Source organism: Musca autumnalis, unplaced genomic scaffold, assembly GCF_047663935.1.
Source record: "Musca autumnalis isolate F117 unplaced genomic scaffold, ASM4766393v1 scaffold_2, whole genome shotgun sequence".
Lineage (NCBI taxonomy): Eukaryota > Metazoa > Arthropoda > Insecta > Diptera > Muscidae > Musca > Musca autumnalis.
Window position 1 is genome coordinate 182,255,729 of NW_027411755.1, and position 250,298 is coordinate 182,506,026.

General features: G+C 37.5%; 9 protein-coding genes across 22 annotated transcripts; 6 read left to right on the forward strand and 3 right to left on the reverse strand.

Annotated features, from left to right (window-relative positions):
• Nucleotides 1-4,786: 4,786 nt before the first annotated feature.
• Nucleotides 4,787-80,008, reverse strand: LOC141394971 (juvenile hormone acid O-methyltransferase-like). 2 transcript variants are annotated; one of them, XM_073970219.1, is made up of 5 exons: nucleotides 79,590-80,008; nucleotides 12,734-12,918; nucleotides 12,515-12,679; nucleotides 12,161-12,447; nucleotides 4,787-5,236 (listed from the first exon to the last, which is right to left on the reverse strand). In XM_073970219.1, exons 2-5 carry the CDS (start codon nucleotides 12,886-12,888, stop codon nucleotides 5,034-5,036), a joined length of 810 nt encoding a protein of 269 aa, XP_073826320.1. In that variant the 5' UTR covers nucleotides 12,889-12,918; nucleotides 79,590-80,008; the 3' UTR covers nucleotides 4,787-5,033. The 2 variants fall into 2 exon arrangements, with proteins under 2 accessions (XP_073826320.1, XP_073826321.1); XM_073970220.1 differs by lacking the exon at nucleotides 79,590-80,008 and adding an exon at nucleotides 79,479-79,585.
• On the forward strand, nucleotides 56,298-57,761 carry LOC141392466 (juvenile hormone acid O-methyltransferase-like). Its single transcript, XM_073965406.1, has 4 exons — nucleotides 56,298-56,927; nucleotides 57,000-57,283; nucleotides 57,346-57,494; nucleotides 57,672-57,761. Exons 1-4 carry the CDS (start codon nucleotides 56,560-56,562, stop codon nucleotides 57,759-57,761), a joined length of 891 nt encoding a protein of 296 aa, XP_073821507.1. The 5' UTR covers nucleotides 56,298-56,559.
• Nucleotides 67,305-207,087, reverse strand: LOC141394970 (meiotic nuclear division protein 1 homolog). 13 transcript variants are annotated; one of them, XM_073970213.1, is made up of 7 exons: nucleotides 79,738-79,758; nucleotides 70,380-70,448; nucleotides 68,738-68,831; nucleotides 68,403-68,507; nucleotides 68,132-68,325; nucleotides 67,782-68,065; nucleotides 67,305-67,716 (listed from the first exon to the last, which is right to left on the reverse strand). In XM_073970213.1, the coding sequence occupies exons 4-7, from the start codon at nucleotides 68,472-68,474 to the stop codon at nucleotides 67,535-67,537; spliced, it is 732 nt and encodes a 243-aa protein (XP_073826314.1). In that variant the 5' UTR covers nucleotides 68,475-68,507; nucleotides 68,738-68,831; nucleotides 70,380-70,448; nucleotides 79,738-79,758; the 3' UTR covers nucleotides 67,305-67,534. The 13 variants fall into 13 exon arrangements, with proteins under 13 accessions (XP_073826314.1, XP_073826309.1, XP_073826307.1 ...); XM_073970208.1 differs by having other exon boundaries at nucleotides 68,132-68,507; XM_073970206.1 differs by having other exon boundaries at nucleotides 68,132-68,575.
• On the forward strand, nucleotides 73,342-74,401 carry LOC141395064 (juvenile hormone acid O-methyltransferase-like). The gene is made up of 3 exons (XM_073970465.1): nucleotides 73,342-73,715; nucleotides 73,783-74,066; nucleotides 74,136-74,401. Exons 1-3 carry the CDS (start codon nucleotides 73,342-73,344, stop codon nucleotides 74,399-74,401), a joined length of 924 nt encoding a protein of 307 aa, XP_073826566.1.
• LOC141393242 (juvenile hormone acid O-methyltransferase-like) lies at nucleotides 101,894-117,686 on the forward strand. The gene is made up of 3 exons (XM_073966219.1): nucleotides 101,894-102,670; nucleotides 116,611-116,888; nucleotides 116,952-117,686. Exons 1-3 carry the CDS (start codon nucleotides 102,297-102,299, stop codon nucleotides 117,143-117,145), a joined length of 846 nt encoding a protein of 281 aa, XP_073822320.1. The 5' UTR covers nucleotides 101,894-102,296; the 3' UTR covers nucleotides 117,146-117,686.
• On the forward strand, nucleotides 201,611-204,914 carry Tfb5 (transcription factor B5). Its single transcript, XM_073970222.1, has 2 exons — nucleotides 201,611-201,796; nucleotides 204,692-204,914. The coding sequence occupies exons 1-2, from the start codon at nucleotides 201,762-201,764 to the stop codon at nucleotides 204,876-204,878; spliced, it is 222 nt and encodes a 73-aa protein (XP_073826323.1). The 5' UTR covers nucleotides 201,611-201,761; the 3' UTR covers nucleotides 204,879-204,914.
• LOC141394972 (zinc finger HIT domain-containing protein 1) lies at nucleotides 204,947-205,498 on the forward strand. The gene has a single exon (XM_073970221.1). The coding sequence runs from the start codon at nucleotides 204,947-204,949 to the stop codon at nucleotides 205,412-205,414; it is 468 nt and encodes a 155-aa protein (XP_073826322.1). The 3' UTR covers nucleotides 205,415-205,498.
• Nucleotides 207,088-211,507: 4,420 nt separating the features above from the next.
• mAcon1 (Mitochondrial aconitase 1) lies at nucleotides 211,508-225,455 on the forward strand. Its single transcript, XM_073970236.1, has 5 exons — nucleotides 211,508-211,826; nucleotides 222,096-223,555; nucleotides 223,617-223,788; nucleotides 224,022-224,525; nucleotides 224,594-225,455. Exons 1-5 carry the CDS (start codon nucleotides 211,794-211,796, stop codon nucleotides 224,786-224,788), a joined length of 2,364 nt encoding a protein of 787 aa, XP_073826337.1. The 5' UTR covers nucleotides 211,508-211,793; the 3' UTR covers nucleotides 224,789-225,455.
• Nucleotides 225,456-234,986: 9,531 nt separating this feature from the next.
• Nucleotides 234,987-236,161, reverse strand: png (pan gu). The gene is made up of 2 exons (XM_073966221.1): nucleotides 235,912-236,161; nucleotides 234,987-235,841 (listed from the first exon to the last, which is right to left on the reverse strand). The coding sequence occupies exons 1-2, from the start codon at nucleotides 236,068-236,070 to the stop codon at nucleotides 235,161-235,163; spliced, it is 840 nt and encodes a 279-aa protein (XP_073822322.1). The 5' UTR covers nucleotides 236,071-236,161; the 3' UTR covers nucleotides 234,987-235,160.
• Nucleotides 236,162-250,298: the final 14,137 nt, after the last annotated feature.

A 250,298-nucleotide genomic window follows, 5' to 3' on the forward strand; every position in this document is an offset into this window, starting at 1 on the left:
GGGGCACTTCCTCCAGCTTCAGTCCATTGTTTGGATTGTTCTTTTGTCTCTGGAGTATAGTGGTGGATGCATGTCTCATCAACAGTTATGAAAAGACGCTTAAAATCTATTTTATTTCGCTTAAAACGATCCAAACAAGCTTGAGAAATGTTCATTCTTATGCGTTTTTGATCAACTGTTAACAAATGCGGCACCCATCTTGCAGAAAGCTTTTTCATCTGTAGTTCTTCATGCAAAATTAAATGGAATGGAGATGCCCATGATATTAGCAATATCACGCACTTTTATTCGTCGATCATTTAATACCATATCATGCACTTTGGCTACAATTTCTGTTGTTGCTGTTTTTGGACGTCCACTACGTGGTTCATCTTCAATGCTTGTACGACCAAGTTTAAATTCAGCAACCCAATTTTTTACTGTTGCATATGAAGGAGCACTTTCACCTAACACATTCACCATTTCATTATGAATTTCTTGTCCCGATAAACCTTTTTTATGTAAATATTAAATGACAGCACGCATTTCTAATTTTTCCATTGTAAAAAAATTGCGGATGCGTCTTCTTTGAACACCTGTTTCTATATGAAGGAGTTGCCAGATCGAAACAAAATTTAACATTTCATAACAGAGATGGAAGTTTCCAAAACACTTAACTTTTTCCGTTTATACTGCGCTTTTTGTGCTAGGTTAAGAAGTTTCCGAACTGCCCTCGTAAATTGATATATGTACATGGTAACATACCAGAGATATAGAACATACATACATACATATATACGCCATCATTACTGGAAACGTAAGGTATTTTTTCCTTTTTTTCAATACTTATAACGTCTCTATTGTTTTTTTTTTTTTTTTTTAATGTTGGGCCAAATTCCCAAGAGGAATGGACCTTGACAAAAACAAATTAATATAAATTTGGATGTAAACAAAAGTCTGGACACGGCTGAATTGTGATTCAATATTAGCAGGCTTGGGTAAGTGCTTGAAATATTGTCGAAACTTGTCCAAAATTTAACTTTTGTGGGGAAAGTAACCGAAGCAAAGGCCCATCTTCGAACTTAACAAGTTATGACAAAGTGCAAAGTATGGATTAAATACTGTATCTTTTCGAAAGTTATCGTGAGAACCAGCCAGATGGAATTGTTAAAAAGGGATTTCGTCCAACGTACTTGGTGACCAAAAACTTTATTTCGATGAGGTACATCTATGATCGTATCAAAGAGCGTCCGCAGTAATAGAGCTAGAATGCTTAATTTTTTCCATGAGCAGGTCAAGTTCGTACATAAACTATATCGGTCCTCAATATATAGCCCCTATATAGCGGTATCTCCCGATTTTCGTTACTTTGAGAATTTGAACTAATTTTTTTTTTAACTGTAATTTTGGTTTAATATTCTAAGTGGTCACAACACTTCTCCGCCAAAAATTGTCGACATAGGTCCATTTTTATACCCTCTACATTTATGCTAACGAGGGTATATACACTTTCATACGGGCAAAATGTGCCTCATCGAAATAATGGTTTTAGACCCCAAGTATGTTTGAACCAAATGTGTTTCAGACAATTTGGAGTCGATTGAGCAATGTCCGTCCGTCTGTCTGTCTGGCTAGCTGGAGCGCACGATAACTCTCGAACGCATCAACCGATTCGATCCAAAATTTGGCTTTCGTAATATTTTGTCCAAACTTAGTTTAAGTTCGAAGATGGGCTATATCGGTCCACTCCTTCCGGTACCTCCCCCACAAAAGTTCGAAAATGTTCGAAATAATTGAGATAGAGTGCTGAAATTTTGCACCCGAGAGTCTTTTTTCCATAGGCAGGTCAAGTTCGAAGATGGGCTATATCGGTCCACTCTTTGGTATAGCCCCCATATAACGGTACCTCCGGATTTGAGGTATTTTGAAGTTTCTTCGCCACATTTGGAGACCGAATTAGCTATAATTTGGCACTTAGGATTCCTAGTGATCAACAAACTTATATCCCAGAGGATATGGGCATAGATCCATGTTTTGGTATAGTCCCCATATAACGGTACCTCCCGATTTTCGGTATTTTGAGAATTATAGCCACAATTTTTAACCGAACTATTTGCCATTTGACATTTGAGGTTCTCAGTGGTCATGAAATATCTCCACGAAACATCGTCAACATAGGTCCATGTTTTGGTATAGCCCCCATATATCGGTAGCTCCCGATTTTCGGTATTTTGAGAATTTTAGCTACAATTTTTAACCGAACTAGCTGTAATTTTCTATTTGAAGTTCCCAGTGGTCATGAAATATCTCCACTAAATATCGTCAACATAAGTCCATGTTTTGGTATAACCCCCACATAACGGTACCTCCCGATTTTCGGTATTTTGAGAATTTTAGCCACAATTTGTAACCGAACTATCTGCAATTTGACATTTGAGGTTCTCAGTGGTCATGAAACATCTCCACCAAACATCGTCAACATAGGTTCATGTTTTGGTATGGCCCCCTTATAACCGTACCTCCCGATTTTCGGTATTTTGAGCATTTTAATTACAATTTCTAACCGAACTAGCTGTCATTTGACATTTGAGGTTCTCAGTGATCATGAAACATCTACACGAAACATCGTCAACATGTTCCATGTTTTGGTATAGCCCCCATATATCGGTACCTCCCGATTTTCGGTATTTTGAGAATTTTAGCTACAATTTTTAACCGAACTTGCTGTAATTTGACATTTGAGGTTCTCAGTAGTCATGAAACATCTCCACCAAACATCGTCAACATAGGTCCATGTTTTGTTATAGACCCCATATAACGGTACCTCCCGATTTTCGGTATTTTGAGAATTTAAGTTACAGTTTTTAACCGAAATAGCTGTAATTTGACATTTGAAGTTCTCAGTGGTCATAAAACATCTCCAACGAAACATCGTCAACATAGGTCCATGTTTTGGTATAGCCCCCATATAACGGTATCTCCCGATTTTCGGTATTTTGAGAATTTTAGCTGCAATTTTTACCGAACTAGCTGTAATGATCGCTATTTTGAGAATTTTATCTACAATTTTGTCTATTCAAAAATAATCGTCAATATAGGTCCATGTTTTGGTATATCCCCCCATATAACTGTACCTCCCGATTTTCGGGAATTTTCAGTGGTCACGAAATTTCTTCACTAAAATTCGTCAACATGGGTCCATTTTTAAGGGTCTACTTTGTTTTTCTGAAACTACCCTCAATTTGACTCTTGAAGTTCCCTGCAGCTATAAAACTTTTCCGCCAAAAAAATTAAAGATAGGTTGACTTTGTAATATAGCCCCGTAGGTGGTACCTTTCACCTACCTGAACACATTTTTTCACATTAGATAAGATAACACTGTGCAACAAAATGGAGGTGAAAGTCTGGGGCACGGAAAATTCCTCTTGGGGAAGAAAGGCCTTGGTGAGTATATTATGAACCCCGAAGGACACATCCGCCGTGACGACTTTTTACTTGTTCATATTAGTTTATAATATTTAATGGCGGGTGGCATTAAATGTTCGGTCCTGCTGAACTTAACATTTTATTAGTTATTTTGAATTGGTCTAATGTTGTCGGACACTTGGAGGTCATGCTCTTGTAAAATTCATAGGTGATGCGCCTAAAAAGTTGTCATGTCAAATCACTTTCACCCATTATTGAATAGGATTTTTGGCATCGAACATTATTGTGGGAATGTACTGCTCCGCTACCGACACATTGATTACACCGTCTGACAATTTTCAAAAAATGTCGTTGCACATGAACCGGACTACATACATACGTCTGAAACTATAGGCAAAGTGGAATAAAATGGGACTTACGAATTTTCGTTTTCTCATCGTGATGACCTTTTAAAGGAATAAAAATTTCAAAGTACAAAATTTTCAACACAAAAAATATTTAAAAATTATGCCTTTTGACATCAAGATCTCAGGTCTTTGGGTGCCCATAACCGCGAAAGTGGAAGTGATAGGGAAAAACGCCGCGATACGTGTCTTCTTATTATTGGTTATAAACCATGACAACAAAAATGACACACAGTGATATTAAAGAGGAGAATATTGGCTTTATATAATAATTGTCATTTATTAAATTTAAGGATAACAAGGACATCAAAAATGTCCTTGAAATATTAAATACTAAAAAATCCTTAGCAATTGCAATTTTTTTTTTTCAAAAATTATATGTTAGTATCCCTTATGTGGTGCAACACTTCCCGAAATTTCAATATCCTAGATTTAAAAGTTATTTTTTAATAAATATTAACATGGTATTCTTCAAAGAAACCAAAACATTTTATTCTAAATCACAGTGCGACACGAAAAAAATTAAAAAAAAAATCACGAGCAAATCATATTCTGACACCGCCCTATATTTGGAGTGTTTGTGACCAGCTAGATTTTTAAATCAACATATCGGTCATAGTGTTGTTCTTTTTATGTATACATTTAGAAGTCCAGCACGGTGTGACATAACTAAATTTTAATTAAAGGTGCTTACAGCAGGGAAGTTTTTGCGGTTTCGAGGTCAAAGTTCATATTTTTAAGGATTTTTTTAGGTTTTCACGATTTTGCTTGGAAACCGCCAGCCCTATCGAAATGGGCTTAAAAAAGTGTTGTAGCCGTGGAAATTCTCTACAATCCGCGATTATTTAAAAATACATCCGGCTACATTTTTTTTGTATTTTTTATTTCCAAAAACCGCAAAAACTTCCCAGGTGTAAGTCCATTTCATTTCAATTTAGTTAAGGCGCACCCTGCCTGTGTACAACAAAAATACAAAATAACAACAATAATAAAATAACAGATTTATTTTGTGATATATCCAATTTGGCTTGGAATAAATTTATAAAAACAAAAACTTAAATTTAAATAATAATATTAGTGTATGTATTCTAAGTTCGGCTCGTGGAACAAACGTACAGTTTTGGGCCCCCAAGTAAACCAAGTAATTCGAAATAATGGCGGATTTTCTGCAATCTGCATCGATACAAAGTTCGCAATGTCAACTAATTGACAAGGAAAGCGGTTTCATTTAAACGGAATTTCTTCAGGTAACTTTTGTCCATATGCTACAATAAAATCGGCAACAACAACACATTTGGCATCGTCTGGCGATAAGCCACAGCGTTCCATAGCAACAGCTTCAGATGCTGCCGCATAATCATTTAAAAATTCCTCTTGATGACATTTCGGAATAGAATCATAGACTCCGCAAACGGGTATAAGGCTTTCTGTAAAGAAAATAAAATACCTCAATTAATATGAAAGAAATTCGGCGAATGGATGATAGGTCAGTTTGATTGAGAGAGAGCTGACAATTACCAAGAAACTGACAATTGCCGCAAGGAAAATTGCCTAATGTAAATATGGACTTATTTCGATTTAATGATATAAAACCGGCCATGATATAAATCACGAGTTAGGTGCTGGTCTCCAGTTTCACCCCGGTGAAATCCCCGCTAGAAATCGGATAAAAGCTAGATTTTTCAACATCAGTCTAATTTGCACTCATTATTCTAGGCTATTTTAATGCCAAAATTGGAAAGGAGAATATCTTGGGCCCAACAGTCAAGAAATTCAATCTCCACAAAGAAAAATGTGACAAGGTAATGAGGTTGATAGACTTTGCAGGGTCAAAGAAAATGGTAGTTAGTAGTACCAGCTTATCGGGTGACGTAGGGGATGGAAGATACCAAGCAACGGTCCTGACCGGTTTTAACATGGCAAAGCCCAGGATTTATCTTGGTCCCTCTTTCATCTCAAGTGGACACTGACCTCCCCGTGGTGTCACCTGGGGAACTGCCTTTAACACCCGTTAAAGGTAGTGAGCTAACATGTGCCGCGTGTTCACCCATAAGAACATTAAAAACTTGGGTTTGGGCGTCGGGTTAGTAACCCTCCCCTAGAAAAACAGCCTAATATGAAAAAACGAAAGAAAAGAAAAACAAACCCCTCTAAAGTTGACGAACCCCGCAAACGTTTTAAGGACCATGATCTGCGAATCTGCACCTGGAATGTTCGCACTCTTTATAGAGAAGGTGCAGTCTTCGCATTGGCAGACGTACTTAAAAAGTACAAGACCGATATTACTGCCATACAGGAAATACGATGGATTGGGAAAGGCGTCACAACAACACCTAAAGGTGACGCACTGTATTATAGCTGCCATGACGTAAAGCATGAGTTTGGTTGCGGATTTGTAGTTAGTCGGAGACTAAAACATCTGGTATCCTCCAGTGAATGAAAGACTTGCTGCAATTCGAATAAAAGCTAAATTCTTCAACATCAGTTTTATTTGCGCTCATGTTCCCACTGAAGAAAAGGACGAACAGACCAAAGATATATTTTACGAGCGCTTAGAAGAAACATATGACCGTTGCCCTGCCCATGACATTAAAATCATTCTAGGCGATTTTAATGCCAAAATTGGAAAGGAGAATATCTTTGGCCCAACAGTCGGGAAATTCAGTCTCCACAGTGAAACATCTGACAATGGTATGAGACTGATAGACTTTGCAGCTGCAAAAAACATGGTAGTTAGCAGTACCAGATTTAATCATCTCGATATTCATAAGGGCACCTGGCTGTCTCCAGATCAGAAAACAAGAAACCAAATTGATCATGTTTTGATAGATGGAAGGCATTCATCGAGCGTGTTGGATGTACGATCGTTCCGAGGCGCAAAAATTGATTCGGACCACTACCTTGTTGCAGCAAAGGTACGCACCCGCTTAAACGTAGCAAACAAAGTACGAACAGACACAACACGAAAGTTAGACATCGGTAAGCTGCAATCACAACAGATAGCCACAGCATATTCCACTCAACTAGCCCAATTGCTTAATCAAAGCACTCCTCATCCCGATAACATATCAGCGCAATGGCAAAGCATTGCCCACTCCATGCAAGCAGCCGCAAAATCCATACTTGGATACCAGAGACCTCCACCAAGGAATCCATGGTATGATGAGGAGTGTCGTGCTGCCACCGAAGAGAAAAATGCGGCATAGAGGCTACTTTACAATCCGTAGCAACGCGTAGCGCACGAGAGAGATACAGGGAGAAAAGGAGAGAGGAGAAACGTCTTTTCCGCAGGAAAAAGAGAGAGATGGAAAAGCGGGAGTGTGAAAAAATCGAGATGTACAGGAGCCAGAATGAAGTCCGAAAATTCTACCAAAGAGTCAAGCATCAAACTGATGGCTTTGGTACAGGCACATCCTCCTGTAGAGACCAGCAAGGTAATTTGGTAACTGATACAGATAGTGTACTCAGGATATGGAAAGAACATTTTTCAAATCTGTTGGTATCCAATAGCAGAGAAGACGACGAAGATACCACAGTCCCAATCCCAGAAGATGGTATTGAATGTATACCGCCCAGCCAAGATGAGGTAAAGACAGCAATAAATCGGCTGAAGAATAATAAGGCAGCAGGGGCCGATGGCTTACCAGACGAGCTGTTCAAAACCGGAGGCGACACGCTGTATTCATCAGCTAGTTAGCACCATCTGGCAGGAAGAACGAGTACCCGACGATTGGAACCTGATTATCCTGTGCCCCGTCCACAAGAAGGGAGATAAGACTGTATGCTCTAACTATAGGGGCATAAGTCTACTCCCTATTGCCTACAAGATCGTATCAGGGATATTGTGCGAACGACTAAAGCCTATGGTCAACGAGATAATTGGACCATACCAATGCGGCTTTAGACCTGGCAAGTCCACCATTGACCAGATATTTACCTTGCGGCAAATCCTGGAGAAGACCCAAGAGATGCAGATCGACACCTACCACCTTTTTGTCGATTATAAAGCAGCCTTCGACAGCCCGATGCGTTCAAAGGTATTCCACGCCATGTCAGCCTTCGACAGCCCGATGCGTTCAAAGGTATTCCACGCCATGTCTGAATTTGGTATTCCCGCAAAACTCATCCGGCTTTGTAAAATGACTTTAACTGACACGTGGTCCTCAGTTAAAATAGGAAAGAACCTCTCCGAAGAGTTTGGTACCAAAAGAGGTTTCAGACAAGGAGACAGCCTTTCGTGTGACCTCTTCAACATCCTGCTAGAAAAGGTTATACGAGAGGCAAACGTCAAAAGAAGTGGCACAATCTACACCAATAGTCACATGTTACTTGCTTATGCTGATGATATAGACATCATGGGCCGATCAGTAAAAGAAGTAACTGATACCTTTATAAAGGTCGAAGGAGAATCTGCTAAAGTGGGTCTGGCGGTAAACGGTGAGAAGACCAAGTTGATGATGTCGACGCGTCCATTGAGCTCGGACCGACTGTGGAAGTTGGTTCCTATAATATTGAGGTAGTAAAAGACTTTGTCTACCTAGGCACCTCCGTAAACACAACAAACGACATCAGTTGTGAAATAAAAAGAAGAATTGTATTGGCCAACAGATGCTACTTTGGTTTAAGTAAGCAGTTTAAAAACAAAGCCACATCTCGTCAAACAAAAATAACGCTCTACAAAACACTGATACTACCCGTGCTGATGTATGGCTCCGAAGCCTGGGTACTTGCGCAAGCAGACATGGCAGTGCTTGGTGTGTTTGAGAGAAAAATTCTTCGAAAGATCTACGGACCAATCTGCGTTGACGGTGAATATCGACGTCGCATTAACCACGAGCTGTATCTGCTATACAACGACATCAATATAGTTAAACGTATCGAGATGCAGCGATTGCGTTGGCTAGGCCATATCATAAGAATGAGCGATGATGAACCCGCTAAAAAGGCGTATGAATACATGCCACATGGCGGTGCACGCAGAATTGGCAGGCCAAGGAATAGATGGCGCAAACAAGTGGATGATGAGATGAAAAGGCGCGGTATTCCAGAGTGCAAAGCAACAAATAGAGAGGAATGGAGATCTCTTCTTAGTTCGGCCTATAGAACAAATGTTCTGTAATGGGCCAGCTAAGTAAGTAAGTAAGTAAGTACCAGCTTATCGACATTCATAAGGACACCAGGGTGTCTCCAGATCAGAAAACTAGAAATTAAATTGATTAGCTGCAACAGATTTTAGAATATCAACGGCACGTGGCTGTCACCAGATCAAAAAACAAGACACATTGTGATAGACGGAGGACACTCATCGAGCGTGTTGAATGTACCATCGTTCTGAGAAGTATACATCGACTCGGATCACAAAGTAGTGATGCAGTTGCAGCAAAGGTTCGTACCCGATTAAACGTAGCAAATAAAACTCGAACAAAACGAAAGTTGCGTATCGGTAAACAGCAATCACAACACTCCTTGTTCCGAAAACTTATCACTCCATGCAAACAGCCATAAAATCCATACTTAGTCTGGATACTATGCGACCGACAAGCCATACGAAATAACACGTAAACGTACACTTTTCCATGTAAATTTGGGTTTATGTATTACGAAAGGACTGTCTTTAATAGAAAGATAATGTCAAAATCACTAACTTGCTTTGTAGCTGTCGAGTTGAATGTAATCTCGCGAATAACACGAATATGGAACATCCCTGCCAGCGTTTGAGTTTATCGTTAGTGAATTACACAAACAATTTCGATAGCCTTATTGTGATTACCTTTTATCGCGTATGCCGATACTTCGGAGTGACGTACAAAACGATTGTTTACATTTATTTAATGATTCAACACATTTGAACAATTATAGAACATTTTTCTATCTGATGATTATATGAGACGGTGGTGCAGTAGTAAGCATACTCGCTTTGCAGTCTGAAGGCCCGGGTTCGCTTCCCAAGTCAGGCAAACAAAACATCACATTTTTAAAATGACAAAATTAATGTAGGCGGAAATTCCAAAGAATAAATAAATAAATAAAAATAAAAAACAAATATATATTTTTTTATACCCTCCACCATAGTATGGAGGGTATATTAAGTTTGTCATTCTGTTTGTAACACATCGAACTAATCATTTGCGACCCTATAAAGTATATATATTCTTGATCAGGATAAAATTCTAAGACGATCTAGCCATGTCCGTCTGTCCGTCTGTCGCCACATTTGCAGACCGAATTAGCTATAATTTGGCACTTAGGGTTCCTAGTGATCAACAAACTTATATCCCAAAGGATATGGGCATAGGTCCATGTTTTGGTATAGTCCCCATATAACGGTACCTCCCGATTTTCGGTATTTTGAGAATTTTAGCCACAATTTTTAACCGAACTATCTGCAATTTGACATTTGAGGTTCTCAGTGGTCATGAAACATCTCCACGAAACATCGTCAACATAGGTCCATTTTTTGGTATAGCCCCCATATATCGGTACCTCCCGATTTTCGGTATTTTGATAATTTTAGCCACAATTTTTAGCCGAACTAGCTGTAATTTGCCATTTGAGGTTCTCAGTGGTCATGAAACATCCCCACCGAACATCGTCAACATAGGTCCATGTTTTGGTATAGCCCCCATATAACGGTACCTCCCAATTTTCGGAATTTTGAGCATTTTAGTTACAATTTTTAACCGAACTAGCTGTAACTTGCCATTTGAGGTTCTCAGTGGTCATGAAACATCCCCACCGAACATCGTCAACATAGGTCCATGTTTTGGTATAGCCCCCATATAACGGTACCTCCCAATTTTCGGTATTTTGAGAATTTTAGCTACAGTTTTTAACCGAAATATCTGTAATTTGACACTTGAAGTTCTCAGTGGTCATAAAACATCTCCAACGAAGCATCGTCAAGATAGGTCCATGTTTTGCTATAGCCCCCATATAACGGTATCCCCCGATTTTCGGTATTTTGAGAATTTTAGCTGCAATTTTTAACCGAACTAGCTGTAATGATAGGTATTTTGCGAATTTTAGCTACAATTTTGTCAATTAAAAAATAATCGTCAATAAAGGTCCATGTTTTGGCATATCCCCCCATATAACTGTACCTCCCGATTTTCGGGAATTTTCAGTGGTCACGAAATTTCTTCACTAAAATTCGTCAACATGGGTCCATTTTTGAGGGTCTACATTGTTTTGATGAAACTACCCTCAATTTGAGTCTTGAAGTTCCCTGCAGCTATAAAACTTTTCCGCCAAAAAATTTAAAGATAGGCTGACTCTTTGATTTAGCCCCGTAGGTGGTACCTTTCACCTACCTTTCTTGGGGAAGAAAGACCTTGGTGAGTATATTATGAACCCCGAAGGACAGATCCGCCGTGAGTCGAACTTGCGCGTTATGGCGTGATGAAATTTTTGTTAGAGACCCTATGGGCCATCAGGAATTAGCTTTATATCTTTGTTCACTGTTGCTTAAGTGCTCAACAAAAACAACAAAAAAAGATATAATGCTAATTCATGATGGCGAAAATGTTGACAAGTAAATTCGATTTTTTGGCAAATTGATGCAGGCGAGACGTGGACCTATACTGATAATCCTCTTCTGGAATATTTTATAACCCCATGGATGACTAAAAAATAAATGTCAATCATTTCTGTGGGATATTGATGTCAGAATTACGAAAAGCGGGAGGTACCGTTCTATAGGGGGCTTTATCGAAACGTGGACCTATACCAACGAATTTCAGTTGGAAAGGTTTTTACCTCCAACGTAGACCAAATACCAAATTTCAGCCATTTCGGTGGCTTGTTGTGGCCACCACCTTCAAATACCAAAAATCAGGAGGTGCCGTTCTATGGGGGCTATATTTAGTCGTGAACCTGTACTGACAAATTTTTAGGGGAAAGTTTTATACCACCAACGAAGACAAAATTCCAAATTTCAGCCATCTCTATGGAATATTTAGGCCAAAACCTTCAAAATACAGAAAATTGGGAGGTACCGTTCAATGGGGGCTATATGAAGGCGTGAATCTATACCAACACATTTTTGGGGGAAAGTTTTATACCCGCAACGAAGACTAAGTACCAAAATTCAGCCATTTCGGTGTGATAATGAGGCTAAAACCTTCAAAATACCGAAAATCTGGCGGTACCGTTCTATGGTGGCCATATCAAAACGTGCACCGATATAGCCCATTTGCAATTCCAAACATCCTAGGAGTAATAGAAACTTCTGTACCAAATTACAAATTTCAACAGACGGACATGGTTATATCGACTTAGGGTCTCCGATGAATATCTCGATGTGTTACAAACGGAATGACAAATTTAATTATACCCTCCATATTATCACCTACCTTTAAACTCGTCCATATCCATTCTATAGCGGTATGTAGCCTTCTTAGCATCGATACAAATGTTGGAGAATCCAGCTTCTTTCATCATATCACGAAATTCTGTTGTTGGATTATCGCTAAATTGTAATGGGGCTAACCAGCGATTAACATCACCGATGTATTGTGACCATTTTGGATTACAACTCAAGATATAGTTGGCTTGAAAGACGGTATTAAAGGAAAAGAATACCAAAATGCAATCACCGCCTTCGGGTCGCAAAAGGCTAAACATGTTTTTCAAAGCAGTTCTGAAATGCAGAAATTCGTTAAAAAAAGGGTTTTAATTTTCTTTTCAATATTCATCTTAAAACTCACCTATTATCTGGTACCCAATGCAACACCAAACTTGATATTAAATGATCAAATCTCCCCACCAAATCATTGGGCAATAACGTGTTTGTTTCAATATCCAAACATCTTACACCACATCTCTCGGGAAGTTGATATTTGCTTTTAAAGAAGTCCAACATTAATTCGGATCTGTCAGAAAATACAATTTGACCATAATTCGATGGTATTAAGGGACAAGTATACTTTATGGTAGCATCTCCAGGTCCAGTACCAATATCTATAATAGTATCACCACCATCGGAACGCCATTGAAGTTTTGATGAAAAGTGTTTAAGCAATGCTCCAGCATCACGTTTAATATCAAGATGAGATTTGTGATAGAGAGCTGGTTTATTCATGACGGTTAAATATTTTGTACCTGTTTCGAACTGCCAACAAACAATAATAAAACGAAATACAGTTTGCAGTGTGTTGATACCTTTCAATGGAATGGATGCTGCTTGCTTTTATATCGACAGCATAACAGTGTCAACAAGAAATCTACTGACGGTATTAGTGTTGCCATGTTGTGATTTTAATTTTGGATGTTTGGATAAAAACGTGGAATACAAATTTCCATTCGCCATTAAATATGTAAGTTCGATTGATACTGGTTTTAATACAAAATCAGTAATTGAAACCCCATAGTCTTCAATGTAGAAGCCTTCTTTAGGAGACTTTCTCTATGAAGAGGCCAGTAGGAGGTATTTTCTATAAAGGACCATTAGGGAAAATTTATTGTGGAAGGTTTTGCCACTATTGGTTTTCTACGATATTTTCCATGCAAAGTTACTGCGATGAGATTGAACACACCAAAGCATTATTTACTAGGCGCTAACAATCCCTGTAGGAAGCATGGGGTCATGTGTCGACATGTCACCACTTTGTCTACTATTATGGAGACAAAGTCAACACTTTGTCAAGATATTGTCAACAATTGACACTTTTACCTTAAAAAGAAGAAACATTGTTTATATTGACAGCTGATAGCCCAACTGAGCATTTTCTTATTTTTTCATTATATCCTCAGCATTTATGCTAACGAGGGTATATACACTTTCATACGGGCAAAATGTGCCTGGTTGAAATAATGTTTTTAGACCCCAAGTATGTTTGGGCGAAATCCGTTTCAGAAAATTTTGAGTCGATTTAGCAATGTCCGTCCGTCTGTCTGGCTGATGCGCACGATAACTCTCGAACGGATAAACCGATTCGGTCCAAAATCTGGCCTTCGTAATATTTTTCCAAACTTAGTTTAAGTTCGAAGATGAGCCATATCTGTCCACTCCTTCAGGTACCTCCCCCACAAAAATTCGAAAGTGTTCGGAAAAATTGTGCGAACGATAACTCTTAAAGGTAGTAATCGATTTGGTCCATACTTTACACAACGTGAAATTTCTATCAGACATAGATGAGGTTTCAATATGTACTCTATAGGTCCACTCCTTCGGGTACCTCCAACACAAAATTTCGGAAAGGTTCAGTTTAGGACCTGCTCTCGAATCGTTTTGATTGTTGCTGTAACAACTTGTATTTGCTGTCCCCATTACGGCAGTACAAGTTTTATCAGGGGCAAGTCCATACTTCCTGAGAAAATATCCCGAAGTTGTAAAAAACCCTTATGGCACCAAATGTAGTGGTTGGAGCGCACGATAACTCTCGAACAGATCAACCGATTTGGTTCAATATTTGGCTTTAGTAATGTTTTGTCTAAACTTAGTTCGCAGATAGGCCATATAGGACCACTCCCTCAGGTACGTACCCCACAAAAGCTCAAAAAATTTTGCAGAAATTGTGCGCACGAAAACTCCCGAAGGTACTAACCCATTTGGTCCATACTTTGCACATAGTATTTTTACTACCAGGCAAAGATCAAGCTCGCATATGGATTCCATAGATCTACTCCTTCGGGTACCTCCCACACAAAATTTCGCAAAAGTGCAGTTTTCCACCTCCTCATTAGTGGGATTCTCTAACTCATTTTTTGAGTTACCGACAAAAATCGGTAACTATAAAACGCAAAATTATGAATAAAACTTTCAAATAAAAGTTGACAACACTGTTGCTATCGGTAGAACTCTACGACTACTTGTTGTCGGTAACTCCAAAAATGTGTTAGAGAATCGCACTATAGGAATCGTTTTGATTTTTGTTGTAACATCTTGTGTTCCCCATTACGGCGGTATAAGTTTTTTTAAAAGCAAGTCAGTACTTCCTGAAAAAATGGTCCGAAAGCTCAAAAAATCCGTTATGGCACCATATGTAATGCTGAAGCGCACGATGACTCTCGACCGATTCGGTCTAGAATTTGGCAGTCGTAATATTTTGTCCAAACTTAAATCAATTTCTAAGATTGGCCATATCGGTCCTTTTCACTAAAATGGTGCACACGGTAACTCTTGAAGGTAGTAAGCGATTTGGGCCATAAATTGCACATCGTTATAAAGGGTGTTTTTTTAAGTGCGATAGAACTTGAAATTGTAAAAAATAACACAAAAAATTAAATTGTAATCAAAAATTTTTTTTTTATTCGAAAGATCAATACGTTGCATTAACACTTGAAAATGATTTCGGGCATATGGGCACCGCGGCTGTTCTTGACGAAGTGCATTCTGGACGTCCAATTTTTGGCCACTTTTTCGAGCACTGCTGGCCGTATGTCACGAATAACACGAACAATGCTGGCCTCCAAAGCATCAATTGTTGCTGGTTTATGAGCATAAACTAGTGACTTCGCGTAGCCCCACAGGAAATAATCGAGAGGTGTCAAATCGCACGACCTTGGAGGCCAGTTGACAGGTCCACTTCTCGAAATCAACAGCCAAATTTTGATTTCAATTTTGATTTCAATAAGTCGATGGTTGCGTTCGCCGTATGGCACGTAGCGCCATCCTGTTGAAACCACATCTCCTCCGGATCAATCTCATCCATATTTCATCAATCATGGTGCGGTAACGATCTCCATTGACCGTAACGCGAGCTCCGGCCTCATTTTTGAAGAAATAAGGTCCGATGATGCCACCAGCGTGAAAACCGCACCATACGGTTCATTTTTCTGGATGTAATGGAGTCTGTAGGGTCTCTTGTGGATTGGTCTCACTCCATATGCGGCAATTTTGCTTATTAAATCTATCCACAGTTCGACGAATGGCTTGTTCAGATGGACGATTATGTACTCCATACAAATGACGAAGTCGTCTATAAGTTGCGCGAATCGACGACTGATTTTCAAAGTAAATTTGGATAATTTCGTAGCGTTGTTCAAGCGTGAGTCTATTCATGATGATTTGTCAGAGTATACTGAAACAAATAAAAAAAAGTTTCATCAAAATTTAATTTTTTGTGTTACTTTTTACAATTTAAAGTTCTATCTAGATTTAAAAAAACACCCTCTATTTCTACGTGACATATGGAGACATCAGGTTCGAAAATCGGTTATATGTTTCAACGCCTTAGGGTAACTCTCACACAAAATTTCGAAAAAATTCAGTTTAAGACGGTACAAGTTTTTTGAGGGGCTAGTCCATACTTCCTGAGAAAATAGCCCGAAAGCTGTAAAAACGATCGATAATATGTTTTTTTTTCGTGTGAAAGTCCATGCTTTCAGACCAACTGAAATGACTGGTGGGCATAATATCTATCAAAAGGAATCACTCCAAATATAAGATCCACTTCCAAAATGGATTACATCGATCCATACATTAATTCAGTCAATTTTATCAGAGCAGGAGTAGCTGCCATCATTATAGTATTTAGGACCATGCCAAAACCATGGATGTTAGGACTCGTATATCAGATATATATTCACTAGACAAAAGCCGTATTCTATCCCCGCATTTTCACATAAAATATCAGGAACCTATGTATGTCTTATCCTGATGACGTTATTTTAGTTTATAGTACTAAAATACGTAATTTTTCAAAGTCCGATCTGGGTTATCAATTTTTCCCTATATAAATTCACCACAGATATTTCAAAAACAGTTTGGATCGAGCACACATAATCTTCTCAAAGAATTTCTTATGAAAAAATATCAATAAAATATATTTTGTGACCGCAGATAACGAAAATGTGAATAAAAACGGTAGAATATGGTCCTAAATCATATATAAAAAGCGAAAGCTTCTGGAGATGTTAAATGTTATAGCTACAAATTTCTTTTCTTCAGAGACTCATAATGAAATTTGATTTGGAACATTTTTTCTTTTGACACAACCCCCAAAAAGTGCGGTATTTTAGGAGATTTTGACTCAGTATGGAATAAATTTTAATTAAGAGTCTAAAAGTGTAACAAATTATTTCTACCTATAATATATAATTTTGTAACGTCATTTTCTTACCAAACTATTTTACTTAGATATCTAGTTTGTTCTGGGACTTACAATGCAATTTTGTGTAGAATATTTCGTCTTTTAACACATTTCGTCTAGATCTAAATTTCATGTTACTTTCATGCATCAACTCGAAAAAAGAACAAAACTATTTATTATTTATTCAAAAAATATTTGGGTGTTTTGTTGGCAATCTTGATGTATGTATGTATATATTATCTTGACATATATTGCAAATACATATTTCATTTATTCAGAGACTTATATTGAAATTTGATGGAGATTATTTTTGTCTTTGACATCTTCTATCTAGAATGAAGTTTTGTGGGACAAAACTTAATAAACTCAGATAAAGTACAACATTAACCCTAAAACGTGATTTTACTTTTGGCAGATTCCGATTTAGAGTTCTTGTGTATTCGGGGACCTATAGTAAAATTTTATGACAAATAATTTTGTAGAATATTTTGATATGATGCGATCACATTTTAAAGGAGTTTTTAAACGTTTTTGAAAAAGGGACCAAAAAGACCCCTTTAGTGACTCGCATGGAGGTCATTTTTTTCATAAAAGGATACCCCGTTGTTGTTGTTAGTAAAATTGCCAAAGACACTTTATACCTAAAATGCAAGGATTGCAAGGAATCTGATGTCGAATATTTCAAAACCTGTAGAAATGGCTGGAACTTGTCACGCCTATTTAGGTTACTTCCCGACGTAAACTTCAAAAACGCCGATACACGTGTCTTCTTTTTTTCGGTCCTCTTTCATAATCTGGCCGAATTATCATGAAATTATTTTTTGTGTTGTATAGTGTTATAAGCGTTATACAGTTTTTTGCACACAAAACTGTAGACGATGCTACATCGCAGCCGCCAAAGTAAATCTTGGTAAATGTATACAAATGAAAAGAAAACAATTCGTTGCATCGGGAAACCGTATGCGCATCAAGTGATATTGAGGATTTCGTGATTTTTACGCATTTCAAAATGTATATTGCTCAAAATATTTTTTGTTTTTGCTATAATATGCGAACCGCTAAACAGATTTGTATAGTGCATTTGCAACTCAGATGCCTATATCACATTTAGACTATTTTTAAGGACATTTTATGTTTTGAAATATGTTTATTTTTGCAATTTGATTCTTTATTGACCCTACTTTCAAGATTTTAAAATGATTATTCAGTTCTTAGCACTTATGTTACAGAAATGTGTGAAATGTCGGAGGATCAAGTGCTTTAGCCTGCTCAAAACATATGCAACTCCGTGGTTAGAATATTTATTAACTAATTTTTGTTGAGTTTTTTGTATTGATTGGCATAAGATAGTTTTTAGTCAGAAGAAGGGGGCAAAAAGCTTTAATGAGAAATACATTTTGTGCCGCCTATGTTTAATTTTGACAGACAAGTATGCCAAAAACAAGACATTCTAATTTTTTAATAAAAACAAAAGTTATGGTCCGAAATTTGTATCAAAGATATGAAAAATATTTATTTCTGAAACTTGTGGATCCAACGCAGTCCAGAAATAAATATAAGAACATGACAATATTTAAAATTGAGCTGTATACCGCGTAAAAAGTACTAAAAGTGCGATAAGATGGGAAGGAGGTGAATGTACAACTAGATCTACTGCGGGGGATAATCAAATAATGATGCGAATTTTTAATCAGACCCCTCAGAGGTCATCAACAGACGTTAAATAAAGGCTTTACATCGTATTTTTCAAATATTTTTCGGATGCATAAACAGCTTGAATTTTAATAAAACATGTTGAAAACTACCAATTTTTTGTAATTCTTTCTTATTTTCCGCGAAAATTTACGAATTTTTATACCCTTCATATGTCATTCCGATTGTAACACATCGAAATATTCGTCGGAGGCCCTATAATGTATATATATTCTTGATCAGCATAAAATTCTATGTCTGTCAGTTGAAATCAAGATACAGCTCGCAATTTTAAAGATAGAGAGTCAAAATTTGGTACAGAAGTTTTTATTACTTGCAGGATGGTTGGTATTGAAAATGGGATATATCGGTCCACGTTTTGATATAGCCCCCATAGAACGGTACCTCCCGATTTTCGGTATTTTTAAGGTTTTAGCTTTGTTATCGTACCAAAATGGCTGAAATTTGGTACGTAGTCCTCTCTAGGGGTATAAAACTTTCCCCCAGAATTTTGTCGGTATCGGTCCACACCTTCATAAAGCCCCCATAGAACGGTACCTCCCGATTTTCGGTATTTTGAAGATTTTAGCTTCATTATCCTACCAAATTGGCTGAAATTTGGTACGTAGTCTTCTTTAGGAAAATAAAACTTTCCCCCAGAATTGTGTCGGTATCGGTCCACACCTTCATATAGCCCCCATAGAACTGTACCTCCCGATTTTCGGTATTTTGAAGGTTTTAGCTTCATTATCGCACCGAAATGGCTGAAATTTGTTACTTAGTCTACGTTGGTGGTATAAAACTTTCCCCCAGAAATTTGTCGGTATCGGTCTATGCCTTCATATAGCCCCCATAGAACGGTACCTCCCGATTTTCGGTATTTTGAACATTATGGCCTCAATATTCCACCGAAATGGCTAAAATTTGGTATTTAGACTTCGTTGGGGGTACTCAAACTTCCCCTTTAAATTTGTCGGTATAGGTGCACGCCTTCATATAGCCCCCATGGAAAGGAACCTCCCGATTTTTCGTATTTTGAAGGTTGTGTCTTCAATATTCCACCAAAATGGCTGAAATTTGGTATTTAGTCTTCAATGTGATATAAAACTGTTCGCCAGAAATATGTCTGTACAGGTCCACGCTTTCATATTGCCCCATTTCTGACTAAAATTCGTCAGTATAGGTCCACGCTTCGATATAGCCCCCATAGAACTGTACCACCCGATTTTCGTAATACTGAAGATTGTGACGTTAATATCCAACCGAAATGGCTGAAACTCATTATTTCGTCTTTCAAGAGTTATAAAATATTCCAGAAGAGTATTATCAGTATAGGTCCACGTCTTCCTATATCCCCTTAGAAGCGTACTTCTTGATTTTCGGTATTTTTTTAAGTTTTAGCCACATTCTCTTACCGAAATATAGGAAATTTGATATTTAGTCTTCTTTGAGCCTAAAAACTTTCCGTCAGAAATTTGTCGGTATAGATCGACGTTTTCAAATAGCCCCCATAGAATGGTGCCTCACACTGTTTTAACGAAATTGCTGAAATTTAGTATTAAGTCTTCTTCATACACGAAAGGAAACTAATTATTTCATTTTATTTCAATACAACTTGTGGTGGAGGGTATAACAAGTTCGGCCCGGCCGAACTTAACGCCGTTCTTACTTGTTTACTAAAGTTATGGGACCTCAGTAATCATGTAGTATGTTGGAAGTCATTAACAGTACTTCTCAATATAATGAGTAGGGTTTTTTTTTAAGATTTTTTCTTATTATCAGAATAGAAACCGTCATAACTTTTGCGCGCAATAACCGAAATTAGTATCTCGAACAGATTTGAGAATGGGAACTTTTTCTCAATCCACGTACCAAAAATCGTTCATGTAGATTAAAATATATGTTTTTGAATTTTTTTTTTTCGATGGAAAACTAAAAAAAATGTCTTTTCCTCATGTACTATTAAAACAAAAGTGCAAGTTCATCGTTATATTAAACGGACTATATAGCTTTCTAATCTATAAAAAGTTCCAAATAGGCCAAAAAACTTGGTAGTAAAAATCTGGTAACAATGTCTCCATATGACCCTTTATGAACTATTGACTCACTAGTTCCAACGTCTCTACTGACTCACTACCTCCAATGTCAACACATGGTCCCTCAGCTACTACTGACATACTAGTTCCAATGTCACTACTGACTTTCGAATGACACGTTCAAGCAAAATGTCTATAGGAAATTACATGAGTTGAATACAGTTTGTCAGTAGTACTGTTGACAATGTCAGTAGTAAGTCAGTATAGATTCACTATTGACATTTCCTACAGGAATGTTACATATCCTCTAACATTAGGTACGTTCGATAAAACAAAAGTTTGTACAATATTGTACAAAATGCTGTTCGATAATAAACTTGTTCTAAAAATAGAAATGAGAAGTAGTTGCAAGTACTTCAAGAACTTGCAAATACTTTTTACTTGCGAAGTTAAATTTTGGATGATTGTTTGATTAGATGATTATTCTTTATTTTCTTTTGGTGTTATTGTTAGAACTTCACCGTTTACATTGAAACGAAAGAAATAATAATGTGTTATTTTTTTACGATCTTTTCGTGAATTCATCAGTCATCATCATCTATACGAATGATTTGTTATTTACAGACGATTGTTATAGCTATGTACATGTTCATACCCAAAAAGCAATAAAACTTCTTTTTAAACCAAGAAAAAGCAATAATTGTCATTTTAGCGTATGCACTGAAAGTGAATGGACGTGATCTTAATAAAATGAACAAGTAAGAACGGGACACATTGGGGTAAAATACATAAAAACGGAGATTAATTCAGGGAATCATTTGGTTTAAGGTGTTACCTCTACTTGTCACTTCCAAAAATCGAAAAAATATTGGCTTATTTTGAAATATATGTAGGTAGTATAGAGTATGTCGCAAAAAATTTCAAGTTCATTGGCGAAAAATTGGCTGAAATATGAGCATTGGAAGGGAAAAATTTATTGTGATTTGTATGTAGCATAGAAACTTTAAACGCGTGTTTCTCCAAATGGAATTTTTTAAGTCGGTGCCAACGATAGCTCGAAAACCAATTGACCTATATTCATATCGTTTGGTGTGCATATTAAATACATAAAAAGCTTGTCTTTAAGCGAGACAGTTTTTTTACATTTTTTTTGTCCGATTTTTTGACAAAAAAATGTAAATTTTTTTTTTTTCATTAAAATCGAAATGTTTGGTCTGTTCCTTTACTTTTGAAAATGGTAAAACCGGCAAAAGTAGTATAAGTTATAAACTGCTCACATATGAATTGTATGGTGTCTGAAGTAAAGAAACGCTTTTCGAGTAAAAAGTGGTAAAACTTGAAGATTCTTGCACGTAAAGGAACAGAGCTGTTGATATTGAAAGCTCACCACTTTTTTAATAATTTTTTTTAAATTCTTTTTCACTTAAAGACAAAATCATTAGGTTCTTTAAACGCCCACAAAAAACATACGAAGATCAGGCCATCCGTTTTTGAGCTATCGTTGGCACCGCAAAACGCTTTTACGAAGGTAGCCATTTACCACAAAACTATGCAATATTTATCAACAACAAAAATTCCAGAAGCAGTATAAGATGTGCTCCTTCAGGTAGAAAAAAGGTCTACTAAAAATTATTGGTAGTTTCCTTGAAAAAAAAATCACGAAAAATTAGTTTTTTTAGACTGCACAACTAGAGATAACCCCTTAAAGCTTTGTATTTTCCGAATCTCGGTGTCACGTTAATACCATAAAAACAATTTCTAAGCGCAACTTAAAGTTAACAAATATGTTTTCTATTAATATTTTAGTTTTTAAGGGTTATTCCCTGTTGCACATATGTATGTGCTGCCATTTTTCATGATTTTTTTAAAACTTTTTCAGTGTTTTGTTTTTTAATCTGAAAGAGCATATGTTAAGCTATATTCGAAATTTTTGTTTTTAAAAATATTACATACACGCAGAAAAAAAGCCTCTCTAATATATGTCCCAAACCTATTTTGAAGCAAACATATATTTGTTTGCAATCAGTCCCAAACATAACATATGTTTGGGTCCTGCAAACAAATATATGTTTGAATGCAAACACATTATATGTTTGGATGCTAACACATTATATGTTTAGGTGCAAACAAATTATATGTTTGGGTGCAAACAAATACAAACCCAAAAGCCACAAAAAAAACAAACACATTCACCAGTGGTCAGAGTACGTAAAAATACTTTAAATAAAATTTCCAATCGTTTCGTTTCGTATTTTCCATAGGAACAATACAAAACGTAACATAACCCTCGTTGGCCGAGCTCGCTGTTTAGTTTCGTTTTGTTTACATTCGTGAGTACGAACAAAACGAAAAGCGAAAAGTACTCAACTCCACAACAACAGATAGAAAACTAAATAGTACTTAACACATGTGAATAAATCAAAAACGTTTGGTGGTTGATAAAATTCACTGTGGTATGCTGATGCTAACTTATAGGGTTGTTAAGCAATCACATGTGTGTGTGTGTGTGAGTGTGTCATTGACCATAACGCACGGCAAACGTTTCCCAAAAATACTTGTCGTTTCGGTGGTGAATGAAACAACTCGGCAAAGCATAGCCGAAGTTACATTTCACCAATCGTACGGTTTCCATCTTTTTACGTTGAAAAGTTTGTGTTTTTGTTTTGGTTGTGAGAATGAAACGATTCAGAGAAGCTGAAAAGTTCGTGGCTTTGTGTGATTGGTACGGGAAACGTTTTGTTTCTTTCCGTTCATTGCCAGTGGTCGCTTTCTGAGAGCAAGGGAGCGTAAATTTCAATATGAAACACATTGAAATGTATGCTCACTTGCTCTCAGTAAGCATTCACTGGCTATCTCTAACATATACACACATTTATAAATGGTGGTTGTTTATTGAAAGGCATAGAAAAAAAGCAAAAGCAACAGACACTTAGGTACATAAAAAATTCCAAAGAAATACATAACAGACTTCAATAAAAGAAAAACTGAATGAAATAATTTTTAAAAAGTCGCACTTTTAAAAAGAAAAAATTATATAGAAACATCGTTGAACGCTTCTCCTTAGTTGTGAAATAAAACACATTTTCCTCAAAGTTGAAATCATCAGCGGGAAATCGGCATCTGGAAACAAATGATTATAAAATGTAATAAATAGATACCTACATCCTTATTTCAAATATACATATGTATGAATGTATATGAAAAATGTATTGATGTAATTACCAATATTAAATGTGATTTCTTCTTTGTCCAATAAAATTTTTTCATTCACATTTTTGATTCAATTATAAAATGTATTGGACATTTAATTTACTAAAAAGCACAATTTCTTTAAGAAAAGACAAAACACTGATTTATTCACTCACTTTACAGTCTTTACTCAACGATTGTATTTAAAAGACTGAAGAAAAAAGGACAACATAAATAATACCATTTTTTTCTTTTCCTCTTCTCTTGCTACGTTGGTTAACAACAACAAAGCACGAAACTTCTGTGTCTCCTATTACACCATACACACAGCTCTTTATTATAAAAGAAAATTACTCTCTTTGACAAAAATCCTCTCTCCACCCATAAAAAATATGTTCTAACCATGACACAATAATACAGGTACTTACTTACTTACTTAGCTGGCCCATTACAGAACATTTGTTCTATAGGCCGAACTAAGAAAAGATCTCCAATTCTCTCTATTTGTTGCTTCGCTTTCTGGAATACCGCGCCTTTTCATCTCATCATCCACTTGTTTGCGCCATCTATTCCTTGGCCTGCCAATTCTGCGTGCACCGCCAAGCGGTCCATGTTTATACACCTTTTTAGCGGGGTCATCATCGCTCATTCTTATGATATGGCCTAGCCAACGCAATCGCTGCATCTCGATACGTTTAACAATATTGATGTCGTTGTATAGCAGGTACAGCTCGTGGTTCATGCGACGTCGATATTCACCGTCAACGCAGATTGGTCCGTAGATCTTTCGAAGAATTTTTCTCTCAAACACACCAAGCACTGCACTGTCTGCTTGCGCAAGTACCCAGGCTTCGGAGCCATACATCAGCACGGGTAGTATCAGTGTTTTGTAGAGCGTTATTTTTGTTTGACGAGATTTGGCTTTGTTTTTAAACTGCTTACTTAAACCAAAGTAGCATCTGTTGGCCAATACAATTCTTCTTTTTATTTCACAACTGATGTCGTTTGTTGTGTTTACGGAGGTGCCGAGGTAGACGAAGTCTTTTACTACCTCAATATTATAGGAACCAACTTCCACAGTCGGTCCGAGCTCAATGGACGCATTGCGCGTCGACACCATCAACTTGGTCTTTTCACCGTTTACCGCCAGACCCACTTTAGCAGATTCTCCTTCGACCTTCATAAAGGTATCAGTTACTTCTTTTACTGATCGGCCTATGATGTCTATATCATCAGCATAAGCAAGTAACACGTGACTATTGGTGTATATTGTGCCACTTCTTTTGACGTTTGCCTCTCGTATAACCTTTTCCAGCAGGATGTTAAATAGATCACACGAAAGGCTGTCTCCTTGTCTGAAACCTCTTTTGGTACCAAACTCTTCGGAGAGGTTCTTTCCTATTTTAACTGAGGACCTCGTGTCAGTTAAAGTCATTTTACAAAGCCGGATGAGCTTATATACCTTTGAACGCAGCGGGCTGTTGAAGGCTGCTTTATAATCGACAAAAAGGTGGTAGGTGTCGATCTGCATCTCTTGGGTCTTCTCCAGAATTTGCCGCAGGGTAAATATCTGGTCAATGGTGGACTTGCCAGGTCTAAAGCCGCATTGGTATGGTCCAATTATCTCGTTGACCATTGGCTTTAGTCGTTCGCACAATATCCCTGACACGATCTTGTAGGCAATAGGGAGTATACTTATGCCCCTATAGTTAGAGCATACAGTCTTATCTCCCTTCAGGATACTCAGGTTCCAATCGTCGGGTACTCGTTCTTCCTGCCAGATGATGCTAACTAGCTGATGAATACACCTTATCAGCGTGTCGCCTCCGGTTTTGAACAGCTCGGATGGTAAGCCATCCGCTCCTGCTGCCTTATTATTCTTCAGCCGATTTATTGCTGTCTTTACCTCATCTTGGCTGGGCGGTATACATTCAATACCATCTTCTGGGATTGGGACTGTGGTATCTTCGTCGTCTTCGCTGCTATTGGATACCAACAGTTTTGAAAAATGTTCTTTCCATATCCTGAGTACACTATCTGTATCAGTTACCAAATTACCTTGTTGGTCTTTACAGGAGGATGTGCCTGTACCAAAGCCATCAGTTTGATGCTTGACCCTTTGGTAGAATTTTCGGACTTCATTCTGGCTCCTGTACGTCTCTAGTTTTTCACACTCCCGCTTTTCCATCTCTCTCTTTTTCCTGCGGAAAAGACGTTTCTCCTCTCTCCTTTTCTCCCTGTATATCTCCCGTGCGCTACGCGTTGCTACGGATTGTAAAGTAGCCCTATATGCCGCATTTTTCTCTTCGGTGGCAGCACGACACTCCTGATCATACCATGGATTCCTTGGTGGAGGCCTCTGTTATCCAAGTATGGATTTTGCGGCTGTTTGCATGGAGTGGGCAATGCTTTGCCATTGCGCTGATATGTTATCGGGATGAGGAGTGCTTTGATTAAGCAATTGGGCTAGTTGAGTGGAATATGCTGTGGTTATCTGTTGTGATTGCAGCTTACCGATGTCTAACTTTCGTGTTGTGTCTGTTCGTACTTTGTTTGCTATGTTTAAGCGGGTGCGTACCTTTGCTGCAACAAGGTAGTGGTCCGAATCAATGTTTGCGCATCGGAACGATCGTACATCCAACACGCTCGATGAATGTCTTGCATCTATCACAACATGATCAATTTGATTTCTTGTTTTCTGATCTGGAGACAGCCAGGTGCCCTTATGAATATCGAGATGATTAAATCTGGTACTGCTATCTACCATATTTTTTGCAGCTGCAAAGTCTATCAGCCTCATACCATTGTCAGATGTTTCACTGTGGAGGCTGAATTTCCCGACTGTTGGGCCAAAGATATTCTCCTTTCCAATTTTGGCATTAAAATCGCCTAGAATGATTTTAATGTCATGGGCAGGGCAACGGTCATATGTTTCTTCTAAGCGCTCGTAAAATATATCTTTGGTCTGTTCGTCCTTTTCTTCAGTGGGAGCATGAGCGCAAATAAAGCTGATGTTGAAGAATTTAGCTTTTATTCGAATTGCAGCAAGTCTTTCATTCACTGGAGTGAAGCTGGATACCAGATGTTTTAGTCTCCGACTAACTACAAATCCGCAACCAAACTCATGCTTTACGTCATGGCAGCTATAATACAGTGCGTCACCTTTAGGTGTTGTTGTGACGCCTTTCCCAATCCATCGTATTTCCTGTATGGCAGTAATATCGGCCTTGTACTTTTCAAGTACGTCTGCCAATGCGAAGACTGCACCTTCTCTATAGAGAGTGCGAACATTCCAGATGCAGATTCGCAGATCATGGTCCTTAAAACGTTTGCGGGGTTCGTCAACTTTAGATTGGTTTGTTTTTCTTTTCTTTCGTTTTTTCATAGTATGCTGTTTTTTCTAGGGGAGGGTTACTAGCCCGACGCCCAAACCCAAGTTTTTAACGTGCTTATGGGAGAACGCGCGGCACATGTTAGCTCACTACCTTTAACGGGTGTTAAAGGCAGTTCCCCAGGTGACACCACGGGGAGGTCAGTGTCCACTTGAGATGAAAGAGGGACCAAGATAAATCCTGGGCTTTACCATGTTAAAACCGGTCAAGACCGTTGCTGGTATCATCCATCCCCTACGTCACCCCAATAATACAGGTACAACGTCAAAAACAGCTGACTATCACATTAGTTGTCAAAATGCATTATTATACCCTCAGCATTTATGCTAACGAGGGTATGTATATACACTTTCATACGGGCAAAATGTGCCTCATCGAAATAATGGTTTTAGACCCAAAGTATGTTTGGACGAAATGTGTTTCAGACAATTTAGAGTCGATTGAGCAATGTCCGTCCATCTGTCTGTCTGTCTGGCTGGCTGGAGCGCACGATAACTCTCGAACGGATACACCGATTCGGTTCAAATTTTGGCTTTCGTAATATTTTACCCAAACTTAGTTTAAGTTCGAAGATGGGATATATCGGTCCACTCCTTCCGGTACCTCCCCCACAAAATTTCGAAAATGTTCGGAAAATTTGTGCGCACGATAACTCTTGCAGGGAGTGGCCGAATTGGTCTATACTTTACACATCCTAATATATCTACCAGATATACATCAGGTTCAAATATGGACTATATTTGTCCACTCCATCCGGTACCTCCCACACAAAATTTTGGATAAGTTCACTTTAAGACCTGATATCGAATCACTTTGATTTTTGTTAAAGCAAGTCCATACTTCTTGAACAAACCGCCCGACGAGTGTAAAAACCTCCTATGGCACCATATGTTGTGGCTGGAGATCCACTTCCATAACGGTCAATGTCGATCCATTCCTTTTAGTATCTCCCCCGCAAAACTTTTGATCTTTAATCTCAATCAACATTTTTGTCGGTTCAAACGCCCAAAATACAAACGTATATTGGGAAAAATTGTTTCAATATACACAGGCTGAGGGTATATCTCTGTCGGCAAAGCCGACTGATACTTTTTTACTTGTTATGAATAAAATTACATACAAAAGGTAAACAAGCAATTCACAGTAATGCGTTATTTTGACGTTTGGTGTGGAAAAGGCCCCGATTATTGTTATCGATGTAACACCTTCTTATTCCGCCATGGTTCTAACATAAAAAATATGTTGGTATCCAAACAAATAAAATTGAGATATGTTACAAAATGTTGCAAACATACATATATTTGCTTGGACACAAACAAATTATGTTTGGATCCAAACATATATTTGTTTGCAATCTGTCCCAAACAAATATTTGTTTAGATCCAAACATATTTCTAACATATATTTTTCTGCGTGTAGTGTTGTAGCAAATGACCGTCTTCGAAACACTCTTTTTATTAAAGGGGTTTGCGGTGAAGACTCTATGTAGAAAGCGAATTAACCTATCTTCCTATGTTTTTGTGGGCTTATTTGGGAATATAAAAATTTTGTCCCACATAGGTGGATTTTACAAAATATTAGTTTATATAAAAATGATGGACAGTCAAATCAACATATCAATTTTTAGCTTAGTTTTGATCATAAAAATGCAAATTAATATGTTTAAATGCATCGGTCGATAAAGGACTAAATTTCAATGTCCTAAATAGGCCCAGCAATTAATTAATTAATTGAAGATGAAAAAAATGCACACAATTTTTTTCATCTTCAATTAAGTTTTTGTAATATTTACTGATATTTCGAGGTTTTAAAAACTTTTCTGGGTTTTCTGTGTTGATTTCGTTTGAATTGCTGAATCTAATTTTGGTCAATAACACTGTAATACAAAAGTTTGTTTGTTTTGTTCAAGCATTGCACTTGCAAATCCAAAAAATACCATATTTTGCTCCAAACATACAAAGCATCATTGACAATACCTAAGGTAGGAACTATCATAATCTAGAATTTTTACAAAAACTATTGTCAGCCCTGAAAACCGGTTTTTTGATTTGGTCGTATACAATTCTCATATACACTTTCCACATAACTTTGGTATCAATGTCACGTATAATATTATGAGTATTGACAAACACAACACATGGCCAAGTTTTTCCATGTTTAAAAATACAACAAATCCAAGCACCTACCCCAAAAAAGAAATATCATAAAACCATAACAAATATGAAGAGAAAAACACAAATTATGACCAAAAACACTTCTCAGATTTTGGTGTAACTCACCTAGCAAAACACAAAGAAGAATGAGAAGAAGAAACAAATAAAACAAAAATCTCATGATGTACACAAAAAAAACAAAACAAAAAACAAAGTTAAGAGGAATACCGAGAGAAGAGAATAAAATTGTCGAAGAAAAGAGAATAATATTACCCAGCAGACAAAAGCTATTGTTGGATATGAAAAAAACAATTGTTGTAATTAACAAAATCGATTGTTGGAGTCACAATACTACATACAGAATCTAACAATAAGTTTCGTATATTCTTTGTAGCAGGTATCATACCCAATTGTACAATCTAATAATATCTTTAAAATACGTATTTGGATCTTCGAATATTGTTTCATCAATCATATTTTTATACCCTCAGCATTTATGCTAACGATGGTATATACACTTTCATACGGGCAAAATGTGCCTCATCGCAATAATGGTTTTAGACCCCAAGTATGTTTGGACGAAATCCGTCTCAGACAATTTGGTGCGCACGATAACTCTCGAACAGATGAACCGATTTGGTCCTACATTAGGCTTTCGCAATATTTTGTCCAAACTTAGTTTAAATTCGAAGATGGGTCTTATCGGTCTACTCCTTCAGGTACCTACCCCACAAAAGTTCGGAAATTTTCGGAAAATTTGTGCGCACTATAACTCTTTAAGGGAGGAACCGATTTAATCCATACTTTGCACATCGTGAAATTTCTACCAGACTTAGATGTGGTTCTAGTATAGACTCAATCGGTCCACTCCTTCGAATTAGGACCTGTTCCCAAATCTCTTTGATTTTTGTTGTATCAACTTGTATTCACTGCCCCGCTTTCGACGGTACATGTCTCATTAGGGGCAAGTCCATACTTCCAGGGAAAATAGCCTGAAAGATGCAAGAAACCCCTATGACACCGCGTGTAGTGGTTGGAGCGCAAGATAAATCTCGAAAGATCAACCGCTTTGGTTCAAAATGTAGCCTTCGTAATATTTTGTCCAAACTAAGTTTAAGTTTGAAGATAAGCGATATCGGTCCACTCCTTCAGGTACCTCCCCCACAAAAGTTCAAAAATGTTCGGAAAAATTGTTCGCACGATAACTCTTGAAGGGATTGACCGATGTGGGCCATACTTTACACATCCTAATATATCTATCAGATATATGTAGATCAGGTTCCTTCGAGTACCTATCACACAAAATTACGGATAACTTCTCTTTAAGATCTGCTCTCGAATCACTTTGATTTTTTTGAAGCAACTTGCAGTCGCTGCCTCAATTACAACGGTAAAAAGTTCTTCAGGGCAAGTCCATACTTCCTGAGAAAGTAGTCTGAGAGATGCAAAAACCCCCAATGACACCGCATGTAGTGGTTGGAGCGCACGATAACTCTCTCTACAATTGGCTTTCCTAATATTTTGTCCAAACTTAGTTTACCCTAGTACCCTAAGGTACCTCTTCCACAAAAGTTCAAAATTTGTGTCCAAGTGCAGTTTAAGGTCTGTTCGAAGATCCTCTGGAAATGTATACCGATGCTGCTCGTTGTTGCCCTGCTTACAGCGGTATTATGTTTTCCGTTGACAAGTCCATGCTTCCTGACATACTGGTCCATAAGTTATACGATGGCCCACTGAAATGACTAGTGGGCGCGATATCTATCGAAAAGATATTACTCCCACCTATTAAGTATATATATTACACTGTGCAGCAGCATTTTTGGGGGGTGGAAAATTTCTTTTGGAGATGAAAGCCCTTGATGAGTATACTAAGAAGCCAAAAGGAAATTTTCGCCATAGGTCAAGTTTCTGAGATATCGCGCGATGAAAATATTGATTTTTTCCCTATAATACTTGGGAAAATAGCTCCATATCTCTGTTTGGCGTTGTTGTAGCTTCGTTTTGAGGTGACATGTCTTCAGTGAAATCGATTGGCGAATCTTTTTGTAGAACATTACATTCTTCTAACTCAATGTCTTTCATGTCCTTTTCGTCCTTTATTTCTTGAACCGTTGTGAAAGTACCACAAGATGAGATTTTTCAGCATCCAAATATTCTACAAAAATGTTGCTCAGAAGATTTTAGGTACGGTTCCCTTTGACAACTAATCAATTTTGTCACGTTTTCATTGTCCTTTTTGACATTTAATCGGTTTTGGTTCAGAAATAAACTATGTTTTGTTTTTCTGTATATTCGTCATTGGGTATTTATTGGTATGTACACATAACTATTGGTTATTGCTTATGTAGACATCTGGGGGGCTTCTGAAATTTTTACCACAAATAGCTCTTGAAATGACGAACACGTTAATAACAAATTTTCTTGGAGGATAGATCCGGTTATCTCAATTTTGGAACCGGATATTCCGACATTAAAACCGATTTTTGAACCGGTTTTAAGTAACCGATTAAACTTATATGTATACCATTAAAAAGGTTATAGAGTTGTCAATCAAATTAAATTAATTCGCTTCTGAAAACTTTGTTAGTTGCAATTCTAGAACAAAAAATCCGTTTTCTTAAACCGCTTTTAAGGAAAAATATCAATACGCGCAAATATGGAGATCAAAGGCTGGGGGGCGAACAATTCTTTTTGGCGATGAAAGTCGATGAAGGAAATATTACGAACCCGGAAGGGCAGTTATGCCGTAGGTCAAACTTCTGAGTTATAGCGAAATGAATTCTTTCTTGATAAACTATACATACCTACATGACAAAAACCCTAACAAAATTTGATCGCGCCATAACTCAGAAGTTTGACCTACGGCATAACTGCCCTTCCGGGTTCGTAATATTTCCTTCATCGACTTTCATCGCCAAAAAGAATTGTTCGCCCCCCAGCCTTTGATCTCCATACAGAAAAACAAAACATAGTTTATTTCTGAACCAAAACCGATTAAATGTCAAAAAGGACAATGAAAACGTGACAAAATTGATTAGTTGTCAAAGGGAACCGTACCTAAAATCTTCTGAGCAACATTTTTGTAGAATATTTGGATGCTGAAAAATCTCATCTTGTGGTACTTTCACAACGGTTCAAGAAATAAAGGACGAAAAGGACATGAAAGACATTGAGTTAGAAGAATGTAATGTTCTACAAAAAGATTCGCCAATCGATTTCACTGAAGACATGTCACCTCAAAACGAAGCTACAACAACGCCAAACAGAGATATGGAGCTATTTTCCCAAGTATTATAGGGAAAAAATCAAAAACTTCATCGCGCGATATCTCAGAAACTTGACCTATGGCGAAAATTTCCTTTTAGGTTCCTAGTATACTCATCAAGGGCTTTCATATTCAAAAGAAATTTTCCACCCCCCAGACTTTGAGTTCCATTTTGTGTCACAGTGTTATTGATCAGCATAAAATTCTATGTCGATTTAACCATGTCCGTCTGTCTGTTGAAATCAAGATACAGCTCGCAATTTTAAAGATAGAGAGTCAATATTTGGTACAGAAGTTTTTATTACTTGCAGGATGGTTGGTATTGAAAATGGGATATACCGGTCCACGTTTTGATATAGCCCCCATAGAACGGCACCTGCCGATTTTCGGTATTTTTAAGGTTTTAGTTTCATTATCGTTCCAAAATGGCTGAAATTTGGTACGTAGTCTTCTTTAGGGTATACAACTTTCCCCCAGAATTTTGTCGGTATCAGCCCACGCCTTCATATTGCCCCCATAGAACGGTACCTCCCGATTTTCGGTATTTTTCAGGTTTTAGCTTCATTATCACACTGAAATGGCTGAAATTTGGTACTTAGTCTACGTTGGTGGTATAAAACTTTCCCCCAGAACTTTGTCAGTATCGGTCTATGCCTTCATATAGCCCCCATAGAACGGTACCTCCCGATTTTCGGTATTTTGAACGTTGTGGCCTCAGTATTCCACCGAAATGGCTGAAATTTGGCATTTAGACTTCGTTGGGGGTACTCAAACTTCCCCTTTAAATTTGTCGGTATAGGTCCACGCTTTCATATAGCCTCCATGGAAAGGTACCTATCGGTTTTCCGTATTTTGAACGTTGTGGCCTCAATATTCCACCGAAATGGCTGAAATTTGGCATTTAGACTTCGTTGGGGGTACTCAAACTTCCCCTTTTAATTTGTCGGTATAGGTCCACGCCTTCATATAGCCCCCATGGAAAAGTACCTCCCGATTTTTCGTATTTTGAAGGTTGTGGCTTCAATATTCCACCAAAATGGTTGAAATTTGGTATTTAGTCTTCAATGTGATATAAAACTGTTCGCCAGAAATATGTCTGGACAGGTCCACGCTTTCATATTGCCCCATTTCTGACTAAAATTCGCCGGTATATGTCCACGTTTCGATATAGCCCCCATAGAACGGTACCTCCCGATGTTCGTAATACTGAAGATTGTGACGTCAATATCCCACCGAAATGGCTGATATTCGTTATTTAGTCTTCCAAGAGTTATAAAATATTCCAGAAGAATATTATCAGTATATGTCCACATCTTCCCATATCCCCATAGAAGCGTACTTCTTGATTTTCGGTATTTTTTAAGTTTTAGTCACATGCTCTTACCGAAATATAGGAAATTTGGTATTTAGTCTTCTTTGAGTCTAAAAACTTTCCGTCAGAAATTTGTCGGTATAGATCGACGTTTTGAAATAGCCCCCATAGAACGGTGCCTCACATTGTTTTACCGAAATTGCTGAAATTTAGTATTAAGTCTTCTTCATACACGAAAGGAAACTAATTATTCCATTTTACTTCAATAAAACTTGTAGTGGAGGGCATAACAAGTTCGACCCGGTCGACCTTAACGCCGTTCTTACTTGTTTTGTGGATAAAGTCCCCATATAAATGTACCTCTCAAGTCAATGTTCTGAATGGATTTGGTATGGGGTGTGTTCAATTCCAAATGCAGGTGATCGTATTAGGCCAGAAAATCAAAACTCCAAAAGGGTTTTGAATTCTTAAGCCAATTTTTCATTTTATGATAAAGTCCCCATATAAAGGTACCTCCCAAGTCCAGGTTCCGAACCGAACTGGTATGGGGTGTGGTTAATTCCAAATGGAAGTGATTGGGAGTTACCTTTATATGGGGATTTTATCATAAAATGAAAAACTGACCTGAGAATTCAAACCCCTTTTTGGGGGTTGGCTCTTCTGCCCTAATACGATCACCTCCATTCGGAATTTACCACGCCCCATAACAGGACTCGGGAGGTACCTTGATATTGGGCGGTATCGAAAAACGTGGCTATATGAAAAAGTGTAGCTGTACCGACAATTCTCAACAGTATGTCAATTCATGGTACGAATCCAATGGTAATTTTGGTGAAAGAATAACATGTCAAAATGGTAACATTGTTCAACATAAACTGCTGCAATATATATTTATGTACATAACTAGTAATTTTTACCAAAGAATGTGGTTATAATTTGTGATATCATGGACGTGACTTCTACACATTTACATATATGCTCGTACATTCATATTTTATGTACAAAAACTTCCAACGGTTTATTTTAGATTTTGCTACTATCAATTATCGCGAACAATTCAAAGACTTCACACTAATCGCCTGGCTAAGGCAAATAAACTTTTGATGTTCGCTTAGATGTTTGAACTACTCATGACAATCACATATACATACTACATATATATGTATGTATCTTGATTTAGGCCAGAGAGGTGAGGAAAACAGCCACTCTAACGGACAAACACGAAAATAGGGCGTAGTTTAAATCAAAACTAAACGACAATCGTTCCGTTTGGTTGTAATTTTAATTTTAATATTATTAAAATATTTGTCCGAAGTGCTAAGTTATAATAGAAATCTTAAGCCGAAAACAGAATAAATGTCGGCTGACGTTTCTAGTTTTGCATCGACCCCAACAATTTAAATTATTTCGAGTTCCTGGTGAAACTCACAGTTACGATCAGGATTGTTGTAATTATACATACCCTTCACCATAAGCTGGAAGGTGTAATTAACTTTGTCATTCCGTTTTTAACACATCGAAAATTCTGTGTGTCGAAGAAGATACAGATAGATTTTAGGATAGTGCTTAATATATATATATATATATATATATATATATATATATATATATATATATATATATATATATATATATATGGGGAATTCCAAGTGAAATCGGACAGTTCGGAGAAAATTAATTTTTGATTTCAATTGTTTTTGGTTCAATTTATGCTCCTAGCCAACAGAACATTTTAGTATATTTTAAAATTATTTTTTGACCAACGGTACAGAGATATCGCCTATTGAAATTATCGAATTTTTAAAGAACTATGTTCAAATAAATACTCATAACTTCTTTAATATTGGTCCAAATGGGACCATCTTTTTTTTGATCTGTTTGTTTTTTTATCAGCTATCGAAAGAAATATTTAAAATAAGTGTGCACAGTGGGCTTCAATGCAATTTTCGGGATTTAATATTTAAAATCAATTTTTAAAGATGATTGCACCCTTCGATTTTTTCAAAAAAAAATTTATGTTAAACTACGTTCAATTACAAAAATTTTAAGCCCTATTTGGTAATGGGATTCGGACAATTACTATTTTTTCTGAATTTTTTAAAATTTGTCAATACAATTTTTCCTTAATACCTTTGTCCAAAATTTGTATTTCCTGTATTTTTGAAGCTAAGAGTACATATTTATCATTATATATTATATATTTATTAAAAAAATAGAAAAAAAAATCCACAGTGGACTTTAATGGAATTTTCGCTGATGCATTTTCAAAATCGAAAAATGACGCAGTTTTTAAGATGTTTGAGATAAATTCATAAATATAAAATCAAAACAAATATTTATAAATGAAATTTTTAATTTTTTTTAATAAAATAATAAATTTTGGACAAAGGTATAAAGGAAAAATTGTATTGACAAATTTTAAAAAATTCAGAAAAAATAGTAATCGTCCGAATCCCATTACCACATAGGGCTTAAAATTTTTGTAATTGATTGTAGTTTAACATAATTTTTTTTTGAAAAAATCGAAGGGTGCAATCATCTTTAAAAATTGATTTTAAATATTAAATCCCGAAAATTGCATTGAAGCCCACTGTGCATTTTTCTTTTAAATATTTCTTTCGATAGCTGAGAAAAAAACAAACAAATCAAAAAAAAGATGGTCCAATTTGGACCAATATTAAAGAAGTTATGAGTATTTCTTTGCATGTAGTTTTTACAGAATTTGACTTTTTCAAGGCGCGATATCTCTGGAACCGTTAGTCAAAAAAATTTGAAAATATACTAAAATGTTTTGTTAATCAGCAGCATCGAGACAGCAAAATATAAAGGAAATCAAAAACCTCATCTTGAAAAAGTGTCCGATTTCACTCAGAAATCCCCATATATACTAGGAATAAAATACAAATAAACAATATGGAAATGGGGAAAATTGAAAATTTTGTTGTACTAATACCTATTTTAATTGATATTTAATTTCATTTAATACTGTTCATTTTAGTTCGAATTTCCACACCAAAACCCCTTTTCCATGTTTTATTAGAACCTTACCCCGGCTTAGGGTATTTTAAAGTTTATTTCCACATTTGAATCAATCAGTCAGTCAGTGAGTCACTCACCTCACTGCTCTTTTATATTTATAGATTACCTCCCGATTTTCGGTATTTTGAAGTTTTCAGCCTTATCTTAGCAAAACGGCTAAAATTTGGGAATTAGTCTTACTTCGGCCTACAAAATTTTCCCCAATAAATTTGTCAGTATAGGTCCACATGTTGACGTAGCCCTCATAGAAAAATAACTCCCGATTTTTGGGAATTTTAAAGGTTTCAGCCACATTATCTTCCCAAAAATAGCTGAAAATTAGTATTTAATCTTCTTTGGAACTACAAAATGTTCCCCCCACTGTGGTCGAACTTGGATGGGAAGAGCGGCCAAAAATACTTCCTGTACAGATATCAATACGAAATTTTCAGTATAGGCTAGTTTAGCAACACAAATAAAACGGAGCAAAAAAATTCAACTTAGGTCCTACTTTAGGTATAGCCCCCATAGAACGGTACCCCCTGATTTCTGACATTTTGGGGGTCTTGACAACATCTTTCAATGAAATTGGCTGAAATTTGGCTACCGGTATTCCCTAGTATTAGAAAACCTTCTTGCAAACATTTTTTGAATTGGGACCACGTTTTGATATAGTCCCCATATAATGGTACCGCCCGATTTTCGGAATTTTGAAGTTTTTATATAAATAATTAATTCGAAATGTTACTAAATCTTTCCTGGAGGTAGGCTACCACCAGACAATTGTCGATTAATGTAGGTCGACCCTTTGATCTTGTCCCCATAAATCGGTACCGCCCAATATTCGTTATTTTTAGGGTTCTAGCCGTAATAATCAACCAAAATGGCTGAATTTTCCAAATTTTACATTGAGGACCACATTTTGATGTATCCTTCATATAACTAAACCACACAGTATATTTTCAATATAATTAAAAAGCTGAAATGTATCACCTGCACATTTGAAAAAAAAAAAACAAGTAAAAAGTCGTTAAGTTCGGCCGGGCCGAACTTTTTATACCCTCCACCATAAAATAGTCGTAATTAAAATGGAATAATTAGGGTCCTTTCACAATTTTAGGTGGAACAACTTTTCGACAATGGATAGACTCCTAATGCCTACCGCTATTGCTTAAATTACACTACGAACACAAATGTTGGGGCAGAGATAATTCCTTTTGGAGATGAAAGCCCTTGGTATGTGTATTTTAAAAACCCCTAAGTACAGATGCGCCGTGAGTCGAACTTCCGCGTTATGGCGAGATGAAGTTTTTGCAAGAGACCCTGTAGCCATCATGAATTAGCATTATATCTTTGTTTGTTGTTTTTGTAGAGCACTTAAGCAACAGTGAACATAGATATAACGCTAATTCCTGATGGCCCACAGGGCCTCTAAAAAAAATTTCATCACGCAATAACGCGGAAGTTCGACTCACGGCGGATCTGTCCTTTGGGGTTTATAATATAATCACCAAGACCTTTCTTCCCCAAGATGAATTTTCCGTGCCCCAGACTTTCACCTCCATTTTGTTGCACAGTGTTATCTAATCTAATCTAATCTAATCTAAAAAAATGTGTTCAGCTAGGTGAAAGGTACCACCTACGGGGCTATATCAAAGAGTCAACCTATCTTTAAATTTTTTGGCGGAAAAGTTTTATAGCTGCTGGGAACCTCAAGAGTCAAATTGAGGGTAGTTTCATCAAAACAATGTAGACCCTCAAAAATGGACCCATGTTGACGAATTTAGTGAAGAAATTTCGTGACCACTGAAAATTTCCGAAAATCTGGAGGTACAGTTATATGGGGGATATACCAAAACATGGACCTATATTGACGATTATTTTTGAATAGACAAAATTGTAGCTAAAATTCTCAAAATACCGATCATTACAGCTAGTTCGGTTAAAAATTGCAGAAAAATTGCAGCAAAAAAAAAATAAATAAATAAAAATTCTCAAAATACGGAAAATCGGGAGGTACCGATATATGGAAGCTATATCAAAACATGGACCTATGTTGACGATGTTTCGTGGAGATGTTTCATGATTATTGAGAACCTCAAATGTCAAATTACAGCTAGTTGGTTAAAAATTGTAGCTAAAATTCTCAAAATACCAAAAATCGGGAGGTACCGATATATGGGGGCTATACCAAAACATGGACCTATGTCGACGATGTTTCGTGGAGATGTTTCATGACCACTGAGAACCTCAAATGTCACATTACTGGTAGTTCGGTTAAAAATTGTAACTAAAACGCTCAAAATAACGAAAATCGGGAGGTACCCTTATATGGGGGCTATACCAAAACATGGACCTATGTTGACGATGTTTCGTGGAGATGTTTCATGACCACTGAGAACCTCAAATGTCAAATTGCAGATAGTTCGGTTAAAAATTGGGGCTAAAATTCTCAAAATACCGAAAATCGGGAGGTACCGTTATATGGGGACTATACCAAAACATTAACCTATGCCCATATCCTTTGGGATATAAGTTTGTTGATCACTAGGAACCCAAAGTGACAAATTATAGCTAATTTGGTCTGCAAATGTGGCGAAGAACGTCAAAATACCTCAAATCCGGAGGTTCCGTTATATGGGGGCTATACCAAAGAGTGGACCGATATATATAAAAGACCTTAGAGTGCAAAACTTCAGCACTCTATCTCAATTATTGCGGACGCTAGAGTGATTACAACAGACGGACAGACAGACATGGCTAGATCGTCTTAGAATTTTATCCTGATCGAGAGTATATATCCTTCATATGGTCGCAAATGATTAGTTCGATGTGTTACAAACGGAATGATAAACGTAATATACCCTCCATACTATGGTGGAAGGTGTAAAAGTGAAAAAAACACCCTGAAAGGTACCCTTAGTATTTTGGGAACAAGTACCACAGTTGCGGAAAGTTGCAGCTGATATTTTGAAAATAGAATCTATAGACTACAACTTATCTTCTAAAAAAAATTCGTTTGGGGGGGGGGGGGGAAGAGGGGGAACATAACTAAAACTTTACATGAAATTTAATTATACTGAAGAAATTACATTACAAAAGCCCTTCAGTCAAAGCACGTATTCAATAATTAATGCCAAAAATTAACAAACGCAAAACTGCATAAAAATTAAGTTAATACATTGTTTTTCAATGTTCGAATTAAGTTTGGTCTATATAGAGTTCATTTAGTTTGATATTAATATTTTACTTTCACCTAACTTTTGCACTGAATTCACCTCGAAATCCAACCTGTTAAAATTTCACTTTTTTGATGCGATTCTCAAAGAATACAGTAAGAAGTAATCCATAACAAATGTATTTTACAGAAATTTAACATGTTAGGAGTAGATATGAACACAATTGGTACCAAAATTATACGTTCATTTTTTTAATTTTGGCCAATGGCAGCGACCACTGTGCATAGGCCCTTTTTTATATAGCCCCCATAGAACGGTTCTTCCCATTTTTTTTTTTTTTTTGATATACAGGCTCCGAAATTTGATATTACAGGCTCTCAGATTGGAAGCTACAACGATGTCTCATTGGTATTAAACCTTGTACAAAAGAAGACAATATTCTTCAGTTAACATGGCGAAAAGGAAACTAATTGTTCCATTTTACTTCAATACAACTCGTGAAGGAGGGTATAAAAAGTTCGGTCCTGCCGAACATAACTCCATTCTTACATGTTTTTAGACTGCTTACTTAAGCCAAAGTAGCATCTGTTGGCCAATACTATTTATACTTCTTATTTCATAATTGATGTTGTTTGTTATGTTTATGGCGGTGCCGAGGTAGGCGAAGACTTTGACTACCTCAAAATTATAGAAACCAGCTTCAACAGTTGGTTCGAGTTCTATGAACACATTTCGTGTCGATACCATCAACTGGGTCTTATCGCCGTTTACTACCTCCGGTAGGAGAGATTCTTTCCTATTTTTACTGAGGACCGGGCATCAGTTAAATTCATACTACATATGTACTACGAAGAATTGTCATTGTTTTTGCTACAGCAAGATTTTCAGTATTTTGAAGATCTTGGCATATTTTTAAGAATATCGGCTGTAAAACGTTTTAATCCAATCCCTATATAACTCTATTCGCGAGTAGATCGAATGGAGTTATACAGTGGTTTAATGTGATGGAGGTACAGTTCGACCCGAATATAACGTGACTTCTACGAATTAAATAACTCCAGAAAGAGGATACTCGAATCCGCGAATGCAGATAGGAATTTTATATCAGGCTAGAGTAAGAATATACACGGTACGCCTTAACTAATGGGAAAAATCAAAGAAACCAAAAAATCGCCGGAGGGATTTTAAAATAAATCGCGATTCAGGGCTTTTTTAGGTTTTCACGATTTAGCTTGGAAACCGCAAGACCTATCGAAATAGGATTAAAGAAAATGTTGGAGCAGTGAAAATTGTCTAGATGAGAAAAATCAAAAAAAGAAACAAACAAGTAAAAAGTCGTTAAGTTCGGCCAGGCCGAACATTTTATACCCTCCACCTCCAATAAAATAGTCTTAATTAAAATGGAATAATTAGGGTCCTTTCAAAATTTTAGGTGGAACAACTTTTCGATAATATATAGAATCCTACTTGCTTAAAATACACTGTGAACACAAATGTTGGGGCAGAGATAATTCCTTTTGGAGATGGAAGCCCTTGGTGTGTGTATATTAAAAACCCCGAAGGACAGATGCGCCGTGAGTCGAACTTCCGCGTTATGGAGTGATGAAGTTTTTGCAAGAGACCCTGTAAGCCATCATGAATTAGCATTATATTTTTTTTTTTTTTTTTGTAGAGCACTTAAGCAACAGTGAACAAAGATATAACGCTAATTCCTGATGGCCCACAGGGTCTCTAACAAAAATTTCATCACGCCATAACGCGGAAGTTCGACTCACGGCGGATCTGTTCTTCGGGGTTCATAATATACTCACCAAGGCCTTTCTTCCCCAAGAGGAATTTTCCGTGCCCCAGACTTTCACCTCCATTTTGTTGCACAGTGTTATCTAATCTAATCTAAAAAAATGTGTTCAGCTAGGTGAAAGGTACCACCTAAGGGCCTATATCAAAGAGTCAACCTACCTTTAAGTTCTTTGGCGGAAAAGTTTTATAGCTGCAGGGAACTTCAAGATTCAAATTGAGGGTAGTTTCATCAAAACAATGTAGACACTCAAAAATGGACCCATGCTGGCGAATTATAGTGAAGAAATTTCGTGACCACTGAAAATTCCCGAAAATCAGGAGGTACAGTTATATGGAGGGATATACCAAAACATTGACCTATACTGACGATTATTTTTGAATAGACAAAATTGTAGCTAAAATTCTCAAAATACCGATCATTACATCTAGTTCGGTTAAAAATTGCAGCTAAAATTCTCAAAATACCGAAAATCGGGAGATACCGTCATATGGGGGCTATACCAAAACATGAACCTATGTTGACGATGTTTCGTTGGAGATGTTTTATGACCACTGAGAACTTCAAATTTCAAATTACAGCTCATATTTCGGTTAAAAACTGTAGCTAAAATGCTCAAAATACCGAAAATCGGGAGGTACCGTTATATGGGGGCTATACCAACACATGGACCTATGTTGACGATGTTTTTTGGATATGTTTCATCACCACTGAGAACCTCAAATGGCAAATTACAGCTAGTTCGGTTAAATATTGTAGCTAAAATTCTCAAAATACCGAAAATCGGGAGGTACCGATATATGGGGGCTATACCAACACATGGACCTATGTTCGTGGAGATATTTCATGACCACTGAGAACCTCAAATGTCAAATTACAGCTAGTTCGGTTAAAAATTGTGACTAAAATGCTCAAAATACCGAAAATCGGGAGGTACGGTTACAAGGGGGCCATACCAAAACATGGACCTATGTTGACGATGTTTGGTAGAGATATTTCATGACCACTGACCCTCAAATGTCAAATTACAGCTAGTTCGGTTAAAAATTGTAACTAAAATGCTCAAAATACCGAAAATCGGGAGGTACCCATATATATGGGGGCTATACCAAAACATGGACCTATGTTGACGATGTTTCGTGGAGATGTTTTATGACCACTGAAAACCTTAAATGTCAAATTGCAGATAGTTCGGTTAAAAATTGTGGCTAAAATTCTCAAAATACCGAAAATCGGGAAGTACCGTAATATGGGGGCTATACCAAAACATGGACCTATGTTGACGATGTTTGGTAGAGATATTTCATGACCACTGAGACCCTCAAATGTCAAATTACAGCTAGTTCGGTTAAAAATTGTAACTAAAATGCTCAAAATACCGAAAATCGGGAGGTACCGATATATGGGGGCTATACCAACACATTAACCTATGTTGACAATGTGTCGTGGAGATGTTTTATGACCACTGAGAACCTTAAATGTCAAATTGCAGATAGTTCGGTTAAAAATTGTGGCTAAAATTCTCAAAATACCGAAAATCGGGAGGTACCGTTATATGGGGACTATACCAAAACATGGACCTATGCCCATATCCTTTGGGATATAAGTTTGTTGATCACTAGGAACCCTAAGTGCAAAATTATAGCTAATTCGGTCTGCAAATGTGGCGAAGAACGTCAAAATACCTCAAATCCGGAGGTACCGTTATATGGGGGCTATACCAAAGAGTGGACCGACATAGCCCATCTTCGAACTTGACCTGCCTATGGAAAAAAGACCCTCGGGTGCAAAATTTCAGCACTCTATCTCAATTATTGCGGACGCTAGAGTGATTACAACAGACGGACAGACGGACGGACATGGCTAGATCGTCTTAGAATTTTATCCTGATCAAGAATATATATACTTTATAGGGTCGCAAATGATTAGTTCGATGTGTTACAAACGGAATGACAAACTTAATATACACTCCATACTATGGTGGAGGGTATAAAAATCGCCAGAAGGATTTTCAAATAAATCGCATTCACATTTTTCACATTTTTAGGGCTTTTTAGGGTTTTCACGATTTTGCTTGGAAACCGCAAGACCTATCGAAATGGAAATTCTCTATAATATTGTTCTTTATGATATTTTCGTAGGTATTACCATTTTTGAGATATAGAAGTTAAAATTTTGACAATTTACTGACTGTATCGTCTCCATATGACTGCAATTTCCAATTTAAACTTATATATCTCAAAAATGGTACAACCCAGGAAAAAATTACGAAATCCAATCTTATAGAGAATTTTCACTGCTATAAGATTTTCTCTAGACCCATTTCGATAAGACTTACTGCTTTCAAGAAAATCGTGAAAACCTAACAAAAAAAAAAACCTAAAAATGTGACCTGAACTTCTATATCTCAAAAATGGTAAACCCTAGGAACAAATCATAACGGTCAATTCTCTGGAGAATTTTCACAGCTACAAAATTTTCTTTAGCCCCATTTCGATAGGACTTGCGGTTTTCAAGCAAAATCGCGAAAACCTAAAATAAACCTAAAAATGTGAAGTTTGACCGCGATTTATTTAAAAATCGCTCCAGCGAGTTTTTCTTGTTTTTGGAATTTTCTCAGAATCCGCGAAAACTTCCCAGGAGTAAGCGGGTTTCATTCAAAGTTAGTTAAGGTGCACCCTGCATGACATTGTTTTATAGGGGGCCATACTAGAGTTGTGTAGTTCCGGAACGAACTAGTTTCAAGGAACTATTCCGGACAAGGAACTGTTAGAAGTAGATCCAGCTCTTTCGTTTATATAGTTCCTTTAGTTCATATAGTTCCTTGAGCTCATCTCGTTCCTATAATTTAACGCATACATCGATCTTCCTTCTTTGTGTGGATTGAAATATTTTTTTTTTCAAAAAAAAAAAAACATGTATTTAAGGGTTTTTCAAAATTTTGGGTGTACGAACCGACAAAAAAATGGATAGGATTAAAGCTCAAAATTTTGCCGGGATATCGATAGATAAGGCTTTTTAACCATACTAGCCTACGAAAAACATAATATAGCTGTAAATAGGACTACTAGGAAAATCTTCGGTAAAAATGTCCAAAGGATCCTCGAACAGACCCTTAACCACACAAAATTGTTGAACATTTGTGTGGGTTGTACCCCAAGGATTGGACTGATAGGGTCAACTATATATGTGCCATAGGGGGTTTTTAAAACTTTCGGGCTTGAGCTCCAACCACCACCCACGGTGTCATAGGAGCTTTTTGCATCTTTCAGACTATTTTCTCAGGAAGTATGGGCTTGCCCCTGATGAAACTTGTACCTTCGTGTGGGGGGCAGTGAATACAAGTTGTTGCAATAAAAATCAAAGCGATTCGAGAGCAGGTCCTAAACTGAACTTTTCCGAAAATTTGTGTGGGAGGTACCCGAATGAGTGGACCGATTCAGTCCATATAGGAACCTCATCTAAGTATGGTAGAAATTTCACGATGTGCAAAGTGAGGACCACATCGGTTACTTACTTCAAGAGTTATCGTGCGCACAAATTTTCCGAACTATTGTGGGGGAGGTACCGGAAGGAGTGGACCGATATAAACCATCTTCGAACTTAAACTAAGTTTGGCCAAAATATCACGAAAGCCAAATTTTGGACCGAATCGGTTGACCCGTTCGAGAACTATCGTGCGCTCCAGCCAGCCAAACAGACAGACGGACTGACGGACATGGCTAAATCGACTCCAAATTGTCTGAAACGGATTTCGTCCAAACATACTTGGGGTCTAAAACCATTATTTCGATGAGGCACATTTTGCCCGTCTGAAAGTGTATATACCCTCGTTAGCGTAAATTCTGAGGGTATAATTAAGTATGTCGTCTTTTCCGACAGATATGTGCCCTCCAAACACAACCAAAATATTTTCCCCGAAGTAGTCCATTTTAGAAATGAATCTTATTTTGAGAGTCAACTCTTTCGATAGTTGCCGCGCCCATCAGCTATTTTAGTTGGTCAACGTAGTTGACTAAATGGTACTAAATTTGGTTATGATTTGGGCGAACGGATAGAGCTGGAATCCTGAAGTTTTAAATTAAGGTTACTGTTGGAGAGTAGAATGGGCGTAGTTTTGAAAATTCGCACTTATGGGTACGAAAAGTACTAAATGGTACTAAATTTGGTACAATTATGGTTTGGGTGATCGGATAGAGCTGGAATCCTGAAATTTTGAATTAAGGCTACAGTTGGAAGGTAGAAAGGAAGTAGTTTTGAAAATTCGTACTTATGGGTACAAAAAGTACTAAATGGTACTAAATTTGATACAATTAAGATTTGGGCGAACGGATGGAGCAGGAATCCTGAAATTTTGAACTCAGGCTTCTGCTGCAGAGTAGAACGGAAGTAGTTTTGACTATTTGTACATATGGGTACGAAAAGTACTAAATGATACTAAATTTGATACAATTATGATTTAGGCGAAGGGATACTGGAATCCTGAATTTTTGAATTAAGGCTGAAGTTAGAGAGTAGAATGGAAGTGGTTTTGAAAATTCGTACTTATGGGTACGAAAAGTACTAAATGGTACTAAACGGCGAACGGATAGAGCTGGAATCCTGAAATTTTGAATTAAGGCTACTGTTAGAGTGTATGGTACTAAATTTTGTTCAATTTGGATTTATGTTGAACGGATAGAGCTGGAATCCTGAAATTTTGAATTAAGATTGATGTTGTAGTATGGGATGGAGATAATTTGGAAATTCGTACTTATGGGTTACGAAAACTAATAAATTTGGTGCAATTAAGATTTGGGTCATCGGATAGAGCTGAATATCTGAAATTTGGAATAAAAATTGCTGCTGGAGTATAAGATTGGCTGCTGTTGGATTGTACAATGGAAGTTGTTTTGAAAATTCGTACTTAAGGTTACGAAAAGAACTAAGGGTACTAAATTTGGTACAATTTGGATTTAGGGTGAAATTTCGAATTAATATTGATGTTAGAGTATGGGATTGAGATAATTTGGAAATTCGTACTTCGTAGGCTACTTTTGGAGTGTAAAATGGAAGTAGTTTTGACAATTCGTACTTATGGGTACAAAAAGTACCAAATTTGGAAGAGGGCTGGAAACCTTAAATTCCTAATTGAGATTAATGTTGAAGTGTAGGATTCAGGTAGTTTTGGAAATTCGTACTTATGAATACGAAAAACACTTCGGATTTGGGTCAACGGACTGAGCTAGAATCCTGAAATGTGGAATTGAGATTTCTTTTGGAGTGTAGGATTGAGGTAGTTTTGAAAATTCGTACTTATGGGTACGAAAAGTGCTAAATTTGGTACAATTGGGATCTGGAATCCTGAAATTTGGAATTTAGATTATTGTTGAAGTGTAGGATTGAGGTAATTTTGCAAATTCGTACTTATGGGTACGAAAAGTACTAAATGGTACTAATTTGGTACAGTGGGTATTTGGCGGAACGGATAGAGCTGGAATCGTGGAATTTGGTAAGACTACGGTTGGAGTGTAGGATTGAGAGATGGAGGTAGTTTTTGAAATTCGTTCTTATGGGCACGAAATATACCAAATGGTACAATTTGAATTTGACTGCACCGATATCGCTGGAATCCTGTTTTTTGGAATAAAAGTTACTGGTGAAGTGAAGGATTGAGGTAGTTTTGGAAAATCGTACATATGGGTACGAAGAGTACTTAATGGCACTCAATTTATTGTTGTGCACAGGGACAGTGCTGGAATCTGTATTTTTTGGATTTAGTGTGAGTATTAGTGTGCAATGTTGTCTCGCTGTTAACATGTAACGGTGAGATACGGATGAAATTATCAGTGTTCGCCATTTCCATATTATATATCGTTTATTTGTTTTTTATATCCTTTGCGCTTTCGAAGTAGCGGGCACTTTGCTAGTTGTATATAATCTCGTAACCCTAAAGGCAGAGAGTACAATTATACATCGTAGATGAACGAAGAACCCTTTATGCATTTTATCCAATAGACATTTTTCATTCATAGGATGCAAGATGAGTGTAAAGTTCGAGGCTCGAATATGACATAACAAACATTGAGTATATTCATTACAGAATTCGTATTTGATAGTGACATGACTTTTGGTTTTACAGCAATTTTTAGGAAATATGCCAATTCGGAAACTACGATTTTTTCTTCTTCTTTATTTGCCTATTCGTTTTACGAATTTATGGCGATCAGTGCAATTACATACAATATATTACATTATATTAAGTGCTTATATGTATTTATAAGTTGTTTATTATTTCAGCAAAAGATTGTCGATTTCTGCACCTGCTGAGTAGAGTTGAGGCATCATTTATGCCGGTCCATTCCTGAATATTGTTAAGATTTTTTAAGTTTGCTTCAAATAAAACTGAGATTATGGGAAACATTTTGACAAATAAGGTCAAATATCACTTAGAATTGATCAAAGCATAGCAGATAAGAAAATACAAAATGAAAAAGTGTGTCCTACGGTTCCAACGATACGGGTGGATGTAGGAAAATTAATGCAGTGATGCGTCTCCAAACAAACTGTTAAATACAAGTTTGTATTACCAAAAAGTGCAGAATGGGGTGATTTTGAAATCTTATTACACCCTTCGCCACAAATTGTGTATATTCAAATCAGATTTCAGCCATTTCGTTTGGATGATGTGGGTGAAATTTTTAAAATACCGAAAATCGGGCAGTACCTTTCTGTGGGGGCTACATCAAAAAGCGGACCTGTACCGACAACTCTCTGTCGGAATATGTTATACCCCAAAAGAAGACTAAATGCCAAATTTCAGCCATTTCAGTTGGATAATACCAAAATCAGGTGGTACCTTCCTATGGGGGCTATATCAAAAAGTGGACCTGTACCGAAAATTCTCTGTCGGAATATTTTATACTCCCAACGAAGACTAAATACCAAATTTCAGCCACTTTAGTTGGATAATTCGGTTAAAATCATCAAAATTACATAAATCGGGAGGTACCGCCCTATGAGAGTTATATCAAAAAATATATAAATAATACAAATCGGCCAAATATATCATAATTATGGATAAACATACAATAAAACATCGACTTTTATTTTCTGCACGCTAGAGCTGCATTTTTTCCCACTGTGCAGAGGTATCTATGTTTCCATAATAATTTGAATGGAACCAAAGGTCAATTTTCACCAAAATGCTCTAAAGGCCGTATTTATGGTCTAATCGATGAAAAACTTTACCAGTTCATTGTTGTGGCTAAAAAACGATTTCTACCAAAATTTATGATGATTGGTTAACGATAACCCGTGCCTCCTGACCGATCTTTATTTCAATAGAACTTTGTATCGGCGCCAAAGGCGAAATCAATACATGAAAAACTTTATCAGTTCATTGTTTCTGGATCAAATGGGAAAAAATTAATGGGTAGGCCTTCCGAAAAACAATTTTGCCATTTTTGGGACGCCCTAATGAACATACATATAACGAGCTCGTTAAAATCTCCATATCTCACAAATTTAAAGAAAATACGTCAAAAGAAGTCCTATTAATTGTGTGGAAAATTTTATCATTTTCAACTTTTGTTTGATTCTTTTTTCTAAGATCGACGGGGACTTTTAATACTGTTTTTGTTCACCAACTCTCTGAATTTTTTTTTATTTATTTATATTTGTATTGCAAAAGAAATCGCGTAGAATATAAGTAAACATGTTTCACCTTTAAATGAAAACAACCAATCCATTCAATAATCAACATACCTACATGTTTAGTTAACATTTTAAATATTTATTTAATTGCTAAATTTATTTTGCATACAGTGCAAATGCATATGTATGTATATGCAATTGTAAATGCCGTGATGAATTCTGCAATAGGAATAGAGTGTGCTAAATAATTATACAAAAACATTTATTTGATTAGATTCAAATAAAATATAACATATAAAGAACTAGCAGACCCCGGTCCGCGTTGCTGGCTCGTCGTAATGAGTTTTAATGACAACTTTTTATCGACTTTATGCTTGAAAATTAAAAAATAGGTATTTTCTACCTCACTTCTTCGGTCTATTGTCAAACTGAGAAGGATTTTTTGTCTGTAACCTTTCTTTTCTCTTACGGACTTTCTCGGATTTTTCGCCAATTTATGCTTTTTAGGATTTATTATCGTCCATGTCCCTGTCTTTATCCTAAAGCGATCTAATTTTAAAGGTTAAGAAGTGGTTAAATCGAATTCTCCCGCTTATTGAGACTTATATGTTTTAGCTTTTCATGGCTTTTTATACCTTCCACCATAGTATGGAGGGTATATTAAGTTTGTTTTTCCGTTTGTAACGCATTGAAATACTCATTTGCGACCCTATAAAGTATATATATTCTTGATCAGGGTAAAATTCTAAGTCGATCTGAGCACGTCCGTCCGTCTGTGGTAATCACTCTAGCATCCACAAAAATGGAGATAGGACGCTGAAATTTTGGGAAAAAGCGTCTTTTGTTTGCAGGCAGGTCAAGTTCGATGATGCGCTATATCGGTCCACGTTTTGGTATAGCCCCCATATAACGGTACCCACCGATTTGCGGTATTTTGACATTTTTAGATACATTTTCAGACCGGTTTAGCTATAATTTGACATTTAGGTTTTTAAGTGTCAATAAACTTATATAGCAAAATTTGTGGACATAGGTCCACGTTTTGGTATAGCCCCTATATAACGGTAGCCCCTGATTTACGGTATTTTGACGTTTTTAGCTACATTTTCAGACCGATGTAGCTATAATTTGGCATTTAGGGTTCTTAAATGTCAATAAACTTATATAACAAAACTTGTGGACATAGGTCCACGTTTTGGTATAGGCCCCATATAACGGTACCCCCTGATTTACGGTATTTTGACGGTTTTAGCTACATTTTCAGACCAATTTAGCTATAACGGTACCTCCCAATTTTCAGTAATTTGACAATTTTAGCTACAATTTTTAACAGAACTAACTGTAATTTGACATTTGAAGGTTGTAGTGGTCACCACGCATCTGCATCAACAATTTTCAACATAGCCCCAATATAACGATACTTCCCGATTTTCGGTACTTTGAGGATTTTACTTAAAATGTTTAACCGAACGTGGGTCCATATTTTTGTATAGCCCCAAAACAAACCTCCCGATTTTCCGTACCTTAGCTTTATTTTTTGGACGAACTTTCTGTAATTTGAAACTTAAAAGTCAACAAAAATTCTGCAACAAAAATTGTTCATTTAAGTTCATATTTTCGTATAGCCCAGATACCTCCGAAGTAGCTGTTAATGACATTTGAAGTTCCCATGTTATGTACCGATTTTCGATATTTTGAGGATTCTAGCTAAATTTTTTAACCGAATTAGGAGTTATTTGACATTAAAGGCTCCCATCAAAAACTGTCAACATAGGCCCATGTTTTATTATAACCCCTATATAACAGTACCTCCCAATTTCTAGCCCACCAAAAATTGTCAACAGTTAGATATAGGCACCATAAAAAAGGGCCTCCCGAATGAAGTATTTTATCTACATTATCTGACATTTTAACGTACTGACTTAAAGTTGGGACAGGAATGAATATTTTATGGTGGAGGGTATGAAAAGTTCGGCCCGGCCGAACTTAATGCTTTTTTACTTGTTATAATTTATAATTTAATTTTTGCAAATATAACGTTTTTTAAAAATATCACATAGGGGAGGTACCCCACTCCCTCTGGAATTCAATAAAATATGTAACCTGTTTTCGGTGGGCGTGATTAACTTTTCTTTCCAAAAAACCTAAGTTGGGTTATGACAGCATTTCATTTTTATTCATAAATGTAAGGCGTTTTTTTCAAATATGCCCCCTTCAAAATTCAAGAAAATATGCCCGTACATTCCCTGACATTTTCAGGAAAATCGGTTCAGTAGTTTTGTAGATGTAACATATTTTAAAAAGTGGGTGTGGTCAAGTCATTGGATCCTAACAAAATGGGTAAGGTCTTCCGAAATAGATACATTCGTAATTATTGTAAATATAACATTTTTAAAAAACTAGGGTATAGGGGAAGTACCCCGCCCCTTCCGAAATTCAACTGAATTTGTAGCCTAATTTAAGCGGGGGTCATCCTTGTACATTCCCTGGCAATTTCAGGAAAATGGGTTCAGTAGTTTTTGTAGAAATGATAAAAATTAAAAATTGAAAAAAGTGGGCATACATTTTCTTTGCATAAAAAAATATCGAAATCGGTCCAGCCGTTCTCAACTGATGCCATGACCAACGAACGACATTTGATTTTTATTTTTAAAGATTTAAAAGTTTAGACAAATCGCGATTTCCTTGAAAATCCCTTCAGTAGTTTTGTAGATATAACCTAATTAGAAAGTGAGCGTGGTCGGATCTTAAGTCCCAAAATAAGTACGTAAGGCTGGAGACACAATCGCCATTGACTCGTAAATAAATTCCGAAACCGATATATTCGTATTTGTTGCAAATATTGCATTTTTACAAAAATAGGGCATAGGGGAAGTACCCGCCCGATCCGAAAGTCAAAAAATACGTAGCCTATTTTTATCGGTAATCAACCCTGTACATTCGCTGAAAGTTTCAGGAAAATCGATTCAGTAGTGATATAACATATTTAAAAAAGAGGGCGTTGTCCAGTCTTAATGTCCCAAATAAGCACGTAAGGTCGGCGTGGATTTTAAAGAATATATTTTTTTACTCTCTGAGGTAGGCGTGGATTTTAAAGAATATATTTTTTTACTCTCTGAGGTAGGCGTGGATTTTAAAGAATATATTTTTTTACTCTCTGAGGTAGGCGTGGATTTTAAAGAATATATTTTTTACTCTCTGAGGTAGGCGTGGATTTTAAAGAATATATTTTTTACTCTCTGAGGTAGGCGTGGATTTTAAAGAATATATTTTTTTACTCTCTGAGGTAGGCGTGGATTTTAAAGAATATATTTTTTTACTCTCTGAGGGTGACGTAGGGGATGAAAGATACCAAGGAACGGTCCTGACCGGTTTTAACATGGCAAAGCCCAGGATTTATCTTGGTCCCTCTTTCATCCCAAGTGGACACTCACCTCCCCGTGGTGTCACCTGGGGAACTGCCTTTAACACCCGTTAAAGGTAGTGAGCTAACATGTGCCGCGCGTTCACCCATAAGAACGTTAAAAACTTGGGTTTGGGCGTCGGGTTAGTAACCCTCCCCTAGAAAAAACATCCTACTATGAAAAAACGAAAGAAAAGAAAAACAAACCCCTCTAAAGTTGACGAACCCCGCAAACGTTTTAAGGACCATGATCTGCGAATCTGCACCTGGAATGTTCGCACTCTTTATAGAGAAGGTGCAGTCTTCGCATTGGCAGACGTACTTGAAAAGTACAAGACCGATATTACTGCCATACAGGAAATACGATGGATTGGAAAAGGCGTCACAACAACACCTAAAGGTGACGCACTGTATTATAGCTGCCATGACGTAAAGCATGAGTTTGGTTGTGGATTCGTAGTTAGTCGGAGACTAAAACATCTTGTATCCAGCTTCACTCCAGTGAATGAAAGACTTGCTGCAATTCGAATAAAAGCTAAATTCTTCAACATCAGTTTTATTTGCGCTCATGTTCCCACTGAAGAAAAGGACGAACAGACCAAAGATATATTTTACGAGCGCTTAGAAGAAACATATGACCGTTGCCCTGCCCATGACATTAAAATCATTCTAGGCGATTTTAATGCCAAAATTGGAAAGGAGAATATCTTTGGCCCAACAGTCGGGAAATTCAGTCTCCACAGTGAAACATCTGACAATGGTATGAGACTGATAGACTTTGCAGCTGCAAAAAACATGGTAGTTACCAGTACCAGATTTAATCATATCGATATTCATAAGGGCACCTGGCTGTCTCCAGATCAGAAAACAAGAAACCAAATTGATCATGTTGTGATAGATGGAAGACATTCATCGAGCGTGTTGGATGTACGATCGTTCCGAGGCGCAAACATTGATTCGGACCACTACCTTGTTGCAGCAAAGGTACGCACCCGCTTAAACGTAGCAAACAAAGTACGAACAGACACAACACGAAAGTTAGACATCGGTAAGCTGCAATCACAACAGATAGCCACAGCATATTCCACTCAACTAGCCCAATTGCTTAATCAAAGCCCTCCTCATCCCGATAACATATCAGCGCAATGGCAAAGCATTGCCCACTCCATGCAAACAGCCGCAAAATCCGTACTTGGATACCAGAGGCCTCCACCAAGGAATCCATGGTATGATCAGGAGTGTCGTGCTGCCACCGAAGAGAAAAATGCGGCATATAAGGCTACTTTACAATCCGTAGCAACGCGTAGCGCACGAGAGAGATACAGGGAGAAAAGGAGAGAGGAGAAACGTCTTTTCCGCAGGAAAAAGAGAGAGATGGAAAAGCGGGAGTGTGAAAAAATCGAGATGTACAGGAGCCAGAATGAAGTCCGAAAATTCTACCAAAGAGTCAAGCATCAAACTGATGGCTTTGGTACAGGCACATCCTCCTGTAGAGACCAGCAAGGTAATTTGGTAACTGATACAGATAGTGTACTCAGGATATGGAAAGAACATTTTTCAAATCTGTTGGTATCCAATAGCAGCGAAGACGACGAAGATACCACAGTCCCAATCCCAGAAGATGGTATTGAATATATACCGCCCAGCCAAGATGAGGTAAAGACAGCAATAAATCGGCTGAAGAATAATAAGGCAGCAGGAGCCGATGGCTTACCAGCCGAGCTGTTCAAAACCGGAGGCGACACGCTGATAAGGTGTATTCATCAGCTAGTTAGCACCATCTGGCAGGAAGAACGAGTACCCGAAGATTGGAACCTGAGTATCCTATGCCCCGTCCACAAGAAGGGAGATAAGACTGTATGCTCTAACTATAGGGGCATAAGTCTACTCCCTATTGCCTACAAGATCGTGTCAGGGATATTGTGCGAACAACTAAAGCCTATGGTCAACGAGATAATTGGACCATACCAATACGGCTTTAGACCTGGCAAGTCCACCATTGACCAGATATTTACCCTGCGGCAAATCCTGGAGAAGACCCAAGAGATGCAGATCGACACCTACCACCTTTTTGTCGATTTTAAAGCAGCCTTCGACAGCCGTTCAAAGGTATTCCAAGAATTTGGTATTCCCGCAAAGCTCATCCGGATTTGTAAAATGACTCTAACTGACACAAGATCTTCAGTTAAAATATGAAAGAACCTCTCCGAAGAGTTTTGTACCAAAAGAGGTTTCAGGCAAGGAGACAGCCTTTCGTGTGATCTTTTCAACATCCTGCTAGAAAAGGTTATACGAGAGGCAAATGTCAAAACAAGTGGCACAATCTACACCAATAGCCACATGTTACTTGCTAATGCTGGTTATATAGACATCATGGGACGATCAGTAAAAGAAGTAACCGATACCTTTATGAAGGTCGAAGGAGAATCTGCTAAAGTGGGTCTGGCGGTAAACGGCGAGAAGACCAAGTTGATGGTGTCGACGCGCAATGCGTCCGTTGAGATCGGACCAACTGTTGAAGTTGGATCCCATAATTTTGAGGTAGTAAAAGACTTCGTCTACCTCGGTACCGCCGTAAACACAACAAACGACATCAGTTGTGAAATAAAAAGAAGAATTGTATTGGCCAACAGATACTACTTTGGCTTAAGTAAGCACTTCAAAAACAAAGCGACAACTCGTCAAACAAAAATAACGCTTTACAAAACACTGATACTACCCGTGCTGATGTATGGTTCCGAAGCCTGGGTACTTGCGCAAGCAGATAAGGCAGTGCTTGGCGTGTTTGAGAGAAAAATTCTTCGAAAGATCTACGGACCAATCTGCGTTGACGGTGAATATCTACGTCGTATGAACCACGAGCTGTATCTGCTATACAATGACATTAATATAGTTAAACGTATCGAGATGCAGCGATTGCGTTGGCTAGGCCATATAATAAGAATGAGCGATGATGAACCCGCTAAAAAGGCGTATGAATACATGCCACATGGCGGTGCACGCAGAATTGGCAGGCCAAGGAATAGATGGCGCAAACAAGTGGATGATGAGATGAAAAGGCGCGGTATTCCAGAGTGCGAAGCAACAAATAGAGAGGAATGGAGATCTCTTCTTAGTTCGGCCTATAGAACAAATGTTCTGTAATGGGCCAGCTAAGTAAGTAAGTACTCTCTGAGGTAGGCGTGGATTTTAAAGAATATATTTTTTTACTCTCTGAGCTTTTAGCAAAATATGTTTGATCAAAGCTCTGAGAGAGCCTCGGATTATTTTTACAAGGATTCGAAAGATTTCGTGGAGTTTTTAAGATTGAAGATCTAAAAAAGTATGGGTGTTAAAAAATATTTGATCTGAAAAAGTTTAGATTTTTTCGAAATTTGCTCTCTGCGTATGGTTTTGAAGACGGTCACTGCACTTCTATTGCCAATGTTAATAATCAAATACATATGTACAAAAGTCTTATTTATATTTTAACAATAGAAAAAAATATTTAAATTATTGTTTACACTTCAAAATATGGTAAAAAATATATATATTTGCTTCACGGTGTTTTCGAGCGTTCTTTTTGCCCGCAGAAGCTTTGCAGCAAAAACGTTTACATCTTGTTATTAGTCGAATACCGAAAGAATTGAAAAGAAAATAGTTAACAAATGAATCATCCAGATTTGTATCATAAAGCCCATGATGCTCAACGTCACGATTCGGAAGAATTTTTTCTTGAATATTTTCCAAAAATGCAATGGCGTTTCGATGGTAACGATACGTTGATTGATATCGGTTCGGGTTGTGGAAATGTTCTAATCGATATTGTATATCCTCGGATGCCAAAGAATATCCAACGATTTGTGGCTTCCGATATAAATCCCAAAATGATAAGTTATGCCCAGCATTGTTATGGTCACTTACCAAAGGTGGAATTTAAAGTTTTGGACATTGCTTCGAAGAAGCTACCACGAGAATTGAAACATAAATTTGACCATGTTACCTCATTTTATACCTTAATGTGGGTGAATCAAAGGTGGGTATAAGATGGAATTACAGTAAAAAAAACTATAAGTAATATACATAGAATTTGATTTTAATTCTCCAGACAAGCCGTTAAGAACATCTACAACCTCTTGCGTCCCGAAGGTGGTGATTGCCTTTTAGTATTCTTATCATCACATCCAATGTACGAGGTCTATAAATTAATGAGTGATAGGGATAAATGGTCGCAATATATGTATGATAAAGAACGTTTTATCTCCCCGCTACAGAATGTAAAGGAGCCGGATCAAAAATTTGCCACTTTCATGCGCGAGGCTGGTTTTAGTCAATTTGAAGTTAAGTTGCTGCACAAACATTTCGTTTATGAGAGTTTTGAAGTTTTTAGAAGTATGTAGAGATCGTTGATAAAATTCCTATTAAATGCATTTCAGTTCATTCGTTCGTTTTAGCCGACATGAAAGCTGTAAATCCATTTTTGGATCGTGTCCCAGTGGCATTGCATGAAGAATTTATGGACGATATAATGCTTGAGATCATAAAACAAGTTGGTTTAACAGCACATCAAGTGGACTTAAAGGCACAATTCACAGTACCCTATGTACTTATAGTGGCGTATGGAGTTAAATCTGCAGTACCGTTATATCAACGTTTACAATGGAAGATGATGGGAATTTGTCCCAGAACAAAGAAATATAAGATAAATTATTCAAACAAAAAATAATTAAATAAAACACTGTAAAAAGGAATATCTATTTGAAAATTTTACCTTTTTTAGGCGAACAAGATTTTTGTCACACCGTCCATCTGTCTGTCGAGCAGGTTGCTGCGCAAGATAACACTTACACGTGTCAACCGTTTGTTTTAATCCGAACTTTACACCTAATAATGTTAGATCAACTTCTAAGATAAACCATGCCGTTCCACTCCTCGTAGTATATAAAGTTTGTTTTTCCGTTTCTAATGCAATGAAATATACATTTGCGACCCTATAAAGTATATATTCTTGATCGGGATAAAATTCTGAGTCCATATAGCCGTGTCCGTCTGCCCATCCGTGTGTCGTTATCACTCTAGCGTCCACAATAATTGAGCTATAGTGCTGTATTTTTGCACCCAGAGTACTGTATTTTTTTCATAGGAAGGTCCAGTTCGAAGATGGGCTTTATCGGACCACGTTTTGGTATAGCCCCCATATAACAGTACCTCCCGATCGTTATTTTAAGGATTTTAGCTACATTTTTTAACCGAATTTCCTGTAATTTAATGCCAGTGGTCACAAAACATCTCCACCAAAAACTGTCAACATAGGTCCATCTTTTGGTATATCTCCCATATAACGGTACCTTCCGATTTTCGGTATTTTGAGGATTATAGCTAAAATTTTTTAACAAATTACTTTTAATTTGACAGTTGAGGTTCCCAGTGGTCACAAAACATCTCCACCAAAAATTTTGAACATAGGTCCACGTTTAGGTATCGTCCCCATATAACGGTACCTCCCAATTTTCGGTGTTTTGAGTATTTTAGCTACATTTTTGACCGAGCTATCTGTAATTAAACGATTGAGGTTCTAAGTTGTCACAAAACATCTCCAATAAAAAAAACAGTGGACATAGATCCATGTTTTGGTACAGCCCCCCATATAACGGTACCTCCTGGTAACGCCCGATTTTCGGTATTTTGAGGATTATAGCTACAATTTTTATCCGAACTACCAGTAATTTGACAGTTGACGTTCCCAGTGGTAACAAAACATATCTACCAAACACTATCAACATAGGCCCATGTTTTGGTATAGCCCTCACATAACGGTATTATAGCTAAAATTTTTAACCGAACTACCTGTAATTTAACAGTTGAAGTTCCTAGTGATCACAAAACATCTCCACCAAAAACTGTGAACATAGCTCCATGTTTTGGTATAGCCCCTATATCGGTGCCTGCCGATTTTTGGTATTTTGACGAATTTAGCTAAATTTTTTTAACCGAGCTATCTTCAATTTTACGTTTGTGGTTCTAAGTTGCCTGTAATTTGACAGTTGAAGTTCCCAGTTGTCACAAAATATCTCTAACAAAAACTGCGAACATAGGTCCATGTATTGGTAACGTCCGATTTTCGATATTTTGAGGAATTTAGCTAAAATTTTTAATCGAGTAACCTGTAATTTGACAGTTGAGGTTCCCAGTGGTCACAAAACATCTCCGCCAAAAATTGTCAACATAGGTCCACGTATAGGTATAGTCTCCACATAACGGTACCTCCCGATTTTCGGTATTTTTAAGATTATAGCTACAATTTTTAACCGAACTACCTGTAATTTGACAGTTGAGGTTCCCGGTAATCACAAAACAGCTCTACCAAAAAAGGATTTTAGCATAATTTTTTACCGAGCTAATATGGCAGTTAAAGTTCTTAGTGGTCACATCACATCCCCGCCACAAATTGTCCACATAGGTCCACGTTTTGGTATAGCCCCCATATAACGACACCTCCCGATTTTCGGTATTTTGAGGATTTTTGTTAAAATTTTTAACCAACTACCTGTAATTTTACAGCGGTCACAAAATATCTCGACCAAAAACTGTCAACATTGATCCATGTTTTAGTTTAGTCCCACATAAAGGTTTCGACCGATTCAAAATATTTTTATATGCATTTTTATACCCTCAGCATTTATGCTAACGACGCTATATACACTTTCATATGGGCAAAATGTGTCTCATCGAAATAATGGTTTTATAGCCCAAGTATGTTTCAGACAATTTGGAGTCGATTTAGCAATGTCCGTCCGTCTGTCTGTCTGGCTTGTGCGCACGATAACTCTTGAACGGATGAACCGATTTGGTCCAAAATTTGGTTTTCGCAATATATTGTCCAAACTTAGTTTAAGTTCGAAGATGGGTTATATCGATCCACTCCTTCCGTTACCTACCCCACAAAAGTTCGAAAATGTTCGGAAAATTTGTGCGCACGATAACTCTTGAAAGGAGTAACCGATTTTGTCCATACTATGCACATCGTTAAATTTATACAAAGCTTAGATGAGGTTCCAATATGGATTCAATCGGTCCACCCCTTCGGGTACCTCCCACACAAAATTTCGGAAAAGTTTAGTTTAGGACCTGCTCTCGAATCGTTTTGATTTTTCTTGTAACAACTTGTATCAACGGCCCCCCATACGACGCACAATGGTGCCTCAATGGACAAAAATCGAAAAATGTGTTGTCGACATTTTATAATTTTATGGTTTTATTTTATTGAGAACACTTCAAATAGCACAATCGTGAAAGAATTTTGTCGGTATATAGTGTTACTATAAAGTTATAGCTCCTCAAACATAGAAAATTGTTCGTCGATAATTTATATTGCAATTTATATAAAAAAGGATCACATGTTCACGGAACTGTATTTAAACAATTTATTAAAAATATTAAAACTTTTGAAGAGTGGCCAATAGGCTTCATTTTTATGTACACAAAAGTTTACATAAAATGTTTATAAATAAAGTACCGTTATGTTGATTGAAGCAATAGCATGTTATACATTACTCACGAATTTCGCTTCTTTCATGGAGTGTATCTAAAAATTGCAGCAAATTGTAGCTTCGGCCATTTGGTACGTGAAACAGACATCCCTTTTGAATAAAATTACGCAAAAACTACATCCGACGAAATCCGATTCTTTGAGACACAACTACATCTTCATAAACAGTGTATAGAAAAAATTCAAATTTCCTGATTTTGCCTCAGTTTACAAATTCACTTTATTTGACTGACTCCTGTTATTTTTGTTAGCACGTATTTTTGTAAACACTTAAAAAACTTGAATCTGAAATAATTTTGCCAATAGTTAATGTCGCTATTTTGATAGGAGTGGTATAGAAAACCGTTACTTTAAACATGACTATTGTTACAATTAAATTTATTTCAAATTCAAAACAACTATGTGGCAACTCCAGGCAGGTTGTTAAAGAGGAAATATTAAAAACAAAAGTACCGTTATATGCAGGGACCAGGGTTTCGGAGTCGAGGTATTTTTGGCTCGACTCCGACTCCAGACGATTTTTTTTCACGACTCCGACTCCGGCTCCGACTCCGGGTCGACTCCGAGAGTGAATTCCTATACCAGATCGGCAGATTTTTTTCTTCATCTGAAAGAGAATAATATTACGAAGTTTTGAGCTCGTCTACGAAACCCTGTTTTTATTAAAGCCTTTTGCTGTGCCAATTCTAGGTCGAAAACTAACTATAAGTAGTGATCACCCCTTAAACTAAAATTCAGCGTTAGGTGAAAGTGCTCCTTCATATGCAACAGTAAAAAATTGGATTGCTGAATTTAAACGTGGTCGTACAAGCATTGAAGATGAATCACGTAGTGGACGTCCAAAAACAACAACAACAACAGAAATTGTAGCCAAAGTGCATATGTGTTCTGTTCCTTTACTTTTGAAAATGGTAAAACCGGCAAAAGTCGCAAAAGTTGTGAACTGCTCTCATATGAATTGTATGGTGTCAGAAGTAAAGGAACGCTTTTCGAGTAAAAAGTGGCAAAACTTGAAGATTCTTGCACGTAAAGAAACAGAGCTATGGTATTAAATGATCGACGAATAAAAGTGCGTGAAATTGCTAATATCATGGGCATCTCAAATGATCGAGTCCATTTAATTTTGCATGAAGAACTACAGATGAAAAGGCTTTCTGCAAGATGGGTGCCGCATTTGTTAACAGTCGATCAAAAACGCATACGAATGAACATTTCTCAAGCTTGCTTGGATCGTTTTAAGCGAAATAAAATGGATTTTAAGCGCCGTTTCACAACTGTTGATGAGACATGGATCCACCACTATACTCCAGACACAAAAGAACAATCCAAACAATGGACTGAAGCTGGAGGAAGTGCCCCAAAGAAGGCAAAAACAATTCAATCGGCTGGTAAGGTTATGGCAACGGTTTTTTGGGACTTCAAAGGTATTTTATTGATTGACTATCTGAAAAAGGGTAAAACAATATATTCAGAGTACTATTGCAACCTTTTGGATCAATTAAATATACAAATTCGAGAAAAACGTCCTGGCTTACAACACAAAAAAATAATTTTTCATCAAGACAACGCACCAGCGCACAAGAGTGTTTTAATAACGGCTAAAATCAACGAATTAAAGTACGAGTTGCTTGACCACCCACCTCATTCTCCTGATTTAGCTCCCAGTGACTTTTAGTTGTTCCCAAATCTAAAAAAATTCCTTGCTGGCAAGCGTTTTACCTCAAATGAAGATGCAATTACAGTTGTAAACCACTATTTTGAAGACCTTGAGGAAAACTATTTTAATCAAGGGATAGAATTGCTAGAAAAGCGTTGGACTAAGTGTATTGAAGTTTCAGGAGATTATATTGAAAAATAAAAATATTTTTGAAAAACTAACTATTCTCTTTCATTGATAGGCTAAGAAGTTTCCGAGCCGCCCTCGTACATAAACATACGGTTTTTTTGAGAAAGTAACGATTAAAACTGTAAAGGACAATGAAAACGTGACAATATCGATTTCATGGATATGGGAAACCTACATATACTTTTTGGTGGAACATTTTTGTAGAAAATTTCATTTTGTTTTACTTTTTGAGTTCAAGAACAAAAAGGACGTGGAAGGAACTGTACTAGAAGGGCAGCATATTCGACAGAAAGGTTCCTGATTCTATTTAACTGAAAAAATGTCATCTAAAATTGATGAAACTATATCTTCAAAACTATTTTCTCAATGATTTATGGGGGTCAATCAAAAATTCATTATGTCATAACTCAAAAATTGCAGCTATGGGATCCTTTGGGGTTCTCAATTGAGGCTTTCATTCTGAAAAGGAATTTTTCCACCCCCATAGAGACCACAATGTCCTTCATAGAAGACAAGGAGGACTTCTCATAAAAAAGATAAGAATACCAATAGACCTTTGTGAGAAGACTAGTGGTCTTTCTGACAAAAGAGGTTAAACGTCCAATCTTAATTTGATTGTCATAGAACTTTACTTTTGTTTGCAAAAGGTTAAAGAATCAATGGGATCAACTAAATAGGGATGAATAGACCACACTTCAGAGGATAGTAAATATCATGTGACTTGTCCTTTAACTTAGTGTAATATACAGTTTGCATATATGTTTTCTTATACCTTTCTTTTAAAATAAATATTGATTTTTGAAAAAATGTTCTTGTTCCAAATTTAATGTTATATTTCTATAACGTGGAAAAAATTTTGCCCGGAGTCGGAGTCGAGTTATTTTATCGACTCAGACTCCGACGCCAGCAAAATTGCTCGACTCCGACTCCGAAACCCTGGCAGGGACTACATCCAAACCTGAACAAATTTTTGTTTAACCCCCAGTTTTTGTAAAAATTTTTATTCTTCTCACACGAATTGTAAAATTTTGTAGATCGATTTGCTCGCTTTAGCGCAAATGTAGAGCGCTGGGAGTAAATCGATAAAATTTAACAGGGACCTTAGAAAATATCGCATATTAAATTTGAAGGCTATTAAATTAAAATTGACTGAGCAAAATCGGAGAATGATATATATGGGGGCTATATCAAGATCTGAACCGATTTTTGTCAAAATCGATAAAACCGATTTACGACCTAAGAAAACATCACATATTAATTTTGAAGGATATTCAATTAAAATTGACCGATTTATTGCAAAATCTTTAAAAGATATATATGGGGGCTATATCCAAATCTGAACAGCTTTTTTTCAAAATCGGTAAAGCTGATTAGGGGCCTACGAAAATATCAGATATTTAATTTGAAGGATATTCTCTTAAAATTGACCCATTTATTACAAAATGTGGTAAAAATATATATGGGGGCTATATCCAAATCTGAACCGATATTGACCAAATTTGGTATTTTTCTTTCCAATGCACTCATAAGTACATGTATAAAAATTCATCATCCTAGGTCAACTCCTTCTATTTTTGTCCGCATTTACAAGGAAGTGGCACCACTGTGCGACGGTATAAGTTTTACCATGGGCAAGTCCATACTTCCTGAGAAAACAGCCGGAAAGGTACAAAAATCCGTATGACACCGTGTGTAGTGGTTGGAGCGCAAGATAACTCTCGAACGGATCTGCCGATTCGATCCAAAATTTGTCCTTGATAATATTTTGTCCAAACTTACCGTACCGGTAGTTCAAAAATGTTCGGAAAAATTGTGCGCACGACAACTCTTGAAGGGAAGGACCGATTTGGTCCATACTTTACGCATCCTAATATATCTTCTACCAGATATAGAACAGGTTTGCATATGGACTATATTTACCCATTCCTTCGGGTACCTCCCACACAAAATTTCGAATAAGTTCACTTTAAGACCTGCTCTTGACTAACTTTGATTCCTGTTGAAGCAACTTGCAATCGTTGTCTCAATTACAACGGTAAAATTTTTTTCAGTGGCAAGTCCATACTTCTTGGGAAAACAGCCCGAAAGCTGTAAAAAATCCCTATGGCACCATATGTTGTAGCTGGGGAGAGAGCACAATAACTCTCGAACTGATAAACCGATTTGGTCCAAAATATGGACTTCGTCATATTTTGTCCAATCTTAGTTTGGCTTCTAAAATGACCCATATCAGTCCTCTCTTTAGGATAACTCCCCCACAAAAGTTCAACATTTGAGTCCAAGTGCAGTTTAGGGTCTGTTCGGAGATTTAATTTATACCGATTCTGTTTTTGTGGTCCTGTTTACAGCCATATATGTATGTTTTCCGTGAACAAGTCCATGCTTCCTGGCATACTGGTCCAACAGGTGTAAGATAACCCACTGAAATGACTAGTGGGCGCGATATCTATCGAAAAGATATGACTATCAAAATAAAATCCACTTCCGTTATGCACTCTGTCGGTTCATTCCCTCCTCCGCAAAACGTTTGAACTTTAATCCTAATCCACATTTTTGTCGGCAAGTTCAAATGTCAAAAAGTGCCACAAATTTCTGAAAAGACCCTAAATACATTCGATCTGTCCGTAGATAAAAGTTCCAATTCATATATTCTGAGGGTATATCTCTGTTGGCAAAGCCAACTGATACTTTTTTACTTGTTTTACTTTATTTAGGTATCAGTGGTCAGCATATTTCTCGGCCTAAATTTGTGGACAGGAAAGAAAATAATTATTAAAATTATTCCGTTTTAGTTCAGAATATTTTATCGTGGAGGGTATAAAAAGAACCTAACGCTTTTTTATTTGTTTTATTTTTTTCTTTTGCTGGCACACTTGCCAAGCTTCAGTAGCGGGTGAAATTTTATATATAGCCTTTCGTAGGGCTACGAAACTTTACCCCAGATGTTTGTCAATTTAGGTCCTTGTTTTGATATAGCCTCAATAGAACGATACCTCCTGATTTTCGGTATTATCGCACCGAAATTGCTGAAAATTTGTATTTAGTCTAATTTAGGACCATAAAACATTTCCTCAGAAATTTGTCAGTACAAATTCACGTAAGGACAACCTGATGAACATTTTCAAAACGATCCGAGAGGCGCTCCTAAACTTCACTTTTTCCGAATTCTGTGTAGGAGGTACCCGAAGAACGGGGCCTGTATAGTCCATATTCCAACCTGATACATGACGGGATCAAAAGTAGAAGAAAGTGTGAACCAGTCAGAAGCTCCCTGCGAGAGTTATTTTGGGGATTTACCATTTTATTTGATGACGTCATGGGTTTTAGGATTTTTTTATGGTTATTATTTCAAGAAATATGTATTTGCCCCCGAAAAAAAAATTGTAACGCCGTATAGAGGGCCGCCGGAACAACCTGCTGAAAATTTTTCAATACGAACCGAGAGTATCTCCTTAACTACACTTTTCCCAAATTTTGTGAGAGAAGTGGACCAACATAGTCCATATTCGAAGCCGATCAATATCTGGATGGTATATAACGACTGCTTGCTTCGAGAGTTATCGTTTACGAAATTTTATAGAAAAATTTTTAACATTTGTGGGGGAGGTACCCTAAGGAGTGGGCCGATATGGCCCAACTTAAACTAAGTTTGGGCAAAATATTACGAAGTGCAAAATTTGGTTCGAATCAGCTGATCCGTTCGAGAGTTATCGTGCGCACCAGCCAGACAGACGAACGGAAGGACGGACAAAGCTAAATCGACCCCAAATTGTATGAAATTAATTTCGTCCGTCCGCCTGTCTGTCTGTTGAAATCAAGATACAGCTCTCAATTTAAAAGGTAGAGAGTCAAAATTTGGTACAGAAGTTTTTATTACTTGCAGGATGGTTGGTATTGAAAATGGGATATATCGGTCCACGTTTTGATATAGCGCCCATAGAACGATACCTCCCGATTTTAGGTATTTTTAAGGTTTTAACTTCATTATCCTACCAAAATGGCTGAAATTTGGTACGTAGTCTTCTTTAGTGGTATAAAACTTTCCCCCAGAATTTTGACGGTATCGGTCCACACCTTCATATAGCCTCCATAGAACGGTACCTCCCGATTTTCGGTATTTTTAAAGTTTTAGCTTCATTATCCTACCAAAATGGCTGAAATTTGGTACGTAGTCTTCTTTAGGGGTATAAAACTTTCCCCCAGGATTTTTTCGGTATCGGTCCACGCCTTCATATATCCCCCATAGAACGGTATCTCCCGATATTCGTTATTTTGAAGATTTTAACTTCATTATCACACCGAAATGGCTGAAATTTGGTACTTAGTCTTCGTTGGTGGTATAAAACGTTCCCCCAGAACTTTGTCGGTATCGGTCCATGCCTTCATATAGCCCCCATAGAACGGTACCTCCCGATTTTCGGTATTTTGAACGCTATGACCTCAATATTCCACCGAAATGGTTGAAATTTGGTATTTAGACTTCGTTAGGGGTACTCAAACTTCCCCTTTAAATTTGTCGGTATAGGTGCACGCCTTCATATAGCCCCCATGGAAAGGTACCTCCCGATTTTTCGTATTTTGAAGGTTGTGTCTTCAATATTCCACCAAAATGGATGAAATTTGGTATTTAGTCTTCAATGTGATATAAAACTGTTCGCCAGAAATATGTCTGTACAGGTCCACGCTTTCATATTGCCCCATTTCTGACTAAAATTCGTCGGTATAGGTCCACGTTTCGATATAGCACCCATAGAACGGTACCTCCCGATTTTCGTAATACTGAAGATTGTGATGTCAATATACAACCGAAGTGGCTGAAATTCGTTATTTCGTCTTTCAAGAGTTATAAAATATTCCAGAAGAGTATTATCAGTATAGGTCCACGTCTTCCTATATCCCCATAGAAGCGTACTTCTTGATTTTCGCTATTTTTTTAAGTTTTAGCCACATTCTCTTACCGAAATATAGGAAATTTGGTATTTAGTCTTCTTTGAGCCTAAAAACTTTCCGTCAGAAATTTGTCGGTATAGATCGACGTTTTGAAATAGCCCCCATAGAATGGTGCCTCACATTGTTTTACCGAAATTGCTGAAATTTAGTATTAAGTCTTCTTCATACACGAAAGGAAACTAATTATTTCATTTTATTTCAATTCAACTTGTGGTGGAGGGAACAAGTTCGGCCCGGCCGAACTTAACGCCGTTCTTACTTGTTTTTTTATTTACATTTCCAAGAGTTATCTTCTTAGTTATGATTTTCTACCAAAAGCAACAATAAGACGATAGGGTACAGAAAATTTCGCCTTGAAATCCATATCCTCTGCTCTTAAATTCATGTGTTTTAACAGCATTAGCATTAGGTCATCTATGTACTCTTCATGCAAAGCCATTGGAATGCGATTTATAAAGGGATTGACAGCTTTCATGTTGGCTAAGAAGGATTGAAAAAATATACATTTTAAGATAAATAAAAATCACTGTTCAACTTCTACTCACCTCTAAAAATTTCAAAATTCTCATACGTATAAAGCTTTTGCTGTAACTCAACTTCAAATTTACTAAATCCCACTTGCGACATTAAATCGGCATATTGCTCCGCTGGTTGTTCAACATCTTGGTAGGGCATAAGTATTGTGTCAACGTCATACATATATTTAGACCATTTACTAATCGCACGTGTCATTCTATAGGCCTCATATATGGGATGTGAAGCTAAGAAAACGAGAAGACAATCACCACTAGTCGGTCGCAAGAGATTGAAAATATTCTCAAGGACTTGCCTGAAACGAGAATAAAATACAAAAAAAAAATACTTTCTCGGAAATCTTTTAGAGTACCTTACAAACCTCTGATCCTGCACCCACATAAGGGCATAAAATGAAACCACATGATCAAATTGATGCTGCAAATTATCGGGTAGCATTTCTCTGGTGCCTATATCCAATACCTCAAACTGCAACTTCTCCACATGCTGGTACTGCTGCTTGGCAAAATTTACCATTTTGAGATTTATGTCAGAACAAACAAGTTTTTGAAAATTCTTGGGTAGACAAGGATATACAATATCCATTAGAACATCACCAGTACCACAACCAATGTCTATCGTAGAATCTTTACCATCATAACGCCATTGAGCTTCTTTGAAATACTTGTGAAGACTTTCAAAGGCATCACGTCGTTGGGCATCATTTGTCTTTTGATACCAATCAGGATTATTCATTTCTTGCAAAAAAAAAATAAATTGTTCGTATCAAACAGCAGATCTATATTCCACAAGTGTTTCCGAAAGACTGCGTGGAGAAAATTTTAATGTGACAGAAAACACGTTGTTTAATTTAGAATTTTTATTAACTTTATTTATTGTAGCCGTTTCCAAATTCATTGTGTTTGAAAACGCGTATTTAGTTCTATCCTCGTTACTATCTGCATACTCCTTTTTTATTACAACTGACCTGTCAAAATGCAGATTCTAAGTAGTTCCGAATTACCGCCAACGCCACCTTTCAATATTATTATTGTCACTTATCTATCGCCTACCAACCAAACCTGAAAACATAAATACGTTTTGTCATTTCGTTTCTCTTTTATTACCGGTGTGACCATTTAGCATATTTGCAGCTAAATATAGCATTATTTTTTTTTTTGTATTTAGACGCAAAATTTGCGTACGTTTTGCCATTTCGTTTCTTTTTTATTAACAGTGTGACTATTTAGCATTTTTGAAGCTAAATTTAGCATTATTTTTTTTGTATTTAGACACAAAATTTGCATTCAGCATTAGCATTTTTTAATTATTAATTTAGCATTCTTCTATCGAAATCTGAGATATTTTAGTACAGTCGAAATCGCTTATAACGTCGGTCAAGGGACGGACCAAAATCGGACGCTATAAGCGATAGTCGTTATAAACGATATTAATAAAAGAGGTCAAATTTTATTATCTATATTGACTTTGTGGTATAAATATGTTGTTTTATAAAGTAAATACTGTATAAATTCAATGCAATTTTTGTACTTTTTCATTCTATATACATAAATGCTTTGTTGCAGAACCTGCAAGAATCTACTATTTTTTACTACGATAAAATGTTTTCCTTTATGTTATCTGTATAAGTTTGATACCTTCCAACTCAACTTCCTGAGCTCAGTCAATCACGGGTGCTGATTGACAACATCAGGCATCTCCTCTGCACTTTCCCTCTGCGGACACCGTAGAGCGCAGATGCCAACGAGCGGTGGTTGTTGAGTTTTCTCTCATTGGAATATGTAATTGTAATAGTATAAATCGACTCAGATCCTCTGCGATTGCAAGAACCTCTGCGTTCACTTGTCGGTCAACCTTTGAAGAGTTAACTTGTCGCGTATTAACCAACCGTCTCGCGTTAGTACATACTAACCGGCCTCTGTCGCCACCCCAGATTACAAGGTAATCGTTGTTGTAGAGAAAAGAAATACACCAATAAACCAACATATCTTTAATATTAAAAACTGATACCTACTGTTTGTGTTTTATTTTCTTGTTCTTTCCCCCCTCCACTGCTTATCAAACGGTATCCTGAGCTATCGTTATCGAAAAAAAAAACCCCTATGGATTTCCCCTCCCTCACCTAAACATTTGGTCGCATCGAGCAGGTAGAAGCCAGCTTTTTGTTGTCACTTCTCCATTTGCCTATTACCACTCTCTTGTACGAAATTTGAAGTCTTAACTTGTTGTTGGCTGGATTTTGCATCAACATTGAATTCTAACAACAAATCATCATACTAACATCAGGTACGTAAACTCAGATTTCCATAAAAATTGAACTACCCGCGCGTTTTAGTATTGTTTGTTTCGTTTACCGTTTGAGCATTAATATAAAAATAAACCAATGGTCGAATTTCAATTACCCTGCACGTGTGAATTAAATTCGTTGCCTAATTTCGCCTATCATATCTACTCACAAATTGTTGAAATCGTTGTTGTACTGATCATCCGACGTCGCGTTGATCATACACTTCACAATCCGTGTTGATGTTATTCTTGTTAGATTTGCTACATCACAATAACCACACACACATAAAATCAAATAACTTTTCTCGCATTACAATACTAACCTCCATTATTATAAGTCTTCTTTTGTTATAGTTTGGATTTACCGAACAGATTTATAGCGTTCTGGTTAACTTAAAGTTAAAAGAGATGATTGAATTTCAAGGAGGAGCTTCTTAACAATAACTTTCAATGTAAAAATTATGTTTTTAATGAATCCAAATTGGTTTATTTTGCGTTTTTAAATTCATCAGATAGTAAAAGAACACACATAATAATGGCCCTGAAACTCATCACCACTTCGTGTGTTAATTATTTCGTTGCTCCATTTAAATTTTAAAACATCTAAGTTTGTTGCGTTGCTACAACGTGCTAGTTTTATTTCGTTTTACTGATCGCCCTACGTCGCGTTGATCATACACAGCATTCGGTGTTGTTACTTCGTAACATTTTAATTGTGGCTATTCTCATTTTTACTGAGAACTTACAAATATATTTTGTAATATTTGCAATAACAACATCGTTAACTTCCAATAACTCATGCTCTCGAGTTGTTAAATTAATACACGCATTGAATATTTGATCCTTGATCATTTGAATATTTGTTCTTGCTTTTTCTAACGGAGCCCTTTTGTTGAGAATTTGTATTAGCAAATTTATAATAACAACACGCATTGCCTTTTTAATAGTAAAATTCGTAAAAGAGAGAATTGTAAAAAAATTATTCTCACATAAAAGTTTTTTGAAATAGTTCGGGAACGGAAAAATGGAAAATACGTCAAAAAACTGAAACAAATGTCAAAGTCAGCGTATAAGCCAATCAGACCCCGGCAACCACTTTACTATTTTTTACACGCTCAAATTCTTCGAGTAAAAAGTTTTAAAAGAGAGCGCCATTCAGCGCCATTTTTGTTTTAAGAGAAGTGAACATTTTACAACTTTTTTGTGTACGGGAACGCTTTTTCGGGTAAAATGTGTAAAAGTGATAAAAATTGTAAAAACTTTTTAGTTCTGGAACAAAGCTTTAGACTTAAGCGTTTCATAATGTTACAACATTAATAATATTACAAGGTGGCCGCAGATTCTAACGAGTATCGAATTACCGCCAACGCCACCTTTCAATATTATTATTATTGTCACTTATCTCTCGCCTACCAACCAAACCAGGTAATCTGTCTACCCTCTCTCTCTCTATATATATTTATTTACTTATTTCCCAATACTGCTTTTATTTTCAATTAAATCATTAAAACGTTCGTGTTTTATTTTGGTTTTTATTTTCACATAATATCGGCGTAATCACATTTATTAATATATAAATCGCCGGACCGCTTTTTAAATAAATAGCGGTCAAAGTTCACATTTTTATGTTTTTTTTAGATTTTCACTATTTTGCTTGGAAACTGCAAGTCCTATCGAAATGGGGCTACGTTTTACAATTTTTGAGATATAGAAGTTCAGGTCACATTTTTAAGTGTTTTTGTTATTTTTTCACGATTTACTTGAAATCGGTAAGTCTTATCGAAATGGGACTAGAGAAAATCTTATAGCTGTGAAAATTCTCTAACAGATTGGCTTTCGCAATTTTTTCCTAGGTTGTGCAGTTTTTAGATATATAAGGCTAACTTAGGAATTTGCAGTCATGGCATTGTTTTATAAGGGACACAGTCAGTGAATTGTTCCGATTTGAACTTCTATATCTTAAAAATGGTAAAACCTACGAAAATATGATAAATGACAATCTTGTAGAGAATTGTCACCGCTACAACATTTTCTTAAGTTCCACTTGTTAGGGATTGCGATTTTCCAACAAAATCGTGAAAATCTGAAAATGTAAATTTTGACCGCGATTTATTTAAAAAGCTTTCCGGCTATTTTATTTGTTTTTTGATTTTTCTCACTTGTTGTAGCTTCAGAATCCACAAAAACTTCCTAGGTGTAAGCTCCTTTCATTTAAAGTTGTTTCAAGAACAGCATGGAGGATTTTAGCTACAATTTTTACCGAACTAGCTGCAATTTGGCATTTTAGGTCCTCAGTGGTCAGGAAAGTTATCTACACAAGATCGTCCACATAGGTCCATGTTTCGGTATAACCCCCATATAGCGGTACCTCCCGATTTTCGGTTTTTTGAGAATTTTAGCAACAGTTTTTATCAGAACTAGCTGTAATTTGATATTTGAAGGTTCTTAGTGGTCACGAAAGTTCTCCACTAAAAATAGTCAACATATGTCCACGCTTTTGTATAGCCATCCTAATATTTTGTTCACATTTAGTATTTAAATTGTGAGCACAATAACTCTTGAAGGAAGTAACCGAATTGGTCTATCCTTTGCACATCGTGAAATTTCTAGCAGACATAGATGAGATTCCAATATGGACTCTATCGCTCCACTCCTTGGGGTACCTCGCACACAAAATATCAAAAAAGTTCAGTTTAAGACATGCCTTCGAATTTGTTGCAACAAATTTTTGTTTGTTGCCCCCATTACGTCGGTACGAATCTTTTAAGGAGCAAGTCCACACTTCCTGAGAAAGAAGACAGTAAGCTGTAAACAACCCCTATGGTACCATTTGTAGTGGCTGAAGCGTACAATAACTCTCGAAACAAAATTTGGCCTTCGTAATATTTTGTCCAAACTTCGTTTAGGTTTTAATATGGGCAACATCGGTTCACACCTTCCGATACTTCTCCCACAAAAGTTCAAACATTTTTGTTAAAATTGTGCGCACCTAGTTGGTCCGTACTTTGCACATCGAAGATGAGACATATCGGTCCATAGCCGGTATTCAATTCGACATTGTCAACAGGCTGAGGGTATTTCTCTGTCGGCACACAGGCTGAGAGTATTTCTCTTTCGGCACACAGGCTAAGAGTATTTCTCTGTCGGCAAAGCCGACTGACAATTTTTTACTTGTTTTCTTGCATTTACAATTTCTCCACACAGTCTTCAGAAAACACTCGTAAAACAGAGATCTCCAGTTTTCTACCGCATACATACTCGTATATATTTTGTTTTGTGCTAGAAATGAATCATCCTGATTGGTATCACAAGGCCAATGACGCTCAACGATTCGATTCCCGGGAAAATTTTCACAAGTATATTAAGCAAATTCAATGGCGTTATGATGGCGAGGATTCTACGATTGATATTGGTTGTGGTAGTGGTGATGTTCTAATGGATATTGTATATCCTTGCCTACCCAAGAATTTCCAAACACTTGTTTGTTCTGACATAAATCCCAAAATGCTAAATTATGCCAGACGGCAGTATGGTCACATGGAGAAAGTGCAGTTTCAAGTATTGGACATTGGCACCAAGAAAAAGCTACCCAATAATTTGCGACATCAATTTGATCATGTGATTTCATTTTATACCCTAATGTGGGTTCAAGATCAAAGGTTTTTAGGACACTTGTAACACATTTCCAAAAAAAAGTGATTTTCTTGTTTGTTCTTCTATTTTCAGACAAGCCCTTGAGAATATTTTCAATCTCTTACGGCCGAAATGTGGTGATTGTCTCCTGGTATTCTTGGCTTCACATCCTCTATATGAGGCGTACAGAATGACCAGCGGAAACAGTAAATGGTCTGAATATATGTACGATATTGATTCAATAATTTCGCCTTTTCAATATGTTGATCAACCAGCGGAGAAATATGTCGATTTAATGTCGCAAGTGGGATTTACTAAGTCCGAAGTTAGGTTGCTGCAAAAACAGTTTACGTATGAAAGTTTTGATGTTTTTAGAGGTGGGTAGAAGTTGAAAAGGATTTTTATTTATGTATTTTAAAACATATTTGTTGTTTCAATACTTTTAGCCAATATGAAAGCGGTCAATCCCTTTATACATCGCATACCAATGGCTTTGCATGAAGAGTTTATGGATGAAGTTATGTTCATGTATTTAAAACATATGGGTCTACATGAAGAGGAAATGGATTTCAAGGCCAAATGTTCAGTATCGTATGGCCTTCTTGTAGCTTTTGGTAGAAAAGCGAAGTTTTCTGCACGCGAACGCTTTAGAAGAAACCTCCTGGAAATTTGTGAACTTCGCAACTTAGAGAAATATAGTAAAATATTTTAATACAAATACAAACAAGAAACAAACAAAAATCGCGTTAAGTTCTGTCGGGCCGAACTTTTTATATCCTCCAACATAAAATATTCTGAACTTTCCCAAATTAGGCCAGAAAATGTATCTAAAATGTCTTCAATGGTACGCCACCTTAATATTGGGCCTATATCAAAGTGTGGACCTACGTTTATAATTTATGGTTCGGTGAAAAAATTTTGAAAACTGTATCCGTCGAACAAAAAAGGATTATGAAAATATCTCTATCCGTTAAAAAGATACAGATTTTTTCACAGGGAAAAAACGATTCTGAAGCACTGTGGACCGGTCATTTCAGTTGGTCCCTTTATAACTTAGAGCGTTTGGACCACTATGTCGGGAAACATGGACCTGCCCACGAAAATCATAATATCGCTTTAAACAGGACCACGAAGAGTAGCATCGGTATAAATTTCCAACGGATATTGGAACAGATCCTAAACTACAATTAAACAAAAATTTTGAACTATTGTGGGAGAGGTACCCTAAGGAGAAGACCGATATGTACCATTTTAGAATTTAAGCTAAGTTTGGACAAAATATTTGAAGATCCAAATTTCGGACCAAATCGGTTGTTCTGTTCTAGATAATCGTGCGTACCATTTTAGAGAAATTTTTTGCACTTTTGAGGCGGAGCTACCGCAAGCAGTCGACCGATATGGCCCTTCTTCGAACTTAAACTAATTTTAGACAAAATATTACAAAGGCTAAATATAGGACCGAATCGGCTGATCCATTCGAGAGTCATCGTACACTCCAGACACTACATATAGTGTCATAGGGCTTTTTATACCTTTCGCGCTATTTTCTAGGAAAGTTGAACCTGCTCATGAAAAAGTTGTGCCGTCGTAATGGGGGGCAGCGAATACAAGTTGTTACAACAAAAATCAGTCATAAACTAAATGTTGTATGAAAGGTACCCGAAGGAGTGCGAAGTTACCTGAAGGAGTAAACCGATATGGCTAATCTTCGAACTTAAAGTATGTTTCTTCTCGAAACTATTTTTGACAAATTCCAACAACAAAATAAAGCGGCAGCTGGGGAGCAAAACTGGAGCCAACAAAAAAGAGGAAAAAAGGCACAACACTTGCAAAAGAAATACAAAGAAACAAAATCAATTTTCGATGTACCGAACGATATCGGCTTTAAACTAAGAACAATTTTCTTTTATCAATTACTAAAATTCACAAATTTAAATTCTCCTAATACTTCAAAAATATTCTAATTTAATTATTTTTAATCAAAAGCGTCTGCGCGCTACTAAGAAAAAACCAACTATACTTGTAACCAAGGCAAATATAGAAGGTAGCCGATTCGGCGAATTGCTACAACAAAGCAACTTTTGCCGTAACATAATACGTCAAAATTTGTAAAGAGAATCAATTCGCCTTGGCGCTTAAATTTGCAGCGATTTAGCTTAGGCCAATCAGAACAAGATGTTTGTTTACATTTCACTATTACAACAATTTTATTTGACATTTCATGTTCAATCAGCTGATACGATACAACAACAATAAATATTCGCTCAAAATACTAGGCGAGTGACATCTCTCAACGGGGTTGCCACACCCAAAAAGTTGCCATCAGAAAATGTTGCCACGTCGTCTTTCGCCGCCAAGGTATTCAAAAGCAACGGCGCTTCACGAACTTGAACATCCCGGCATCCGTTCAGTCTTTGGGAATCACCGATTCTGAAAAGACTCGAACAAAAACAAGAAAAAATTAAAAATGATGTGGCTCGGCCACAATTACCAATCTATACATCCAGCGACCAAACAAAATAAGACACGATCCTGAACTCGACTTCAAAGCAATCTTCTAGGTTTGCTCACAACCGTTTGTCCTTTGGCACATGGTCCATCGATTGGCATCATAAAATTCAGATTGTCTTCATCCGTAAAAGTCTTAATTTTGTTAAAAGCTGGCATGCTGGTATTTGCGACTTCTTGGCATCTAGGTTCCATTCTATATACGCCTCTGGACGAAAGAGCTTCATTTGACGAACTAGCTACAATTTTGGGTTTCTCCTTGGACGAACTAGGTCCATTTTGGGAAACAACTTTCGAAAAATTATTCGATTTAGCTTTGGACGAACGAGGTCCACTATTTATTAAGGCTTTGTACGAACGAGGCCCTTGCCTGATAGACGAGTAGGACGAACTAGGTCCTTTCATTAATTGGGATATGGACGAACTAGGTCCCTTTCTCTTTAAAAGCGGAATTTTATAAACTGATCGTACATCTACAACGTTTTCCTCCTCACAACGTTTAATTTGTGGACTGTATTTGACAAAATAAGGCAGATTTTTTCAACAAACTGCAACATGAAATCATAGAACTTGACTCTGAAATTGGTGCCGTAAGCACCCAACCAAAACTAGTTTCTTGGGCTACTAGAGAATTCAAAATATTTCTTCGAACACCATTCAACAAAATTTGAGGATAAATATCTCCTCCAATCAGTATATCCACCTGGCTACTTCTTCCAAATTTCGGATTAGCTAATGGCTCAATCCCCAATGAAAACGAAACTGGAAAATCTATTGAATAACTGGGCAAATTCTCCGTTAACCTGGGCAAAACATACGCGGAGACGTCAACATCGAAACCCACAAATGTACATTGTTTTACTGAAGAACCAGCTATAGCATCATTTAGTCCGGAAACTCTGGCATTGACTTTCCTAACTGCCAAATTGAGACGCCTCTGCAGTTTTTCGGTTATAAAGGTAACCTGGGAGCCTGAGTCAATTAATGCCCGTTAACATCAATGTTAACAATCGCTGTGCCCAATTGAATTTGACTCGTTGTGTCAGCAAAACAATTTTGCATACTAGCCTCGCTTGCCGAGTTATGTCAAACTTGTTGACCTATTTCAGCATTGGAATCCAAATTCGAATGGTGCGATTCCCTATGCAGCAAAGTATGGTGTTTTCCATGGCATATTGAACAACTGGAGCTAATAAGACACTCCTTTAGTAAATGGTTACTACCAAAACACCTTATGCAAAGATTGTTCCTTTTAACAACTGATAATCTATGCTTCATGTCCATCTTCAAAAATGATATGCAATATTTCAAACTATGTTCCTCTGAACAAACAATGCGCGACCTTTTGGAAGCCTTTAAAGAGTATTTCATTCCTTTAGTCTGAGATGACAACTTTTGAACTTCGAATGCCTCAGGTATGCTAATATCAATCAAATTTGTCAGATCATAAACGGTTTCCAACAATTGAAAGCGAGCAGTCAAAAAAGTGTCCAACTCCGACCATTTGGAAATCTCAATCTTATTGCTGACTGTTTGCTCCCACAACGACAAAGTAGTAAGAGGCAGTTTGGTGGAGCAAAAACACAAATATTGGGTCCCAACTATCAATATCAGTTTGATGCAACTTTAGGGATGTAATACAATTATTGACATCCCGCTGAAGTCTTTTTATTTCACCAGCAGATTCAGACTTAACAGCAACAAGATTGAAAAGAATCTTCAGTTGACTATTTACCAAAATTCGCTTATTTTCATATCTATCCTTCGGATTTGCCCAAGCATTAAAAAAAACAATATTTGTCAAAGGAGATTTTTTGACAATTTCCAAAGCTTCCCCTTGCGTACTTTGGCGCAAATAAAACAACTTCTCCACTGTAGTAATTGATTTGCAGTTGATATACACTGCTGTAAACAAGTCCCTGAAGGACGGCCAAGACAGATAATCGCCATGGAATATCTCTGTTGTACGTAAACGATGGTCACCATGGTCCGAGCGTTTCCGCTTAGGACTATCCATTGTAGAAGACAAAGCAGATCGATCGACAAAGGATTGAGATAATTCACTCATTTTAGCTGTACAATTTATGTACGCATCTCTGCACTGTCTATAAAGACCCGATGCCTCTTTCATTTCTTGAGCCACACTGCATTCAACACATACATCTTCATACACTGTTTTGATCCTAGCCCAAAGCCTTTCAAGTTCATCTTTTCGAGGGTCAACATCAAACACGGTATCAAAATCAGTCTCAAATTCCAACAATAAATCCCCAAGCGCTTTAAATTTCAGAAGAATTTTTGATTCTGCCATTTTCACGTCAATATGATTTAAAATTTGAACAAATAGAACCAACAAAACTATTTCAAATAGTTAGAAAAGCAACAACTTCAACGAAATTCAAACAAAATCGTGAGTGAAATGTCTTCACCAAACTCCAAAACCAAATTAAAGGCAGAAAATTGGATGAAATTTGGATTATTAAACGACCAATAATTTTATAAATATATGTGAAGCAGAGTCAGCTTGTTAGGACAAGTCTTCTTCACGCTTATGTTGCAACTATCAATAGCAATGGGCAACAACAAACAGCCCAGAAAAATTTGGATCAAAAAACTTGCAATTTCAATTAAATGAAAAATATGAACTGGGATCACTGTCACAAATTATTTATTTCATTTACCAAATTTGCCCTGAAAAAAATGTTTCCTATCGAACTGCCGCCATATAGATCCAGATATTTATTGTTGGGCTTACAAAGTTTAGAATGTCGTAGAAAGTTACAGTCTGCATGTTTTATTTTTGATCTGCTTAATAATAACATCGATTCGCCAGATTTATTGTCTATGATACCAATATTAGTTGTTAGTGTTTACTGTGAACAGTAAAAACCCAATAGGCAACAACAAAGATCCGAAAAAAATATAAAAACACTCAAAAACATTTTCCACCGAAATCATGTGCACAAAAATCCCAATGCACAACTTAAACTGATAATTGCGACACGCAGATAAATACGAAAGAGAATTGCAATCCAAAAATTCCACAAAGTTCCAATCCGTAGAAGCAGTATGACAAACCTTCTTATTACAAGTCTCCTATTTGACTTGTGAATAGAGGAAAACAATTCTGTACAAATTTATTACCAAACGTAACAAAACACCACAGCCAAAAATTATTTCTCAAAAAATATATTTTTTGCAATTGCACTTTCACGACATTCTGAATTTTGTTTAAATCAAAATAATTGTGTGAAATGACATTCCGTCTGTCCACCACAAACATTTTACGAGACAACGCTGCCGAAATCTTTCCACAACAATAATCCTCTTTACCACAAAAGGGATCGCAACAATATTTTAAAATATTTATCAAGTTTTTATACTTTTCCCACTTGTTTAACTGTTTTAATTAATTAATTGAAGTTAAAAAATATTTTTGCCACTTTAATTCCCGATGGAATGAGCAATCAAAACAAAACTAAAAGAGAGCGATGGGAAGAAGAAACACACAGGTGATAGTTGTTAGTGTTTTTCTCTTACCACGACGATCAGTTGAACCGCGTTGCCAACCACGTATCAGAAGTAGTAGGTGGTCGGCCAACAATGCAATATTATTGCAAATTTATTAAATTTTAATAAAATTTCAATAAAACAAATGTAATTTATATTAAAATTAATGCAAATAAATACATTTTCTTCAAACTAAGGCAAATTTACTCCTCTTGCTCCGGATCCGGCTCGAACGACGATGTTTCTTCTCGAAACTATTTTGGACAAATTCCAACAACAAAATAAAGCGGCAGCTGGGGAGCAAAACTGGAGCCAACAAAAAAGAGGAAAAAAGCCACAACACTTGCAAAAGAAATACAAAGAAACAAAATCAACTATACTTGTAACTAAATTTACAACAACAATAAATATTCGCTCAAAATACTAGGCGAGTGACATCTCTCAACGGGGTTGCCATCAGAAAATGTTGTCAAGTCGCCTTTCGCCGCCAAGGTATCCAAAAGCAACGGCGCAAACAAAGTATATTTGGACACAATATTACGAATGTCATATTTTTTACCAAATCGGTTCATCTTTTCAAGAGTTCGGGTGCCACCGTGGTGCAATGGTATGCACGCCCGCCTTGCACGCAGAAGGTCGGGGGTTCGATTCGCCGTTCGGACTCGGCGATAAACAGTAGGTCCCATATCATTGAGCTAAATATGAATCGGGGTGCACTCATTGATATGAGAGAAGTCTCCCTTGTCCCGTATGGGATGTTGTGGAACAATGTTTTCAAGAGTTATCGTGCGCTCCAGCCTGCCAAACAGACAGACGTACATTGCTAAATCGACAATTTATGGTAGATAAGTTTTGTGACCACTGGGAACCTCATAGCCCATCATCGAACTTCACCTGCCTATGGAAAAAATACACCGCGGCTCAAAAATATAGCATTGTGATGTTAGAGTGATATTTTTATATTCCTCACAAGGAAATAGGCGGTGATATCTATCAAAAAAGATTTCAGCCTTTCACAAATAACATGAGGAATGATACCCGATACTTAGTTTGTACAATCATCCGCATACGCAACAATATAAATGTCGTCTGGAAGGGGTGGAATATAGGCAAGGTAGATGATAAACTATTCCGGGGCTTCTACCTCATATAGTGATACCATCTAGCTAGCTACTCAACAGGTTGAGAACTTTGATAAGATGCTCAACTTCCGGCTCATCCAACTGTTTCAGCATTACCATTAGGCCCATCAGGGCCCACCGTTTTGGATGGAATTTGCAACAACATCGTTAGTAACTTAGGACATGTCTTCCTTCTTTCCAGGGTTCGAGTGTGACTTAACCGTTGACCACAATTCACTAATTCCGGCTCCAATGTTGCAACTCTTAAGGTTATCTAGTCATTTGTTCCACTCATGCTCACCAACCAACCGACTAACTTTCAGGTTCAGCTCATTGTGTTGGTTCAACGAAGCTCATCCTGCTCATTTACTAGTTGCATATGAAATATAAACAAAATTTCAAAGTACAAAAATTGAAAATAGAAATATCAAATAAAATTCTAAATAAAGAAATATGAAAAATCAATGGTATTCTCGCAGCAATCTAAGTGAAAGCACCCATGAAGTTTCTCCATCACGTACCACCATTGTATGCAGGCTTCATCTTCCAGGCTGAGTCGTCCTCATCTGGCGGCATCTTCACTCTGGCACTAGCAACCTAATCCTTCTGCATATAAATGTACGAACGCATCTGCCATATAATCTTATGGACAGGTCGTAAAATAGTTCAGACATACCACATGTTGCAATGGAAATTCTTATCTCTTTTCTTCTGACTTCCTAAGATTACCACATGTTTACCTTTTTCAAGTGGACTGTAATAAAAGTAGATCCCTATTTAACAAAATTGTGTTCCTCTTCTACACACGCAACCCTCACCAAGCCATTCACTATCTTTATTAGCAAATTAATATGTTTCCCGTGAACATGACTAGTGCCGAATCTACTGGGAAATTCGGTTTCGGTCTGTTATGATGTCTGGGATCATCATTTCTGCTACCCAAACATCATAAGGGTTGAACAGTTCTCAGAAGCAGTGTTTGGTGAATTCTCTAAAACTAGGCCAATCGAATTCCACATGATTGATAAAAGTTTGCCGCTCAGAGGGTATAAAATCATACGGTCTGTTGATGGCAGCGATTATAGGGAGCAGATGCGACCCAAGAAAAACGTCATTTGACGTCATTTGTCAGACAATATGAACCGAATGCCACCACTCATGATGACCACTTAAGTCCCCTAAGACCAGCCGGTTATGACCTTCCAAGAGCAGACTAATGATGAGACTATAACCTGGAGTACAGCTATTAATTGGTGGAATGTACATATATGTTAAGTAACTCTACATTAGCTGTTCCATAACATACTGCTACCCCAGGAAAGCTAGTCCCCCATCTCCACTTGTGGTGCGATCCTACTGGACAATTTTGTAGAATTGTTTTTAATGGTGTCAGGTAGACTTCATTCAACGCACCAATGTGCTATTAATCTATCTTTACACATTACAGCTGTCGCCCATAAATAGAAAGGGTCGGTAATAAAATATCTATGTTCCTTATCACCCGCAACGCACACACTGCGTGGAGTGCATATCCCTTTAGGCACATTGTGCATTAGTAAATAAGTGCATGTGTATTGTTTAGTAATTAGAGATTTAAGGTCTAGTTGTAACAAAGTAGTACAATAAAATTGAGTTTCTTTCGAACCGTAGAACAGACAACATCAGCCCGCGTGTTTTCTTTTCTTGAGTTTTTCCCTTAAGGTTTCTTGTAAATTTTTGTGATGCGACGAGGAGTCCGTCGCATCACCTACCTTAATATGTTTTAATCATTTTTGAGCTTGCACCTCCCACTCATAAAGTCCACGTTTTCCTCAGTCTTGCCTCGGAGTCCATTGCAAATGAAATGCAAAAATTATACACTTCTATGGATTGGAACAGCAACGACCTGTGTTAAATGTGCCATTGATGTTGGCGAAACTGTGGGGAAGTCTAGTATTCTGATGACGATGATTCTGTGGGGTCTTTGTTCACGCAGTATGCAGTAACACGGTCCCTGCCGTAGTCCATAACATGCAACCCCTGAGATACACCCACTACAGACATATATTGCATCTCACCGAATTTTGAGTGTGATGGGATGCGGATGTGACAGCCGAGCCAATCCAAATTGGTTCTGGTTTACCTCCGTCCCAGCATAGATCAAAAGGATCCGGACCAGATTTTCCGAGCACTGAGCACTAAGTGTTGTGACAATCTGTCTATAAGATCACCAAAGTATTTACTACATATATATTTCGCTTACCAGCTGATATAACAACAAACGAAATAAATTTAAACAAATAAAATATACTGCAAATAGAAAATTCGGTCAATGACCTCAGCGAAGAGATCTTTAGCCTCATTAGTCTAAAAAATGTGGTTCATTATTTTATATTCTATGCACTTTTATTATTTTTTCTTTATTGCAATGCATTCACATCTGCAGTCATACGCGCATTTGCTATTTATATCTGGCAAATGTTCACAGTTGGTAGAATGCTTACAGATCGATATACATATAAAGGTGCATACAGCTACTAACACGTCTACTCGTATATGTACACACATACTCGTACATACATACATATAAAGAGCTCTGTTTGTCTGCCGATCTTGAAAGGCACATGCCAGTAGACAACAAATATCGAAATATTTTCTGAAAGTTGCACAGTGTAGCCTAAATTTTTTTTTGCGGTTTTTAATAAAATAGTGCATATCATTACTCTCCAAAGGATCAACCGATTTGGTCAACCATATTTGTCCAACCACATTTTTTGGGTACCAGCGACAAACAATATCAAAATTATTCCCAGAATTGCAGTTATGCCTCGGATTGTTTTGATTTTTTATATCCTCAGCAGCTATGGAAACGAGGGTATATACATATATACACCTTGATATGACCAAAAATGTGATTCACTGAAATAACGGTTTTAGATCCAAAGTATGTTTGGAGGTAATCCGTTTCAGACAATTTTGAGTCGATTTAGCCACGTCCGTCCCTCTGTCTGGCTAAGGTAGGTAGGTATCCTCATTCCCAAAGCGGTGAAGCCGACTACCTAAAGACTTTAGACGATTTAGTCTTTCGAATAAGACAAGGTTACTGAATCTTGTAATTAGGGCAGGCTACGATGCCAACAAATAAAAAATCACTAAGTTCAGCGGCTGACTGATACCTTCTTACTGTTTTTTTTTTGCACCAACTTTTTCTCTCGTTATTGTTACGATTCAAATCCATACTTCCTGAGAAGTATAAAATCTCTACCGTAACCAAATAATATGACTGATGATATCTGATATCTTAAACTTCCTTCCAAACGTACATCAACTTCCGAGATGGTCAATATTGGACAACATTTTTTGGATACCTGCCTTTCAAAAGTTCACAATTTTCGCTTAAGTGAAGTTTAAGGTCTGTTCGAGAATTGTTTTGAAAATTCCTCTAAAAGTATTTGCTATAGTCTTCTTTATAGCGATATAATGTTTTTCATTGACAAGTCCTTCCTGACATAATTGTCCAAAAACTCGAAAATTCCCACGCCGAACAACTGAAATAGGAGTGACCCTTCCAGTTCGAAGATGGACGTGTGGAAATTGTAATCTCGTATTGTCCTTGTAATCATGACTGCCAAAGCTAGGAGATCCTATAATAATGCCAGTAGGACGAAACTCATTGGGTTGCCTACAAAGTTAACTTCAATATGTTCAATAGTGAAATTAAGAAAATTTAGGCAAAGTCTTGCTTCAGTTTTAGTGAGTCTATAGAGGGAGTTAATTAAGCTGCCAGGTTTCAAAAGATACTATGTAAGAATCCCAAATATCTAGGTAGTATTAAGCGGAACGCGATTCGGGGACTAACTTTGTACTAAAGACTCTTGATCTGCGTGGACTTTAATGGTGACCTTCCTGTCTGTTTCCAGCAAGTGGTAATTAGATTGAAGAGGACGAACAGCTAATTGACAGTTTAAGTAACAGCTTTCAGAACCACATGTCACAGTATAATAACAGCAATGCTTCAGAATGTAGCTAATTATGGCGGAGATTTTCAGTTGTTTTGCGCTTTTCACACATACCAAGGTCCTATTCTAAGAAACAACTTATCGCTTTTCACTTTGCACTTATCAAAAAGTAGCTATTTTGAAAAGTAATATTTTTTTGTTCCACAAAATTACTTTTCAGTTTCTCTTTGTACTTAGCAAATTTGACTATCACTGTTCTCTTTCACAAAGTGGTTGTGCTCTCTTGCTTAATTTTTCCGCCATCTTGCTAAGTCTCTCCTTTCTCTTGCAAAGAGCGGATGCTATTTGTTCTACAGAACATTTATCTTTGCATTATTTTCTACTTGGCAATTATAAATAAGACATGTAAAAATGCGACGCGAGGACAAAAATGGGGAAAACCCTAGAGCAGTGTTCACCAGCAACAAGAAATTCAACCGCTGCGTTTGTGTTGGGCGCACACACGAGATTATCTATCCCTCTCTAGATCAGTGTTCACCAGCAACAAGAAATTCAACCGCTGCGTTTGTGTTGGGCGCACACACGAGATTATCTATCCCTCTCTAGATAAACATCGTGTGCGTTAATTCATTGCTAAAACAAAGAAGATGATCGGTGGTGAGAGCAACGTTCAAACTCACCATAATTTAGATTGTGTGTGTTCTCACAGACACGGCTCGCGAGCCCAGTGGTGATTAACACTGCTCTAGATAAACATCGTGTGCGTTAATTCATTGCTAAAACAAAGAAGATGATCGGTGGTGAGAGCAACGTTCAAACTCACCATAATTTAGATTGTGTGTGTTCTCACAGACACGGCTCGCGAGCCCAGTGGTGATTAACACTGCCCTAGAGTTATTAAAAGTAAGTAACAAAAAAAAAATAAAATAACAAAATAAAAATAGAGTAAAAAAAAATTAAATAAAAATAAAATCAATATAAAATAAAAATAAAATAAAATAAAATAAACATAAAAAACAAGTAAGCTAAGGCTATAGTCGGACGGGGCCGACCATGTGATACCCTACACCACAACGTGCAGGAATTAGCTATGTGCAACCGCTTTACACGCTGAATGGCGATATTTCCTGAGTATTTCAGCCAAAACGTCTCTATAAATGGCAACTTAGAACACGCCGTTCGGACTCGGCGATAAAAACTAAGTCACATATCAATAACTTAATATGAATCCATTGATACAAGAGAAGTCCCCCTTGTCTTTACTGGGATGTTTGTGGAAAAATATATAAATTATACATTTCTAAAAAATATTCTAAAATTGGAAAATTCACATTGATTAGCCCCTACTGCTACATCTTCAAATTGTCTTTGAATATCAGGTTCCTTTTTGGAATATACCTAAAATGCAATTTGGTATATTTGATGATTGGGAAAATTGCGAGTTTATTGAAGATCTATCGTCCAAAAATTGTGCACTTTTACCTCACATATGCTTCGAAAATAGTTCATTGTGGGCATATATTGTGATATCAAAAATATATTTTATAATGGTAGAAATAACTAGCAATGAATAGAAATTCAAAAATTTTGCATGCAAACAAATTTATAATTCCCAAAATTATTCATAGCAAAGAAGATAGTATAAGTCAGCTGCGCTAACGGTGATATACCCTTAGCCTCTGCCGTATAAAAATATATTTATTTTGTAACACGAGTTTGCTTCAAAATACGTGGAATCTGTAGGTATCGTAATATGGGGCTATACCAAATCAATTTTAGTAAGCTAACTTCTGAGTTTTGGAAAAGTTTGAGAATTATTTTTTCAAATTTGTTTTTGGAACTTCTGGACTATTATCTCAGGAAGTATGACTTAGCCCGGAAAAGTGACCGTAAAAAGAACCTTCTTCTTCAAAAAAAAAAAAAAATAATAATAATAATAATGAATAGATCCGATACGGGTCCTCAAACTGCACTTTTCCCATATTTTGTATGGGAGGTACTAGAAGAACGGACCGATATAGTCCATATTCCAACCTGATACATGACTGGATGAAATAATACGATGTGTAAAGTTTCGACCTATCAGAAAATCCCCTTGACAGTTATCTTGCGGATTTGCGGCGCAAGTACAATCTGCTGAAAAAAATTCAAAACGATTCGAGAGGACTCTTAAATTTCTCTTTTCCGAATTTTGTGTGCTAGGTACTCTAATGTGTGGACCGATATAGTCTTATCCGATCTATATCTGGAAGGAATAATAATATATGGAATATTTGGAGCAAATCGATTGCGCACTTCGCCAGTTATCATTCATTCACACAATTTTTCGAAAATAATTTTGAACTATTTAGGGGGGAGCTTGGACCGAAATAGCCTACATTCGAACTTAAACAAAGTTTGGGCAAAATATTACGAAGTATAAACATTGGTTTTAATCGGTAGATCCGTCGTGCGCACCAGCCAGCTAGACATTAAGAGAGACAGATGAACGGACAGGGCTAAATAGACTCCAAATTGTCTGAAACGAATTTCGTCCAAACATACTTGGGGTCTAAAACCAATATTTCGATGAGACACAACTTTGGTCGTATTTTGTTTGTATGCCCTTTACCCTAAATCCGAGGTATAAAAATAAGTGGCGAGGCGACCCCATGCTGAAATATTTATATAAAAAATCCAATTTGACAACTGAACTGAAAAATTCTCTGTCATGATAGAGACAATTTGTAGCATGGGAGGAAATTGTGGTTCTCTACACAAAACCCATCATATATTATAGCCCATTTAGATATGACTTCATTAGCCGGATTTAGCACATTATCAGGTTTTATTTGCTAAATCCAGCCAAAATCTACCAGATTTCCCATACAAAAAATAAATCCTCGCATTGAGTGGATTTGTTTTAAATCTGGCATAAATCCTCGTATACAACTCTGTTTTTTTCAACATGTTTCTAGAAAAAAGGTAGATGCACCGGTGAATTGCTACACTAAAAATAATATACAATGTAAAATTGTGTAAACAAGGCGGACAAATTAAATTTGTTTTGATGTACAAAGTTGATTTTAATCAACCAAGACTAATATTTACGATGTATAAACGATCAATTAATTCGTGTATTTATTTTAGATGCGCAAACTCCGATAAAATAATTCTTTATTTGCTCTTTAGCATGGCGGAATAAACGTCAAAATAACGCATTACTGTAATTTGCTTGTTTACCTTTTGTATGTAATTTTATTCACAATATTGCATTTTGACAACTAATGTGATAATCAGCTGTTTTTGCCGTTTTACCTGCATTATTGTGCCATGCTCTTTAGTTAGCATTAGTAGCATAATGTGCTAAAATTTTCAGTATTTAACAATAAATTTGTAATTTGACGTATGTTTTTTGAGACGAATTCAATTTACAAAAAATTCTTTTGACGTTTCAAATTCGATCAGATGGGCTGATGCATCTACCTTGGTAATTGTGCTATGACTGTCATTTAAATCCTCCAAAATGTATATCTAAATGCAATGAGATTTGTACTGGATTTATTAAATCCAGTCGAGGATTTATGGTTAGTCTAAATGAGCTATTAGGCAGTAGGCCCGTTATCTAGCAGACACATTATTGCAATTTGCATCAGGGGAAAGATCAGCAGTTATTTTTGATATGTAGGCTACTTTGCCGGTATATGCCCTCCAGGAATGAACATATGGACCAAAAATAAAATTTGTGTATTTTTCATACAAAAGTATTGGTCTACGTCAACCGCTAAATAATATCAGATAGTCATGCAAAATTATAGGCATTTTCTTTAACATAAACCCTAACCTCGTGCAAAGTTTCGTGACTATTGAGCTATAATTGCGACCTCTAGAGGGTTTATGATTACACTACAAACAAAAAACTGGATATATTAGGCTGTAACTCTGTTATCTGATCACGTACACCAACATAATTGACATCAATTGAAAGGTCAAGAGATCGTCTTCCAAATATAACTCACGAGTGGGGAAGGTGTCTTTCAGGAACAAAGATATAAGCTGTTTATTAAAAATTTTCACAATTTTCACACAAAAGTTGTGGTCCATTTAACCCTCTAAATATTGTCTGATCGCCATCTCAAATTGCAAGCTTCTTCTTTGTCATATACTCTTACCTTATTTAAAATTTCGAGGCGATCTGTCTATTATTGCGACCTACAGAGAAGCTTAAAAATCGGATAAAAATTATGTTTTTGGTCCTTTTCACCCGCTAAATATTTCACGATCATCACCAATTAAAATAGCGATCTATTCTGATGTGAAACCGACCTCCATACCAATTTTCGTGACGATCGGTCCATAATTGCCTCCTGGAGTTTGATTACAATTTATAATGGACAGACGGACACACGGACGGACACACATCACAAAATCGCTTTATCTCGCCGAGATATGATGATTGGTATTCCACATTGGGGGTCTCCGACGAATATTTCGCGGTGTTACATGAATTTTTACCAAAACAAACTTATAATACCCTTTCCACATTGTGGTGTAGGGTATAATGAAATAGAGTTTAGTCTAAGTGATTTGTGGGGTGGTTCGGAGGGGGTTGTTCGAAGGGTAGGATTTCAGAAGGGTGTGGTTCGCAGGGTGAAAGTTCTGAGGATGGAAGTTGGGAGAGGGGAGTTCAGAGGGGTCGGATCCTTATTTCCGAACAAAATCTCCCTTCGTAACGTTTTAAAAACTTTACTCATTCTAACAATGTACATTGGCAAAGACGACATTTACCCCGCAAATTTTAGACAAACTTATCAAAATTTGGTCTGCAAAAACAAAATGCTAAGCTTTCTGTGGAACAAAAGAGCACAATTTTTTTTTGCAAAATCTTAGCAAAATGCACTTTGCAGTTACAACTTTTCACTTAGCAGAAGAGGAAGTTTGTTGAACAGAAATAACAAAGCGAGCGTCAAAAATAAGGGTTCTGTGAAACGGAAAATTTGCGAATTGTCAAAAATATTGCTAAGTGCAAAATGAAAAGTTGATAAGTTGTTTGGTGAATATGGCCCTGGTCTATGGAAAGAGGTATAGGCAACTCATTCCCAAAGCGGTGAAGCCGACTACCTAAAGACTTTAAACGATTTCGTCTTTCTTTCGAATAATACAAGGTTACTGAATCTTGAAATTGTGGCAGACTACGATGCCAACAAATAAAAAAATCAATAAGGTCGGCAGGGCCCTCCACCATGAAACATTTTAAACTAAAATGTAATAATTAGTATTTTTCCTGTCCAAAATTTTAGGTGGATGTACTTGATGACCACGGATACCTCAAATGCCTAAATTAGGTCAAACAAGTAAAAAGTCGTTAAGTTCGGCCGGGCCGAACTTTTTATACCCTCCACCATAAAATAGTCTTAATTAAAATGGAATAACTAGGGTCCTTTCACAATTTTAGGTGGAACAACTTTTCGACAATGGATAGACTCCTACTGCCTCCCACTATTGCTTAAATTACACTGTGAACACAAATTTTGGGGCAGAGATAATTCCTTTTGGAGATGAAAGCCCTTGGTGTGTGTATATTAAAAACCCCGAAGGAGAGATGCGCCGTGAGTCGAACTTCCCCGTTATGGCGTGGTGAAGTTTTTGCAAGAGACCCTGTAAGCCATCATGAATTAGCATTATATCTTTGTTTGTTGTTTTTGTAGAGCACTTAAGCAACAGTGAACAAAGATATAACGCTAATTCCAGATGGCCCACAGGGTCTCTAACAAAAATTGCATCACGTCATAACGCGGAAGTTCGACTCACGGCGGCTCTGTCCTTCGGGGTTCATAATATATTCACCAAGGCCTTTCTTCCCCAAGAGGAATTTTCCGTGCCCCAGCCTTTCACCTCCATTTTGTTGCACAGTGTTATCTAATCTAATCTAAAAAAATGTGTTCAGCTAGGTGAAAGGTACCACTTACGGGGCTATATCAAAGAGTCAACCTATCTTTAAATTTTTTTGCGGAAAAGTTTTATAGTTGCAGGGAACTTCAAGAGTCAAATTGAGGGGAGTTTCATCAAAACAATGTAGACCCTCAAAAATGGACCCATGTTGACGAATTTTAGTGAAGAAATTTCGTGACCACTGAAAATTCCCGAAAATCGGGAGGTACAGTTATATGGGGGGATATGCCAAAACATGGACCTATATTGACGATTATTTTTGAATAGACAAAATTGTAGCTAAAATTCTCAAAATACCGATCATTACAACTAGTTCGGCTAAAAATTGCAGCTAAAATTCTCAAAATACCGAAAATTGGGAAATGCCGTTATATGGGGGCTATACCAAAACATGGACCAATATTGACGATGTTTCGTTGGAGATGTTTTATGACCACTGAGAACTTCAAATGTCAAATTACAGCTATTTCGGTTAAAATCTGTAGCTAAAATTCTCAAAATACCGAAAATTGGGAGGTACCGTTATATGAGGCTATACCAAAACATGGACCTATGTTGACGATGTTTGGTGGAGATATTTCATGACCAAATGGCAAATTACAGCTAGTTCGGTTAAAAATTGTAGCTAAAATTCTCAAAATACCGAAAATCGGGAGGTACCGTTATATGGGGACTACACCAAAACATGGACCTATGCCCATATCCTTTGGGATATAAGTTTGTTGATCACTAGGAACCCTAAGTGCAAAATTATAGCTAATTCGGTCTGCAAATGTGACGTCAAAATACCTCAAATCCGGAGGTACCGTTATATGGGGGCTATACCAAAGAGTGGACCGATATTGTCCATCTTCGAACTTGACCTGCCTATGGAAAAAAGACGGGTGCAAAATTTCAGCACTCTATCTCAATTATTACGGACGCTAGAGTGATTACAACAGACGGACATGGCTAAATCGTCTTAGAATTTTATCCTGATCAAGAATATATATACTTTATAGGGTCGCAAATGATTAGTTCGATGTGTTACAAACGGAATGACAAACTTAATATACCCTCCATACTATGGTGGAGGGTATAAAAATGTATCTAAAAATGTATTCAATCGGGCGGTCCCTTTATATGGCGGCTAAATCAATGAGTCAACCTATGTTGGCAATTTTTGGTGGAGAAGTTTTGTGACCACTGTCTGTCAGGCTGGATGGTGCGCACCATAAACTCTCGAACAGATCACCGGATTCGAACTAAATTTTGGGCATCGTAGTATTTTGTCCAAAGTTAGTTTAAGCTCCACGATCGGCCACATAGGTCCACTCCTTCGAGCAATCGATTTGGTCCAAACTTTGCACATCATGTTATTCCTTCCAGATATTAATCGAGTTTGAATATGGACTATATCGGTCTACACCTTCGGGTACCACCCACACAAAATTCGGATAAAGTGAAGTTTAAAAGCTCCTTTCGGATGGGTTTGAACATGTTTTCAGTGGGTTGTCCTTGCGGGTCCCTTTTCGACGGTACAATATTTTTCTTGCACAGGTCCATACTTCCTGAGGTATTGGCCTTAAAGCTGCAAGAACCCCTAACGATGTTTTTCATGGTATGGAGGGCAATGAACGGAAAGAAACAAAACGATTCCCGTACCAATCACACAACGCCACAAACTTTTCAGCTTCTCTGAATCGTTTCATTCTCACAACCAAAACAAAAACACAAACTTTTCAACGTAAAAAGATGGAAACCGTACGATTGGTGAAATGTAACTTCGGCTATGCTTTGCCAAGTTGTTTCATTCACCACCGAAACGACAAGTATTTTTGGGAAACGTTTGCCGTGCGTTATGGTCAATGACACACTCAGACACACACACACATGTGATTGCTTAACAACCCTATAAGTTAGCATCAGCATACCACAGTGAATTTTATCAACCACGAAACGTTTTTGATTTATTCACATGTGTTAAGTACTATTTAGTTTTCTATCTGTTGTTGTAGAGTTGAGTACTTTTCGCTTTTCGTTTTGTTCGTACTCACGAATGTAAACAAAACGAAACTAAACAGCGAGCTCGGCCAACGAGGGTTATGTTTCGTTTTGTATTGTTCCTATGGAAAATACGAAACGAAACGATTGGAAATTTTATTTAAAGTATTTTTACGTACTCTGGTAATAAATCCTACAATTCTACCTAAAATCAATAAGGAAATTACCGATTACCTTTTCATAGAAATACCAACATATTTTTGAGGTTAAATTAACAATTTCCCTTAAATAGATACGCAAATAATTTAGATAAGTATTTACCACATTTGTCCGTTACCATTATTGCGCGCTCTGTGTGACAAATGTTCGTCAATTATGCTCAGTGTACAGAGAGATCCCTGTGGTAGATCTCACTTTTAAATTACCCTCCGATGCACATAGGTCTCAATCAGGAAATTATTGGCCAAAACCCTATTTTTGAAGTTTCGAAATTTTAATATTTTTTTGCACAGAACAATAAAAAACACATCAAGTCATCTGAAAATAATTAGTTTTTGTAAATAACGTTAGTATTCGTTGATTGGCGCAGTACCAAAGTTGACACTTTTTTATGTAAAAATAAAACAGACTTTGTGCTGTAAAATATACAATTTATGTTGTATTGCGTCGCTGCATAAATATACAGAAGTGAGGCCAAAGTCATTATGAATCGGGAAGCTGTTAATGAGTACTTTCATAATATTTACAAAAAGAACGAAGAAATTTGAAAAATTAGCGTAATAAAATCAATGTTTTTATACATATTAAAACTTAGTTTTTACAAATATTTTTTAAATATACTTAAACTTTTAAAAAAAATGTTCAAATATGTCCACCTCCAAATCGAATTTGGAAGCTAGCAGGGGGTCTGTACTAATAAATTCAGAAGTCAAATCGTGCTCAATTTGCCACAGTTAAAATAAAGTGGATTTTCTATTTTAAGATGGGAGAATTTTTTGTAAATACCTGTTGTGACTGTACGTAGTATCCAATTGAAATGGAACGGTAATACCCACATCTATCAACCGATTTTCCTTAAAATTCATATTTAAGGGTTTCAGAGTGTAGAAAATAGGTCCATTTTTTGTCATAGCCCCCACATAAAAGTACCGTCCGATTTCAGATATTTTGTGGATTTTAGCGACACTTTATGACCGATTCGGCTGAAATTTGGTATTCTGACCTCTTGGAAGGTATGAATCCTTCGTACCGAAAATTATTAACATAGGTCAATGTTTTGGTTTAGACCCCACACAACGGGACCAACAAATTTTGGCAGTTTCTGGTCATTTTGGTCGATAAAACGTAAGAATTACTGTTTGTACACATTTATTATAAATAATAATTAATTTCAATACAAAATGGACGTTGATATAGTTTTTCCAGAAAATTGGGATTTGGGACCATTGTGCGATGTTTTGTTGTCTTAGGTCTAAAATATTAAACAAATATTTTACGTTAAAACAAAACATATGGATGTACATACATTTCTACATACGTTTCAATATACATATGTGACCTATTGTCACTTTGGTGAGAAGTCTTAATAGTTATTCTAGAATGCATTGATAAGCTACACACAGCAGGTAGTCGTTAAACAAGAAAATAAATAACAATTACGCAGAACAGAATATTCTCAAATCGACTCACACACACTCGACAATCTGTGGGGGAAACCTAAAGAACCAAAAACAAAACAACAATAATTTTCTTCTATAATCCACAAAATACATTATTCATTCCTTGAGAATACAGCCTAAATTCTAGATTAGGGAACGGTTGAATGCAATCAAAGTGCATTATCGGTTGGTTGGGTTTTTTATGAATATGAAACATAAGCAGAGAGAGAACAAACATGTGTGGTGCATTACGCACCATGCTCACTCTCCGATTTTGAAATCAACATTTGCGGAGGGAATACAGAATGTAGAATGGATGTCTGTCGACACCAGATTTTGAAATAAGTTTTGTGTTTTTAAATTTTCTTTCGTGGCGATAAGACTTTGAATTAAATGGGTTCTTTCTTATTAGTTGGTACTTTTTGGGCGCCACAATAGTTCGTCATGTGTTTTTTACAACACAGTTTATAATTTCCAGTATTTTTGAAGACAGAGAATTGTGTTGGAATTTTTGTCTTCGGAATTTTTGAAGATATGTATTTCGGTGTCACATATGACAATAATAAACGGATATTTTTAAAGATAATTCGAAAAAAGCAAAAGTTATTGTATGGGTCTTCTATAGACCGAAAGCATCCCACGGATTCTGAAACTACAATGTTCATAGAAACTACATGAGAAAAATCAAAAAACAAAACAAAAATCGCCGGAGCGCTTTTTAAATAAATCGCCATTCAAGATGAAATTGTTAGGGGTTTTTTAGGTTTTCACGATTTTGCTTGGAAACCACAAGTTCTATCGAAGTGGGACTAAAAAAAATATTGTAGCTATGAAAATTCTCTACAAGATTGACCTTTACGATATTTTCGTAGGTTTTACCGGTATTGAGAAATATAAGTTCTAATTGGGACAATGTATTGACTGTATCGTCTCCTTATAAAACAATGCCATGACTGCAATTTCCCAACTTAAACTTTGGTATCTCAAAAATGGTACAACCTAAAAAAAAAATTATGAAAGCCAATCTTGTAAAGAATTTTCACAGTTATACGATTTTCTCTAGTCACATTTCGATACGATTTACTGATTTTAAGCAAATCGTGAAAACCTAAAAAATCCTACAAATATACCTGAACTTATATATGTATCTCAAAAATGGTAAAACCTAGGAACAAATCATAACGGTCAGTCTTCTAGAGAATTTTCACAGCTACAACATTTTCTTTAGCCCCATTTCGATAGGATTTGCGGTCTCCAAACAAAATCGTGAAAACTCAAAATTAACCATAAAATGTGAATTTTGAAGAAGGACATCCTTCAATAGAAGGAAGACATACAAAAGTTATATCAGGTGGTTATAAGACTCACTGAAGTGGTCTACAATAGTTAGCATTAATTTCTAAGGAGATCTACTAGAGTAACAAGATTTGTGGGAAGGTCACTGTAGACAGAAGACCTTCTCAAAGGGTATACCATATTTAGAAGAACTTCTATAAATAGCGGGCCTCCAAATGAGATATTCTGCAGGTAGATGGTCTCTTAAGAGAGTCTCCAATAGTTAAAATCTCTCTACAATCGACAGAAAACCTCCTAAAGCAGTTTTCTATAATAGACATAAACAAGGCAATCATGAATGAAAATTCCGTGCGGAATTTGTTCCCTTTCCCCAATTTCACAATTTTTTATTTTTATTTCATAAGCCCTCATCTAGAAAAATAAGGGGTTGAGGGGTATCCTATGGACAATAGACTCCCTAAAGGGATTTTCTGCCGACAGAAGACTCCCTAAAAGTATTTTCTATAGATAGGAGATCTTCTAAAGGAGTCTTCTGTACCTCCTAAAGGAGACTACAATACACAGCAGACCTCCTAAAGAAGTATTCTGTGGAAAGAAGACCTCCATAACGGGTCTTCTATAGACATAAGGCCTCCTAAAGTGGTTCTCCATAGACAGAAGACCTACTAAGGGCGGCTTCTATAAACAGAAGATCTCCTAAAAAGTCGTTAAAAAGACTGGACCTCCAACAGAGATTTTGTACAGATTAAAGGTCTTCTAAAGGAATCTTCCATCGCCCTCCCAAAGGAGTCTACTATAAACAGAAGACCTCCTTAAAGAGTCATCCAAAGAGAAAAGATCTCCTAAAGGAGTCTTCTAAACACATAATTGTTGAGGTGACGGCCCCTGGTCGAAGATTCCTCCGGGTCAATCCGCTGCGTAAAACCGGCCGCCGTAACTGTTTAACCTCTACCTCTTTGAAATTCCACACCCTCCAGACGGCATAGAGATCGTATTGTATGCGGATGATTGTACGATCTTGGCGTCGGGCCCTATCATCGATGACTTATATGATAGGTTAAATGTCTACATAGCTGACTTAGTGCAGTTCTTCCATTTGAGGAATATGAAAATATCCGCCGCTAAATCCACTGCCACACTGTTCACCACTTGGACGGCAGATATGAGACTCCCACTGATTCCGACCGCTAACTATCCCAAAATATTCGATAGCATGTTTAAGTGGTCCACACAAGCCTCAGCTATTTGCGATAGATTAGAAGTAGGAACAAGGTCCTCAAGCCGCTGGCCGGCAGCACTTGGGGTGCTGACAAAAAACCTTGTTGACTTCTTACAATGCAATAGGACGGTCTGTGTTAAGCTATGCGACGACTGCATGGTAATGCAAGGACGAAGATTTAAACCTGCCAGAATGCGGACCTGAGCACTGCAACAGGCTGTCTCCTTATGACACCAGTGAACCATCTTCATGAGAAGGCGAAGATTTTACCCTTGCGTCAGCACAACAAGATGTTGTCGATGCAGTACCTCTTGGGTGTTATCGCAGTGAGCATCCCTGTCACGATCTAATGGACAGGCTTTCCCATCCAGGCACGACAGGAGAGATCTTCATGATCTAAAGAGAGAGGCCCAAAGGTAAAGGGTGTTTTTTTAAGCTAGATAGAACTTTAAATTGTAAAAAGTAACACAAAAAATTAAATTTTGATGAAACTTTTTTTTATTTGTTTCAGTATACTCTGACAAATCATCATGAATAGACTCACGCTTGAACAACGCTACGAAATTATCCAAATTTACTTTGAAAATTCGTCGATTCGCAGAGAGCAGTTGGCAAATGACCCGTTGTTTTATCGCAAAATTGTGTTCAGCGATGAGGCGCATTTTTGGCTTAACGGGTTTGTTAATAAGCAAAATTGCCGCATATGGAGTGAGACCAACCCACAAGAGACCCTACAGACTCCTTACAACCATCGACTTATTGAAATCAAAATTTGGCGATAAGTTGATTTCGAGAAGTGGACCTGCCAATTGGCCTCCAAGGTCGTGCGATTTGACACCTCTCGATTATTTCCTGTGGGACTACGTGAAGTCACTGGTTTATGCTGATAAACCAGCAATAATTGATGCCTTGGAGGCCAGCATTGTTCGTGTTATTCGTGACATACGGCCAGCAGTGCTCGAAAAAGTGGCCAAAAATTGGACGTCCAGAATGCACTTCGTCAAGAACAGCCGCGGTGCCCATATGCCCGAAATCATTTTCAAATATTAATGTCACGTATTGATCTTTCGAATAAAAAAAATTTGATTACAATTTAATTTTTTGTGTTATTTTTTACAATTTCAAGTTCTATCGGGCTTAAAAAAACACCCTATATAACTGAGAACCTCTAGATCAACGAGCCTATCACACAGACATGGTTGCGCAGGCAGTACAGATATACAGTGTGAATGCCGTACTTGGAGACCACCCTCCATCCATCGCAGCAGAAGAACGCCAGCTGCCAAGGCAAACACTTTAAGATCCGGACGATCAATTCGTATTGGACCCACATTGATGCCGCGATACCCAACACATTCCCGGCATATGGATTGGGATCACAAGACACGCTGCATTTGTTTAGCTGTCCAGCTAACCCCACTCACCTGTTTCCTGATTCTATATGGACGCAACAAGTCCAGGTTGCGGAATTCTTGAGTCTGGATATAGTCGAACCAGAACCTGATAACTGAAATAATACACGAGCGAACATATATCCTTTGCTACAACAACAACAAAGGAGTTTCAATAGACAGAAGGCCTCATAAAGTAGGCTTATACAGGCAGAAGACTTCCTACAGATAACTTCTATGGAGAAAAAACTTGCTAAGGGGGCCTTCTATAGAAACAAGACTTCCTATAAGAGTATTCCATAGGCAGACGAAGCACTAAAAGAGTCTTCTATAGACAGGAGACACCCTAAAGGAGTCTTCTAAAGACAGAAGACGTTTTAAAGTGGTATTTTCTGTAGACAGAAGAACTCTGAAAGGAGTCTTCTACAGACAAAAGACATCTTAAAGTAATCTTTTTTAGACAGAAGAACTCCTAAAGGGGTCTTCTATAGACAAAATACCACTTGAAGGAGTTTCCTTTAAACTCCCTAACGGTTTCTTCTATAGAGAGCAGACTTCCTAAAAGGTCGTCTCTAGACAGAAGAACCTCTAGTTGCTTCCTCTTTTCCTAAATCTATAGAGAGAAATCATCCTAAGTAGTCTTCTATAGAAAAAGGACAGAAGACGTTTCTATCGGCAGAAGACCGCCTAAAGGAGTCTTCTATAGACAGAAGACCCCTTAAAGATGTATTCTATAGAAAGAAGACCTTTTAAAGTAGACATATATAGACAGAAGGCCCATAAAGAATCATTCTATGAACAAAATAACGCCTTAATGTTCTTCTATCGAGAGAAGGCCTCCTAAAGGAGTCTTCTACCGATTGGAGTCTTCAGAAGACAGAAGACCACCTAAAGGAGTCTTCTATCGAAAAAATTCCTGAAGAAGACTTTCTGAAGGCTCTACTATCGACACAAGACCTCCTCCGCTATCGGCAGAAGACTACATAAGGAGTCTTCTGTAGACAGAAGACCTATTAAAAGAGTCTTCTACAAACAGATGACATCTTAAAGGTTATTTTGTCGACAGAAGACTTCCTAAAGGAGTCTTCTATCGACCAAAAGAGACTTCTGTAAACAGAAGAAATTTTTGGAGGGTTCTTCTATCGACAGAAAACCACCTAAGGGAGTCCTCTACCGAGAGAATACCTCCTTATGCAGTCTTCTAAAGACAGAAGACACCCAGAAGACCGCTTAAAGGACTCTTCTGCAGACAGAAGACGCCCTAAAGGACTCTTTTGCAGACATAAGGCCTAATAAAACTGTCTTCTATAGATAGGCGACCTCCTATACCAATCTCCTATAGGCAGAAAGCTTCCTAAAGGAGTCTCTTATAGACAGAAAGCTTCCTAAAAGGGTTTTCTATCGATAGAAGACTTCCTAAAGAGATTTAGTACAAATAAAAGATCTTCTAAAGGAGTCTCCTACAGACAGAAGAGCACCCAAAGAATTTTTCTATAGACAGATGACCTCCTAAAATGTTCTTCTTCTTCACAGACAATCTCCTAGAGGAGTATTTTTAGACAGAAGAACTCCGAAAGACATTCTATAGACAAAAGACATCCTAAAGAAGTATTTTTTAGACAGAAGACACCGTCCTAAACGATGTTTCTATAAACAGAAGACATTCTAAAAGAATTTTTTATCTGCAGAAGGCCACATAAAGGAATCTTCTATAGACAGAATACCCCTTAAAGAAGTATTCTATAGAATGAAGACCTCTTCTATAGACAGAAGTCTCCTAAAGAAGTATCCCATAAACAAAATACCGCCTTAATGTTCTTCTATCGACAGAAGGCTTCCTAAAGGAGTCTTATACCAACTGGAGTCTTCTATAGACAAAAGACTTTCCAAAGGAGACATTTCAAAGAGGTCTTCTATAGACAAAAAGGCATCCTAAATGAGTCTTCTATAGAAAAAATCCTAAAGAAGATTTTCTGAAGGCTCTTCTATCGACACAAGACCTCCTCTGCTGTCGACAAAAGACCACATAAGGAGTCTTCTATAGACAGAAGACCCCCTAAAAGAGTCATCTACGAACAGAACACCTTTTAAGGGTTCTTTTAACGACAGAAGACTTCCTAAAGGAGTATTCTATCGACTAAAGGAGACTTCTATAAAAAGAAGAACTTTTAGGAGGATTCTCCTATCGACAGAAAACTACCTAAAGGAGTCCTCTATCGACAGAAGAACACCATATGCAGTCTTCTATAGACAAACGGCATCCAAAAGTGGTCTTATGTGGCCAGAAGACCCTCTAAAGGACTCTTTTGCAGACAGAGGCATAATAAGCTGTCTTCTATAGACATACGACCTCCTATAGCAATCTTCTATAGGCAGAAAACTTCCTAAAGGTGTCTTCTATAGACAGAAAACTTCCTAAAAGGGTCTTCTCTTGACAGAAGACCTCCTAAAGAGACTTAGTACAGAAAAAAATCTCCTAAAGGAGTCTCCTACAGACAGAAGACCACCAAAGGAGTCTTCTATAGACAGATGACCTCCAAAAGGGTTCTTCCATACACAGAGAATCTCCTAAAGGAGTCTTCTTATGCTATAGACAGAAGAGATATCCTTAGGGTTTTCTATAGGCAGAAGATCTGCTAAAATAGTGTTTATAGACAGAAAACCATCCTGAAGAGATTTTGTTGTGATAAAAGATCTTCTAAAGGGATATTATATAGACAGAAGACCTCTTAAAGAATTCTTCTTTCGACAGAATGCTCCCATAAGGAGTTCTTCAATAGACGGCAGTTCTTTTAAAGGAGTCTTCTATAGACAAAAGACCTCCTAAAGGAGTCTTCAATAGACTGAAGTCATCCAAAAGGTCTCTTGTATAGGCAGAAGACCTCCTAAAGAAGTCTTCTTCATCCTGAACAGTTCTTCTTTGAACAGAAGGCTCCAATAAGGGGTTTTCAAATAGACAGATGATCTCATTAACCGGTCTTTATAGGCAGAAGATTTACTACAGAAATTTTGTAGAGATACAATACCTCCAAAAGGGGTCTTGTATAGACAGAAGACCTCCTAAAAAGCTATTCTGCAAGCAGACGACTTTCTAAAGGGATATTTTACAGATAAAAGACCTTCTTAAAGGGGACTTCTATGATAGATGACGCCGTAAGGATGATTTGTTTAGATAGAAGACCTCATAACGGGTTCTTCTATGGATAGAAGTCCTCCTTAACGGAACTTCTATAAAGGGAAGGCCTTCTTTGGGGGCATTCTATATGAAGAAATACTTCTAAAGGGTTCTTCAATAAACAGAAAAACACCTAAAAGGTTTTATAGATAGCAGACCTTCTAATTTTGCTATCTATAGAAGACCCCTTGGTAGACAATTGAAATTTTTTTAGATATAGTAAGGTATAATGAGCTCCCATTGACCTTAAAAACGTGGCATCTTATTAGCTTTTTTAAACTAACCAATTTGTGTTTACCTAAACTGTTTGCTGGGTAATACTAATTTGAATATGATAAGGTTGTTTAAAAAAAAACTACAATAATATTTAACGCACAAGAGCGAGAAATAGAGAACGTAATGCAAAGGAACCTCAACAAGTGAGAATTTAAATTTTAAATAAAAAAACATTTTTTGATAAGACGACAAATGTTTGTTGGCATAGGGTAAACAGAAAGAGCGATACTCGCACTCTCTCAACGCAGGCAGGCAGCCAGCCAACCAACTGATCTACGCCAAACAAACTGGAATGCATTGTTGCTGGCAGTAGTTTAATACCGGCCACAGAGTGGAACGCATTCATATGAAAACACTAGGCGAGGCAAAGGCAATCAACGAAGCCAACCAGCCAACCTACCTACCAACCATTCAACCAACATATTGGATTACTGTAACCAGTTTACAAAACGAACCACTACGTCGTGAAACATACACCACGCAACAAGGCAACCAAAACAGAACGCTAGTCAAGAATAGAACGCGTACAACACACCCACTTATCTATTTACGGCGGATCGTTCGTATTACAGAACCAAAATAAAATTCAAACTATCTCAACATGAATAGGCCCGCTTTGTATCATCAATTCAACGATGTTCAGCGTTATATTGCCGAAAAAGTTTGGAATAAATATTACAAATGGTTACAGTGGCGTTATGATGGTGAAGATACCCTGTTGGATGTGGGCACCGGTACCGGTAATGTTCTAATGGAAATTATTAGACCGCGCACCGCAAAAACATATCGAAAAATGGTCGGCATCGATGTATCACCTGAAGTTATAGAATTTGCCCAAAACTATTATCGTTCGCCAAAGAAATGTGAATTTCGTGTTATGGATATTTGTACCGCACAGCCACTGCCCGAAGATCTCCTGGGACAATTTGATCATGTCACATCATTCAATTGTCTACATTGGCTACAAAATCAAGAGTAAGTGTTCATATTACCACAGTGAATCTAACCGAAAAAACAACAACAACATCATCAGATAACAAATAGGGAAGAGGGTATTAAAATTCACCAGTGATTGTGAACGTTTAGCGTCGTATTTGCATGTTTAAAACATTAGACCATTTACAATAGCAACGGCAACGGTAGAGGCATCGGCATCGTCGTCGACGTAGTTCAAGGTTTGTCAACATCAAAGTGTCTGGGAGAGGGGGGGTTGGGTTGTAGGGAGACACCATTTTATAGAGCGAGACAGTCACGTTCCGCGCCTATGCCAACAACTTGGAAGTGTGTCTTAAAATAGAAAATAAACAAATAAACAGAGGTTGTGGGGTGTTGGTCTTATTCGAAAATAATTTGTTAATCAATGTACTTACTAGCATAGACTAATGAAAACATAGACGAAGGAATACTCAATTTTGCGCCGTCAAGCTACTCAAACACGAAAACTCAAAAACTCATGTAGCCTTTTGCCAGAACAAAATATTTATTAACTTGTATTTTTTGGCATTTTATTTTGAGTACCTCTGTAAGCATACTCAATTCGAACATACTCGGTGAGAGCATTCCTTCGTCTATCTTTTTAATAGTCTATGCTTACTAGTGGTAGGATGATGATACAGCTACTTTTATCAAAAACAAATTAATAGTTTTATTACGATTGTCAAACTGTTTGCTGTTGAATCCTAAAGGGGTCTTGTTTAGATAGTAGACCTCCTGAGGAGTGTATCTATAGATTGAGCACCTCCTAAGAGGATTTTCCATATATGAGAAACATACCAAGGGGGTCATCTATAGTTGTGAAGAGTTCTAAATGTTTTAGTTATCTTCCTTACGGTATGTCCAAAGGATGTATAGATAGAATGCGCCATATAAGGTCTTCAGTAGATAGACCAACAAGATATTCTATATGCATATAAGAGATGCCGTAAGGCGATCTTTTTTAGATAGATGATGTTTGAGAGAGTCTTTCATAGAATAGAGAGTTTAAGGTTAAGGGCGTTTAAGGCAGTGTTCACCAGCGAGCTGCTACTGAGAACAAATTATCGTAACTTTCAATCGAAAACACACGGTAATGTGTGCTCAGTTGCTCTCAGTACGGGCTCGCTGGTGAACACTGGTTTAAGGTCTTCGATAGACGGAAATCTCCTAAATGATTCTTCTATAGATGAAAGCCTTTCTATAAGAGTCATCTACAGACAGAAGATTTTCTAAAGGGGTCTTCTAAAGACAGAAGAACTCTTGAAGGGGTCTTGTATAAACGATATACCTTCTAAATGTCTTCTGTCTCTTCTGTAGACAGAAGACCTCCTTCTTCTACAGGCGGAGACCCTGTTAAGGGAGACATAAGACCTCCTTCCTAAAGAGGTATTCTTAAAAATACAGAAGGCCCCTAAAGGTATTTTCTATAGGTGAATGTCTCTAGAGACATTCTATATATTTATATTCTATCTACTATAGAAAAAGGACCTATTGAATGGCCACAGGAGGTCATTTTAAAGGCTTTTATAGTTGGAAGACATCCTATATATAGAAAGCCTCTTCAGATAGGAGACCTCCTAAATAGATCATCAATAAAGATCCATCTTGCAGAAGACGTGCTATCGATATGAGTAATAAAATTGTCGCTTATAAGCAGAAGAGTATTTTACAAATAAACGACCTACTGCATTCCTTTAAAGGGTCACTGTAGACAGAAGTAATCCTAACTAGGCGTTTCCACCCAGACAGTATTGGCAAGACAATAGGAAAGTAACAAACCATTTTCACCAATACATTCATACTTTTCTCTATACATATTTAAAAATTTTATAAATGTATTTGTGAAAAAGGTTTGTATTTTTACTATTGTCTTGTCAATACTGGCATTTGTAAACGCAGGGCAAAGGGTCTTCTATAGACAGAAATCTACTAAATGATTCTTCTATAGATGAAAACCGTCCTATAAGAGTCATCTACAGACAGATGATTTTTAAAGGGGTCTTCTAAAGACAGAAGAACTCTTGAATAATAATATAATTGTTCCACAAACATCCCAGGCGGGACAGGGGAGACTTCTCTCATATCAATGGGTGCACCCCGATTCATATTAGCTCAATGATATGGCACCTACTGTTTATCGCCGAGTCCGAACGGCGTGTCTAAGACACCACTTGTAGAGAAGTTGTACAAGGCTGAAATACTCAGAAAATGTCGCCAACATTACTGAGGGGTATTTTGCCACCGTTGAAAAGTGTTTGATGTTGCCTGGCCGGGGAATCGAACCCGTGCAAGGCGGGTGTGCATACCATTGCACCACGGTGGCACCCACTCTTGAATGGGGTCTTCTATAAACAGTATAACTTCTAAAAGTCTTCTGTAGACAGAGAACCTCCTTCTTCTATAGGCAGAAACCCTCCTAAGGGAGTCGGAAGACCTCATTAAGGGATCTTCTATATATAGAAGACTTTTTCCATAGGCAGAAACACCTTAGGTGGTTTTCTATAAGACTTCCTAAAAAGGTATTCTTATAAAGACAGAGGACCTAGACTGAAGACCTCCTTCTTCTATAGGCAGAAACCCTTCTAAGGGAGTCAGTAAACCTCCTTAAGGGATCTTGTATAGATAGAAGACTTATTCTCTAAGCGGAACCCCCTTAGGTGGTTTTCTATAAACAAAAGACTTACTAAGAAGGTATTCTTAAAAAGACAGAAGACCTCCTAAAGGGATGTTCTATAGGCTAATATCCTCCTAAAGATCTCTTATATGGAAAAACGACCTTCTAAAGGCTCTGCCATAGACTAAAGACCTTCTAAAAGTGTATTCTAGGGACAGAAGACTTCCTAAAGAGCATTCTATAGAGAGTTGACCTCCTTAGGAGACCTCCTATAGACAAAAGTCATCCCAAAGGCATCTCCTATAGACAGAAGATCTCCTTCTTCTTTAGACAGAATCCCTTCTAAAAGGGATCTTCAATACACATAAGTCTTTGTAAACGGCTTTCTGTAAGCCGAAGACCTCCTAAAGCTTTATTCTGTCTATAGAGACATTCTATAGACAGATGACCCCATAAAGGGTTCTTCAATGTACAAAAGGCATCCTAAAAGGAATTTCTAAGGACATACGACCTCCTAAGGAGCTCTTCTATAGATATAAAACCACCTAAAGGGTTCTTTTATGGACAGAAGGTTTACTAGAAAGTTTAGGGTTCTTGAGAACACAGAAGACCTCCTAGGGGTTATTCTGTAGACAGAAGAACTTCCAATATGATCTTCTATAAAAAGAACACCTCTTGAAGGGATGTTCTATAGACGGAAAACCATCTAAAGGTTCTGCCATAGAGAAGAGACATCCGTACGAGACCTTCTAAAGGGATTTTCTATATACAGAAGCCTTCCTAAAAGGTTTATCAATGAATAGAAGGTTTACTTAAGGGTCTTCTATAGAAATAGGACCTCCTAAGGGCTCTTCTATATCCAGGAGAACTCCCAAAGGGATCTTCTATAAAGAGAAGACGTCCCAAAGGGATGGAGGGATATTCTATAGACGGAAGACCTCCTAAAGATCTCTCCTATAGACAGACGACCTCCTAAAGGCTCTTCCATAGACAAATCACCTTTTAAAAGTATCTCCTAGAAACAACCTAATTACTTACTTTACTTACTTAGCTGGCCCATTACAGAACATTTGTTCTATAGGCCGAACTAAGAAGAGATCTCCATTCCTCTCTATTTGTTGCTTTGCACTCTGGAATACCGCGCCTTTTCATCTCATCATCCACTTGTTTGCGCCATCTATTCCTTGGCCTGCCAATTCTGCGTGCACCGCCATGTGGCATGTATTCATACGCCTTTTTAGCGGGTTCATCATCGCTCATTCTTATGATATGGCCTATCCAACGCAATCGCTGCATCTCGATACGTTTAACAATATTGATGTCGTTGTATAGCAGATACAGCTCGTGGTTCATGCGACGTCGATATTCACCGTCAACGCAGATTGGTCCGTAGATCTTTCGAAGAATTTTTCTCTCAAACACACCAAGCACTGCCATGTCTGCTTGCGCAAGTACCCAGGCTTCGGAGCCATACATCAGCACGGGTAGTATCAGTGTTTTGTAGAGCGTTATTTTTGTTTGACGAGATGTGGCTTTGTTTTTAAACTGCTTACTTAATCCAAAGTAGCATCTGTTGGCCAATAAAATTCTTCTTTTTATTTCACAACTGATGTCGTTTGTTTTGTTGACGGAGGTGCCGAGGTAGACGAAGTCTTTTACTACCTCAATATCATAGGAACCAACTTCCACAGTCGGTCCGAGCTCAATGGACGCATTGCGCGTCGGCACCATCAACTTGGTCTTCTCACCGTTTACCGCCAGACCCACTTTAGCAGATTCTCCTTCGACCTTTATAAAGGTATCAGTTACTTCTTTTACTGATCGACCCATGATGTCTATATCATCAGCATAAGCAAGTAACATGTGGCTATTGGTGTAGATTGTGCCACTTCTTTTGACGTTTGCCTCTCGTATAACCTTTTCTAGCAGGATGTTGAAGAGGTCACACGAAAGGCAGTCTCCTTGTCTGAAACCTCTTTTGGTACCAAACTCTTCGGAGAGGTTCTTTCCTATTTTAACTGAGGACCTCGTGTCAGTTAAAGTCATTTTACAAAGCCGGATGAGCTTTGCGGGAATACCGAATTCAGACATGGCTTGGAATACCTTTGAACGCAGCGGGCTGTCGAAGGCTGCTTTATAATCGACAAAAAGGTGGTAGGTGTCGATCTGCATCTCTTGGGTCTTCTCCAGGATTTGCCGCAGGGTAAATATCTGGTCAATGGTGGACTTGCCAGGTCTAAAGCCGCATTGGTATGGTTCAATTATCTTGTTGACCATTGGCTTTAGTCGTTCGCACAATATCCCTGACACGATCTTGTAGGCAATAGGGAGTAGACTTATGCCCCTATAGTTAGAGCATACAGTCTTATCTCCCTTCTTGTGGACGGGGCGGAGGATACTCGGGTTCCAATCGTCGGGTACTCGTTCTTCCTGCCAGGTGGTGCTAACTAGCTGATGAATACACCTTATCAGCGTGTCGCCTCCGGTTTTGAACAGCTCGGCTGGTAAGCCATCGGCCCCTGCTGCCTTATTATTCTTCAGCCGATTTATTGCTGTCTTTACCTCATCTTGGCTGGGCGGTATACATTTAATACCATCTTCTGGGATTGGGACTGTGGTATCTTCGTCGTCTTCGCTGCTATTGGATACCAACAGATTTGAAAAATGTTCTTTCCATATCCTGAGTACACTATCTGTATCAGTTACCAAATTACCTTGCTGGTCTCTACAGGAGGATGTGCCTGTACCAAAGCCATCAGTTTGATGCTTGACTCTTTGGTAGAATTTTCGGACTTCATTCTGGCTCCTGTACATCTCGATTTTTTCACACTCCCGCTTTTCCATCTCTCTCTTTTTCCTGCGGAAAAGACGTTTCTCCTCTCTCCTTTTCTCCCTGTATCTCTCTCGTGCGCTACGCGTTGCTACGGATTGTAAAGTAGCCTTATATGCCGTATTTTTCTCTTCGGTGGCAGCACGACACTCCTCATCATACCATGGATTCCTTGGTGGAGGTCTCTGGTATCCAAGTATGGATTTTGCGGCTGTTTGCATGGAGTGGGCAATGCTTTGCCATTGCGCTGATATGTTATCGGGATGAGGAGGGCTTTGATTAAGCAATTGGGCTAGTTGAGTGGAATATGCTGTGGCTATCTGTTGTGATTGCAGCTTACCGATGTCTAACTTTCGTGTTGTGTCTGTTCGTACTTTGTTTGCTACGTTTAAGCGGGTGCGTACCTTTGCTGCAACAAGGTAGTGGTCCGAATCAATGTTTGCGCCTCGGAACGATCGTACATCCAACACGCTCGATGAATGTCTTGTAATGTTCAATTCAGATATAAAATTTTATGTGGATGAATAATCTCCACAACAAGCGCATAGCTCACTTTTAATTTGAACATAGAAGGATACACAGCTGTTAAAAAGATTAAACCATTTTGGAGCACAATCCGAACAATGGGAGCCATTAAGGATGCTAGCAAGCAGCCGGGAGGGGGAGTTCGGGTCCGTCTTATGCTCATTAATGAATCCTTCTAAACATAAACAAAAAATATATGTTGTAGACTCCCGAAATAAAAAATACAATACTTGTGGGTGGACTAAGTTCTGGCCAAACACTGTACCCCTGTTGGCCTAGAAAGAATAAAACAAGTGGTCAATCCTAGATCATGACAAATACAACTCCTGATGTTTGGTGGAGTGAATGCCTCTTTACCCTTACCCTTCCTTGGTCTCAAGGCACTATATTTTATTAAGACCCCGTACATGATTTTACCCCGCCACTTTTTACCTCACCCTGGTAAGAAAAGATTAAAACGGATTTAGCTCTTCATATTGATATTATCAAATTTATATTCAGAATTCATTTAATGTAAATAAACTACAAAAACAGTTCAATAAAATAAATCACAAAAGATTTGAATTTTCAGTGGATATTTTACAAATATGGAAATCATATTTTCCAGAAAAAAAAGTTTAGGAGTTTTTTTGTTTTTTTTTTTTCAGAAAATTGAATTGGATTTAAGGACAAATGATATTCTTATGAAAGACAATGGGATCAATGTATAACAATAAATTGTAATAGAATACTTTTAAGATATATGTAGGTTATCTAAATGGGTATCTTATTTAATTCATTTGGGTCAATTCAGGAATTATCCTTGAGTTGTATCAGGATTATAGAGGAATCCTGCGATTGACTAATTTAGTGGATAACAAGCGAATGTTCCAAGAAATTATGATAGTATTTCTTTGGAGAATATATATATATATATATATATATATATATATATATATATATATATATGGCGAATAACAAAAATGTTTTGCAATCGATGAATCGGAGTTTCACCCTATCAGAATTCGCGAACTGTTAATATATTCTGTAGTGTATATTGTAGTGTATGATTTTTCGATATATCCACTGCATCCACCTAAAATTGATGCTGACATTTTGAAGCCGGAATTTCGGGGTTTTTTGAATTTTTTTAATAATCCGGACGCGCAAGAATATTATATTCCAAACTCTTAACACGATTATAGAACTCGTGATTTTACGTCGTTTGATGCATATCTCATGAGTGTGCTCCTTACTGCATCCTAGTAATTGGAGTCGAAAGACCAAAATTTGATTCGTGAATTTTCTTACAAAACCTATTTTTTGCGTGTAAAATTTACAACTGTCATTCCATTTCCTTTGAAACCCGCGTGAATTTAGTTTTTTTACGCGACGGTTCTAATGAAGCCTTCCGCGATTGAGTCCATCTACTAAAACCGCGGATATAGATACCTTGAAAATCGGAAAATCAGCAAAAATATGTTTTGACAAATCCGCGTACTAAACCGCGATTTTCTTTAAAATTTTTTACATAAATGGAATCCTTTACTTGCGATTATAATATTTGCGAAAACGCGTGTCATAAAAGAAAAGAGATACGCGAGTAATATGGGTCTTTCACAAAAAATTGAATATGGAGACACATCCGCGGTTCTTGAAGAATCTAATTAAAATTGTTATATTTTGACGTATTTTTGATAGGCGCTGATGAAACCGGATGCGCATCAAAATCGTATGCACTTTGCGCGACTTTTACCAACTTTAAGGTTTTTTGCAGTGTATGATGCAACTGGTGGCACACAATGACCCCTGAGTGAAACATCGAAATATGCATAAATTTTGAAAGAGATTGATTCGCTGTATCCAAAAACGAATGCGCATCAACCGACTTTAACTAATTCGCGAATAACGGGCTTTTTAATTTTAATATTAATTGAATGATTGTAATTTCAATATTACTCTTAATTTCCTACACATATAAGTTATCACAGTAATCAGTTAAACTCTCGCGATTGTAAACCATATTTTTTGATGAAGTTTTAACAGTATACATTCATTATTCTATGGGATTTTAGCAAAATAGTTGGAGAACTCCCAAATATTTTTTCTAATTTTCGAATCAAACCAAAAAATATATTTGCAACTATATTTTCCAACAATAAGTTTTTCTCTTTTGTTGTTGCTATAATATGCAAATTATGTACCCAATCTCTATAAATTTGGTATCATATTTTTCTACGCATTGTCTAGATTCCGCATATATTTTTTAATTTATTTTTTGAGGGTTTGTGCGGATTCTGGGTAAGGATAATTTGGATTTACTTCAAATTTTTTTTATTATTTGTTGATTTTCCGCGAAAATAATAATAAATTTAATAACTTTTTAAACTTCCACGAATAGATATGGAATGCTGTTAACGATTTATGCAAACATTTTCTCATAACAACAAAAAAGATATTTTTAAATATTTTTTCTTTATATGAGAGTAAAAACCGCTATAACTTTTGCGCGCATTGGCCAATTTCGTGAACGCGAGTAGATTTGAAACCGGATTTTTTTCCTTTACCTCTATACCAAAAATCGTAGATGTGCTCGCAAAAAAAAATTTTAATTTTTTTCAAATGGAATTGTAAAGGAATTTTGTTATTCGCCATATATATATATGGATTAATCCTAGCTGCTGATGTTACAATAGGTGAACAAAATACATAGTTTGTAGAAAAAAATTTTTAAAATTGCAACTTGTACAAATCTTAACGCTAGCACCAAATTGCGTATCAATTTTGACTTTTTCTAAAAAGGATATACTATAAAATACGAGGGTTCTGTTTTGTTTAATTTTTGAAGAAAGAATTTATATAAGGATAACAATGCAAATAAAGGCTCGTAGTCCTTGTTAAGAGCAATTGAACAAAAAGAATAAAAAATCTCCTTGGCTCTTGATCCCGGGAAAGCTTGCAGGATTATCAGGAGGAAGTACTCTATCTTTACTTTTACATTTTTCCTTTATTTACAATTATCCTTAGATCAAATTCCTTCTATTCTAATATCCTGTCATATGCAAATATTTTTTCTAGGGTATTTTTCTTTAAATTTTGTCTATTTTCCAATTAACTCACTGTGATGAGGGGAGATTTTGTGTCACACAGAATCCCCGCGGGTTGCTTCCACATTACCACGTTGAACTTCGAGGCCCCGACGATCGTGTGTTGGTGTGTGTGTATGAAGTGAAAAGGATGCTTTGCTGTAAAGGAATAACTTTTTATGGGTTTTTAAAATGTTTGCATATGTTCCAGGTGCGATTAACTAAATTTTTCAAATACTTGCGATAACTTAATAAATTTTAATTTCATAAATAATTTTCGGCCGATGGCGGGAATTGAACCCACGTCGCTGAAGAAGATGGTATATGCTGCAGCGCCCACTTACTATCTAGGCTACTGAGCTCTTGTTAGTGTCGCTGGTTAACTACTGGATTAGCCCTGTACTTGCTGTAATACAGCTAACTGTGTTACACATCATCCTACATGAACAGTTGTTGTTCTATTTTTAGTGCACAGTAAAGGGCCACCTGATTGCCTTGCTATTGGTTTGCTCGTTTGGTTGGTTGGCTGTTGGTAGATTATGTGAAGTAAAACCGGAGCGGTCACACTTAATATGTTTACAATGTTGTGTACGTTTGTCCAGTAATGACAAATATGCCAACTATGAGCTCGTTGATTGCGGTCGTAGTAGAACAGTGGCAATTTGCTCCACAATTCCTTATATAAAGAATGGCGATTCGTATTAATATTGTTCCATGTAAAACTTGAAGTTTCCCTTTTACGTAGGAAATTTCGTTTAGAGGGAAATATGGCGGCATACAAAATAAAGATGGCGACGAAATTCTATATTTCCTCCTGTTCGATATGGCATTGATATAGGCAACGAAAAGGGTATTTCCTTCGTCATATATGGGGTGGCGAAACAAGATGGCTATTTATGCCGAACTCTGAGAAAAATGTTGGTTCCTCATTTACGGCCAGAAAACGAGACTTCCGCAAATGAGGAGTAACTGGGAATCTAGAGGACAAGAGAACAACAATTCTAGCGCCAATCATTTTACATTATTTACATCACTTCTTACCGATTTTTTTAATAGTTTCTTGTAATTTCCCACTATTCTGTTATCAAGGAAATATTCGTGAAAGCTATTGCTTCAGGAAAATCGTCAACGACTTCACTTGGTACAAACTTTAATTGGAAAATATGTTACGTACTGTGGATACCGATAATTAATTCTAAAAATCACCTTATTGAATTCCGTATAACTGATGAAGTAATTAATTTTAGTAGAAACTATTATTACCAAACTTTTGATTGGATAGATTTTTTTAGATTTTGTATAACAAAGTTATTTTTAATATTCACAATCGGTTGCGGAAAATGGCACAAATTTATTGGAGATAATGTCACGTCTCTACTATGTCTGCAAACCGAAAGAATGATGTGAATTTGCAGTTGTAATATGGGAGTAAAAATCATAATATGTAAATGTTTTCACCACTATATCAAACTGAGCAACTCAACGAAAAAAATTAAAAAATGTTCTCCAGCAAAAGTGAAACTATGGATATTCTGAATTCTCAATAATACATAGAAAAAGTGGGTCTCCAAAATAACGGACATGTTTGGGAAATGAGAAAAAAAATAAAAAAAATATCTTGAGGTTACCCGGATTTGAACCTCGGTCCTTATAACTTCTAAGCCAGCACGCCTCCTCTGAGCCATCTTATGAGTAGGGGGTGGTTTCGCAAACTGTAGTTTTCAGGTCGGTACCACCTAACTGGTATATTCCTAATATGACAGTATAACAGTATTGTTTTATATTTCCTATAAATTAAGTTATGACGCAAACCCAGATCTAAGACAAATTACCAATAACCAATAATGTCCCAGCATACATATTTGTCATCGGTCAATCAAACGCTGATGGGATTGTGAAACCTAATTTACCACAGTCTTCCATCTATCACAACATGATCAATTTGGTTTCTTGTTTTCTGATCTGGAGACAGCCAGGTGCCCTTATGAATATCGAGATGATTAAATCTGGTACTGCTAACTACCATGTTTTTTGCAGCTGCAAAGTCTATCAGCCTCATACCATTGTCAGATGTTTCACTGTGGAGACTGAATTTCCCTAAATAGCCTTCTAATTATTCTGTAGCCAGAAGACATCCTAAAGAGCTCTTCTACAGACCAAAGCCTTCCTAAAGGACTCTTCCATGAAGAGAAGGTTTACTAAAAAGGTCTTCTATAGAAAGTGAGATCCTAAAGATCTCTCATATAAACAAACGACCTCTTAAAGGTACTTCCGTAGACAAAAGACATCCTAAAAGTATCTTCACGGACAGAAGACTTCTTAAAGAACCTTCTATAGAGAGTATGAGATCTTCTATAGACAAACAACCTCCTAAAGGGTCCTTCTAAAGACAGACGATCTCCAAACGAGCTCTTCAAAAGATAGAATACCGTCTAAGGGTTTTTCTGTAGTCAGAAAAACTTCCAAAATTGACAGAAGACTTTCTAAGGAGCCTTCTATATAGAAAAGACCTATTACGAGACCTTCTACAGACAAAATACCAACCAAAGGCTTCTTCTATAAATGAAAGACGTCTTAATTGAATCGTCTCACAGAGGGGAAACATAGGCCTAAAGTTGCTCAAAACTCAAAATATGAAAATGGTTTTTTTATGAAAAAAATTTTGATAAACGGCAATCAGACTCTTTTCTACATTTGCTATAACCATCCTTGACTTTGCAAGATTATCCAATCCAATACAGCAGTCGATTGAACTCAGCCATACTGAAAACAAAAAGTAAATTTTCAAAAACTAAGAAATTAGGTGAACATTAAAATGACATTATTTTCGCGAAAATTTATATTTTTCAAGATTTATTGTTTTTGTACAGTCTCCGAACAAGATTAGCATTTAAAATTTTAAGAATGATTTTACATCTTTGCTCTTTAATAATGGTGATACATATCCTCTTTATGAAAAATTTTTATGATAATTTTTAAGATTACTACAATTTCAATAGTGAAAAAGTCTATTTCCCCGTCGTTTCCCGACCATAGTTTCTTCTAATGTTTTATGCGCTTGATTCTCAAATATCAGATTCAATCATAAAAAATTGCGCATATTTGCGCCATTCCGAAAAAAAAAACTATTTTTTCTTAACTAAAATAGGAAATATTTTTATATGGAATTGCAAGGTTTACTCACACAAAATTTTGTTCCGCCTTATAACCGGGGCTCTTATTTATCAGACTAAACCAACACCTATCAAATATGTTTGCATTATTCAGAAACATTCACGGCTTTTCTCACGTGAATTGAGAAAAATTTAATTTATGTAAGTTTCAAAAAATAAAATTTGGAATGAAATATATGTATATGATCTGTACCGATTTGTTTGAAAATTGGCACAACGTTTTTTTTTAGGCTAGTTCAGGTTGCATGTGTCAAATTTCAGTGATTTTGGTGCATTTTTATCTCATATCAGATGCGAATATATATGGAAGCTGCATCCAAATCTGGACCAATTTTCATTATTTTCTATAGGATTAATCCTTGTACAGAAGATATACTTCGTGCAAAATTTTATATCAATCCGACTGTAAATGAGCTTTCTAGGGCTTTTGATCAACTTTTAACACACATTTCCCCTCTGTGCGTCTATAGACCAAAGCTCCTTACAAAGCTCTTCTATAGACAGAAGACGTCCTTCTTCCTTATATAGAATCCTTCATAAAGGGTTCTTCTGTAGACGAAAAACTTTACAGAGGCTATTCTATAGGCGGAAGACCTCCTAAATGTGTTTTCAAAAGATAGAACAGCTTCTAAAGTGGTTTTAAAAAGAGCTTCTATAACGGTCTTCTGTATATAAAAAAACCTCCTAAAGGCACCTTCAATAGATAAACGACTTCCTAAAAGGTTCTTCTATACACAACATTTCTCGTAAAAGGATATTCTGTAGCCAAAAGCCCACCTGAATAGCTCTTCTATAGACAGAAGCCCTCATAAAGAGCTAAAAGTTTCTTATATGGACCAAAAACTCTGCTAAGGATGTCTTATATAGACAGAATACCCACTAAAATGGTCCTGTATAGACAGAAGGGTAAGGAAAAGTATCTTCTAGTGACAGAAGATATCTTCGCCTATTACCGCCCATTCTACAATGTCAAGAAAATGATATGTGTTTCGACATATGTACATATGTATGTATCTCGCGGTACGTCCTCTACTAGGATGTTAAAAAATTGTATATTATGGACCACGTTCGTGTCTGACGCCTGCTATTTTTCCATTGACAATATGTTCCAGCCTGTATAAAACTGTTTTTTCTTCGTCTCTATCGTAGTCCGTACACATCTGCTCCAAAACCTAAAGTTTCGCGATTTACTCTTGGACAAAATTGTTGGTCTTCCCTCGGGCTGAAGTAGATTTCGGGATTCCCGTTTTTCCATTTCTATTTTTTTCCGAAAAGACGTTTCTTTTCCTTCCTCTTCCCCCGATACCTGTTGCTACGGATTGGGGCTTACCATGTATGCCGTATTCTTAGCTAGCAGCATGATAATCCCGGTTATACCATGTGCCGCTCGCGTACTATTCTGTTGGCCAACCCCACCGATTTTAGTTTATTAAAGATTTCTGAAAATTTGTCTGAAATTTGATTTTCGGTGGTAGCAATTTCGTGGCCGAAAATTATCGAGATATTTTAGGGTATGCACTATGCATTTTCGGAGATTCTCAATGAATTTTTAACCACCTCATTTTATTTACTTATATACATACAAATTATATATAAAATCTAATTTATTTATTTATTTATTTCTGGTTTATACTTATAACTAAATTACAAATATAAAGGGAAAGTGAAGCAATGCCTGAAGAGGTCTTAAGCTTTATATAAAATCTAATATATATATCACCTTTCTATTACAGACAAGCTTTACGAAACATATACGATCTCATAAGGCCTGAAGGTGGTGATTGTCTGCTATCGTTTGCCCCCTACGTACCCATTATGGATATTTATGAATCGTTAAAAGATTCACCAACTTGGTCACCGTACATTGGTCACACAGACTATTTCAGTGGTCCCTTGCAGCGAATTGAAGAATTTGCATTGGTAAAGCTGTTACAGGACATTGGTTTCTATAATGTTCATGTTCAATTTACATACGATGTTTATACTTATGAAAGTCCTCAGGAATTTTCAGGTGAGAATACGTCAATTATGCTCAACATCAAAATCACATACCTAATGAATTATTTCACAACAGATCACATGGCGGCCAGTAGCTTCTTTTTGAAACACATACCCGCCTCTATGCATGAAAAACTAATGGTTGACTTTCTGGAAGTAGCTCGCCGTTTGGGATGTCGAGCATCCAGTGCCTGTGGTAGCAAATGTCAGTACACATATAACTTTACAAATGCTGTAGTCTATGCCAAACGAATTCCCCAACGAAGATAAGCGGATAGAGTGGACAGCATAAGTTTGATAAACAAAAACATCAGTAGTGCCAACGAGAGCAAGAGATTATTTTAGTGATAAGTTAGTAGTAGTAACTAAACAACTGAGGAGAACACTAGTAACGGACGTTAAGAGTGCACATAGACACGTTATCACTAAATGCAACAACAAAATCATATATATTGCACTAACTATTATCTTAATAACACTAGTCTTTACCCAGCGTTCCCATTGATAAGCGAATTTCGAAAATCAAACATTGGAATATTTTCAATTGGAAATGATTTTTACTTTTTTTTTTGTTATTTTAAAATATTAGAATTTAGATTCTAGATAAGATTTGTAATCGAAATTTGTATATAAAATTTTACTCTCTCTCTCTATTCTCATTAGGTCTTGCAATATTAAGCTTATTAATCGTAGAATTGTATGCCATATTTACTTAATATAATGTATTTTATTTTTTATTTTTCGTTGTAACGAAATAATCTAATATTGTGCAATATATGAAAATGTGTTAAGTCGACATTTTGAAAAATAATTAATATGCATTTTAAATGAATTTTTTAAATAATATTTTTCCTACAACTCAATCTCCATTAAAAGTGAATTTTTAAACAATATATTTTCCTTCACTTCCAACCCAAAAAAAAACTTGGATTTAAAAAAAAAAAAAAATTCATACACCTTCAACCCCATAAAGAGTGGATTTTTAAACAATATTTTTCCCACACCTCTAACCCCATAAAGCGTGGATTTATAAACAATATTTTTTCCTACACCTCCAACCCCATAAAGCGTGGATCTTTAAACAATAATTTTTCCTACACCTCCAACCCCATAAAGCGTGGATTTTTAAACAATAATTTTTCCTACACCTCCAACCCCATAAAGCGTGGATTTTTAAACAATAATTTTTCCTACACCTCCAACCCCATAAAGCGTGGATTTTTAAACAATAATTTTTCCTACACCTCCAACCCCATAAAGCGTGGATTTTTAAACAATAATTTTTCCTACACCTCCAACCCCATAAAGCGTGGATTTTTAAACAATAATTTTTCCTACACCTCCAACCCCATAAAGCGTGGATTTTTAAACAATAATTTTTCCTACACCTCCAACCCCATAAAGCGTGGATTTTTAAACAATAATTTTTCCTACACCTCCAACCCCATAAAGCGTGGATTTTTAAACAATATTTATTCCTACACCTCAAACTCCATAAAGCGTGGATTTTTAAACAATATTTTTTTTCTACACCTCCAACCCCATAAAGCGTGGATTTTTAAACAATAATTTTTCCTACACCTCCAACCCCATAAAGCGTGGATTTTTAAACAATAATTTTTCCTACACCTCCAACCCCATAAAGCGTGGATTTTTAAACAATAATTTTTCCTACACCTCCAACCCCATAAAGCGTGGATTTTTAAACAATAATTTTTCCTACACTTCCAACCCCATAAAGCGTGGATTTTTAAACAATAATTTTTCCTACACCTCCAACCCCATAAAGCGTGGATTTTTAAACAATAATTTTTCCTACACCTCCAACCCCATAAAGCGTGGATTTTTAAACAATATTTTTTCCTACACCTCCAACCCCATAAAGCGTGGATTTTTAAACAATAATTTTTCCTACACCTCCAACCCCATAAAGCGTGGATTTTTAAACAATAATTTTTCCTACACCTCCAACCCCATAAAGCGTGGATTTTTAAACAATAATTTTTCCTACACCTCCAACCCCATAAAGCGTGGATTTTTAAACAATAATTTTTCCTACACCTCCAACCCCATAAAGCGTGGATTTTTAAACAATAATTTTTCCTACACCTCCAACCCATAAAATGTGGATTTTTAAACAATATTTTTTTTCTACACCTCCAACCCCATAAAGCGTGAATTTTCAAACAATATTTTTTCCTACAACTCCAACCCCATAAAGCGTGGATTTTTAAACAATATTTTTCCCTACAACTCCAACCCCATAAAGCGTGGATTTTTAAACAATATTTTTTCCTACACCTCCAACCCCATAAAGCGTGGATTTTTAAACAATAATTTTTCCTACACCTCCAACCCCATAAAGCGTGGATTTTTAAACAATAATTTTTCCTACACCTCCAACCCCATATAACGTGGATTTTTAAACAATAATTTTTCCTACACCTCCAACCCCATATAGCCTGGATTTTTAAACAATAATTTTTCCTACACCTCCAACCCCATAAAGCGTGGATTTTTAAACAATATTTTTCCCACAACTCCAACACCATAAAGCGTGGAATTTTAAACAATATTTTTCCCTAAACCTGCAACCGCATAAAGCGTGGATTTTTAAACAATAATTTTTCCTACACCTCCAACCCCATAAAGCGTGGATTTTTAAACAATATTTTTCCCACAACTCCAACACCATAAAGCGTGGAATTTTAAACAATATTTTTCCCTAAACCTGCAACCCCATAAAGCGTGGATTTTTAAACAATATTTTTCCCTAAACCTCCAACCCCATATGGCGTGGATTTTTGAACAATATTTTTCCTACACCTCCAACCCATAAAACGTGGATTTTAAACAATATTTTTCCTACACCTCCAACCCCATAAACCGTAGATTTTTAAACAATATTTTTCCTACACCTCCAACCCCATAAACCGTGGATTTTTAAACAATATTTTTTCCTACAACTCCTACCCCATAAAGCTTGGATTTTTAAACAATATTTTTTCCTACAACTCCTACCCCATAAAGCTTGGATTTTTAAACAATATTTTTTCCTACAACTCCAACCCCATAAAGCTTGGATTTTAAACAATATTTTTTCCTACAACTCCAACCCCATAAAGCTTGGATTTTTAAACAATATTTTTCCCTACAACTCGTACCCTCTCTCTTTTTCTCTTTTTTCTTACAACTCCAGCCCCATAAAGCGTGGATTTTTAAACAATATTTTATCCTACAACTCCAACCCATAAAACGTAGATTTTTAAACAATATTTTTTTCTACACCTCCAACCCCATAAAGCGTGGATTTTTAAACAATAATTTTTCCTACACCTCCAACCCCATAAAGCGTGGATTTTTAAACAATAATTTTTCCTACACCTCCAACTCCATAAAGCGTGGATTTTTAAACAATAATTTTTCCTACACCTCCAACCCCATAAAGCGTGGATTTTTAAACAATAATTTTTCCTACACCTCCAACCCTATAAAGCGTGGATTTTTAAACAATAATTTTTCCTACACCTCCAACCCCATAAAGCGTGGATTTTTAAACAATAATTTTTCCTACACCTCCAACCCCATAAAGCGTGGATTTTTAAACAATAATTTTTCCTACACCTCCAACCCCATAAAGCGTGGATTTTTAAACAATAATTTTTCCTACACCTCCAACCCCATAAAGCGTGGATTTTTAAACAATAATTTTTCCTACACCTCCAACCCCATAAAGCGTGGATTTTTAAACAATAATTTTTCCTACACCTCCAACCCCATAAAGCGTGGATTTTTAAACAATAATTTTTCCTACACCTCCAACCCCATAAAGCGTGGATTTTTAAACAATAATTTTTCCTACACCTCCAACCCCATAAAGCGTGGATTTTTAAACAATAATTTTTCCTACACCTCCAACCCCATAAAGCGTGGATTTTTAAACAATAATTTTTCCTACACCTCCAACCCCATAAAGCGTGGATTTTTAAACAATAATTTTTCCTACACCTCCAACCCCATAAAGCGTGGATTTTTAAACAATAATTTTTCCTACACCTCCAACCCCATAAAGCGTGGATTTTTAAACAATAATTTTTCCTACACCTCCAACCCCATAAAGCGTGGATTTTTAAACAATAATTTTTCCTACACCTCCAACCCCATAAAGCGTGGATTTTTAAACAATAATTTTTCCTACACCTCCAACCCCATAAAGCGTGGATTTTTAAACAATAATTTTTCCTACACCTCCAACCCCATAAAGCGTGGATTTTTAAACAATAATTTTTCCTACACCTCCAACCCCATAAAGCGTGGATTTTTAAACAATAATTTTTCCTACACCTCCAACCCCATAAAGCGTGGATTTTTAAACAATAATTTTTCCTACACCTCCAACCCCATAAAGCGTGGATTTTTAAACAATAATTTTTCCTACACCTCCAACCCCATAAAGCGTGGATTTTTAAACAATAATTTTTCCTACACCTCCAACCCCATAAAGCGTGGATTTTTAAACAATAATTTTTCCTACACCTCCAACCCCATAAAGCGTGGATTTTTAAACAATAATTTCTCCTACACCTCCAACCCCATAAAGCGTGGATTTTTAAACAATAATTTTTCCTACACCTCCAACCCCATAAAGCGTGGATTTTTAAACAATAATTTTTCCTACACCTCCAACCCCATAAAGTGTGGATTTTTAAACAAAATTTGTCCTACACTTCCAACTCCACAAAACGTGAATTTTTAAACAATATTTTTCCTGCACCTCCAACCCCATAAAGTGTGGATTTTTAAACAAAAATTTTCCTACACCTCCAACTCGACAAATCGTGGATTTTTAAACAATATTTTTTCCTACACCTCCAACCCATAAAACGTGAATTTTTAAACAATATTTTTTTCTACACCTCCAAACCCATAAAGCGTGTATTTTTAAACATTTTTTCCTACACCTCCAACCCATAAAACGTGGATTTTTAAACAATATTTTTTTCTACACCTCCAAACCCATAAAGCGTGTATTTTTAAACATTTTTTCCTACACTTCCAACCCCATAAAGCGTGAATTTTTAAACAATATTTTTTCCTACACCTCCAACACCATAAAACGTAGATTTTTACACAATATTTTTTCCTACATCTCCAACCCCATAAAGCGTGGATTTTTAAACAATTTTTTTCCTACACCTCCAACACCATAAAACGTGGATTTTTAAACAATATTTTTCCTACACCTCCAACCCCATAAGGCGTGGATTTTTGAACAATATTTTTCCTACACCTCTAACCCATAAACGTGGATTTTTAAACAATATTTTTTTCCTACACCTCCAACCCCATGAAGCGTGGATTTTTAAACAATTTTTTGCTACACCTCCAACCCCACACAGAAAAAACAAAAGTATGAATTTTTTTACTAATTCCGTTCATAATTTTTGTTGTCCATAATTTGAACGTACCTCTTTTTAAGTGAATGGACAAATTGTTTTACTCATGCACACAATACTATTTTTGCAAAAGTATGAATGCTTTTCTAAAATACAAAAATAAATTTCATAGTTTCTCCTACGTTAACCACTATTTTCTGGCAAAACCGGTTTTTGTGCTTTGCCTACAAAGATATGGTGGATTTGCTTCTATTGTTTTTGTCTTTCCTCCCCTCCATTGACTGCGTGTCAACAAAGCACAACAGCCTAAACAACCACCACTACTCACCGCTACCACACTAACTAACCACCATCGATTTCGTTTGTTTTCGGAAGACACTCACCATATCAATAGCATTAATTCGCAAATACAATTTTTGAATTACTTTAATATAAATGCAACATCTATAAATTCAAGCTAGTGCTGGTGGACTCAGTTCACATTGTTCTGATTTACAAGATACATAATTCATTAGGAAAATCAATTAGAAGAGAACCCTTTAAAAGAACAGGAATTACAAAATTAAATAAAAAAACAACTAATTTGAAAATAAAAAAATAGTTTCCAAATAAAATAAAAAAACAAAAATTTGTATAGAAAAAATAAATTTTTGAAAAATATAAAAAGAGTTTTGGAATATAGGCAATTTTTTTTTTCTTTAAAGAAGATTATTTTGAAATAAATGAATTTGTTCATATTTTGCAAAATAGAATACATATATTACATGTTTATGATTCATTCAAAAAAGAAACCGGTATTTATTGCTTTATGAACTAGGTTCATAAAATACAAAAATCTGAACATTGGAAAATTTTTTTGAACACTATTCATATATTGAATGAATTTTTTTTTCTGTGCATAAAGCGTGGATTTTTAAACAATATTTTTTCCTATACCTCCAACCCCATAGACCAATGATTGTGGATTTTTATTTATTTTATTGATCTGCATGTGGATGAAAAAAATATTGTTTAAAAATCCACGTTTTAAGGTATAGAAGGTGTAGGAAAAAAATATTGTTCATCCACCTCCAGACCAATGGTTGTGGATTTTTTAACAATATTTTTACCCATAACGCGTTGATTTTTAAATAATATTATTTCATTCACCTCCAGATCAATAAATGTCGATATTTAAACAATTTTTTTCATCCACCTCAAGGGCAATAAATGTAGATTTTAAGAATTGGGAATACTATTTAGTTGGCGGTAGTGACGACATTATCCTTGGCATGAGTAATGATATCTGTGGTAGATGTTTTTAAATAAAATATTAACTCCTCTTTACGTTCCAGACGTACATGCCCATCGACGATTTTAAAAAAGGTTATCGATAAAACAACAATGCCTCGGGATGACTTTCGTATGCTTAATTAAATATTCATCAAATACAAAAGAAAACTTTTTAAATACTCATCAGCGTTACAACCACCAAACGTTTTTACCCTACAGAATTTTGTTGTTCTTTTCCCTCAACCCAATGTTTACTTAGCAGTAAGATTTTGTAAAAATCGTTTCCGGATTTATCTACTAAGGGCAGCTCAAGTGTAGCCACCACCAAACTTATTCCGTCTTAAACGTAAATTGAAACAAACTCAATATATTCTTCGCTACATTTTCAAACTATCCACAATGATTATTATCTCTTTAGGATGATAGGACAAGGTAGTGAAGGTAATTTTCATATGTACTTTATATTTTATCCTGTCTTCATCGCAACACTTTATGGAAGAACGCAAGTCTTGTCTTGAAATTGTCCATTCTAATCAATAACAACAAATCATTGGTTTATTTTAAAATCCTCCAATTAAAAACCTATCCATGATTACGGTTGGTTTGCCTTGCCTTTGCTCATTTCTTCACCTCATTTCTTCAATGCTTTGCCATATTTCTGTGGCAATTCCCTTTTGGGACATTAAAAACTCATTTCCTTATTTATTTCCAAAGAAAATACATATCCTTTTCTTCTTATGCATATTTACATATATATGTACGTACGTACATACACATTGTTCAAATTTCACAGTGGGCGAAAAAACTGTTTCCAATGATTTGATCTTTTAAAGGGGCTAAATTTTGTATGGATAGATTTAGAAGCTAAATCGAGCGTAAGGCCTTAGATCCAAGCTGGGAACCGAAAGAAGCAAAAAAGTATCAGACTGTTTGAATTGCGACTTTCTTCTATGGACAGATCGAAAACTGACTCCACAACCGAAATCTTTTGCCCTTGAAAATTATATATTTAGGGGACTTACTTGCCTACAAAAATATCGAGACTCTGAGGTATTTATCTGAACGATTGTGGATGTTCCGAAAGTAAGTATTTACGTTTTGATTTAATTAATTAAACTGAAGGAATGAAACGACATAGTCTGTTTTGTAAGTGAATCTTATTTTGGGAATCATCCCTTTCGGTAGATACCGCACTCACCGGACCTTTTAGTTCTCCACCGAAGGATTTAGAGCTTCTGGTCCATTATTTCAGAAAGGACGGACTTGTCTACGCATGTGCATTATTTATTGATGTATGTTTCTCAAATTTCTACCTATTAGGGATGATTTTTTGCTGAAACCACCTTATGAGCGGCCATTTTTTATAAGCATAAAGAATTATGGAGCGAACCATTGAACTTGCCGCACATACAAAATATATAAATATAAACTTGAAGAGCACGAGTATATACACAGAAAAAAAAATTCATTCAATATATGAATAGTGTTCAAAAAAATTTTCCAATGTTCAGATTTTTGTATTTTATGAACCTAGTTCATAAAGCAATAAATACCGGTTTCTTTTTTGAATGAATCATAAACATGTAATATATGTATTCTATTTTGCAAAATATGAACAAATTCATTTATTTCAAAATAATCTTCTTTAAAGAAAAAAAAAATTGCCTATATTCCAAAACTCTTTTTATATTTTTCAAAAATTTATTTTTTCTATACAAATTTTTGTTTTTTTATTTTATTTGGAAACTATTTTTTTATTTTCAAATTAGTTGTTTTTTTATTTAATTTTGTAATTCCTGTTCTTTTAAAGGGTTCTCTTCTAATTGATTTTCCTAATGAATTATGTATCTTGTAAATCAGAACAATGTGAACTGAGTCCACCAGCACTAGCTTGAATTTATAGATGTTGCATTTATATTAAAGTAATTCAAAAATTGTATTTGCGAATTAATGCTATTGATATGGTGAGTGTCTTCCGAAAACAAACGAAATCGATGGTGGTTAGTTAGTGTGGTAGCGGTGAGTAGTGGTGGTTGTTTAGGCTGTTGTGCTTTGTTGACACGCAGTCAATGGAGGGGAGGAAAGACAAAAACAATAGAAGCAAATCCACCATATCTTTGTAGGCAAAGCACAAAAACCGGTTTTGCCAGAAAATAGTGGTTAACGTAGGAGAAACTATGAAATTTATTTTTGTATTTTAGAAAAGCATTCATACTTTTGCAAAAATAGTATTGTGTGCATGAGTAAAACAATTTGTCCATTCACTTAAAAAGAGGTACGTTCAAATTATGGACAACAAAAATTATGAACGGAATTAGTAAAAAAATTCATACTTTTGTTTTTTCTGTGTATATATATATATATATATATATATATATATATATATATATATATATACAGTATGCAAAGTTCATATTCGTACACCCCTAAAAAATGAATAAAATCGTTATTATTTCCATATTTTATGTGCAAATGTGAAATAATTGATGGAAATTACCGTAACGAAGAAAGATTTGAGAATAACAAAACAAATTTTTAATTTATTCCGCCATTTAGGTATAGATGGCGCCTGTGTGGGTGGCAAAGTTCGTATTCGTACACCTATAAGCACTATATATTTAAAGTTTTTAAGGATTTTCAAAGCAAAATACCGCAGATTTTTGTCATTTTCTTCTTTTGGAATGCCTCTGCTATAGAAATATGTACAAATAACGGTAATTTTATTAAAAATTTTGCATGAATAAAAAGTCGGACGAATATTTGAAATAATTAAGAAAAATGTGCTAGATATGATTAACTATTGCAATTTATTCCCGAATTTTGGACGAAAATAGCTAATAGCAGTCCTTCTGTACAAATATTCGAGGTCTAATATGAAAATAAATGTTGTCAGCGTTTGGAAATGCAAAGAAACGTAATCCGGGCTTAGGTAAAGTAAACACATTTTTGGTTTTTACTTGGTGAAAATCGCACGTTTAGTTTTATATTTGACATTAAATGTACTAAACTTTTAGAATACGGTTTCGAACATCATTTCATGTCAAGACATATCGGAAATTACGAGGAATAATAATTTTTTAAGGAAGAAAATTTCCCCGAAATTAATGCATTTCTTCAAAAGGTTACCCCACGTTCTTTCCTGGACAATTTACTTCATTCTTTTGACATTTTTGCACTAATTTTGGATCCTTCGGTAAAGAAATATAATTTTCAAGAAATAAAAACCATTATTTTCCCAATTTTGGCAGCCATAACCCTTGTTCATAGTAAGCGTAGAATTTCAGTCGTACGCGGACAGTATGAAAACTTGTACAGTTTCATTTTTCTTCATAATTTCACACAGTTTTTGACATAAAATGATTTTCGAAGCCGTATTCTGAAACTTCAATACATTTAATGTCAAATATGAAGCGAAACTTGCGATTTTCACCAAGTAAAAACCAAAAATGTGTTTACTTTACCTAAGCCCGGATTACGTTTCTTTGCATTTCCAAACGCTGACAACATTTATTTTCATATTAGACCTCGAATATTTGTACAGAAGGACTGCTATTAGCTATTTTCGTCCAAAATTCGGGAATAAATTGCAATAGTTAATCATATCTAGCACATTTTTCTTAATTATTTCAAATATTCGTCCGACTTTTTATTCATGCAAAATTTTTAATAAAATTACCGTTATTTGTACATATTTCTATAGCAGAGGCATTCCAAAAGAAGAAAAGAACAAAAATCTGTGGTATTTTGCTTTGAAAATCCTTAAAAACTCCAAATATATAGTGCTTATAGGTGTACGAATACGAACTTTGCCACACACACAGGCGCCACCTATACCTAAATGACGGAATAAATTAAAAATTTGTTTTGTTATTCTCAAATCTTTCTTCGTTATGGTAATTCCCATCAATTATTTCATATTTGCACATAAAATATGGAATTAATAACGATTTTATTCATTTTTTAGGGGTGTACGAATATGAACTTTGCATACTGTATATATATATATATATATATATATATATATATATATATATATATATATTCATTGAATGATCTGCTGTTATCCGACAAAAGTACAAAGGATGACAATGCAGTATCAATGAGCAAAAGGAGGCATAACCCATACAGGTATTGCAAGAAGCTTTGTTATAATCTAAAGCTTTCGTCTCCCTTTAGGAGATCCTTTTTCACTATAAAATCTCTTCTGAATGGTTTTCTGTCTAAAAAAACACCTCTAGCAGATCTTCTGTCTATAGAAGACCTGTTTTTATACCCTCAGCCTTTCGGCTATGAAGGGTACATGGGCAAAACTGCCAATTATTTCATATTCCATTTCCAAAAAATTGAATTTTTTCTTTTCGCGCTACATTAACGATTTTTGGTACATAGGTTAAGAAAAAATTCCCCAGTACAAATCCGCTCGCCAGCAAATTTTTGGTTGTTGCGGACAAATGTTATCGCGGTTTTACTTCTGCTTTTAAGAAAAAATTATTATAAACACGCTAATTATTTTATTGAGCACAATTGTCACTAAAAAGTTATCACGAAGTGACGTCATTAAGTAGATTGCATAATACTTGTAAAATGTTTCTCAGCATTCGCGGAATTTATAAAAAATTGACAAAATTTTAAATGTAATCCGAATTTTTTGAAAATATAGCTCCATATACCCGTCAAAAATTACAAAAAAGTAACAGTTTTAAATAAAGACTTCACGGGGAATCAAATGAGACCAAACTTATAAACATCGGGATAGTAGTTAGGATATTATAGCCAAAATAAGCACGAATTTGTGTTGGTTTGGAATAATAGTTTTCACATGCATTCTAGAGTTGAAAATATTGGAAAAATTCTATAGGAGTACTTATTTTATATTTATTTAAACTACCAAGAAAATTGGCGGATTTTGCTTTATCTACATTCACATAGAAGGTTTCCCATTGAGGAAAGTTATCGGGTTGTTGAAATAAATCATTAGACTTCTTAAACGGAAACAGAGTTCAAATAAACCGCTTTAACTTATATGCATTATTAAAATATGTGTAAATCGCGTAATTATCAAAATCGTTTTGTCCGCATGTGATTTTCATGTACAGCAAGACCATATCTTTTAATTTGTATATTTTTTTCGAAATATAATTTGGACGCCAATATGTAGCATCGGCTGCATCTTAGCATTAAAAACCCTATAAAACCAGAGTACGTAAAAATACTTTAAATAAAATTTCCAATCGTTTCGTTTCGTATTTTCCATAGGAACAATACAAAACGTAACATAACCCTCGTTGGCCGAGCTCGCTGTTTAGTTTCGTTTTGTTTACATTCGTGAGTACGAACAAAACGAAAAGCGAAAAGTACTCAACTCCACAACAACAGATAGAAAACTAAATAGTACTTAACACATGTGAATAAATCAAAAACGTTTGGTGGTTGATAAAATTCACTGTGGTATGCTGATGCTAACTTATAGGGTTGTTAAGCAATCATATCTGTGTGTGTGTGTGTCTGAGTGTGTCATTGACCATAACGCACGGCAAACGTTTCCCAAAAATACTTGTCGTTTCGGTGGTGAATGAAACAACTCGGCAAAGCATAGCCGAAGTTACATTTCACCAATCGTACGGTTTCCATCTTTTTACGTTGAAAAGTTTGTGTTTTTGTTTTGGTTGTGAGAATGAAACGATTCGGGAATCGTTTTGTTTCTTTCCGTTCATTGTATAAAACATCGCTAATTTTCCCAAAGTTCATACAATTTCTTTCCGCATCCGGTTTTAGTGTCACCATGAAAATCTGCATCGATATATACCTATTTCAAGGCAATCAGTCAAGAACCGTGGATGTAACATCACACACTATTTTTGGGATAAAATGAATGTAGTTCCCTTATCAGTGAAGTTTTTAAATCTTTGTTTCCGCAAAAAGGAAGATCCTGCACTAGTTTTTTCATAGCAGTGCAAGCTGCCGACAGAATACGCGATAAAATGCGCGATATTTTCAACAACAATATTAGGTGATTTTCCTACATTGGAATTTCTCGTATCTAGCGTTTTAGTAGATGGAATTTCACGAGTATTGATTTATTAGATCCGCAACGTAAAAAAAATTGCAATCAAGTACGAGTAAATCGAATGCCAATTGTAAAAATTAGGCCCGAAAAATATGATTTTTAGAAATTTGTTCACACAAAATTTTCGTATTTGGATACAGATTTCTCTGAAGCTGTGTAGGCTACATTCACGACACATATATCAAATAAATCAGAATCGTGAGTTCTTCATTCCTACATATGATTTTTTGAAAAACCTGTTTGCGGAACGAAATTATAAGAAAATTTCAAAAAACACTTAAAATCTGGCTTCAAAATATCAGCATCATTTAATGGTAGACGCAGATCAAATTTTGAGAAGTTATACACTAGTGAGATGATCCTTATTTAGTTGCCTTCTACTTTTACTTTAACGGGAAAATCGTAAAAAGTGTGGTTTATTCACAAATCGAGAGAAAACAAAAAAGACACGTTGGCTTCAACCCATTTTTACCCATTTTTTAACATAAATATAGCCACAGCTTCCACGCAAATCAACTTTGAAACCCAATATTTTTTGCCAAGTCTAAAAACATTTCATTTTATCCAAAAGCATTTAAATTGTACAATATACAACCACTATTCGCGAGTTATAAAGGGGTAAACCTTGGCTTCAACGATGTTAAATTTTCAATAATATTGCCCATATACACTTTCATACGGGCAAAATGTGCCTCATCGAAATAATGGTTTTAGACCCCAAGTATGTATGGACGAAATGTGTTTCAGACAATTTGGAGTCGATTGAGCAATGTCCGTCCGTCTGTCTGTCTGTCTGTCTGGCTGGCTGGAGCGCACGATAACTCTCGAAGGGATGAACCGATTCGGTTCAAATTTTGGCTTTCGTAATATTTTGTCCAAACTTAGTTTAAGTTCGAAGATGAGCTATATCGGTCCACTCCTTCCGGTACCTCCCCCACAAAAGTTCGAAAATGTTCGGAAAATTTTTACGCACGATAACTCTTGAAGGGTGTAACCGATATGGTCCATACTTTGCCCATCGTGGAGCGTGTACCAGACTTAGATCAGGTTTTAATATGGACTCAATCGGTCCACTGCTTCGGGTGCCTCCCACACAAAATTTCGGAAAAGTTCAGTTTAGGACCATCTCTCGAATCGATTTGATTTTTGTTTTAGCTACTTGTATTCACTGCCCCCCATACGACGGTACAAGTTTCTTTAGGGGCAAGTCCATACTTCCCGAGAACTTAGGCTGAAAGTTACAAAAACCCCCTTTGACACCATGTGAGGTGGTTGGAGCGCAAGATAACTCTAGAACGGATCTGCCGATTCGGTCCAAAATTTGGCCTTAGTAATATTTTGTCCAAACATAGTTTAAGTTCGAAGATAAGTCATATCGGTCCACTCCTTCAGGTACCTCCCCCACAAAAGTTCAAAAATGTTCGTAAAATTTTGTTCGTACGGCAACTCTTGAAGGGAATGGCCGAATTGGTCCATACTTTACACATCCTAATATATCTACTAGATATAGATGAGGTTCAAATATGGACTATATTTGTCCACTCCATCCGGTACCTCCCACACACAATTTCGGATAACTTCATTTTAAGACCTGCTATCGAATCAATTTGATTTTTGTTGAAGAAACTTTCATTCGCTGCCTCAATTATGACGGTAAAATTTTTTTCAGGGGCAACTCCCTACTTCTTGAGCAAACAGCCCGATCTTTAATCCTAATCAACATTTTTGTTGGTTCAAACGCCCAAAATTTTTAAAAACCCCTAAATGCATACGTTTTTCGGGAAAAATTTGTTTATTTATACAGGCTGAGGGTATATCTCTGTCAGCAAAGCCGACTGATACTTTTTTACTTGTTTAGTTCTTCTATCTATACTCATACTCTTTTGGGTGGTCTTCTGTCTTTAAAAAAACTCCTTTAGGAGGTTGTGTATAGAGGAATTCCTTACGAGGTCCTCTGTCTATAAAAGACTTCTTTGGGAGGTCTTCTGTCTATAAGAGACTCCTTTAGGAGATCTTTTATCTGCACTAAATCTCTTTAGGAGGTCTTCTGTCGATAGAAGACCTTTTAGGGAAATTTTCTGTCTATAGGAGACACCTTTAGAAAGTTTTCTGTCTATAGGAGACTCCTTTAGGAAAATTTCTGCCTATAGATGATTGATATAGGAGGTCGTCTGCCTATAGAAGCCATTTTAATTAGGCCTTCTGTCTGCAAAAGAGTCCTTTAGGGGGTCTTCTAGACACACTTTTGGGTGTCTTCTGTCTATACAAAAGTGGGTCTTCTGTCGATAGAGGAGCCCGTAGGTGGTTTTCTGTCAATAGAAAAGCCCACCTAAAGTTCTTCTGTTTATAGAAGTCTCCTTTAGTCAATAGAAGACTCCTTTAAAAAGTCTTCTGACGATAAAATATCCTTCAAGAGGTCATCTGTTTGTAGAAGACTCTTTTAATGGGTCTTCTGTCTACAGATGACTCCGTATGTGGTTTTCTGTCGATAGCAGAGGAGGTCTTGTGTCGATGGAAGAGCCTTAAGAAAGTCTTCTTTAGGAACTTTTTCTATAGAAGCCTATTTTAGGAGGTCTTCTGTCTATAGAAACCCCTTTGGGACTTCTCCTTTAGGAGGTCTTCTATGTTTAGGAGACTTCAGTCGGTAGAAGACTCCTTTGGGAGGCCTTCGCTCGATAGAAGAACCTTAAAGCTGTATTTTGTTTATAGTATACTTCAAGAGGTATTCTTTCTATAGCATACTTCTTTAAGGGGTCTTCTGTCTATAGAAGACTCCTTTAGGAGGTCTTCTGCAGATAAAATATTATCTTAGGATGTCTTCTATTTATATAAGTATCCTTTAGGATAATTTCTCTCTATAAATTTAGGAAAAGAGGAAGCAACTAGAATGTCTTCTGTCTAGAGAAGACATTTTTAGGAAGTCCGCTCTCTATAGAAGAAACCGCTTGGGAGTTTAAAGTAAACTCCTTTAAGTGGTATTTTGTCTATAGAAGACCCCTTTAGGAGTTCTTCTGTCTAAAAAACACACCCTTAGGATGTCTTTTGTCTACAGAAGAATCCTCACAGAGTTCTTCTGTCTACAGAAAATACCACTTAAGAAGGTATTCTGTCTATAGAAGTCTCCTTTATGGTGTCTTCTGTCTATGGAACACTCTTTTAGGGCGTCTTCTGCCTTCGGAATACACTTATAGGAAGTATTTTTTAAATAGAAGTTATCTTTAGGAAGTCTTCTGTCTGCATAATAGGCCAGGGCGATTTGAAAAAATTAACGGGCCCTTCGCGTTTCTGATTTCTGAGATAGAACTGAGCAAAAAAGTCTACTGGACCATATGTCTACGGCGAAAATCGAGCCTCCCCATTTTGACTTTAAGTTTTTTATTGGTGTTTTTTGGATATGTGCACTTTATCAAGGCCAAAACTGCCAATAATTTCGCGATGTACTAGAGAGTCCTTAATTATTGTGTTCGCTACAATTTTGGTATTTGTGTTCGTTGGCAAATCTCAATGGTTTGGCTGTTATATGCCAAAATATCCAAAAAACGCCAATAAAAAACTTAAAGTCAAAATCGGGAGGCTCGATTTTCGCGGTAGACATATGGTCCAGTAGACTTTTTTGCTCAGTTCAATCCCAGGAATCAGAAACGCGAAGGGCCCATTAAGGTTTTTTTCCTTCCACACAAATCGCCCCGGCCTACTGCATAAGCCTACTTTATAAGGCCCTCTGTCTATAGAAGACTCCTTTGTTGTTGTTTTTGTAGCAACGCATATATGTTCGTTCGTGTATTATTTCAATTATCAGGTTTTGGTTCCTTTGTATCCAGACTCAAGAATTTTGCAACCTGGACTGGAGACAGGTGGGTGGGGTTAGCTGGACAGCTTAACAAATGCAGCGTGCCTTGTGGTCCCAATGCATATGCCGGGAATGTGTTGGGCATCGCGACATGAATGCGGGCCCAATACAAATTGAAGCAGCTTCATCGTCCCGATCTTATCTGGGTTAAAACCACTCGTGTGTGCCTTGGGCAACTGGCGTTCTTCTGATGCGATGAATGGAGAGTGGTCTCCAAGTACTGCCTGCGCAACCATGTCTGTGTGATAGGCTCGTTGATCAAGAGGATCTCTTTTATACCTTTGGACCTCTCTCTCTTTAGATCATGAAGATCTCTCCTGTCGTTCCTGGGTGGGGAAGACTGTCCATTAAATCGTGACAGGGATGCTCACTGCGATAACACCCAAGCAGGTACTGTATTGACAACATTTTGTTGTGCTGACGCAAATGTAAAATCTGCGCCTCCTCATGAAGATAGTTCACTGGTGTCATGAGGAGGCAGACGTTTGCAGTCTTCAGGGCGGCATTCTAGCAGATTTGAATCTTCTTTCTCTGCGTAGCGTTAACATTTGCATACCACGCTGGCGCCACATATCTTACCACAGACCTGCCTATTGCGTTGTAGAGGTCAATAAATGGTCTGTTCCTTTACTTTTGAAAGTGGTAAAACCAGCAAAAGTAGCAAAAGTTGTAATCTGCTTCCATATGAATTGTATGGTGTCTGAAGTAAAGGAACTCTTTTCGAGTAAAAAGTTGTAAAACTTGAAGATTCTTGCACGTAAAGGAATGACATAAACATGCTATCGAACGTTACACCCAATATTTTGGGGAAGTTAGTGGTCGAAATCAGTACACCATCAACCACTATGTTCAGTGGGAGCCTCATTTCAGCCGTACAAGTGATGAAAAGTGTGGCAATTGATTTAGCGGCGGATATTTTCATAATTCTCAGATGGAAGAACTGCACTAGGTCAGCTATATATACATTTAAACTATCACATATGTATGTCATTGACGTAGGACCCAAGGCAAAGATCGTACAATCATCCGCATACATTACTCAGAAAGGTAGAGATTAAAAAATTCCGGAGATTAAGGAACCCCTTGTATCACCCTACAGGTTTTGGATTTCTTGTTTCAGAATTCCAGAAATTACTGGCGTCCGCATATATACTCATAGTTGCATATCCAACGTTTCAAACACGGCTGGAGGGTCGTCTTTTCTTTCTTTCTATCTCAAACAGCTTGGTATGGTTAACTGTATCGAAGTCCTTCGATAGGTCAAGAGCCAACATGATGGCCTGTTCAAGTTCGATCCTCTACTGATATGTATGTGCGGATATGACGTGTAATGGTGTTGTAGTACTATGCAATTCATGTTGATGTTGGCCAACTGGAAAACAGCTTCTCATCGTGCCTCTAGAATCTTTGCTACTGGCGACAGGAGGGAAATCGGCCTGTACGATTCCCCTCTGCTAGCATACTTGTCTGCTAACCGACCTGCTAACTTTCATAGCTTCGGGTACAATATTGGTGGGTAATGATAGGTTAAGGACACTTGTTAAATACTCAACTCCAGATTCATCCAGTTGCATAAGCACCATTGATATACCGTGTAAACCCTTCGGTTCATTCGGATGATTTCGAGTTTTGGACGACGTCTGCAGCATCGCCCATCCTAAATTCTGGCGGTACCTCCTCGGCTGGGAGGTCTTTTCTTATACGGCTTAGCAGACTCTTCTGGTGCTGAACAACAACTTGTGGTGTAAGATGCTGCGTTTGGGGATAAATTGTGATGATTGCTAAGTGGCAGACTTTGTAATTCGACTGCAGTAAATCTTCGAAGAGAAAGGGGAGGGTGGGGGTTGAACCCACGTTGCCATTGAAGATGATCTCCATGGGTCGACAAGATCATCAAGCATAGACTACTTCTTCGTACTGGATTTGCTCGTACAGGATAATGCTTAATTTAAAGCAGCCTCTGTTGTGAAGCTGAGATTAAGGAAGCAGGCGCTGCAGAGACGGCGTACAGTTTCTCTTCCGTCACTTCACTGAGAGGAGTGAGATCCCTTTTCTAAAGTTTAACCTCATTCTAGCTTTTCTTGGGTTTATTCTGATGCCTGAAACCGGAATTGGTAGCGTAAAATCTGTTCATTAATTTCTTACTCATGGGCTGATCATTGGTTCAGTAGGCAATTGTTTCGCGATGAAGATTTTGAAGAACTATCTGTAGATCTGAACGACTCGACAAATGGTTAAAGACCCACTGGAAAAACATGAATCAACATTTTCGCGCAATCAGCATTGCCCGAAGCAGCAGTTTCTATGAAATAACCCAGTAAACAATTTTTGCCGAGATCGTACCGAATTCAGAAGAAGTCTCTGCACAAGTTTCCATTTCTGATTCCGAATTCGCATGGAAAACATGTACTTTTTTGTGTGAAGCGGGTCACAGAATTCGGAACGTTTTGTCGATGGTAATTCGGAAAGAACGTTCTAGTTTCAACACGAATTCGTTTAGAATTCGAAAGAAATTTTGTGCAAATTTCTGAAGAAAATTTTGATTTTCGTAAGATTTTCGGATAACACTCTGAAGAAATATTCGAAAATCTGAAGAAAATAGAATTATTTTTGTTTTGTTCCCGGGAGAGAGAGAGAAAAGAATCAAAATTTCCCATTAGAGTGTGTGCAGATTACTCGGAACATTTTCGAAAACAAGCGCACGAAAGTGTGCAGAAATACTTAAAAGAAATCTTGCTGAAAATCACATCAATATCTGAGGGAAATTTTGAGAATTCCGTAAATTTTCTGAACAAACTTTGGAAAACCTCTTAAAAGAATCTAATATCAGAGCCCTCGGCAAAAATTGTTTAGTGTGAAGGCATGGTTTTATGACGTACACGGTGACTTCCGACACTGTCTTCGCCTATTCTTTAGGTTTAGCTACTATCGCCCGCGCTATATTATCAGCATGTTCGTTCATATGTTTATTTTGGGAGCGGTAGGTCTCGGAATGCCTGCTCCTGATTCTTGTGGTCCTTGCCGGGAAAGAAAGTAACCCCTGACCATGATTTTGCTAAGGTCGGACCATCTCAATATATTCACATCCATCGACGGACCATCCGATATCATAAACTCTGATCGCCGTACATTTCCTAATCATAGGAAAGCCAATTTCCAATATTTCAGAGAATGCATCATCCAATCCTTCAGAGAACAGTCCAATACATCTGAGGTTTGAGTTGCATGCAGGAATTTGCGAGACATCATCACTGCTGAAGTCTCTCGCACGATTCCCGAAAGAAGGATAAGCAAATTAGCGTCATGAGCTGATGTTCCGAATCATTAACACGGAAGCAGCATGTTACTACAACAGCACTGCACGCCATTTCCACACATATTAGGTCTCAACCTTAACAGACCGCATCAGAAAACGCTTGTGAGTCGAAGTGGACCCCTGACTAAGTCGAAGTGGACTCTAAAGTACTAACCTCAGGCCTTGTTTGAAACGTTGGGTCACTAACTTTATCAAGTCTACTTATTATTACTGGACTGGTAAGTAACTAACAAAATATTCCACTGTATCCCCAACCTCACTACTACATCTACTCGTACATGTCTGTGTATGTGAATCATGCATGTATACGCCATACATCCTTGGGATTGTTGTAAAAACTTTTTCCAAGATTTCATTAACCTTTCGTTAGCAATGCCAACCAACATAACAATAGTTGCCGTTGTTGTTGTTCTTGTTGAGCAATGTTATTCTTTGTTCATAGTTTTCAATGTTTACCAGAAAAATTTCAATTTTTATTTAAACATATGCCAAGTTTTTGCATTTCACATTGTTGTCCTAACAAACAAGAAACGGCCTGTAATGCCTCCCGCCCAACCAAGCCAGCTCGTCAAAACAGTGAAAGTAAATAGATAAACTTTATCAACCCATTCAATTCGCCAGTTAGTTGAAGCGTGATCTATGAAGAGTAAATATACAAACATTCCAAGAAAAGGGGGGAGTACTTGTTGTGTGTATTTTGAAGGTAGTTGTTCTTCCTAGGTTATGGTGAGTGTGTGAATCCATTAAAAATCACTTTTGTTACGCTTCCTATAATTTGCTTTATAACACATGACCAAGTAAAGGAGTGGGGAATTTATGGGTTTGTAACAAAGGTGGTAGGTACATAATGACCGGTTCGCCTTCATCCCCTTGGTTGTTCTTTTCTTTGGAGCTAATTTAGTTAGTTTGTCTTTTTCTTGAAACAAAGATTTGCTTGTTTAGCTTACAATCCCATCGCACCCGCCAAGTTGTATTCTTTGTGTTAAGCTTTAAGGCGTATGTAGGTAATGGAAAAACATAATATCCACGTAAACGGTTAAAAATTTCCAAAGGATCCTCAAACTGCACACAAGCGAAAATGTTAAAATTTTCTGAAGTTGGTACGCGTCCGGAACTTTAGGTAACCTTGAAGGAATTTGTACTATGTGCAAAGTTTCAACCAAATCGGAAACTCAATTCGTAAGGCAGGGTTTTATATAGCTTTTGGTACATTATCTCAAGAAGTATCGACTTGCACCCTGTTTTGTAAAAAAATTATTCATCTCACACGAATTGTCAAATTTTGTATATCGATTTACATAGCGCAAATGCAGTTTTTCGTTTTTTTTTTTTTTTTTTTTTTTGACGAACCCCGCAAACGTTTTAAGGACTATGATCTGCGAAACTGCACTTGGAATGTTCGCACTCTTTATAGAGAAGGTGCAGTTTACGCATTGGCAGATGTACTTGAAAAGTACAAGGCCGATATTACTTCCATACAGGAAATAAGATGGATTGGGAAAGACGTCACAACAACAACTAAAGGTGACGCCCTATATTAAAGCTGCCATGATACAAAACATGAGTTTGGTTGCGGATTTTTAGTTGGTCGGAGAATAAAATATCTGGTCTCCAGCTTCACCCCAGTGAATGAAAGACTCGCTGTAATTCGATTAAAAGCAAAATTCTTCAACATCAGCTTTATTTGCGCTCATGCTCCCACTGAAGACAAGGACGAACAGACCAAAGATATATTTTACGAGCGCTTAGAAGAAACTTATGACCGTTGCCCTGCCCATGACATTAAAATTATTCTAGGCGATTTTAATGCCAAATTGCAAAGGAGAATATCTTTGGCCCAACAGTCGGGGAATTCAATCTCCACAGTGAAACATCAATGGTATGAGGCTGATAGACTTTGCAGCTGCAAGAAACATGGTAGTTAGCAGTACCAGATTTAAGCATCTCGATATTCATAAGGGCACCTCGCTGTCTCCAGATCAAAGAACAAATAATCAAATTGATCATGTTGTGATATATGGAAGACATTCATCGAGCGTGTTAGATGTACGATCCTCGTCCCGATAACATAACAACACAATGGCAACATATTGCCCACTCCACGCAAACAGCCGCAAAATCCATACTTGGATTCCAGAGACCTCCACAAAGGAATTCATGGTATGACCAGGACTGTCGTGCTGCTACCGAAGAGAAAAATGCGGCATATAGAGCTACTTTACAATCAGTAGCAACGCGTAGCGCACGAGAGAGATATCGGGAGAAAAGGAGAGAAGAGAAACGTCTTTTCCGCAGGAAAAAGAGAGAAATGGAAAGGCTGGAGTGTGAAAAAATAGAAATGTACAGGAGCCAGAATGAAGTCCGAAAGTTCTACCAAAGAGTAAAACATCAAACTGATGGCTTTGGTACAGGCGCATCCTCCTGTAGAGACCAGCAAGGTAACTTGGTAACTGATACAGATAGTGTGGTCAGGTTATGGAAAGAACATTTTCCCAAACTGTTGGTATCCGATAGTGGCGATGACGGCGAAGATATCACAGATCCAATCCCAGAAGATGGTATTGAATGTATACAGCCCAGCCAGGATGAGGTAAAGACAGCAATGAACCTGCTGAAGAATAACAAGGCAGCAGGAGCCGATGGCTTGCAAGCCGAGCTGTTCAAAACCGGAGGTGACACGCTGATAAGGTGTATGCATCAGCTATTGGAACGTGAGCGTCCTATGTCCAGTCCACAAGCGACTGTGTGCTCCAATTACAGGGGCATAAGTCTGCTCCCTATTGAATATAAGATAGTATCTGGCATATTGTGTGAGAGGCTAAAGCCTATGGTCAACGAAATAATTGGACCTTACCAATGCGGCTTTAGACCGGGCAAATCCACCATTAACCAGATATTTACCTTGAGACAAATCCTGGAAAAGACCCAAGAAATGCAGATCGACACCTTTCATCTTTTCGTCGATTATAAAGCAGCTTTCGACAACCCTATACGTTCACAGCTGTTCCAAGCCATGTCTGATTTTGTTATTCCTGCAAAGCTCATTCGGCTTTGTAGAATGACATTAACTGATACTCGGTCCTCGGTTAAAATAGGAAAGAACCTCTCCGAAGAGTTTATTACCAAAAGAAGTTTCAGACAAGGAGACGGCCTTTCCTGTGATCTTCCTCCAACATCCTGCTGGAGAAGGTCATACGAGACGCGAAGGTCAAAAGAAGTGGAACAATGTACATGAACAGCCATATGTTACTAGCTTATGCCGACGACATTGACATCGATCGGTAAAGGAAGTAACTTACACCTTTGCAAAAGTCGAAAGGGAATCTTCTAAAGTTGGTCTGGCGGTAAACGGCGAGAAGACAAAGTTAATGGTGTCGTCGCACAATGCGTCCATAGAGATCGGGCCAACTGTTGACGTTGGTTCCTATAATTTTGAGGTAGTAAAGGACTTCGTCTACATCGGCACCGCCGTAAACACAACCAACAACATCAGTTGTGAAATACGAAGAAGAATAGTGTTGGCCAACAGATGCTACTTCGGGCTGAGTAAGCAGTTTAGGAATAATGCCACATCTCGTCAAACAAAAACAACGCTTTACAAAACACTGATACTACCTGTGCTGAGGTATGGTTCCGAAGCCTGGGTACATGCGCAAGCAGACAAGGTAGTGTTTGGTGTGATTGAGAGAAAAATTCTTCGAAAGATCTATGGGCCAATCTGAGTTGACGGTGAATATCGACGTCGTATGAACCAGGAGCTGTATCTGCTATACAACGACAACGTATCGAGATGCAACGATTGCGTTGGCTAGGCCATATCATAAGAATGAGCGATGATGAACCCGCTAAAAAGGCGTATAAATACGTGCCACATGGCGGTGCACGCAGAATTGCAGGGCCTAAGCTTAGATGGAGCAAAGAAGTAGATGAAGAGATGAAAAGGCGCGGTATTCCAGAAAGCGAAGCAGTAAACAAAGAGAATTGGAGATTTTTTTCTTAGTTCGGCTTATAGAACAAATGTTATGTAATGGTTCAGCTAATGTAGAGCGCTGATTTTTAAATGAGTAATTCTTTACAAAATATGGAACGCATCCACGAAAAATTAGCCTTTTATGTCATTTGGGGGCAGAGCTATGGATTTCCAAATTATTACGAATATGTATAGACGAATGAACAAAAATTAGTTACAAGAACAGGTGGTAAGTTTGAAGTCGATTGAACAGTGTCCTTCCATCTGCCTCACTGTGTGGCTGGTGCCCACGATAACTTTCGAACGAAGCAACAGATCGGATCCACAATTTGGCATTCAGAATATTCTACCCAAATTTAGTTAAATTTAGAAGATTGGCCATATCGGTCCACTCCTTCCTATACCTCCCCCACAAAAGTTCAACATTTTTAGCTAAAACGGTGTTCATGATGGACTATATCGAAAATTTAGAAAACGTGAAGCTTAAGATCTCCTCTCAGATCGCCTTGAATTTTTTTCAGTAAATTATCCTTTTGGCCCCTTTACGATGGTACAAATTTTTCGGTGACAAGTCCATACTTCCTGAGATAACGTAATAAAAGCTCCAAGAAACCTCGGCGGCACCAACTAAAATGGCAAATTCGCCAGACTACTCTCGCAGGTAGATTCTGATTGGTCCAGACTCAAATTTTAGGTACCAACTTCCACAGTTGGTTCGAGTTAGCTATTGGTGTATATTGTTCCATTACTTTTAACTTTTGCACATCGTATAACCTTTACCAGCAGGATGTTGAAGATGTAACACGAAAGGCTGCCTCTTTGTCTGAAATTTCTTTTGGTACTAAACTTCTCGGAGATGTTCTTTCTTATTTTATCTGAGGATCGGCTTGGAATACCTTTGAACGTATGTATAGGAGTGTTTTATAATCGACAAATATATGGCAAGTGTCGATCTGCATATCTTGGGTCTTTTCCAGGATTTGCTGTAAGATAAATATCTCGACGGCACGGTGCTCCAATCATCGGATACACGTTATTTTTTCCAAATGGTGCTAACTAGCCGATGCCTACACCTTATCGTCACATCCAGTTTTGAACAGTTCGGCTGGTAAGTCTTCGGTTCCTGCGGTCTTATTACACTGTGCAACAATTTTCGGGCCATGGTCTGGGATGTCGAAAATTCCAAGTGGAGGTGACAGTATTCGGTTAGTAGATCGAACCCCCAAAAGAGTTTTGGTTTCTCAGGCCAATTTTTTGGAGCCCTTTATATCTAACATTAACGAAAGGCAACGGGTCCCCAAAGGCAACGGGTCGAAAACCTAAAAAATCAGCACACAGACCATCTCTGGCTGTCTCCTTGAGTGAAACCTCTTTTGGTACAAAACTCTTCGAAGAGGTTCTTTCCTATTTTAACTGAAGATCTTGTGTTAGTTATAGTCATTTTACAAAGCCGAATGAGCTTTGCGGGGATACTAAATTCAGACATGGCTTGGAATACCTTTGAACGTAGCGGGCTATCGAAGGCAGCTTTATAGTCGACAAAAAGGTGGTAGGTGTCGATCTGCATTTCTTGGGTATTCTCCAGAATTTGCCGCAGGGTAAATATTTGGTCAATGGTGGACTTGCCAGGTCTAAAGCCGCATTGGTATGGTCCAATTATTTCGTTGACCATGGGCTTTAGTCGTTCGCACAATATCCCTGACACTATCTTGTAGACGATAGGGAGAAGACTTATGCCCCCATAGTTGGAGCATAAACTCTTATCTCCTTTCTTATGGACGGGACACAGGATGCTCAGGTTCCAATTGTCGGGTACGCGTTCTTCCTGTCAGATGGAGCTAACTAGCTGATGCATACACCTTATCAGCGGCTGGTAGGCCATCAGCTCCTGCTGCCTTATTATTCTTCAGCCGATTTATTGCTGTCTTTACCTCATCTTGGCCGGGTGGTATACATTCAATACCATCTTCTGGGATTGGATCTGTGGTATCTTCTTCGACTTCGCTACTATTGGATACCAACAGTTTGGAAAAATGTTCTTTCCATATCCTTACCACACTATCTGTATCAGTTAGCAGATTACCTTGATGGTCTTTACAGGAGGATGTGCCAGTTCCAAAGCCATCAGTTTGATGTTTCACTCTTTGGTAGAATTTTCGGACTTCATTCTGTCTCCTGTACATTTCGCTTTGTTCACACTCCCGCTTTTCCATCTCTGTCTCTTTTTCCTGCGGAAAAGACGTTTCTCCTCTCTCCCTTTCTCCCGATAGCGGTAGCTGAACGACACTCCTGGTCATACCATGGATTCCTTGGTGGAGGTCTCTGGTATCCAAGTATGGATTTTGCGGCTGTTTGCATGGAGTGGGCAATATTTTGCCACTGTGTTGATATGTTATCGGGACGAGGAGTGCTTTCATTAAGCAATTGGGCTAGTTGAGTAAAATATGCTGTGCCTATCTGTTGTGTTTGCAGCTTATCGATGTCCAACTTCCGTGTTGTATCTGTTCGTGCTTTATTTGCAACGTTTGGACGGGTACGTACCTTTGTTGCAACAAGGTAGTGGTCCGAATCTATGTTTGCTCCTCGGAACGATCTTACATCCAACACGCTCGATGAATGTCTTCCATCTATCACAACATGATCGATTTCATTACTTGTTCTTTGATCTGGAGACAGCCAGGTGCCCTTATGAATATGGAGATGCCTAAATCTGGTACTGCTAACTACCATGTTTTTGCAGCTGCAAAGTCTATCAGCCTCATACCATTGTCAGATGTTTCACTGTATAGATTGAATTTCCCGACTTTTGGGCCAAAGATATTCTCTTTTCCAATTTTGGCATTAAAATCGCTTAGAATAATTTTAATGTCATGGGCAGGGCAACGGTCATAAGTTTCTTCTCGTAAAATATATCTTTGGTCTGTTCTTCCTCGTCTTCAGTGGGAGCATGAGCGCAAATAAAGCTGATGTTGAAGAATTTTGCTTTTAATCGAATTGCAGCGAGTCTTTCATTCACTGGGGTGAAGATGGAGACCAAATGTTTTAACCTCCGCCCAACTACAAATCCGCAACCAAACTCATAATTTTTGTCATGGCAGCTATAATACAGTGCGTCACCTTTAGGTGTTGTCGTGACACCTTTCCCAATCCATCGTATTTGCTGTATGGCAGTAAAGTCAACCTTGTACTTTTTAAGTACATCGGCCAATGCGTAAACTGCACCATCTCTATAAAGAGGGCGAACATTCCAGTGGAGATTCGCAGATCATGGTCCTTAAAACGTTTTCGGGGTTCGTCAACTTTAGAGGGTTTTGTTTTTCTTTTCTTTCGTTTTTTCATAGTTTTTTCTAGGGGAGGGTTACTAACCCGACGCCCAAACCCAAGTATTTAACGTTCTTATGGGTGAACGCGCACGACGAAACACGAAATTAAATAAAACCAGTCGGATAATATATGGTTGTCGATTTTATTCTTGTAGACTAGAATTGTTAGGGCCGTTGTTTATGATAGCTGCCCTGGAACCTTCGAAAACATTGTTTGAAAATGATCTGTTCCCAGCACCGAGGTAATCAGGCGGCGGCCCAGAGGTAGTAGCATTTCAACAGCTGCTTCCTGGCATTGCTGGAGATTTGCTAATAATTCGAATAACTGCCAAATCTATGGCTTCGGTACGTAATTAACAAAACTCAAACGAGAATTCTTTGTAATATAAACCGACGTTCATTGCTCCCCCATTATCAACTATTTATTTGTCTGTTAACTATCAAGCTTTCCCATAGAAATGTATCTCCATATCATTTTTTGTTAAGTAATTTTCTAACAATTACAAAGATGTAATGTACTCCGTATCTGTTTTGGCAACCATCACACAAAAACCACCCCATCCTCTCCCCCTAAACAAATCAAAACACTATTTTTCTTTTGAGTTAATTTTACCAGCTACTAAAAGTGTCTTCACACATCCTTAAGATAATAATATTTCTTTCATTGTCACCACACATACACATACACTAGCCTCCGGCCTCCCTTCCTCACACATCCTCCTTTTGGATATTCTGCAATGGATGATTTTATGGTTTTAGTGTTTTATGTTCTCATTAACTTTGTTGTGTTTTCTTATCAAATGATTTTTGTTGCTATTATTGTTGGGTGTGAAAATCCCAGAATTTCATTTTTGGGTTAGAAAACATGTAATTAGATTTCCATCTGTGTGTGTGTGAGTGCATGGTAGAAGAGAAGACATCGCGACATATCCTTGTAATTAAATTTATAGTTTGTGTGTATGAACATCACCAGCAAACCAAATGTCGGATGTCCGCCACGTCTGAACAATATCGGAAGCAAAATCGTTTAGATTTTGTTCCGATTTCTAAACGATTTTTCAGAGGGGAAATAGTTTAGATTTTGTACTGATTTCGTTCGATTTCGGAGCGAATGTCTAAAACAAATTTTTCTTCCTAATTTCCCAAGGATTTTCTTCAGATTTCGACGGAAATCGGACCGAAAACGTTTCGATTTCGTTTCGACATTTCGTTCCGAAATTATGTCAACCACTTCACACAACTTTCGTTAAGATATCGTTACGATTTCGGATCCGACATCGGACAAATGTTGTTTCGATTTCGTTACGATGTCGGTCCGAGTGACTTGCTGGGTGATGTGTGATGGTTTATACACACGCATATGTATATATGTGTTTATTATCTTTAGTTAACAATTAAAAAATATGTTTAAAAAATCTGAAAACTGGTATATTCGACTATGTTATACCCTATACTATGATGACTGGGAAACAACAACGATATTTATATTGTCGACTATAAGCAACCCTGACCTAATATTTAAAAATAAACTAAAGCCATCTCAAATTCAGCATTATCTTAGGTCGAATTGTTTGAACAACGTCAAATGATGAGCATACATTTAGGCGGAATATTTAAATAATAAATGCCAAATGAGACTTAACAGATGGGTAGAGGAATGATGACCTGACTTTCCTCTTCTTATAGTGTAGGGCATAAATAGTTTATATCCTCCCCCACTTCGCAGTCATCTTGAATTTAATTCAAACGAAAAACAATGAAGGACAAAAACAGCAATTTAACCCTCAACCCCCCTCAAAACTTATCACACGAAAGTTTTATTGGCGTTAAAGACATTTTCATAGCCATATGTTTCTGTGATATCGCTCCTTGTCGTCTGCAACTAATGCTGAGAAGATTAACAAACACAGAGACACAGATTTAGTGGATATGGATATGAGTGAAGATCTCATTTAATGTTTTGTTTATTAAATATTTTGCATAAATTAACTTAATTTTTGTCGTAATTTTTCTTAGAAATGTGTAAATATTTTCTTACTTCCATAAGAACAGCCTCTCAAACATCCTCCTCGCTCCCCCTCCATTGGACAATGATAATAATTCTAAAGATAGTTTGGTAGAATTGTCCTTTTCTGTTTGTCCTGTGTTTACAAAACAAACTATCTTCGCATTAATTCGGAAAACCTTAAGTGCCAATGAGGGTGAGTAGTAAAATTGTTTGTACTTCGTGTGTTTTGGTCTTTTTAATAGTTTTTGTTAAGAAAAATTGTGAAATTTAATTTGAATTTTTCATTATAGTTGCCTTTGTTGTTGTTGCTAGTTTGTCGTGGTTTATGTGTGAACACGTTTTATTATTTTCGCTGAATACGTTTTCTTGAATAACATTTTGGGGTTTGAATTACAGTATTCATGTTTTTATGGTTTCTTATTCAAACCCATAAAAGGAGAAGGAGGAGGATGGGTAATAAGAAAGTATAATTGCTGCAGTTCTGAGCTCTAAGGTGAGTGATGAAAAGTGCGCTTGCCCCGAAAGTCGTCTTTATAGATGACCATAGATGACATAAAGGGCGTCCTTTGGACAACCTGAAGGACGTCTTTATAGACGACTTGAAAGGCACCTTTATATGCGACCTTAAGTTCATCGTTTTGAAACACCAGATCATCTATTAAGACGTCCCTTAGGTTTTCTATAAAGAAGACCTTTAGGTATTTAAAATAATTTTTAGGTGGACCGCAATAAACGTGGATTTTTTAAAATAATTTTTAGGTGGCCCTTTAAACCGTTACGTCATTTATAAACAGCGGAATCCTATGTAAATTTATATATGGTTAGGATGGTCGTAGCGAAAATCTGATTAGACAGAAACTCGTTTTATCACAAAATAAAACGAGTTAGGCCCAGAACTGTTTGCATATTTTACATATCGTGCATATTTTTACATATTTGCATAAAATGAACATATGCAACCACATATGCAAGGATTTGTGACCTCAATATCCCACCGAAATGACTGAAATTCGGTATTTTTGTCTTCGTTGGGGTATAAAACTTTCCATCTGACATTTGTCGGTATAGGCCCACGTCTTCATATAGTCCCCAAAGAACGGTACCTCCGGATTTTCGGTATTTTGAAGGTTGCGGCCTCAATATCCGTTGCCCACAATTCACTAATTCCGGCTCCAGTTACCAGGTGACGTCATTTCTCAAACCAGGTTACACGATAGTTATGTCTAGCGAACTATGGCAATCTCCGCCAATTCTGCTTAGAGCGTCCTCAATGAACGGGCACAATAGCACCGTAACCCTCTGAGGTCGTTTATAAAGACGCCCTTGAGGTCGTCCATAAAGACGCCCTTCCGGTCGTCTATAAAGACGCCCTTCCGGTCGTCTATAAAGACGCCCTTGAGGTCGTCCATAAAGACGCCCTTCCGGTCGTCTATGAAGACGCCCTTCTCGTCGACTATAAAGACGCCCTTCTGGTCGCTTATAAAGACGCTCTTCCGGTCGTCTATAAAGACGCCCTTCCGGTCGTCTATAAAGACGCCCTTCCGGTCGTCTATAAAGACGCCCTTGAGGTCGTCCATAAAGACGCCCTTCCGGTCGTCTATGAAGACGCCCTTCTCGTCGACTATAAAGACGCCCTTCTGGTCGCTTATAAAGACGCCCTTCCGGTCGTCTATAAAGACGCCCTTCCTTGAGGCCGTCTATAAAGACGCCCTTCCTTGAGGCCGTCTATAAAGACGCCCTTCCTTGAGGCCGTCTATAAAGACGCACTTGAGGTCGTCTATAAAGACGCCCTTGAGGTCGTCTATAAAGACGCCCTTGTGGTCGTCTACAAAGACACCCTAGAGGTCGTCTATAAAGACACCCTAGAGGTCGTCTACAAAGACACCCTAGAGGTCGTCTATAAAGACACCCTAGAGGTCGTCTATAAAGAGGCCCTTGAGGTCGTCTATAAAGACACCCTAGAGGTCGTCTATAAAGAGGCCCTTGAGGTCGTCTATAAAGACGCCCTTGAGGTTGTCTATAAAGACGAACTTCAGGTACGCTGTAAGCTGCAGCTGTCGCTGAGATTGACTACTCGCACGGCGATATATTTCCAACTCTTAAAGTCCACCCTTGAGATCGTCTGTAAAGGCGGCCTTCTGGTCGTCTATTAAGACGCCCTTGAGTTCGTCTATAAAGACGCCCTTGAGATCGTCTATAAAGACGCCCTTGAGATCGTCTATGAAGACGCCCTTGAGATCGTCTATAAAGACGCCCTTGAGGTCGTCTATGAAGACACCCTTGAGGTCGTCTATAAAGACGCCCTTGAGGTCGTCTATGAAGACGCCCTTGAGGTGGTCTATAAAGACGCCCTTGCGGTCGCCTATAAAGACGCCCTTGCGGTCGTCTATAAAGACGTCCTTCTGGTCGTCTATAAAGACGCCCTTCTGGTCGTCTTTGAAGACCTTGAGGTCGTCTATAAAAACGCCCTTGAGGTCGTCTATAAAAACGCCCTTGAGTTCGTCTATAAAGACGCCCTTGAGGTCGTATATAAAGACGCCCTTGAGATCGTCTATAAAGACGCCCTTGAGATCGTCTATAAAGACGCCCTTTAGGTCGTCTATGAAGACGCACTTGAGATCGTCTATAAAGACGCCCTTGAGGTCGTCTATGAAGACGCCCTTGAGGTCGTCTATGAAGACGCCCTTGAGGTCGTCTATGAAGACGCCCTTGAGGTTGTCTATGAAGACGCCCTTGAGGTCGTCTATGAAGACGCCCTTGAGGTCGTCTATAAAAACGCCCTTGAGGTCGTCTATAAAGACGCCCTTCTGGTCGTCTATAAAGACGCCCTTCTGGTCGTCCTTGAAGACCTTGAGGTCGTCTATAAAGACGCCCTTGAGGTCGTATATAAAGACGCCCTTGAGGTCGTCTATAAAGACGCCCTTCTGGTCGTCTATAAAGACGCCCTTTTGGTCCTCTATAAAGACGCCCTTCTGGTCGTCTTTGAAGACCTTGAGATCGTCTACAAAGACGCCCTTTAGGTCGTCTATGAAGACGCACTTGAGGTCGTCTATGAAGACGCCCTTGAGGTCGTCTATGAAGACGCCCTTGAGGTCGTCTATGAAGACGCCCTTGAGGTCGTCTATAAAAACGCCCTTGAGGTCGTCTATAAAGACGCCCTTGAGATCGTCTATAAATACGCCCTTCTGGTCGTCTTTGAAGACCTTGAGGTCGTCTATAAAAACGCCCTTGAGGTCGTCTATAAAAACGCCCTTGAGGTCGTCTATAAAAACGCCCTTGAGGTCGTCTTTAAAGACGCCCTTGAGGTCGTCTATAAAGACGCCCTTCTGGTCGTCTTTGAAGACCTTGAGGTCGTCTATAAAGACGCCCTTTAGGTCGTCTGTAAAGACGCCCTTTAGGTCGTCTATAAAGAGCGTCGTCTATAAAGGGCGTCTTTATAGACGACCTAAAGGGCGTCTTTATAGACGACCTCAAGGTCTTCAAAGACGACCAGAAGGGCGTCTTTATAGACGACCGCAAGGGCGTCTTTATAGACGACCTCAAGGGCGTCTTTAAAGACGACCTCAAGGGCGTTTTTATAGACGACCTCAAGGGCGTTTTTATAGACGACCTCAAGGGCGTTTTTATAGACGACCTCAAGGTTTCAAAGACGCCCTTCTGGTCGTCCATAAAGACGCCCTTGAGGTCGTCTATAAACACGACCTTGAGGTCGTCTATAAACACGACCTTGATGTCATCTGTAAAGACGCCCTTGAGGTCGTCTATAAAGACGCCTTTCAGGTCGTCTATAAAAACGCCCTTGAGGTCGTCTATAAAAACGCCCTTGAGGTCGTCTATAAAGACGCCCTTGAGGTCGTCTATAAAGACGCCCTTGAGGTCGTCTATCAAGACGCCCTTGAGGTCGTTTATAAAGACGCTCTTGAGTTCGTCTATAAAGAAGTCCTTGAGGTCGTCTATAAAGACGCCCTTGAGGCCGTCTATAAAGACGCCCTTGAGGGTCTATAAAGACGCCCTTGACGACTTGTATAAAGTCTCCCATAAAGTCGTTATAAAGAGGCTGTTGAGGCAAAGAGGTCTCCTTAGAAATCCAAAAAAATCTTTATTAAGATATTTATACAAAAGGCTTTCTTATAGTTGAGGGAAGGGTTATTTATTTTCTTCACTTCTTATTATCCTTAACCTGTTTTTTGGTTTCAGGGCAAATTCGAGAAAGGTTTAAGAATGTCCTGCATTGTTTAATAATTAAATCTGCTTTTTATCCTGGTGTTGGGAACTTTTTTCTGTTACAGCTTATCCTGGCATTAAAGAAAAAACAAGGAATATTGGAAATATTTGTTAGCGATGTGTGATGCTGTGCGGTGCTTAGGGGTTCATTATCCATCCATTATTTATAAAATAATGAAACAAAAATTTTTTAATTAATTTTTTTCTACCTTTAACTTTGCTCCGAAATAGCGAACGAATAACATGGAGGAAAGGAAGAAAAATTGAAAAATGTGAATGAAATGAAATACCCTAAAGAAAAATTAAAAAAAAAAAATAAGAAAGGGGGTAAATGGTATAAAAACCATTCGATGATGGGTCAAAATTGTTATTTTATAATTTTTTATATGGATTTGAGTTTCTCTTTACCTCAGCTAAAAAAACGATGTTTTTCTCTGTTTATGAAAAATTGAACGTTAAAGAAAAACAAAATAGAAAAACTCTGTGGGAAAAATCTTTTACTTGGATAATTACTTTGTTTTCTGTTTTGTTGCTGTTACCAGGTTTCCTTGTTCTTTTTCTGTGGTTATTTGATTTTCCTTTTTTTGTTATTGCAAAATGAAGGTGGTAAGAAGGAGGGGCACATTGTGGTCTCGCTTATCAGGTGCAATACATAGAATTATGGGGCTTTGTTGCTGTTGAAGATTTAATTATTTTCCCACATTCATGGATTGTTGGGTTTTGGGGGTTTTTCTCTGGTTTTGGCTGGCTAACAAATGAACAGTCGAACCAGCCATCGAGGCAGAACGTGCGGTAAGAGTACTTAGTTGAATGGTTTGAGGTAGTTGGTAGAATACTGGATAAAGTTTTAAAAAACTCATTAATTGATTTTCTGTTTTCTGTTATTTTTATGGAGTTCTATATATTTTTGTTGTTGTTGCTTCTATTTTTCGGGAATATCTATAAGCTTTGTACTTATTGTTTTTTTCGTTTGCAGTTAAATTCAAACTTTTATTAATTATTTACAGGTATATTCATACATAAACTTCTAGAATATTACCTGCACCTGATTAATATCCGAACCTAAAAATGACACAAAAATTATCAACCGAATGAAAAGACAAAAAATCCCACCGGTTCCATGCACCGGATTGACTCTATGCACCGAAGTCTCCCCAACAACAACAAGCGCAGCATTTAACGCCACATGCTGTTATTCAGCGACCCGGTTACCTCAACAAAGTCAACCAAATCGTAAACTTTACAAGTCGGAGAAACAGCTGTTCAGTACAGACCCATCTTGCTTGATCTTATCTCTAGTGACCCATAAATGGAATGTATGGGGGGTAGCGGTAGAGTTTGGGCAGAGTTGCTGAATATGTACATACCGGCAATCAATAGCTGTACCTTGCGATATATGCGCAACATTAGTTCGCTACTGGATGACAATAACCGTCTTGTTGTAGGGGACTTCAACTCTAATCATGAGCTTTGACATTCCACAAAGACCAAAGGGGTATAGCGCTGGCCGAGCAAATTGAAAGCTACACATTTTGCACGGTGAACGGAGACGCTTAATATAAGAGGAGATTGCCACAGCTCATCAGACATCACATTGTGGCACACGGTTTTATAAATTACGTGTCCTGGCAACCCGTTATTTCTCTTGGCTCAGACCATCTTCCCGTAAACATACCACACGACTTTATAACCGCTGATCGCCGTACTTTTCTTAATCATGGAAAAATTGACTGACAAGGGTTTTAAGAGCTGCTCGCTACATACCTGCTAGTCGAATACATGAAATTAAACAAAATATTCCAGCAATATACTAGCAACAGAGCGTGATGAGCTTCTTCGAGCGAACCGAGAAGACCCCAGAGTTAGATAACTTAGTCTTGAAGTCAATAGGCTAGTTGGAGAACATAAGCAGAAAAAGTGCCTAGACCACCTAAAGCAAGGCAAAATTCATAGAATCAACAATCATAGATTCAGAGAACTATCTGTTCCTTCAAATCCTCGGGTAGGTGAGAGAATTTTCCGGGACGTCATCTCTGCTGCCGCCGATCACTACATACCTGCTGGTCGAAAACCCGGAATCAGACAAAATTTCCGAGCAAAGGCGACGGCGCTTGAAATGAGCGTCATGAGCTTCGTCGTACGAATCCTGAAAACCCAAGAGCTAGAAAACATACTCTTGAAGTCAAGATGTTAGTATAATAGGAAAATGTGGCTAGATCGCCTGTACGTAAATTGTGGTTAAAAAAGTTAAAAAGTATCAGTCGGCTTTGCCGACAGAGATATACCCCAAGCCTATTTGAATTGGAACTTTCTTCTACGGACAGATCGAATGTATTTAGGGTATTTTTCAGAATTTTGTGACATTTGAACTTGCCGACAAAAATGTGGATTAGGATTAAACTTCAAAAGTTTTGCGGAGGAGGGAATGGAGTGCACTTTCGATAGATATCGCGCCCACTAGTCATTTCAGTGGGTTATCGCACACCTGTTGGACCAGTATGCCAGGAAGCATGGACTTGTCCACGGAAAACATAATATGACTGTATACAGGACCACAAAGAACATCATCGGTATAAATTTCCAAAGGATCTCCGAAGAGACCCTAAACTGCATTTGGAAACAAATGTTGAACTTTTGTGGGGGAGGTATCCTAAGGAGAGGACCGATATGGGTCATTTTAGAAGTTAAACTAAGTTTGGAAAAAATATGACGAAGGCCAAATTGTGGACCAAATCGGTTTATCAGTTCGAGAGTTGTTGTGCTCTCCAGCTACTACATAGGGTGTCATAAGGCTTTTTTACAACTTTCAGGCTGTTTTCCCAAGAAGTGTGGACTTGCCACTGAAAAACTTTTACCGTCGTAATTGAGACAGCGATTGCAAGTTGCTTCAACAGAAATCAAAGTTGGGCAAGAGCAGGTCTTAAAGCAAAACAATGGACAAATATAGTCCATCTTCAAAACTGAACTATATCTGGTAAATGTATTAAGATGCGTAAAGTATGGACCAAATCGGTCCTTCCCGTCAAGAGTTATCGTGCGCACAATTTTTCCGAACATTTTTGAACTTTTGTGGGGGAAGTACCTAAACTAAGTTTGGACAAAATATTATGAAGGCCAAATTTTGGATCGAATCGACATATCTGTTCTAGCGCAACAACATGTTATCGATGCAGCGCCTGTTTGTAGTTGTTGTAACAGCTTCTACAAGTATGTGTATGGCTTCAATTCATTGATTCGGCTCTGCCTACAGTTCCAAGTTCAGAAAGGACGCCACCTGAATAGGATTAGTACAAAGTGAGAGTGGAGTTAGGTTAGTCGGGTTGGCTGGGCAGCTAAAAGATGCTGCGTAGTATGCGGACCTGTGCCGCATGCTGGGCAGATATTCTGCGTGACATCAATTTTGGCCCAGTAAGCATTGAGGCGGCTGCACCAACCAGATCTTAGTTGTGCCAACACGACTCTCGTTTGCCTTGGCAGCTGTAGATCTTCCGCTGCCACGGGTGGTCGGTGATCTTAGAGGACAATATTCGTACTATAGGCTTCTAAAGCCTCAGCGACCGCATCGGTGTGAATATCTCTCAAACCTGCTTGATAAGAACGGTGATCTAGGAGTTCTTTTTTATATCTCTAGATCTTCCTTCCCAGATCACGATAATCCCCCCTAACTCGCCTGGTGGGTTCGAGCATATCTACCTGATGGTGATTTGGGTGGTCTTGCCTGTAGTATACAAGTACTGCATCGTTAACACCCTGTTGTGTCGAAGCACCGGCAGGATCTTGGTCTTCTCATGTAAATGGCACACTGAGGACATGAGGTGACACCCTGTTGCTGTTCTCAGGACAGCATTCTGGCAGATTTATAAGTTATCCCATTGCGTATCACTTACATTAGCAAGCCATGCTGCCGCCGCATAGCTTACCACAGATCGACCTATCGCGTTGTATGTGGTTAACAAGGTTTCTTTATCCGCACCCCAAGTGCTGCCACCTAGGGACTTGAGGACCTTGTTCCTACTTTTCAGTTCGTCGCAGATAACTGTATCATGCTCAGACGACTTATACATGCTATCGAATGTGACCCCCAGGATTTGGGGTAGATTGCGGTCGGTGTGGCTGTTGACTTAGTGGTAGATATTTTCATATTCCTCGCATGGAAAAACTCTGCAAGAACAATTAGATAGCCGTTTAGCCTGTCACAAATGTTACCAATGTTGGGACCTGACGCCATGAGTGTACAATCATTGCAAAAAGGTAGAGGTTAAACAGTTCCGGAGATATCACCCCTCCTTGAGGAACTCCCTGTACTCTACGGGGTTTGGACTTCCTGTCTCTGAATTCCACCAATCTTCCCTGCTTTCTTCCAATCTTCAAGGCTTTAGGAACTATTAGGGTGACTAGCGATAAATTGAGGACCTTACTTAAATACTCAACTCCCGAGTCATCCAGCTGTATTAGCATCACCATTGAAATTCCGTCAGGTCCATGCGCTTTGGATGACTTTGCGCCTCGTATAACATCTGCAACATCATCAATCGTAAATTGTGGCGGTTCTTCTTTGGCTGATAGAGATCGCAAACGACGTAAACACTTCTCTTCGCCTGGTCGTAAACGGGGTGCTCGATAAATTGTCGTCAGAAGTAGCCACCCCGTTAAACATGACAGATGTCCGATCATCCCTCCTACCAGGGTTTGATAGCGCCTTAAACGTTGCCCACAATTTTGCTACAACCGGCAGTACCTGCATGGGTGTTGCCGCCGTGAACATCCATGCCACGGCTTCCCTATCCAGGTACGTCAGGAGAGATCTTCATGATCTGGAGAGAGAGAGGTCCAAAGGTACAAACGACAACCTCTAAAACAAAGATCCTATCAGGATGGACTGGATAACATTTATACTGATGCAGTTCCTCATGCTGTACGGAAAAACTCCGGCTGTTTTAGTGCAGTTACTATCCGGACGATGCAGCCCGAATTGATTGCACGATACCCAACACATGCCCTATATGTGGATTGGAACCGACCAGTCAACTTTACTCACTTTATTCTTTATGGACGCAACAAGTCCATGTTGCAGCATTTATGAATCTGGATACAGAGGACCAAGAACCTGATTACTGAGTAAAATATTCGAACGAACATATTTGCGATGCTGCAGCAACAACCTATCATCACTTATTCCTCTGTCGCCTGGGCTCACATATCATTAGATCAAATAGAGAGAATATGAGGGAAAGATATTGACGACATGCCTAGGTCTGAGGCCAATGATTAGTGCTGATGGAAACTTCAGAAAACCGGCTAACTGGATAGACTGTCACATGTTCCATATTTCCATCAATATTGGACAGATATAGCATGTTTAAAGCCTCAAATACTTCAAATCGGACCAAACTATAAATATATGGTAGCTATATATAAATCTAATGTGGTGTCTTATTCCGACGCATGTAATAGTGCTGATAAGTGGTAAACTTTTACCAACCTTGTCTGTCCTTATGGCAGGTGATCTGATACAACAATCAAGCTAAACGCAAGACAATGGTCTTCGAATCGATCCGGAAAATACGTAACTCGTAGTATTCACTAGAAACCGCAAACTTCCCGATTTCCAACCACCAGTTTTGAACGGAGTTGTATGAGAACTTTGGAGTTGTATGAGAACTTTCTCCGGAAGCTATATACTTCTGTATTATCCTGGACCATAACGAGACTTGGAAGAAGAATATGCAGTTGCGGACGAAGAAAGGTATTTTACCTTCTACTCAGGTAAGAACACCATTGGGAAATGTTGGGTTCTCAGACCACAAGTCATATGCTCGCTGTAAGTAACTGACCATCTTAACCTATGGTGAGCTTGTCTGATGGCATGGAAATAAGGACCTACTGTCCAAACTATCAAGTGTATAAAGGGCACCCTCAATTCTGATTACCTGAGCAATCAAAAGCACTGATTGCCAACATTTTTTGGGAATAAGTTATAAGTAAAAGAATAAGGAAGACCTGTATCCTTGTTCTCGATCACGCATAAGAACGTTAAAAACTTGGGTTTGGGCGTCGGGTTAGTAACCCTCCCCTAGAAAAAGCATCCTACTATGAAAAAACCAAAGAAAAGAAAAACAAACCCCTCTAAAGTTGACGAACCCCGCAAACGTTTTAAGGACCATGCTCAGCGAATCTGCACCTGGAATGTTCGCACTCTTTATAGAGAAGGTGCAGTTTACGCATTGGTAGATGTAGTTGAAAAGTACAAGACCGACATTACTGGCATACAGGAAATACGATGGAACGGGAAAGGCGTCACAACAACACCTAAAGGTGACGCACTGTATTATAGCTGCCATGACACAAAGCATGAGTTTAGTTGCGGATTTGTAGTTGGTCGGAGGTTAAAACATCTGGGCTCCAGCTTCACCCCAGTGAATGAAAGACTCGCTGCAATTTGATTAAAAGTAAAATTCTTTAATATTAGCTTTATTTGCGCTCATGCTCCCACCGAAGTCAAGGACGAACAGACCAAATATATATTTTACGAGCGCTTAGAAGAAACTTATGACCGTTGCCCTGCCCATGACATTAAAATTATACTAGGCGATTTTAATGCCAAAATTGGAATTCAGTCTCCACAGTGAAACATCTGACAATGCTATGATGCTGTAGACTTTGCAGCTGCAAGAAACATGGTAGTTAGCAGTACCAGATTTAATCATCTCGATATTCATAAGGGCACCTGGCGGTCTCCAGATCAAAGAACAAGTAATCAAATTGATCATGTTGTGATAGATGGACGACGTTCATCGAGCGTGTTGGATGTACGATCGTTCCGAGGCGCAAACATTGATTCGGACCACTACCTTGTTGCAGCAAAGGTACGTACCCGTCTAAACGTTGCAAATAAAGCACGAACAGACACAACGTGGAAATTGGACATCGATAGGCTGCAAACACAACAGATAGCCACAGCATATTCCACTCAACTAGCCCAATTGCTTAACGCGAGCACTCCTTGTCCCGATAACATATCAGCACAATGGCAAAATATTGCCCACTCCATGCAAACAGCCGCAAAATCCATACTTGGATACCAAAGATCTCTACCAAGGAATCCATGGTATGACCAGGAGTGTCGTGCTGCTACCGAAGAGAAAAAATGCGGCATATAGGGCTACTCTACAATCAGTAGCAACGCGTAGCGCACGAGAGAGGCATCGAGAGAAAAGGAGAGAGAAGAAACGTCTTTTCCGCAGGAAAAAGAGAAAAATGGAAAGGCGGGAGTGTGAAAAAATCGAGATGTACAGGAGCCAGAATGAAGTCCGAAAGTTCTATCAAAGAGAAAAAATCAAACTGATGGCTTTGGTACAGGCGCATCCTCCCGTAACTGATACAGATAGTGTGCTCAAGCTATGGCTTGCCAGCCGAGCTGTTCAAAACCGGAGGAGACACGCTGACAAGGTTGACCAATCTGCGTTGACGGTGAATATCGACGTCGCATGAACCACGAGCTGTATCTGCTATACAACGACATCAGTATAGATAAACGTATCGAGAAGCAACGATTGCGTTAGCTAGGCCATATCACATGAATGAGCGATGATGAACCCGCTAAAAAGGCGTATAAATACGTGCCACATGTCGGTGCATGCAGAATTGGCAGGCCTAAGCTTAGATGGAGCAAACAAGTGGATGAAGAGATGAAAAGGCGCGGTATTCCAGAAAGCGAAGCAGTAAACAGAGAGAATTGGAGATTTGTTCTTAGTTCGGCTTATAGAACAAATGTTATGTAATGGGCCAGCTAAGTAAGTAAGTGTATCCTTGTTCTAAATTCTTAATCTTTATATGATGGACAACTTTCACCTATCCAAACACTCACATGAAAACAACCCAACTAAAAATGATTTCTTTCCCTCCTAACATCACATCCTTGTTATTATCTTAAAGTGGACCATGAAACAACCAGCCAAGCCAACAATCCACCATACTAGGTATTAGATATCTTGGCCAACAAACTAGAAGAAGAAAACGTTGCATTGTTACTGGACGTCCGTCCTCCGATAGCAGTGGGAAAAGAAAGAAGATTGGTTACTACTTTTTCTGCTGACGTTAACTTGAAAATAATTTTATCCTTTCAATTAAAGTTGTTGTCATTTTACTCTTTATTTTGCAATCTATTACAGCAAATGCTGTTTTTGTTGTTGCTGTTGTCATTTTTTATTATTGTTATTATTTCTAGATCCTCATTGTAGTATATTGTCGTCGTTGGTGTTGTTGCTGTTACTATTTTTATGTCTGATTGCTTTCTAATAGATTTTCCATAGTCAGTCAGTATTAGCTACTATCTCTTTAGCCATTTAGACATTGTTGTGGGGACCCTTTGCCCTTTCTCGTCTGAGCCGAACTCGCACACATACACACACAAGGTGGTCATGTATGGGATGCTGGTGGCTTTGCCAACTTTCCAAGTTTATGCTGTTGGAATATAAGCCTTATTCTGTTCAATCATGAAAAGCTGTTAAAACTTTAAATTGAAAATGTTTTTATGTGAAAGTGGAGGGAAAATTTTAGAAAAATTATGAGATTAATAAAAAGTAGTAAATAATTAATAAGTGAGGAGGCGGGCGGACGGTCATACAGGCAAATTCAATCGTTAGATGTTAGGTTAAGAGGGATATAAATAATCTAGGAGAGTTTGGAAATTAGTAGATAATAGAGAAGACAAAGCTGAATAATGGATGGAACTATGGAATCTGTATAAGGGTCAATGGTCCTAGATGTAATTGTCTAATTTTTGATATTGGAAACCCATACGCAGAAGTTGTAGAGGTATAAATGTATTTTCCCCCCAAGGTTTAAGCAAACCTTATGTCCAAAGAGGGTATATACCCTTTGATTTGACCGAAAATGTGCCTAATCGAAGTAAACATTTTATAACACACATATGTACATATGTATGTCTGTTGGTACCAAATCCGTTGCAGGCAATTTGAAATGGATTTATAGTACGATTACATAGTACTGCATTTTATAGTGCCAATTCCATTCCATATATGTCAAATAAATGTTCATACAGGAGATTACTTACTTACTTAATTACTTACTTACTTACTTTCTTACTTACGTACTTACTTACTTATTTACTTACTTACTTATTTAGCTGGCCCATTACAGAAGAAAAGATCTCCAACTCTCTCTCTCTCTCTGTTTAGGTTTCTGCAATACCGCGCCTTGTCATCTCTTCACCCACTTGTTTGCGCCATCTATTCTTTGGCCTGCCAATTCTGCGTGCACCGCAATGCGGCTCGAATTTATACGCCTTTTTAGCGGGCTCGTCATCGCTCATTCTTACGATATGGCCTAGCCAGCCAACGCAATCGTCGCATCTCGATACGTTTATCTATACTGATGTCGTTGTACAGCAGATACAGCTCGTGGTTCATACGACGTCGATATTCACCGTCAACGCAGATTGGTCCATAGATCTTTCGAAGAATTTTTCTCTCAAACACATCAAGCACTTCCTTGCCTGTTTGCGCAATTACCCAGGCTTCAGAACCATACATCAGCACGGGTAGTATCAGTGTTTTATAAAGCGTTGTTTTTGTTTGAAGAGATGTGGCTTTATTCCTAAACTGCTTACTCAGACCGAAGTAGCATCTGTTGGCCAACACTATTCTTCTACGTATTTCACAACTGATGATGTTGGTTGTGTTTACGGCGGTGCCGAGGTAGACGAAGTCCTTTACTATCTGAAAATTATAGGAAGCAACGTCAACAGTTGGCCCCGATCTCTATGGACGCATTGCGCGTCGACACCATCAACTTGGTCTTCTCGCCGTTTACCGCCAGACCCACTTAAGCAGATTTCCTTTCGACTTTTGCAAAGGTGTCAGTTACTTCCTTTACCGATCGACCTATGATGTCAATGTCATCGGCATAAGCAAGTAACGTATTTGTATATATTGTGCCACTGCTTTTCACCTTCGCATCTCGTATAACATTTTCCAGCAGAATGTTGAAAAATCACACGAGAAGCCATCAGCTTGTCTGAAACCTCTTTTGGTACCAAACTTTTCGGAGAAGTTTTTTCCTATTTTAACTGACGATCGAGTATCAGTTAATGTCATTCTACAAAGCCGGATGAGCTTTGCAGGGATACCAAATTCAGACATGGATTGGAATACCTTTGGACGTAGGGGGCTGTCGAAGGCTGCTTTGTAATCAACAAAAATGGGGTAAGTGTCGATCTGCATCTCTTGAGTCTTCTCCAGGAGTTGTCGCAGGGTAAATATCTGATCAATGGTGGATTTGCCAGGTCTTAAGACGCATTGGTATGGCCCAATTATTTCATTGACCATAGGCTTTAGTTGTTCGCACATTATCCCTGACACTATCTGGTAGGCAATAGGGAGAAGACTTATGCCCCTATAGTTAGAGCATGCAGTCTTATCTCCTTTCTTGTGGACAGGGCACAGGATGCTCAGGTTCCAATTGTCAGGTACTCGTACTTCCTGCCAGATGGTGCTAACTAGCTGATGAATACACCTTATCAGCGTGTCGCCTCCTATTTTGAACGGCACGGCTGGTAAGCGATCGGCTCCTGCTTCCTTATTATATTTCAGCTGACTTATTGCGGTGTTGTTCTTTCCATATCCTGAGTACACTATATGTATCAGTTACAAAATTACCTTGCCGGTCTCTACAGGAGGATATGCCTGTACCAAAGCCATCAGTTTGATGTTTCACTCTTTGGTAGAACTTTCGGACTTCATTCTGGCTTCTGTACATCTCGATTTTTTCACAATCCCGTCTTTCCATTTCTCTCTTTTTCCTGCGGAAAAGACGTTTCACCTCTCACCTTTCCTCACGATACCTCTATCGTGCGCTACGCTATGCTACTGATTGTAGAGTAGCCCTATATGCAGCACGACACTTCTGGTCATACCATGGATTCCTTGGTGGAGGTCTCTGGTATCCAAGACGTTTGCATGGAGTGGGCAATATTTTACCATTGTGCTGATATATTATGAGGACGAGGAGTGCTTTCATTAAGCAATTGGGCTAATTGAGTGGAATATGCTGTGGCTATCCTTTATTTGCAACGTTTAGACGGGTACGTACCTTTGCAGCAACAAGGTAGTTGTTCGAATCTGTGTTTGCTCCTTGGAACGATCGTACATCCAACACGTGTTGTCTTAAAACAACTTCTGGTAAATTATTAATAGTCCGACTTTTGTTGTTTTAGCCATCAAGTCGCCTGATAGGCTCGTTGATTTAGAGGTTTTCCATATCATGAAGATCTCTCCTTACGTACTTGGTTGAGAGGAAACATGTCCACTTGATCCTGGCATTGATGCTCACGGCAGTAACACACAAGCGGAAATTTCAGAGAGGTAGAGGTTAAACAGTTCCGGAAATATTACACCGCCTATTTCACTGTACGGGTCTTAGACTTATTTTTCTAAATTTCACAAACGACTGGCGCTAATTCATATTGTTGATTACCCAACATTCAAAAACGTCTAGATGGAAGTTTGCTCCATATCCTCGCACAGATTGGTACCGAATGCCTTCGATAATGCCAAGAGCTACATTCGTCGACCGAACTGCAGGTAATTTGACATTTGAGATTCCCAGTGATGACAAAACTACTCCATCAGAAATTGTTAACATACCGTCGGTGTCATGCTTAAGTGTTGCATACGCCATTTTTGACTTTTTGAGATACATGTTGTTTCTAGGGTTTTCCGGTATGCTCTTTCTGAATTTCTAGTCGGCTTTCTCCTATCTGCTCTAGTTTCCGAGATATCCACGCCTAGACGGGAAAGCATAAACTTTTTTCAGTTATGAAATTAATATTTTAAAAACTTACAAGTTTAAAAACACATTTCAAAAATCAGAATTTTAATTTTCGATTTAGAAGTATTTAATTTATTGAAGCAAAGATGGACAATTTTTTTGTCACTTTGTTCCATGTCATTTACAATATTTCACATTTGTGTCATAAGTGTGGATATGGAACAAATCGACAAATATTCTTTTTTTAAAAAAATTTCTATAACTTTTGTATTCCAATACATATTCCTCTAAATTTTCCTCTAAATACCCAACATACCAAAAAAGCTTGAGAATTATATTATAATAAGCTTACCAACATAAGCCTTAATCTTATAAAAGACTTGAGAAATCAGTTGTTAAAAGCTTATGTCATAATTGTAGAAAAATCGAAACGGAACCCTTGTTTATAAGCTTAGCCTTGTAATTGTAGAACAAGCTTATGCAATTAATTCAGTTCATATTTTGAGATTTAGTTATAAAATAACAAAGTGTGTAGTGTATTTTATCATTGTTATTTTTTTAATTTAAATTAAGTTGATTAGTGATTTAAGTTTTCACTCTGTGATATAATTAAAATAATTATATTTACAGTTACGTTTTTTGGTTTTATAATTGTTTCGCATCTTTATACGATTTTTGCGAACCGTCTTGAATGAATGTGTCGTTGGAGTTGCGGCATCTACGAAAAGTAGAAATTTAGTGATAATATTTTCAGTTAATTTTGTAAATTGAACTTACTTTATATAGCCGTTATTGTGCAATAGTTGTGCGCCTTGCACTCTGTATACACGGTTTCGATTCTCAGGTCGGGCAAAAACATCATACTCTCCAACGCACAGTGCGAAATATGAGCACTTTAGCGGAACTTTACTAATAACTTTTAAAGGAAAAGGTGTAGATTCCTAAAATTTTGCACAAATGTTCCTTATATTAGTGGACAGTGTGGGGTTCAAATTGGGCCACATAGACCCGCGGTTTCCTGTAGCGCTCATGTAACGGTGGCTGCCGTTTTTACGTTTTACATTCATTTTTCAATCGATTTTGATGCAAATTGGTATATTGAGTTTTTAGCGGATAGAAAACTTATGTACAAAATATTTTCAATATAGGTTCGCGCTTTGGAATAGCCCCCACATGCCGGGTTCCCTCATATTAGGTATTTTAAAGGTTAAAGACAAAAATTGCAGCCGATTTTGATGCAAATGTAAATTTTAAGATGTTAGCGAATAAAAAACCTCCTCACACAAAAGCTGTCAACATAGGTCCACTTCTGGGTGAAGCCCCACAACCCTACACATCTATTAAGGAGTAAAATGTCAATATTTTTTGTTTTCATTTGTATCTATAATGTTTATTGGTCCATTCAGCAGACCTGTACCATTAATTGTGTTAATAATGTCTTTCAGATCAAGTTCAGGTCTGCACTGCATTACAATTTTTAACGTATTTTGGTATTTGCACCGCAGCATCTAAAAATGTTGCACTATATGTAAATCACCAACATTTAGAGGTCAAAACTATGAAAAATTGCGAGAGGTTTCTCTATTTTACAGAAATTACCATTCTTAGAATAAGTGAGTCCATTTCTTCAAAACACAGTCAACAATGGCGTTCATTGTCGCGTTTACCTTCCACTTTTGGAAAATGCAACTGAATGAAATTCCCGAAGTCTTTTTAGAAAATCTTGAATATCTCCAAAGACCGCGCGATACCGCAGCAGTTTTATAGCTTTGCGAACAGAGGAGAATCCAATCTTTCAGATTATATATATCTTAACACGTGAATGTACGGAACTCACTTTTGAAATGTCCACGGAAAATAAAAAATTATAATTTTTAAAACATCAAAATAACACTTCTTTCCGACTAAAATTGCACGAAAACAATAAGGGTTTTTTACATTGTTTTAAAGTGTAAAATATCATAATTGTTTTGTAAAATATTAAGAAAAATAAATAGCGGCATACTGATTTACCATTTGTCCGCGCCACTCCATTTTTTTAATGAATCAAAAATACATTTCTTACAAAAAAAAAAAAAAAATATTAAACAAAAGTGCAACTTTAAGTGCATTTTTTAGTCGTTTCGTGAAGTAAATCGGCAAACTGAGTATAGATCATTTGCAGAGGAGTACTTAGCTAACGAATTCAATAAAAGTTTAATTATTTCATGTACTTTGAAAATCCCTTAAAGTTCCACTAAACTTCCCAAATTTCGCACTGTGCAACGGTGGCAAAATATCCCTCAGCGTAATGTTGACGACATTTCCTGATCAACCATGAAAAACTTTTATACAAGTGGATTCAGCGATAACAAGTTGGTCCCATATAATTAAGTCAATATGAAGCGGCGTGGACTGATTGATATGAGATAAATCTCACGTGTCTATTAGGGGATGCGTATGGGAACATATGTATGAATGTCAATTATATAATTATTCAAATTTTCATCACTTTCACTCTGTTCGCTTTCACTTCTACTTTCATCACAATTTTTTGGTTTTTAAGAATTCAACCGAACTTCTTCATTGCCGATTTTGAATTTCAACACTTTTTATATTTTTTGGCATTGCAAATATATTTTAGCACAACACGGATATTTATTTGTTAACACAACGCGGATGTACATTTAATTACATAAAAACTAAAAGATCACAAAAAAAGTTTCTACAAAAACTAATTTATCAACAAATGTCAATTAATAAAATACTTTTCAGGCAGACTTAAGAAAAGTTTGTGCATGTAATACTTTTTCAAGCATTGTTAAAAATTGATTGTGAAATTTCTATTTTTATAATATTACTAGCTGAACCCGGCGCGCTTTGCTGCCCCGACTACGATAAAATATAATGGAATGCCATAATTATATTAACGTTTTTAATATTTTAACGAATAAATATAGCAGATATGAAGGAGTTATATACCTATTCAGGGTTGTTATGGAGCTACTATGGTATTTTTTTAAGTTTCAGGAGGTAACACTCCTTCGAAAGCCTTTCCGCCTATAAGTATTTCTAATGATTTAGATATATCATAATAAAACGTAAATCTTAAGAAGTCTCTCAAAGATATGATACTTAACAGCCTTGGTCAATTCCTTCCCAACTATAAGTACTTCTGTAAATAATGATGACTTTTACTGACTGCTAAGTCTTCGAAATTTCATTGAAATTGTACATACGTTATTAAAACATTAAATCGACCGAAAATATATATGGGTAGCTATATTCCTATATGAACCGCTCTCGATATAATTTGTCATATTTATTTTTAGACCAAATCCCGTCTTACATTCACATTTTGTGCATAAAATACGGAAAATCAGGCGAAAATATATATGGGAGCTATATTCTAATCTGAACCGATTTCGGTGTAATTTTTCCCATTTATTTCTAGAACGAATTGCGTCACGCTTTCCAAATTTCATTGAAATTGGACATATGTAGTGGGTCCAAATCTGAACCGGTCTCGATAGAATTTGGCACATTTATATTTAGAACAAATTCCGTCAGACATCCCAAATTTCAGCGACATTGGACACATATAGCGTGTTAAAAGCATCAAATACAGAAAATCGGCATAAAATATAGATAGGAGCAATATCCAAATCTGAACCGATTTCGAAATGATTTGGCACATTTATGTCTAGACCAAATCCCGTTACGCATTCCAAATTTCACAGAAATTGGACATAAATAGCGAGTTTGGTTCATAAAATACAGGAAATCGGCCGAAAATATATACAGGAGCTATATCCAAATCTGAACCGATTTCGATATAATTTGGCACATTTATTTCTAGACCAAGTTCTGTAACACATTCCAAATTTCAGCGAAATTGGACATATATAGCGTGCTTGGTGCATAAACTACAGAAAATAGGCCGAAAATATATATGGGAGCTATAATCAATTCTGAACCGATATCTATATAAGTTAGCACATTTATTTCTCGAACAAATTTCGTCAGACCCTCCAAATTTCAGCGAAATTGAACGTGTTTGGTGCATAAAATGTTGAAAATCGGCCGAAAATATATATTGGAGCTATATCCAAATCAGAACCGTTTTCGATATAATTCGGCACATTTATGCCTAGACCAAATTCCGTTACACATTCCAAATTTCAGCGAAATTGGACGTATATAGCGTGTTTGGTGCATCAAATGCGGAAAATCGGCCGAAAATATATTTGGGAGCTATATCCAAATCTGAACCGATTTCGACAACATTCGGCACATTTATTTCTAGACCAAATTCCGTTACACATTTCAAATTTCAGTGAAATTGGATATATATAGCGTGCCTGGTGCATAAAATACGGGAAATCGGCGAAAATATATATGGGAGCTCTATTCAAATCTGAACCGATCTCTATATAATTTAGCACGTTTATTTCTAGAACAAATTCCGTCAGACCCTCCAAATTTCAGCGAAATTGGACATATATAGCGTGTTTGGTGCATAAAATAAGGAAATCGGCCGAAAATATATGTGTATGAAAGCTATATCCAAATCTGAACCAAACTCAATATAATCTGGCACATTTATTTCCAGAACAAATTCCGTGAGAAATTCAAAATTTCAGCGAAATTGGACATATATAGCGTGTTTGGTGCATAAAATAAGGAAGTCGGCCGAAAATATATGTGTATGGGAGCTATATCCAAATCTGAACCGATTTTGATATAACTTGGCACGTTTATTTCCAGACCAAGTTCCGTCATACATTCCAAATTTCATCGACATTGGACATAAATAGCATGTTTGGTACATAAAATAAGGAAATCGGCCGAAAATATATGTATGTGGGAGTTATATCCAAATCTGAACCGATTTGAATATAATTTGGTAAATTTATTTCTACATCAAATTCCGTCACGCATACAAAATTTGGAGATTGTATCTGTAACAGTTCTAAAGATATTTGCATACAAAATCTAAATTTTTGGAGGTACCTCCGGTTTTGATGCTATATCTCCAGATCAACGCGAAATTTCAAAAAATGATATAGCATATTTTCATTCCAGGCCATGTAGCAATGTACCCTAAACATTTCAGTAAGATCTGTTCAGCGGTTTTCGAGTCTATAAGGCACAAACAAACAAACAGACAAACAAATTTCAATTTTATATATGAGGAAAAGTCAAAATTTTTTAGTTTCCATGAAGCCAAGGTTTGCACTATTATAATACGCGAACTATTGTAGTTTGCCAGTAACTATGACTATTGCTGGATTAATTTAGATGTTTTTGTACAAAGCTCAAAAATGTAGCAAAAAAAATTAATTTACGTGGTAGTTACGACCGCGTAAAGGAAAAACCATAGGTAAAAAACGTTGAATCTAAACAGGTTTTTTACATTGCTATTCGATTTCTGATTAAACCATTCAAATGACGGACATCTGTCCAAAGTAAAAGTTGGAGAATACAAAATGAAGATTACACTTCTAATGTATCACTTTCCAAAATTTCCACTGCATCCACCATTTATGGATGCTGACATTTTGAAGCCGGATTTCAGGTGTTTTTTGTATTTTTTATGTAACTGGGACGCGCATTCAGATATTTCGAAAAACCAATTATAGGACTAAAGAACTCGCGATTTCGCATAATCTGATATGTATATTAAGTATGTAGCCCAGACAGAAGCAGAGTAATCTACTGCCAAAGGCCAATATTTAGTGCGATATTTTTTCTAAAAAACCTATTTTTTGGGTACAGTATTTACAATATCGTTTTGAGTGTTCTGGTACCCCGCGATATTTTAGTTTTTCGACGATCCGGATCATATTAATCACAGATCGTAAAAATCCATCTACTAGAACGGCGAAAACAGCAACTGCAAAAACTGAAAAATTTGCGAAAAATGTTTTTCAAAATATCGCTGACTAATTCGCGTTTTATGTGGATCGTTTCCATTTCAATGAAGAAAGTGAATCATCACTCGCGTTTGTGCGAAAACAGCGGTTTGAAAAATTTAGTGGCATGGGAGCTGTATCTGATTTATCCAAAAAATACTGTGTGATGCTACATCCACGGTTCGTGATGGATTTTATTGAAATATGTTTAGATCGATGTATTTTTTCACGGTTGATAGTGAAATCGGATGCGCATAAAAAGTGTATGCACTTTGTGCAAATTATAAGCATTATACAGTTTTTTGCACACTACGCTGTAGGCGATGCTACATCTTAACCGCCAAATTAAATCCTGGCAAATGTCTACAGCTTAAAAGAGAAGAATTCGCCGTATTGATAAACCGCATGCGCATCAAGTGATTTTGAGGATTTCGCGATTTACACGCATTTCAAAATGAACATTACCCGATACAGTTTTATTTGAAGATTATACCCCATTCAAAGGAAACAAAAATTTATTATAACGTTGCCCATATCTTCCGCTAGATGTTAGCGTGTACTCGAGAAGTGATTCGAATAAAAAATGTGATTTTTTGCGTGAAATTTAACTGAAATAGGAGAATAACTCCGACCTAATTTTACTAAATTTTCTTCAACTAACTCACAAAATAAATTTGAAAAAATATTTTCTCTTACAAAAATTTTATAAATTCTCTCAATATATTTTTTTGTTTTTGCTATAATATGCAAACCGCTAAACAGATTTGTATATTTTTGGTTCCATTTGAATCGTCGCGATGTTTAGATTACGTACATATTTTTAAAATATTTTTCCGATGCATAAAGAGCTTAAATTTTATTAAAACAATTGGCAAGCCAGCAAATTTTTTTAACACTTTCTCAATTTCCGCGAAAAATTAAAACTTTTTCACTAATGTTATGGGGCCTCAGTAATCATATATTACGTAGGGAGCCTCTAATTAAGAGAGTTTCTCAATATAATGATTAGAGTATTTTAAAGATTTTTTTCTTTTTATCAGAATTGAAACCGCCATAACTTTTGCGCGCAACAACCAAAATTAGTATCTCGAACAGATTTAAGAATGGGATTTTTTTGTCAATCTATGTACCAAAAATCTTTCATGTAGCTTAAAAAAAATTTTTTAATTTTTTTTTTATGGAAAACTAAAAAATTTTGTCTTTTCTTCATATATAGATTCTCAAGTCCTATTACTTTTTATTTTTATTTGGTATGTTGGGTATGTTCTATACACTATTAATAATACCAGGGCTTCGGAGTCGGAGTCTAGCAAATTTTGCTGGAGTCGGAGCCGGAGTCGTGAAAAAAGCTCGACTCCGACTGCGGGCAACAATCTGTTCTACATTTATCAACATTTGTCAAATCAATTTAAATTATTTAAATGATCATAATTAAAAAAAAAAACTCTTAATCTCTATTTTGACTACAAAATGCAGATTTACAGGCCATTTCATAGAAGACTCACTGGTCTTCTCTTGTTGTTTTTTATTAGAAGTCATTTATGTATGCTATGAAAGAACCTGTTGGACTTCTATGAAAGACCATATAGTACTTTAAGGGAAATCATATGAAAGACCTATTAGACTTCTTGCTGAATTTGTATGAGAAAAGTTAGAATCTTCTTAAATACGATGTTCCTGCTATTTTTTAAACGACATATTCTATCTTTTGAAGGGTTTTGCTTGTTAGTTAGTGCTTGTTGTTAGTGCTTGTTACTTTGTATTCCGTATTGTCAACGAGAAAAAACGAACAATATAGATCTATGTTTTGGTATCCTCCCAATGTAATGAATCTTGAAAGTTCAAACTGAGATGACTGTAATTTAAGTTGCGAATTCTATTTTATCTATTTTCGGAGTCGACTCCGGAGTTGGAGTCGGAGTCGAGAAAAAAATGGACTGGAGTCGGAGTCTGTCCAAAAATGGCTCGACTCCGAAGCCCTGAATAATACTTCAAGTCAAAAATATAAATATTTGCTTTAGCCAGTTCCACACAGTTGTGACGCAAAACATTAAAATGAGATTATCTCAAAACAGGCAAATGGCGTATGGAACATTTAAGCATGACACCGACGATATGTACAGTGGCGGCCATATAATTAAGAACGACATCGTATTAAAAAGTATTTGACTTGCTACGTTCCAAATATTTGAATATCTATATGGAACAAAATTTGTAAATAAAGTACAAGGTAAGCACTTTCAAATAAAGCCAAAACATGTTTTAATTCTCCCTCGTTTATACGAAAGAAACCACGATTTATTAAAATAGTCATAAATCGACCTGGCCACATAATTAAGAACGATATAAATAAAGGTTACTTTAAGGTAATTTTCATACACAATATGTGAATATATCGTTATTTATTTTAGAAATCGGTTACTTTGATTAATTTTTAGTATCAAATGTCCTTCAATTGTACATATTTTTGAGTCTAAGTTTGATAATTAGGGCATACCTAAGGTTTTCCAAAATTTACCCATAATTTGACTAATTTATTTTATTTTTGGGATCAAAAGCCACAGTTTTGGCTTCCTCTCATTCCCTCGACGACGCTCTGAACGATACCCTGTGATTGTCGTTCCATAATCGCCGCTTATTTACCCTTATATATAATTTATATAATTGTTCCACAAACATCCCAGACGGGACAGGGGAGACTTCTCTCATATCAATGAGTGCACCCCGATTCATATTAGCTCAATGATATGGGACCTACTGTTTATCGCCGAGTCTGAACGGCGTGCCTTACGACACCACTTTATAGAGAAGTTTTACATGGCTGAAATACTCAGGAAATGTCGCCAACATTACTGAGGGGTATTTTGCCACCGTTGAAAATTTTTGATGTTGCCTGGCCGGGGAATCGAACCCACGACCTTCTGCGTGCAAGGCGGGTGTGCATACCATTGCACCACGGTGGCACCCTATTTACCCGGTGGCTTATTTACCCTTAAATTGGCTTTTATCCCACTTGTTTGAGTCCTTTACGAGGGAATTGTCTGGGAAATAGTTTCGTAAGAGCCATTTCCATCTTATAAAGCGGTAGGATTTTTGTCTGCAGGTAGTAGACAGGAAATGAAACAATAATAGGACGTCTATACAAAAATTGGAAGAATTCCACACCGAATATAACATTTATTAACATAATGTTTTGAATGCTCGAATTCCACAATAATTTTGTGTATGTACATCAGACATTAGCTTATACAAAAATTGTATTTTCAACCATAAAAATTATTGATTTGACAGGTTTTGATATTAATATGAGCTTCATTGATTAAAAAGTCTTACACAACTATGCCCACCACACCCACAAAGGCATTGTTCAATGAAGGTTTTCAAAATATTAAACCTTTCATTTTTGTTCGGTGTACCGTTAGGCCAATTTTTTGTACAAAACGAAATTATTTTTTTATTTCCTGTCTACTACCTGCAGACAACAATCCTACCGATTTATAAGGTGGAAATGGCTCACACGAAACTATTTCCCAGACAATTCCCTCGTAAAGGACTCAAAGAAGTGGGGTAAAAACCAATTTAAGGGTAAATAAGCGCCGACTATGGAACGACAATCACAGGGTATCGTTTAGAGCGTCTTTAAGGGAATGAGAGGAAGCCAAAACTGTGGCTTTAGATCCAAAAATTATGGGCACATTTTGGAAATCCTTAGGTATGCTCTAATTATCAAACTTAGACTTAATAATATGTACCATTGAAGGACATTTGATACTATAAATGAATCAAAGTAACCGATTTCTAAAATACATAAGGATATATTCACATATTATGTATGAAAATTACCTTAAAGTAACCTTTACTTATATCGTTCTTAATTATGTGGCCAGGTCGATTTATGACTATTTTAATAAATCGTGGTTTCTTTCGTATAAACGAGGGAGAATTAAAACATGTTTTGGCTTTATTTGAAAGTGCTTACCTTGTACTTTATTTACAAATTTTGTTCCATATAGATATTCAAATATTTGGAACGTAGCAAGTCAAATACTTTTTAATACGATGTCGTTCTTAATTATATGGCCGCCACTGTAGGTCCATGTTTTGGTATAGCCCCCATATAGGAGTACCTCACAATTTTAGATGCTTTATCTAGTTTAGCTATATTTGTTGTCCGAACTACCTGTAATGTGACATTTTTGTCACATCATTGTCCCAAAACTTCACCACCAAAACTTGTCCATATAGATCCACACTTTGATGTAACCCTCATATAATAGTACCGCCCGATTGAAGACATTTTTTACCCTCGGCCTTTTGGCTAAAGAGGGTATATAAACTTTAATACGACCAAAAATGTGCCTCATCGAAATAATGCTTTTAGAGCCGAAGTATGTTTGGACAAAATTCGTTTCAGAAAATTTGGTGTCGTTTTAGCCCTATCTGTCCGTCTGTCCGCCGGACTGGTGCGCACGTTAACACTCGAGCGGATTAACTGATTCGAAACAAAATATTCACTAGGTAATTTTTTGTCCAAACTTAATTTAAGTTCAAGGATAGGCCATATCGGTCCACTCCTTCAAGTACCTCCCCCACAACTGTTGGAACTTTTTCTGTAAAATGGTTTAAAGGATAACTCTGGAATCGATTGCTTCCCCTTTGGTCCAATCTTTGCACATCATAAAATTTCTACTATTCATAGATGAATAGTCTCGCCGTCAGTTACTTTCCACACAAAATGTTGGAAACGTCCATTTTAAGACCTCCTCTCGAATTTCTTTGATTTTTGTTGTTTGTATTCGCTGCTTCCATTACGACGGTAAGGGTTTTTGGGGCAAATCCATATTTCCGGAGAAAATAGCCTGTAAGCTGTAAAAACCCTATGGCAAATGTGTAGTGGCTGGAGCGCACGATAACTCTCGAACGGATAAGCCGATTCGATCCAAAATTCTTCGTAATATGTTGTCCATAATTAGTTTAACTTAGAAGATAAGTCATATCGGTCCACTCCTTCAGGTACATCCCCCTCGGGTACCCCAAACGAAATTTCGGAAATGTTAAATTTAAGTCCTCCTTTCGATTCCCTATTATTTTTTTGTAACAGTTTGTATTCGCTGTTCCCTATACGACGGTACAAGTTTTTTTTTTTGGGACATATCCATAATTCCTGAGAAAATGACCGAAAGCTGTAAATAAAACCCTATGGCACGATAACTCTGGAACAGATCAGCCGATTTGGTCCAAAATTTGGCCTTCGTACTATTTTGTCCAACTTCGAAAATGCTTCATATCGGTCTTTTCCTTAGGCTACCTCCCCCACAAAAGTTCAAAATTTTTGTTTAAGTGTAGTTTCGGATCTGTTCGAAGATCCTTTGTAGATTTATATCGAAGTTACTCCTTGTAGTAATGTTTACAGCAATATTATGTTATTCGTGGGCAAGTCCATGCATCCGGTGGCCAACTGGTTGGCCCGATATCTATCGAAATAAATGACCCCCAAAAGTTTTCAAGCAAAATCGTGAAAACCTAAAAAAGCCCTAAAAATATGAACTTTGACCGCGATTTATTTGAAAATACCTCCGGCGATTTTTTATACCCTCAGCATTTATGCTAACGAGGGTATATACACTTTCATATGGGCAAAATGTGCCTCATCGAAATAATGGTTTTAGACCCCAAGTATGTTTTTTATACCCTCAGCATTTATGCTAACGAGGGTATATACACTTTCATACGGGCAAAATGTGCCTCATCGAAATAATGGTTTTAGACCCCAAGTATGTTTGGATGAAATGTGGTTCAGGCAATTTGGAGTTGATTTAGCCATGTCCGTCTGTCTGGCTGGCTGGTGCGCACGATAACTTTCGAACGGATCAACCGGTTCGGTCCAAAATTTGGCTTTCGTAATATTTTGTCCGAACTTAGTTTAAGTTCGAAGATGGGTTATATCGGTCCACTCCTTCCGGTACCTCCCCCATAAAAGTTCGAAAATGTTTGGAAAATTTGTGCGCACGATAACTCTTGAAGGAAGTAACCGATTTGGTTCATACTTTACACATCGTGAAATTTCTATCAGATTTGGATGAGGTTCCAATATGGACTCAATCGGCCCACTCCTTCGAGTACCTCCCACACTAAATTTCGGAAAAGTTCAGTTTAGGACCTGTTCACGAATCGCTTTGATTTTTGTTGTAGCAACTTGTATTCACTGCCCCCCATATAACGGTAAAAGTTTCATCAGGGACAAGTCCATACTTCCTGAGGAAATAGCCTGAAAGGTACAAAAAAGTCCTATAACATCGTGTGTAGTGGTTGGAGCGGTAGATAACTCTCGAACGGATCTGTCGATTCGGTCCACAATTTGGTCTTTGTAATATTTTGTGCAAACTTAGTTTAAGTTCGAAGATAAGCCATATCGATCCACTCCTTCGGTACCTCCCAAACAAAAGTTCAAAAATGTTCGGAAAAATTTTGCGCACAATAACTCTTGATGGGAGTGACCGATTTGGTCCATACTTTACACATCCTAAAATATCTACCAGATATAGATCAGGTTCGAATATGTACTATATTTGTCCACTCCTTCGGGTACCCCCACACAAAATTTTGGATAAATTCACTTTAAGACATGCTCTCGAATCACTTTGGTTTTTGTTGAAGCAACTTGCATTCGCTTGGGTGACGTAGGGGATGAATGATACCAAGCAACGGTCCTGACCGGCTTTAACACGGCAACAAAGCCCAGGATTTATCTTGGTCCCTCTTTCATCTCAAGTGGACACTGACCTCCCCGTGGTGTCACCTGGGGAACTGCCTTTAACACCCGTTAAAGGTAGTGAGCTAACATGTGCCGCTCGTTCACCCATAAGAACGTTAAAAACTTGGGTTTGGGCGTCGGGTTAGTAACCCTCCCCTAGAAAAAACATCCTACTATGAAAAAACGAAAGAAAAGAAAAACAAACCCCTCTAAAGTTGACGAACCCCGCAAACGTTTTAAGGACCATGATCTGCGAATCTGCACCTGGAATGTTCGCACTCTTTATAGAGAAGGTGCAGTCTTCGCATTGGCAGAAGTACTTGAAAAGTACAAGGCCGATATTACTGCCATACAGGAAATACGATGGATTGGGAAAGGCGTCTCAACAACACCTAAAGGTGACGCACTGTATTATAGCTGCCATGACGTAAAGCATGAGTTTGGTTGCGGATTCATAGTTAGTCGGAGACTAAAACATCTGGTATCCAGCTTCACCCCAGTGAATGAAAGACTTGCTGCAATTCGACTAAAAGCTAAATTCTTTAACATCAGCTTTATTTGCGCTCATGCTCCCACTGAAGAAAAGGACGAACAGACCAAAGATATATTTTACGAGTGCTTAGAAGAAACATATGACCGTTGCCCTGCCCATGACATTAAAAGCATTCTAGGCGATTTTACTGCCAAAATTGGAAAGGAGAATATCTTTGGCCCAACAGTTGGGAAATTCAGTCTCCACAGTGAAACATCTGACAATGGTATGAGGCTGATAGACTTGGCAGCTGCAAAAAACATGGTAGTTAGCAGTACCAGATTTAATCATCTCGATATTCATAAGGGCACCTGGCTGTCTCCAGATCAAAGAACAAGTAATCAAATTGATCATGTTGTGATAGATGAAAGACATTCAACCAGCGTGCTGGATGTACGACCGTTCCGAGGCGCAAACATTGATTCGGACCACTACCTTGTTGCAGCAAAGGTACGTACCCGTCTAAACGTTGCAAATAAAGCACGAACAGACACAACGCGGAAGTTGGACATCGATGACCAGGAGTGTCGTGCTGCTACCGAAGAGAAAAATGCGGCATATAGAGCTACTTTACAATCAGTAGCAACGCGTAGCGCACGAGAGAGATATCGGGAGAAAAGGAGAGAAGAGAAACGTCTTTTCCGCAAGAAAAAGAGAGAAAAGAAAAAGCGGGAGTGTGAAAAAATCGAGATGTACAGGAGCCAGAATGAAGTCCGAAAATTCTACCAAAGAGTGAAACATCAAACAGATGGCTTTGGTACAGACACATCCTCCTGTATAGACCAGCAAGGTAATCTGGTAACAGATACAGATAGCGTGCTCAGGATATGGAAGGAACATTTCTCCAATCTGCTGGTATCCAATAGTAGCGAAGACGATGATACCACAGATCCAATCCCAGAAGATGGTATAGAATGTATACCGCCCGGCCAAGATGAGGTAAAAACAGCAATCAACCGGCTGAAGAATAACAAAGCACCAGGAGCCGATGGCTTACCAGCCGAGCTGTTTAAAACCGGAGGCGACGCGCTGATAAGGTGTATGCATCAGCTAGTTAGCACCATCTGGCAGGAAGAACTCGTACCCGACGATTGGAACCTGAGCATCCTATGTCCCATCCACAAGAAAGGAGATAAGACTGTATGCTCCAACTATAGGGGCATAAGTCTTCTCCCTATTGCCTATAAGATAGTGTCAGGGATATTGTGCGAACGACTAAAGCCAATGGTCAACGAAATAATTGGACCATACCAATGCGGCTTTAGACCTGGCAAGTCCACCATTGACCAGATATTTACCCTGCGGCAAATCCTAGAGAAGACCCAAGAGATGCAGATCGACACATTTCACCTTTTAGTCGATTATAAAGCAGCATTCGACAGTCCCCTCCGATCAAAGGTTTTCCAAGCCATGTCTGAATTTGGTATCCCCGCAAAGCTCATCCGGCTTTGTAAGATGACTTTAACTGATACTAGGTCCTCAGTTAAAATTGGAAAGAACCTCTCCGAAGAATTTTGTACCAAAAGAGGTTTCAGACAAGGAGACAACCTTTCGTGTGACCTATTCAACATTTTGCTGGAAAAGGTAATACGAGATGCAAATGTCAAAAGAAATGGCACAGTCTACACCAATAGCCACATGTTACTTGCCTATGCTGATGACATAGAGATCATGGGACGATCAGTAAAGGAAGTAACTGATACCTTTAGGAAGGTCGAAGCAGAATCTGCGAAAGTGGGTCTGGCGGTAAACGGCGAAAATACCAAATTGATGGTGTCGACGCGCAAAGCGTCCATAGAGCTCGGACCAACTGTGGAAGTTGGTACCTACAATTTTGAGGTAGTTAAATACTTCGTCTACCTCGGCACTGCCATAAACACAACAAACAACATCAGTTGTGAAATAAGAAGAAGAATTGTATTGGCCAACAGATGCTACTATGGTCTAAGTAAGCAATTTAAAAACAAAGCCACATCTCCACATCTTCGGGTACCCCCCCCCCCCCCACAAAATTTTGGATAAATTCACATTAAGACCTGCTCTCGAATCACTTTGGTTTTTGTTGAAGCAACTTGCATTCGCTGCCTCAATTACGGCAGTAAAAGTTTTTTTCAGGGGCGAGACCATACTACTTGAGAAAACACCCCTATGACATATGCAGTGGTTGGAGAGCTCGAACCGAATACTGCGTTCATCCACACTTTGGATATTGTAATATTTCTTGGAATATTATATGAAATTCGAAGGTGGTGCTTATAGGTCGACTCCTTCTGGTACCTCCCCCTCAAAAGTTCGAAAATATTCGCTAAAATGGTACGCGCGATTTCTCATAGACGTAGCAACCGATTTGATCCAAACTTTGGATCTCTAAATATGGTCGAAACTTAGTTTAAGTTCAAATTTGGGTAATATCTGTCCAATCCTTGTGGTACCACCCGCACAAATGTTCAACATTTTTGTTTGGTTCGAGGATCCTTTGGACATTTTTACCGAAGGTTTTCCTAGTGGCCCTATTTACAGCGATATTATGTTTTTCGTAGGCTAGTGTGATAAAAAATCCCCGCACATTTTTGGTCCATACGCCCAAAACTTTGAAAACCCCCCTAAATACATAGGTTTTTGGGACAGAAAGTATTTCTATCCACACAGGCTGGTATCTCTGTCGGCGAAGCCGACTGATACTTTTTTACTTGTTTTCTCATCTATGAACTTTTTAGTTTCAGAAACCACAAAAACTTCCCAAGTGTAAGCACCTTTCATTTAAATTTAGTTAAGGCGCACCATGATAGTTTATCTCTACCTAACCCTTTGGCAAATCCCTTCCTTCCAACGAAAATAATAGGTATCATCACATTAAAAGGTAATACATAAATGTTAATATTGATATATACCAAGAAAGGGGAAGAAGTCATAAAAATTGGCATCAATAGCAAAATATAACAAAACAAAAAACAAACCTACCGTTATGAATGACGGTCACAAAAAGAACAAAAACCTTAACAAATATTGAATTTTTATTATTATTGAATTCTAATGCATATCGAATGTCAAACATAAACATTCAATAATGTTGGACATAACTTCTTTAGCTATTCCGTCTTCTTGGTTTGCAATAACATAACCTCCGAGTACCCTTTTAATATCCATCATCATTGGCAATAAAAAGCCGTAAAGGGGTTAAGGGACAAGGAAGAAGGTGGAGGGTGGTGGCGTTAATCCCATTAAGTCTTAAAAGTCATGGCAGTGCATCCATCAATTGTGCACATATTCATTGGATATGAGAGTGTGTCGGTGGGTGTGCTTAGGAAAAAATATACACAAATGTGTAAAATATCATTATTTGATCATATTTATGGGAAGGAATACAAAGGACGACTAAAGAAAAAACCACAAAATGAAAGTAAAGCACTAGTACATGGTGGAAACGAATAACAAATGCCCTTCCTTGCCTAAAAAAGCAAGACCGGCCGAGCAAATTTTAACTATTGGACAGAGAATGTAACACCAGACCTTATCGTCAGGAGCCAATAAGAGGACAACAAAGTGTTAAAATTGTACAGATTTTTAGGATAACCACATGTGTGGATGCCATGTTACAAATCTAACGATAAACCCACAATGCCAATCCCCGAATATCCTCACAAAACATTGAAAAAAAACTCATAAAAATAACACCAGCCAGCAGAAATATGATTTCATATCACAACAAATATTGATGGGACATTTATTTGTAAAGGTTTACTATGGTATTAAGGTTTACGGCAGGGTGGATAAAGTCATAGCAAAAAAAAAAACACAAAAAAACAAAAAACAATCATACAGAGAGACAGAGAGACAGACAAACAGTAGCTTTCTTAGCCTGTCACATCAAAAACACATTTCATATTCATATGTGAATGTAAATAACAAAAAGTCAATTGTCGTAAAAATCCTTTTTAGCTAAAAAATGTTGTCACACGAAATCTACAGCATCAACAACAACAAAATGCCATGGAAGATTTTGCACTACTACATCACCCCAGATGCCTGCATGGTGAGGGGTGAAAGTGCCGTGTTCAAATTCGCATAAACAAATAAATTGCCACCTTATCCTTTTTTATCCTTTCATACCAAATGTGCTACGGTAATGGTGACGATGATGAGGATGCTGCTGATATTCTGTTGCTTCTGATGCCACTGTTACTGTAGATGATGGATATAAAGATGATGGTTAAATGATAATACCCAAAGGAGTGGTTTTTTATTGATATCCATTTATTTGAAAAACACTGAAACGAATATTCATTACACCAAAAGGAATGGAGAGGGGATTTAAACTATCTTGATACTGATATGATTTTACATGTGATTGAATTCAAAAATGAGAGAAGTCTCCCTTGTCCCGTATGGGATGTTTGTGGAACAATTATATATATTCAAAAATAAAAAATGTGTCAGAACAAGATAATCAACGACTGAGGTCTTCTATTCTATGAAATATTTCTACGAAGGTATTTTATTCTATTGAAGAATAATATAGAGGTCTTCTATTCTATAGAAAATTCGAAAGGAGGTCTTCTATGCTTTAAAAGACTCCTGCGGAGGTCTTTTATTCTATAGAAAACTACCACGGAGGTTTCCTTTTCTATAGAAGACTCCAGAGGAAGTCTTCTATTCTATAGAAGACTTCAACGGAAGTCTTCTATTCTATAGAAGACTCCAACGGAGGTCTTCTGTTCTGTAGAAGACGCCAAGGGAGGTCTTCTATTCTATAGAAGACTCCAACGGAGGCCTTCTTTTCTATAGAAGACTCCAACGGAGGTCTTCTTTTCTATAGAAGACTCCAACGGAGGTCTTCTATTCTATAGAAGACTCCAACGGAGGTCTTCTATTCTATAGAAGACTCCAACGGAGGTCTTCTATTCTATAGAAGACTCCAACGGAGGTCTTCTATTCTATAGAAGACTCCAACGGAGGTCTTCTATTCTATAGAAGACTCCAACGGAGGTCTTCTATTCTATAGAAGACTCCAACGGAGGTCTTCTATTCTATAGAAGACTCCAAGGGAGTTCTTCTATTCTATAGAAGACTCCAAGGGAGTTCTTCTATTCTATAGAAGACTCCAATGGAGGTCTTCTATTCTATAGAAGACTCCAACGGAGGTCTTCTATTCTATAGAACACTCCAAGGGAGGTCTTCTATTCTATAGAAGACTCCAAGGGAGGTCTTCTATTCTATAGAAGACTCCAAGGGAGGTCTTCTATTCTATAGAAGACTCCAAGGGAGGTCTTCTATTCTATAGAACACTCCAAGGGAGGTCTTCTATTCTATAGAACACTCCAAGGGAGATCTTCTATTCTATAGAAGACTCTACGTGAGGTATTTTATTCTATAAAAGACTCCAATGGAGGTCTTCCATTCTATAGAAAACTCCTACGGAGTTCTTCTATTCTATACAAGACTAATACGGAGCTCTTCTTCCAGTCTATAGAAGACTCCAACTTAGGTCTTATATTCTATAGGAGATTCCGACAGAGTTCTTCTACTCTATAGAAGAATTCTACGAAGCTCTTCTACTTTGCAGAAGAAGACCCCTTCGGAGTTCTTCTATTCTATAGAAGATTCTTACAGAGTTCTTCTATTCTATAGAAGATTCCTACAGAGTTCTTCTATTCTATAGAAAACTCCTACGGAGTTCTTCTATTCTATCGAAAAATCCTACGGAGTTCTTCTATTCTATAGAAAAGTCCTACGGAGTTCTTCTATTCTATCGAAAAATCCTACGAAGTTCTTCTATTTTATAGAAAACACCTATGGAGTTCTTCTATTCTATAGAAGACTCCTACGGAGCACTTTTATTCTATACAAGACTCCTACAGAGCACTTCTATTGTATAGAAGGCTCCTGCAGATCACTTCTATTCTATAGAAGACCCTTGCGGAGCAATTCTGTTCTATAGAAGACTCCTATGGAGCACTTCTATTCTATAGAAGACACTTGCGGAGCATTTCTGTTCTATAGAAGACTCCTATGGAGCACTTCAATTCTATAGAAGACTCCTACAGAGCACTTCTATTCATTTCATTCTATAGAAGAATACTACAGAGCACTTCTATTGTATAGAAGACTCCTACGGAGCACTTTTATTCTATAAAAGACTCCTACAGTGCACTTCTATTGTATAGAAGACTCCTACAGAGCACTTCTCTTGTATAGAAGACCCCTGCGGAGCACTTCTATTCTATAGAAGACTCCTGCGGAGTTCTTCTATTTTACAGAAGACGCCTACGGAGCACTTCTACTCTACAGATGGTCCCTACGGAGTTCTTCTATTCTATAGAAAACTTCTACGCAGTTCTTCCATTCTATAGAAGACTCCTACGGAGTTCTTCCATTCTATAGAAGACTCCTACGGAGTTCTTCCATTCTATAGAAGACTCCTACGGAGTTCTTCCATTCTATAGAAGACTCCTACGGAGTTCTTCCATTCTTCTATTCTAAAGAAGACCCCTACGGAGTTCTTCTATTCTACAGAAGTTTCCTACGGAGTTCTTCTATTTTATAAAAGTCTCCTACCGAATTCTTCTATTCATTGGAAGACACCTACGGTGTTCTTCTATTCTATAGAAGACTCCTACGGAGTTCTTCCATTCTACAGAAGACTCCTACGGAGCACTTCTATTCTATAGAAGACTCCTATGGAGCACTTCTATTCTATAGAAGACTCCTACGGAGCTCTTCTATTCTATAGAAGATTCCTACGGAGCACTTCTATTCTGTAGACGACTCCTACGGAGTTCTTCTATTCTGTAGACGACCCCTACGGAGTTCTTCTATTCTAAAGAAGACTCCTACGGAATTCTTCTTTTCTTCTATTCATTGGAAGACACCTACGGTGTTCTTCTATTCTATAGAAGACTCCTATGAAGTTCTTCTATTCTATAGAAGACTCCTACGGAGTTCTTCTATTCTATAGAAGACTCCTACGGAGTTCTTCTAATCTATAGAAGACTCCTACGGAGTTCTTCTATTCTATAGAAGACTCCTACGGAGTTCTTCTATTCTATAGAAGACTCCTACGGAGTTCTTCTATTCTATAGAAGACTCCTACGGAGTTCTTCTATTCTATAGAAGACTCCTACGGAGTTCTTCTATTCTATAGAAGACTCCTACGGAGTTCTTCCATTCTACAGAAGACTCCTACGGAGCACTTCTATTCAATAGAAGACTCCTATGGAGCACTTCTATTCTATAGAAGACTCCTACGGAGTTCTTCTGTTCTATAGAAGACTTCTGCGAGTTCTTCTATTCTGTAGAATACTCCTACGGATTTCTTCTATTCTACAGAATACTCCTACGGAATTCTTCTATTCTATAGAAGACTCCTACGGAATTCTTCTATTCTATAGAAGACTCCTACGGAATTCTTCTATTCTATAGAAGACTCCTACGGAATTCTTCTATTCTATAGAAGACTCCTACGGAGTTTTTCTATTCTATAAAAGACTCCAACGGAGTTCTTCTATTCTATAGAAGACTCCTAAGGAGTTCTTCTTTTCTTTAGAAGACTTCTACGGAGTTCTTCTATTCTATAGAAGACTCCCACGGAGTTCTTCTATTCTATAGAAGACTCCTACGGAGTTCTTCTATTCTATAGAAGAGTCCTACGGAGTTCTTCTATTCTATAGAAGAGTCCTACGGAGTTCTTCTATTCTATAGAAGACTCCCACGGAGTTCTTCTATTCTATAGAAGACTCCTACGGAGTTCTTCTATTCTATAGAAGACTCCTACGGAGCTCTTCTATTCTATAGAAGACTCCTACGGAGTTCTTATATTCTAGAGAAGACTCCTACGGAGTTCTTCTATTTAGAAGACTCCTACGGAATTCTTCTATTCTATACAAGACTCCTATGGAGTTCCTCTATTCTATAGAAAACTCATACGGAGTTCTCCTATTCTATAGAAGACTCCTACGGAGTTCTCCTATTCTATAGAAGACTCCTACGGAGTTATTCTATTCTATAGAAGACTCCTACGAAGTTCTTCTATTCTACAGAAGACTCATAGGGAGTTCTTCTATTCTATAGAAGACCCCTACGGAGTTCTTCTCTTCTATAGAAGACTCCTAAGGAGTTCTTCTATTCTATAGAAGACTCCTACGGAGTTCTTCTATTCTATAGAAGACTCCTACGGAGTTCTTCTATTCTATAGAAGTCTCCTACGGAGTTCTTCTATTCTATAGAAGACTCCTACGGAGCTCTTCTATTCTATAGAAGACTCCTACCGAGTTCTTCTATTCTATAGAAGACTCCTACGGAGTTCTTATATTCTATAGAAGACTCCTACGGAGATCTTCTATTTAGAAGACTCCTACGGAATTCTTCTATTCTATACAAGACTCCTATGGAGTTCTCCTATTCTATAGAAGATTCCTACGGAGTTATTCTATTCTATAGAAGACTCCTACGGAGTTCTTCTATTCTATAGAAGACTCCTACGAAGTTCTTCTATTCTATAGAAGACTCATAGAGAGTTCTTCTATTCTATTCTATTCTATTCTATTCTATTCTATAGAAGACTCCTACGGAGCACTTCTATTCTGTAGACGACTCCTACGGAGTTCTTCTATTCTGTAGAAGACTCCTACGGAGTTCTTCTATTCTATAGAAGACTCCTGCGGAGTTCTTCTATTCTATAGAAGATTCCTACGGAGTTCCTCTATTCTGTAGAAGACTCCTACGGAGTTCTTCTATTCTATAGAAGATTCCTACGGAGTTCTTCTATTCTATAGAAGACTCCTACTGAGTTCTTCTATTCTATAGAAGTCTCCTACGGAGTTCCTCTATTCTGTAGAAAACTCCTACGGAGTTCCTCTATTCTATAGAAGACTCCTACGGAGTTCTTCTATTCTATAGAAGACTCCTACGGAGTTCTTCTATTCTATAGAAGACTCCTACGGAGTTCTTCTATTCTATAGAAGACTCCTACGGAGTTCTTCTATTCTATAGAAGACTCCTATGGAGTTCTTCTATTCTATAGAGGACTCCTACGGAGTTCTTTTATTCTATAGAAGATTCCTACGGAGTTTTTCTATTCCACAGAAGACTCCTACGGAGTTCTTCTATTCTATAGAAGACTCCTACGGAGTTCTTCTATTCTATAGAAGACTCCTACGGAGTTCTTCTATTCTATAGAAGACTCCTATGGAGTTCTTCTATTCTATAGAGGACTCCTACGGAGTTCTTCTATTCCATAGAAGACTCCTACTTAGTTCTTCTATTCTATAGAGGACTCCTACGGAGTTCTTCTATTCTATAGAGGACTCCTACGGAGTTCTTCTATTCTATAGAGGACTCCTACGGAGTTCTTCTTTTCTTTAGAAGACTTCTACGGAGTTCTTCTATTCTATAGAAGATTCCTACGGAGTTTTTCTATTCCATAGAAGACTCCTACGGAGTTCTTCTATTCTATAGAAGACTCCTACGGAGCACTTCTATTTATTGAAGACTCCTACGGAGTTCTTCCATTCTATAGAAGACTCCTACGGAGTTCTTCTATTCTATAGAAGACTCCTACGGAGTTCTTCTATTCTATAGAAGACTCCTACGGAGTTCTTCTATTCTATAGAAGACTCCTACGGAGTTCTTCTATTCTATAGAAGACTCCTACGGAGTTCTTCCATTCTTCTATTCTAAAAGAGACTCCTACGGAGTTCTTCTATTCTATAGAAGACTCCTACGGAGTTCTTCTATTCCATAGAAGACTCCTACTTAGTTCTTCTATTCTATAGAGGACTCCTACTGAGTTCTTCTATTCTATAGAAGACTCCTACGGAGCACTTCTATTTATTGAAGACTCCTACGGAGTTCTTCCATTCTATAGAAGACTCCTACGGAGTTCTTCTATTCCATAGAAGACTCCTACTTAGTTCTTCTATTCTATAGAGGACTCCTACTGAGATCTTCTATTCTATAGAAGACTCCTACGGATTTCTTCTATTCTATAGAAGACTCCTACGGAGTTCTTCTATTCTATAGAAGACTCCTACGGAGTTCTTCTATTCTATAGAAGACTCCTACGGAGTTCTTCTATTCTATAGAAGACTCCTACGGAGTTCTTCTATTCTATAGAAGACTCCTACGGAGTTCTTCCATTCTTCTATTCTAAAAGAGACTCCTACGGAGTTCTTCTATTCTATAGAAGACGCCTGCCGAGTTCTTCTATTCATTGGAAGACTCCTATGGAGTTCTTCTATTCTATAGAGGACACCTACGGAGTTCTTCTATTCTATAGAAGACTCCTGCAGAGCTCCTCTATTCTATAGAAGGCCTTCAATGAGAAGGTTAACAGCTTCAATGTCTTTTTCACACTCCACCTCCTACAGCCACTGTGCCGGTTTCATGAAATTTCAATTCCCTTTTCTTTGTTTACCTTTCAAATGTCACACAAATCTAACCGCATACCTTTTGATGTAAAAATGAACCCCTTTTTATTATTCTGTCTTTCTTTCGCCAAAATCACATAAAAAATCACTCAGTCAAACCAACCTATCAACACTGCCGACCGAATCAATTCAAATATTGGCCATAAAATAACATCCCTTAAGAGAAGAAAAAAACACAAGAAGGAACATCTTCGGAAGTCAGTCTGTCATTGGCGTAACCAAATATGCGTATGTGATTTCCATGCAAAAACCAAAAAACGCAGGGGGAGTTGTTTGTCCCTTGTGATGATGATTTGGCGATAAATTTTTTTTGGCACAACAATAAAAGGGAAAACACCTTTATTTGTTTAGCATATGGAAAATTTGCAATACGTTTCTCAGAAAGTCAAGTTCAAGTGTTTTTAAAGGGTTACTAGAGGGTGATTTTTGCCTGGATATTCTTCTGCTTATCAGTTGTTACAACACGGATATTTGCAAAGACAATGACAAATGAGATTTGTAATGTCCTTTTTAAGGTTATCCGGAAAAAGTATGAAGGAGGAAAAGCGTGTTATTTTGTCGGTCATGACCAGGATTTGTTAGGTAAGAATGTAGGTTGTAGTGTAGTAAAGTAGATATATGTACTAACAAACTGGATTAAACGCAAATTTGTACGATTCAACCAAAACAGTCTGCACCAATAGAATCCTCAGTGGTGTTCTTTAGATTTGTGCCAAAGGAACTATATGGAACTATCTCGTTTACTTCGCAGTTGCAATGACACACATTTTTTCTTTGAACAAACTACGTATACATTTTACATTTCATGATGTTACTCATACATTTTGGAACTAGTACAAGGAACTAGGAACTAGATTACCCAACTCTAGTGTTTTTGTAATAATGGAATATTTTTAGATAAAATTATACAGTTGTAATGGGTCTTTGTAGTCTACCAGCGGTATAACTCTGAAATAAAAAACAGTATAATGGAACCTTTTTGCCTCTCATCCACAAACAGGGAAAATTCCCTTCTGTTTATATGGACTAGAGTTACAAAATGGGGGGTTTCAAGACCTACCTTCGGTAAAAAGGTCATCACGCATTAAGAAGATAAACCGCACTTGAGGGAAATGTTTAAACTTTTACTCAATTTTCCAGACTTCGGACACGATGTGGGTGGCTTTACAGCCGTTTCGGCATTACCATGGTTATTCCATCAGTATTCAATGCTTTACATACGACCTCTGGAGGGTGTTGTATTTCAGAAATGTAGATATTAAACAGTTCAGTTCTTTGCGTGTCTTTGACTTCTTATTTCAGAATTGCACCAACGACTGGCGTCCATACATTATTAACATTTCAAACACGGATAGAGGGAAGGTTTCTCTTTGCCTTCGAACCGCTTGGCGTGGTTGACGATATTGAAGCCCTTCGATAGGTCAATTGCCACCACAATGTTCGGCACACAGTCTGTTCTGGTTCAGTCCTCGACTGATATGTGTGGAAATGCCGTGTAATGTTGTTGTGGTGCTGTCGTAATCCTTGCTAATGGCGACTAGAGAGAGATCGGCATCTGATGGAATCCTTGACTGGCTTTAGTAGCAGGACGACCACACCAAATTTCCAGGCTTACGTTACAATATGGGTGGCTAACGTGGTGGGCGCAGTGAGAGTGATTTAAACGTGACCCCCAATTGTTTCAATCCTGTTACTATGTTACATTGCTTCAGGTGGTCTAAGCATTTGTTTCGCTTATGCTCGCCTACAAGTCTGTTGATTTCAACAGTAACTTCCCCGAACTCTATGGTCTTCGGGATTCATACGACAAAGCTCATCGTACTCATTTGCTAGACCCGTTGCTGGTAGCGGGCTGCTGCAGCTGTGATGATCTCCCGGAAAACTCTCTCAGCCACCCGACGATCTGAGGGAATGGGCAGTTCCCTGAAACGGTGATTGGTACATTCTCTGAATCGTTGCCAATCAACTTTTCCATGGTTCAAAGTACGTCGTCCAAAGGTTATGAAGTCGGGTGGTCTATTGACGGAGACGATGATTGGAAGTTGGTCTAAGTCAAGGGAAATGACGGGTTGCCAGGACACATCATTCATCAGACAAGGCGCACAATGTAGAGTCTTTATTCACCGTGCAAAATGTGGAGCTAACAATTTGCTCGGGCAACGTTGTACCTCTCTGGTCATTGCGTACGACGGAATGCCAAAACTCATGATGAGCATTGAAGTCCTCTATCATCTGACTGTTATTGCACTCTAAAAGCTAACTAATACCGGACTCGACTTCGACACTACAACACTTTACAGCTCCAGCGCGATAAGTCTGTAGTGGACAGATTGGTGTAATATGAAAACAAGTCCTCCTCCGCTCCTTTCGCAAATCGCTGTAACCATCGCAGCCATGCAAACAACAGATGACGGTAAGCTTTGTTACCTTTGCGACCATGATGTTTTTCCGAGTCATAAAGTCTACTATATTGCTAACTTTGTTCTGGTATAATATGGGGAGCCGAAACACAATTTGGGTGTTAGGTGCTGTGTTTGTTGTTGTTTGGGAGACTACGGGCGCGTCTCGTATTGCGACGACGACAATGAAACTGACGACGAAGTTGGAGACAAACTGGGAGATATTCTGGCGCAGCAAGCAGCAACATATTTATCGCAGTAATCCTGGGTGCGACTAAGGCCAGAGCGCCCTCGGAAGTGCACTCATGTCTTACATCCATTAGATTTCACCGATGTTGACATTTGTTGGATGCGGATCTGGCAAAGGGAACAGATCCATAGTGGTCCGAGACGGCATTCCGGGATAAAATGCCGTTGCCATGGTGAAAAAATACACGAACGCAAACACATAATTGTTGATCCGGTGCATAGAACCGGGTGCCCTGGGATTGGGTAACGTTATCTGCCAGGCCAGGAGACATGATGGTTATATCAGGCAAACTGCGACACTCTCCACTAATTCTGGTAGATCTATCAATCGGCTCAGCCACCACTTTACTCCTCTGATCATTGCCGAGGGCGGAATGCCCCAAATATTGATGAGCTTTAATGTCCCCTAAGCCCAGACGGTTATGACCTTCCAAAAGCGGGATAATAGTACATTTATTTATCAGCAGGATGTAGACGTTAAGCTATTCTACTTCGGCAGTTCCACACCTAACTACTAACCCCATAAATCCAATGTAGACCCAGTCTTAAGCTTGATAGATCTACATTGGACAGATTGGTGAAATAGGACACTGGCTCCGACAATGCTTACCTCCGCCTTACATTTTTTCCTGTAAAATACTTCCATATTTGAGGCGTTCATCACCAAAACGGCCTAACCAACATGTTCAAAAAAAATAAAACTGACTATAGAGATGTTATCGGAACCTTTTGAAATAAAAACTAACAAATAATGGAGTATCTTAGTATTTATTTCAAAAGGTTCCGGTTAGACCTTTATATTCTGTTTGATTTTTTGAACATGTGGGCTAGGCCGTTTTGGCGCTAAGCGTCTCAAATATGGAAGTATTTTATAGGAAAACTAGCAAAGTGCCCGCTACTTCGTATGCGTTAAATATACAAAACAAATAAACAATATATAATATAGAATGGTGGAAACATTTTGTGTACTAATACGTACCACTTTTGTCCGATTTTCGTCACGCCTACACATCAAGAGCAATCCACATTTTTTGAAATAGTTTAATTGAGGTTCTCAGCGCAAATACGGCCTAACCCAACAACCGCCATCCTCATTTCCAGCACTATCTGTTCCCCCAGAACCAATTATAGAACTATTTAGTAGTTTACATGTAAATAGATAAATACGAACCTCCTCCTATTATTTCAAAATTCCCTTTACACAATAACAAATTGTACCAAATCCTTATTTACAACTTTTCGTATATTTATGGCACATATTTCTTAAATCGGACGTTATAAGCAAATGGTAACAGTAATCTTAATTCCAAATCTCATGAGTCCAGATCTATCCGTTCATCCAATACAAAATTGTACCATACATGGAACCATTTCGTATCCCTAAGTGTACTTAATTCCACATATTAGGATTCGAGCGCTATAATTTCACCCAAATCCTAATTGTACAAAATGTAGTACTTTTTGTAAGCATTTCCAAAACTAAGTACGCATTTCCAAAACTAAGTACGCATTTACAAAACTAACCCCAACAGTAATATTAACTCCAAAATTCAAGATTCTAGCTCTAATCGTTCGCTCAAATCCAAGTTGTACCAAATATAGTACCGTTTAGTACTTTTCGTACATATAAGTACAATTTACCAAAACTTTCTCAATCCTACACCCCAACAGTAATCTTAATTCCAAACTTAAAGATTCCAGCTCTAGCCGTTCGCTCAAATCCAAATTGAACCAAATTTAGTACTTTTCGTACTCATAAGTACGAATTTCCAAAACTACTTCCATATCTCAATCCTACACTCCAACAGTAATATTAATTCCAAATTTCTTGATTCTAGCTCTACCTGTTCGCTCAAATCCAAGTTGTACCAAATTTAGTACCGTTTAATAGTTTTCGTACATATAAGTACGAATTTCCAAAACTTCTTCAATCCTACACCCCAACAGTAATCTTAATTCCAAACTTCAAGATTCCAGCTCTAGCCTTTCGCTCAAATCCAAATTGTACCAAATTTAGTACTTTTCGTACTCATAAGTACGAATTTCAAAAACTACTTCCATATCTCAATCCTACACTCCAACAGTAATCTTAATTCCAAATTTCTTGATTCCAACTCTATCCGTTCGCTCAAATCCAAATTGTACCAAATTTAGTACTATTTAGTACTTTTCCTACCCATAACTAAAAATTTCCAAAATTTTATCAATCCTACAATTCAGCAGGTATTTTAATTCCAAACTTGAGGATGGCAGCTACATCAGATCACCGAAATCCAAATTGTACCAAATTTAGTACCATTTAGTACTTTTCGTACCCATAAGTACAAATTTTCAAAACTACCTAAGTGCTATGTTCAAACAATAAGCTTAATTCCGAATTTCAGGATTCCAGATATATCCGATAACTCAAATCCAAACTTGGTACCATTTAGTACTATTCGTATCCATAGTACGAATTTCTAAAACTACCTCTATCAACACTCCAACATCAATTTTAATTCCGAATTCCACGATTCCAAATGTATCCGTTCGCTCAAATCCAAATTGTACCAAATTTAGTACTATTTAGTACTTTTCCTACCCATAACTACAAATTTCCAAAACTTTATCAATCCTACACTCCAACAGTACTCCTTATTCCAAATCTCGGGTTTCCAGCTATATCCGTTCCAAATTTGTACCAAATTTGGTACCATTTAGTACTTTCGTACCCATGAGTACGAATTTCTAGAACTACCTCAATCCTACAAGCCAACAGAAATCTTAATTCCAAAATTAAGGATTACAGCTGCATCCAATCACCGTAATCCAAATTGTACCAAATTCGATACCATTTAGTACTTTTCGTATCCAAAGTACGAATTTCCAAACCTTCCTCTTTCAACACTCTAATCGTAATCGTTATTCCGAATTTCAGGATTCCAAATGTATCCGATCACATAAATTACAATTTGGTACCATTTAGTAGTTATCGTACCCATAACTAAAAATTTCAAAAACTTCATCAATCCTACTTACCAACAGTAATCCTTATTCCGAATCTCGGGATTCCAGCTATATCTGTTCACCCAAATCCAAATTGTACCAGATTTGGTACCATTTAGTACTTTTCGTACACATACATAAGTACAAATTTTCAAAGCTACCTCAGTGCTATGTTCAAACAATAAGCTTAATTCCGAATTTCAGAATTCCAGATACATCCGATAACTCAAATAAAAATTTGGTACCATTTAGTACTATTCGTATCCATAGTACGAATTTCTAAACCTACCTCTATCAACACTCCAATATCAATTTTAATTCCGAATTTCACGATTCCAAATGTATCCTATCACTGAAATCCAAATTGTAACAAATTTAGTACTATTTAGTACTTTTCCTACCCATAACTAAAAATTTCCAAAACTTTATCAATCCTACACTCCAATAGTACTTCTTATTCCAAATCTCGGAATTTCAGCTATATACGTTCACCCAAATCCAAATTGTACCAAATTTGGTACTATTTAGTACTATTCGTACCCAAGAGTACGAATATCCACAACTACCTCAATCCTACACGCCAACAGTAATCTTAATTCCAAATTTCAGAATTACAGCTGCATCAGATTACCGTAATCCAAATTGTACCAAATTTAGTACCATTTAGTACTTTTTGTTCCCATAGGTCCGAATTTCCAAACCTACCTCTATCCAGCACTCCAAAAGTAATCTTAATTTCGAATTTCAGGATTCCAAATGTATCTGATCACCCAAATCCAAATTGTACCAAATTTGGTACCATTTAGTACTTTTCGTTGCCATAAGTACGAATTTCCAAAAGTATCCCAATCCCAAACTCCAATAGTAATCTTAATTCCAAATTTCACTGTTCCAGCTCTATCCGATCACTTAAATTCATATTGTACAAAATTTGGTACCATTTAGTACTTTTCGTACCCAAAAGTACGAATTTCCAAAATACCTCTATCCAACACCCCGACTGTAATCCTAATTCCAAATTTCAGAATTCCAACTTTATCGGTTCGCCCAAATTCGAATTGTACCAAATTTAGTACCATTTGGTACTATTCGTTCACATGAGTACACATTTTCAAAACCACCTCCTTATATCAACTCATCTTCTAAACCTTGATTTTCATTCCAAATTTCAAGGTTTTAGCTCTATCCGTTCACGTAATACCAAATAGTACTAAATTTAGTAACTTTTAGTACTTTTCGTACACTTATAGTTCGAATTTCCAAAAACCATTTGGTACACCTTTCTAACTCTCCATCAGTGAACCTCATTCCAAATTTCAGAATTCTAGCTCTGCGCGTTTGCCTAATACAAAGGGTACCATATTTAGTACCTTTTAGTACTTTTAGTACAGTTCTAGTTCGAATTACCAAAAATCCAGCCTTATCCGACACCTTCGGACCAAGAGTGACCCTCACCCAAAATTTCAAGATTCTAGCTTTAGCCGTTTAGTCTGGGCGTTTATTATCAGTCAGTCAGTCAGTGAGTCAGTGAATCAGTGAGTCAGTGAGTCAGTGAATCAGTGAGTCAGTGAGTCATCATTACTGAACTCTTTTATAATAGGAAAATATGTAAGGCCGAGGTAAGCTATGTCACTGCCAGTGTCAGCTTTTTTCACCAATCTGTCCAATATAGACCTATCACGCTTGAGACTGGATCTACACTGGATGTACGGGGTTAGAAGTCATGCGTTTTGGCGCTGAGCGCCTCATTTAAGTCCATGTTGATTTCTCCTAAAAATAAGTAAAAAAGTATCAGTCGTTTTTGCCGACAGAGGTATACCCTCAGCCTGTGTGAACTGAAACATATTTTTCCTAAAACGTGTATGTGTTTAGGGGTTCTTCAGATTGGGCGAATTGGGCCTACAAAGATATGGATTAGGATAAAATCTCAAAAGTTTTGCAGGGGAGGTACCTAAAGGAATGGACCGACATAGTCCATATTGGAAGCGTTATTCCTCTCGGTAGGACATTATATCAGCAAACATAAACATGCCCACGCTGTAAACAGGGCTACTAGGAGTACCTTCGGTAAAAATCTCCAAAGTATTCTCGGCATGAGGAGGCAAAGGTTCTTCCAGTACAGCAACACAATGAGATGCTTTCGTTGCAGTACTTGCTTGGGCGTTACCGTGAGAGCCATCCCAATCACTATCTGGTAGGTAAGCCCGACACATTCAGGCACATCAGGAAGGATATCCACGCTCTAGACGGAGAGGTCGAACGATACAGGAGAGAACCCCTAGATCAACAGGCATATCAAGCTGGTTTAAATAGCATTCAAACGGATGCAGTTGCTAAGGCCAAAAGCAAATATAGTGTGAGGAGCGTTAGCTGCCACGACACACCAGAGTAGTTTTGGCTCAACTACGCTCGGGATATTGCAGTCGCCTAAAATGCTCATGGGCCCGCACAACACAAAACACCTAACTACAGTGGATCTGTGGCTACATCCCATCCAGGCAGCCACTTTCCTGGAACTAGAGGTATCTGGGTCTATCACTAGATTGAACATAAGAACGAACATACAAAAACATAACAATAAACACTGTTACAACAACAACAAGGATTCTCGTACAGACCCTTAACCGCACTGAAACAAAAATATTGATCGTTTGTGTGGGTGGTACGGAATGGACCTATAGGGCCCAGTTTTGAACATACACTAAGTTTGGACAAAATATTGTGTGATCCAAAGTTTGGACCAAATCGGTTACTCCGTTTATTTCATATTGGGATTACCATTTTAGGGAATATTTTCGAACTTTTGTGGAGGAGGTACCAGAAGGAGTGGACCTATAAGCAAGAAAATTTGGAACGATTCGAACTAAGACACCACTTGTAGAGAAGTTTTATATGACTGAAATACTCAGGAAATTTCGCCAAAATTACTGAGGGGTATGTTGCCACCGTTGAAAAATTTTTAAAGTTGCCTGGCAGGGGAATCGAACCCACGATCTTCAGCGTGCAAGGCGGGTGTGCATACCATTGCGCCACGGTGGCCTCAATATCCCTCAGAAATGGCTGAAATTTGGTATTAAGTCTCCCTTGGGGGTATAAAACGTTCCACCTGAAATTTGTCGGCAAAGGTCCATGTCTTCATATAGCCCCCATAGAACGGTAACTCCCGATTTTCGGTATTTTGAAGGTTGTGGCCTCAATATCCCACCGAAATGACTGACATTTGGTATTTAGCCTTCGTTGGGGGTATACAACTTTTAACGAGACATTTGTCGACATTTGTCCACACCTTAATATAGCTCCCATAGAACGGTACCTCACGATTTTCGGTGTTTTAAAGGTTGTGGTTTCAATATTTCACCGAAATGGCTGAAATTTGGTATTTAGTCTTCGTTGGTGGCATAAAACTTTCCACCTTAAATTTGTCGGTATAGGTCCATGGCTTCATATAGCAACCATAGATCGGTTCCTCCGGATTTCTGGTATTTTGAAGGTTGCGGCCTCAACATCCCTGCGAAATGGCTGAAATTTGGTATTAAGTCTTCCTTGGGGGTATAAAACTTTCCACCTGAAATTTGTCGGTATTGGTCCATGTCTTCATACAGACCGATAGAACCTTACCTCCCGATTTCTGGTATTTTGAAGTTTGTGGCTTCAATATCTCTCCGAAATGGCTGAAATTTGGTAAAAAAAACTTTCCACCTAAAATTTTTCGGTTTAGCTGCAGGCCTTCATAGAACGGAACCTCCCGATTTTCGGTTTAGGGTCTAAAACCATTATTTCGATGAGGCACATGTTGCCCGTATGAAAGTGTATATACCCTCGTCCTCGTTATCATAAATGCTGAGGGTATAAACAAACCAAACAAATGTGTGTCGGGCGTTCATTCCAAAAAGTCCTTGCTGCTATTGATTTCTAACCTTTTATTTTGGTATAAATGTTTGAGGGGGTTGGGAAGATGTTCCGTATGTTATAAGGATAGAAACATGCGGCTAGCATACGAAGGCACATAATTTATATGGTCAATTAAGTCAAAGTCGCATTTGTCTACCAAACCAAAAAAATTAAGATTTATTTCATATCAATAAACTTAGCACACATAACGATGGCGAACAGTGGTGGGTGAGGTCAATATTATTCTCGTCCCATACTACAAATATGTAGCTGATTAAAATACATCGCACTTGGACATTGTTTGTTTCGTGGACCTTTAATAATTTTTCTATTAAACATTAAAATCCAAATGGTAAACAAAAATTGTTTGAAAATACGCCCTTCAAAAACATTTTGGCCCGGTAGAGCTTTCCCCTTTTAATACCTATTTAATTAAATTTCAATCATTTATTCGCTATGTAAATGAGTTTCGCTAGTGTTGTGGTATAATAAGTTTAATACATACATTTGTTACAAGGAGTATTAAATCCCAATCATATGGTAGGAACTTCTGTGGATGGTCCAGTAAATTCTGAAATTATCCAAAGTACCTAAATTCCGAAATATTTTTCGTGTACGAAAATACTTTGACATAAATATTTAGCACTGCGCTATAGAGTGTACTGCATTGTCAACCTCTATCGAACGATGTATTTAATATTTGGTTCCTCACAAGTTCTTGATTGTCCTAAATAGCTGTGTGCTATTAAAGTTGTGTGTAAATTATTACTTTTTAACAATAACCTGCCAAGTTTCCCCCCCCCCCCCCTTTTACCTTCCAAAGAATCCTTAGATGTCCTTTTGTTGTCCATGGGCTACTTGTGGCTGATTCAATGGATGTTCTTATTCTTCCATCCATTTTTGGAGGCCATATTTAATCTCCTTTTTAACCATTTCGTTCGGTTATTGTTAAATTTGGTATTGTGTGGGGGGGGGGGGGCTAGAAAGTTGGGAATTGTACATAAATCATAATAAGAGGCTGAATGATGGTTTTCTTTTTTAGTTCCATTCTTTACACGAAAAATAAGTGTGCGGAATGGCTTTTCTGTAAAGGGGAATTGTGAAGCAAATAAATGTACTGCTAATAATAATTTTAGTGGGAGATGTTTAACTTGTTGATTTAATCGAGTATTAATAAGTAATAATTAAGAAAGTATCAGTCAGCTGTGTTGGCGGAGATATACCCTCAGCTACTGACCAAAAAAAGAACAAAACCAAACCAAACTCAATAATTATGACGTATATAAAATATATTGATTTTGTACCACAAGTTTGCTTTAAGATCTGTAGGTACCGTAAAGTGGGGCTATGCCAAATCATTGACATATACCGAACATTTTTAGTAACCAAAATTCTTCATAAAGGACTCGAAATATTAAATTACGTTGAACTATGGTTGGAAGACATTTTTGAAAAATTTTTGGGTTACCTTGCAAAATGGACATTTTAGTATATGCCGGCAGGGTTTTGGAGCTTTTGGGCCATTATCTCAGGAAGTATTGATTGACTCCGAAAAAAATTGTACCTTTGTAATGAGGCTGCTAGAACAACGTACTGAAACAAGAATCAAACCGATACGAAGGGAGCTCTTTAACTTCACTTTTTCCGAATTTGGTGTGGGAGTTACCCGAACGAGTTGACCGATATAGTCCATATTCCAACCTGATACATAACTGGATAAAATAATACGATGTGCAAGGTTTGCACCAATCAGAAACCAACTGCGAGAATTATCTTGCGGATTTGCCATTTTGGTTGGAGCCGTTCTTGGGGCTTTTAGGCCAATATCTCAGGAAGTATAAACTTGCGCAAGAAAAAAAATTGTGCCATCGAAAAGGGAGTCGCAAAGACAACCTACAGAAAAAAAATCAAAGCGATCTGTTAGGATCTCTTAAACTTCACTTTATCCGAATTTTGTGTGGGAGGTATCCAAAGGAGTGGACCGAAATAGTCCATATTGGAACCCGATCTAAGTCGGGAAGGAATAAGACGATGTACAATGTTTAGACCAAATCAATTACCATTTTACAGAAAAAAATTGAACTTTTGTGAGGGAGGTACCCGTAGGAGTGGACCGATATGGTCCATCTTCGAACTTAAACTAAGTTTGGACAAAATATTACGATACCCAAAATTTGGTTCGAATCGGTTGATCCGTTCGAGAGTTATCGTGCGCACCAGCCAGACGGACGGACATGGCTAAATCTACCCCAAATTGTCTGAAACAAATTTCGTCTCTAAATCGTTATTTTCGATGATCCACATTTTTGATCGTATTAAAGTGTATGTACCCTTTCTAGGCTAAAGGCTGAGAGTACAAAAGGCCGCACGTTCGACCGGACGAACTTTTGAAGTCCTCCACCAGGTCAAATCTTCTAAAATATGAACACACTGAGATCTTTCGAGGCTGCTCTGACCTCAGTCGCATCCAGGATTACTGCGATAGGATGTATGTTGTTGCTTGCTGCGCTAGAATATCGCCCAGTATGTCTTCAACTTCGTCGTCGGAATACGAGACGCCCCCGCAGTCTCGCTAACAACAGCAAACGCAGCATCTAACACCACAAGTTGTTGTTCAACGTTCCTGTAATTTAATTGCAACGGTCTCCGCAATAAGGTCAGCGAAATTGTGGACTTTATGAGTCGGAAAAACATCTTGGTCGCCGCGATCCAGGAAACAAAGCTCACCGCCACCTGTAGCTTGCAAACGTTGTGATGGTTACAACGTTTTGCGGAAAGATCGCACAAGAAGCGGAGGAGAAGGAGGTCTTGCCTTCCTAATACACCAGTGACTCATACATGGAATGTATTGGGTAGCAGTAAAGTGTGGTACTGCCGAGGTAAAGCTACTTAATGTGTACATACCGCCGATGAATAGCTGCGCCCTGCCTTAAATGCCCGATATTAGTTCGCTTTTAGAGGGCAATAATCGTCGGGAGCTTTTCATCATGAGCTTTGGCACTTCGTCCTAGGTAATGAGGAGAGGGGTACAGCGATGGCCGAGCAAATTGATAGCTCCACGTTTTGCACAGTGAATGAAGACGATCCTACTAGGATTAGAGGAGATTAGCACAGCTCGCCAGATCATCCGTTGGATGAGAGAATTTTCCGGGAAATCATTACAATTGCAACCGCTCACTAGATATCTGCTGGTCTAATATCCGAAATCAAACTAAATTTGCCAACAGAGTCTACGGGACTAGCTTAGCTAGTAATGAGCTTCGTCGTACGAACCTTGAAGGCCAAAGCGTTAGAGAACTTACTCTTGAACTCATCAGGCTAGTAGCGAAAAAATGGCTAGACCACCTGAAGCAATGTAATATTGGAACAGGATTAAGTAAATTGTGGGCTACCGTTAAATCACACTCGAATCCGAGAAGAAGGATAATAAAATGACTGTTACTTTGAACGGTGTTATACATAGTAACAGATTCGATGAGGAGCTCGTGTTATTTTGACCGGCAGTTTATAAAGCACCCCGAGAGTGATAGAGCGAAGAGGAGTGTGCTTGAGCCCTCCGCTATAAAAACACTACCAGCCGAGAAGATACCACCACAACTTACGATGAGAGATATTGCAGACGTCATCCGAATATCGTCATCCGATATCGGAATATCAATGGTAATGCTTAAGTAACTGGATGAACCCGGGGTTGAGTATTTAACAAGTGTCCACAATCTATCGTTAGCCAACCATATTGCATCAGAAGCCTGGAAATTTTGCAGGGTGATTCCGCTACAGATGCCTGGCGAGGATGCCAGCAGTTGTGAATCGTAAGAACCGATCTCACTCCTGTCCCCAGTGGCAAATATTCTAGAAGCACTAATTGCCCCATTATGAGGAGCAGATTCCCAGTTGCCAACATCAGCATGGATTCCTGAAAATGCACAGGACCACAACAGCATTACACGACCGAACAGTTATGGTGACTCTTGACCTATCGAATGCCTTCGATACCGTCAGAAATGCTAAGGTGTTCGAGGATATAGCCGTGTTTGAAACGTTGGATAATCAGCTAAATGTGTGGATGCCAGTCGTTTGTAGAATTCAGAAATAAAAAGTTATCCAAGGCTGGGTGATGACTACGGAACTGTTTAAACTGTAACTTTCTGAACTTCCACACTGTTCATACGTATGTATGCGGATGATTGTACGATATTGGTGTCGGGTCCTATCGCCGATGACATATGTGATAGGTGAAATGTCTCCATAACTGACTTGGTGCATTTCTTTCATCTGAGGAATATGAAAATATTTGCGGCTTAATCCACTGACACACTGTTCACCATCTGGATTGCTGAAATAAGACTCTCCCTGAACATATTGGTTGATGGTGCCCTAGTTACGACCACTAACCCCAAGATATTGGGTGTAACATTCGACAGTCCTTGCAAGCCACAGCTATTTGTGACAAGATCAAGATCAAAGGTATAGGCGAGAACCTCTTTATTAAGGAGCCTATCAGGTAGGTTTGAACTGCCTTGAAGTTAACGAAGTTGTGCAGGCAGTACAAATGTACTGGGAAACCACCCTCATCTATCACAACAGAAGAACGCCAGCTGCCATGGCAAATACGAGTGGTCTTAGACCAGTCAATATGTGTACGATCCAGAAGCTTCAATTCGTATTAGGCCCGAATTGATGGCACAATACCCAACACATGCCATGCATGTGGATTGGAACAGAACAACACTCTAGATTTCTTTAATTGCCCACCCAAATCCACTCATCTGTCTCCTGATTTTTTTATGGACATAACCAGTCTACGTTGCAGAATTTTTGATTCTGGACACATGGGAACAACAGCCAGATAGCAGAATAAAATATACGCAGGAACATAGTTGCATTGCAACTCAACAACAATCATAGGATAATATGGACCGAATTGCGGTTACACACCTACTGTGTACGACTTGTGTCCCCAACTTTTCTCAATAGAGTTCTAGCAGGAGTATATTACAATAAGACCTTTCTTCGTCCGCTCCTCCGGAGAAAGTACCAATGCAACTCCATCCAATACTGGAGTTTGGAATTTGGGAATTTCGGAAAGAATTTCATTTATCACCAGAAGCCAGAGCAGAGGTGAGACACAACCCCTGCGGCTTATCTCTGTTAACAGTTTTCCTCACGGAACTCTCGCCTATGCACGAAATAATGATCCTAAATGTCAGCATATCATTTCCCTACGATAGAGGAAATTCCTGTGTTGCTGAGAGCAATATGAAAGGACCCCAATTTAACAAGGCGATTTCTACTGATTTGCCCTTGATGTAGGAGTGCTGAGATCTACTGATTTTTTGAAGTCCAATTGTGCCCTGATTAGAAGATCCAGTAATCTTTCCATCGTCTTTAATATAAAGGAAAAAATGCTAATTATTCTATGTGTATTGTTTGACTCGGCTTAGCCGATTTGAGATGTACCACATTCCTTAGGCAGGATATATGCGAGAAACACAGACACCTTAAAAATCTCCTCCAGTATTGTAATCATCAACTACGCTACATTCTGAAGCATTGCAATATGAGAACAAGCTCAAAATCAAGAATGCCACACTGTCTGAGAGCATCGTGCAGACAGCTCTCCGGTCAAGGGTTAAACGTTAGTAAAAATCGAAGCCATGTGGAGTTCACCAAGGTGGGGTGATTTGAATTTCAAACCTCTGATAAATTGGAGAAGTAGCGCAGAAATCTTCTGCGAGGGCCTAGGAATCTCCTTAACGTTGACCTATTAAACAAATTTCTTTAATGCGGAAACGAATAACTAACTGTATGTTTGTATACTTATCTCGGTCTGTTCAAAGTAAAACGTCTATGTGCAACCATTTGAGGATCAGCTTGATCCATACATATTCATTTATTGGTCTGTTCCTTTACTTTAAAATATAGTAAAAGTGACCAAAGTTGTGAACTGCTCTCATGCCAATTGTATGCTTCTTGAAGTAAGGGAACGCTTTACGAGTAAAAAGTGGTAAAACTTGAAGATTCTTGCACGTAAAGGAACATGCCGTTATGTTTTCTACAACTTGTATTTACAAACCATTTAAATGTTAACATAACGAAGATTTTCATGCACATTATATGCTTGTTATCGATAACAACTTCATTGAAAAGGATGCTCAAGACAACAACCCTTTGAAATAATGCCAAGAAAATATATTCACAGCTTGCAGCTATTGCATACGTCAATTTGATATTCGAACCACAATCCGCTAGCAAGCATTGTCACATTTGACAATTATTAAATGGCAAGGCTAGATGGCGCCTTTTCACCAGCTTCTTATCGATGTAATCGATAACACTTGTCAAAACCCAAGCACACTATCGTTTTGCCGACAATGCCGTTTGTTTACAATATTCTTGTTTTGTGATTGATTTCTGACTGCTTCATACTCGTACTTTGTGGAATTTGCAGTAAAAAAGCAACAATTTGTTCTTAAAGAAAATAAAATACCTTAAGATTTCCTTTGTCACTACAAAGTGTAATGGTTTTTATTGCATAAATCATGGTGAATGTAATGAAAGGTGTTCTCGTTGAATGGTAAGTATTGGTGATTCTCGTCGTACAGCTCTTGGAATAATGTCCATTAACTAAGGAACGTCAAGGAGCTTCCAAATAATCCAAATCATCCGGTATACCAAATGCTTTATTTAGTTCACGTTCATCTTTGTCAAATTTACGTTTACACCATGTTTTTATCATGTAAATATTGTCCGTCCAACGATTGGCAGCTTCCAGAATTTTCTGCAGGGATAGGGTGGCGGAGAAGAGGAAAACAGTTGATGGATTAGGAGGGTATTACTTTGTTAGATCTTACAGCAAAATGTTAGTATATTATTAGGTAATATTTATCATTATGATAATCGTGCTGTTGCAAATAAAGAATAATTAATTGACTTCCTTTTTACTTCTTAGGCCGACATTCCTACATTCGGAGTAGTTATTTAGTGTGGATGACTTTAATATCCAAACCTGCCTATTTCATTACAAGCGACAAAAGAGAAACCTTCATCAAGAAATTATCTCAACCCTTGCAGATTTGTTTTGCTCAGCCAGTTATCACATTATATTGCCATAATGTACATGAAGTTAACTTTATATATACAGCCTTATGGCCCAAGACGGTACATACATTTGATATCATCAGAAAAATGTACCCCTAATATGTACGATAAATTAGTTTCAGACTATTTTGAGTCGATATGGCCATGACAGTTTGTTGCAAACAATAACACTCGAATGGTGTAACCGATTCGATCCAAACTTTGAACGGACTAGATTTTTATACCATCCACCGTAATATGGAGTATCTGTTGTAATCACTCTATCGTCCGCAATAATTGAGCTAGAACGCTTCATTTTTGCACCCGAAGATGGGCAGTACGGGCCCACTTTTTGGTATAGCCCCCTTATAACGGTACCTCCCGATTTTCATTATTTTGAGGATTTTAGCTTCAATTTTTTACCGAACTAACCGTTATTTGCCATTTGAGGTTCCTAGCGGACACAATACCTCTCCACTGAAATGTTTTGTTATACCCCCCATATAACAACGGTACCTCCCGATTTTAGGTATTTTGAGAATTTTAACTACTTTCTGACCGAACTACTTGTTATGTGACATTTGAGGTTCCCAGTGGTCACAAAACTTCTCCTCTAACAATTGGCAACATATGTTGGTCCATGTGTTGGTATAGCGCCTATAGAACCGTACTCCCTGATTTTAGGTGTTTTGATCGAATCATCTGTAATTAAACATTTGACGTTCCCAGTTGTCACAAAACTTCTCCAACAATTTTCAACATAGGCCCATGTTTTGGTATACTCCCCATATGACGGTGCCTCCCGACGTTAGGTATTTTGAAGAGTTTTCCAAACAAACAATTTGTTGACCAAACTACCTGTAATTTGACTTTTGAAGTTCCTAATGCTAACAAAACGTCTCCACGAAAAAATTTCAAAATTGGTCCACACTTTGATATAGACCCCATTTGAAGGAGCCGCTCGATTGAAGATTGATGGTATGCGTCACAAATATCTCCACCTAAAACTTTGGACAGGAAAGAAAAGTTATATTTTATGGTGGAGGGTATAATAAGTTCGGTTCGGACGGCCCTCGCAAAAGCTCAAAATTTTTGTCTTAAATGCCGTCTAAGGGATTTTAGTTTTATGTGGATCCTCAGATAATGGCCCTAATGCTTGTAAGTACGACAACAATCGAAAGGATTACGAGATTTTGTCCAAACTCTACGGCTCGCAATACTTATTTAAAACATACAGAAACTTTGAAGGTGGACCATATCGACCTCTTCCTTTCGTTACCTCCCCCAAAAGTTCAAAAATTTTGGTTTTGAAATAACCCATATATGCCCAAGGCTTGATAATGATCATCATAATTTTTAGACGTTTTTTGTATATTTTACTCACAAAAACTAAAAATATTTGTACTGGGCCCCACCAATGTGGTGTCGAGATGCATTTCTAGCTATATCCTTGATGTAGCTTGATAAAGTCGGCATATCATGAAAACAAGCATTTTATGTGTCTTGTATATAGGACATTGGGCATGGGCCACATGTAGTTTTTCGGGTTTTGATTACAATGGTATCAATTCCATCGTGTGGAAATCTACACCTACTGAGATAATGGTCCCAAATATTATAAACTAAAATAGGGGTATATTTCATTGAGGTAATATCTTATGGGTAAACCCAATTTTTTAAACTCCTGCCAAAATAATTGTTAGTTTATTTTACATACAAAATGCCCTCTTGAACCCAGTTCCAAATTCACTTACCTTTGCGTCATTATCTTTTTGTTTGATTTCCTCATAATTAATATTGCTGCTATATTTCGCCACCTGTTTGATCAAACTTTCCTTTTCCTCCTGTAGAACTTGGATTTCTATAGTCAGATTTTCAATAGTCTGGCGATCATCTAATGCCTCGCTGGTCTTTTGAACTTTAGATTGGATCTCATCTACACGATTTTGTACTTGGATAGATTTCGCTTCAACTTCTTCCAATTCTCTTTGAAGTTTCTTCAAAGTTCCACTAGAAGTTAAAGGAAAAAATGATATAATCAAGATTTTCAAAGTGTTTGATTTCTTACCTTGGAAATGACCAATAATATAAACTGCCAGCAATTTTTTCACATTGTACCAGGCCATTGTTGACCAATTCTTGTAGTATACCCTTTACCGATTGCATGACTACACCTTTCTCCTTGGGTGCTATACGTTCCAAATCTTTTAATTGGTAAACATCGTTGGTTTCATGGAACAACTCCAAAAGTTTGGTTTGTTTTTCTTCAGCCGATAAGGGCTTACGTTTAGACATTTTTACATGCAGTTAGAAATATTCAAGTGTATTTTTCTCTGTAAACAAAAAGAAAGGTATTATTTTAAATTACCATATCTTACCTCTTCTTTTTCAGCGATCCTGCTATGAAACAATTTCTATTACATTTGGATGAGAAACTTGCATTGGGTCGAAAATTCATTATACAAGATTTGGATGAAAGCCATTTGTTTATATCAACAGATATTGTAGAAACATTACAGGCTCGTGTTGATGAGCTTATGGATCGCATAAGTTTTCCACTACATGAGAAGGAAGCCTAAACCTATAAACCAGCAATATTACAATAACACTATCTTGTCAAAAATCTAAAAAAGCAACCACCCCCAAAATGACCGGCCGTGAATCGAATCGCATAAAAGATGCCGAAAAGAAACGTGTACTCGACGAAGCTGCCCGCCAGAGACGTGCCCGCAAAGCCTTAGAAGCTCTCGAACAAGATAATTTCCATGATGATCCTCATGCCGATTTGGTTATGTCGAAAAAAGTTCCCAAATTCCAGGATAATTTGAAAAATTCAAAAGACAGTCGTAAAGCAAAACGTAAAGGCCCCGAATATTATCGTGCCAAATATCGTAAGAATTTTGCCCAGCTATTGGATGAAGAAAAACAACTTAATCCGGATCCTCCAAATTACACCAGTGCTTTAGCACCGCCACCATCAAAGCCAGCACGACACTTTTGCGCCGTTTGTGGTAATTTCTCGAAATATTCCTGTACTGCTTGCGGGACGCGTTACTGCTGCATACGTTGCCTGGGTACACATCAGGATACAAGATGCTTAAAGTGGACCGTTTGAAAATCTATATTGAGGGCAAATTCATTTCCTCATTCTTTTTGTATTAGGTTTTTAGTTTTATAAATAAAATTGAATAAAAAGAAATTTTGAGGCCTATTTTGAATCTAATAAGAAAATTATCTATTGATTAATTGGCTGAAATACAGACTAAGGTTTCCAGATCTTTTACAAATCCGATCAATTTAAAACTCCACAAGACTTTGAATAAAAAATAGACAAAATTAAAAAAAAAAATAAAATGTGAAATCCGACAAATCCAAACATTTTAATCTGAAGATCCATTAAGAGATTTGGCTTAAAACCAGTTTAGGGTCTGGTAGCCGATCATGTTGATATATAATACCACAGATAGCCATTGGGGTCCTGAGTATAACGACATAAATTTTGTCAATCCCGAGATATGGGCCTTCAAAGTTCCGTAAATAACAATGATATTTCTTATATTTTTACAGCCGACGAAAACAATATGGCCATCATTGTATAGCTCTGAAGGTCTTGATTGCAACTGGCGGGTGTTGGAAAAACGTTTTATTTTTAAAGGGAAAATTTAACCGAAAATTTAACTGTTCATAAATAAGACTGTAATTTTTGAATGGAAACTAAAATTTTTCATCTGTAAAAATTCGAAAAATAGCATTGGACTTGCCCAGATATCGCATCTGTTCAACAAGAGGGTAGTAACTCAATTACTTTTTATTAAAAGACCACACATAAAGATCAACGCCATCCACTGTAAAAATCTCCCATTATTTGTTTACTAATTCGTCATAAATTCCGTTACGACACTGTTCATGTCTTCAGAGCTACTGCTCAAGTATTAACATCTTTACTGAAAATGCAGTCAGAGTCAAAAGAAAGTTTACACCTCACAAAAATAGTTAATAGCATTATTTACACCGGTATAGGGATATAATACATAATTATAAAATATAAATGCAGTTCTTTTAAGTGTTTAGTGGTTAATTAAAATCCATAAAATATTAGGCCTTGCATAAGCTTAATTATGAAATGAATGAAGATTGATAAAATAACCCTACATTTTAAGAGTCAAAAGGAAGTTTACACTTGCCAGAAGTAGGACAGTTTTTTTATTCTTTAGATTGACCTGCCTTAATTTAGGCTTTTTAACTTATTTTCATCCTATTCGAGTGTCTAAATAGTCAATCCACCAGTATTTTGGGGAAATCCGGTGATAATACCCCATTGGAAGTACAGTTTTCGGGCAATTTTGGCACAAAATAGAGCTTTAATTATCTTTCTTTCGAATTTTTTCGGTAAGCACTCAATCGATTTGAGGTCTAGATACTATAATGAGTGATCCTTGATAAAATATAGCAACATGTTATTCATAAATATGGGCGTCAGATCCCCTTTGGTATAGGCCTCATTTCAGTTCACTAGTGTCATTAATCTCGTGTCAATACGAGTATCTGATATTGTTCTTGTATCCTTGAACCATACAAGCTATTTCTTTGAACCCCGCTTCTGTCAGGCACCCAATCAACATATATAGTACACTCCAAGTTTGATTCTGTATACAACATTTCACAGTTAAGAGCTTCGTTCATGAAAAAATACATTTTTAATTTTAATTTTTCGCAAATGAAAAAGTCTTACCCGCGCAATAATATTTACATTTTTGACAGTCGCATATTAAGCATCTGAGCAACACATCAAACTTATATTAAGAGGGGTACACACGATCAGTTTTGACTGTTATGGTCTGTTCCAGTACTGCAAGAATCTACTAATTTTTACTATTTTTTCGATAACAAAAAGGAAAAATTGTTATCGATCAGTTTTGACTGTCAGTTTTGCTCAAATAATCGGTTGTTTGCTTGTGTGGCCGTTAAATTTTGTCAGTCATCAGCATGGTACAATAATACAGGTAGCATTATCATGCCAGCTGATGGTAACATAATGTGTCAACTGCATTGAATTGATGTCAAATTTTGACACCTTATGTTACCAACAATTGCCGATGCGGTTACCTGTGTATTTGTACCATGGTCATCAGGCAACCACAAAACATGTTGTGGTTGCTGGACGGTTGGACACTTATCGACAATTCCGAAACATCGATAGTCAAAACTGATCGTGTGTACCCCTGATCGTGTGTACTGTCCAACCGTCCAGCAACCACAAAATGTTTTGTGGTTGCCTGATGACTGACAAAAGTGAACGGCCACACTGGCAAGCAACAGATTATTAGAGCAAAACTGGCAGTAAAAACTGATCGTGTGTACCCCGTTTTATGCTTGGTTTACATTTATGAAATCCACTCGATCTCAACTGTCAATTCCATTGGTTAAACGTCAAATAAAATCCAATGGATTTCAGATGAGATTTCGTTTGGCGTTTGAGCAAAGGAATTGATGGGATGGGATGATTGAGTAAAATCAGATGCGCTGGTATTAAATGGAGAACGGAGGAAGTAAGCTCAAATGTGATTGAATTTAATAGTAATGATTGGTTTACATTTACGAAATCCACTCGATTTCAACTGTCAAATCCATAGGTTAAACGTCAAATGAAATCCAGATGAGATTTCATTTGACATTTGAGCTATAGAATTGACAGTTGAAATCCACTCGATTTCAAATGTCAATTCCATTGCTTAAACGTCAAATGAAATCCAATGGATTTCCGATGAGTTTTCATTTGAAGTATACAATCCAAAGAATGCCTTTAAATTCAATCCAAAGCACTGCATCAAAAGCTGTGATTAAGGTCGGAAATGGAGTGCATCCTAGCTGCGCGCTTTCTTGTAAAATTCATAAGTGAATTAACGGGAAAAGATGTACTCCAACGGTAAATCTACTCAATGATGCACAAAATAATATGTGTGACTGTAGTATTTGTGCCATGAATCGACGCTAGAGTACTGCTTTGTTCATAGCTGATCTACTGTACACTTTTAGTGATTGAACTGCATCCGCGAATGCAAACTTTTTTCTGGGTACAAATATTTTCCGAGAAAAAGTTGTTGACGTACCCAGCAACAAAGTTTGGAAGTAGTGCAATGCAGAGTTATGACTTCACAACATCTTTGAAGTCCACACGAAGTTATGAAGAATTCACTCCGTTCGATACTTATTAGAGGCACTAGCTTAAAGATCCCTAGAAGCAAGCCAATTTGTTTATCCCTACAAAAGACGTCGCAGTATTTTTTCCAAATATAAAAAAGAGTGTCAAAAAATTCTAAGAATTTGTTTAAAAAATAAAGAAATACAAACTAAAATTGCGAACATAGCGGTAATTCAGGAGACGCAGATAAGTTTTGGAGTGGAGTTGGAGTAAATTTCGAAATCTGAGCTGGAGTGCTAGGATAATATGTATAAAAACCCTTTGTGCTTGGTTTACATTTACGAAATCCACTCGATTTCAACTGTCAAATCCATAGGTTAAACGTCAAATGAAATCCAATGGATTTCATGCTAAGTTTACATTTACGAAATCCACTCGATTTCATCTGTCAATTCCATAGCTCAAACGTCAAATGAAATCCATTGGATTTCATTTGACGTTTAACCTATGCATTTGACAGATGAAATCGAGTGGATTTCGTAAATGTAAACATAACATCAGATGAGATTTCATTTGACGTTTGAGCTATGGAATTGACAAATGAAATCGAGTGGATTTCGTAAATGTAAACTTAGCATTGGATGATGAAGCAAAATCAATTGCGATGGCATAAAATGCAGAGCAGAGGAAGTAAACTCGGTTACAATTAAATTTAACGGAGAATTTGTATAATTTGTGTATATGTAATAAAGTTCTTAATATTATTGTTTTAAACAAATAATAAATACATTTTATTTATTCTGGGATATTTTGCAATGGCTTGCATTTTTAAACTGCAATCCAAAACACTGCATTAAGATTGGGACATGGCTGGGAATATCCATAGTTTGCCAGCTCTAGTATGTACCCCGTTTAAGGTGGCGTAAAAAGCCAGAGTCATGGCTTCAATCTATCAAATTTTTTGTTATTGTGAATAAATTGTATGAAAACGTAAAAAACATTTTGGCATATTGAAGAATTTTCAGCCAAAATGGAGTTGTTGTTGGTCTACTTATGTGACCTGTAGTGGGATTCTCTAACTCATTTTTTGAGTTACCGCCAAAAATCGATAAAATTAAAACGCAAAATTATGAATGAAAAGTTCAAATAAAAGTTGACAACACTCTTGCTGTCGGTAGAACTTTACGACTACTATTTATTCGTCGCTAACTAACCGACAAACATCATTAATTAACGAAATTGTAAGCATTTTAATTTACCGACATTTGTCGGTAACTCAAAAAATGAGTTAGAGAATCCCACTACTGTAGTGGAATTATGTAACTCATTTTTTGAGTTACCGACAAAAATCGGTAACATTAAAACGCAAAATTATGAATGAAATGTTTCAATAAAAGTTGACAGCCTTGTTGCTATCGGTAGGATTTAGCAACAGCTTTATGCTGGTTGTTAACTTTGTCGAAGGTCACACTAGAGTGGTTTCATTGAAACTTTTAGGTATTTATAGACGGAGTTCCCCACTACAGCAACATTAAGATATAACTCTACTGTGAAACTCGACCTAGGAACCCTTGTTTTCATGAAATTGTTTCAATGAAACCCTCTAGTGTGATCTTCGACTTACAGAAAATTTTCGTTTATTGCCGAAATTATAAGCATTTTAATTTTACCGCTATTTGTCGGTAGCTCGAAAAATGAGTTACAGAATTCCACTACTGGTAAATACATAGATATATTTCTTAATTTATCTTGTGCAATATTCCGTCTGTTCCAGAACTGCAAGAGTCTACTAATTTTTAATATATATTTTTTGGATAATATAAAGTGGCCTGTTCCAGAACTGCAAGAATCTACTAATTTTCACTACTTTTTCCGATAACATAAAGGAAAAATTGTTATCGTAGTAAAAATTAGTAGATTATTGCAGGTTCTGGAACAGAGCAAAGGAAAAAATGTTATCGTAGTAAAAATTAGTAGCTTCTTGCAGGTTCTAGAACAGAGCAATTGTTTTTTTTAACAAATTTGTGCTGTTACTGCGTCGCTTAATACACATTCATGTATAAAAATTGATGTGTTGCTAAGTCTGTGTTTAGACACACAAATTTCTCGGGAAAGTAAATTGAGTTTTTTGGGAGAGAGCGGAGAGGAAAGTGCTCCTCAATACTCTTTCCTACCCCCTATTGCCTAAAAACTGAATTAACTTTCCCGAGAAATTTGTGTGTCTAAACACGGACTAAGAGCTAAAAACGAATAAATATTATCGATTCTCTGGAAAATTCTCAACAGTTATCGATTGGCGACCGATATTTTTTTCTCTTTTCTCTATTGGTCTGTTCCAGTACTGCAAGAATCTACTAATTTCTACTATTTTTGTCGATAACATAAAGGAAAAAATGTTATCGTAGTAAAAAATAGTAGCTTCTTGCAGGTTCCGGAACAGAGCCTATATTTTCCCACAACAGTCAAGTCAGTCAGTATTTTAATTCCTCCAGTTGACAATTTACATGAGTTACAGAATCCCACTACTGTAGTGGGATTATGTTACTAGTTAACGACAGATTTACCGACAATTATCGATAACTGCCATGTTTAATTTGCTTATAATTTCAATTTCGGTTAGATACCGACCAAAATAAAGTAGTCGCTAATGTCTACCGATACCTCAAGTGATGTCAACTTTAGCTCTGTTCCTTTACGTGCAAGAATCTTCGAGTTTTACCACTTTTTATTCGAAAAGCGTTCCTTTACTTCAGTCACAATACAATTCATATGGGAGCATTTTACAACTTTTGCCGGATCTACCATTTTCAAAAGTAAAGGAACAGACCATTTAATTTGAGCTTTTCACTCATAATTTTGCGTTTTATTTTTATCGATTTTTGTCGGTAACGGCAAAAAAGGTTACAGAATTTCACTACTGGGAAATAGATATATTTTTTAATTCATATTGTGCAATATTTGCTCTGTTCCAGAACCTGCAATAAGCTACTATTTTTTACTACGATAACATTTTTTCCTTTATGTTATCGGAAAAAATAGTAAAAATTAGTAGATTCTTGCAGTACGGGAACAGACCAATTGTTTTTAAACAAAATTTGTGCTGTTACTGTGTCGCTTAATACACATTCATGTATAAAAATTGATGTGTTGCCAACAGCTACAAACGAAAAAATATTATCGATTCTCTGGAAAATTCGCAAAAGTTATCGATATTTTTCTCTTTTCTCTATATTTTCCCACAACAGTCAAGTCAGTCAGTATTTTAATTCTTCCAGCTGAGAAGGCTGAAGAATTTTGTGTCGAATTAATAGTTTGAATTTGAGTTGGAAAGTCGTTTGTGTCTGGTAACATAATGGCAGCCACACTAAGATTGCTCCAAACACAGGTAAGTTAGTGTAAAATACCACGGAATTATAAACAAAAATAATAATAATATACAGTTAGTGGAATTGCAAAAATATTTTTGCAATAAGATATTTAACTTCAGAATGATTGATTATGTGAATCGAAAAAAAAAAGAATTATGATTGTGATCAATTGATAAAGAACTAAATAAACAAATCAATGTGTCATTTGTTTGCAATGCAATGCGTATCTTGGAATTTTTTCTTCCATCATTACCGGCCAACTTTTTTTCCAGCGATGTGTGTGGTGTTGTGCAATTTCTTTTTGCAGGCATAAAAGTGTTTGCATAAAAGATATTCTAACCTCAATTCAGTGTTACCTAACCACCGATGAGCGATGTCTTATTTATTTGGTATCAGAATAGTTCACCCTCCCGTTATCGTTGTTGATTCTTATTGTCATCTTTGTGCGCTGAGATGCAATAGTGTAGGTGTGGGGGTAGATGACCCCAAAAACTATTTACATGCATTAGGCATCTTTTTCTTCATACCGTGTGCATTTTAATGGGAGTTATTTGTTGTGACATGTGACGACAATTGCAATGGGGGGTCATAAAGCAAGCGCCAAGTGCCAAGTAGTCGAAATGCTTCGTACTTTTGTTTTTCTTCACATTGATCTATTTTTTGTCACCAAACAAAGAAATTTTTGGGAAAATCGTTTGCCAAATCCAATGCCTATTTTGTTGATGTTGTTTTTAAAAACAGAATATCTATTATTTAAAGAAGTGAAAGTATGTTTATTTTTATTTATTTTAACCGACCTAGCAACGTTTTGCAAAATAACAATTTGTAAACAAATAGATTTTTGCAAGTACCGGTCTCCTCTCTTATCATGTTAACATGTGTAATCGAATGCTATTTATCGATTACAATAATTTTGCGTAGTATTACTGGGTTGTCATTTTTGGGAGTTTCTCTCGGTTACAACTTAACGGTTAATCCACCCCAATGTAACCGTAGCCGGTTTTTTGCCGTCGTGATTCTTCAGACTAGCTGCAATTTCTAAATGGAACCTTGAAATGTTTAAATTAGTTAGATTAAGGAAATATGTTAATAGATATTGGGAACGAGTCCACTTTAAACCTCCCTCGCGGTTGTATTGCAAAATAATGAGATCAAATCAAGGTTACTTATGGAACTTTGAAGGACTCATATCTCAGAATTTATGGACTTTCCTGACTAAATATGTATATATTTAATTGTATTCGGGGCCTATGACGATAGACATGTCAAAAAAATCTACAAGGAGGTCCTTAAATTGGACTTAATAGTACGGTTACATTAGAGTTTTTTGGCGGGTTATCCCACTTCATGAGGATTTATGGAAATCACATTTGAAACCAAACCCACTGGGTTAATCCGGTTAAGTGTAACCGGGGCATAAGCCAAAGATCCTTTATCCTGGTGAAATATGTTGCATTTTTGATTATACCATTATCAACTTGAAATAAAAGAATAAAGAAGAGTGCGATGAGTAGAATTCTTGGGTTACACTTGTTATTCGCAGCTGGACTTTTTACTTTTTGAAATGGTAAAAGTTATGAATTCTTGCACTTAAAGCAACAGAGCTTATGACTTGGACATACCCCATAATATTAGTAGAGGTGACTTCACAATCCAAAGCATATAGGTATGATCCAAAATCTACGGTAGTTTATCTAAGGCTGTTGACGTTCTTTGGCTACAATAGGTTATGTATGGACACCGAGTACCATATTCACACTATAGTGGTTTGTAGCATCGGGAACTTCCTTCATGACAAAATAATTGCATAGATGGTCCAGCAGCTCGTAACTTCTTAAGTTCGAAAGGCTGGTCATATGAAAATTGAAATAAATAAAATTGAGGTAAAACCACAGTTAGAAATCTAACATTTTTGGGGAAGTGCAGATTTAATACGTCATGGACGCTTGTCAAGCCTAATTAGCCCTAGATCATTGGGGTCACATTTGACGGCATGTGCAAATTCTTCATCTTTATCCAAAATATGTCTCATCGAAATAATGGTTTTTAGACACCAGGTATGTTTGGACGATATCCGTTTCAGACAATTTGGAGTCGATTTAGCAATGTCTGTCTGGCTGGAACGCACGATAACTCTCGAACGGATCAATTGATTTTTTTTTTTTTCAAATGTTGGGTATATTTGATCCAAACTTAGTTTTAGTTGAAAGACAGACCATATCGGTCCACCCTTCTGGTATTTCGCCCACAAAAGTTAAAAAAATTCGTTAAAATTGTGGGCATGATAACTCTCGAAGGGAGTAACTGATTGGGTCCATTCTTTGCATGTCGTAATATTATACCAGATATGGATCAGGTTCTAATATGGCTATATCGGTCCACTACTTACTTCCACACAAAATTTTGGCAAAGTGGAGTTTTAGGCCTGCTCTCGAACTGCTTTGATTTTTTCTGCAACAACTTGTATTTGCTGCAACCTCTACAATGGTAAAATTTTTTTTAGGTGGAAGTTCCATAGAAAATTGTCCAATATTTCTGCCAATCTTAGATAAAGTTCGAAGACGAACATCAGTCCACTTCTTGCGGTACCTTCCCCATAAAAGTTTAAAAGCATTTTGCTAAAATGGTACGTGCGATATCTCTTAAACGGAGCAGCAGATTTGGTCCAAACTCGTAATACTTGGTCCAAACTTAGTTCAAGTTCGAAAATGGGCCACCATATCGGTTCACTCTGTAGGGTACCTTCCTAACAAAAGTTTTAAATTTTTGTTTAAGTGCAGTTTAAGGTGTATTCGAGAATTCTTTGGATATTGTGTTTTTCGTTGGCAAGTTAATGCTTGACTTGCAACCATAGTCAATGGTGCGTAACTAGGGTTGGGAAGCTCATGACTTATCAAAATCTATACTCTCTAGAAAAAGTTCGAATATCCTTCAATGATGCTAAACCTCTTCTGTGTACATTAACGCAACCATGGAAAACTTATCGTGGAAATTGAAAGGATACTACCATTAATCTGAAACTGAAATCCAAACAAATAGTACGCCTTAAAAATTACATTTCCCAACAACAGTTTAGCCCTTGTTTTTGAACATTTTATTGCGTGTTGAAAGAACAACAATATTTGCGAAGCAGTCTTTACACATTCTGTTGTGTTGAATAATACCTGGTCAAAAGATTAAATATGAACAATATTTTGCAATGATAAGCTATTTTTATAAGTATGTCTATATTACATATCAACAAACATACATACGTACATCTGTATATATAATTTCTTTATAAATCAAATGCCACACTTTTTTTCACCTACTCATATACATGACTTTGTTCCCGATAAGAGATGGGAATTTCTATAGAAGGGTGTGCTGTGAGCTCCATTCTACACACATTGCACTGCAAAATTGATAAGAAACTTGTTTGAAGTATACAAAATTCTAAGTAGACGTAATCAATCTTAAGTACTTTTAGCATGCTTTGAATTAATTTAAATTGCCAGCCAATGGATGAACTTTGATCAGTATCTGTGTGGAGAGAGAGTGGGGTTTGTCGATTTACCAAAGTAATTTTATTCATTCATCACAATTTTCGCCATGAGGGGTGTTTAGAACAGCCAAAAATAGGTCATTAGGGTCATTTGTGTGGGCTATGTCTACACGTCTAAAATCTTTAAGCAAATAATCGCCGATTGATTTAAAAGTGAGCCACGGTTTAGAGAAACTCACAGACGACCAAGTAGGGAAACTTAAAGAAGATAAGACTGAAATAAGATGACATGAGTCGTAAAATTCCCTATTAAACGTATAAAAATAGTAAGGGGTCCCAAAGACGACTGAAGAAGGGACTTATAGGCGAAAGAAATAGGATTATAATATAGAATATTCAAGAGAAAAAAATCTAAATGCAAAACAAGTCAAACCTTCTATTGTATCTGTCTCCTTTAAACGGCGTTTGTATTAGAGCTTTTTGCCGGCTTAACCTTCTTTATCAGGAATTATTTGGAATTTGAGCTATGGAATTGAAATTTGAAACCCAGTGGGGTTTACTTGAAGCTCAAATGTCTAGTGATGTTGGGAGTGCGAATCACTGGAACATCAGCTGTATCTTTTTCTAAATTTCTGGCTATTATATGAGGAAGTATGGATTTCCCAAGAAAAAAATTATACTGTTTTAATAAGAATCGCGGAAACTATCCAAAATAAAATATAACATTTGTCCGCTTACAGGCATGGTAGAACAAGAAAAGGTAGCAGCAATACCCAGCTGACTGAACTGGGTTGTGGTGTTAGTGTCAAATTTCATATGACATTTTATACATTCATTTCTATTTCGATGTACATTAGGGACATATATTTTTTGAGAAAAAAAATATATCATTCGGAAAAAACCATTTCCCAGAAAGTCTTCTTCATATCAATGATATGTAACCTCCTCCAAGTTCGAACGATAAGCCGCGCAGTAAATCACCGCTTGTAGAGGCGATACAACGTTTGTTAATATGTGAGGTATTTTGTTAAAATTTAAAAAAATAAAGCCCTATTAAACATGTGCTTCTTTGATTTCTAAAACAAAACATTGAAACAGCTTCTCTTTTTCTATGAATTTCCAGCGACCCCAAACCTTTCTGCAAGAATTCTACTTTCTGAGAGAATTTATGCATTTAGTGGAATGATGTGGAACCATAAAAATTGAAAATGTAACGAATTTTCATTCATGTTTTACAAAATATTCAACCAAATGTGAAAAATTATTAGTTTTTTAAATTCCAATAATTTATAGACACTTCCTTGTTTTGTTTACAAATACAAATGGCAGTAACGTTACAAACAAAAACAAATTCCTTTGTGGTTGTTGTTCGAGTTGTATTTGTTGTAGTATTAACTTTACCTTGTATTTGTTCTACCATGGCTTACAGGACTCTTCCTATTCTTAAGCAAAAAAATGTTTGTGAACAAAATAAAATGTTTGTGAACAAAACAAAATGTTTGTGAAAAAATCCAAAATTTGGTCTTAAATTGAAATTGTGAGAAAGAAGATTAACTTTTGTGAGAGAGGTACCTTACCCGAAGGAGTGGACCGATATGGCCCATCTTCAAACTTGGTCAATGTTTGGACAATATATTACGGGTGGACCAAATCAATTGATTCTTTCGGGAGCCAGACGGACGGGCATTACTAAATCTGAACCTGTCCATACACTTTGATATGGTAAAAAATGTGCCTCCTCGAAGTATGTTTGGACGAAATCCGTTTCACACAATTTGGAATCAATTAATCCATATTCGTCTGTCTGACCATCTGACTGGATCGCATCAACCGAATTGGTCGAAACTATGCGAATAAAATATTTTGTCCCACGCAAAATTTCAAAGAATTTCCAAAAGTTCAGTTTAAGGACATGTCTCGAATGGTTTTGACATGTTTGCGGGAAGTTATTCTAGCGGACCTTTTTTCGGAGGCAAATCCATATTTTAAGGTTCTTAAAACCCTTGCCTGCCGGCACATTGCACGTCGTAAAATTTCTTCCGTGTGTACATCAAGTTCCTCGAAGGTCTATGTCGGACAACTCGTGTACATCTCCCTTAAACATTTTTGAAATCTTCGCATAAGAACTGTTCAAGGATAGTTTTTAATTTTTACCGATGGCGTTTCTTATGATCTTTTTACGGCGATATGTTTTTCGTAGACAAGTCCATGTTTCCCGACGCAATGGTCCAAAAGTTCTAAAATATAAATATGATGAACAACTAAAATGACTGGTGTTTTGCTGATCGATGGTTTGTAATGGAACAGAAAGATAGTAAAAAAGAAATGAAGTGGTTATTTTCAACGGTGGTAAAAATACCCCTCAGCGTAATGTTGGAGATATTTTCTGAGTATTTCAGTCATGTAAAACTTCTACACTAGTGGTGCCGTTAAAGCACGGCGTTTGGACGCGGCTATAAAAAGTAGGTCGTCCTATATATTTGAGCTAATATGAATCGGGGTGTACTCATTGATATTAGAGAAGTCCCTTTTGTCCCTTCACGGGTGTTTATGGCGACATATTTATTATGGACCATGACTAGACCTATATGTAGTCGTCATGTGTCCTGTGAGGCTGATTTCAAGTTCTCTATCCAACTCTGCAGCTTTCCTGATAACAAGGATCTCTTTCGTTAAATTTATATGAGTCTTTAATTAATGGATTTTCGTAATATACACCGGCAAAGCGCTTTAATATATATTTGGATGGATGGATTGGATCCATCTGTGTGTGTATTTTGCCAGACCGTATAAACTCTAAAGGAGAGTTAGTTTCAGCCCAAATGTCCATTCTTGGAATAATTACTGAGGTCGAGTCAAATCTAAATGAGGTGGGAAAACAATCGATTGTGCGATTACTGTCGCCAGATTCAAGCAGACTAATTAAATTCCAGACCTCAAACTTCGAAACTAGCCACGTTGCTAATTCTGAAATGATATTACTTAAGGCAAGGCTGTGCTAAAAAAGCGTTTGTCGTTGCTGATTGAAACGACAAAACCCTTATCGCTCGCTGCAAGAACTCATTGCATTTGAAAATCATTCGATGGCAAGCATGGTCTTTTAATTACAAAATTCGGTAATAATTTCCGTGTAAGTATAAAATTCGAAGCATTGCCAGAAAAACCACTTCCACTCCCGATATGCCTGATGAGCTACCTTATAACAGAGAGACCGGTTGCATAATTGTGATGATTGTGTAGGTTGTGCGAACTGTAGTGCTATTCTCTAACTAATTTCATTCATAATTATGAGTCGGTAATAATAAAACTCAAAATTATGAATGAAAAGTCCAAAAAATTAACAGCACTCATGCTATCGGTAGAACTTTACAACTATTATTTTTTTTGTCGCTAAAATACCGAAAAATATCGGTTATTATCTCGAAATTATAAACATTTTAATTTTACCGATAATTGTCGGTAACTCAAAAAATGAATCAGAGAATCGCACAACTGGTTGGCGGGTCTCCCCTCTGGTACGTCGCACAATGGTTCAGAAATGGATATTCCTGGACAAAAATCAAAATTTTGTTTTGTCAAAGATAATTAATTTCTATATGGGATTTTATTCAGAAAACATATTGAAACTAAGGAAACCAAAAAAATTAGGTCAAAATATTGCAAGGTGTGGGCGTGGGGTTGCCCCAAAGACGAACATTTCCCCATTTTTGGGAAATACGTAATTTTTTTTTTATTTATTTCATTTTATGCAATATAAGCCTATAGGCCGATTAAAGTTCAATTGCATTTTGAACTACTATATGGTAATTACAATTCATATAACTTAAAGTTTAAAAACTAAAATATAAAATATATATACAGTCTGTTTAAAAAAATTTTTGCAAATATCTGGAGAAAGAAGTAGCTATTTCTCGGAAACTATAAAAGATATTGTGACCATTGTTCTTTTTTTTTTTGTAAGGTAGGTAGGATTGTAGCCTTTAAACATCGTTTTAACAAATTGCCGTAGCGTTTACACAACATGAGCTATTTTACTTTTCCTCAGGTACTAAATTTTATGAAATTCCAAATTTAATGATAACGAAGAGTCTCCTTCTTTAGTCCATATATACTTTTGTACCAGTCGGGTTCCGTCCGTTTAACACTTTTTTAAATTTATTGAAATTACATGGGTAAAAATGTGTGTTTTTTCCATACCGTTTTCCATATGAATTACAGCTTTTTTACACAAATGGACATTTTTTGAGTATATGAGTTTTTATACGAGTTATATAATGCTCTGTTCCAGAACCTGCACAAGAAGCTACTATTTTTTACTACGATAAAATTTTTTCCTTATGTTATCGAAAAAAAAAAAATAGTAAAAATTAGTAGATCGTTGCAGTACTGGAACAGACCCTAAAGCTGAAAGCACATACAACGTTTGAGTAAAGTTTTGCGTTGGGCGTTGACAAAAAAACAACAACAGGGCGACGCCGACATCAAAGTCCGGCGTGGATGTGTTTGCCGGCATATATTTCAAATGAATTTGAATTTTTCGGCATCAGGCCCAACAGTGTAAAAACAGCCAAAACGACACAAAACTTTACTCAAACGTTGTATGAGTTTTCAGCTTTAGTTATATGAAAACCCAAGGAGTATTGTTTTTTAATTTTTGAAAAAAATTTGGAATTTTTTTTAGTTTTTCTTTGGTATTTTTATAGTTTATTTAGTGGTGTTTGGCCATATTTTGATGAAAAATAGTAAAAAAGAAACTCAAAAGTTTAACTTTGACCTTGAGTTTCTCTGCATCTACCAGACCGAATTTGAGCTGTTATAATTCATCTGAAAGCTGATTGTGTTTATGTCTAACAAAAAAAAATTTTTTTTGAAAATATCTCTATCTGTTCAAAAGTTACAGAATTTTGACCAGGGAAAAACGATTCTGAACCACTGTTCGCCGGTGCATTTCTTCCCCACGAACAAACAAAATTAACGTTGGAAAATTCCAAAACTTTTTTTGTCACCTTCGAAAATGTTATTTGCTGTACCTTCCGCACTGCACTGTGATCACTTACTTGATTGAAGCTTAAATTGGTGGTGTCAAGGATTTGGTCCATTCCAAGAACATAAACAAGGAAGTCTACGAATTCTTGGCCAGTGCTTGCGCTAAATACGGTTTGGCTACGTCAGTGCCTTCCTTCCCCACAAACATCTAACAATTTACGTCGGAAACTTTCAAAATTTTTTTTTTCACCTTCGAAAATGCTATTTATTTTCAAAATTAGGGAAGATCATGTAACGACGGTTTGGTTTTCTTACAGCGAGGATCTTAAAAGTTCGGTCAAACAAATACTCAGAAAATTAAGTTAGCAGGGCGGATTTGCAAAGGTCTTTTATAGGTGCAAATCCTCACAAGGCAAAAAATCCTATAAGTTATGGGAAAAAGTCTATGTAAAAAGAAGATACCTTTAACTTGACATATTTTCAGTGGGTTTCTTTAGTTTTAAAGAAATGAATATAAATACATACAATCCGCGCATACTTCAAATTGAATTTACTTGTAGCAATTGCATTTTACAGCATTCAAAGTATAGAAGAAAACAACAACAATTTTATTGAGGTTAGATGAGATCTATTGCAAATACATATCAATTGGCATATAATTAGTCACGTGCTTCTACAATTCTATTGCGACGGCGACACTCGTTCGCCGTGTAATAATATTATAATTAAAACAAACACTTGCTTCCATACATTGTTTGGTTCATGGTCGTTCGACTGAATGCAATAAATGTTGGAAGTATTATAGTAGCTGAACTAGCGGCAGCAAAATTAGTTCACACATAAATTGAGATAGACGTTAACGGGAAAAAATAATATGTGCACATTTTTCCAGAATAAAGGAGAGAAGTGTTTCTTGCTTACTTTTTCAATGTTATTTTGTTTGCAATTAACGTAGCAATGGTTTTGCTTAGCCCCGTTTATTTGTTAATTATCACAGGAATTGTCCCTAAATTTCCTGTTATTCGCCTTTCTAAAAGAAGACAATCTCATTTTGTAAAAGGTGTATAACTACATAATTCACTTTTATGTTAATACTAAACGCCACAAAGTCAACGGCATTTTACGCAAAAAAGTTATCAAAATTCTGGAATTTTAAATTGAAATAAAAAAATCAAGAAATTGACGACAATAAGTAGCAGCAAAGAGCGCGTGACTTTGAATACTCAGAAAAGACGCCGAATTTATAAATCAAACATTTGCGTATGTGACGTTTAATTTTTTTAGATGGTTATGCGGTAGCGTCCTGATATTGTGTTGCTGTGTCACAGAATTTGATAAGAAAACACTTGAATCTCTCCCCCCCCCCCCCCCCCTCTAACCAAAAATACGAGACAAGTCTATTAAAAAAAATAAATATAGTGCTAAATTTCAAGGCCACGATTAGCAATAACAACAACGACAACGGCAGCAGCATTTAACCAAATTAAAATGTCAGTTTTCTGTGATTAACATAATTAGCGCCCTGGTCTAGCACTGACACAAAAGTCGTTAACACCAGAGGTGGGTGGGAGAGAGATACTCTTAGGCGGCTAGCACTGGTTTTGTAACATTGTGGCAAAATGTGATACCTTAAGAATTTGTTACCGTGTTGAATAATCAACTCAAATGAAGATGTCTTATAAGTTAGATAGTTGGCCTATTATCTATTGCCGTTACGCCATTGTTTATAAATACTTGTATAAGTATACATATGTACATATATTTTTTGTAATTTTTTAATTTATAACAACAATTTTTCTTTTTTTTCTATTTTTAGGTCCGCAAAGCCGGTCAATATGGCTTGGAAGTGCAAGCACGTCAATTCCATGCCGCCCAATGCACTGCTGCCAAGGTAGCACTTTCCAAGTTCGACAACGATGTCTATTTGCCCTACGACAAATTGTCCAAAACTTTGGATGTTGTTAAGGATCGCTTGGGTCGCCCCTTGACCTTGTCTGAAAAAATTTTGTATTCTCATTTGGATGATCCAAAGAACCAAGATATTGAACGTGGTACATCCTATTTGCGTTTGCGTCCTGATCGCGTTGCTATGCAAGACGCCACCGCCCAAATGGCCTTGTTGCAATTCATCTCTTCCGGTTTGAAGAAGGTTGCTGTACCCTCCACCGTGCACTGTGATCACTTGATTGAAGCTCAAATTGGTGGTGTCAAGGATTTGGCCCGTGCCAAGGACATCAACAAGGAAGTCTACGAGTTCTTGGCCAGTGCTTGCGCCAAATACGGCTTGGGTTTCTGGAAACCAGGCAGTGGTATTATCCATCAAATCATTTTGGAAAATTATGCTTTCCCCGGTTTGTTGATGATCGGTACTGATTCTCACACTCCCAACGGTGGTGGTTTGGGTGGCTTGTGCATTGGTGTTGGTGGTGCTGATGCCGTCGATGTAATGGCCAACATCCCCTGGGAATTGAAATGCCCCAAGGTTATTGGTGTTAAATTGACCGGTAAGATCAGTGGCTGGACCTCACCCAAGGATGTCATCTTGAAGGTAGCTGATATCTTGACTGTCAAGGGTGGTACTGGTGCCATCATCGAATACCACGGTCCCGGTGTTGATTCTATTTCTTGCACTGGCATGGCCACCATTTGCAACATGGGTGCTGAAATTGGTGCCACCACCTCCGTTTTCCCCTTCAATGAACGCATGGCTGCTTACTTGAAGTCAACTGGTCGTGCCGGTATTGCCGATGAAGCCAAGAAGGCCCAAGCTAAGCTTTTGTCTCCCGACAGCAACTGCAAATACGATGAAGTTATTGAAATCGACTTGAACACCTTGGAACCCCATGTCAATGGTCCATTCACCCCCGATTTGGCCCATCCCATTAGCAAGTTGGGCGCCAATGCCAAGAAGAACGGTTACCCCGTTGAAATTAAGGTTGGTTTGATTGGTTCCTGCACCAACTCTTCCTATGAAGATATGGGTCGTTGTGCCAGCATTGCCAAGAATGCCATGAAACATGGTTTGAAATCCAAGATTCCCTTCAATGTTACCCCCGGCTCTGAACAAATTCGTGCCACCATTGAACGTGATGGTATCTCCAAGGTATTCGATGATTTCGGTGGTACCGTCTTGGCTAACGCTTGCGGCCCCTGCATTGGTCAGTGGGATCGTAAGGATATCAAGAAGGGTGATAAGAACACCATTGTAACATCTTATAACCGTAACTTCACTGGTCGTAATGATGCCAATCCCGCCACTCATGCCTTCGTTACCAGGTATGTATGAAGAAAAACCAAGGTTGTATGCGGAGGAACTTATAAAATGTCTATATTTCAGTCCTGAATTGGTAACTGCCCTCTCCATTGCTGGTCGCTTGGACTTCAATCCTCTTACCGACGAATTGACTGGTGCTGATGGCAAGAAATTCAAATTGGACGCTCCCTTTGGTGATGAATTGCCTTCCAAGGGCTTCGACCCCGGCATGGATACCTATGATGCTCCACCAGCTGTAAGTTAATATATTCACTATTAAAAATTATTCTTTCCGTACTAAATCCGCTGCAACCCGGATATATTTTATAAAATTAAATAATAATACCGTTATGCGGGAGACATAATTAGGAGAGACTTAACTGGGGTGCAGTGTATCCGTAACTAATTTCATATGTGTACGAACAAACATGGACATATTTATAAACCTAGCTTTCTAAAATCTTAACCTTTCTTTTTTCCACCCTTTAGAGCGGCGATAATCTTAAGGTTGTTGTTGATCCCAAGAGTCAACGTTTGCAATTGTTGGAACCCTTCGACAAATGGGACGGCAAAGATTATACCGATTTGACTGTCCTCATCAAGGTCAAGGGCAAGTGTACCACTGATCACATTTCTGCTGCCGGTCCCTGGTTGAAATACCGTGGCCATTTGGATAACATCTCCAACAATATGTTCATTGGTGCCACCAACTTCGAGAACAATGAAATGAACAAACTCAAGAATCAACGTACTGGCAAATACGGTACCGTTCCCGAAGTTGCCCGTGACTATAAGGCCAATGGCATCAGATGGGTTGCTGTCGGTGATGACAACTACGGTGAGGGTTCATCTCGCGAACATGCCGCCTTGGAACCCCGTCACTTGGGTGGCCGTGCCATTATTGTCAAGTCCTTTGCCCGTATCCACGAAACCAACTTGAAGAAGCAAGGTTTATTGCCCTTGACCTTTGCCAATCCCGCTGATTACGACAAGGTAATATTGCCATAAAACATATTCTGCTAACTTTTGGCAATAATCTCCCTCTCTTTTTTTGTAACTAGGTTGAACCCACCAGCAAAATCTCTTTGCTTGGCTTGGCCAATTTGGCCCCTGGCAAACAAGTCGACTGTGAAATCAAGAACGGCGACAAAGTACACAAAATCAAATTGAACCACACCTTGAACGAACAACAAATTGGCTGGTTCAAGGCCGGTAGCGCTCTCAACCGCATGAAGGAACTTGCTGCTGGCAACTAAATTTGTTTTCCTCTCAGCTTTAAAATGTTCTAATGTCGTTTCCCGCCCCCATTTCGATTCGAAAATCATTTTCTTTTGTTTTTTAATTTCCAGATTTGGATTTTCACTTTAGTTTAATTGTTCCTACCGTTCAGATTGCATGATATTTTAAAAATATTATCTGTAAAAAACATAAATTATTATTTGTATCTAGAAGAAATTTTGCAAAATCAAAGAATCGAAGAAAACGATACCAATTGTTAATTAAATGCAAAGCAAAACATATTTATACACCCATTAATACTTACATCTCTTATATAATATATTATATTATTTACTACGATATTGTATTTTTAATTTTATGAAATAATTTAATTATGAAATGCAACAACAACCACAAACAAATACAACAACAAACAACAACTTTCTAGTAATTGAGTTTTGAGTTCACAAAGACAAAATATGATAATTATGATGATAATGATGATGTACCCAACCAGCACTCTCTCAAAGATCAAAAAACAAATCCCAGATTTCTTCACAACGCATGTTTGCCAGGACAATAAGTTATCCGGCTCTTGAGGCGAGTACATATTACATTTATATTTATTATATAAATAAAAAAGAAAAACGTTCTAAACAAAATATTCGTGAATAAAATTCAATTAAGAAAAAAAAATACAAAAAATATGTGGAGGTTATGTAAATTTTGTTGAGGTTATGTGTTGTATAATCACAATTTTCTTACACTTAGACGGGAAACACTTAGCTATGACATTTCACTGAAAAGAATCGGGATGTTATGCTATGAATGCTATTTCTTGAAGAAATAAAAGAAGAAAGAGTACAGAAGCAGCCCTTCTTTCAGAAAGGGCCTATAGAAGACTTTCTTCCAGAAAGGTCTATAGACGCAGCCTTTCTTTCAGAAAGGGTATATAGAAGCAGGCTTTCTTTCAGAGAGGGTCTTTAGCCAGGTCAGGCAATGTGCGCTTACTGAGAGCAAGTGAGCGAAAACTTCAATGTAAAATGCATTGAAATGTATGCTCACTTGCTCAGCAAGCGCACATTGCCTGACCTGGGTCTATAGACACAGCCTTTCTTTCACAAAGTGCTCGTACAAGCATCGTTTCTTTCAGAAATGGGTTATAGAAGCGCCTCTTCTTTTTAGAAAGGGTCTATAGAGGCACCCTTTCCTTCAGTAAGGATCTATAGAAGAACCCATTATTTCTGAAAGGATCTATAGAAGCAGCATATTTTTCAGAAAGGGTCCAAAAAGCAGATTCTTTCAGAAAGGGTCAATAGATGCACCTTTTCTTTCAGAATGGGTCCTAAAAGCAGGGGGGTTACTCTGTATTGCGATGCGTTTGCGTTTAGTATTTTGTTAACGCAAGATATTTGCGTTAACGCACGATTTTTATATTCAGCCCTATTCTGAACATTCCCATGGGAACGAAATTTCCCATACGATGGGAGCTGAAATTTCGAAATCAGTTACACCAAATTATTATAGCATACTTTTGGGGGATGTAATTATTGCTCTGTTCCAGAACCTGCAAGAAGCTACTATTTTTTGCTACGATAACATTTTTTCCTTTATGTTATCGGAAAAAATAGTAGGAATTAGTAGATTCTTGCAGTACTGGAACAGACCATATGTTTTGTAATACAAAATGCCTATTTGCATTGAATTCGCGGTTTTTGAATTAGATTAGCAAAGCACAACTCACTTAATTTAACAACCGTGCATTGATTTATGGATTTTTTAAGTGAATGGAGTCAACGAAGTGTGGTGTTGTTCTAATAAGCACATTTTCTTCAGAATGTGCGAATTGGTGTAAGCATTTTTTTAATTAGTAGGCAAACATAATTTTTGTGTATAAAGTAATAGGAACTTTTTAAGTTTGCAACGAATTTAAAAATTGTAAGTTGATTCGGAATAATTTTAGAAAGGGTGCTTCTATAGACCTTTTCTGATAGAAAGGGTGCTTCTTTAGGCCCTTTCTGATAGAAAGGGTGTTTCTATAGACCCTTTCTCATAGAAAGGGTGCTTCTATAGACCCTTTCTGAAATAAAAGGTGCTTCTATAGACCCTTTATGAAATAAAGGGTGCTTCTATAGACCCTTTCTGAAATAAAGGGTGCTTCTATAGACCATTTCTGAAATAAAGGGTGCTTCTATAGACCCTTTCTGAAATAAAGGGTGCTTCTATAGACCCTTTCTGAAATAAAGGGTGCTTCTATAGACCCTTTCTGAAATAAAGGGTGCTTCTATAGACCCTTTCTGAAACAAAGGGTGCTTCTATAGACCCTTTCTGAAATAAAGGGTGCTTCTATAGACCCTTTCTGAAATAAAGGGTGCTTCTATAGACCCTTTCTGAAATAAAGGGTGCTTCTATAGACCCTTTCTGAAATAAAGGGTACTTCTATAGACCCTTTCTGAAATAAAGGGTGCTTCTATAGACCCTTTCTGAAATAAAGGGTGCTTCTATAGACCCTTTCTGAAATAAAGGGTGCTTCTATAGACCCTTTCTGAAATAAAGGGTGCTTCTATAGACCCTTTCTGAAATAAAGGGTGCTTCTATAGACCCTTTCTGAAATAAAGGGTGCTTCTATAGACCCTTTCTGAAATAAAGGGTGCTTCTATAGACCCTTTCTGAAATAAAGGGTGCTTCTATAGACCCTTTCTGAAATAAAGGGTGCTTCTATAGACCCTTTCTGAAATAAAGGGTGCTTCTATAGACCCTTTCTGAAATAAAGGGTGCTTCTATAGACCCTTTCTGAAACAAAGGGTGCTTCTATAGACCCTTTCTGAAATAAAGGGTGCTTCTATAGACCCTTTCTGAAATAAAGGGTGCTTCTATAGACCCTTTCTGAAATAAAGGGTGCTTCTATAGACCCTTTCTGAAATAAAGGGTGCTTCTATAGACCATTTCTGAAATAAAGGGTGCTTCTATAGACCCTTTCTGAAATAAAGGGTGCTTCTATAGACCCTTTCTGAAATAAAGGGTGCTTCTATAGACCCTTTCTGAAATAAAGGGTGCTTCTATAGACCCTTTCTGAAATAAAGGGTGCTTCTATAGACCCTTTCTGAAATAAAGGGTGCTTCTATAGACCCTTTCTGAAATAAAGGGTGCTTCTATAGACCCTTTCTGAAATAAAGGGTGCTTCTTAGACCCTTTCTGAAATAAAGGGTGCTTCTATAGACCTTTTCTGAAATAAAGGGTGCTTCTATAGACCCTTTCTGAAATAAAGGGTGCTTCTATAGACCCTTTCTGAAATAAAGGGTGCTTCTATAGACCCTTTCTGAAATAAAGGGTGCTTCTATAGACCCTTTCTGAAATAAAGGGTGCTTCTATAGACCCTTTCTGAAATAAAGGGTGCTTCTATAGACCCTTTCTGAAACAAAGGGTGCTTCTATAGACCCTTTCTGAAATAAAGGGTGCTTCTATAGACCCTTTCTGAAATAAAGGGTGCTTCTATAGACCCTTTCTGAAATAAAGGGTGCTTCTATAGACCCTTTCTGAAATAAAGGGTGCTTCTATAGACCCTTTCTGAAATAAAGGGTGCTTCTATAGACCCTTTCTGAAATAAAGGGTGCTTCTATAGACCCTTTCTGAAATAAAGGGTGCTTCTATAGACCCTTTCTGAAATAAAGGGTGCTTCTATAGACCCTTTCTGAAATAAAGGGTGCTTCTATAGACCCTTTCTGAAATAAAGGGTGCTTCTATAGACCCTTTCTGAAATAAAGGGTGCTTCTATAGACCCTTTCTGAAATAAAGGGTGCTTCTATAGACCCTTTCTGAAATAAAGGGTGCTTCTATAGACCCTTTCTGAAATAAAGGGTGCTTCTATAGACCCTTTCTGAAATAAAGGGTGCTTCTATAGACCCTTTCTGAAATAAAGGGTGCTTCTATAGACCCTTTCTGAAATAAAGGGTGCTTCTATAGACCCTTTCTGAAATAAAGGGTGCTTCTTAGACCCTTTCTGAAATAAAGGGTGCTTCTATAGACCTTTTCTAAAATAAAGGGTGCTTCTATAGACCCTTTCTGAAATAAAAGGTGCTTCTATAGACCCTTTCTGAAATAAAGGGTGCTTCTATAGACCCTTTCTGAAATAAAGGGTGCTTCTATAGACCCTTTCTGAAATAAAGGGTGCTTCTATAGACCCTTTGTGAAATAAAGGGTGCTTCTATAGACCCTTTGTGAAATAAAAGTTGCTTCTATAGACCCTTTCTGATATAAAGGGTGCTTCTATAGACCCTTTCTGAAATAAAGGGTGCTTCTATAGACCCTTTCTGAAATAAAGGGTGCTTCTATAGACCCTTTCTGAAATAAAGGGTGCTACTATAGACCCTTTCTGAAATAAAGGGTGCTACTATAGACCCTTTCTGAAATAAAGGGTGCTACTATAGACCCTTTCTGAAATAAAGGGTGCTACTATAGACCCTTTCTGAAATAAAGGGTGCTACTATAGACCCTTTCTGAAATAAAGGGTGCTTCTATAGACCCTTTCTGAAATAAAGGGTGCTTCTATAGACCGTTTCTGAAATAAAGGGTGCTTCTATAGACCCTTTCTGAAATAAAGGGTGCTTCTATAGACCCTTTCTGAAATAAAGGGTGCTTCTATAGACCCTTTCTGAAATAAAGGGTGCTTCTATAGACCCTTTCTGAAATATAGGGTGCTTCTATAGACCCTTTCTGAAATAAAGGGTGCTTCTATAGACCCTTTCTGAAATAAAGGGTGCTTCTATAGACCCTTTCTGAAATAAAGGGTGCTTCTATAGACCCTTTCTGAAATAAAGGGTGCTTCTATAGACCCTTTCTGAAATAAAGGGTGCTTCTATAGACCCTTTCTGAAATAAAGGGTGCTTCTATATACCCTTTCTGAAATAAAGGGTGCTTCTATAGACCCTTTCTGAAATAAAGGGTGCTTCTATAGACCCTTTCTGAAATAAAGGGTGCTTCTATAGACCCTTTCTGAAATAAAGGGTGCTTCTATAGACCCTTTCTGAAATAAAGGGTGCTTCTATAGACCCTTTCTGAAATAAAGGGTGCTTCTATAGACCCTTTCTGAAATAAAGGGTGATTCTATAGACCCTTTCTGAAATAAAGGGTGATTCTATAGACCCTTTCTGAAATAAAGGGTGATTCTATAGACCCTTTCTGAAATAAAGGGTGATTCTATAGACCCTTTCTGAAATAAAGGGTGCTTCTATAGACCCTTTCTGAAATAAAGGGTGCTTCTATAGACCCTTTCTGAAATAAAGGGTGCTTCTATAGACCCTTTCTGAAATAAAGGGTGCTTCTATAGACCCTTTCTGAAATAAAGGGTGCTTCTATAGACCCTTTCTGAAATATAGGGTGCTTCTATAGACCCTTTCTGAAATAAAGGGTGCTTCTATAGACCCTTTCTGAAATAAAGGGTGCTTCTATAGACCCTTTCTGAAATATAGGGTGCTTCTATAGACCCTTTCTGAAATAAAGGGTGCTTCTATAGACCCTTTCTGAAATAAAGGGTGCTTCTATAGACCCTTTCTGAAATAAAGGGTGCTTCTATAGACCCTTTCTGAAATAAAGGGTGCTTCTATAGACCCTTTTTGAAATAAAGGGTGCTTCTATAGACCCTTTTTGAAATAAAGGGTGCTTCTATAGACCCTTTCTGAAATAAAGGGTGCTTCTATAGACCCTTTCTGAAATAAAGGGTGCTTCTATAGACCCTTTCTGAAATAAAGGGTGCTTCTATAGACCCTTTCTGAAATAAAGGGTGCTTCTATAGACCCTTTCTGAAATAAAGGGTGCTTCTATAGACCCTTTCTGAAATAAAGGGTGCTTCTATAGACCCTTTCTGAAATAAAGGGTGCTTCTATAGACCCTTTCTGAAATAAAGGGTGCTTCTATAGACCCTTTCTGAAATAAAGGGTGCTTCTATAGACCCTTTCTGAAATAAAGGGTGCTTCTATAGACCCTTTCTGAAATAAAGGGTGCTTCTATAGACCCTTTCTGAAATAAAGGGTGCTTCTATAGACCCTTTCTGAAATAAAGGGTGCTTCTATAGACCCTTTCTGAAATAAAGGGTGCTTCTATAGACCCTTTCTGAAATAAAGGGTGCTTCTATAGACCCTTTCTGAAATAAAGGGTGCTTCTATAGACCCTTTCTGAAATAAAGGGTGCTTCTATAGACCCTTTCTGAAATAAAGGGTGCTTCTATAGACCCTTTCTGAAATAAAGGGTGCTTCTATAGACCCTTTCTGAAATAAAGGGTGCTTCTATAGACCCTTTCTGAAATAAAGGGTGCTTCTATAGACCCTTTCTGAATGTTTTAGCGCTTTGTTAAAATAGGGTGAAAAAGAGAAATAACATGTTCGTCTGCAATTATGTTTATAATATATCATTGTATATTTTTGTTAAACGAGTAGTTGAACATCCCATCCATTTCCTGGAGTACATTAAATCTCTATTAGTCGAAATGTTATAAGTTTATATCGTTTTTTTATAATTACTACCCCTACTTTTACAGATAGTAATTTTTTTGTTTAAGTAGTTTAAATATTCCTTACTTATTACTTTATATTAATTTTGTTATATAAACATTATAATGTAGTATACAGCTTAAGGTCGAAAGACTAGGCAAATATGAATTGAAATAAATAAAATAAAAAAATAATAATATCGATATACACTTTTTTACAATTTTTTCCCACGGCACTAATTTTAAAATTTGGTTTACAAAATCGATATACACCACAGACTTGGGTAGCTGTAAACACCATATACTCACTATTTACTTCCAAACAAAATTAAATGCATGTTTATTACATCCAAAGCAACTGTAAAAATTTATTTTAGAGCGATCTTCTTCTTTCTTCTTTATTTGCGGATCCGTTATTCGGATATAAGCGATCATACAATACTATATGTATTACAAATTAATATATTTTAATGTTTTATGTTATGAAATTATTGACAGCTCTCGATTCTTCGCAGCATATATTAGATTCGTTTCATCCCAGTATCCTGTCCATTCTTGGATGTTCCTTAACCAGTACGTCTCTCTTCTGCCTCTTGTTCTGTGTCCTTCTATATTACATTTAATAATGGCTTGTATAAATTTATATTTATGGTTCCTCATCAGGTGCCCCAGGTATGCGATTTTCCTTGATTTTGCGGTGCGTAAAAGTTGCCTATCGAGGTTCATTCGTCTTAGAATTTCTTGATTCGTAATATGCGATGTATAGGGTATCTTCAGTATTCTTCGGTATACCCACATTTCAAATGCTTCAATTTTTTTCTCATCTGCACTTTTTAGGGTCCAGGTTTCTACTGCATATAGTAGTATAGACCAAATGTAGCATTTGACAAATCTTGCCTTCGTTTTGAGACCAATTTCATGGTTTGTAAGTGTTTTTTTGTATTTAAAAAAGGCATTTCTGGCCATCTCCACTCGACGCTTAATTTCGTTTGATGTGTTCCATTGGTCGTTAATTAAAACGCCGAGGTATGTAAAAGATTTTACGCGTTCGATGTTTTCGTTTTTGATATTTAGTGACGTTTCACAACTGACATATTTTCGACTTACAATCATATATTTTGTCTTCTTTATATTTATTTTGAGGCCATATGATTCGCTTACGTACGTGAGTTTGTCTAAGAGTTGTTGCAGCCCAGATATACTGCTAGCAATAATTGTGGAATCATCAGCATAGCGTATATTATTTATAATTTTACCCTGAACTCTTATTCCAATTCGTTCTCCTTCAATTGACTCATTAAATATCTTTTGGGAGTATATATTAAAAAGAAGCGGCGATAGTATGCATCCTTGCCTGACTCCTTTTGATATGGGAATTTCGTCAGTCAGATCACCATTTATTTCAATTCTTGCAGTTTGGTTCCAATATAAATTGCGTATGCATCTAATTTCTTTTTCTTGTATTCCAATTTCCCTTAGTATATTTATCAATTTGTCGTGTTGGACGTTATCGAATGCCTTTTCATAATCAATGAAACATATATAAACATCTTTTTGAACTTCGCGGCATTTCTGTACCAGTACTTGGATGGATAATATGGCTTCTCTGGTGCCCATACCCTCCTTGAAGCCGAACTGGGACTCTCCCATAGCACTTTCGCATTTCGTGTAAATTCGTTTGTGGATTATTCTCAAAAAAATTTTTAATATGTGGCACATAAGGCTAATAAGCCTGTAGTCACAACACTTTTTTGCATTAGATTTCTTTGGTATCGCAATAAAAGTTGATTTCAGCCATTCGTTTGGATATTGGCCAGTATCATACACATGATTGAAAAGTCTTACAATGAGTGAGATGTTATCACCATCTATTAATTTTAAGACTTCAGAAGGAATTTCGTCGGGTCCGGTTGATTTCCTATCTTTTAGTGATTGAATTGCATATTCTACTTCGGATTTGGTAATTGGGTTTCCCGTTAAAGATGTATTTATGTTGTTATCATATCTTGACCGTTGGTCGTCAGTGAATAATTGTTCAATATAGTTTTTCCATCGTTTCTTTATGTGTAATGGCTCAAAGATTGGTCGATTGTTGTCATCCATTAGTACTGATGGTGATGCTCTCTTATACACTCCTGCGGATTCTTTTAGTTTTTTATGAAGATTGTAATCATCGTGAATATTTTGTAGATGTTCAATTTCTCTACACTTTTCATTCAATAGAGCATTTTTTGCAGCACGCGTAGCGGTGCGGATTTCCTTGTTGATTTCCCAGTAACGTTCATAGTCAACATTCCTATATTTGCTTCGTTCCACACGAAGTTCCATAATTTCATTATTCATCCATTCATTTTGGGGTCTTCTTGTACAGTTTCCAAGATATTTTTTTGTTATTTTGCACATCGTATCCTTGACATTGTTCCATATATTTTCTACATCGTTTGAATCTATGTTTTCAAGTTTATTATTGATTTGCACCTTCACTTCATTTCTGGTTGATGAGTTATTGAGTATCTCAGTATTTATCTTGTGAGATTTTTTCTTCCTTTTCTTAAATCTTGCAATTTTTATTCGAACGTTGAGCATCAACAGATTGTGGTCGGATGGCACATCAGCTCCCGGGTACGTTGAGCATTTGGTCACACAAGATCTGAATCTGCTGTTGATCATTATGTAGTCAATTTGATTTCGAACGATATTCCTTCTGTTATCTAATGGTGATCTCCATGTATAGAGTCTTCTGGGGTGTAGTCGGAATATTGTATTAGTTATGGTCATCTTAAACTCTTGACAAAATTGAATTAATCTTTCTCCTCTCTCATTCCTTTCGCCAAGCCCATATCTTCCAGTTATACCATTTACTTCTTCATTCCCCACTTTGGCATTGAAGTCGCCTTGAACTATTGTTATTTCATGTGACTTCGTCATGTTTAATAATTGACTTATTTCTTCATAGAAATGTTCAACCTCGTCATTATTTCCATCACATGAAGGGGCATATACTTGGATGATATTTAAATTCAAGGGTTTTGCTGAGATTTTTATCATCATAGTCCTTTCAGACATGGGGATAAATCCAATTATACAGTCTGCAATGCTTTTTTTGACAATAATGCATACACCTCTCCTGTGTATCCCTTCCATATTTCCTGAGTGATATACTATTACATTTTGGGATTGAAAATCGCCGCATTCTGTCCACCAGGTTTCACTTACACCTAGTATATCAATATCAAGTCGGTTCATTTCATTGATTGTATTGTTTAATTTACCGATTTCGTATAAACTTCGGACGTTCCAGGTTCCAATGTTTAGCTTTTGGTTGGTTTTACCTCCGGGGATTCTTAGCACCCTCGTTTGGCCGGAGACTGAGGGCCGTTTGTTTTGATTTGTGTTGTTCATACTGTATGATTTTCAAGGGAAATTACTTCAGTGGTTTCCCGTTGCCTTCTGAAGGCAACGGTAAATTACTTTAAATATTAAAATTTTGGAGCATAATACAAGTTATTCATTTTAGTAAAATAAGGACAAAAATGCATATTTTCAACAATTATCGGATTTGAACCTTCCCATTGACAAAACTATTTGACAAATCAATACCATAATTCAAATTGAAATGTTTACTACAAATTCTCATCAAAAAATTTGTATTCCGAAGTACTCGATTTTAACCATTTTTGGCCACGGTCGTGACACTGTGCGAGTCGGTATTCACCGTCAACGCATATTGGTCCATAAACAAAAAACTCGAATCTATTAATTTCCATCTTTATTACAACTACCTAATCACAAACAATAGACATTATTATTTTTTTAAACAAACGAAAATAATAAATAATTATCACAAACATTAAATAATAAACACATTAAAGAAATATTGTCCCAATTATTTTTACACTTCTACTACCGTCAGCTCCCCCCTTTCTCTAATACTTATAATCGAAATATTTATTATAATAATATGTTGTCAATGAAGGTTCCAGGCGTATTATATCCGGCAATGAGATGCGCATTTGTACATTGGCCACAATCATACGTTCACATAGCTGGGCCCACATACACCCGTACAACTTGCGTATATTACTGCAATCCATTTTCTGACGCGTTAGAACACGTATTAAATAGCGCAGTTCGTCCAGCGTGGCAGCCTGCGAGAATGGTCCATGTCCCATGCACATTTCATAAAGAATACAACCCAATGACCAAATATCTGATTTATAATCAAAACGTTCACCCCGCAACACTTCAGGTGGTGTATAATAGGGTGTACCCAATGCAGCCGTGTTATGGATTTTTGAAGCATGCACCAAAGAAATACCAAAATCAGCAATTTTCAAATTATTATTAGCATCAACTAAGAGATTGGCCGGCTTCAAATCGCGATGGATAACATGTCGTATGTGCAGGTACTCCAAACCCATAAGGGCATCACAAAAATAACGCATAATTTCATTGTGACTCAACCCCTTAGGTCGGGACTGATAGATGAGATCTTGCAGCGTGCCATTGGGTGCATATTCCATTATTATATTCACAGTACCGGCATGTACAAAGGAGCGTATAAATTGTACCACATTTGGATGTTGCAGCTGGGATATTATGTAAACCTAATTGGATGATTACGATTGGTAAACATTAGTAGCGGCACACACACAAACATATACAGTTTATATGTACCTCTTCCATAATCATGCCCATCTCTACCTTCGGATTTACCACAATAATTCTCTTCACACAAACTTGTTGATTATTACGATATTTGCATAGAAACACCCTTCCAAAGGAGCCAGCTCCTAATACTTTAATGGGTTTCAAGGCAGTATCACCTAAATCCATTTTGGTTTTGTATGTTTTTGTTTTATTTATTTTTTTAAGGAAAGCACCACTTTGTCCAGTTCGAGGGTGTATTTAGTAATGATTAAATTGACTACGCTGAATATTTAGTGGAGCTGAACAAACACAACAACAAGTTCGCATGAGACATTTTGGGGGGTAACGGTTTTTAACTGGCTGAATGGTGGTGCCTGAAATCTCTTACAAAAATTGTAAACAATTAAATGACGTTTTGTGAAGATCAATAACAAAGATAACCCAGCAAAACAAAATATACAAACTTTGAAAGAAAATAAAAGTAGACAGTCTTATACTCATCTTCCTCGTGTGGGGAGACAGTGATCCAATATTAGTAAAATATCGAGTATTTTTAAAACCAATTTGGTGTTATTCTTTTAAAATTGCAGTCAAAGAGTAGTTTGAAAAACCTCTTACTAGGCCTAAGGTTAGGTTTAGGAATTCACAGCCTTCAATCGGACATGGCCATTCCAATCGGATACTATTGGTATGTGTTGTGTTCATTCTAAATATTTTGTATATCATGGCTGACTTCCGAAACGTCAGTTGCTTTATAGTCGTGCTTGCAACTAGGGGTTCTTAAATAGAGTTTAATACTAGAGTAATTTTACGAAATTGCAGTATTGGGGAACTCGATCTAAGAACCCATAGTTGTGATGGTCAAAGTAGAAGTTCTCAGGAAGGGTATTTAGAAGCTTTCTTTTTTCTATCAGAATGGGACCATAGAAACACCCTTTCTTTCTATCAGAAAGGGTCTATAGAAGCACACTTTCTTTCTATCAGAAAGGGTCTATAGAAACACCCTTTCTTTTTCAGAAAGGGTCTATAGAAACCCCCTTTCTTTCTCAGAAAGAGTCCATAGAAGCACCCTTTCATTCCATCAGAAAGATAGAGTCCATAGAAACACCCTTTCTTTTTCAGAAAGAGTCCATAGAAACACCCTTTCTTTTTCAGAAAGAGTCCATAGAAGCACCCTTTCATTCTATCAGAAAGATAGAGTCCATAGAAGCACCCTTTCTTTCTATAGAAACACCCTTTCTTTTTCAGAAAGGGTCTATAGAAACACCCTTTCTTTTTCAGAAAGAGTCCATAGAAGCACCCTTTCATTCTATCAGAAAGATAGAGTCCATAGAAACACCCTTTCTTTTTGAGAAAGAGTCCATAGAAACACCCTTTCTTTTTCAGAAAGAGTCCATAGAAGCACCCTTTCTATCAGAAAGGGTCTATAGAAGCACCCTTTCTATCAGAAAGGGTCTATAGAAGCACCCTTTCTATCAGAAAGGGTCTATAGAAGCACCCTTTCTATCAGAAAGGGTCTATAGAAGCACCCTTTATATCAGAAAGGGTCTATAGAAGCACCCTTTCTATCAGAAAGGGTTTATAGAAGCATCTTTTCTATCAGAAAGGGTCTATAGAAGCACCCTTTCTATCAGAAAGGGTCTATAGAAGCACCCTTTCTATCACAAAGGGTCTATAGAAGCCCCCTTTCTATCAGAAAGGGTCTATAGAAGCACCCTTTCTATCAGAAAGGGTCTATAGAACACCCTTTCTATCAGAAAGGGTCTAAAGAAGCACCCTCCCTTTCTATCAGAAAGGGTCTATAGAAGCACCCTTTCTATCAGAAAGGGTCTAAAGAAGCACCCTCCCTTTCTATCAGAAAGGGTCTATAGAAGCACCCTTTCTATCAGAAAGGGTCTATAGAAGCACCCTTTCTATCAGAAAGGGTCTATAGAAGCACCCTTTCTATCAGAAAGGGTCTATAGAAGCATCCTTTCTATCAGAAAGGGTCTATAGAAGCACCCTTTCTATCAGAAAGGGTCTATAGAAGCACCCTTTCTTTCTATCAGAAAGGGTCTATAGCAGCACCCTTTCTATCAGAAAGGTTTATAGAAGCACCATTTCTTTCTATCAGAAAGGTTTATAGAAGCACCATTTCTTTCTATCAGAAAGGTTTATAGAAGCACCATTTCTTTCTATCAGAAAGGTTTATAGAAGCACCATTTCTTTCTATCAGAAAGGGTTATAGAAGCACCATTTCTTTCTATCAGAAAGGGTCTATAGAAGCACCCTTTCTTTCTATCAGAAAGGGTCTATAGAAGCACCCTTTCTTTCTATCAGAAAGGGTCTATAGAAGCACCCTTTCTATCAGAAAGGGTCTATAGAAGAACCCTTTCTATCAGAAAGGGTCTATAGAAGCACCCTTTCTATCAGAAAGGGTCTATAGAAGCACCCTTTCTATCAGAAAGGGTCTATAGAAGCATCCTTTCTATTAGAAAGGGTCTTTAGAAGCACCCTTTCTATCAGAAAGGGTCTATAGAAGCATCCTTTCTATCAGAAAGGGTCTATAGAAGCATCCTTTCTATCAGAAAGGGTCTATAGAAGCACCCTTTCTATCAGAAAGGGTCTATAGAAGCACCCTTTCTATCAGAAAGGGTCTATAGAAGCATCCTTTCTATCAGAAAGGGTCTATAGAAGCACCCTTTCTATCAGAAAGGGTCTATAGAAGCACCCTTTCTTTCTATGAGAAAGGATCTATAGAAGCACCCTTTCTATCAGAAAATGTTATAGAAGCACCATTTCTTTCTATCAGAACGGGTTATAGAAGCACCATTTCTTTCTATCAGAAAGGGTCTATAGAAGCACCCTTTCTATCAGAAAGGGTCTATAGAAGCACCCTTTCTTTCTATGAGAAAGGGTCTATAGAAGCACCCTTTCTATCAGAAAATGTTATAGAAGCACCCTTTCTATCAGAAAATGTTATAGAAGCACCATTTCTTTCTATCAGAAAATGTTATAGAAGCACCATTTCTTTCTATCAGAAAGGGTTATAGAAGCACCATTTCTTTCTATCAGAAAGGGTCTATAGAAGCACCCTTTCTATCAGAAAGGGTCTATAGAAGCACCCTTTCTATCAGAAAGGGTCTATAGAAGCACCCTTTCTATCAGAAAGGGTCTATAGAAGCACCCTTTCTATCAGAAAGGGTATATAGAAGCACCCTTTCTATCAGAAAGGGTCTATAGAAGCACCCTTTCTATCAGAAAGGGTCTATAGAAGCACCCTTTCTATCAGAAAGGGTCTATAGAAGCACCCTTTCTATCAGAAAGGGTCTATAGAAGCACCCTTTCTATCAGAAAGGGTCTATAGAAGCACCCTTTCTATCAGAAAGGGTCTATAGAAGCACCCTTTCTATCAGAAAGGGTCTATAGAAGCACCCTTTCTATCAGAAAGGGTCTATAGAAGCACCCTTTCTATCAGAAAGGGTCTATAGAAGCACCCTTTCTATCAGAAAGGGTCTATAGAAGCACCCTTTCTATCAGAAAGGGTCTATAGAAGCACCCTTTCTATCAGAAAGGGTCTATAGAAGCACCCTTTCTATCAGAAAGGGTCTATAGAAGCACCCTTTCTATCAGAAAGGGTCTATAGAAGCACCCTTTCTATCAGAAAGGGTCTATAGAAGCACCCTTTCTATCAGAAAGGGTCTATAGAAGCACCCTTTCTATCAGAAAGGGTCTATAGAAGCATCCTTTCTATCAGAAAGGGTCTATAGAAGCACCCTTTCTATCAGAAAGGGTCTATAGAAGCACCCTTTCTATCAGAAAGGGTCTATAGAAGCACCCTTTCTATCAGAAAGGGTCTATAGAAGCACCCTTTCTATCAGAAAGGGTCTATAGAAGCACCCTTTCTATCAGAAAGGGTCTATAGAAGCATCCTTTCTATCAGAAAGGGTCTATAGAAGCACCCTTTCTATCAGAAAGGGTCTATAGAAGCACCCTTTCTATCAGAAAGGGTCTATAGAAGCACCCTTTCTTTCTATGAGAAAGGGTCTATAGAAGCACCCTTTCTATCAGAAAATGTTATAGAAGCACCATTTCTTTCTATCAGAAAATGTTATAGAAGCACCATTTCTTTCTATCAGAAAGGGTTATAGAAGCACCATTTCTTTCTATCAGAAAGGGTCTATAGAAGCACCCTTTCTATCAGAAAGGGTCTATAGAAGCACCCTTTCTATCAGAAAGGGTCTATAGAAGCACCCTTTCTATCAGAAAGGGTCTATAGAAGCACCCTTTCTATCAGAAAGGGTCTATAGAAGCACCCTTTCTATCAGAAAGGGTCTATAGAAGCATCCTTTCTATCAGAAAGGGTCTATAGAAGCACCCTTTCTATCAGAAAGGGTCTATAGAAGCACCCTTTCTATCAGAAAGGGTCTATAGAAGCACCCTTTCTATCAGAAAGGGTCTATAGAAGCACCCTTTCTATCAGAAAGGGTCTATAGAAGCACCCTTTCTTTCTATGAGAAAGGGTCTATAGAAGCACCCTTTCTATCAGAAAATGTTATAGAAGCACCATTTCTTTCTATCAGAAAATGTTATAGAAGCACCATTTCTTTCTATCAGAAAGGGTTATAGAAGCACCATTTCTTTCTATCAGAAAGGGTCTATAGAAGCACCCTTTCTATCAGAAAGGGTCTATAGAAGCACCCTTTCTATCAGAAAGGGTCTATAGAAGCACCCTTTCTATCAGAAAGGGTCTATAGAAGCACCCTTTCTATCAGAAAGGGTCTATAGAAGCACCCTTTCTATCAGAAAGGGTCTATAGAAGCACCCTTTCTATCAGAAAGGGTCTATAGAAGCACCCTTTCTACCAGAAAGGGTTTATAGAAGCACCCTTTCTATCAGAAAGGGTCTATAGAAGCACCCTTTCTATCAGAAAGGGTCTATAGAAGCACCCTTTCTATCAGAAAGGGTCTATAGAAGCACCCTTTCTATCAGAAAGGGTCTATAGAAGCACCCTTTCTATCAGAAAGGGTCTATAGAAGCACCCTTTCTATCAGAAAGGGTCTATAGAAGCACCCTTTCTATCAGAAAGGGTCTATAGAAGCACCCTTTCTATCAGAAAGGGTCTATAGAAGCACCCTTTCTATCAGAAAGGGTCTATAGAAGCACCCTTTCTATCAGAAAGGGTCTATAGAAGCACCCTTTCTATCAGAAAGGGGCTATAGAAGCACCCTTTCTATCAGAAAGGGTCTATAGAAGCACCCTTTCTATCAGAAAGGGTCTATAGAAGCACCCTTTCTATCAGAAAGGGTCTATAGAACCCTTTCCGATACCGTACAAAATGCGGCAGCATGGAATAAAGTTCAAACAAGATCTAGAAGGAAAAGGAAACCAAGTAAACCAGATGCTTTAATAATTAAAACATGTGGAGATTCCTCATATTCAGACATTCTGAAGCAAGTGAAAAGTGAAGCAAAGCTGGCTGCGTTAGGCAAAAATGTGAAGACAATTCGGAAGACAGAGAAGGGTGAGCTATTGTTAGAACTAAATAAACCAGCACACCAGAACACAAATGACTTTAGAGAAGCCATTGAAGAAGTCTTAGGCCCAACCGCTGAAGTTCGTGCCTTAACCCAGGAAGTACAACTGGAAATTAAAGATATAGATGGGGTGTCTAATAGAGATGATATTCTCCAGGCTATCAGCGACGTTTCGGACGATTTTAAAGCATTGCAAGCATCTGCAATAAAATCACTACGAAAAGCATATAGAGGCACACAAACTGCTACAGTTTCCGTAAGCTCGTTGCTAGCGAATATTCTTTTAAAGAAAAGAATACTACGTATTGGATGGGCGGATTGTCGAATACGTGAAAAATTGACACCAATGAGGTGTTATAAATGTCTGGACTTTGGTCATACAGCAGTTAGATGTAAAAACCCGAACGACAACTCAGGTCGCTGCATTTGCTGTGGAGAAGCGGGTCACAAGGTTGGATGGGCGGATTGTCGAATACGTGAAAAATTGACACCAATGAGGTGTTATAAATGTCTGGACTTTGGTCATACAGCAGTTAGATGTAAAAACCCGAACGACAACTCAGGTCGCTGCATTTGCTGTGGAGAAGCGGGTCACAAGGTTGCTAATTGTAAAAACCCCCCCAAGTGTATGCTATGCAATGAACCATCAACAGATCGTAGCCACATCACTGGGTCGACTGTGTGTCCGAAATACAAGGAAGCTCTACGCCAACTTAGAGGATCTTAATGAAATTTATACAATTAAATTTAAATCATTGTGAAGCTGCCCAAGATTTGTTAAAACAGACAGTTCGGGAACTAGAGGTCGATCTAGCAATTATCAGCGAGCCCTACAAGAACATAAGCTCAGCAAATTGGTTATGTGATAAGTCCGGCACAACCTCGATCTGGACCTTAAACAAACCAATACAAAATGCTTTGAATTCTGCAACTGGTTTTGTCCGCGCTACTTTCGCCGGATTAACAGTCTACAGCTGCTACATACCACCAAGATATGATATTGAAGATTACAGAAGAATTATAACTGACTTAACAAATGATGCCGCATCCAGAGGGTCCATTTTGATAGCGGGCGATTTTAATGCCTGGGCCACAGAGTGGGGTTGCCCTAGAACAAATGAAAGGGGCCGAATATTGTTAGAATCCTTTGCCCAATTAGATGTGGAAATTTTGAATTCGGGGAGTAATCCAACATTCAGTCGAAATGGTGGGAGTTCCATAATCGACATTGCGTTTGTCAGTACTAACATCTTCAATCAGTTTAACTGGCAAATCAGTGATATGTTCACTTATAGTGATCATCAGGCTATAATCATTAATCGTAATGACGCGACAACAGTAAGAAGATCGGTTCGAACGCCTGAAATATCTGGTTGGAAAAAAGGCTCATTTGATAAAGACATATTTGCGCTATGTATGGAAGACACAGAACTGCAGGGAACCCCCGAAAATATGGCGGAAGAGCTTATTCTTCGAGCAACACAAGCATGCAACGCATCGATGCAAAAAGGGAAGAGGGGTGTCAACAAAGCCCCAGTATATTGGTGGAACGCTGAAATAGCTGAACTACGTAAAGAGTGTCTTCGTGCGAGAAGACGTTTTGTAAGAACCCGTGATAGAGAAGACAATGAAGCGTATAGACAGGTTCTCAAGATGAAGAAGAAAGCCCTCCAAAAAGCCATTCATGCAAGCAAAAGATCGTGTTTTCTCGCTATTTGCGATGATGTAGAATCCCAGCCGTTTGGACTCGCGTACAAGATTGTGACTAAGAAACTGAAATGCTTCGGCTCAAGTACACCTACGGATGCTAAAACATTAGATAACATTGTGAATCACCTTTTTCCTCACCAAGCTGTAACATCATGGGCAACTTTTGACCCTGGGGGACATTTTGCCCACCCCCCGGTTACACCAGCGGAGATAAATATTGCCGTCTCTAAATTCGATGACTCTAAAGCGCCTGGTCTCGATGGAATTCCCAACTACGTTCTAAAAGAGATTATAAGTTGCTGTGGAGAACAAATGCTTAAATTACTGAACTCCTGCTTAGAATATGGATCCTTTCCATCGTTATGGAAAAGGCAAAGACTAGTCCTATTGCCCAAAAACGGCAAGCCCTTGGAAAATCCTTCATCATACCGCCCGCTATGTATGATAGATACATGCGGAAAACTCCTTGAGAGCATTATCCGCGACAGACTTGAAGAGTACATAGAACGTGCAAAGGGCTTATCTGAAAGCCAATTTGGCTTCAGAAAAAAAAGATCCACGATCGATGCAATAAAAATGGTAACAGATATCGCAAGGGAAGCAATAAATGGCCAAAGCTGGAAAAAAGAGTATTGTGTTGTCATAACACTAGATGTTAAAAATGCCTTTAACACAGCTAACTGGGAGAATATTATAAACGCTCTGAGACGGTTAAACGTCCCGGCATATCTTGTGGCTATACTCCAGGACTACTTCCGCAACAGAATACTAATATACCAAACTGAGGAGGGTTTAAAAGAATACCGAATATCAGGAGGAGTACCACAAGGATCTGTTCTTGGACCTCTTCTGTGGAACGTAATGTATGATGGTGTCTTAAAGCTAAAACTCCCAGAGAGAGCAAATATTATTGGATTTGCAGATGATATTGCGCTAGTTATAGTTGCAAAAACAACCGAAGAAGCAAAAAATGTCTCAGAAGTCAGCATACAGTTGGTTAAATCGTGGCTGTGTTCACAAGGCCTAGCATTAGCCGATCAAAAAACGGAAGCTGTATTAATTACAAGCCGCAGAACTGTAGAAAGGATAAATATTCAAATCGGAGAATATACAATCACAACAGCAGAAAGCCTGAAATACCTAGGCGTTATTATAGACAATCGTTTATCTTTCAAGGAGCATTTGAATTACGTAAAGGCGAAAGCCGGAAACACTTGTAAAGCGCTGTGCCGTATAATGCCAAACACAAGAGGTCCGAGATACTTAAAGAGAAAAATTCTGGCAGGAGTTACCAAAAATATTATTCTTTATGCAGCACCAATATGGGCGAAATCCTTGAGGTATGCCACTTATTACGAAAAGATTGGTACAGTATACAGACTGGCAGCACTACGTGTATGCTGTGCATATAGGACTGTTTCTGACGATGCAGCCTATGTTATCGCAGCTATGATTCCCATAGATATTCTTGCAAGAGAATCAGAATACGTATACAACTCAAGAAGCTCACAGGAAATAGATAATGAATCCGACGTCGCAAGAAGACGTAGCATTACCGAATGGCAAAGTAGGTGGTCAGCATCTACAAAAGGCAGATGGACGTATTCTCTGATAAGAAATGTGGACACATGGTCAAATAGGCGACATGGAGATGTAAACTTCTATCTCACTCAATTTCTCTCCGGACATGGCTGTTTCAGGTCCTATTTATACCGTTTTGGACTTGACTGCTCCCCTGATTGTCCCTGCTGCGTGGAACATATAGAAGACCCATACCAAGTTTTCTTTCTGTGCCCGCGATTCAGTGAAGAGAGGACAAATCTAGAGCGGCAAGTTGGTAGTGAGATATGTGTAGAAAACATAATCGAAATTATGATGACGTCTCTAAGCAATTGGGAGTATGTATGTGAGTACGTAAAGACAATAATATTGGAATTACGGAGGCAAGACGATATTCGAAGAAGAATAACAATTAGAAGTGTTCTATAGAACATTCCCCCCTGCGACGAAATGCCTGTACGGCGGTACCGCAGGGATGGTGGATCAGAGTAAAGGGGTTATTTTAGCGTGTTAAAGTCTCGCACAACTGGCGAAATCATAAACCAGGTAGCCAGAGTCTTTCGATGATTTTTTCCCCGACCAAAAAAAAAAAAAAAAAAAGAAGCACCCTTTCTATCAGAAAGGGTCTATAGAAGCACCCTTTCTATCAGAAAGGGTCTATAGAAGCACCCTTTCTATTTTTTTTTTTTTTTTTTTTTGGACGGGGAAAAAATCATCGAAAGACTCTGGCTACCTGACTTCGCCAAGTGTGCGAGACTTTAACACGCTAAAATAACCCCTTTTACTCTGATCCACTATTCCTGCGGTACCGCCGTACAAGCATTTCGTCGCAGGGGGGGATGTTCTAAAGAACACTGCCATTTATTATTCGCCTTCGAATCTCATCTTGTCTACGAAGTTCCAATATGATTGTTCTTACGTACTCGCAAACATATTCCCAATTTTCGGGAGACATCAACATTATTTCTATCACGTTTTCTACACGAAGTTCGCTATTAACTTTCTGCTCTAAGTTTGCCCTCTCTACACTGAATCGAGGACACAAAAAGAATACATGGTATGGGTCTTCTACATGTTCTATACAGCAAGGACAATTAGGGAAGCAGTCAAGGCCAAAACGATGTAAGTAGGACCTGAAGCAACCATGTCCGGAGAGGAATTGGGTAAGATAAAAATTTAAATATCCATGTCGTCTATTTGACCAAGTGTCCACATTTCGTATCAGCGAATAAGTCCATCTACCTTTTGTAGCTGCTGACCATTTATTTTGCCATTCGACAATGCTTCGTCTTCTTGCGTCCTCGGGCTCATTTCCGGGTTCCTGTGAGTTCCTTGAATTGAATATGAATTCAGATTCTCTGGCTAGGATATCGATGGGTATCATGGCAGCGATAACACAGGCTGCATCGTCGGACACTGTCCTATATGCACAGCATACACGAAGCGCTGCAAGTCTATATACTGACCCAATCTTTGCATAGTAAGTAGCGTACTTCAAGGATTGAGCCCATATTGGTGCTGCGTAGAGAATAATATTTTTGATAACTCCTGCTAGAATTTTTCTCTTTAAGTATCTTGGCCCCCTTGTGTTTGGCATAATACGGCACAACGCTTTACAGGTGTTTCCGGCTTTTGCCTTTATGTAGTCTAAATGGTCTTTAAAAGACAGGCGATTGTCTATGATAACACCGAGTTATTTCAGGCTTTCCGCTGTTGTTATTGTGCAATCTCCAATTTGAATATTTATTCTTTCCACCACTCTACGACTTGTAATTAAGACTGCTTCCGTTTTTTGGTCGGCTAATGCCAGGCCTTGTGAGAACAGCCATGATCTAACCAACTGTATGCTGGCCTCTGTAACTGTTCGTGCTTCTTCGGTTGTTTTTGCAACAATGACTAGCGCGATGTCATCCGCAAACCCAATAATATTAGCTTTCTCTGGAAGTTTTAACCGTAAAACACCATCATACATCACGTTCCATAGAAGCGGTCCAAGAACGGATCCTTGTGGTACTCCTCCTGTTATTTGGTATTCCTTTGTACCTTCTTCAGTCTCATATATCAGGATTCTGTTGCGGAAGTAGTCCTGGATTATAGCAACAAGATATGCCGGGACATTTAACCGTCGCAGAGCCTTTAAAATATTCTCCCAATTAGCTGTGTTGAAGGCATTTTTAACATCTAGTGTTACGACCATACAATATTCTTTCGTCCCTTTTTTCCAGCTTTGACCATGTATTGCTGCCTTTGCAATGTCGATTACCGTTTTTGCTGCATCAATGGTAGATCTCTTCTTTCTGAAGCCAAATTGGCATTTGGATAAGCCTTCTGCACGTTCGATGCACTCTTCCAATCTATCGCGGATAATGCTCTCAAGGAGCTTTCCGCATGTGTCTATCATGCACAGTGGGCGATATGAGGAGGGGTTTCCCAGAGGCTTGCCATTTTTAGGCAGTAGATCTGATCCAAATTCCAAGCATTTGTTGAATAATTTAAGTAACTGTCCACCACAGCACTTCACAGTCTCTTTTAGGACATAATTTGGAATTCCATCTAGGCCTGGCGCTTTGGAATCATCGAATTTCGAGACGGCAAGATTTATCTCCGCTGTTGTAACCTGGGGGTAAACAAATTGTCCACCGGGATCGTATGTTGCCCATGTTGCTACCTTTTGATTAGGAAAGAGGTGATTCACAATATTACTTAGCGTTTTAGCGTCTGTTGGTGTACCTGAGCTAAAGCACTTCAGTTTTTTAGTCACAATCTTGTAGGCTAATCCAAACGGCTGGTTTTCTATATCATCACAAATTTTTAAGAAACATGCTATTTTGCTTCTTTGTATGGCTTTCTTGAGAGCTTTCTTCTTCATCTTGAGAATCTGTCTATAAGATTCATTATCCTCTCTATCTCGTGTTCTTACAAAGCGCCTTCTAGCATGAAGACACTCCTTGCGTAATTCAGCGATTTCAGCGTTCCACCAATATACTGGGGCTTTGCCTACTCCTCGTTTTCTCTTTTTCATAGATGCGTTGCATGCCTGTGTTGTCTGTAGTATTAGCTTTTTAGCCATGTTTTCCGGAGTTCCCTGCAGTTCTGTGCTTTCCATACATAGGGCGAATATTTCTTTATCTAGTGAGTCTCTCTTCCAGCCAGTTACATCTGGTGTTCGAACCGTTGACGTTACAGTTGCAACCTCGTTTCTATCAGAAAGGGTCTATAGAGGCACCCTTTCTATCAGAAAGGGTCTATAGAAGCACCCTTTCTATCAGAAAGGGTCTATAGAAGCACCCTTTCTATCAGAAAGGGTCTATAGAAGCACCCTTTCTATCAGAAAGGGTCTATAGAAGCACCCTTTCTATCAGAAAGGGTCTATAGAAGCACCCATTCTATCAGAAAGGGTCTATAGAAGCACCCTTTCTATCAGAAAGGGTCTATAGAAGCACCCTTTCTATCAGAAAGGGTCTATAGAAGCACCCTTTCTATCAGAAAGGGTCTATAGAAGCACCCTTTCTATCAGAAAGGGTCTATAGAAGCACCCTTTCTATCAGAAAGGGTCTATAGAAGCACCCTTTCTTTCTATCAGAAAGGGTCTATAGCAGCACCCTTTCTTTCTATCAGAAAGGGTCTATAGCAGCACCCTTTCTATCAGAAAGGGTTATAGAAGCACCATTTCTATCAGAAAGGGTTATAGAAGCACCATTTCTATCAGAAAGGGTCTATGCAAGCACCCTTTCTATCAGAAAGGATCTATAGAAGCACCCTTTCTATCAGAAAGGGTCTATAGAAGCACCCTTTCTATCAGAAAGGGTCTATAGAAGCACCCTTTCTATCAGAAAGGGTCTATAGAAGCACCCTTTCTATTAGAAAGGGTCTATAGAAGCACCCTTTCTATCAGAAAGGGTCTATAGAAGCACCCTTTCTTTTTCAGAAAGGGTCTATAGAAGCACCCTTTCTATCAGAAAGGGTCTATAGAAGCACCCTTTCTATCAGAAAGGGTCTATAGAAGCACCCTTTCTATCAAAAAGGGTCTATAGAAGCACCCTTTCTATCAGAAAGGGTCTATGGAAGCACCCTTTCTTTTTCAGAAAGGGTCTATAGAAGCACCCTTTCTTTATCAGAAAGGGTCTATAGAAGCACCCTTTCTTTTTCAGAAATGGTCTATAGAAGCACCCTTTCTTTCTATCAGAAAGGGTCTATAAAAGCACCCTTTCTTTCTATCAGAAAGGGTCTATAGAAGCACACTTTCTTTTCTTTCTATCTATAGAAGCACCCTTTCTTTCTATCAGAAAGGGTCTATAGAAGCACCCTTTCTTTCTATCAGAAAGGGTCTATAGAAGCACCCTTTCTTTCTATCAGAAAGGGTCTATAGAAGCACCCTTTCTTTCTATCAGAAAGGGTCTATAGAAGCACCCTTTCTTTCTATCAGAAAGGGTCTATAGAAGCACCATTTCTATTAGAAAGGGTCTTTAGAAGCACCCTTTCTTTCTATCAGAAAGGGTCTATAGAAGCACCCTTTTTTTCTATCAGAAAGGGTCTATAGAAGCACACTTTCTTTCTATCAGAAAGGGTCTATAGAAGTACCCTTTCTTTCTATCAGAAAGGGTCTATAGAAGCACCCTTTCTTTCTATCAGAATGGGTTTATAGAAACACCCTTTCTTTCTATCAGAAAGTGTCTATAGAAGCGCCCTTTCTTTCTATCAGAAAGTGTCTATAGAAGCACCCTTTCATTCTATCAGAAAAGGTCTATAGAAGCACCCTTTCTTTCTATCAGAAAGTGTCTATAGAAACGCCCTTTCTTTCTATCAGAAAGTGTCTATAGAAGCACCCTTTCATTCTATCAGAAAAGGTCTATAGAAGCACCCTTTCTTTCTATCAGAAAAAGTCTATAGAAGCACCCTTTCTTTCTATCTATAGAAAGACTTCTTTTTCAGAAATATTCTATAGAAGCACCTTTTTGGTAAAACAAATGGAGCTTCATAGACCCTTGTTCGAAGCTTTCAAAAGTTTCATTTCATTTTTTTTTGTTTTATTCTAAGACAAATTGCTTTGTTGGGTATATTGTTCAGCACTTTACAGATCGGATACCTTATTGTACGGAGTTAATATCGTTAGATGCATGTAATACAATATTATTAAAGCGTATATAGTAAACACTTAAAAGTGCTAATTAAAATCCATTTTATTCATTATCACATTTTTGTAAGCTATTTTGTTGGCACTTATTTCCTAATTAGATAATCATCATTTCGCGAAACTGTTGAGTACCAGTTGTCATATATGCGCGAAAAGTGTGATCTATGCAGCAGAGAGGAGAAGGCATATTATAAAACCTTAATAGTTAGTTATTCGTCAGTCTGTCTTGGATGAAGATTTGAAGAGTTTGTACATTTTCCAAAACCACACCTACAAAGTTTTTAAAAGTCCATAGGCGTTCCATCTTTCAATGTTTTGTTTTGAAATGCACAAAAAAATATTTCAGCCAAAATAAGAAAAATATTTCACTCAATAAAAAAAAACACAAATATTTGACTATTATAATTTTTTATTTTAAAAATAGACTTGTTATGGGGCTTATTACGTTTTTTTTTTATTTTTAATTTAATTGTATTAAATTTATATGTCATTAT

What these genes read in the sequence shown, in the direction of transcription:
- LOC141394971 (XM_073970219.1), bottom strand. Translation starts at nt 12,888, where the DNA reads ATGAATAAACCAGCTCTCTATCACAAATCTCATCTTGATATTAAACGT. An exon ending in CATTGGGTACCAGATAATAG is followed by an intron (nt 12,448 to 12,514) that starts GTGAGTTTTAAG and finishes TCTGCATTTCAG; the next exon opens with AACTGCTTTGAAAAACATGT. An exon ending in GGATATGGACGAGTTTAAAG is followed by an intron (nt 5,237 to 12,160) that starts GTAGGTGATAAT and finishes TTTTCTTTACAG; the next exon opens with AAAGCCTTATACCCGTTTGC.
- LOC141392466 (XM_073965406.1), top strand. Translation starts at nt 56,560, where the DNA reads ATGAATCATCCAGATTTGTATCATAAAGCCCATGATGCTCAACGTCAC. An exon ending in TTAATGTGGGTGAATCAAAG is followed by an intron (nt 56,928 to 56,999) that starts GTGGGTATAAGA and finishes TTAATTCTCCAG; the next exon opens with ACAAGCCGTTAAGAACATCT. An exon ending in GAGTTTTGAAGTTTTTAGAA is followed by an intron (nt 57,284 to 57,345) that starts GTATGTAGAGAT and finishes CGTTCGTTTTAG; the next exon opens with CCGACATGAAAGCTGTAAAT.
- LOC141394970 (XM_073970208.1), bottom strand. Translation starts at nt 68,505, where the DNA reads ATGAATAATCCTGATTGGTATCAAAAGACAAATGATGCCCAACGACGT. An exon ending in ATGTGGGTGCAGGATCAGAG is followed by an intron (nt 68,066 to 68,131) that starts GTTTGTAAGGTA and finishes TTCTCGTTTCAG; the next exon opens with GCAAGTCCTTGAGAATATTT. An exon ending in GAATTTTGAAATTTTTAGAG is followed by an intron (nt 67,717 to 67,781) that starts GTGAGTAGAAGT and finishes AATCCTTCTTAG; the next exon opens with CCAACATGAAAGCTGTCAAT.
- LOC141395064 (XM_073970465.1), top strand. Translation starts at nt 73,342, where the DNA reads ATGAATCATCCTGATTGGTATCACAAGGCCAATGACGCTCAACGATTC. An exon ending in ATGTGGGTTCAAGATCAAAG is followed by an intron (nt 73,716 to 73,782) that starts GTTTTTAGGACA and finishes TTCTATTTTCAG; the next exon opens with ACAAGCCCTTGAGAATATTT. An exon ending in AAGTTTTGATGTTTTTAGAG is followed by an intron (nt 74,067 to 74,135) that starts GTGGGTAGAAGT and finishes CAATACTTTTAG; the next exon opens with CCAATATGAAAGCGGTCAAT.
- LOC141393242 (XM_073966219.1), top strand. Translation starts at nt 102,297, where the DNA reads ATGAATAGGCCCGCTTTGTATCATCAATTCAACGATGTTCAGCGTTAT. An exon ending in CATTGGCTACAAAATCAAGA is followed by an intron (nt 102,671 to 116,610) that starts GTAAGTGTTCAT and finishes TTTCTATTACAG; the next exon opens with ACAAGCTTTACGAAACATAT. An exon ending in AAGTCCTCAGGAATTTTCAG is followed by an intron (nt 116,889 to 116,951) that starts GTGAGAATACGT and finishes ATTTCACAACAG; the next exon opens with ATCACATGGCGGCCAGTAGC.
- Tfb5 (XM_073970222.1), top strand. Translation starts at nt 201,762, where the DNA reads ATGGTGAATGTAATGAAAGGTGTTCTCGTTGAATG. An exon ending in AAAGGTGTTCTCGTTGAATG is followed by an intron (nt 201,797 to 204,691) that starts GTAAGTATTGGT and finishes CTTCTTTTTCAG; the next exon opens with CGATCCTGCTATGAAACAAT.
- LOC141394972 (XM_073970221.1), top strand. Translation starts at nt 204,947, where the DNA reads ATGACCGGCCGTGAATCGAATCGCATAAAAGATGCCGAAAAGAAACGT.
- mAcon1 (XM_073970236.1), top strand. Translation starts at nt 211,794, where the DNA reads ATGGCAGCCACACTAAGATTGCTCCAAACACAG. An exon ending in TAAGATTGCTCCAAACACAG is followed by an intron (nt 211,827 to 222,095) that starts GTAAGTTAGTGT and finishes TTCTATTTTTAG; the next exon opens with GTCCGCAAAGCCGGTCAATA. An exon ending in ACTCATGCCTTCGTTACCAG is followed by an intron (nt 223,556 to 223,616) that starts GTATGTATGAAG and finishes TCTATATTTCAG; the next exon opens with TCCTGAATTGGTAACTGCCC.
- png (XM_073966221.1), bottom strand. Translation starts at nt 236,070, where the DNA reads ATGGATTTAGGTGATACTGCCTTGAAACCCATTAAAGTATTAGGAGCT. An exon ending in TGGGCATGATTATGGAAGAG is followed by an intron (nt 235,842 to 235,911) that starts GTACATATAAAC and finishes TCATCCAATTAG; the next exon opens with GTTTACATAATATCCCAGCT.